The sequence below is a fragment of the Nesoenas mayeri genome, assembly GCF_963082525.1.
Source record: "Nesoenas mayeri genome assembly, chromosome: W".
Classification (NCBI taxonomy): domain Eukaryota; kingdom Metazoa; phylum Chordata; class Aves; order Columbiformes; family Columbidae; genus Nesoenas; species Nesoenas mayeri.
Window position 1 is genome coordinate 1485636 of NC_137553.1, and position 288358 is coordinate 1773993.

Sequence of the window (288358 nt, forward strand, 5' to 3'; positions counted from 1 at the left end):
TACATATATGACAAAAGGATCATGGCCTATTAAGACTTAAATTCATTCCCTGCATTTCTTGATCAGTGTAACAATTGCTATATCAGTCTGTTAGCATTCTCATCATACTGTCCCACAATAGCCACAGGTTGTTTCTATGTTGTAGCTATAAACAGACAAATCTGCAAGTCCAATTGAATGCAGCCAGCCTGTAAGGTTGTCATAAATTCATTCCTCAAAGTTTCCAACTCCATTTTGGCTGTCATATGTATTGGATATTGTTTTCCCTTACCGGATCGAAGTCCTGTTTCAGATCTATCAGTGTAGTGTTTGCTTTATCAAAACATTGGCTGTTAATACCAGTGGAAATACAGCATTTGAAATTTCCTTGGATATTTCTCACTTGCAGCAAGCAGATCTGCGCCATCCAAGCAGCTTCTTGTAGGCCATGCAACTAAACAGAATTCTCAGAAAACATTATTTGAGCTTACAATTTACTTAATGAATCTTGACCCAAGAGAGGTATGGGACTTTCTGGCAAATACAAGAATTCATGTATTTAAACTTTGTTCCAAATTTGGCATTCCATTGGTTTGAAAAAATGGCCTTTCTTTCGTTCCCTCCCATGACCTCAAAAACTATCACGGTGAATTTACTAAGAAGTCTCTTACAGCTACTTACCACAGAATAAGGCTATGAAAAAAAAAAAAAAATTTGGTTTAATTTCCCAGCTTCATTAGAACTATGGATCCACTGGCGATGCCTTTAAATTTCACCCTCGGACTCCTTCATGCAGTATTACAGTTCTCTAGCAGTAACATTGCTGGGGGGGGGGATAAAAGCTCCCTCTTGCCCCCATCTGGGATGGCAGGATCTCCAGCCCAGCATGAAAACAAATCAGTTCGAACTCCACATCAAACCTGCCTGGCTCTACTCCACACCCAAATCAGTACCAGTCTGACCCGGAGAAGCACTGAGCACTCTGACCCCCCAAAGCTGATCAGTGTGAAAAGACCAACTTCAGCAAGGAGGTAAAATGATGAGCTCTTTCCCCAGATGTGCCAGAACCTAGGAAACAAGACGAAAGCGAAACAGTACCGACAACCCCTGATTCAAAGCCGAGAAGCATCGCAGTGCCACAACAAGGATGGATGACAACACTCCAGGAAAAAAAGACAGAGCGGGGGGAGTAAAGCCCCCCTTCCTCTGCTTAGCAGCGGGCAAACAGGTTTTTCCTTTTTTTTTTTTTTTTTTCTTTCTCTTCTTGCTGCAGTTCAGATGTAGGCAAGGCCACGCAGGTGGCAAAATCGCTGGTACGAAGTGGGAGGCTCTGGCAAGCTCCTCGGTTACAATGAGCTGAGTTTATCTTGCAGCTTGACACAGGCCTCAAATTTATATTCAAACTGTACAACACAGGCCTGGGATATTTTTCTTTTTTGTTTGCCCATTTCATTCCAACCTTAATACACTTTATACACAACTCCAAGTATCTCAGCAATAGTTACATTCCTTAGCTCCATGTACCTTTTGCAATTTACAGATGTCAAAAACCAGCATATTAAAAATCAATCCATTATTCCATTTTCCTCGATCCAAATCAGTTCATATTGTAGCAACTTTTAAATACAACCTCATACAACACCAAGTTTACATCCATCATAGCATTTAGGGGTTGTTTTGTTACTGTTTTTTTTGTTGTTGTTGTTTTTTGTTTGGTTTTGGGGTTTTTTGTTGTTGGTTTTTTTTTTTTTCAATGCAAATCAGAATTTAACAATTTAAATTATTTTCTGGTCTCAAAATTAGCAAATTAACTTACAGTACCATACTTCACCCAATTTTTTCCAAAGTTCTGCAGAACAACATCAATTGCAATACAGCACTAAACCCCAGAATTCCACAGTTAAGCCACATTTGAGTACAGTATCATTTCAAGTTTTCTTTTTTCAGAATATTTCCTCAAAAGTTACTCTAACATATCAGGATGCATCCTAAGGTGGTATTTTAGCAGTGGAATCGGTTCCCATTTTGTAATTATCACCCAAACAAAATTCTTTTGGTACCAAATATGAATATGGAAATTAAAATACTGAGCTCAGATATGAAAAACAAATACCAAGTTCAAATATGCAGATGGATCACAGTTACACTTATTCGAGACAATATCTCGATTTTTGCATTGCACCTTTGAACTGCTTACTGCTCAGCCAGGTAGAAGCACCGCTGGGACTCCCTGAAAAAACAGGTCAGCGTGCGCTGGAGCCCAATCGGCACCTGCTCCCCCACCGCCGCAGCGAGCTGGACTGGGCAAGTCTGGATACCGGAATAAAGCTAGCATGCTAGAAAGAAAAATAACAGCTACTGTACACAAGTTTTTACCATCACCTTCAAGCAGTAAAGAACTAAATTACTCATGGTCTTCTGTATTATCACAAAACGCACATTTTGAATCCATGGATTCTCATGATTTAACAGTCTGTGAAATCACTGTACCACACAACAAAGACCTACTAAAACTGCAACGTGCTTAAACAGATACCCACAAAGAAAACAGGTTGATGAGGAAAGCATCTCGCAGACTTCAGCAAGTTTACTGTGACCTGTGTGTTATCAGTTAACTCTCTCTCAGCTTCAAGTTCAAACCGTTCTGCCTCTAAAATTGTCTGTAATCATCTAATGATCTCTTGTAGAGATTTTTTTTGTCCTGCTCTTCTCACCTTAAAAACAACATTAATTGCAACAAAGTGTTATACTTCGAGGTTCTATTCTCTGGACACTTTTCCCATTCATCTAACGTACACAGCAGCCACCACTGATCATAATATTTCACAAGATCTTCCTTCCTCATATTTCCAAGTGCTTTCCTATGTTTTCAAACACCTCCCAATACCGATTTCTTAGGAACACGACTGAAAACAGTCATTCCTGACCCCATCTCGTAAGTAAAAACCATGAAAAGAGGGAGGGAGGGGGGGGAGCACAGGGCTGCTTGCAGCGTGAGTGGGAAAAGTGGGGAGAAGGTTTTACAGTGCACTTATACCACAAAGAAAAAATTCTAACAACAACCAGTAAAACAATTAACTCACATTCCTGACCAGCTGCTTGATTTTCAGAGAGGCAATACACAGGAGCACGTAATATGTACTGTAAAACTGGCAGATAACATGTTGATAGCAAATATTAGCATTCTCTACTGCTAATTTCAACACTAGTGCTTCCTTAGCTTCTAAGTTTTCAGCCTGCTTATTGATGGCCTCTTGAAGATGGTCAATAAATTGCATGTAATTCTCATTTGGGACCCTGATTAATAGTCATAAATGATTTGGCTGCTTTGTTGGTTTCAGGCACCTTTATCATAGCTTGATATGCGAGGTCTGTTGACTGCCACAGGATTTCAGAAACTTATCGTGTCTGTAGTTGTGGTGTGTCAGTTAGTGTCTGTTCCAAGAGTTGTGGGATACACGCCCCTTTCAATGAATCCCCATTGTTCAGTTCTAAATGATCTATAGCTGTTGCATTTCATAGGTCTTGAGTCTTTCATGGTTTTTAATTGATCTCGGGGCAAGATGTACACATATTCCTTTTCCTTTTAACTTTTCAAGAAAATGCCACGGACCCTCATCCGAGTCGTCAGATAACACAGACTTGAACGGTGCTGGAGAATCATTAGTAACAGGGGGGTTCAGAACAGTGCACTTTTTTTTTTTTTTTTTCCAAGTCTAGCCCAGGAAAGCCGCCCCCCTCCACTGTCTTTGCCTGTTCCCGTTGCTCTTTTAATCCTCTCAAAGTCTCTAGCAACAAGTGCCATGTCTTTAACAGTTCATTTCATCCTTAACATCTCCGGATACTCCTTTACTCCCATCTTTCTAACAGGTAAATCTAACAAAGCTCTGGAATGGAGGTTAGTGGATAGAAAAAACCTGTTGAGGTGTTGGAAGGCTGCATCAGTTCTGTATCTTTGACTCTTGTATGTGCCAATTTATTTGTGATCTCATAGCTGTTTTCTTCAGCATGCATTAGTTCATAGCTGGGGGTATGAGTAAGTTTGGGGGTTTTTCTTCCCTTCTCTCGTTAAGTATAGAGCAGTGACTTCTGTACTCTAGAAAGAAGAATAGATGCAATATGTTTCCTGAAACAAACTCTGTATGAATAGTGTTGGGGTTTTTCTGCATCGTTGTAATCTAAAGTCTATTCTAAATCTTTTTATTAAAAATAAATTATGAAGGAGGTGTGTTATGGCAGAAGAACACAATGATGACACTGAGAAGGAGAGTCCCTATGCTTGGAAGGGACTTACGTTTAGTTAGACTGCTTTTATAGGATACATAACTTGTTCTAGATCTGTTGGTGACTGTAATAGGCACTCATCTGAAGGACATGGGGCTAGGATTGGAAGAGTCATGTAGAAGTATTGAGGGGGTTGTACTGCTTTGAATGTAAGGTAGGGCCAAAACATTCTTTGACAACATTAGGAGGCAGTACAATTTAGTGAACAGGATAGAGACTAGAAGTCTTCTGTCTTTAATGAAATCATATGCATGACCCTGGATAAATAAACATTTTTATGTAAAATGGGTATATCTTATAATAGCATAGTTAACTAAATCTGTAGGTAGGAATTGGTTTGCTTTTTATATAGAGCACATGGGAAAGCTTTCTTCCAAAACAAATTCAACTTGTATGTTTACAAGTACAGTATTTAAATTTGGAATACCTGAAGAAATTGTCAAGTGAATAGCTTTCAGGCTGCTTAAGGAAAAAAGCAAACATTTTTAGAATAAGAACTTCTGCTTATTCTTGGTTTTTAAAAATAAAAACCTGAGCAGTTTCCTGAAGCACCTCAGCACAGATCCTACTGTACTGACAAGTCATGCTCTTCTGCACAAATTTTTGTCTGAGAGGAAGCTGCATGCTCTCTAAGAGCATGAGCATACCCTCATGGGGTATGTAGGCTTGCTGGAGGAGACATATGCTGTGCAGGCTTCACAAATCCTGAGAAAGAGTATTGGGGAGAATCTGGGTTAACTTTTTGTTGGAAGAGGCAAAGCTATGCCTTGACTACCTAACTTTGAAATGTCTGAGGGTTCTGCACTGATTTTGGAGCTACCCAGCTTTTTTACCTCCCACCTCTGGGATTTCTTTCTTGTACTGTCTTAATTGCTCTAGCTCCTGTGCTCTTCTACTACAGCCACCCCAGGTCTTACCCTCCTGTGCTTTGAAGATTAGGTTCAAAATAAAGCCTCTCAGCATAGCAAAACCAGCATCCGGGATTTGATGTCAAGTGTGGAAGTGTGAAATGGCTTACAGCTTTCTAGCACGGCCAGGGAAATGGCCTGGCATGGCACTTTGTGGAGCTGGCACCTTTGCAGAGCAAGATTTAGTTCTGGTAAGTTGAGGTTTAAAGTATACTATTGACATGCTTCTGAGTTCTGTGCTTGTCACCTGAAGTGTAATTACCCAGGCTATGCCACAACACTGAGCTTAAAACATATGGGCAGGAAGCCAAATTCTACACTTAACAAGCACTTTAAATAGAAAGCTGCAGCACAACTGACCTGCAGGTACCTTTCCTTTTATAAGGAAAGCTGGTGTTTCTAACTGCCAGAGGCTTTAATTATGAATGCATTGATAAATGCTGTTGTATAATACTATATTGCTAAAATAATGTTTGGTCACAGCTTAATGTGATTGCCATGTAGAGTTTGAGTTTCAGGAAGAATATAGTCTTTTCCTGCTCTAGTTTTGTTAACCTTGTACTAATAGGTACAGTGAAAAGACTACTTGGGGCTTTCTCCAATGACACTGTGTCAACCACGACAAACTACCAAGGTTCACAGTACTAAATTGATGAGATTATTTTACAGTGTTTAAGTAATTGCAGCAATGGCACATTTGACCTGTCTCAAGCACAACAGTAGTCTGGTAGCAACAGCATGATATTTAACACCAGTTGTAAATTGACCCAGCTTATGAGTTGGTTTGGCAGCTCATGCTTAATCCCACATTGCCATGGTTAGACTGCTACCAGTATCTGTGCTAATGGATGCAAAGCTAGTACAGTTGCAGCTGTAAATCTGTGTGTAAGTCACAGCAGTGAGGGCCATGTAGACATAAACTTGGAAAACTGATCTCGAATGGCTTCAAGTGCTGATAGTACAAAGATGCTGGTAGCTGTTTTGGTGGTAGAACTTAACCAAACCTGGTTTAACTGTTTCTGTTGGCTTATCCCATATTTTATAAGATGTAAATTCTGATCAAAGCTCATGTTGTGATTGAAGGTTTTTTTTTGGGGGGGGGGTCCTAACATAGATGAATTGGAGTAAGGGAAATGCTATGCAGGGTCTTATTTCCCTGCTTTTATTATTGTGAAACTCCTAGAAACTATATTGTGTCTCCTCAGGACTTAGCTGCCTGCAGAGCTCAACTGAATTGGCTACCAGGTTTCATGGCTGCCATGACAGAAGAGCCTGACAGCTTAAGCCTTGCTTAGTTAAAACATGTATACAGCTATGGGGGTTATCCACTTATTAATTTCTTTATGGAAGTTCTATGATCTTTTGTTAAAAAAGACACCTAAATGGGTGTGCATTTCAAGGCATACCTGAGTTTGAAAAGTATTATAACAAATATTGAGTCACTCTCTCTTGGGAACAAAAAGCAAAAATAGGAGACCTCAGTGAGTTATTGAAACCAACAGCACAGGTGTGTGTAAACCTGGTTTGGATGTATGCCTCTGTGATTGCATCTTCCACTTCATTGCCTCAGTGCCCTGGAATTTAAGCTTTACAGAAAACCTCACTATTGAGGATATAACTAAAAAAATAATCTGTTCATATGAAAGGAACTTGGGATTCTTAAGACAGAAGATCTCAAAGGCTACTGAAAGTTTGTTGGTTGGGGGTTTTTTTGTTTGTTTTTTGTTTTTTTAATTTTTATTTTATTTTTTTTAAAGCAGCCAAATTTCAAAATGACTGTTTCTGGCAGCTGATTTCCTAGAAGTCATGGTGAACTGAAGGGAAGCCCAAGATAAATGAGCTGAGGTGCTGGTGTTGATGAAGTGGTTGTCTTGGCAACTGCAGTCACTTAAATATCTCTAGGAAAATAAATAGCGAATGTTAAGATTGAAAAATAGCAATGGATTGACAGAAGAACCAGGAACAGTGAGCAGCTTGAGGCTTATACAAGGAATTGATTTGACTATAATAGGAAGTTCCTGTTTTCAGTGGTGGGATCCTTGAGTCATGCAACCTTGATGGTTCTCATCTTGTCATGATAAGTGTCTGGCTGCCCTCTTGTTGCATGAAGCAAGATCCTTAGGGAGAAATGCTGACCTTCCAGTGTATATTCATTACCAAAAAAAGTGGTAGATGAATGTGGCATTAATTCTGGTACTACTAGAGTGCTTCATTTTGCAGCCCCACTGTTCAATGTAGTCATACAAATATTGGAGGAAAACCCAGTGCATGCAAGCAGATATGTATGGGAATTGTATTTCATGTCAGAGCTAAAGTGCAGAAGCTGTAACTGCATCAGAGATTGTTTTAGGTCCTTGTAGGGCTTATTGTGGTAAGAAATTGAAACCATGTGTGTTTTGCTAGTCATGATTGCACATGCTGGTTTGTGACGCGCAGAAACAACTTTACAACCTATAAAGTCATAAAACTTTACAACTCGCAAGGTTATAAAGCAGATATGTTTATTTCGACGTTGGGCGCAAGGGGGATCATTCCACCATACATGCACCCCTTCTAACAATAAGAAGCGTGTTTAAATACAGTAAGGTGTTACATATGCATAATAAACCCAGGAACGCCTATACATATTCATAACCTTTCCCGCTTCTTATTAAAATGAGTCCCAGGTAATCATTTCCATAGTCTCCTCCTTGACCCTGCCCTGTTGCGCCTGCGCAGTGCCATCTGGTGGTCTTGAGGAGGGGTCTTTGGGGGTCTTTGGATGAAGGCTCCTTCAGTTTTGTCACAGTGAACTTTTTACCTTTGGCTCATTATGTTGAATTGGCTGGAATCCAAGCTGCCAAGTCGATTGAAACCAGACTGGTGCCCCCCTTTTGCTGTAAATCTTCGTTATCTCATCTGCTCAAGTTTATAGCAAGCTGGACTGGGCAAGGCTTTTATTAGTGTCTCATCTGGTGTGCTACAACTGTTATCCCAAAACCAGGGTTCTTTAATTGGTGTGCATACAAAAGAGCCAAATTTAGTACATTGCGATGAGACACATCCTATCACAGAGTTGCGCAAGTCTGAATGCCAGAATAAAGCTAGCATGCTAGAAAGAAAAGTAACAGCTACTACACACACAATTTTACCATCACATTCATGCGGTAAAGAACTAAATTACTCATGATCTTCTGTATTATCACAAAATGCACATTTTGAATCCATGGATTCTCATAATTTAACAGTCTGTGAACTCACTGTACCACACAACAAAGACCTACTAAAACTACAACATGCTTAAACAGATACCCACAAAGAAAACAGGTTAATGAGGAAAGCATCTTGCAGACTTCAGCAAGTTTACTGTGACCTGTGTGTTATCACAGAATCACACGGAATCACAGAATCACAAAATCGACTGGGTTGGAAAAGACCTCAGAGATCATCAAGTCCAACCTTTGGTCCAACTTCGGTCCATTGACTAGATCATGGCACTAAGTGCCGTGTCTAATCTCAATTCAAAAACCTCCAGGGACAGCGAGTCCACCGCCTCCCTGGGCAGCCATTCCAATGCCTGATCACTCTCTCCGTAAAGAATTTCTTTCTAATATCCAGCCTAAATTTCCCCTGGCAGAGTTGAAGCCCATGGCCCCTTGTCCTATTGCTGACTGCCTGGGAGAAGAGCCCAATCCCCACCTGGCTAGAACTGCCCTTCAGGTAGTTCTAGAGAGTGATGAGGTCACCTCTAAGCCTCCTCTTCTTCAGACTAAATAAGCCCAGTTCCCTCAGCCTCTCCCCATAGGTGTTGTGCTCAAGTCCCTTCCCCAGTCTTCTTGCTCTTCGCTGGACCCACTCCAGCACTTCAATATCTTTCCTGAACTGAGGGGCCCAGAACTGAACACAATACTCTAGGTGTGGCCTCCCCAATGCAGAACACAGGGGAAGGATCACTGCCCTTGTCCTGCTGACCACGCTATTTTTGATACAGGACAGGACACCATTGGCCTTCTTGGCCACCTGGGCACACTGAATGCTCATGTTGAGCTTCCTGTCAATTAGTACCCCCAGGTCCCTTTCTGTCTGACTGCTCTCCAGCCACTCTGCGCCCAGCCTGGAGCACTGCAGGGGGTTGTTGTGGCCAAAGTGCAGCACCCGGCACTTGGCCTTGTTGAACTTCATCCCATTGGAATTGGCCCATTTTTCCAGTCTCTCCAGATCCCTCTGCAGAGCCCTCCTGCCTTCCAGCAGGTCGACACTCCCTCCCAACTTGGTGTCATCAGCAAATTTGCTGATGACAGTCTCAATCCCCTCATCTAAATCGTCAATAAAGATGTTAAACAGGACTGGACCCAACACTGATCCCTGGGGACACCACTAGTGACTGGCCGCCAGCTGGATGCAGCCCCATTCACCAGCACTCTCTGGGCCCGGCCCTCCAGCCAGTTCTTAACCCAGCGTAGAGTGCACTTGTCCAAGCCACGGGCTACCAGCTTTTGCAGGAGTATATTATGGGAGACAGTGTCAAAGGCCTTGCTGAAGTCCAGATAGACCACATCCACGGCTTTCCCCTCATCCACCAGGTGAGTCACCTGATCATAAAAGGAGATCAGGTTGGCCAGACAGGACCTGCCCCTCCTAAACCCATGCTGGCTGGGTCTGATCCCTTGTCCATCCTGAAGGTGCTGTGTGATTGCATTCAGGATGATCTGCTCCATAACCCTGCCAGGCACCGAGGTCAGGCTGACAGGCCTGGAGTTGCCAGGGTCAGCTTTGCAGCCCTTTTTGTGGATTAGGGTATGAAATAAATAACTTATGCTTTTTCTATGGATAAATAACGTTTAATTCAATTCCTTGTATTCCTTAAACACGTGTTCATTAGAGCATAAGCAAAACAGCGCTGGGTGCGCGGGGATTCGCTCTGCCCAACATGCACACCTTTAAACAATAAGAAGTGTGCTTAAATACAGTAAGGTGTTACATATTCATAATGACCCCAGGAACGCCTATTCATATTCATAACCTTTCCCCGCTTCTTATTAAAATGAGTCTCAGATAACCATTTCCATAGACCCTGCCCTGTTGCGCCTGCGCAGTGCCATCTGGTGGTCTTGAGGAGGGGTCTTTGGGGGTCTTTGGATGAAGGCTCCTTCAGCTTCGGCACAGTGAACTTCTTACCTTTGGCTCATTATGTTGAATTGGCTGGAACCCAAGCTGCCAAGTTGACTGAAACCAGACTGGTGCCCCCCTTTTGCTGTAAATCTTCGTTATCTTGTCTCCTCAAGTTTACCGCTAGGTGCAGTAAAACTTCTTATCTTGGCATTCGATGGGGTTCTGTTCTTCTTAACATAAAGCTCTAAACTAAGCATTTATTGTGTGACTAAGCCTTAAAGTGTTAGTTCGTTAGTAGGCACCCATTATAAGTTTTAGTTAACCCTTAAAATGTTAGTTCTGTAATAGATAATGGTCAAGGTTGTTGAACAAATCGAGTAGGGTTCAATCATATTATGCATATCGTTGTAAGAAGTAATTGCGCTTGTGCAAGTTTAATTATATTCTGTAAAAAAAACCCCAACTTTTAATAGTAGCTAAGCCAACAGCCGAATGCCGGGCCCCAACCAAGCCAATGGCCGGATGGTGCAACAGATAACAGAGCGCCCGAATGGTGCAACAGATAACAGAGCGCCCGAATGGTGCAACAGATAACAGAACTCCAGAGGCAGAAACACCAAGGGACACCCAGCAACATCTTTCACTGTCGACTAGCCAACCAGGAGCTAACTCGTCAGGGTGTCCCAGCGCGTGAACAAGTGTATAACATATATAAGCACATACGAAAAGTTGAGTTTTGTGCCGTTGGTGGAACTGAGCTTCCCCCGGTCACCCAGCGCTGTTTTGCCTAATTACTGCTTGCTTTAAATTGGCTTGCTTAATAAAATTAATTAATTGGCTCAAAGACTCGTCTTCATTTATAACAAATTTTGGTGCCATGACTCGGATTAAGGATTTCTTGGAGGGACTTCTAAACTTCAGGGAGGCGCCCCGTCCCAGTTTCAGATGGCCCTGGAGTGGACGAAGGATCGCCCTGAAACCTTAACCTCCGAACCCTAAATTCAGGTAATTAGGCAAAAGAATTAAGCCCCGTAAAACTTTGTGCACGAAGAACCGGACGAAGACCCCAGGGAGGGTAAGTATAGAAAGCTATTCCGTTCAGTTGGGGTGGGTTTCCTGGAGTGTGCTTGAACGAGACGCCCCCCCCTTTTGGGGAGGAAGCAAAGCGAGTGTGGACCCTGCCGTAAGGCAGGGCGGGACTCTCTAGTAGTGCGGTTCTCATTGTCCGCGAGGGCGTGAGCCACGAACGAGGGGTGCGTGTGTGTGTGTGAAAGAAGGCACTCCAGAAGATGGGACAGAGGAAGAGCAAGCCTTCTGATCCCATGGGGAAGGGACTCAAGGAGAGGTCACCGGATATTCCCCGAGATTCCCCATTGGGCCTTATGCTCAAAAATTGGGAAGATGCATTTTGCACGAGAAACAAGAGTAAAGAGAAAATGGTATATTATTGTATGTATGTCTGGGGAAACCAGCAGATTAGACCAGATCATTTATTTTGGCCAATTTTTGGGTCGTATGAGAATTGGATTTGTCAGGCCCTAAATCTTTATGTAAATGATAAGGAGCCCTTTAATCCTGAGGAGAGCGAGTATGCGCGTTGTTGGCTACCTTCTGCTACTCGCGCTGGGATTTTCGCCTTAGGTGAAAAGAAATCTGGCCGCAAAAAGAGGGTCCCTGAGGAACCTCCACCCCCTCCCCCTCCCTATGATCCCCCGCCAGTAGCAAATCCAAGACCCCCCTCTCCCCCTATGCCTTCGGCTCCTGAGGAGGATTCCGATTCTTCGGGGTCAGTTAGAGGGACCCAAAGACTCACGAGGAGTCAAGCTAGACAGCAAACAACATCAGGAACAGGACAACAAGCATCATCAGAAACAGGGCTATACCCATTACGAGAAATAGCGATGGGAGGTCCACAACTCGGGGTGGGATTTGTGTCAGTGCCTCTAAACTCGGGGGATGTAAGAGAATTTAAGAAGGAAATGGAGAGTTTGTTAGAGGATTCCTTAGGAGTTTCGGAAAGGATAGACCAGTTTCTAGGACCTAACCTATATACCTGGGATGAACTGCAAGCTATTTTAGGGATACTATTTACCGCGGAAGAGCGGGAGATGATTCGGAGGGCTGGGATGAGAGTCTGGAACCAACAACACCAACAAGGGCCAGGTGCTGACATTATTTGGCCCCAGCAGCGCCCTAATTGGGATAATCAAAACCCGGAACACAGGGGCCATATAGGAGATCTCCGCACTATAATCGTACAAGAGATTAAGGAATCGGTCCCTCGAGGGCAGAACATAAATAAAGCCTTTAATGAACAACAAAAGAAAGATGAGACTCCCACAGAATGGTTAGAAAGATTAAGAAAGAGCTTGCAGCTTTACTCCGGGATAGACCCTACGACACCGGTTGGGCAAGCTCTTTTAAAAACTTTGTGGCGAAGTCATGGCCGGATATTAGAAAGAAGTTAGAAAAATTGGAAGATTGACAAGTAAAAAAAAACCCGTAGGATATTATTCCAAATTATTAGATCCAGTTAGTCGCGGCTGGCCTACCTGTTTACAGGCTATAGTTGCTACTGCTCTCTTAGTCGAAGGAGTCAGGAAAATAACTATGGGAGGAGAATTAAAGGTATACACCCCTCATAATATACGAGGGGTATTACAGCAGAAAGCTGACAAATGGATTACGGATGCTAGGTTACTGAAATATGAAGGAATCCTATTGCACTCTCCTAAGTTAGAGCTTGAAACCACTAATTTACAGAATCCAGCCCAATTTTTGTATGGGGAACCGAGTGAATCTCCTTCCCATGATTGTATCAGGGTAATAGAATATCAAACCAAGATAAGGGAGGATTTAGAGGAAGAGGAGTTGTTATGTGGAGAAAAATTGTTTGTAGATGGATCATCGCGGGTAGTGGACAGGAAAAGGAAGTCAGGATACGCTATAATAGACGGGAACAGTTGGACAATTAAAGAATCGGGTCCCCTTAACATAAGTTGGTCGGCACAAGTCTGCGAACTATTCGCAGTATTGAGGGCATTACAGTTGTTAAAAGATAAGAGAGGAACAATATTTACGGATTCTAAATATGCATTTGGGGTAGTTCACACGTTCGGAAAAATTTGGGAAGAGAGGGGCCTAATGAATTCTCAAGGTAAAGGATTAATACATGAGACCTTAATAAAGCAAACTTTGGAGGCATTAAGAGGGCTCAAACAAATTGCGGTAGTTTATGTAAAGGGCCATCGAAAGGGAACCTCCACGCAAATAAGAGGGAACAATTTAGCAGATGAGGAAGCTAAGAAAGCTGCGTTACTGGTAATAAAAGCAGTCGAACAGGATCCTGTACAAACTAAGTATGCTATGAGATTTACAAATCAGGAAAAGGAAAAATTGGAGCAAATGGGAGTAATTGAACGAGAAGGAAAGTGGTGGCTACCTGACGAGAGGGAAATGCTCCCGAAAGGAGTAGCTTGGCGAGTCTTGAGAGAGTTTCATAGACAAACCCATTGGGGAGTACAGGCTCTGGTAGATCAATTCGCTAATAAATATATGGCCCTGGGAGTGTATGATCTAGCAAAAAGAATCGTTGGAGAATGTTTAACATGTCAAAAGATAAATAAACAGCGCCTTAGGGAAAGTCTCTGGGGGGAGGCAACTAGCCAAGAAGCCATTCGAAAGGATTCAGGTAGACTTTACGGAGTTACCGAAGGTAGGCAGATATAAGTATCTCCTAGTTTTGGTTGATCACCTAACTCACTTTGTCGAAGCCTTTCCGGTAGCTCGGGCCACTGCAAGGACGGTAGTAAAAATATTATTAGAGCATATCATACCTAGATATGGGATCATGTCAGTTATCGATTCGGACAGAGGGCCCCATTTTACTTCCAAAATAATTAGAGAAACATTAGAAGCTCTGGGAACCAAATGGGAGTATCACACTCCTTGGCACCCCCAGAGTTCAGGGAAAGTTGAAAGAATGAACGGAGAAATTAAAAAGCACCTAACCAAATTAATGATAGAGACCAAAATGAGCTGGGTGAAGTGCCTCCCCTTAGCCCTCTTGAACATAAGGACACAACCGAGGGCTGATACAGGACTTTCCTCCTTTGAAATGTTATATGGAGTGCCCTATGATTTGGAGAAACCAATAGAACACCCTAAAGTGGAAGAAAAGATGTTACAAGAATACCTTATAGAGCTCATGAAAAGGAGGCAAGAACTGTTAAAGTGAGGCCTGGTGGTTCAAAGACCACCTTTATATATAGTAATACATAGTATTAAACCAGGAGATCAAGTACTCATAAAAACATGGAAGGAATCATCGTTAACCCCTCTCTGGGAGGGACCTTTCCTTGTTTTACTCACCACAGATACCGCAGTCTGCACCGCGGAAAGAGGTTGGACACACCTAGGCGAGTAAAGGGTCCTATTCTGCACACAGACTGGGAAGTCACCGGGAAACCGGATGAGTTGAAGCTGACCTTCAAGAGGAAACAGACACGTGACGCATAGCCCTGGATACCAGGCTTTTTATGGACAATTGTAAGGAATTATAGAAGTCGCACATCGTATGTCCTGTATGTAAGCAATGCAATCCGTGGGTATGTTGCGTGTGTAACGGGTGCGGGATACAGCAGTGGAAAAAGTTTCCTTATGTTGAACGATGGTGTAATGAGTGTTGGGGAAAAACCTTAGATACCATTAGGATATTAATAATCACTGGACGAGAACATAGCACGGATCCTAGTTATGAATACTGTAGAAGAGATTGGTACAAAACTGTTGCACAATTAGAGGAAGAACTTATAGTTAGGGATATAGAGTGTAATAAAACTATTCAGGTACCCTCTGTTTGGACTGTAAGCCCAGACATTTGGGAAATAACCAAGAGGAAGTGTAAGAAGCGTTTTGGTAAGAAAAGATACAGGAAGTGTTCCAAACCCTGTGAGGATTCGGGACAGTGGCCAAAACCTTGTATTCGAAAATAGCCCTATTGGGTTGAGTATTAGAAAGTGGGTTGTGGCAGAACAAGAACAGAATTCAGGAGGCAGTTCCCTGAAGACTACAACTGCTGCCGAGAAGATAACTTACCCAGCTACTCTGAAGCAACAGAGTAGGCCCAGGGCAAGGCAGAGGGGTATCCTTGTGGGGATTGGCAAGTGCCTCCGAAAACTTCTAAAATAAAGCAGCTCCATTAAGCAGAACAACCCTCAACAAAATGAACCTCCACTGGCTGATTTTCAGCCAACTAAGGGCTGGGTCGCTCTCCCTAATCCTCCTTACCTTACCGGTAATAATAGCAATAAACCAAGGGAGTTCCCATCAACCTTTTAAATGGACCCTCTATCGATGGGAGGACCAAACGATAATACAACAACAAACCACATCAGGGTCACCCTCTTTTACTCCAACCTTATGCCAATTAGTTCAGGTTAAGCCATGCCTTAACGAAATGGGGTTTTATATGTGCCCTAGCACAGGGCCCTCATTTTGTAATACCCCAGGACACTATTATTGCGCTTACTGGGGGTGTGAAACAATTGCCTCAAATTGGCAGATTCCTCAGGCCAATGTGGATAAGTTTTTAAAGGTTGAATGGGGACCTCCAGGATGCATTTCCCCTAAGGGACTCGGAGGCGGGATGCAATTGGCTCGCCGTGGGAAACTAGAACCTGATGGCAACTGTAAATACATAGTCATGAACATAACAAATCCTGAACATAATGGAGGGCTTGTTGGAAAAACCTGGGGAATGCGGTATTATGAACCGGGTGATGACAGAGGAGGCATGTTTATCATAAAGAAGGGAGAAGTTAAACCGACCTTTCGAGCAATAGGTCTCAATCCAGTAGTAAAATCTCCTCCCCCTCTAGGTAGGGAAACAAAGACAGTAGAAAAAGAGAATATAATAGTAAGAGAGGAAACTGTCACTGAAGCCTTGAAATCTCTGAATACTGAAGCCTCAGAATCTTTGAATCCTCTATGGGAAATTATCCAGGCTACTTATCAAACCCTAAACTATACTCAACCCAACCTAACCACTGGTTGCTGGTTGTGTTATAATGTTAATCCACCTTTTTATGAAGCTATAGGGGATAATCGTCTGTATACCACAAGCAAGGAGTCTGCGCCTATTCAGTGTCTTTGGGAAAAGCAGAAAAGAGGGATAACTATGCAACATGTAACTGGGATAGGGACTTGTATAAGTAAAGTACCAAATTCCAAGAGGTCACTTTGTGGGAATATCATACCAAGCCTTAATGAAACCACAGGATATATTATTCCCCCGAATGGAACAAAATGGATATGTTCCAGGACGGGACTTACTCCATGTGTGTCTTTAAAAGTGTTTAACAGTTCCCGAGAGTATTGCATGTCAGTTACCATTATTCCAAGGATATTATATCATCAAGAAGATGTGATGTATGATATTTGGGATACAGGGCTCCATCGTACCAAGCGAGAACCCATTACGGCTATTACTATAGCCACGTTGCTAGGGTTAGGGGTAGCTGGAGCAGGAACAGGGATAGCTTCACTTGTTCAACAAAATCAAGGATTCAATTCCTTGAAGACTGCGATAGATGAGGACCTAGAGAGAATTGAAAACTCCATAACCGCCTTAGAGATCTCTAACCTCACTATCTGAAGTGGTGTTACAAAACAGGAGAGGGATGGATCTCCTTTTCTTACAGCAAGGGGGACTATGCGCAGCCTTGAAGGAAGAGTGTTGTTTTTATGCAGATCACACAGGGGTAGTCCGAGACTCGATGGCAAAATTAAGGGAGAGACTGGAACAGAGAAAAAGGGAAAGAGAAGCTGCAAAAGGGTGGTACGAGTCTTGGTTTACTCAGTCCCCATGGCTAACTACATTGCTATCCACAGTAGCTGGACCCTTGATAATATTATTACTTACCCTAACCTTTGGACCCTGTATCCTAAATCGACTTATTGGACTAGTTAAAAGCCGTGTAGAGCAGGTACACCTTATGCTGCTACAAAGATATGGTACTGATGAAGAAGCTGAAATGACCTTATTAGCCCAAGAAGCGGTAACTCGATTTGATCAACAAATAGATGGTCAAAAGGAAAGGGGGGAATTGTAATAGATAATGGTCAAGGTTGTTGAACAAATCGAGTAGGGTTCAATCATATTATGCATATCGTTGTAAGAAGTAATTGCGCTTGTGCAAGTTTAATTATATTCTGTAAAAAAAACCCCAACTTTTAATAGTAGCTAAGCCAACGGCCGGATGCCGGGCCCCAACCAAGCCAATGGCCGGATGGTGCAACAGATAACAGAGCGCCCGAATGGTGCAACAGATAACAGAACTCCAGAGGCAGAAACACCAAGGGACATCCAGCAACATCTTTCACTGTCGACTAGCCAACCAGGAGCTAACTCGTCAGGGTGTCCCAGCGCGTGAACAAGTATATAACATATATAAGCACATACGAAAAGTTGAGTTTTGTGCTGTTGGTGGAACTGAGCTTCCCCCGGTCACCCAGCGCTGTTTTGCCTAATTACTGCTTGCTTTAAATTGGCTTGCTTAATAAAATTAATTAATTGGCTCAAAGACTCGTCTTCATTTATAACAGTTCCCTCTGTCAATATAACTTCATATACAAGTTTCATGGAGCTTAACCACCTTTTCCTTTTTCCAGGTTCAGAGCCCGTGCCTCATTTGGTTATATCTGTAAACATTAAACATCTTAGCACGAATCACAACTGCATTTCTCACAGGTAACATTTGCCAATTTCCAACCATATGGGACCTCCCCAGTGAGCCAGGACTGTTGGAAGAAATGCAGTTGTGATTCGTGCTGATGTTTACAGATATAACCAAATAAGGCATGGGCTCTGAAGAAAATGAAAAGATAGTTAAGTTTTATGTAAAAAGTTGTGGAACTTGTTTTGTACCATTTGCACATGTATAGGAAAGGTGGGGGAGTAACGTGAAGGAGAAGGTGACCTTCCCCGAGATGGTCGCCACGGGGGAAGGGGGGTGGAGCCGGGTAGAAAAGACCCCTTAGTAACAACCTGGAGTCTACACACGAAGAAACTGACACTGAGGAAGAAGGAACTCTTCATCCACCAATGAGAAAGAGAGAAGACCCCTGGTGACAACCAACCATGGAGCCAGAGTGCAAGAAGGACTAGCCGAGGCAATAAAAGGAGCTGGTCAGAAACCTAAGGTGCACCTGTTGGTGAGCATGGGCTGCACTTGCACCCAGCGTTATTTTGTGCACCCAGCACTGTTTGCTTGCCTCAATTCGCATATTAAATAAACCAGACTCCTGTTTGGCAAATTATCTGAGTCTTGGTCTTTTATCACACATCCTTATTACTTCTCCTGTCCTGGCTGAAATAAGATGTCCAGCTTGCAACTACATCTCCATGCTGGATATTTCTCATGCAGCTAGGTAGTCCTGTGTGCTGACAGGCAAGTGTATGCATTAACATTTCCAGAACTGAAACCCAGTTTTGCACTATCTGGGGTTGCTATTGTAATTTATTTATTTTTACAATTAATATTATTTATATTATTCATTAAAGGCTGGATAAGCAATAGGAGCTGGCAAGCACTGTCTGAGGTGCTTGCTCACGTTCACAGGTCAACATACCTTGCCATCTCTGCAAATGTTTTTCTCCCTTAACCGCATCAGGGAATAGGAGGAAGGACCGAAACTGCATTTTCTGCCTGTAGCACTTCACACATCCGTAGAACTACGTGAAAATAACACCCGTGGGAGGGGGGTCACTGCTTAGAATCATAGAATGTCCTGAGTTGGAAGGGACCATTGAGTCCAATTCCTGTTCCTGCATATGACAACTCCACAGTTCACACCATGTGCCTGTCCAGTCTCTTCTTGAACACTGTCAGGTTTGGGACCGTGACACCTCCCTGGGGAGCCTGTTCCAGTGCTCCAGTACCCTCTGGGTGAAGAACCTTTTCCTAATGGCCAACCTAAACCTCCCCTGGCACATCTTCCTGCCATCCCCTCAGGTTCTGTCATTGGTCACTAATGAGAAGAGTTCAGTGCCTGCCCCTCCTCCTCCTCCTCTTGTGAGGAAGCTGTAGATCGTGATGAAGTCTCCCCTCAGTCTCCTCCAAGCTGAACAAACCAAGTGACTTTAGTCGGGCCTTATCGGAGGGGAGATGTGGGCCTAGCCCATGGAGGGTGATGCACTGGTACACTCCCCAACAAACCCTCACAAGCGCTGCAGCAAGAAGCGCTGCCCTTTTAAGTGCGCCGGTAGAGGCGGGGCGTGACTTGTCGTGCGGCGGGGCGTAGCACGGCGCGGCGCGCTGAGGTCAGCGGCGAGCGCGTGTCGTCACAAAAGGAAGTGGCTGCGGCGGCGGTGGCCGTCGGTGCGGTTCCGCGGGGCGGTGGGGCAGCGGGAGCGCGGGGCAGTGGGGGCTGCGCCACGCCACGCCATGGCCCAGCAGCAGATGAGCAGCTCGCAGAAGGCGCTGATGCTGGAGCTGAAGTCGCTGCAGGAGGAGCCGGTGGAGGGCTTCCGCATCACCCTGGTCGACGAGTCCGACCTCTACAACTGGGAGGTGGCGATCTTCGGGCCCCCCAACACCCTCTACGAGGGTGGGTACTTCAAGGTACGGCCTAACCGCCGCCCCGCGGTGGTCCCGGGGAGCAGCCGCCGAAGTCTGTACCAACCCTCTCGTCACATATCGGGCATGTTTATCGGGCTCTGGTGGGGCGGCTCGAGCTGTGGCCGCTGTCAGCCCCTCCGCCCCCCGCGGGAGGGGCTCGAGGCCTGCGGGAGCAGGGAGGGAAGGGAGATTCAGCACCCGTAGGTGGTACCCTGTGAGCTGCTCTTCCCTTCCCGCTGTTAGCGGTAGGGGGACGGTCTGCAGGGCAAGTGGGCTGGGGCCTGCGGGACTTCTCGGCCTCGGGGTGCGCTTTGGGGAGGGGAGGCCATGTTACAGCTGTCTCTATTCCATTCGCTATTTTAACACCAAAGAAAATCAAGTATCGCATGGCAGGGTGTAAATTCTTCCCTTCCACCTCCAGGTTGTCTTCTTGGCTCTGGTCTATTTATTTCAAAGGGGCTTCCCAACCTTCCCTCAATCACTTTGATTGTCATGTAGGAGCATCTCATGTAGGATGACTATTTCAGGATAAAGACTGTCTTTTTCTCAAAACTTCATGGGCTTCAGGACTACTTTTCATGATGGTTATTTCCCACTGTTTTCCTTTTCTTCCTCTCCAAACTTTTAGAGGGCAGCCTTCAAAGGGCTATGGAAACGCATAATTGGTGAAGGTAGATAAATACTTTCAATTCCTCTCTCAATCTTCCTTTTAATAAAAAAAAAATAATAAAAAAAAAATAGTTATTTCACCTCTTTTAAATACGGTAAGCAAGAAATCTGGCACTGCTGTCCCAGAAGGAGAGTAGACTTAAATTCTCAAAACAACTGGAGGAGGAATTGCATGTTTTTCTTAAAAAAGCAATGAAGAAATCTTGGTGCCTGCAGAAGATATGTTGTATTGGGCACGTCCCTTTGCACTTGATGTCTGCTTGGTCTCTACCAAATATCATCCCTTCAGCTTGCTTCTCTCAGAAGTTATTGTTTCAGTAACGGCTCCTATGTCTCCTGTTTCATTCATGTGAATTTGTCAAACTGAAAAAAATTTTGGGTGGTCTTTTTGCTTGGCTAACATGCAGTTTGGCCTCTGTGGGTCAAGGTTTAAGAATTTTGTTCCACAAAACCAAAATAACCTGTAGTTTGGGGAATAATATATTTGAGTCATGTTCAGATGGCCTCATTGTTTTGAAGGAAGGGAAGGCTTTGGCACAAGTCTTGCCTCTTGTAATGAGTTGCCTGGCTTACTCATGTAGGTGTGATAGGCATATTCTTAGACTTGCCTCCATTATTACATATTTAGGAAGTCACTCTAGTCTTGGGTTGGTAACTGGGTCATTTTTACATCCAAATGATTTGGCAACCTCTTCCTGTGATTTCTTTAAAAAAAAAAATGGATGAATAATGTGTCAAAATATTTTTGTTTGGTTGAGGAGATCTCTGGACTGTATGTAATTGTTCCTGGAAAGAAGCTGAAGTACCCTGTGAAATAATCTGGGGATGTACATTAACAAGTGCAGATTTAGGCAAGGTTGCCAGTTGCCTTGCCTCAATATTATGAATGTGGGGTGGGTTTTTTTGGTATTTTATGTCCTTGAACTGTTGTGCCTTTCTTTTAAATTCTGCTGATCAATCCTATAATACTTATTTTGAGAGTGGGAGACTAAGGTCTCATGGTTTCTCTTCAGATTGTATAAATCTTTCGCCTTTTACTAAAGATTTCTGTGGAGAGGTTTACCTCAGGTTCCAGTATAAGTTGGGGAATGACCTGTTAGAGAGCAGCTTAGAGGAAAGGGATCTGGGGGTCCTGGTGGACAACAGGATGACCATGAGCCAGCACTGTGCCCTTGTGGCCAGGAAGGCCAATGGCATCCTGGGGTGTATTACAAGGGGGGTGGTTAGTAGATTGAGAGAGGTCCTCCTTCCCCTCTACTCCGCCCTGGTGAGACGACATCTGGAATATTGTGTCCAGTTCTGGGCCCCTCAGTTCAAGAAGGACAGGGAACTGCTGGAGAGAGTCCAGCACAGGGCAATGAAGATGCTGAAGGGAGTGGAGCATTTCCCGTGTGAGGAAAGGCTGAGGGAGCTGGGTCTCTTTAGTTTGGAGAAGAGGAAACTGAGGGGTGACCTTATTAATGTTTACAAATATGTAAAGGGTGAGTGCCATGAGGATGGAGCCAGGCTCTTCTCGGTGACAACCAATGATAGGACAAGGGGTAATGGGTTCAAACTGGAACACAAGAGGTTCCACTTAAATTTGAGAAGAAACTTCTGTCGTGGTTGAGACGGACAAACGGCATAGACCAAGTTCTTCCAGGATGAAAGTAGTAGATGCCATTTATTGCCACAAGTGTGTTTTTATACAGTTTTACCAATTCATGTGTCTCTTCACTATTGGTTACAAGTTACAGCACTAACATCTCATTGGCTATTTTTGCTATCATCAATGTTACTCTTCTACTCCCTTCTCTCTCACGGGTACATCCTTAACATCTCCAGATACTCTTTTACTCCCATCTTTCTCATGGGTAGGCTTTCATATCTTCAAGGCTAATTTCTCTTCCCATGCCCTCCGTCAGGGAATCCACGGACCCACTGTAGTCCCTCGCAAACTTCTTCTCAATAAGGGTAACAGAGCACTGGAACAGGCTGTCTAGGGGGGTTGTGGAGTCTCCTACTCTGGAGACTTTCACCTGGACGCCTTCCTGTGTAGCCTCACCTAGGCGTTCCTTCTCCAGCAGGGAGATTGGACTAGATGATCTTTTGAGGTCCCTTCCAATCTCAAACATTCTGTGATTCTGTGGTGCCTTTATACTTGCACAGAAGAGGGTTTCCCTTCAAGTGGCATGGATGGAGTATGTCATATGTCATTTCCATCTCATCTTTCCTCAGTGAGGAGCTGTGCATGGTTGGTTGTGTTTGTTTGTTTATTTTGGTAGCATTTGATCTTTGCTTATGCATCCCAAGTTCTGAGCCACTGAAAAAGTGGTTTTAGACACTAATTTTGTCCCTAGGGAGGAATCCTGTTGTCCTGAGAAGTGATGTTCTTGGCTTTCAGGCAAACCTTTAGATGTGTTAGACGGCTCACTGTCATGGATGAGTGATTTAGGGTCCTGCTTGCTTCAGAGCAATGTTTAGATCACTTTTAGAAAAGTGTGACTTAACAGAGTTTAAAGGCAAGGTTCACTCTTTTACTTGCTGCATAGAGGAAATATGCTAAGCAGAATAGGGTGAGAGTTGTTTTAGTGATTTCTATGGGGATAGGAGATGTGGAAGGGTAGAGGGAGGCTCTCCCATTGAGTTGGGAGGTTCAGAATGGAACCCTCTTCCTTTCTAAACTCCTTCTCAGAGAAGAGTCTAGGTGTGGCTAGATCTGAACTTAACCCTAGACTTGATCAAGGGTTCATGTCTAAGAAACATAGAGGGGAAGGAAAAACAGGTAAGGGATTATATGTATCTATGGTTGTATGTGCACACCTGATTCTTTATATTACTTGTCTAGGATTTCCAAGTTTCATCATTCTGCATCCCAACCTTCTTACCTCCCCTATAGGAGTCTGGTGCCAGGTCACTCTGAAGTTTGGATCCTAGGTCTCTTGAAGCAAGCTGTCAGGCATCAAAGCTCATTGGCAATGGGGATGGGATCCTAAGCCTCTAAAAGTGAGCCCTTAGGCATTGAAGTTCACTGGTGATGAGGATGGGATCCTAAGTCTCTTGAAGCAAACTCTCAGGCATCAAACTTCATAGAAATAATTAATTTAATAGAGTAGTACAGCAGCAGGGTTGGCTCAAGCTGGATGCCTTTGCAGAGGTCCCAGCCAAGCATAGAAATCCTTGGATTTACCTGCCCCTCACACCATGATTCAATCCAATAACAATATTTGAGTCTGGGGTCTTCTTGCTTCTTGTTGGATCCTTTCACTGACCTCAGACAGGCCTTTGTTTTGTTTAGCTGTAGACATTGTTGATAGTCTGTAGCTGCTTCATGCTAGCCTTGAAGGTGTTTATTTTGTTTGAATGAATCCTATTTGTTCAGCCAAGTGCAAAATAGGTCTTATCTTGCTGGTGTCCATGATGGTCTGGAGCTGCTTTTGTTTTCATTAATAAATACAAGCTTGGTGAATATGAGCAGAACTTTACGACATACAGGATAAGATTTCAGCAAATTTAGCTTACTAAGCAATGAGGCAGACAAAATTATAAGCTCATGTAATTTTTAATATATTAAGTGATTCATTCTATTTAATAGGCATTTACTGAAGCTAAGTGATTGATATGAAAGTTAAACTGAGCTCATCCACTGATCTGCGAGTAGTAAAAGATGATCACTGTATAGCCACACTTTTTGAGCAGAAAGAGCTCAAAGTAGTCTCACTCAGGCTGTTATATTTATGGAATAAAGTGGTGTCAAGGTTTGATTGCAGGGCAACAATAGACGGTGGCAGATGCTTTGTCAACCCCCTCCCCTTCCCCCCCCAGTAAAGGCAATAAGAGGGCAAAGAGAGAGAGAACTTGCAGGTTGGAGAAAGTTAAAAATGTTTTACTAATAAAATAGAGGAAATAATACAAAATATACAAAACCAATCTTGAATTCCCCAGCAAAGCTCAGCACTGCTCCAGCAGAGCAAGCACCTAGAAGTCCTGGGTTGGACTTTACAGCAAACTGGAACTGGATTCAAGGATGCAAGGTCTGTCACTAGGCCTCAGATTTGCAGAGACGGTAGGTAGGGTCCTTCCCAGATGTTGACCATAGTCGAAGAAAGGGCCAAGACCCTCATGATCTCCCATTTTATATGGTGTTATGATGTGGATGGGATGGAATACTTAGTTGTTTGGTTTTAGTCACCTGTTCAGTTTGTTCCTCCTTGCCCCTCTCACTTATGGGATGTGCATCCTTATCAGTGACCTTGCATTCCATTGCTATGTCTACCAAAACGTATCTATCTTCAAAGAAGTGCAGTTACTAAGAAGAACTTAGCTTGAAAGAAAAATTCACTATAAGATAAACTGGTATTGTTTTTAGCAAAACCAGGACAAGTGGTTGGCTTATAGTCAAACTGCATACAGTGGGAAAGGTGCGCATGAGGCTCCCTGCACCCACAACATATTGTTCAGTGTGTCATTCTGCTTCCTTGGGGGTTTCCTAAAAGGAGTTCTTGGCCTGGCTACAGCTCAGGCCTTTACATCCTTTATAGCCTGGACCAAACTGCTGCTGGTTTAGTTGGAGGTATGTGTTGAGTGTATCTGTCACACATTAATACTCTAAACTTTATTTGGTGGGGTGAGATCTATGATTATATTTGTAGTATATGTAAGGTGAGCACTAGTTCAGATCAGCATCCGATTTATTTTTCAGGTTTATTGGCTTGGTGAAATAACTGGTATCATCTTGTTTTGTCTGTTTAGTTTCCTAAGATTAGGTAAAGCAGGATTAGAAATACACAATTAAATGATGTAACCTTTTTTAAACTCTATGGCTATGAGAGTTTGGGAATTTTCTCCTACTTGAGGTATGGTTTGAAGGTAGGAAATGGAGGGAAAGTACAAAGGCTTCCAGTTACGCTCAAGTATAAATATTTTTGAGGAAAACCTGTTTTTTATGTGACCTCAATAAAGGAAGTGTTAGTGATAGTTGATTAGGAATACAAATGCTTGATTTGTGCTCATGGAGCTCTTGGAGCTGATAACACCAGCTTTTGGCACCTTGTTTATTCTTGGAGAAATATGACCTTTCTCTCTGGGTTGTTAGAACTAGCTGAATGAACTGAAATGAGTTAAGTGCTCTCTTTGCACCTCCTTGACACAAGCTACTGCTGTTAAAAGCTGGTTCAACACTTCAACAGATTCTGGTTTCAGTTGCTAATCCTGTAACTCTAGCATTTGATAAATTGAAGCACAAAACATGCCCCCCTGAATGTATGTTTAAATGGTAGGTTATTGATACCTTAGTGCTGGCTATAATAACATTGAGGACTTCTTAAGAGTTCAAGCACAGCATTTAAGCATAATTTATCATCTAATATAGCATGCTGAGATCTACTGCAGTACTTCATAGTTTATGACTTCCCAGCTAGATGGAAAGACCAGCAGCTTTCAGAGGCAGTTTCCCACAGCATCCTTAGAGCTAAACTGAGGGAGTGCAGTCTGGACAGTCAGGTAGTGAGGTGGACTGGGAACTGGCTGAAGGGAAGAAGCCAGAGAGTTGTGGTCAGTGGGGCGGAGTCTAGTTGGAGGCCTGGATCTAGTGCAGTGCCTCAGGGGTCAGTACTGGGACATGTATTATTCAGTATAAGCATCAATGACCAGGATGAGGGAATAGAGTGCACTGTCAGCAAGTTTGCTGATGACACCGAACTGGGAGGAGTGGCTGACACGCCAGAAGGCTGTGCTGCCATCCAGAGACCTGGACAGGCTGGAGAGTTGGACAGGGAAAAAATTAATGAAATATAACAAGGGCAAGTGTAGATTCCTGCATCTGGGCAGGAACAACCCCAGGTTCCAGTATAAGTTGGAGAATGACCTATTAGAGAGCAGTGTAGGGGAAAGGGACCTGGGGGTCCTGGTGGACAACAGGATGACCATGAGCCAGCACTGTGCCCTTGTGGCCAGGAAGGCCAATGGCATCCTGGGGTGTATTACAAGGGGGGTGGTTAGTAGGTCCAGAGAGGTTCTCCTTCCCCTCTACTCTGCCCTGGTGAGACCACACCTGGAATGTGTTGTCCAGTTCTGGGCCCCTCAGTTCAAGAAGGACAGGGAACTGCTGGAGAGGGTCCAGCACAGGGCAACAAAGATGATTAAAGGAGTGGAGCATCTCCCTTATGAGGAAAAGCTGATGGAGCTGGGTCTGTTTAGCTTGGAGAAGAGGAGACTGAGGGGTGACCTCATTAATGTTTACAAATATATAAAGGGTGAATGTCATGAGGATGGAGCCAGGCTCTTCTCGATGACAACCAATGACAGGACAAGGGGTAATGGATGCAAACTGGAACACAAGAGGTTCTACTTAAATATGAGAAGAAACTTCTTCATGGTGAGGGTGACAGAGCACTGGAACAGGCTGCCCAGGGGGGTTGTGGAGTCTCCTTCTCTGGAGACATTCAAAACCCACCTGGACACATTCCTGTGTCATCTGGGTGTTCCTGCTCTGGCAGGGGGATTGGACTGGATGATCTTTTGAGGTCCCTTCCAATCTTTGATTCTGTGCAACCATCAGTGAGGGGTAGGAGCAGTCCTGAACCGCAAGCCCCCCATATGCTCTCAGCTAAACGCATGCATCTGTAGTTGTCACGACTCCAGGTGTTTCTGCATGACTGTCCTTATTCCTCTCAATCTTTGCTTTATCTAGTGACCTTATGTAGCTAATTCAGTATGACTAGGAATAATGTTTTGGGCAACCCTTTGCTGAAGTTCCAGATTACCACTCTCAAGGAAGGAGTTGAGCTATTTCATGCACTGATTACCTCTCATTCCTTGCTGGCACGGTAAAAGTAGCTCAGGGTCAGTGATGTTAAGTCCTCCAAGGAGGCCCAGTGATAAGAGCAAATGTCTGTCCCTCAGCTGCTGTCAGCAGGAAATTGCCCATTTGACTGAAGTTTCTGCAGAATCAGTTGTTGGGCTACAGATATTTGATTACAATAGGTTGATTATTTTTTTATTTTATTTTATTTTATTTTATTTTTTTTTTTTTTTTTTTTTTTTTTTTTAGTGAGAAAGGGAAGATTTTTCTTGCAATGAAATGCAAAGTGCTTCATGTCCAGGTCATAGTGCCAGTTGCTTGTTTCTTATGTCATCTGGGAAGGATGTAGTGTGCTAAGACAGGTCTTTAGATCCAACTTCTCTAGACTTTGTGGTAGTTCTGAATTGCTCTGGAATTGGTAGGAATGATTTTTTGGGTTTGGGTGTGGTGTGTTGTGGTGTGTGTGTTTTTTTTTGTTTTTTTTTTTTTTTCTGCTTTGTTTTTTCGTTTTTTGGTTTTGCAGGCAGTGCTTGAGCAGCAGAGAACCAAATTGTAGTCTCCAGAACTATGTGTGAGCAGTTCATTAATGCCACCTTTATGCCATAGGCATCTTCCATTCAGTTGAGAAGGTTCTTCACTACATGGCAGGAGAACTTCATGTTTAATTTTGGCAGATGATACTTCAGTGGGGACCACTGCAACAAAGGTTATTAAGCTGTAATGGTGATAGGTGCTGGTTGGGATAGATATCAATGGCTGAGGGTTGTGCATGGTGAAACTCTTACCTTCTCAGTTGACTGTTGATTGGTCTCTCTGTCTGCCTTGAAATCCAGTGTCTTACCTTGGTGCTTGGACTCTCAGAGCCTGGAGGCTAATAAATCTCTGTCCAATGCTTTGATCAAGCAATGTTTTCAGGATACTTGCAGTGCTATTAGAAGGTGCTTCCTGATGGATTACTCAAAGCTCTGCATTTTTGGTGCAGTTGCACTGATAATTGATAGCAAGGATGAGCACCACGTTTAAAAGTTTGGTATTGTAGGCTACTTCCCAGAAAGGTTAAAGTTAGCCAATGTAAGTTGTAACTTTAGGTAAATGGCAGAACATTTAACTCCTCAAAAATATTCCTTGGTGTCAAGGAATAAATGTGTGGTACTCTCAGCACAAAAGCTGCCTTCTGCAGGCCTCTGTGTTGCAGGGTGCTACATGGAGGAAATTATTACCTTGCCAATATAATAGGCCCAGGCAGGATCTCTCAGCAAAGCATATTTTATTAATGATTTTGCAAGAATGGGTGTTCTTCCTAAAGGTAGGCATACAGAATAGGGCAAAAAGCCCCTGCTTATATCCCCCCCCGAATCCCGGCCACTAATTCCCTCCCCTGTTCCCCATTTGTTGGGTACTGCAGGGTTTACAGACTACCCAATGCCTGCCTCAGTTTACCTATCTCATTCATCTAATTCTAATAACCTCCTCCTCTTATTGATTTATTTAAAATATGGATTCCTGGCTCTTTGGTTACCCTTCCCCCTAGCTTAACTTTTTAAATAGAGTAATTAGTTCAAAGATACTTTGTTTTACGTGAAGGATTCAGAGTCTGTGATGTCTCTCAATCCTTCCTCCCTCTGAGGTCAGGTGCCAGGTCCCTAGTTTTTTACAAAACAATGTTCCCTCTTCAATGGCTCTTTATATGATAGAGCTTCTCAGTGTTGATTTAATCTTCTATTTTTTGTTGCCTTTAGATATTAATGAGCAGAGGTTTGATACAGCCAAGGGATATGGAACTGTGGGCAAATAGAGCCTGGAGTTGCTTGCTCCAGCTCTGAAGAGTTCCTGTTCAGAGCAGGCTATATCCAAAGTCAAATCGCCCCTAAGCCATCTGCAGGCAGGGAGGCAAGTGGCTTCTGATGTTGGTTCTCTGATCACAAGCACAGTTATGATCTCTAACTCTCAGGTCTGGGGAATACCTGATTGACCCTCACTCTGCTGTTGCATATAGTTTTTGGATGGTTATGTCTATGAGCCCCACAGAACCCCCCAGAGAACTCACCCAGCCTGTAGCCTGTTTTGGACAGCAGTCTATCCTCAGGAGGCAATGGGCAAGGTAATGATGGTAGCCAGCTCACAGTCTTTTCCCTAGGGCTTCTCTGATCCAGGTAGCGTTATTGTGTATGCTAAGAAGCACAGAAAGTGCTTTCCAGTTTGAATCATGCCTGAAAATACAAGGTCATGTGCAACTAGGTCCTGTTGTATGGCAGGAGGAGAGCTGTAGCACAGCCTACCTCTGCTATTAGAATAAAAACAGAAAGCTTTCTGTTTGGAAAGACTGAGCACTGTCAGTTTGTAATTATGGGAATTAGTGGAAGTTCTTGGCTCTATAGTGTTAGAAGAGTGGTGTTCTCTTTTTTTTTTTTTTTTTTTTTGTTCACCTGGTGAATCCTTAAGATCTCTAGTATTCCAGTGATTTTATGCCAGTGTCTGAGTGTGGGATCACATCTGTAATTTCTCAAAAGCTCAAACATGTTTTTACTTTGCTGTTTCTGAATTCATGCTTACACTGTCTGCTATTTTACATAATCATATATTTACACTGAGTATTATCTTTTTTAATAGCACTTTAGGTATACTGTATGAAGCTCATTTTGCATCTCAAGGCTAGGAAATGCCAGAAGAACACTTGCAGAATCTTAACTCTGATCTTTGATATGCAGTTTGGCTGTGTGCTTTATGGCCATCACAGTATCACAGTATGTTTGGGATTGGAAGGGACCTCAAAAGCTCATCCAGTCCAATCCCCCTGCTGGAGCAGGAACGCCCAGGTGAGGTCGCACAGGAACATGTCCAGGCGGGTTGGAATGTCTGCAGAGAAGGAAACTGCACAACCCCCCTGGGCAGCCTGGGCCAGTGTCTGTCACCCTCACTGAGAAGAAGTTTCTTCTCAAATTTAAGTGGAACCTCTTGTGTTCCAGCTTGATCCCATTACCCCTTGTCCTATCATTGTTTGCCACAGAGAAGAGCCTGGCTCCATCCTTGTGGCACTCACCCTTTATATATTTGTAAACATTAATAAGGTCACCCCTCAGTCTCCTCTTCTCCAAGCTAAAGAGATCCAGTTCCCTCAGCCTTTCCTCACATGGGAGATGCTCCACTCCCTTAATCATCTTTGTTGCCCTGCGCTGGACCCTCTCCAGCAGTTCCCTGTCCTGCTGGAACTGAGGGGCCCAGAACTGGACACAATATTCCAGATGGGGTCTCACCAGGGCAGAGTAGAGGGGAAGGAGAACCTCTCTCGATCTACTAACCACCCCCCTTGTAATACACCCCAGGATGCCATTGGCCTTCCTGGCCACAAGGGCACAGTGCTGGCTCATGGTCATCCTGTTGTCCACCAGGACCCCCAGGTCCCTTTCCCCTACACTGCTCTCTAATATGTAATTTCCCACCCTGTACTGGAACCTGGGGTTGTTCCTGCCCAGATGCAGGACTCTACACTTTCCTTTGTTAAATTCCATCAGGTTATTCCCCGCCCAACTCTCCAGCCTGTCCAGGTCTCTGATGGCAGCACAGCCTTCTGGCGTGTCAGCCACTCCTCCCAGCTTAGTGTCATCAGCAAACTTGCTGATAGTACACTCTATTCCCTCGTCTAAATCGTTAATGAATACATTGAATAATAGTGGCCCCAGTACTGCCCCCTGAGGCACTGCACTGGATACTGGCCTCCAACTAGACTCCGCACCATTGACTACCACTCTCTGGCTTCTCTCCTTAAGCCAGTTTGCAACCCACCTCACTACTCTATTGTCTAGACCACACCTCCTCAACTTAGCAACTAGGATGCTGTGGGAGACTGTGTCAAAGGCTTTACTGAAGTCAAGGTAGACCACATCCACCGCCATCATCAGGTATTCATAGTAATGAGAATAAATGGTGGCGATTTTTTGTTGAATTTAGGTGTAACTGAGGTAAAGTTGGAAATGTAGCAGAGTCACAGATGGATTGCAGTGTGGATGGACTGGAGGTTGTATGAGTTATAGGAGGTCCTCTTGTTTGAGCTGTGCATGATCATATGTGCACACACATATGCACGTGCACAAAATTTGCTTGCTATTTTATTTTTAGAACCTTCGTGTTTTATCCAGCATTTTGAGTTGGAAGAATTGCAGTAGCAACTTACCAAGAATGTTTCATCTTGCCAAAACAGTTTAATAGTAATAACTTTGGCATTGCATACCCTCCCCTGAAGCACTAGTAGCCAAGATGAGCCAAATTGATTGCCTGTCTCCACATTTTCTGAAATATTTAAAATGCATAAATATTTGCCCAAAGCGGCCTACAAATAGGAGAAAAATTATAAAGCTACTGAATTTATGGTGCATGTAGGATATTTTGGAACCTCACTTGACTTGAAGAAATGCAACCTTAAGACTTGCTGGATGTTTGTGGTTGTGTGTGTGTGGTGTGTTGTGTGTCTTGTGTTTTTTAAGTGAGGCTCTCATATGGAGAACAAGGGGAACATAAAGAGGCTGTCTTAAGTGGGTGACACTTGTAGATCTCTTTGTTATTCACAAATACTATGATAAGGCTGCCTGGTAGGCAGGATGTGTCTTACTCCTTAAGGTTTTAGTACTAAAAACATGATGTGTTCCCATTGGTCTGTTTTGTTCTCTTAAAATTATACAAGTAATTCAGAAATTTGGGTGAAGGGCTTTTGCGGGAGATAGCAAAAGTTCATAGCAGTAAGGACATGTTTGCAATAGCTATGTGACTCTTCCCCGAGATTTGCCCTAGTTAAAGTATTTAAAACATGTTTCATTGTTCATTGTAGCAAAATATTTGGAGGGGTTAAGATGCAAAACTCTTTGCCCGGAGTATTGGAACAGCATAAGGGTCAGTGTTGAGTAAGTCACTTGGGTCAATTCTTGTGCGAAATACACTTGTCCGTTGTGCAAAAATTATTGCTTTTAAATTAATCCTTAGACTTCTTTGCAGCTAGAAACCTTTTGTTGTCAGACCTAGGCAAAGGCTGAAACAATATTCTCTTTTGTAGCACCCTCTTTGGCCTTGTCAAAACAAAAGCCATGCAATGGAGTAGCTTTGACTTACATTTTGTGAAGATGCATTTTGCTTTGTATAAGAGTCTGCCTGTATAAGCCTCTAATTCATGAATGTAAACTACACTGGTGTGCATATGTTTGCTAATCTTGGCTAGAATAATTATCTCTAAAAGCACTCACCTTTATTAAAAGAATGGGCTTCTTATAATGGATTGAAGAAAACAATTTAATCTCTGTGCTTGTGGTTACTTCTCTTGCAGAATAGTAACTGTACCCATACTTAGTAGCTGAATGCCTTTCAGTGATGAATTAAACAGTATAATTTAAGAGGTTAAGGTCTCTTTTGTACCTTTTAAGTATATTGTAACTATTATCTAAATCCCTTCTAATTTGTCATTTATGTGGTAACAAAATGCTCCCACCAGCTCCTGAATGTTTTAGATAAAGGTGAATGGCACTTTTCTGTTAAGGTGGAAAGAGGTGGTCTTGTCTGTTCTTAATGATATTTCCACTTCAGTGAGATCTCTGTCTAACCTTTTTTTTGTTGTTGTGACCATAAACTATTCAAAATGCTAAGCAAGAAAGGCATTGAAGCTCAACTGTTTTGAAAACTTAGTGTTCAAATTCAGTGGATGATGGTAATGTTTCTTGTATAATTCTGTAAGTGCCAAGTGGCTGTTTCTTGAGGCAACCACAGTCATATGTAAGCAATTCTCTATAAAGGACTTTTCACTTCATTTTTGAAAGACCAGTGAACTTCTAAATGAAACTAGGCATTTTATATTGCTGTATGATCTCCATTGGAGCATATAAAAATGAAAGTTTTGAGACCAACATATGGAATGATTTTTATTTCTCAGTGTCTGCCAGAAACCTGAAGGTTTATGTGCTTCAAAACTTGTCTAATACGCTTTTTGTGAAGTTTAACTTCCCCCCCATCCTGCTGGTAGTAGCCTTTCATTTGTGTGGGAGAAGTTTGGCTGCCTTTGGCCTGAAATACAGCAATAGGGGCACTACTGGGGGAAGCTGGATAGATGGGACAGACTTCAATGAGGCTGTGAACATTTGGGCTTTTACATTTTGGAATTGACTGGATTATTTCCAAAAACTTGTTAATACTGAAGCTTATTTTAACCCTTGGAAGATTATGGGCAAGCTCATCATGAGCTAAAGACCAGCTTTGGCAGGGTCATTGTGGAATGTCACTCTGGAGATATGTTTTAAAAGGCAATAATAACCAAGTTTACAGTCTTGAACTCATGTGATCCATGGCTATTCTCCAGTTGGAAGGAGATCATAGTTGTACTGGCTGCTACTAAGGAGGGATGAGGTAAGAAGCCTGCTGGTCTTGGCCACTTCCTTTTGGATGTTATGGAATAAGTTTGGCTTCTAGTGCTATTAGAGGTGATACTTGGGTGTCGTGGTTCAGACTGACAAATGACGTAGACCAAGTCTAGCCCAGGAAAGTGCACTTTTTTTTTTTTTTTTTTCCAAGTCTAGCCCAGGAAAGCCGCCCCCCTCCACTGTCTTTGCCTGTTCCCGTTGCTCTTTTAATCCTCTCAAAGTCTCTAGCAACAAGTGCCATGTCTTTAACAGTTCATTTCATCCTTAACATCTCCGGATACTCCTTTACTCCCATCTTTCTAACAGGTAAATCTAACAAAGCTCTGGAATGGAGGTTAGTGGATAGAAAAAACCTGTTGAGGTGTTGGAAGGCTGCATCAGTTCTGTATCTTTGACTCTTGTATGTGCCAATTTATTTGTGATCTCATAGCTGTTTTCTTCAGCATGCATTAGTTCATAGCTGGGGGTATGAGTAAGTTTGGGGGTTTTTCTTCCCTTCTCTCGTTAAGTATAGAGCAGTGACTTCTGTACTCTAGAAAGAAGAATAGATGCAATATGTTTCCTGAAACAAACTCTGTATGAATAGTGTTGGGGTTTTTCTGCATCGTTGTAATCTAAAGTCTATTCTAAATCTTTTTATTAAAAATAAATTATGAAGGAGGTGTGTTATGGCAGAAGAACACAATGATGACACTGAGAAGGAGAGTCCCTATGCTTGGAAGGGACTTACGTTTAGTTAGACTGCTTTTATAGGATACATAACTTGTTCTAGATCTGTTGGTGACTGTAATAGGCACTCATCTGAAGGACATGGGGCTAGGATTGGAAGAGTCATGTAGAAGTATTGAGGGGGTTGTACTGCTTTGAATGTAAGGTAGGGCCAAAACATTCTTTGACAACATTAGGAGGCAGTACAATTTAGTGAACAGGATAGAGACTAGAAGTCTTCTGTCTTTAATGAAATCATATGCATGACCCTGGATAAATAAACATTTTTATGTAAAATGGGTATATCTTATAATAGCATAGTTAACTAAATCTGTAGGTAGGAATTGGTTTGCTTTTTATATAGAGCACATGGGAAAGCTTTCTTCCAAAACAAATTCAACTTGTATGTTTACAAGTACAGTATTTAAATTTGGAATACCTGAAGAAATTGTCAAGTGAATAGCTTTCAGGCTGCTTAAGGAAAAAAGCAAACATTTTTAGAATAAGAACTTCTGCTTATTCTTGGTTTTTAAAAATAAAAACCTGAGCAGTTTCCTGAAGCACCTCAGCACAGATCCTACTGTACTGACAAGTCATGCTCTTCTGCACAAATTTTTGTCTGAGAGGAAGCTGCATGCTCTCTAAGAGCATGAGCATACCCTCATGGGGTATGTAGGCTTGCTGGAGGAGACATATGCTGTGCAGGCTTCACAAATCCTGAGAAAGAGTATTGGGGAGAATCTGGGTTAACTTTTTGTTGGAAGAGGCAAAGCTATGCCTTGACTACCTAACTTTGAAATGTCTGAGGGTTCTGCACTGATTTTGGAGCTACCCAGCTTTTTTACCTCCCACCTCTGGGATTTCTTTCTTGTACTGTCTTAATTGCTCTAGCTCCTGTGCTCTTCTACTACAGCCACCCCAGGTCTTACCCTCCTGTGCTTTGAAGATTAGGTTCAAAATAAAGCCTCTCAGCATAGCAAAACCAGCATCCGGGATTTGATGTCAAGTGTGGAAGTGTGAAATGGCTTACAGCTTTCTAGCACGGCCAGGGAAATGGCCTGGCATGGCACTTTGTGGAGCTGGCACCTTTGCAGAGCAAGATTTAGTTCTGGTAAGTTGAGGTTTAAAGTATACTATTGACATGCTTCTGAGTTCTGTGCTTGTCACCTGAAGTGTAATTACCCAGGCTATGCCACAACACTGAGCTTAAAACATATGGGCAGGAAGCCAAATTCTACACTTAACAAGCACTTTAAATAGAAAGCTGCAGCACAACTGACCTGCAGGTACCTTTCCTTTTATAAGGAAAGCTGGTGTTTCTAACTGCCAGAGGCTTTAATTATGAATGCATTGATAAATGCTGTTGTATAATACTATATTGCTAAAATAATGTTTGGTCACAGCTTAATGTGATTGCCATGTAGAGTTTGAGTTTCAGGAAGAATATAGTCTTTTCCTGCTCTAGTTTTGTTAACCTTGTACTAATAGGTACAGTGAAAAGACTACTTGGGGCTTTCTCCAATGACACTGTGTCAACCACGACAAACTACCAAGGTTCACAGTACTAAATTGATGAGATTATTTTACAGTGTTTAAGTAATTGCAGCAATGGCACATTTGACCTGTCTCAAGCACAACAGTAGTCTGGTAGCAACAGCATGATATTTAACACCAGTTGTAAATTGACCCAGCTTATGAGTTGGTTTGGCAGCTCATGCTTAATCCCACATTGCCATGGTTAGACTGCTACCAGTATCTGTGCTAATGGATGCAAAGCTAGTACAGTTGCAGCTGTAAATCTGTGTGTAAGTCACAGCAGTGAGGGCCATGTAGACATAAACTTGGAAAACTGATCTCGAATGGCTTCAAGTGCTGATAGTACAAAGATGCTGGTAGCTGTTTTGGTGGTAGAACTTAACCAAACCTGGTTTAACTGTTTCTGTTGGCTTATCCCATATTTTATAAGATGTAAATTCTGATCAAAGCTCATGTTGTGATTGAAGGTTTTTTTTTGGGGGGGGGGTCCTAACATAGATGAATTGGAGTAAGGGAAATGCTATGCAGGGTCTTATTTCCCTGCTTTTATTATTGTGAAACTCCTAGAAACTATATTGTGTCTCCTCAGGACTTAGCTGCCTGCAGAGCTCAACTGAATTGGCTACCAGGTTTCATGGCTGCCATGACAGAAGAGCCTGACAGCTTAAGCCTTGCTTAGTTAAAACATGTATACAGCTATGGGGGTTATCCACTTATTAATTTCTTTATGGAAGTTCTATGATCTTTTGTTAAAAAAGACACCTAAATGGGTGTGCATTTCAAGGCATACCTGAGTTTGAAAAGTATTATAACAAATATTGAGTCACTCTCTCTTGGGAACAAAAAGCAAAAATAGGAGACCTCAGTGAGTTATTGAAACCAACAGCACAGGTGTGTGTAAACCTGGTTTGGATGTATGCCTCTGTGATTGCATCTTCCACTTCATTGCCTCAGTGCCCTGGAATTTAAGCTTTACAGAAAACCTCACTATTGAGGATATAACTAAAAAAATAATCTGTTCATATGAAAGGAACTTGGGATTCTTAAGACAGAAGATCTCAAAGGCTACTGAAAGTTTGTTGGTTGGGGGTTTTTTTGTTTGTTTTTTGTTTTTTTAATTTTTATTTTATTTTTTTTAAAGCAGCCAAATTTCAAAATGACTGTTTCTGGCAGCTGATTTCCTAGAAGTCATGGTGAACTGAAGGGAAGCCCAAGATAAATGAGCTGAGGTGCTGGTGTTGATGAAGTGGTTGTCTTGGCAACTGCAGTCACTTAAATATCTCTAGGAAAATAAATAGCGAATGTTAAGATTGAAAAATAGCAATGGATTGACAGAAGAACCAGGAACAGTGAGCAGCTTGAGGCTTATACAAGGAATTGATTTGACTATAATAGGAAGTTCCTGTTTTCAGTGGTGGGATCCTTGAGTCATGCAACCTTGATGGTTCTCATCTTGTCATGATAAGTGTCTGGCTGCCCTCTTGTTGCATGAAGCAAGATCCTTAGGGAGAAATGCTGACCTTCCAGTGTATATTCATTACCAAAAAAAGTGGTAGATGAATGTGGCATTAATTCTGGTACTACTAGAGTGCTTCATTTTGCAGCCCCACTGTTCAATGTAGTCATACAAATATTGGAGGAAAACCCAGTGCATGCAAGCAGATATGTATGGGAATTGTATTTCATGTCAGAGCTAAAGTGCAGAAGCTGTAACTGCATCAGAGATTGTTTTAGGTCCTTGTAGGGCTTATTGTGGTAAGAAATTGAAACCATGTGTGTTTTGCTAGTCATGATTGCACATGCTGGTTTGTGACGCGCAGAAACAACTTTACAACCTATAAAGTCATAAAACTTTACAACTCGCAAGGTTATAAAGCAGATATGTTTATTTCGACGTTGGGCGCAAGGGGGATCATTCCACCATACATGCACCCCTTCTAACAATAAGAAGCGTGTTTAAATACAGTAAGGTGTTACATATGCATAATAAACCCAGGAACGCCTATACATATTCATAACCTTTCCCGCTTCTTATTAAAATGAGTCCCAGGTAATCATTTCCATAGTCTCCTCCTTGACCCTGCCCTGTTGCGCCTGCGCAGTGCCATCTGGTGGTCTTGAGGAGGGGTCTTTGGGGGTCTTTGGATGAAGGCTCCTTCAGTTTTGTCACAGTGAACTTTTTACCTTTGGCTCATTATGTTGAATTGGCTGGAATCCAAGCTGCCAAGTCGATTGAAACCAGACTGGTGCCCCCCTTTTGCTGTAAATCTTCGTTATCTCATCTGCTCAAGTTTATAGCAAGCTGGACTGGGCAAGGCTTTTATTAGTGTCTCATCTGGTGTGCTACAACTGTTATCCCAAAACCAGGGTTCTTTAATTGGTGTGCATACAAAAGAGCCAAATTTAGTACATTGCGATGAGACACATCCTATCACAGAGTTGCGCAAGTCTGAATGCCAGAATAAAGCTAGCATGCTAGAAAGAAAAGTAACAGCTGTCACACACAATTTTACCATCACATTCATGCGGTAAAGAACTAAATTACTCATGATCTTCTGTATTATCACAAAATGCACATTTTGAGTCCATGGATTCTCATAATTTAACAGTAAAAGGAAAAGTACCTATATTTATATTTTTTTACCTTCATGTTTAGAATCTACCTGGGTCTACTGGTCATGGTCAAGATACTAGGCAGGTTTGGTATTCCTGGGATGCAGATCCAGTTGGCACTGTGGTTAATTCATTCAAAACTTCCATCATTTGACCAACTATTTTTACTTTGCCTGTGTGAAAAAATGTGTCTAAATGTTTTTCTCTTTCTCTACTAGCAGTGTAATCCAGTGTTACAAGTAATAGTTGATTTGACTTCTGAAAACTTGCCAAATTAGAGGGAAGTTTTCCTTGGCAAGTGACATCAGCTTCTGCAGTACTGAAATTTTTAAAGAAAAAAAACTGCAGTGTGGTTTTTTTGTGTTGTTTTTTTGTTGTTTGTGGTTTTTTTTTTTTACTTTATGTATGAGTACCTTTTGCTGAAGGAGCAATGGCAAAAATACATATTTAGGTTTTCCCTTCTTTCTGGTTTATAAGCTTTTAACCTGTCTCACATCTCCCTCTGACCCTTCAGGGTGTTCTTGCACTGAAAGTGCTAATCTCAGATACAGGACTTCAGACTTCTTAAGGCTTCTGAAACTTCATCTGACACTACGATCAACAGATTAAGGTTCACAAATCACCTCTGAAAATAGCGGTACGTTTTCCAAATATTTCTTATAATGGGTAAGGAATATTTAATTTAAAAAACTGAGGGAGTATGTAATGAAACCTGTGTCATCTGATGTGAACTCTGAATTCTGTACTAATAATGGGCTGCTCAGTTGTTTGGACCTACTATTCTTTTTTTACTATGTGCTTTCACTATTTTAACAACTAAAAGTTTGAAAAAGGCCCGGTACAATAAAAACACCCTCTTGTCAAAACAAAGCTTGATACAGAGAGCTTTATAAACTAGGCACAGGAGTAGTCTGTGTTTTCTGAACATAACATATGGTAGCTGACACTTCAGCTGGAGATGACTTGATAATTGCGGCTCCTTTGTCTGAATCCCTCTGCCATTTCATGTGGCTAATGGCAAATTAAGCTTTTCTTTGTACATTCAAGGAAGGCAGGTTGCCAAAAATATTTGGTTTCTGTACATCTTATTTTATCAGACTTGCACTGGGCTGAACGTGTGGAGTCCAAGGTATGAGGTCAAAGTGGTTAAACTCTTCTAAAAATGAGTGAGTAGTCCTACTGTTGGTGACAAACCTTCTGAATGGAGAAGGATCTCGATTCTCTGATCTAAGACAGGACAAGGAAAACCTGTTGTTGGACACCTTTGTGGTTTGGGTGTGTGTGTTTGTTTTTTCCCTCCTCTTTTTTTCTTCTAGCTCCAGGTAGTAGCTGGTTACTGAAATCAGCAGAAAATTGCTTACTTAAGTGTTTCATTGTGATGTTCTGGGTGTTTTGTTGTGGTGATCTGGCTTTGAGGGTGAGTCACATCAACTTCTGTGATTTATTTCAGTTTAATGTGCTGCAAATGTTTCAACATAAATCAGCTAAAGTTTGGCCTGAATTGCTTTTATTCCAAGATAAATGTAATATACAGTTGAACAAGCTCATTAGAGAAGCTTGAACCTGAGCAAGTGAAATTTAGTTTGATTTTGTTTTTTGTAGGCTGATCCTTGGTGCAATTTAGCTAATAGTTGCTAGAACAATGGGCATGGTTTCTGCTGCTCTGTGCTAAGCAAAACAATTGGAAAGAACAATTAATCTATGATACAGTGGCTGACTCATGCCACAAGGCTTTGGTATTCCTTTAATCCTTTTATAAATCATTTTATCCTAGCTAATGTAATTGTGGATGTTCTTATTACCTCTATAATACCTAATCCCTTTCGAATTTTGCTAAACTGTTGGCCATAATGTTACTTAGCAATAATTAGCAAAATACAGGTGTTTTGTGTATTGTTTAACACTTGATCAAACCTTTGAAATTTTGTTTATGCTGACCTGTTAGGCTTTTATGTTGGTAATAATTCCACTGCTGAATGGTGAATGGGAACCTGTTCAGACTGATGCTTGCATCAGCCTGATTGCTAGCACTTAGCTCAGATCCTTTCTTAAGCTTGCCTTCAAGCAGGCAAAGCTCTTGTGTTTGTATTCCCGCTTGACATAGCAGGCTTTTAAGAGTACTTGATAGCTTCCTTCCCAAAGTATGGAGTATTTTGTAGGAAACTTCACATTCACAAAGAAAATAAAGCATCTCTGTCCATGCAAATTAGTGAGCTAAGTTGCTGGATCCCTTGCTGGATCCTGTTCTACTACTTTTAGTTTAACCATGCTCTTCTTACACATAGCTATGATAAAGAAGGGATAATCGTTGGTGTTCAGACACTTAGGATGTCATTCATTCTTTTTAACCTTTCAACTAGACTGAGGTCTCTAAGGGGCATGCAAGTCCCATCTTAGCCCCAGAAGAGTAAAAATAGTCTATATTATTTCTGCTATAAAATGTGGAACAGCCAAACCTTGGTATGATTTAATTCAATAATTTTTTGCAACTTCCCTAGCTTTGTTGGTCCAGCATGGGAAAGCTTCAGGCCATATAGAAAATTCAGAAAGATTAATTTAACAATATGATCCCAGAAAATTCCCTCTTTTTATCTCTCCAGATGGGCGCTTTATCACTATCTTACAACTTTGCATTTTAGGTCCAATTGCATATCTTTTAACATTTGTCTAAAATGGTGAGTTTTATAGTACGTTGCTGATGCTCTTTTAGGTTTTAGAATATCTTCTAATAGCTTCAGAATTCTTTGTTCATGTTTGATAGGTGACATAAAGTCAGAAGTCCCCTTTCTTTTCACATTGTTCTATGTGCCTGTACAATTCCAAAAACATATTTAGAGTCTGTATGTATTAACTCGCTTATTACTTAGGCTCTAATCAAAACAATAGGCTCAGCTTTCTGTTCTATTTGATGACAATGGTTGTGTTTCATTTATGTTCTCAAAAGTTACCACTCAGAGCAAAACTGCTCCCATCTGCACAGAGAGTCCACTCCATACCTTTCAGTGGAGTGTTTTTAAATCTGGTCTGCTAGAAAAGACTTGTACAATAGATAGTATATGATCATGCTCCAAATTTTCATCATTAGATACAGACAATAAAGTAGCAGGATTCAAAGATGTTCTTGTTTTCAAACTCACATCATCCTGTTCCAGTAATGCTACTTGGTACTGCACCACTCTGCTAGGTGACAGACAACTGTGTCCTTGTTGTTCCAGTACTGGGGCCACAGCATGTGGCACAAATACAGTAATCTGCTGTCCCAAAGTTAGTTTCCTTGCCTCTTGAATCAGCAACACAGTCACAGATACCTGCCAAGCTTCTAAGGTGGTTTCTGCCAGTACCAGACAAAGCAGGATTGTTCTTAATTCCTTTTGGCAAACAGTCCATCAAGTTGCATCTTTCCCATTCAGTGTTAGGTCTTTCCCATTCAGTGTTAGATCTTTCCCATTCGAAAAGCGTCTGGCTCTCTGAATCCACTGGCATACAGAAAAAAAAGGCATCTTTCAAGTCTAAAACAGTAAAAAAAAAAAAGTTATTTCCTGCTATATTAGTCAAAAAGTGTATTTGTTTTTGACATTACCAGGTGCACATTTATCACAGCCTGATTAATGACTCTCAGATCTTGTACCAACCAGTATTCCATAGAATGTAACTTCTTTACTGGCAAAATGCAAGTATTATATTCTGATTGGCATTTCTGCAAAAGTCCACAGTGCATAAACTTGTTCATCAAAGTCTCTAACCCCATTTTGTCTTTCATATTTATTGGATATTTTTTTTCCTTACAGGCTTGAAGTCCTGTTTCAGTTCTGTCTTTATCAGTGTAGTGTTGGTTTCACCAGATACTTCAGCTGTCCATACTAATGGAAATACAGCATCCAAAATTTCCTTGGACAGTTCTTGCTTGCAGCAAGCAGATCTGCACCTTCCAAGCATTTTCTCATGGGATATGCAGCTGAACTGAATTCTCAGAAAACGTTATTTGAGCTTACAATTTACTTAACAAATCTTGACCTAAGAGAGGTATAGGGCTTTCTGGCATATACAAGAATTCATGTGTTAAAACTTGGTTCAAAATCAGGCATTCCATTGGTTTCAGAAATGGTCTGTCTTTCCCATGACCCCAAGAACTAGCACGGTGAATTTACTAAGAAGTCTCTTACAACTAGTTACCACAGAATAAGTCTATTAAAAAAATCTGTGGTTTAATTTCTCAGCTTCTGGGTTCTGCTGGAGATGCCTTTAAATTCACCCTCAGTCTCCTTCCTTTAGTATTACAGCTCTCTAGGAGCAATATCACTGTGGCAGGGGAAAAGGCCCCCCTGTCTTTTGCTGCTTTAGTAGTGGGCAGCCAGCACCTTTTTTCTTTCTCTTCTTGCTGCAGTTTAGATATAGCCAAGGCCACACAGGTGGCGTAATTGCTGGTACCAAGTGGGAGCTGCCAGGCCCTGGCAGACTCCTCTGTTACAATGAGCTGAGTTTATCTTGCAGCTTGACATAGGCCTGAAATTTTATGTTCAAGCTGTACAGCACAGACCTGGGCTCTTTTTGCCTCTTGTTTTCCATTTCATTCCTGCTATTATACACTTTATATGCAATTCCAATTAGTTGAGCAATAGGCATTCCTTTTACATTCCTCAGCCCCATTTATCTTTTGCAAATTCTTCCAGATGTCAGTAAACAGCATATTAAACATCAATCTATTATCTTCATTTTTCTAGATCCAAATCAGTTCATATTCTAGCAACTTTTAAATACAACCTCTCCCAAGTTCACATCCATCATAGCATTTAGTTTTCTTTCCCATATCTCCAACTAGTGCATAAATTCAACTTAAATTCTTTTCTGATCTCAAAATTATTACAGAACAATAAGAGCAAATTAACATACAGTACTGTACTTCATCCTGTTTTTCCAAACTTCTGCAGAACAACATTAATTGCAATACAGCACTATAACTTAGAATCCTATATTTGGGCCATTTTCCTCATTATCCAATTTATACAAAAGCCACAATTAAGTACGATATCAGCTCAAATTTTCTTTTATCAGAGGAGGATTCTATTTATGTCTGAAATAATTTTTGCAACAAAATGTGGTCCTCGGTCAGAGGACATTCCAATTGGGATACCCAATCTAGGCATGAATTCTTAGTATTCAAAACTGAATATGAGGCTCCAGTATCTACCAGACACTCAACCTCGGATCTCTGATCCGTGGCTTGGACAAGTGCACTCTACGCTGGGTTAAGAACTGGCTGGAGGGCCGGGCCCAGAGAGTGCTGGTGAATGGGGCTGCATCCAGCTGGCGGCCAGTCACTAGTGGTGTCCCCAGGGGTCAGTGTTGGGTCCAGTCCTGTTTAACATCTTTATTGACGATTTAGATGAGGGGATTGAGACCGTCATCAGCAAATTTGCTGATGACACCAAGTTGGGAGGGAGTGTGGAGCTGCTGGAAGGCAGGAGGGCTCTGCAGAGGGATCTGGATAGACTGGAAAAATGGGCCAATTCCAATGGGATGAAGTTCAACAAGGCCAAGTGCCGGGTGCTGCACTTTGGTCACAACAACCTCCTGCAGCGCTCCAGGCTGGGTGCAGAGTGGCTGGAGAGCAGTCAGACAGAAAGAGACCTGGGGGTACTAATTGACAGGAAGCTCAACATGAGCATTCAGTGTGCCCAGGTGGCCAAGAAGGCCAATGGGATCCTGTCCTGTATCAAAAATAGCGTGGTCAGCAGGACAAGGGAAGTGATCCTTCCTCTGTACTCTGCATTGGTGAGGCCACATCTGGAGTATTGTGTTCAGTTCTGAGCCCCTTAGCTCGGGAAAGACATTGAAGTGCTGGAGCGGGTCCAGAGAAGAGCAACAAGACTGGGGAAGGGACTGGAACACAAGCCCTATGGGGAGAGGCTGAGGGAGCTGGGCTTGTTTAGTCTAGAGAAGAGGAGGCTTAGAGGTGAGCTCAGCACTCTCTAGAACTACCTGAAGGGCAGTTCTAGCCAGGTGGGGATTGGGCTCTTCTCCCAGGCAGTCAGCAATAGGACAAGGGGCCATGGGCTTCAACTCTGCCAGGGGAAGTTTAGGCTGGATATTAGAAAGCAATTTTTTGCAGAGAGAGTGGTCAGGCATTGGAATGGCTGCCCAGGGAGGTGGTGGACTCGCCATCCCTGGAGGTTTTTAAAGTGAGGTTGGACATGGCACTTAGTGCCATGATCTAGTAAACAGACTAGAGTTGGACCAAGGGTTGGACTCGATGATCTCTGAGGTCTTTTCCAACTCAGTCGATTCTGTGATTCTGTGATCTTCCCCCAGTTTAATTCGGACCAAGGGTTTCTGCTGGGGAAGATTTCCCTGGTTTCTGTCATTCATTAATCTTAGCAACCTTATTTAAGCACAGCAACAAACAAACACCGAATTTCAATTCTGGACACTTTATTAATTGAGGGCAATCTCTTTTCCAGTGTCCCTCTTGTTTACAATACGCACACTGATTTTCTCCGAGCTTCTGGGGTCTGATGCCTCGATGCCTCACCGTTGTCCTTTTCCTCTACTTCCTTGAGTCATTCCCGGACCCCAGTTTACTCCCTGATCTTTATCAGAAATTCCCTCTAAAGTTGCAATTAATTAAGCTTCTCATTGATCTTTCTATCACACATGATCCTCCAAGCAACATCCAAATCCCTATCATCATCTCCTTGCAATTTTTGCAGTTTACATGTGATCAGACTTTTATCTTTTCCTTTCCCCTTCCCTTTCCAAAGCCAAATTGATACCACATTCCTTTTGCCATTTGGAATGCCTCCACAAACAGAAAAACATCTCTGCATACATGACCTCATCCTGAAATGGATAAATAAACTTAACAGCAGAGTCAATTATACTATTAAGCGGCATTCTTTACTTTATCAGTGATGGGGAGCTCTGGGGGTATCATCCTCCATAAGTGCTCCAGTGACTGGATGCTCTTGCGTTGTTTATATTCACATAATTATTACATATGTATTACAGTTTTTGGAAATTTTTAATGTAGAATACATCTGTACCAAGAAATAATGGTTGAAGTTAATTAATAGAAGTATTATAAGTAAGAAACTAATCAATTATAACTATTAGCTAAATATAAACTAAGCACTGTGCTTCTAAAGAATGTATCACTTAATCTTCTGTTTCCCTCTTGTCATGCAGAAGTATGTAAAACTTGAAAAATATCTCCTTGTTTTGCAGGTGGTCAGAAAGCATTTATCATGTAAATTGGTTAATGATGGGTACGTCTTTTGCAACTTAATCACAGTATATATGAATTTGGCAGCTTCTCTTCAATCCCATTTCCCTTCTCACTTTAAAAACATCATCAATTGCAATCAAGTATTGTAATTCAAGGTTCCATTCTCCCTCCGCTTTTCCCATCATCAAACTTATACAGTGGCCGTCATTGATTACGATATTTCACAAGATCTTCCTTCCTCGTGTTTGCCCGAGGCACATTTTTTTAAAACACACCCTAATATTGATTTCTTAATAACAAGACTAGGAACATACGTTCCCGATGCCATCTTTTTAAGTGAAAACCATGAGGGGGGGAAAAATGGGGAAGCACAGAGGACAGTGCCAGCGGGAGAAGGGGGAAGCACAGAGTGGGAGAAGGCTTACAGTGCGCTTACACAAACACCGCCACATAGAAACAATTGTAACAACAACCAATAAAACAATGAACACATATTTGTGTATTTATAAACACTCAAACTAAAACAAAGTTTTCTCTTTTTTTTTTTTTTTTTAATTTTTTTTTTTCCTCAAGCTTCTTTCAAACCTTATTTTTAGGGGTCATCACCTTCAAATATTTTACCTTTTTTAGGGGCCTCTAACCCCTGGGCCTTGCACCCTTTTAGGGTGACCCTTCTAGGGGACTCAAACCCTAGCCTTCTTAATCTGGATTTTTCAACCCAATCCTGCGAAGCTTTCCTGCTTTTGATTAATGGGCAGGTAAGCCCCCCTGTGAGGCTTTTGCCTTGATTTATGAGTGGGCAACCCAAACCAGAAAAAAAAAAAAAGGGAATGCTTTACTTACAAATGGTTTTTGGCTCAAGGATTCTGACGCCTCTGGGGATTGAGAACCTCCCTAAGCATTTCTCTGTGCAGGCTAGAGATCTTTTGATCCCAGGAATCAGTTGAAGATCAAGAGCAGAGCCTCATCTGGGGTGCCAGAACTGATACCGTAAATTAGCTAATTGAAGGAACTTCTAAAATTAAAAAAAAAAATGTGGTTTTAGAAGCAAGCATCCTTAATCGGCTCCCATGGGGATCTTTCCACCTAGTGGGGGCCCTGAACAATTCCCAGACACAGGTTATATAACACAGATCATACATGTTCATTACATTTCCAAGAAATGCTTTGCATATGCATTACATTTCTTTGTTATTTGGCTTGTAAACTGTTTGCACTGGTGTCACCACCTTATCTTCTGACAGCAAGAGTGTTGTCTCCTAACCTTCTCCTGCTTATCTTAACAAATACCATTCTTGTGACTTAACTCCTAACAAGTGCCTAACATCTAACATCTGTGAACCTTATTCTTATTAACTTAGTAAATGCCTAAAATCTATGACCCTTATGTGTATAGACTTATTTTATTACTAATTACTGATTTTAGGTATCATCATCCCAGCCACAAATCCTGGATGAGCCCCCAAATTTGTAGGAAACAATCATCTTGCCAATGTAATAGGCTCAGGCAGGATCTCTTAGCAAAGTATATTTTATGAAGGATTTTGCAAAACTAGGTGTCCTACCTAATGGTAAGCACACAGAATAGAGTAAAAAGCCCCTGCTTATATAATTCTAATCCTGGCTGCAAATTCCCTTCCCTGTTCCCCATTGGTTGGGTACAGGATTCACAGACTCCCTGATGCTTCCTTCATTTCCTGCCTCAGTTTACCTCTCTCACTATTCCAATTCTAACTACCCTCCCCTTATTTACTTATTTCCATTTAAGGGATGGCGTCCTGGCTCTCTTATCTCCCCAGCTTTTATCCACAAGAATCAGTTTGCATTCCACAATTAGTGCAAAGAGACTTTGTTTTGCATTCAAGGTCTGATAGACAGATGTCCCTCAGTCCCCACCTGTTGGAGTCAGGCCTCAGATCCCCAGTTGTGAAAACAACATTTCTCCTTCAAGAACTCCTTACAAAAGTGGCTTTGGGCCAAATGTCCTAATGCCAGCTGACTGAATAAGGTGTCCCAATTTAGCTTTCTTTTTGAGGAAAATAGGACAATAATCTGAACCAAATGCATGCTAAAGGTGGTCATGTATGGAATTTCAGGCTCTGAGTCAGCCTTGTACTTGATTGTAACCTTGAGTTCAGTACTAAATTTAAAGTTCAGTATTCCAGACCTGTTAAGGCATTTCATAGAATCATTTTGGTTGGAAAAGACCTTTAGATCATTGAGTCCAACTGTTAACCTAACACTGCCAAGTCCACCACTAAACCATGTCCCCAAGAACCTCATCTACACATTTTTTAAATACCTTCAGGGATGGTGACTCCTCTGCTTCCCTGGGCAGCCTGTTCTAATACCTGACAGCCCTTTCCATGAAGAAATTTTGCATAATACCCAGTCTAAACCTCCTCTGGTGCAACTTGAAGCCATTTCCTCTGGTCCTATCACTTGCTACTTGGGAGAAGAGACCAAAACCCTCCGTGCTACAATCTCCTTTCTGGTAGTTGTAGAGAATGATAAGGTCTCCCCTCAGCCTCCTTTTCTCCAGGCTAAACAGCCCCAGTTCCCTCAACTGCTCCTTATCAGACTTGTTCTCTAGACCCTTCACCAGCCTATAATTCCTCAGATCCTTCTTCTGGCCCTTTTTGTAGATGGGTGTCACATTTGCTAACTTATAGTCAACTGGGACCTCCTTGGTTAGCCAGGCCTGCTGATAAATCATAGAATCATAGCATACTGGGTTGGAAGGGACCACAAAGTCCACTCTTCCAACCTATCCAGGTCATCCTGCAGGTTGGCTCTCCCTTCCAGTGTTTACTTCCCCACTGAGTTTGGTGTCATTGGAAAACTTAATCAGGGTACACTTGATCCCATGATCCAGTTCACTTAGGAAGATGTTAAACAGTGTTGGGCCCAATATTGATCCCTGGGCAACCCCACTTGTGACAGGTTGCCAGTTTCAAAAGGTGGCATTTACTACCATCCTCTCTGTATGGCAGATGAGCCAGTTCCCCACCCACCACAGAGACCAGTTGTCTAGACTGTAATGTGCCAGTTTCCCTAGGCGGTGGCAGTGGGAAACTGTATCGAAAGCCTTGGAAAAATCCGGTGGATAGAGTCCACCACTCACCCCATGTCAACTGAGCAGGTTACTTTGTCATAGAAGGCAATCAGGTTTTTCAAGCGTGACTGTCTGTCTGGCAGAGGGGGGGAGACCCGAGACAGCCCCTGCCCTGTCGCTGTCGGGCAGAGGTAGGGGACCAAAAAGACGAGGACGGTTGGAAGCAAGTCCCAGTTTGGCATTGCGGGCAACCCCCCTCCCTACCTGCTTTGCTTCCCCAGGTGCCCCTCTGTAATAGGTTTGAGGCCCTGGATCTTGAAGGAGAGGTAGGGGAGGATGTGGTGGAAGGCCCGTGTATGAGGTCACATAGGAAGAGGCAGTTGACACCACGCCTCAAGACTGCCTCCAATAAGAAAGAAAGAAGAGTAATTGTAATAGGCAATTTCCTTCTGAGAGGGACAGAGGGCCCAATCTGCAGAGCTGACCCTCATCGTAGGGAAGCGTGCAGTCTAACTGGAGCCCGAATCAGGGATATCACACCAGGGCACTCCCCAGCCTGGTGCACCCAACAGACTACTACCTGCTACTCATCTTCCAGACAGGCAGGGAGGAAGCTGCATCCCGTAGTCTGGGGGGAATCAAAAAAGATTTCAAGGCCTTGGGATGGTTGGTAAAAGAGTCTGGGGCTCAAGTTATTTTCTTTTCCCTCCTTCCATTTTTGGATGATGACGTGGGACGGAATAGAAGGATCCAGTCCATAAATGCTTGGCTACAAGACTGATACTATAGGCAGGGCTTTGGGTTCTTTGGTAATGGCTGGTTTTATTAGACACCAGTCCAGACAGTGATATATGGGAGATGTTTATCTCACAGTGGCAAAAAGATGCTGGGGCAGGAATTAGCAGGGCTCATTTGGAGAGCTTTAAACTAGATTTGAAGGAGGATGGGGCTGTATCTGGGTTTGCATCAGTGGGCCAGCACTCTAGTATTGATGAAGACCGGGAGGCCTCCCATACCCCCAGGGTGAAATCAGTGTGCTCAGCTCGCTCCCTGAAATGCCTGCACACCAATGCACACAGCATGGGGAATAAGCAGGAGGAGTTAGAAACCTGTGTTCAGGCAGGAGATTATGATCTGGTGGCAATTACAGAGACATGGTGGGACAGCTCACATGACTGGAATGTGGTCATGGATGGCTGTGTCTTTTTCAGGAAAGACAGGCCAGCCAGGCGTGGTGGTGGAGTTGCTCTTTACGTGAGAGAGCAACTACAATGTATTGAGTACAGTCCAGGAGCGGATGAGGAGCGAGTTGAGAGTCTATGGGTGAGAATGAAGGGGCAGGCTGGCAGGGGTGATACTGTTGTGGGTGTCTATGACAGGCCACCAGATCAGGGTGAGGAAGTTGATGAGGCCTCTACAGGCAGCTGAGCGTGGCCTCACAGTCACAGGCCCTGGTTGTGGTGGGGGATTTTAACTTCCCTGATGTCTGCTGGAAGGACTACTCAGCCAGCCACAGTCTAGGAGGTTCCTCCAGTGCCTTGATGATAACTTTCTGATGCAAATGGTGGAGGAGCTGACTAGGAGAGGAGCGCTGCTGGATCTCATCCTCACTAACAAGGAGGGGCTGGTTGAAGCAGTAAAGGTTGAGGGCTGTCTTGGTTGCAGTGACCATGAGATGGTGGAGTTCAGGATCTCCTGTGGCAGGAACAGAATACCAAGCAGAATTGCAACCCTGGACTTCAGTAGGGCCAACTTTGGCCTTTTCAAGCAATTGCTAGGGGAAATCCTGTGGGAAAGGGTACTTAAAGGTAAAGGGGCCCAAGATAGTTGGCTAGCATTCAAGGCCTGCTTCTTCTAAGCTCAAGATCAGAGCATTCCATCAGGTAGGAAGTCAAGGAAGGGAGCCAGGAGACCTGCTTGGTTAAACAGGGACTAGCTGGGCAAACTCAAGTCAAAGAGGAGAGTCTACACATCATGGAAGGAGGGTCTGGCCACTTGGGAAGAATATAAGGCTGTTGTCAGAGAATGTAGGGAGTCAACTAGGAAAGCTAAGGCCTCCTTAGAATTAAACCTTGCAAGAGGGGTCAAGGACAACAGAAAGAGTTTTATCTGCCATGTATTTGAAAAAGCTAACACTAGAGGCAATGTAGGCCCACTGATGAATGAAGAGAGTGCCCTGGTGACAGAAGATACAAAGAAGGCAGAGTTACTGAATGCCTTCTTTGTCTACACTGCCGGCAGCTGTCCTGGGGAGCCCCGTACTGCTGAGGCCCCAGAGGAAGTCAAGACAATGGAGGAGTTTGCCTTGGTTGATGAGGACTGGGTTAGGGAGCAGTTAAGCAAATTGAACATCCATAAATCCATGGGTCCAGATCGGATGCACCTGCAGGTGCTGAGGGAGCTGGCTGAAGTTATTTCTGGGCCACTCTGCATCATTTTTGCTAAGTTGTGGTGAACAAGAGAGGTGTCTGAGGACTGGAGGAAAACAAATGTCACTCCAGCCTTCAAAAAGGGCAAGAAGGAGGACTCGGGTAATTATAGACCGGTCAGCCTCACCTCCATCCCTGGGAAACTGATGGAACAACTTATCCTTGGTGCTGTCTCAAGGCATATCAGGGATAAGAGGGTCGTTAAGGGCAGTCAACAGGGCTTCACGAAGGGGAATTTGTGCTTGACCAACCTCATAGCCTTTTATGAAGACATAACCAGGTGGACAGATGATGGCAAAGCAGTGGACGTGGTCTATCTTGATTTCAGTAAAGCATTTGACACTGTCTCCTGTTGGAGTGAATAAAGGTGTCACGGGGGCACCCCGAGGTTAGTTTAAGGGACAACAGGGTCCAAAGCAACTTTCATTAAACTGCTGAGAAACAGGGTTTTAGCACTCCAAAAGTGACTTAAATACAGGTTCGGGTATCAGTTGAGGAAAATTATTAAGGGGCAGCAACTAATACAACAGGTGCTCCACAGTGTGTATGCATGTGACTTCACCAAAACAATGCCAGAGCTGTCTCTGACTCCGGGAGGAGTACACACTTGCCTGAACACGGTGTGGGATTATTTTAAAGGGATACACATACTTGTATTGAGTACGGGAAGTGTACATTCATGATTCTGCGAGGATAAATTTATAATACACTTGCAATCCTGCGAGGAGAAATACACGTGCAAATGTGCACGGAATATTGCACGTGCTTATGTGGAAGCACGGGAGGAAAATACACTCGATATTATGCAAGGAAATAATTTATACACCTGCTTGTATTGAGCACGGAAAGTACGCGTGCAAATGTGTACGGAAAGTAGATGCACTTGTAGTCCTGTGAGGGTTAATTTTACATGTGCTTGTATTAAGCACGGAAAGTTACACGTGCTTATTTTGAAGCACAGGAGGAAAATACACCCACGCTTATGCGAGGACTTATTTTACAGGTGCTCAGATTGAGCACGGAAAGTGCGCGTGCATATGTGCACGGAAAGTAAATACACTCGCAGTCCTGCAAGGAGAAGTTTTACTCACACCCATGGCGGCAAGGCAAGCGGAGTCTCCATCCTGGGGGGGGCTCTCGGCGGCAGCATCTGGCTCGTTCTCCAAGAGACCCATGACAATGGGCGGAGTCTCGACAAGAGTCCCGTTTTTATAGACTGATCAGATCTGACTGTAGGCATTCCAGAAGCTTCTCTGCACCCCCACCCTGGCTGTGGGTGCCCCTGAAACCTCCAAACATCCCCCACACTGCCTGCGGGTGCCCAGCGGCTCCCTGGCGCCTGGGCACTCCCTTCTCCTAATGGCCCTGGCCAGGGGCTCCTGAGGCCAAACAAAAGAAGCTGTTAGCCTCAAGCAGCAGAGAGGGAGGGAGATGTGTCTACTCCTTCCATGATGAAGGAGGGAGGAGGAGAGAGGGAGGGGTTTGTATCCTGCCGCAAAAGGACTCAGCATTCTGATTCAGTGTGAATCACACAAAGCCATTTATTACAGAAACAAGCCTCCTTGTATATGCAACTATGTTCTGATCACGCGTCCGCACTCCAACTATGCATTCACTGATTGGATATCATCTTTGTTCACGAGTTTTCCACGCGCAGGAGTCTCACTGCTGATAGGTCTGTTGATTTACATCATGTTGAGGCCCTGTTATTGTAGAAATGCCTCACCCCCACAGCAGGTCCTGCTTTCAGCTTTCCAAGGTGGCCTTGAAATTCCTTTGGGCCTGGCTAGTTCAATAACAAATCTCCATCTAACAGGAAACCATCCACAATTCCCCCTTTTTGTTCTTGAACCAGCCAGGCCTTGTTTACAGCGCACTAAATCATCTTTGAACTACACTGCAACGTACAGCACATGATTAACAACAATAATTACAGTTACATATAATGCAATTAAGCCTTACTTAATAAGATCAAACAGCTACCCACGTATTCCCAAACTTTTAAGCCATTTGTCAAACCTTAATTCTACTATGACAATCTTATTAATGTGTTGATTTAGTTTGTCTAAAGTACTATGAATAGGTTCAGAATTATCAGACAAGTTAAAACAACACATTGTCTGAAATTCTTCACAACCATGACCTAGAGTTAAAAGATCTATAACGGTGCAATTTTGTAGAGTAGCATGCCTAATACTATCAACATCTACTATTAATTGAATTAGTATCTCCAAAGTTAGATTAACCTATTTAAGAGACCAACAGCTTAACTTTGATATGTCTCCTAAAGCTTTACCAAGACTAGGGAGAAAGAGTGCAGGAGATACTATGGTAGGAATGTCGTATAATTTTACCTCATCAAGTTTCCAACTCCATTTTGGCTGTCATATGTATTGGATATTGTTTTCCCTTACCGGATCGAAGTCCTGTTTCAGTTCTATCAGTGTGGTGTTTGCTTTATTGAAACATTGTCTGCCAGTACTAATGGAAATACAGCATTTGAAATTTCCTTGGATATTTCTCACTTGCAGCAAACAGATCTGCACCATCCCAGCAGCTTCTTGTGGGACATGCAACTAAACAGAATTCTCAGAAAACATTGTGAGAAACAATTATTCTGCAAATATAATAGGCTCAGGCAGGGTCTCTAAGCAAAGCATTTTTAATAATGATATTGCAACACCGGGTGTTCTACCTCAAGGTAGGCATGCCTAATAGGGCAAAAAGCCCCTGCTTATATCTCCCCAAAATCCTGGCCGTGATTTCCCTCCCCTGTTCCCCATTGGCTGGGTACTTCAGGGTTTACAGACTATCCCGATGCACACAATCCCCTTCCCCTTATCAATCTATTTAAGATATGGATTTCTGGTACTTGGGCTACACTTCCCCCCTAAATTAACTTGTCAATACAGATATCAGTATGTATACAGGTGTCAGTGCATATTCCGGGAAGAAACTGTGTATTACATTAAGAATTCATAGTCTGATGTCTCTCGGTCCTTCCCCCCTGCTGGGGTCAGGTCCTTAGCTATGTAAAAACAACAGTTCTTTGTTAAAAGTTTCTTACAACGTTATTTGAACTTACAATTTACTTAACAAATCTTGACCCAAGAGAGGTATAGGGCTTTCTGGCAAATACAAGAATTCATATGGTAAAACTTTGTTCCAAATTTGGCATTACGTTGGTCTCGAAAAATGGCCTTTCTTTCTTTGTTTCCCAGGATCTCAAAATCTATCACGGTGAATTTACTAAGAAGTCTTTTACAACTAGTTACCACAGAATAAGTCTATTAACAAATTTTTAGTTTAATTTCCCAGTTTCATTAGAACTACAGATCTGCTGGGGATGCCTTTTAATTTCACCCTCAGACTGCTCCATTCAGTACTACAACATTGCTGCAGTAGGGGGGAGAAACCCCCCTTTTACCGCCTTGAAAGCAGGCAGCCAGGTTTTTTCTTTTTTTTTTTTTTTTTTTTTCTTTCTCTTCTTGCTGCAGTTCAGATGTAGGCAAGGCCACGCAGGTGGCGTAATCGCTGGTACGAAGTGGGAGGCTCTGGCAAGCTCCTCGGTTACAATGAGCTGAGTTTATCTTGCAGCTTGACACAGGCCTCAAATTTATGTTCAAGCACGGGCCTGGGATATTTTGCTTTTTTCTTTTCCCATTTCATTCCAACCATAATACACTTTATTTGTAATTCCAAGTAGCTCAGCAATAGTTACATTCCTTAGCTCCATTTACCTTTTACAATTTACAGATGTCAAAAAACAGCATATTAAACATCAGTCCATTATTCCATTTTCCTCGATCCAAATCAGTTCATATTCTAGCAACTTTTAAATACAACCTCATACAATACCAAGTTCACATCCATCATAGCATTTAGTTTTATTTCCCATACCTCCAACAAACACATAAATTCAATGCAAATCAAAGTTTAACAACTTAAATTCTTTTCTGGATCAAAGATGGATCACAGTTACACTTATTCAAGACAATATCTCGATTTTTGCATTGCAGCTTTGAACCGCTCACTGCTCAGCCAGGTGGAGGCACCGTTGGGTCTCCCTGACAAAACAGGTCAGTGTGCGCTGGAGCCCCGTTGGCGCCTGCCCCCCCGCTGCTGCAGCGAGCCGGACTGGGCAAGGCTTTTATTAGTGTCTCATCTGGGGTGCTACAACTGTTATCACAAAATCAGGATTCTTTACTTGGTGTGCATACAAAAGAGCCAAACCCAGCACACCGAGGTGAGACACAGCCTATCACAGATTTGCGCACGTCTGGATATTGGAATAAAGCTAGCATGCTAGAAAGAAAAATAACAGCTGCTACACACAAAATTTTACCATCACATTCACGCAGTAAAGAACTAAATTACTGATGATCTTCTGTATTATCACAAAATGCACATTTTGAGTCAACGTATTCTTATGATTTAACAGTCTGTGAACTTATCGTACCATATAACAAAGACGTACCAAAACTGTAACCTACTTAAACAGATACCCACAAGGAAAACAGGTTAATGAGGAAAGCATCTTGCAGACTTCAGCAAGTTTTCTATCACCTGTGTGTTATCAGTTAATTCTCTCTCAGCTTGTTGAAGTTCAAACCGCCCCGCCTGTAAAACTATCTGAAATGATTTAATGATCCCTTGTAGGGATTTATTTTGTCCTGCTCTTCTCACCTTAAACACAACATTAATTGCAACAAAGTGTTATACTTCAAGGTTCTATTCTACGGACACTTTTCCCAATCATTTAACTTATACAGCAGCCAACACTAATTTCAGTATTTAACAAGATCATATTTCCTCATATTTCCAAGTGCTTTCCTATGTTTTCAAACACCTCCCAATACCGATTTCTTAGGAACACGACTGAAAACAGTCATTCCTGACTCTATCTCGTAAGTAAAAACCAAGAGAAGAGGGAGGGAGGGGGGGAAGCACAGGGCTGCTTGCAGCGTGAGTGGGAAAAGTGGGGAGAAGGTTTTACGGCGCACTTAAAAACAACTAGTAAAACAATTAACTCACATTCCTGACAAGCTGCTTGATTTTCAGAGAGGCAATACACAGGAGCACGTAATATGTACTGTAAAACTGGCAGATAAAACGTTGATAGCAAACATTAGCATTCTCTACTGCTAAATTCAACACCAGTGCTTCCTTAGCTTCTAAGTTTTCAACCTTATTGATGGCCTCTTGAAGATGGTCAATAAATTGCATGTAATTCTCATTGGGACCCTGATTAATAGTTGTAAATAATTTGGCTGCTTTGTTGGTTTCAGGCACCTCTCTCATAGCTTGATATGCGAGGTCTGCTGACTGCCTCAGGATTTCAGAAACTAATAGCGCCTGTAATTGTGGTGTGACAATTTGTGTCTCTTGCAGGAGTTGGGGGATACCCACCGCTTTCAACGAGTCCCCATTGTTCTGTCTTAAATGATCTATAGCTGTTGCATTTCATAGATCTAATTTTGCTTGAGTCTTTCATAGTTTTTATCTGATCTTGGGGCAACACATACATATACTCCTTTTCCTTTTAACTTTCAAAAAAATGCTGCAAACCCCCATCCTCATCCAAGTCATCCCATAACGTGGACTTGAATGGTGCTGGAGAATCATTAGTAACAGGGGGGTTCAGAACAGTGCACATTCTCGCCAATGCTTTCTAGCATCATAATTATGCGTATAACCTGAGTTCCCAGGCGCATCCCCTTTCCCGTCGCGATCAGAATGATCGCATTGCTGACTGTTGGATTCACTCGCTATTAGCTGATCTAATCTGTCACACAGTTCTTTTGTCCAGTTCTTATCCGGCGACTCCTTCTGCTCTCGCGTGGAAGTTGGAGGGTTAAAAGGCAGTAAAGGCAGATACAAATTGGTAAAAGGACTGATAGTACACTTGTTTACGACCTTAGCATTCTCAGCTTTCACAGGTTCTTTGGGCGAGTTGTCTGATTCCAATCCTCTGGATTTGCTGTTCTCACCAGGGTTGGGTAATAGTGTAGGAAGACACCCACTCGGCATTTTTCCTCCCCCCGCCCTGGACTGCTGAACCATCGGGGGTGCCGAAGGCACAGCAGGGGATGGAGTAGGGAGGGTATCAAAGACACGAACCGGGTAAGCTTCATAGCGATTTTCAGGTTTCTTATCAGGCTGCAATGCTGTAAAAATTCCAGCAGAGCAGCAGATTGTTCAGCCTTAAGATCTTTTAAGGTGGTAATTATAAGCTTCCATGTAGTTGCTAATGATTTAGCTTCTTTATCTCCATTGCTGATCTTATCCCGTAATTTCTCCCCTGTATCGTCCCAAAGTTCAAGTTTAAAAGCCTTCTCGGTTTCTGCCAGGTAGCTGTTAGTTCTACACCAAACTAACAGTCTACGTATGTTACTTTCTTCATATTTAAGTCCTCTCTCAGAGAGAATATCAGAAGGAGCTTCACTCTTCCTTCCTCCTGCCCCAGCCGCTCACCTTTTCCAGTGATTTCTTTGACAAATTTGTCCGCGAAACGTCCATACGCCTCCGCCTGGTTCTCAGTCCAGCTGATCCACCTCCAGCTGGGCCGCTCCAGGCTTTTCTCTGATCGCAGTGAGACACTGTTCAGAGTATCACTTTGGGGTCACCACTTGGAACAAATAAAGGACCCTGCACTGCAATTCAATGTGAATCACGCAAAGCCATTTATTACAGAAACAAGCCTCCTTATATATACAACTATTCTCTGATCACACGTCCATGGTCCAAGCATGCATTCACTAATTGGATATCATCTATGTTCATGAGCTGTTCATGCACTGGAATCTCACTGCTGATAGGTCTGTTGATTTATGTCATGTTGAAGCCCTGTTATTGTAGAAATGCCTCACTCCCACGGCAGGTTCTGTTTTCAGCTTTCCGAGGTGGCCTTGAGATTCCTTTGGGCCTGGATAGTTCAATAACAAATCTCCATCTAACAGAAACCCATCCACAGTTACCAATTCAAATAATTAATTATGTCATCAGTTATTAACCTAAGGATGTGTAAAACCTGTCAACAATTCCTAACCTAAGGATATGCAAGCATCCTCCACCGATACGCACCCTTATTTCCCTCTAGTATGCATCCTGAAAAACTGGAATAAATTTGGTGGGGATCTGAAAAAATATTGTAAACAGTGGTGGCTATTGTATGGATTGGATGATAGTGAAAAGTGGACTGAAAATGGGTTTTTGAATTATAATACTACTTTACGATTAATGTTCTGCTGTAGAAGAATGAATGAATGGGATAAGGTCCTATATGTTGATTTATTTTTTACTTTGCATAATGATCATGATACAAGAAAGAAATGTAAATTGTTGGATAATGATGCTAATAGTACATATGTCTTAGCTAAAAGTGTGTGGAAAAAGCCGAGGCAAAGGTTCTGTTCTTCATGTGATATTGGGTGAAGTTGTGTCAAAAAAATTTGATGAGCTGGAGGATGTGCAATTGTTGGTAATTAATGTTAAAAAAGAATCAAGTAGTGATGATGAGAGAGTTGCCTCCAGAAGCAAGGGAGGAAATTGGCACAGCAGCCAGTAGTACAAGCACTGCTCAGACAGGCAGTTGGAATAGAAGGGTTACCAGTATTTGTGCATGTCCTGTTTACTACTTGTGATTTATTAAATTGTTAACAGTCAGTACTGGCATATCGGGCGAATTCAGAGAAAGTGTACCAGCCGTTAAAAACAATTATGCTTACTCATAACCCAAATTGGGGTGACATTCAGGCTCTGTTAGATACTTTCTTTACTACTGAAGAGGTTGGTATTAGAAAAAGCCAGGGAAGAGAATATATCATAAAATGCCAATGATGATCCCAAGCAGTACAGTTGCTAAACAGAGCCAGAGTGGGATCCAAATGTTAATGTGGGAAAAGCAATGATTAAACAGTATCAATAATTGATTTTGTATGGAGTACAGCACGGGGTTCTGAGACTGAAAAACATGTCAAAACTATATGAGGTGAGACAGGAAGGAGATTAAAACATGTGTTCTATGATAGACTCTGTGAAAACACAAGAAATGGACAGGCTTGAACTCTGAAGATGAGGCTATCAGGAAAATGTTTACTATGCTATTTATTGGACAGTCAGCATCACATATAAGGCATAAATTACAGAAAGTGGATGGGTTAGGGGGTATGACAATTTCACAGCTGATAGAAATAGCTTATAAAGCGTATAATAATTGTGATGAAGCAGAGAAGAGAGAAAAGTTCAAGGAGAAAAAGAAGGATAGAAACTTGCAAGCCACTTTGGTGGCTGCTATTGAAGAAAATTCTATGAGAGGAAGGGGAAGAAATAGAGGATCCTACTGCAGGAGGGCATTAAGCCAAGGAATGGGCAGAGGATCTGGTCCTGTGCTGTATGGGCTGCTAGGACAGAACCAATGTGCATATTGTAAACAGGAGGGTCATTGGAAAAATGAATGTCCAAAGATAAGAGGGCGACAGAAGCCAGTAACTCAGAGAGCCATCTTCTGAGGCTAATTTGATCATGTTAGAAGCCACAGATTCAGGTTGAAGGGGACAAGGTGAGAATATTGAAGTCTCTCCAGATGGTCCCCTGGTTCCAGTTAAGCTGGGGAATGTAATTACTAGCTGCAAAGGACCTTTGCATAAAACCTATATGCTAATTGTTGGGGTCATAGGAAAGTGAGCTCTAAAGCCATTTTTTAAAACCAATGGAATGTACAGTTGGCAACGCAGCTTTAATTAATTAATTTCTATATATGCCAGAGTGTCCCCTTCCCCTCCCAGGACAAGATGTGCTATGTAATCTGAGAACTCAACTAACCTTTTCTGATAAATCAATACAGCTTCACCTACAAAAAGAAACTGCCTGGAAAAGCTCAGTTATGTTTATTGACTGAAAAGCAATCAGAAAAAAGAGATGCTTCAAGAAGTCCTGGATGCCATAATACCTCTTGTATGAGCAAAGAACGCAGTACTGGTAAAGACTGAAACTAGAAGCCCAACTGGTAAGAAACAAACAATATCCTATTAAATTAGAAGCCACTGATAAACATGTTTGTTCAGTATGGACTGTTACGAGAACACCAATCTGAATATAATACCCCTATTTTGCAAGTAAAGAAACCTCAAACTCAAGAATATTGATTAGTACGGGATCTAAGAGAAGATGACCAGATAAGTTATTGTGCATCCAGTGGTTCCAAACCCCTAAACCTTGTTATCATCTATACCTGAAAATGATCTTTGTTTTACAGTATTGGATTTGAAGGATACTTTCTTCTGTGTACCACTGGAAGAGGAGAGCTAAAAGATATTTGCCTTTGAGTGGGAAAACCCTACTACAGGTACAAAAACTCAACTTTGCTGGACAATACTGCCCCAAGGCTTCAAGAACAGCCCAATGCTCTTTGGTAATGTACTTGCTAAAGAATTAAAAAACTGTCAAGGTTAAGAACCCTTCTATTAATATTACCCTGCTACAGTATGTGGATGACATCCTGCTAGGAGCTGAAACTAAACGAAAATGTACAACTGCCACAATCCGATTTATTAATCTCTTTAGGATTAGCTGGATACAGAGTGTCTCAGAAAAAGGCCCAAGTGGTACAAACTATGGTGGTATACTTGGGCTTTGAAATATCTCAATGTGAAAGGAAATTTGGAACAGAGCGAAAAGAAGCTATATGCCAAATAGCCCCTCCTAAATCAAAAAAGGAACTATGGGTTTTTCTGGGCATGGCTGGTTGGTGTGGACTCTGGATACCGAACTTTAGCTTAATCACTAAACCATTATATGCCACCATTGAAGGACCTGGAGAAATCTTGGATTGGACTCCAGAATGCCAAAAAAACTTTGATGTTATAAAGACTGAATTAATAAGAGCACCAGCATTGGGACTGCCCAATCTAAATAAGCCTTTTTCACTGTATATACACAAGTGACAACACATGGTGTTGGGAGTTTTAACCCAGGTTTTAGGAGAATGAGAAAGACCTGTTGCATATTTTTCTAAACAATTAGATGACGTGAGTAAAGGATGGCCAGCATGTCTAAGGGCAGTCACAGCTGCAGTATTGCTAATAAAAGAGGCACAACCTGTCACTGTGTTAGTGCCTCATGCTGTATTAGCAGTGCTGGAACAGAGAGGTCAACATCAGCTCTCTCTATTCAGGTTAATCCAATACCAAGCAGCTCTAGTTGAATAGGATGATGTTACCCTAAAGGTTTCTTTGAAGAAGTCAGACTCTACCCTGCTACCAACTGGTGAGGACAGACTGCTGGAACATAACTGCCTTCAAACTAGAGAACAGGTTTATTCCAGTAGGTCTGATCTGAAAGATGAACCTTTGAAAAGCCCTGATTAGGAATTGTTTACAGGTGGAAGCAGTTTTGTGATTGAAGGAGAACAGAGAACTGGATATGTTGTGGTGACTCTTCAGGAAAAGGTAGAGGCATGTGCTCTACCCACTGATACGTCTGCTCAGAAGGCAGAAATTATAGCTTTAACCTGAGCTCTAGAGCTATCCAAGGATAAAAGAGTAAATGTTTACACCGATTCTGAATATGCTTTTGGAGTGGTCCATGCTTGTGGAGCAATATGGAAAGAACAAAGTTTGTTATCATCTCAAGGGACTCCCATTAAATATGGACCAGAAATCTTCAGGCTATTGCAGGCAGTATTAAAACCAAGAGAGGTGGCGATAATACATTGTAAAGCTCACTAAAAAGGACAAACAGAAATAATAAAAGGAAATTCAAAAGCAGATGAAACTGCCAAAAGAATTGCCCTATCAGGATCGACAATAGGAGCTTTGATCCCAGCCAGGTCAATCCCAACGGATCCTCCTAAATACTCTGAGAAAGATGATCAACTAGCAAAATCATTGAAGTGTACAAAGTCTGAAGATGGATGGTGGATTACAGATAATGGACAATAGCCACGACTCCAATAATGAGAGACTTAATAACAAAGGCTTATCAAGAGACTCATGGGAGCCAATGCCATAGTAGCCAGTATCAGAAGATATGCTATAGGACCATGAATGCAAAAACTAGCCGATGTCACTGTAAGACAATGCTTGATTTGCTGCAAGAATAATCTGAAAATACACAAAAGACCTCCTCCAGGGGAGGTCAAAAGGGGATAAGCTTCTAGAGAATATTGGCAAATTGTTTTGTCTGAGCTACCTAAGTGTAATCTGTACAAATATTTGCTAGTGTTAGTAGATATTTTCTCAGGATGGCCAGAAGCTTTCCTGTGCCATACCAACAAGTCTAGGGAGGTAATTAGAATACTATTGAAAGAAATAATTCCCTGATTTGGAAGCCCAGAAGGGATGTCCTCTGATAATGGACCTCACTTCATAGCTGAGGTAGTACAAGGGGTCGCTAAATTTTTACAGATCAAGTGGGATCTACATACTCCCTGGAGGCCCCAATCAAGTGGGAAAGTAGAACAAATGAATCAAACTTTAAAGAGACAGGTTTCGAAACTTTGTCAAGAGACTCACATGAAATAGATAGATGTATTACCAATACCATTAATGAGAACTCAGGTTACTCCTAGAGTGAGAGAAAGGTTAAGTCCTTTTGAAATTCTGTATGGTGAGCCTTATCCTGTAAATAACAGGGAAAGGTGACCAGATATATGTAACAGGAAGTCAGTTGTTAAGTGATCATTTATTATCATTAGGGTGTACCTTATCTTTCCTTCACAGGTATCTAAATGAAAGAGTGCCAATACCTTTAGATGCTTCAGTGCACACCTTCCAGCCGGGAGACAAGGTGTATATTTGGATGTGGAAGGATGAATCCCTGAAGGAATGCTGAAAGGGACCTTATTTGGTACTGTTAGCTACTTACACAGCCATTAAGGTAAAGGGTATAGACTCCTGGATCTATTACACCCAAGTAAAAGCCGCCCCAGAGGAGAATTGGACTTCTGAAGAAGTCAGTCCCTTGAAACTCTCCAGGACTACATAAACTGTAACTGGACTGATGCTAAGTCGGACTTTGAGTGTGAGCAAGGATTTGCCCTTCTGTTCAGTATACTGTTAATTAATTTTCTTAGATATGTGTGTAAGCATCTGTACAGGGGCGATAATCAGGCTCCTTGTGCAATGTCATATCATAAATTCACAAATCAAAAACAGGAAGTCCATGGGAACTGAATGGTTAAAATACCTAACTGATCTGATTGCTGGATCTGTACCCATTTTCCTGAGTGTGGAACAAGATACCATGGCTTTAGATATGCTCTTAGCATCTGAAGGGGGGGTCTGCATGGTAATAAATGCTAGCTGCTGTGTGTATATGGATCAAAGTGGAAGGATTTCTACAGAATTAGATGAGATTTGGAAACACACTAAAATCCTACATGAAATTCTAAAGGATATGTCCTGGGGTTTCAAAGAGGCTTGGAAATGATTGACTTCCTGGTTCCCAGATTTGAGCCAGTGGGTTAAGAAATTGCTTGCTATAATTATAATGGCCTTACTGATTTTTGCATGTATTTGTGTTGTATTATAATGGGGACAACAGTAAGGAGAGGTCCTCCTTCCCCTCTACTCTGCCCTGGTGAGACCACATCTGGAATATTGTGTCCAGTTCTGGGCCCCTCAGTTCCAGCAGGACAGGGAACTGCTGGAGAGGGTCCAGCGTAGGGCAACAAAGATGCTGAAGGGAGTGGAGCACCTCCCTTATGAAGAAAGGCTGAGGGAGCTGGGGCTCTTTAGCTTGGAGAAGAGGAGACTGAGGGTGACCTTATTAATGTTTATAAATATATAAAGGGTGAGTGCCACAAGGATGGAGCCAGGCTCTTCTCGGTGGCAAACAATGATAGGACAAGGGGTAATGGGATCAAGCTGGAACACAAGAGGTTCCACTTAAATTTGAGAAAAAACTTCTTCTCAGTGAGGGTGACAGACACTGGAACAGGCTGCCCAGGGGGGTTGTGGAGTCTCCTTCTCTGCAGACATTCCAACTCGCCTGGACATGTTCCTGTGCAACCTCACCTGGGTGTTCCTGCTCCAGCAGGGGGATTGGATTGGATGATCTTTTGAGGTCCCTTCCAATCCCAAACATACTGTGATGTTCATATTAAAATATAAGCATTGCATCTGGATGTGTTCAAGTGCACTAAAGCGTTTTAAAAAAAAAAGTGGAGATTGCATTTTTGGTTTTGTACTTGCAAGATATTTGTCCATTTTTAAGAGCAATGTGAGGATTTTCTTGAAAATTAACAAGTTAAAGATGGTAGTGCTTGTGTGAACATTAAAATGAATGCTTGTCCATGGTTTTGGTGCGTAAGAAAAGATGTTGCCGTTTTGTTGAACCACTTTGTCCTTTAAAGTCTGATAGAGTTTGTTGGCCTTAAGCTTTGAGTAGCATCACTATGCTCACTTGCTTAAACTTCTGCTTCCAGTGGGACAGTTAAAGGCCAAGTAGTTTTGGACATCTACAGGATAGAATCATTTTGGTTGGAAGAGACTCTCGAGATTGTAGAGTCCAACTATTAACCTACTCCAGCACTAAGCCATGTCCCTATGAACCTCTTCTATGCGTCTTTTAAACACCTCCACGGATGGTAACTCAACTGCTTCCCTGGGCAGCCTGTTCCAATGCCTGACAACCCTTTGCATGAAGAATTTTTTTCTAATATCCAATCTGAACCTCCCCTGGCACAACTTGAGGCTGTTTCCTCTTGTTCCATTGCTTGCTATTTGGGAGACCAACATCCTCCATGCTGCAACCTCCTTTCAGGCAGTTGTAGACAGCAATAAGGTCTCCCCTCAGCCTCCTTTTCTCCAGGCTAAACAGCCCCAGTTCCCTCAGCTGCTCCTCATCAGACTTATGCTCCAGACCCCTCACCGGCTTCATTGCTCTCCTCTGCACTCTCTCCAGCACCTCAATGTCTTTCTTGTAGTGAGGGGCCCAAAACTAAACACAGGATTCGAGATGCAGCCTCACCAGCACTGAGTACAGGGGAAAAACTTCAAAGGTATAAGTCATACTGTTTTCTTAACATCGGGCCATTTTGTGCAGACAACATTTTGTACAGGCAACATTTTAGAACCTGCATGACTACACTCCCATTACTTTTCCAAAATGGCAGTTCATGTGTCAAGGTAGCAATTCCTGAAGAGACAGACACATTCAGACAAAAAAACCACAACCAAACAACAACAACAACAACAAAACCCACCACAACAACAACACACAAAAAACCAAAAACAAACCACAAAACCAGAACCTTACCTGTTCAGGTTTTTATGACCAAATGTAACTCAGTTCCACCAGATTTCCATTAATTCATCTACTCATGTTATTAAAAACCAATTTAAAAACCCCACGCCTTGACAGCCAGTACTTTTACAAAAAAAAATCAGTTCTCTTCTTGCTTGCTTTCATTTATGTATTTCTATAGCAAAGAAATGCTATAGTACTTAGCAAGAAAAGGCAGTTTGTGAAAATAAACTATTTTTATAAATGTCTGAAGTCGCAATGATAGAGGAGAACACTTTAGGATTTATTGCCTTTCTCTGAGCTCTCTACTTGGGGACTCAGAGTGAAATAACCCCCCTCCAGTTTGGTCAGTGGAATTTTTTTCCTGTATTTCTAGTTCTGAATTTCACCAGAACTAACAATGTTGGATATAAATCAGTATAATCCTGAGCAGGCATGAGTGATTTTAAGGGTCAGATATGCATAGGTCTTTAGAGGCAGTTGTGCTGCTTGGTTGAACTGTTCATTTTCCTGATGCAGTAAATAAGCGAGGTGGCATGGCCAAGGTCACTGGCTGTTGATCCTTCTTTGCAATGGGCCTTGGTATACTTTAATAGGCATTGATGGGGTTGCTCCTAAGAGGTGCATTATCTTTGTTTCACATGGCCAGTTTAGGGTTGGAAGGATGTGGAGGCAAATTGTATTGATCTGGGAAATGCATAATCCTTTTGCTACAGCAGGGGGAGGCTCTTGGATCTGATACTCAACTTCCCAGACTGACTTTAGTGCCAGTGAAGGTTACTGCTGTTGCAGTCTCTGATGGAGACCATTTTGCTTGGCTGAAAACACTTTTCCTTAGAGGCTATGAAAACTGGGACAAAGTGGGGTAGGAGGGACTGAGCAGTGGTTTTGGTGAATAATGCTGAATGTCCAAGAATGGGAACAAAGGGAATTCTGTGAGGTTTTTCTTTCTGGGAAAGTGCTTGGAGTCAGTTCCTGCAGTTGTCCCCCCATGCTACCACCACTGTATTGCAGGTACTTCCTCTATGTGTTACTTGAAACTCTTTGTAATATGACAGGGTGCATAACCTGAGATGTTTATTGTGAGCTGTTATGTTCCATTATTGCCCCTTGTATGGCTAGGTACTCTTAAAACTGAAAATATATGTACAGCATAAGTCTTTTCTTAGACTAAAATTTCCAACACGTAGCAGCTCCTGTACAGAAACACAATTGAGAGGAGCACAGAATAAAGCAGCAAGAGCAAAACAGTTGGCTCCTGTTGGTCACTTTGCAGTGTTCTCCTATCACGACCAATAGTACACTGATCTCCCTCAAAATCTGCCAAGGCATATAGAGCTCTCAAACACGTCATTGCATGCTTGCTCCACAATAGCATATAAATAGCTGTTTGGTGTTTGATTTTTTTTTTTCAGGAAATGAGTTTCATGCAGGAACATAACTGTAACCAGGTAAAACTACAGCTTTGTAGGCTACATAGGGAGGGAAGAAATTTTATTTGACTTCCAGTCAATTTGCAGTGTCATTTTCATGCAGAGATCTAACACAGCAGTGTACTTTATTATATTTCAAATTACAATAATATATGATGATGCTTAGCTTTTTATATATTATTTATTAGGCAGAGAATACCTTGAGAAGTATATTTTATATTTTGTCATATCCAGGTCTTCTAAAGCAAACCCTGACAAGTAGCACTTACTATAATAAATGTACTGATCACGTGTAGATGGCTGTTAAGTTAGTTTGTGAACAGCTATATACTTCTTGGTAGTATTTGAAAAAAATTTTCAACATCAATTCTTTAATGATTTGATTTTTGGGAAATTTTACTCTGTGTATCAGATCAAGTCATAAGGAAGACAGAGACCTATAGTTGTCAGACAAATCTTTCAGCTGCTAAAATCCAAACCTCTGAAGTATTTTGATAGTGTTTAGTCTGCAATTGTAGTTGCAAAGTGCTGAAACAGCGTTAACTTTTTCAGCATCTGAACCTTAACTACCAAGAAAAGTTGGCTGTTTTGTTCAGTTCCTGATGCCAGATAAGCCTTATGAGCCTTTAATTCCTCCAGTTCTTTAAAGACTCTTACTGGAACCTTAATGGTATATGAGTGTATGCAAGCAAATTGCCAAATGTGGTATTTTCATGGCTTCCTGTAAGAGTGAAACTAGTTTTCCAGTTTTTATGTGCCACATCAATGTGGCCTGCTTTATACACAGGTTGCAAGATTGGAGAAACTGCATAGTTAATGATACCTGCCCTCAGGCTTGCCAAATGGAGTGCAAACAGAACTGCTTTCAGTTGATACTGTCAAAGTTCATGCTCTGGAAAAGTCATTTTCCAGCAGCAAAGTGTTCTCCAGTCTTGATATCTATGAAAGATGATGCTCTTACATCTGTGTAAAATTGCTCAAAGGATGTGCTTCTGCAGTGCAAATTTTAAACATTCTTACTGTGTTTGTTTTAAAATAGTGGTCTATCTGTGCCAATATGTAACTTGGTGCATAAATCAGGTATGAACACTGCTCCCTGTTCTACGAAGCTTTCAGAACTGTTTATTCAATTTATGTACTAAAGATTATAAACAAGCAAAAAAGGACAAAAAGCAAGCTGGTTTGTTCCCTTATTTGAATCAAGGCAAGATAAAACTTGTAGTTAGAGCACTATTTAAATAATCCTACTTGGCACCAAGTGTGTGTCTGTGGCTTTCAGCTGCTTATCACTGGTAACCTGACTAGGAGTAAGGCATCTATCTGTAGGCTAGTATGAATACCAGCAAGGCTGTTAGCATATACTTGAGCATCTGTTAATTCATAATTGCATCTACTTTATCACCACTGGAGGTTCTGCCTGTCAGGGAGATCCTACACACATATTCAGTTTCAGTCTCCTTAGCTTGCTACTATATTTTTTGCTGTTAGGTTGGTGCAAAAGTAATTGTAGTTTCGGACTGTGAATTTTAAATCATTATAACTAAACTCAAACACATCTTTCTTAATCAAAATAGAAACCATCACTATCAACACACTTTTTCCAACGAGAAATATGTTTGTTTATTCCTGTAGCATAAAAATCTGTGCTTCGGGATTTGACGAACTCTTGGAATTAATTTTCTTGTGGAAGTGTTTTCCCTGCAAAAAGTTGTCAAGATGCTCAAAGAAGTGGTAGTCAGTTGACGAGAGGTCAGGTGAATATGGTGGATGAGGCAAAACCTTGTAGCCCAATTTGTGCAACTTTTGAAGTGTTGTTTGTGCGATGTGGTCAGGCATTGTCATGGAGAAGAATTGGGCCCTTTCTGTTTCTCATCAGCTAATGTTTTCTCAGCTTGTTGCCACTTAACCCATTCTGCTTCCAATTTTGTCTGCAGTGATTTCAGGTGAGGTTTCACCACTCCAAAGGTCAGTCAATCCAGTGATGATCTCTGTAGTTCTCAGGGTGGTGGGCACAATGATTTCTGTAGTTCTCAAGGTGCTGGGTGCGATGAAACTTCATGCTAGTGTCCCGAGTGAGAAGTTTTAAATACTTTAGTTCATTTGCATGTGAGATAGGAGAGGGTGGCTCATCTCCTCTCTCTGCTCGCTCGTCATGCTAATTAAGGAGATTGTTCCAGAAATGAGTCGGTGGTCCCAGAAGTGAGTTGGTTGGTCTTCTAGGGGTAGCTGGTGATCTGTTATTTCCCCTAGCTGGTCAGTGATTGCTGAATGACCATGCTTTTGTGCAGGCCTAGTTAATGAGGCCTCAAGGAAGAGACCAGTGTTAATGCCTTTATCTTAAAGATCGATGCCTTCATTTTGCAAATAATAGGTAGGTCTCAAGGAAGAGATGCCATCCTGCCTTCACAGCACTTATCTCTTCCTCCCTGCCAGAAGTTGAAAAAACAGCTGTTTAAGGCATAACAAGGTGCATGCCATGTGTATCACAGTGAAGTTGAGTAGAAGCTTGTAGTGTTGCTCACTAGTAACTGGAAAAAACAAGCATGAAAATATTTGTAATGAGTGTGGGTAAATAATTTTCTTTTAACATCAACATATTTTATCCCAGCATGGATAAGACTTTAATTACCAAAACAGATTATTTTAGGGTTCATTGTATGTCTGGAGTAGGTTTCCCATGGCAGGGCTGTACTTATGCTTCTATTCTCAAAACACTGTCAACCTTTGCTACAAACTGATTATTGCTGCATTGTAATTTGATAGGGTGTAGGCATCTTGCATCAGATGCAGCATGTCCAAGACACAGACTCTGATCAAACAGCCTAACATTAACACTGGTGTGGCCTCACCTGGAGCACTGTGTGCAGTTCTGGGCTACTAGAGAGTGTCCAGAAGAGGGCCATGAAGTTGGTGAAGGGTTTGGAGAGGAAGCCATATGAGGAATGGCTAAAGTAATTTGGTTTGTTCAGCTTGGAGAAGAGGAGACTGAGGGGAGACCTCATGACAGTCTACAGCTTCCTCACAAGGGGAGGAGGAGAGTCTGGTGCTGATCTCTTCTCTCTGGTGACCAATGACAGAACCCGAGGGAATGGCAGGAAGATGTGCCAAGGGAGGTTTAGGTTGGCCATTAGGAAAAGGTTCTTCACCCAGAGGGTGCTGGAGCACTGGAACAGGCTCCCCAGGGAGGTGTCACAGCCCCAAGCCTGACAGTGTTCAAGAAGAGACTGGACAATGCCCTCAGACATATGGTGTGAATGTTGGGGTTGTCCTATGCAGGGACAGGGGTTGGACTCAATGATCCTTGTGGGTCCCTTCCAACTCAGGACATTCTATGATTCTTTGATTCTAAGACTAAGTTTTCAAGAATTAATCTTACAAGACAGAAAAGAATATCATCATGGGTGGTGCTTTGGGACATGGTTTAGTGGTGGACGTGGCAGTGCTAGGTTTATATTTGGACTCAATGATCTTAAAGGTCTTTTCCAACCTAAATTATTCTATGATCATGGCTAACACACAAATAAGGGTGAATTTTCTGTTCTCTGCCATTCCTGGGTTTTGGTAGGCTCAGCTTATTCTGTATACAAGCAAGTCCTATGCTGAGGTCTTAAGTTTTTGCAGGTGGATGGGTATTGTTTTTCTCTGAATGGCGTAAGAGAGAATACAGTTCCCAAATTAACTGTGTGGATGCTACAATTTTTGAGTGCGACAGCATGCTGTAACACTGTACTGGAGCTATTGGAGATACAGCATGCATTTTTGTAGATTAAGTATCAGTGACCTCTGTAGTCACAGATACTTATATGTGATGATCCTATTATTTAGAAAGAGGAGGAGCTTTTAGATGAATCATGCAGGAAGAAACATGACTTGTTTTTGTGGAGGCTTCAAAATAAGGTGCTGTGTGGCTACTGGCATACACATGAGGGCCTATTGGAAGATTTTTTTTTATATGTTTCTTTAGCATTCAGTTAGTATTCTTAAACTTCAAGACCTTAGAAAGGGAGAAGCTGAAAAATAAATTATCCAAAATTCACCAGAAGGTAGATAGCAGAAGGGTCTAAGTAGAAAGTGATGTCTTGCAGTAGAAAAATTGCTCTGTCTTGAAGTTCTCTTTTTTTTTTTTCTTGATATCTTGATCCATGCTCCAGTTCTCACTAAAAGCAGACTGTCTGTTTACCATAGATCTCCTCTTCCCTGGTATGCCACTTATGGGTGATCACTTATCTGTCACACAAATTTCTTCTGAAGTTAAGTCAGATCTGTGACTTCAAATCAAGAATAATATCTATGATGTGCTTAAATACAAGAAGAAAAATTAAATGAGTTTTAATTCCCCCCCTCAGTTCCTTTCTTGGTACTAGTAGGCAATACTGCATAGTGTTAGAGCTATTTAAGGGTTGGTTTTAGTTGCACAATTGTACAAGTTTTCTCTGACTTTCCTACAAGATCTAGCTTTCTTTGTCCAAATGGTCAGATCTCTTGCCTGTATTCTCATCTTACATCTGTCTCATTAAATTTCTGTCTTGACCTTGAAATCCTCTTGACCTGCAGTAGTCTGAAGTAGTTCTTCCTGACTGCTACTCTTACCCTGTATGTCTTCAAACTTAATGTAAATGGTTACAATTAATTAGATACAAACTTAAATTTGAAGGATGTTCATTCATGTACCAAGCTTAACTTGATTGCAGTGGTTCTGCTTTTACCAGAAATGTAAAGGGTGCCTTAAATATCTGTGCTGCGGATTAGTATTTCAGCAAAATGAAGATTTATCTGGATGTCCTATTAGTCACTGACATGGCAACTAGTTGGAACATAGGTAGAAATATCAATACTAGCTTTCACTTCAGCAGTGTACTTTCTCTTGTATATCTATCTGACATGAAAGATACCTTTTTAAGCATCCATGTATTAATGATGATCAAGAACAACCATTTTGTAGATGGTTCTTGTCTAGCCATGTGTAGTTAGTTTTTTTAAATCGAAGCATGGTTGTTATAGCAGGGAGGTGAATTCCTGGTGATCTGCAGGAGATGAGGACTCTATATGAAGGGACATGTTCTTCAGTAGCTGTTTCCTTAGGTCCATGTTGGGAGCATAAGGTCTATACAGTGCTTGACACAAGGCAACCTGAGATGTGGTTCGAACAGTAATACTTTGGAGTCACTGAAGGCCAAAGCAGTTGAATATCTTGTCCTTGTGACTACAGCAGCAGTGCTGTCTGATCTGCTTTTTTTTTAAGCAGATGTTTAGTGTAAGAACTAGTCCTTTGCCTGGTGTAACACAGCTGTTAAACATATATTTGCAGGAGCCAGTACTGTGGCAAATTCATGCTGGTTGCTGCTGCTTTTGCCTCCCAGCCCAGGCAAGAGTACTTTGTAGTGTGAGAAGTAGCAGCGTAATGCTCTGCAGACCTCAGTGATCTGTCTCTATGTTTTGATTTTTGACTTGAGGTGGGTGTCTGTGTTTTGAAGTCATTAAATTTGAACTGGACTCCCTTTCCTTAGCAGGCCAAAGATCTAATTGAGATTCTTAACAGTTCAATAATATTGTGCAATTTGGGTTTTTGTCTTGTTTTGAAAAAATAAATCTGAGATCTGAGCTAGGATTCATCTTTAATTCTTATCCCTTGCAGTGCAGTTTGCTGGCAACTAAGTCATTGCTGCTAATGAGTAAAGCTACGTGTGCTGGTTTGACTGAAAATTAGTTAGAAACCTTTATTTTTCATAGCTAGCACACTCATTATTTGGATTTAGTTTGAGAACAAGAGATAACACCCCAGCACAGAGTTAATGTTTTTCATTGCTCTGGTTTGAGAGCCAAGGACATTCTGAGCACTCTGCCCACAGGTGTGAGGCATCGAGGAAGGGGGCATAGATGGGGCAGACCTTGACTGACATCCAGACTGATCAATGAGAGTATTCCATCTCATTAACATCATGGTTCTTATTTAAGGATTCAGGGCCTTTCAGTTGGCTCTTCTCTTTGTCTCTCTCTCACTTCTACTTGCTCTGGGGCACAGCTAGGGAAGTTTTGGTCAGGACATTTAGTCTGGCCTTTTGCCATTTTGCAGAGGCCTCTATGCTTTTCTGCCTTTTTACTTTTTTCTCTCTTTTGGATCGTCTGCACAGGATCAGGGTATTGCTTCCTAGGACTGGCTGCTTAGTGTGGATGGAATTCATAAGGAATTACCTTGAGTATCTTTTATTTCTATTTTTTATTTATATTTACTAGTAGTGTGTTAGTATTTTGTTATTTTATTAAACTGTATTTATCTTAGTCCAAGTTTCTCCCTTCCCTTTTGTCTCTCTCCCCTATTGGGGAGGGGGACATGGGACAGGGAGGAGGTGAGTGAGCGACTATCATGGTTATATTGCTAGTTCAGGTTAAACCATGACACTATGCTGATTGTAATGCTGTGAGCTCCAAATCTAAAGCACGAGGCAGGGATGCAAAGAGGTAGAGAATGACAGAATGCTGAATGCCTCTTGAATTTGGCTCCTCACTAGCAAATAAACACCCAAAACCTGTTACCATAGAAACAATAGCCTGAGGAGTACGAATGGGTATGTATCAGATAATGCACTTATTTTAGCTTAAACTTTAAATTTGTTCTGTTTGAAGCAGCCTATGATAATGGAGCTGACAGGTGGATCATTCTGCAGTAATGTGAAAATACGCTTTTGTGTCTCAAACGTGGGCTTCTCGCTAGTGGATACCTTCTGATATAGTGCTGGTTCCTGCAGTGAACTAGAGGATTATGGACAGGGAGGCAGCTTGCATAAGGTGTATAAGACCTCACTGGCTCATACAGGATTATAGACACTTTGCAGATGAGTTGAACACTGGGAATGTGCATAATATAGTTGTGTTGATACTGTAAAATGGGCAAATTGAAGAAACTTCTAAAACCAGAGTTTTAAGATTTTAGAAGCAGCATTCCTTTATTGGCGCCAGGCTCACTCGCAGGGATAGCTCCACCAAGAGGGGGCACTGAATAATTCCCAGACAAAGGTTATATCCACATATATCATACATATTCATTACATTTCCCGGAAATACTTTACATATGCATTACATTTCTTGGAACCACTTAGCGTATGTAAATGTCCCTCGTGCATACACAGTTCAATGAATCTGGGGTCTTTCAAGGGTCTTGGGAGGAAGAGAGTAGCCTTTCTCATGCTGTGCCCTGGTTGAACTCAAGTCCTGGGTAAGTGCAGTTCCTTTGTTATTTGGATTGTAACCACAGAGACAGTCTGAAATGGACCTTGCACTAGTCTGGTCTCCTTATCTTCTGAGACCAAGTGCATTGTCTTCTAATCTTCTCCTGCTTATCTTAACAAATACCATTCTTGTGATCTAATGCCTAATAAGTGCCTAACACCTAACAGCTGTGAACCTTATTCTTATTAACTTATTTTATTAATAATTTCTGATTTGAGGTATCAGTATTGATAAGCATCACCTGTGTCTCCCTAGATTTACTGCTTGTGACCAGCTCCAAACAGGAGGGTTCATGATCAGTAATGCAGTGGCTGAAAAATAAGTGCCATGGTTGCATAAGTGCTTAGTTGGGTTGTGTGGCAGACAGCATAAATTTTTGACTGCACTTCCTGAGTGTTGCTATTCAGTTTCTAAACACCTCTATCCCTTGTTTAAATAAACGCTGGTATCCCAGCTTAAGAAGTCTTGTTATAGAAGAACTGCTGTGCTGAGAAAGGTGGTGTAACACTGCAGCACAGTGCTATGGTTTACACTTATGATGCTATAAATATTCCTTTCATAAGCAGCTGCTTAAGGTGACTTGCATGAAGACCTGCCCTGTCTTTTAGCAGAACATGTGACTGGCTGTCGGTGAGGAGAGCATTTCTCTTGCATTCATCCTGGCTTGCATATGAAGGGAATCAAGGCAATTAGTCATTCGCATACTCATGAATGGTGCTTTTTTAAAGAATTGTCTAAAAATAGTTAAAACAGGCTGAAGGAAAAGGTGTCTGTATATTGAGCTAGCTTGGACATCTCTTCACTCAAGCAGATGCAAGCAGTATGGCTTGCTTTACTGAACAAAAAAAGCGATCTGCTGTGTTTTGGTGAGTATGCAAATAGAGGAATGAATAGGTGAGTTTGCTCTGTCAAGCCTGATACAAAATGCTGCAAAACTGGGATATACTGTGGTTGTGATTACTTGAATTTGATATCAGCCGTGTACACAGGACTTCCACACATGCTGCCAGAGATGCCAGTAATGTAGCATGATACTTTCAATAAGCAGCCTCAAATATTCCTGCCACTGCTCTGGTAAAACTCTTATTTTTGCAAGTAGAAAGAGTTGGAAAATGCTTTTTCTTAAGTGGACACAAACAGCTTCTAGAACAGCTGTAGTAGTGTTAGGGCTTTACTGGTTCAGGTACCAGCATCTTCAGCTGTACCTGCAGTAGGACTGTTTTGAGTGTCAGTTTTTCCTCTAAAACAGAGCTAAGAGAAGATGTATGATTTGGAGCAAACTTTAGGTGCAGTATTGCTAAGTATCTTTGGCTCCTTCAGCAAGTATTAGTCACTATAGGGAGACTTGAGTTTCACACATTTGAAGTTATTCTTCCTATTTTGCCTAAAGGAAATTGCTGCTTGGAAACGGTCTGGGCATTAGTGTTGCTGCATGATGAGAGATTGCATTGTGTATCCCTTGCTTTGTATATTCTTTCATTATTATTATTATTATTGTTATTGTTACTGTTTATTATTTTTTTTCTCCTTTTTGCTGTTCTGTTAAACTGTTCTTATCCCAACCCATGAATTTTGCTTTTTGTTTCCTGATTCTCCTTCCCATCCCACCAGAGGTGGGGGAGGGGTGAGCGAGCGGCATATGGTTCTAGTTGCCAGCTGGGGGAACCTGGGGCCAAACCATGACACTAGGAAAATACATAAACCTCAGTATGTCAGTTTTCTTATGTGGGAATCTGAAATTGCTGTAGTGCTTGGCTCCTGTGGTCAAAGTTCAGCAAAGCTGTTGGGCTGGCAGCTTGCTGTATGGAAGAAGAGGAAGAAGACCAAGTAGTTCTGTTTGGTGTTAGGTCTTATACAGCTGCTGGTAGTTGCCTTTTCTGTGATGAAGTGGCACACAAAGGCAAAAACTGAGTGAAAGTGGACAGGTAAAAATGAAATACTTGAATGGCTCAGGCTGCCACTGTTTCCAACTCTATAGCTTGCTGGATGCTAAATCTCCTGCAGCTGCTACAATGACTGTGTTTTCTGTAGCATTGTGTGAAGTCAAACTGACAATAAAATTATTGGAAGTGAACTTGGCAGTTGTTAGCCTAATGTTGGTGAGTGCTCCTGTAATCTGCTTGTTTGCCTGAGAGCAGTGATCTGCAGTTTTGAGAAAAAATTGTCAAAGTAACATAGCTAAGTCTTAGGGGTTTATACTAAGGAGTTAAGAAGTCTGCCCCTCATCTGGAAATGCACTTTCTTTGCTAATATCAGCCTGGGACATAGAGCCGAGGCAGGAAAAACCTCTCTGTCAAGCCATGATCACTGTAGTCCTGACCTGTGCACAGTTGGAGATGGGCACTTGGCCCCATCACAGAATCACAGAATGTCAGGGATTGGAAAGGACCTCGAAAGATCATCTAGTCCAATCTGCCTGACGGAGCAGGAACACCCAGATGAGGTTACACAGGAAGGTGTCCAGGCAGGTTTTGAATGTCTGCAGAGAAGGAGACTCCACAACCTCCCTGGGCAGCCTGTTCCAGGCTCTGTCACCTTCACTTTGAAGAAGTTTCTTCTCATATTTAAGTGGAACCTCCTGTGTTCCAGTTTGTACCCGTATTGGTGGGACTGTGCTTGGTTGTGCAACCAGGGAGGGGAACAGCTTCAGGAGTGTGCAGGTGGCCTCTGGCCAAGGGGAAACTTCTTATTCAGCTTCCAGCCTGTTCCCAGCAAGCCCTCCACATGAGAGTGTTAACAGCTGCCCTGTTTGAATCTGGATGCTCTCTGTCTCAAGAGCACTGACAATGAGTGTTTTTAGCCAGAGCCAAAATAGTTGTTGCATGGTTCAGACTGAACGGCACAATTAGCTAGGCAATACTATGGACTGTCCCTGCAGTAAAACCCACCGCAAAAAAGAAATATCTTCTCTAACTGCTGAGCTGCTTGAGATCCTAAACACAGCTTACTTGTGCAGGCTCACTCTCTAAATGAGTAGCAGCTGCCATATATTCATCAATGACTTGGATGAGGGAACAGAGTGCACTGTCAGCAAGTTTGCTGATGACACCAAGCTGGGAGGAGTGGCTGACACTGGAAGCTGTGCTGCCATCAGAGACCTGGACAGGCTGGAGAGTTGGGCGGGGAATAACCTAATGAACTATAACAAGGGCAAGTGTAGAGTCCTGCATCTGGGCAGGAACAACCCCAGGTTCCAGTATCGGTTGGGAAATTACATATTAGAGAGCAGTGTAGGGGAAAGGGACCTGGGGGTCCTGGTGGACAACAGGATGACCATGAGCCAGCACTGTGCCCTTGTGGCCAGGAAGGCCAATGGCATCCTGGGGTGGATTAGAAGGGGGATGGTTAGTAGATCGAGAGAGGTCCTCCTTCCCCTCTACTCTGCCCTGGTGAGACCACACCTGGAATATTGTGTCCAGTTCTGGGCCCCTCAGTTCCAGCAGGACAGGGAACTGCTGGAGAGGGTCCAGCGTAGGGCAACCAAGATGATTAAAGGAGTGGAGCACCTCTCGTGTGAGGAAAGGCTGAGGGAGCTGGGGCTCTTTAGCTTGGAGAAGAGGAGACTGAGGGGTGACCTTATTAATGTTTACAAATATATAAAGGGTGAGTGTCATGAGGATGGAGCCAGGCTCTTCTCGGTGACAACCAAGATGATAAGAAGCTTCTTCATGGTGAGGGTGCCAGAGCCTGGAACAGGCTGCCCAGGGAGGTTGTGGAGTCTCCTACTCTGGAGACATTCAAAACCCACCTGGACACCTTCCTGTGTAACCTCATCTAGGTGTTCCTGCTCTGGCAGGGGGGTTGGACTAGATGGTCTTTCAAGGTCTCTTCCAGTCCCTAACATTCTGTGATTCTGTGATGAGCAGTTATTTTCATTAAGGCCATAACCTCCAAGGGAGACAATATTAAAAAAAAATATTGTTTTTCTTTTGAGTAATATTAGAGGAAAATGGTTTGGTTTCCAGGTACTACTTGTTCTGATGTCACTGTTTAGAGCAGTTTTATTTACTCAGATCCCTTGAGAGATGACCCAGGCAACAGGAATGTAAACCTATGCGATAGCAGGAGCTTGGATGCAAACCAGCTTAACAGTGCTGTAGTGAATCCTCCCCTTATGATTCAGCTCAACCCCAGTTTCATGTCCATTGTTAGTCCTGATTTCAGATCTGAGGAGCCCTTTCTTTAAAGGTTTAATTGTAACTGACTTTTGTATTGTTGGCTTGCTGTTATATTTAATAACAATTTACTGTTCAAATAAGTTTTGGTAAAAGGAAACCTGGTTTATACCAGAGGAGTCTTCCCTTGGAAATGACACCTTTTAGTAATGCCTCAGATAACTAAATTAGAAATTGTATACAAGTTATGATTTAGTGTGAAACAAGAATGGACTCCTGCCTGTCAAACCAGTCTCTGATCTTTTAAGTTAACCTCACTTCTTGACTCATCTTTGCCCTACTGACTTGTGGCTCTATTTTCTTTATTGTTTAGAAGCTTAATTTCCTTTTTATGAGATTTAGTTCACTCTTCACATTCAGGTCATTGTGATTTAAATTCCTTATGAGACAGCACAGATAATATAGAATATAAGGGGTTTGCTACTGTTAGTGTTCATATGGCCACTGCTTTTCAGGACTCACAAGATTTAATTCACCTGGTCACTCATCTTGGATCAGAGATGTCCTAATTCTCTAAAAGCACAACAAATGTCAATAAATATTGTTGTGGTGCTGCTGGGAAATGAAGCCAGAACTGGGTCTAGATTACCAGGCTAGTGCCCAGCTCTAATACAAGAAATTACTTTGGTCCTAAGTCATAATATCTGGAGCTGAAATAGCAATGTTGGTCCTACGTTCATTTTTACCTTGTCAAATAGTTGTCAATGCAGTGTGGCTAGCTTTAATACTGCTTTACAGGTTCTGAAGCTGGATGATATCAAGGTGCTTTAAACCTCATTGATATGCAAAACAGGCTGTTAGTACTTATTGCTGATCTCTGCTGAATATGTTTTCCTGCACATAGTATTTAATATTGCATATACTAATCCAGGCTTAATGTGGAAGAGGAGAATCCATTAGATGAATTGTATAAATGTTTGATGTGCTAGAAATGGTAAAGGGTATTTTGTGAGATTAGATATTAATACTTAACCCAGTAGTAGTCTTTAGTTCCTTTTTGTCTCTCTTGTATTTTATTATAAATGTATGGCGTAGTTAGCAGCATGTTGGCAGGAGGTGCGAGGGCGAAAACTCATGGACTCCACACAATCCAATATGAATTCAGGCGAAGCCATTTATTACAGAAACAAGCCTCCTTATATATGCGGTTATTTCCTGATCACATGTCCACGCTCCAAGCATGCATTAGCTGATTGGATATTGTCCATGTTCACGAGCTGTCCACGTGCCCGAGTCTCGCTGCTAATAGGTCTTGTTAATTTACATCTTATTGAGGCCCTGTTATTATAGAATTGCCTCACTCCCACAGCAGGTCCTGTTTTTCAGCCTTTGCGCTGGCCTTGAGATTCCTTTGGCTAGTTCAGAAATAAATCTCCATCTAATAGAAACCCATCCACACAACAACCTCAAGAAAATCCCTCAAATCTCCCACAAGGAGGCATTCATTAGGCGTGCAGATATGGGAAGTGATGATGTGCATGGCAAGGAGCCTGGTTATGCCTGTTACAAAGAAAAATAAGGAGGCCTTGTGCTGTCTGCAATTGCTTGTAGCTATTACCTGGACAGGGAGGGTGATCTGTAGGAGACCTTTGTGGTGCCTGCACACAGAGTCAGTAGGAGCTTGTCTGTGAGCTGGCTGTAGCAGATAATTAGAAAAAAGCACAAAATACTTTAAAAACTCAAATGCTTCCTTCATATCTGAACTTAAATACAGTTTTCAGAAGATGCTCAGTTTCACTGGTGCTGCATTTTCATAGAGCTTGCATTAAGTTTGTGATGTTTTAAAATAAAAATTATCTTTAACTGGCATTTCCAGAAACACCAAACAGCTGCAGTTTCTGTTGGCCACTGTAAAAGCTGCTGATGCTCCTGATTTCCCCAAATCAGGTCAGTTGTGATGCTGGTGGCTTTCCAGGAAATGTGTGCTCTTCTCTCCATTGCCTCTCTGCAGTGGGAAGATAGGATGGATTCACCATTCCTACCCTTGCTGCCTAACAATTAGGGATCTAGGTTTTGTCAATTTGAGAAGAGTAGAAGGAATCAGTGTCAGACTATACGTGTCATATACAGCTAGGCTGGAATTAATACTGAATTTCTAGACAGCTGAAGCTAGGAGGGAGTCCTGTCTGCATTAGTACTCCCTGCTGAGAAGGAGGTGATATTAATATCCTGTTTCCCTGAAAATAAGCCCTACTCCAAAAATAAGCCCTAGCATGATTTTTCAGGATTTTTGAGGATGCTCAAAATATAAGCCCTATTCCAAAAATAAGCCCTAGTTACAGGTCATTAAAAAAGTAAATTTAGATAGTGTATAGGCAGCTATACATTAAAAATGTAATAAGTTTTGTAGCAAAAATTAATATAAGACCCTGTCTTATTTTTGGGGAAACAGGCTATTTAAGTGTCAAGTCAAGTGCATGGCAAGATCTCCAGAAACAAAGTCACTGTAGTAGTTATTCATAGTGACTGAATTGGGACTTAATTCAGCAGTTGGTAGAAACATTAGGTTTGTATTTTCAGTCTAGTAAGACTTTTTCTGGTATACACAGATTATGCTATGGCTTTACCCTATCCAAATAGAAGAAAAATAACAAACCTGAAGTGCAGGCACTAATGAGGATGCCAGGGAGCAAGGCAGTAAAAAAAGGAAACAAAGTGACCGTGCCGGTAAGCAATATTTTTAAAATATGTATCATGGTGTAACTTAGAGGTTGAAGTTCTTATGCAGTAGCTGTAAATGCCTATAAAGGGCTGAATCTTCTGCCAGGCTGGTCTTACTGAGTATAACATCAGGGGAGTTTATTCTTTTTCTAGGGACTATAAGCATGACTAGTTATAAATTGGGGAAGGGGAGGAATGGGTCGATGACTGTTGTCTCCACCTTCCTGGCTCTAGAGCATGTTCAGTGGTGTCAAAGAGCCATAGCGAGCAGGCAGCTAAAATCAGGACATTGAAATAGGATTATTTCTGTTCAGTTTAAGCTCAGCTAGAGGAGTCAAACACATGGTGAATGCAGTAATGGTTGGGTACATGTAGGTGGGGGACTAAGTTGGATCTTTAGTCCTCCTAAATTAGTTTGTCTGGCTGTAACTTAGCTAACAACAAGCTACCCTAAAACTGCCACTCTCTAGCACTTAGCAGTGCCTGGTTGAACTTACCAGAAATAAGCTCAGATAGATTATTTGCCTTACGTTAGAGAAACTGTAGGGGGAAAACCTTTCTGTGAGCTACTGCTTTATTTAAAAAAATAAGTTTATTGCCTAATTTGGTCTTTTTGTCTTAACGCGTTTAGAATTGGGCTTTTAATTAAAAAAAAGATCTGTAATCATGGCTGTTGCTGCATCTTTTTTTGGTCACCTAGAAACTATACCTGTGTAGAAGACATATAGGTTCTGCCAAGAAATCTTGTAGCTAGCTCAATGCTGAGTTTTGTTCTCTCTTGCATTTTTAATCTCAGTCCTTGGGCTGTTTTATGTCTTAGATCTCACAAAACTGCACGTAAGCACAGGAATGGGCTTTCTTGGGAAAACCCCAGTAGTCTGGAGGAGTCTGCAGCCATGTGATGAAAGTGCTTGATCTGAAGTGAATCTGCTCTTCCCTGGGTAAATCTCTGCTCTTCTCTGGGTAAATCCCTGCTCTGCTCCCAGTGCAGGGTGGCACATTGAACAGCCAGGCATGTCCTCACTGCAGTAGCCACTCTCTTCTGCAGTGGTGTGTTGTCACAGAGGCACCCCAAGGTTAGTTTAAGGATCATCAGGGTCCAAAACAACTTTTATTAAACCGGTGAGAAACAGGGTTTTAGCACTCCAAAACTGACTTGAATACAGGTTCGGATATCAGTTGAGGAAAATTATTAAGGGGCAGCAACTAATACAACAGGCAGTCCACAGAGTGCATGCATGTGGCTTCACCCAAAACAATGCCGGAGCTGTCTCTGAGTCCAGGAAGAGTACACACTTGCCTAAACACGGTGTGGAATTATTTTAAAGGGATACACGTACTTGTATTGAGTATGGAAAGTGTACACTCGCGATTCTGCTAGGATAAATTTATAATACACTCGCAATCCTGCAAGGAGAGATACACGTGCAAATGTGCACAGAATATTACACGTGCTTATGTGGAAACACGGGAGGAAAATACACTCGCGATTGTGTGAGGAAATAATTTATACACGTGCTCATATTGAGCACGGAAAGTATGCGTGCAAATGTGCATGGAAAGTATAAATACATGTGCAAATGTGCACGGAAAGTAGATACACTCGCAATCCTGCGAGGGTAAATTTTACTCACAGCTGTGGCGGCAAGACAAGTGGAGTCTCCATCCTGGGGGGGGCTCTCGGCGGCAGCATCTTGCTTGTGCTCCAAGAGATCCTGCGCAAAGGGGTGGAGTCTCGACAAGAATCCCGTTTTTATAGGCTGATCAGATCTGACTGTGGGCATTCCAGAAGCTTCTTTGCACCCCCACCCTGGCTGTGGGTGCCCCTGAAACCTCCAAACATCCCCCACACTGCCTGCAGGTGCCCAGCGGCTCCCTGGCGCCTCAGCACTCCCTTCTCCTAATGGCCCTGGCCAGGGGCTCCTGAGGCCAAACAAAAGAAGCTGTTAGCCTCAAGCAGCAGAGAGGGAGGGAGATGTGTCTACTCCTTCCATGATGAAGGAGGGAGGAGGAGAGAGGGGGGGTTTGCATTCTGCCACATGTGGTAACAAGAGGCATTTGCTTGCTGCTTTTGGAGCAATGCCATTTGTGTATAACTGACCTTAAACCATGGGCTAGGATTGTTTAAGTGGATCACAAACCTTTTTGTTGTGAGAGTGCTGTGGCAAAGGACTTCAGGGTGAAGACTTTGTGCTGCTGTAACATTCTTGTGTACAGTCAGTATTACAAGAGGGCACATGCAGAACATAAAGGTAGGTGAGCTGCTGAATTTGTTTCATAAAGATGAACAGAAAACCTTTTCCTGGCTACCTGGCACTCTGCCCTCACAAAATTTGGGTTACAAGGCAAAAGCATATGCCAATCTAAGTAAAACTGTAGCCAGATACTCAATGACTTGGTCATAGAATTTGTTTGCCTGCTTATGTTTCTGGGAATAAAACTTCCCATAGCTTCTCTTGTTGAACAAGATCAGCACCCCACATCCAAGTTGCATGGTTAGATGCTTAAGCAGAAGAGAGTGACCCAGGATTCTGCTCTCGCCTTATGTGACCTGCTTTTGCGGTCTCTTGCCTTCTCAGTTGCACATGAGCCCAGCTGTGATGCAGGTCCCCATGAGATACTTCTCCAGAGATGCCACACTAGACTGGAGGGACTTGTTTGGTGCACTGAGCAGTGCCAAGGGAAGGATCTGTGTTCCACAGTGCAGAAAGCTCCTTTCAGAGGAGAACATTTTTGGCACTTAATCAGTCCAGATTGAGCTGGCTTTTTTGGTTTTTTGCTTTTTTTTTTTTTTGAATGGCTTTTCTGGCTGCTGTGAATGGCAGGACAGCACAGAGAAATTAATATCCAGTGCTGGGATCTCTGTAGTCAGCCTCACCTCCATCCCTGGGAAAGTGATGGAACAACTTATCCTTGGTGCCATCTCAAGGCATATCAAGAATAAGAGAGTCGTTAGGGGCAGTCAACATGGCTTCACCAAGGGGAAGTCATGCTTGACCAACCTCATTGACTTTTATGAGGACATAACAAGATGGATGGATGATGGCAGGGTGGTGGATGTGGTCTACCTTGACTTCAGCAGGCATTTGACACAGTCTCCCACAGCATCCTCACAGCTAAACTGAGGGAGTGTGATCTGGATGATCGGGTAGTGAGGTGGACTGCGAACTGGCTGAAGGAAAGAAGCCAGAGAGTCGTGGTCAATGGGGCAGAGTCTAGTTGGAGGCCTGGATCTAGTGCAGTGCCTCAAGGGTCAGTATTGGGACCAGTACTATTCAATATATTCATCAGTGATTTGGATGAGGGAATAGAGTGCACTGTCAGCAAGTTTGCTGATGACACCAAGCTGGGAGGAGTGGCTGACACTGGAAGCTGTGCTGCCATCAGAGACCTGGACAGGCTGGAGAGTTGGGCGGGAAAAATTTAATGAAATATAACAAGGGCAAGTGTAGAGTCCTGCATCTGGGCAGGAACAACCCCAGGTTCCAGCATAAGTTGGGGAATGACCTATTAGAGAGCAGTGTAGGGGAAAGGGACCTGGGGGTCCTGGTGGACAACAGGATGACCATGAGCCAGCACTGGGCCCTTGTGGCCAGGAAGGCCAATGACATCCTGGGGTGGGTTAGAAGGGGGTGGTTAGTAGGTCCAGAGAGGTTCTCCTGCCCCTCTGCTCTGCCCTGGTGAGACCACATCTGGAATATTGTGTCCAGTTCTGGGCCCCTCAGTTCAAGAAGGACAGGGAACTGCTGGAGAGGGTCCAGCGCAGGGCAACAAAGATGATTAAAGGAGTGGAGCACCTCTCGTGTGAGGAAAGGCTGAGGGAGCTGGGGCTCTTTAGCTTGGAGAAGAGGAGACTGAGGGGTGACCTTATTAATGTTTACAAATGTATAAAGGGTGAGTGCCACGAGGATGGAGCCAGGCTCTTCTCGGTGGCAAACAATGGTAGGACAAGGGGTAATGGGATCAAGCTGGAACACAAGAGGTTCCACTTAAATTTGAGAAGAAACTTCTTCTCAGTGAGGGTGGCAGAGCCTGGCCCAGGCTGCCCAGGGGGGTTGTGCAGTTTCCTTCTCTGCAGACATTCCAACCCGCCTGGACACCTTCCTGTGCGACCTCACCTGGGCGTTCCTGCTCCATGGGGGGATTGGACTGGATGATCTTTTGAGGTCCCTTCCAGTCCCTGACATTCTGTGATTCTGTGATTCCCACAACTGACTCAGGTCTGACAGTCTTGTCCCACAGCTGGTTGCTGACTTCAGAGGCACTGGAAAGTAATATTTAATGTTTGCTGTCATCGCCCATCAATATTTGGTTCAGCAAGTTGCACTGATTTATTAAACAGACATAGATGTTATTCAGACTTGAGAAATGCTTGTGGTGGTAAGAAATGTAGTATTAGGATCACAGGTAGATGGGCCAGTTTAACTCTTGCATGAGAAAGAAAAAAAAACAAACTCAATTGAGCAAGTATTTAACTCCCCCCCCCCAAGAGTAATTTAAAATCTTTGCACTGGCAAGTGTAAAATGGGTCTTTTCACCTTAGCAAATGTTTTTAGCCTGCATCTGAACCTAGCAAGACAGCAATGATATCTCAAGTTCTAGCTTTTCAAGTTTATTACAAGCCCAGGTAAGGCCTGGTGTTTAGATTTTTCTTGTTCAGTTAGTGTTTTGCTCATAAGAAATTGTGTAGTTATACTGTGGGTCCACATGGGCACTGATATATAAAATGAACTGTTTAATGTACTTAATGGAAATTGTTTTTTCCAGGTTTTCACTGTAATGGTTACTTGTTGATCTCTCTTCATTCTGTTTCACAACTAAAATAGTTTTGCTTTTTTCCAGGCTCACATTAAATTTCCTATAGACTATCCATATTCACCACCTACCTTCAGATTCCTGACCAAAATGTGGCACCCCAATATTTATGAGGTAAGGTGTTTTTTAAACTAATTAATTTTTTTTTTTTTGGTAGGGGTGTGAGATTTTCTATGTCCTTAAACTTCTGGAAGTATTGAAAATACTAAAAGTCTCTAGCCATAACTAAAGTGGTTAGCTGTCTGTGTTTAGATGTCAGCTTCATGGTTGCAGAGTTAAATCTAAATGTTGTAGGAAATGCTGTTCTTGTAGGCAGGGATGGAGCCTTTCTTATACTCACGAGTACAGCAGATGTCCCCAGCTGAAGCACTGTACCATGAGTGTTGGCAACTTTAGGGGATTCTTGAATCAAGGCTGGTGTGTGGGGTCTTACCCTTCTGTGATACTTAGGCAACTAGTTGTTTGTACACCTTTCAAGTACATTTTTGAGTATATCCTCCTAAATTGTGTGATGAGACAAGAAATAGTGGGAAACAGACTTCTGCAGTAGTCAGCCTATGATGAAGGGGTTTGGACTTGGGGTGCTCTGACTGTACAGTGCAGGTGCATTGTCTTCATGATGCTGAGCACAGGCTGCTTGGAGAGATTTATAGTAGCACTGGAGGAAGTGCTGCAATGAGGATATGTCTGGTGCATCTCAGCATGGTGTGGTGCTCTGCTGATGGACTAGCTCAGGTTGATGGTGGCCCAGCTGTGTTAACATGACAGTGCTCAGACTAACCTCTGCTGTTACTGGGGCATAACATACGTTTCCCTGCATCTGGTATGAATGGACTATGTTGTGTTTCTTGCTGGGCTTTTATCTATCAAGTGACCTTTAAGGTTTATTTTGGAGTCTGTTTGAGTTGACCTGTTGTGTTAGAGCTCATGTGAGCAGCTTGAAACAGAGTTTAATAGTGCTTCTGCAAAGACTGTGAGAAGAAGCATTTCATTTCATACAACTGGTTCAAAATTACCAAATTTTATAGAGCTGTATTTGAAAGTTGAAGGCCTGTTTTGGTTCAAAACTTGACTTAAGCTTTTAATGGAGGCCAGTCAAATCCCTGCTAAACTTTTGGATATCCTAGCCAAGTGTCAGCCTGCTAGGACTACTGCTTGAATAGTTTGAGGAGCTAAAGGCCTTTTCAAAATGTTCCTGTTGGTGCAGCTCTGTCACCTTATCACAAGTCTTCATATGAGAGGTTCTGCACGCTTCCTTTGGGTCCACTTCAAAACAGAAATGTCAGTTCTCTTCCTTGCTGCAAACAAAGAATGGCTTCAGTTGATGCCTTGGGCTTGGAAGACCCTTTTCTAACAAGTTGCTGCTGCTAAATGCCCAGCCTGGAATGAGCATGCTTCAAATGTCATGGTGAAAGCAGCACTAATTGCTTAGTAATAAATGGCCAAAAGCCTCTCAAAACTTCAGTGCAAAACAAGACAGTAATCAGCTTTAATTACTGAATGTTCAGGAGGATTGCCCTAAGCCCAAGGACATCCTGAAATCAGTCATCAGACAGTCTTTTGCATGTAGCCAAGGATGATATTTCTCTTTAAGTTATATGGAAGTTTGATCTATAAATAGAGACAACTTTGAGACCTGCAGATTACTGCAGATCCATACTGCAGACATTGATTCTGAATGCAGAAATTCTCATGCAGGAGGTGAGTGGGAAATGGTTACCAAAATGACATGTACAAAATGAGTCTTGGAAAGGACTTCTTCCAGTCTTGGTGGGAAAGATGAAAAATTTGCTCTATAAACAACTGAAGGTAGGAGGAGAAACTAACTCAAAACTTTATGGGTGTATTTTGGGGTTATTCTTCAAAACTACAGCCTTCAGCTTTGTACTTTGTGTTCATAGCAGTATTTCTTGGAGATGGAATGTGAAGCAGCTTGCAGGCTGTTTTGAAAACATTTAAGCACCTGTGCTCACCTGTGGGCGATGTGCCCAAATAAAGGAGCTGCTCAGCCTGGTGACAGAGCTTCAGGAGGAGTTGTCCAGGCTGAGGAGTATCAGGGAGTCAGAGAAGAGAGATTAACTGGTGGAATCACACTCTACCATCCCTGAGGCAGGTGCAGAAGCCAACCACAGCACAATAGACAAAGGACACCCTACCCTCTCACCACCAGGCAGAAAGAGGAGACCCAGGAGATGGGGGAGAAGGGAAACAGCTTACTGCTTCAGACTGTGCCATGGGGTGATGAGCACAATGAACTACACTTGAAGTGTTTCTACACAAATGCATGCAGCATGAGGAAAAAGCAAGATGAACTAGAAGCCTTGACCCGGTCCCAGGGATATGAGATAATTGGTATTAGTGAAACTTGGTGGGATGAGTCCTGTGACTGGTGTGCCATGATGGATGGCTACAGGCTGTTCAGAAGGGATAGGCAGGGCAGGCAAGGTGGGGTGGTGGCACTGTATGTAGCAGAGGAGCTGGAATACATGGAGCTGGCAGTTGGCGATGGCAAAGTTGAGAGCCTCTGGGTAAGGATTAAGGGACAGACAAGTAAAGCGGATGTCTTTATGGGAGTCTACTATAGGCCACCCAGCCAGGATGATGGCACTGATGAGTTATTCTTTAAGGAACTAAGGGATGCCTCCAAGTCATCTGCCCTTGTCCTTATGGGGTACTTCAATTTGCCAGATGTCAACTGGGAATATCACACAGCTGGCACCAACAGGTCCAGATGATTCCTGAAGCATCTGGACAATAACTTCTTAGTACAGGTACTAAGGGAACCAATCAGGAAAGGTGCCTTCCTAGATTTCCTCCTCACTAACAGAGAAGGTCTTGTGGGCGAAGTGGTGATTGGTGGCTGCCTTGGCCACAGTGACCATGAAGCAGTCAGGTTTAAAATCTATGCTAACAGAAAGAAATCTGCCAGCAAGACCTCAACTCTGGACATGAGGAGAGCAGATTTTGGGTTGCTCAGGGAAATACTTAGTAAGGTCCCCTGGGAAAATAATTTGAAGATGCTGGGGTCCATCAGTGCTGTTCACTTTTTAAATACCACCTCCTAAAAGCACAGGAGCAGGCTATTCCAAAATGTCGAAAGTCAAGCAGGCAAGGCAGAAGGCCAGCTCGGCTGAGCAGGGATCTTCTTCTAGAATTAAGGCAAAAAAAGAAAGTATATGGTCAGTAGAAGCAAGGTCAAGCATCATGGGAGGACTACAGAGATGCTGCTCACTGCTGTAGGGAGGAAATTAATGTGTCCAAAGCTCAGTTAGAGTTGAAGCTGGCCAGTACTGTGAAGGACAATAAAAAGATTTTTTTTTTAATATGTTAATGGCAAAGGGCAAGCCAGAAATAATATTGGCCAATTACTCAATGAGCATGGTCACCTTATAAACAGGGACACAGACAAAGCAGAGATGTTTAATGCTTTCCTCGCCTTGGTCTTCAACACCAAAGATGGGCCCTGGGACCCCCAGAGCTCTGGGCTAGAAAACCACGGCTGCGAGAATGACAAACTCCCAATCTGGAACTTGCGTGGGATTTGCTGCTCCAGCTAGATCCCTGTAAGTCAGTGGGGCCTGATGGGATTCATCCAAGGCTCCTTAAAGAGCTGGCTAATGTCATAGCCAGACCTCTCTCTGTGATTTTTCAATGCTTTGGTGAATCTGGAGAGGTCTCAGTTGACTGGAAGCTGGCAAGAGTTGTTCCAATCTTCAAGAAAGGCAACAGGGTTGACCCTGGCAACTACAGGCCTGTCAGCCTCACTTCTGTGCCTGGAACAATTATTAAGAAAATTATTCTGGGAGTTAATGAAAAAAAAACGAAAGACCATGCAGTCATTGGTCCCAGCAAGCACGGGTTCATGAGGGGAAAGTCCTGCTTAACAAACTTAATTTCTTTCTATGACAAGGGTACCCGCCTAGGTGACCAAGGGAAGCCTGTTGATGTGATCTTTTTGGATTTCAGCAAAGCCTTTGATACTGTCTCTCACAGTCTCCTCCTGGACAAGTCACCCTGCACCCTCCATCAAAACAGCTCCCACCAAGAAAAAAAAGTGGGTTGTGGTTGTAGGAAACTCCCTTCTAAAGGGAACAGAAGGCCCTAAATGCAAGCCAGACCCACTTCTTAGGGAAGTCTGCTGTCTCCCCGGGGCCAGGGTTAAAGATGTTAGAAGGAAACTTCCTGCCCTGGTTAGGCCCTCAGACTACTACCCACTAATAATTTTTCAGGGGGGCAGTGATGAAACTGAAAAGGGAAAACTAAAGATGATCAAGAGAGACTTCAGGGCCTTGGGATGACTGGTCAAGGGATCAGGAGCACAAGTAGTGTTTTCCTCTATCCCCACTTGAGAAGGTTGATGATAGGGTTGAGTGGCTATGGGTAAGAATCAAGGGGAAGGGCAACAAGGCAGATATCCTGGTGGGGGTCTGTTACAGACCACCCAACCAGGATGAAGAGACATGAAATATTCTGCAGGCAGCTGGGAGAAGTCTCACGATTGCTAGCCCTTGTTCTTGTGAGGGGCTTCAACTTACCAGATGTCTGCTGGAAATACAACACAGCAGAGAGGAAGCAGTCTAGGAGGCTCCTGCAGTGCATGGAAGACAACTTCCTGACACAGCTGGTTAGTGAGCCTACCAGGGAAGGAACCCCACTGGATCTGTTGTTTGTAAACAGAGAAGGGCTTGTGGGCAATGTGTCAGTTGGAGGTTGCCTTGGGTATAGTGTTCATGAAATTAATGAGTTTACTATCCTTGGAGAAGTTAGAAGGGTGGTCAGCAGAACTGTTACTTTGGACTTCAAAGGGCAGACTTTGACCTGTTCAGAAGGCTGGTTGGCAGTCCCTTGGGAGACAGTCCTGAAGGACAAAGGAGTCCAGGAAGGCTGGTCTCTCTTAAATAAGGTGATCTTAGAGGCACAGGAGCAGGCTGTCCCTGTGTGCCGGAAGGTGAGCCAGTGGGGAAGAAGGCCAGCCTGGCTGAATAGAGCTGCGTCTGGAACGTAGGAATAAAAAGAGAATTTACAACCTTTGGAAGGAGGGGCAGGCCACTCAAGAGTAATACAAGAACTCTGTGAGGTTATGCAGGGAGAAAATCAGAAGGGCCAAAGCCCAACTAGAGCTGAGTCTGGCCACTGCTGTGAAAGGGAACAAGAAATGTTTCTATAAATATATTAGCAACAAGAGGAGGGCTAAGGAGAATCTCCATCCCCTGATGGATGCAGAGGGAAACAGTGACAGAGGATGAGTGAAAGGCTGAGGTACTAAATGCTGTGTTTGCCTCAGTCTTTAATAGTCAGAACAGTTGTGCTCCAGGTACCCAGCCCCCTGAGCCAGAAGACAGGGATGGGGTGCAGAATGAAGCTCCAATAATCCAAGGGGAAATAGTTAGTGACCTGCTACAACACTTGGACACCCACAAGTCTATGGGGCCAGATGGGATACACCCAAGGGTGCTGAGGAAGCTGGCAGAGGTGATCACTGAGCCACTTTCCATTATCTACAAGCAATCCTGGCTAACTAGGGAGGACCCAGTTGACTGGAAGTTGGCTAACATGACACCCATCTACAAGAAGGGCTGGAAGGATGATCCGGGGAACTACAGGCACTTACAAGAGAACCATATAATCAGGCCCAGTCAACATGGGTTATGAAAGGCAGGTCCTGCTTGACCAACCTGATCTCCTTCTGTGAGAACATGACCCACCTAGTAGATGAGGGAAAGGCTGTGGATGTTGTGTACTTAGACTTCAGTAAGGCCTTTGACACCATATCCCACACCATTCTCCTGGAGGAGCTGGCAGCTCATGGCCAGGATGGGTGTACTCTGTGATGGATAAAGAATTGGCTAGATGGCTGGGCCCAAAGAGTTGTGGTGAATGGAGCTAAATCCAGTTGGTGGCTGGTCACGAGTGGTATTCCCCAGGGCTCAATATTGGGGCCAGTCCTGTTTAATCTCTTTATCAATGATCTGGATGAGGGGATTGAGTGCACCCTCAGTAAGTTTGGAGATGACACCAAATTGGGTGGGAGTGTTGATCTGCTGGAGGGTAGGATGGCCATACAGAGGGATCTGGACTGGCTGGATCATTGGGCTGAGGCCAATTGTATGAGGTTTAACAAGGCCAAGTGCCGGGTCCTGCACTTGGGTCATAACAAGCCCATGAATGCCACAGGCTTGGGGAAGAGTGGCTGGAAAGCTGCCTGGCAGAGATGGATCTGGGGGTGTTGATTGACAGCCGGCTGAATATGAGCCAGCAGTGTGCCCAGGTGGCCAAAAAGGCCACCAGCATCCTGGCTTGTATCAGGAATAGTGTGGCCAGCAGGACTAGAGAAGTGACTGTGCCACTGTACTCAGCGCTGGTGAGGCCCCACCTTGAACACTGTGTTCAGTTTTGGGCCCCTCATCATAAGAAAGACATTGAAGTACTAGAAAGAGTGCAGAGGAGGGCAATGAAGCTGGTGAGGGGCCTGGAACACAAGTCTAATGAGGAGTGGTTGAGGGACCTGGGGCTGTTTAGCCTGGAGAAAAGGAGGCTGAGGGGAGACCTTATTCCTGTCTACAACTACTTGAAAGTGGGATGTAGCATGGAGGGTGTTGGTCTCTTCTCCCAAGTAGCAAGTGATAGGACAAGAGGAAATGGCCTCAAGTTGTGCCAGGGGAGGTTTAGATTGGATATTAGGAAAAAAATCTTCACGGAAAGGATTTTCAGGCATTGGAACAGGCTGCCCAGGGAAGCGGTGGAGTCACCATCCCTGGAGGTGTTTAAAAGGCATTTAGACGAGGTTCTTAGGGACATGGTTTAGTGCTAGAGTTAGGTTAGGTTATGGTTGGACTCGATGATCCCGAGAATTATCCTAGAACTATCCTATTCCAACTGAAATGATTCTATGACAAGATGGCCAGCATACAGCTGGGTAAACACACAGTGCAGTGGGTGAGCAATTGGATGATGGGCCAGGCTCAAAGGGTTCTAGTAAATGGGGTCATGTCGGGCTGGCGACCTATCACTAGCGGGGTTCCACAGGGATCCATCCTAGGGCCAGTACTCATTAACGTCTTCGTAAATTACTTGGATGCAGGACTTGATGGAATACTAAGTAAGATTGCTGATGACACAAAATTGGGAAGAGCTGTTGACACCCTTGAGGGCAGAGAGGCCCTGCAGATGGAGCTGGACAAATTGGAGAACTGGGCAATCACCAACCGCATGAAGTTTAACAAGGCCAAGTGCCAGATTTTGCACCTGGGACACAGCAACCCTGGCTGTGCATACAGACTGGGGAACTAGAGGTTTGAGAGCAGCTCTGCAGAGAGGGACCTGGAGTTTCTGGTCAACAGCAAGTTGAACATGAGCCAACAGTGTGCCCTGGCAGCCAAGAGGGCAACTGTGTCCTGGGGTGCATCAAGCATGGTATTGCTGGCTGGGCAGGGAGGTGATTCTCCTGCTCTGCTCTGCACTGGTGCAGCCTCACCTGGAGCACTGTGTGCAGTTCTGGGCACCACAGGACAAGAAGGTTATAAAGCTACTGGAGAGTGTCCAGAAGAGGGCTACAAAGTTGGTGAAGGGTTTAGAGGGGAAGCTGCATAAGGAGTGGCTCAAGTCACTGGGTTTGTTCAGCCTGGAGAAGAGGAGACAGGGCAGACGACCTCATCACGGTCTATAGCTTCCTCACAACAGGAGAAGGAGGAGCAGGCGCTGATCTCTTCTCTCTGGTGACCAGTGATAGAACTTAAGGGAATGACAGGAAGATGTGCTGGGGGAGGTTTAGGTTGGACATTAGGAAAAGGTTCTTCACCCAGAGGGTGCTGGAGCACTGGAACAGGCTCCCCAGGGAGGTGTCACAGCCCCAAGCCTGACAGTGTTTAAGAAGTGACTGGACAACATATGGTGTGAATTTTGGGGTTATCCTATGCAGGGATGGGAGTTGGACTCGATCCTTGTGGGTCCCTTCCACCTCGGGACATTCTATGAAGATGAGGCACTGGGATAACTCCAAATGAAACTGGGCATAAATCAGCAAAGGGCTTGAGGTTTGAGGGTTTGTCAGGAGGACAAGAAAAAAAATATTTCAGTATAAGGAAGATGAAAGAACAGTTTACAGAATTTACTCATGGGATCAGGTGGAGAGATTGGGGCTGACGTTCCAGTTCTGAGCAATGAGACTTGAATAACTTGTGTGTTTTCCACATCTGCAGTTTACTTGGGTCATCTAGTTGACTTTTGGTAAAGCTGCATTCAGGACTGGGTTTTTATTTTTATGACATAAGTTCTCAGACCTAATGGAAGTATAGGCTATTTCCCATTGGCAGATGAATACCCCATCCTCCATGTTCATATCTTTCAAAAATGTATGTGGGGACAGGCTCTTCCATTGACTCCAGTGATCCCTAAAACCTCGTGCTGATCAGCATGGCTTTACCAAGGGTAAGTCATGCTTGACCAACCTCATAGCCTTTTACGAGAATGTAACAAGGTGGATGGATGATGGCAGAGCGGTGGATGTGGTCTACCTTGACTTCAGTAAAGCCTTTGACACAGTCTCCCACAGCATCCTCACAGCTAAGTTGAGGTGGTGTGGTCTAGACAATAGAGTAGTGAGGTGGGTTGCAAACTGGCTTAAGGAGAGAAGCCAGAGAGTGGTAGTCAATGGTGCGGAGTCTAGTTGGAGGCCAGTATCTAGTGGAGTGCCTCAGGGGGCAGTGCTGGGGCCAGTGTTATTCAATATATTCATTAACGATTTGGACAAGGGAATAGAGTGTACTATCAGCAAGTTTGCTGATGACACTAAGCTGGGAGGAGTGGCTGACACGCCAGAAGGCTGTGCTGCCATCAGAGACCTGGACAGGCTGGAGAGTTGGGCGGGGAATAACCTGATGAAATTTAACAAGGGCAAGTGTAGAGTCCTGCATCTGGGCAGGAACAACCCCAGGTTCCAGTATAGGTTGGGAAAGTACATATTAGAGAGCAGTGTAGGGGAAAGGGACCTGGGGGTCCTGGTGGACAGCAGGATGACCATGAGCCAGCACTGGGCCCTTGTGGCCAGGAAGGCCAATGGTATCTGGGGTGTATTACAAGGGGGGTGGTTAGTAGATCGAGAGAGGTTCTCCTTCCCCTCTACTCCGCCCTGGTGAGACCCCATCTGGAATATTGTGTCCAGTTCTGGGCCCCTCAGTTCCAGCAGGACAGGGAACTGCTGGAGAGGGTCCAGCGCAGGGCAACAAAGATGATTAAGGGAGTGGAGCACCTCCCTTATGAGGAAAGGCTGAGGGAGCTGGGGCTCTTTAGCTTGGAGAAGAGGAGACTGAGGGGTGACCTTATTAATGTTTACAAATATATAAAGGGTGAGTGTCAGGAGGATGGAGCCAGGCTCTTCTCGGTGACAAACAATGATAGGACAAGGGGTAATGGGATCAAGCTGGAACACAAGAGATTCCACTTAAATTTGAGAAGAAACTTCTTCTCAGTGAGGGTGTCAGAGCCTGGCCCAGGCTGCCCAGGGGGGTTGTGCAGTTTCCTTCTCTGCAGACATTCCAACCCGCCTGGACACCTTCCTGTGCGACCTCACCTGGGCGTTCCTGCTCCAGCAGGGGGATTGGACTGGATGATCTTTTGAGGTCTCTTCCAATCCCAGACATACTGTGATACTGTGATCTCATCAGGCCCCATGACACCCTTTACCCTTCCAGATTTAGTAATGCAATGCTACCCTGCATGAATTCCCAAACATGTAACATTTATTGTTGCAAGAGGGAAACTTCTCACATTCTTGCTTCCCTCTGTATCTTCATATTGCCTAATATCCGCTTGTTCACATGCTGCTTACCTGTTCACATGAGGAATTTCCCCTGAGTTTAACAGTGACTTCTGGCCACCAGCACTACATTCTCCTAGAAGATGGTTAAAGGAGAAATTGGGTAAACTCATGGAAATTATAAATAAAACCAGAATAGGCTGTGAATATAATCTAACATTACTAAAGTTAACCTTAAAATGATATTAAAAATATTTTCTAGATTGCACAAGCCTGTTGGAATCTTAAAAAGGAAACTGCCTTGTTATGGTAAACTGTTCCAGCAACATAAGTGGGGTTTTGGGTATTCAGCAGCTCCAGATGCTACATTGCTGTTTTTTTGTTGTGTTCTTGAAAAAAAAAAAAAGCCAACAAACAAAAAACTATTTCAAAATTATGAGGGCTTGCTAAATTAGCATACCTTGCAGAGTTAATGAGCTGCTGAAATCTGGATACCAATCACAAGCCCCTGATGTCAAAGTAGGATCTTGTTTGGCTATAAAAGAAATGTCATTGTTAATTAAGGAGAGTTGAAATGTTTGGGAGGCCCTTTAGGTGAGCTGTTGCTATCTATAGCTGTGATAACTGGCCTGGGCTCAAAGGGATGGATGCTATTGCTGTGAGCAGTGCTACTGCGTGTTGAGCAGTGTTGGAGGGTCCTCAGTATGTAGCTGAGCCCAGGTGCATGGGGAACTGGCAGCCTGTGGTCTTGAACAGAACTGATCTGACAGTTTCTCTATTGTTTCTATCATTAACCTGTACCTTGGATTGGGGTGATTGTGCCACCTGAAGGTGTGGGGCTACTTCTGGGAACTCACAAGTCACAGCAGCCAACTGCAAGAGGCAGCAAGCCAGCAGAGCCTGGAGAGGCCAACATCTGCTGGCCCTTCATCTCATCCTGCAGTCAGGCATTGGGACCCCATGAGCCCCTGGAGTTAACTTGAGTGGAGAATATCAGCTGTGGTGAATACTGCTACAGCACTCCTACATAGTAATCATGTCAGAGTGCTGTTGCTGATGGAGAATTGGTTTTACAGGCTTCTTGAAGTGTTTATAAATGGTAGGCATTATGGAGCTTTAAATCTATATTCAGGCTATAACACTAGTGAGTAAAACACAGATTGAGTATTATGTGGCTGTATGGTTTCCATGTGCTGCCAAAATAGTCTTCCTCTTGCATGCTGGAAGAGATTTTCAGTGAAACCTTCAGAAAGCATCTGCTGCTTTTTTTTTACCTGATATTTCAAACAGCTGTGTCCCAGGGGAGCAGTGTAAGCCTGCCCCCATCTGTTCAACCTCCTTGTGTCCTGGGAGAAGCATTATTTTGATACCTGAGCTAGTAGAGAGTGCTAAACCCTTCAATTCAAAAATTCCTGTAGCTAACTCAGCTACCACTGGGAACAATTTTTTTTAACCCTACTTTGGATCTCTTGTGACTAAAGCTCACTTCTGTCACTGTGACAGTACTTGTTATTTGGAGACTGAGTTTTATATTGTTTTATTTCTATTTTTGCTTGCTTTGCCATGTTCTTTAAACCTCTTGACTTGAGCTTGTTTTGTACCGGTTTGCAGACTAATCCTGTTTAGCAAGGGAGACTTTTGAATATATAAATACAGTAGACCCAGGTAGAATTGAGGTATGTTTCCAGTTCTTCCACGTATTTTTACTGGTACTTGAGGTGTCCATATCAACAGGGTTAAACTGCTCAGAACATAGAGTGTTGGAGTTGAGTCATCAGACCTCTGACCTCTGCCTCAAGCCAGGCTATTCTCAACTTTAATTTCTGTCTTGCAGAATGGAGATGTATGTATTTCAATTCTTCACCCACCTGTAGATGACCCACAAAGTGGAGAGCTGCCATCTGAGAGGTGGAACCCTACCCAAAACGTCAGGTAACAGTATGAATCCCTGATGCACAATGGTGACCTCAAAGGCCTGTCGTCTGTCTCTGAGACTAAGGCCTGTATTGGGAAAGGTTTGGAGGGGAATTTAAGACTTTGGGGTCTTTAGGTCTTGAATTGGGTGGGAACCAGACTTATCAAGCTGCATGAAGTGCTGTGTGTCCTGATGCTGAGCTAACAATGTGGAGACTTCTGCCCCGTTCACAGAGTTTCATGCTCTTAAAGAAATTATCTCAAATGTTCTAGCCTTTCCTAGTCCATGTTATCCTACACTTAGGTTTTTCAAACTCCTCCAAGATACCACTAGTGGAAAAGAACATTTTTTGGTATTCAGGCCCAGTAGGAGTAACTTTGTGCATAATCCTACCTACTATTTGCCTTCCAGTATTTGTCTCCTGTCCTGCAGTGTGGTATCTTGAGTAGTTAGCCAGGTAGTTTTCTTCCTGCCAAAAAAACGAAGGATCACTAAGTACCAGAGGCATTCAAGGCTAACCTTTCAATTTTTTTTAAACACTAGCTGAATTTTATTCTCATTACAAGGCACTCCTAATAAAGAACTGATAAAACTCAAGTAGCAGCTCACTGGCCTGTGCAGCTGGAGTAGTAAGTGATGTAGTAGAAAAACCTTGAAGTAAGGCACTTCCTGTTCTAACTCTTTAATCTGATTTGTTATCCAAATAAGGTTAAAATAATTGCCTCTAGATTTTTAGCATATCATATGAGATTTATGATTGCTTTCAGAGTGATTTATTAGAGGTTGGTTCCCCAACTTGAAATATGTTATTTATTGGTAAATCCAGTTAGGGATCCTGGCACTCCTGAGAGAGTGCAGTGATTTGAAAAGGATTGTCTGATAGTTTGACTCAGCTTTCATCTAACTTAGCTTTATGAAATTCATTTGAAAAGAGCCTTTGTCAAAGGAAAGGTCTAGCAAGAGGGATTTATTGGAATCTTGACCCCTGGAATGTGATTGTAACACACACACTCTCCAAAGTGCTGAACCAGAGCTAACATGTCAGAAGACTAGGACTTGTAGCAGTCAGCAAATTATAGCAACTGATGTTTCTCCTGGAGCATGGTACTTCAAGGTTAAAAGGCTCAAGAGAAATGGTGTGTCTTAGCTGCGTGAAGTCATGAAGGGTTGGGAATCTGACCTTCAGAGCTTGAAGTAAACGTTATCTAAACCATCTGTACCAAGTACAAGTGAGTATGAAGCAACCTCTCAAAGTGTTATAATAGTTCAGATTTTTTAAAAATGAAAAAAAGCTTAAAAACTATTTTAAGCTATATATTATTAAGTTACGTTCACTGGTCTCTGTGCTCATATGGCTGTTAAACTGTTTTTTCATACATCTGATATGGTTAGGACTAGGGGACAAGCCTCAATTCATAGTTAGGAAACAACTTTGGGCATTAATTACTTATTACTTATTAATTACTTATATCGCACACACATTTTGAGTATTTCTTTATATATAACCCTAAAGATCAATATGAAGCTTCTTATGGTGCTGGTTCTTTGATTTTTGCTCTTCCTTACTGTGGTACAGTTTTTGGTGCTTCCTCTCTTGGAACATGTTGGGCTTAAGGGTGACATTTGGGGAGAAAACATTCCTCAGCTGTATCAGCAAGTGGAGATAAAAGTTGTCTTTAACTGCTAGCATGCTGTTGGGTTAAGTGCCAATAGAAATATGTCCTACTGGGGTCCTATCTGGCTTTGCAAGGCTCCAGAGTGCCAGACAGGAGGCAGCAGGGCCGAAGGTGAGAGAGGGGGAGCATGCTTGTTGTAATTACCTGCATGTGTAACCGAAGACTTCTCTTCAGCTGCTGAACTTTGTAAATCCTGCTGAGTATTGACTGTTTACTACAGATGACTGCAGTTGAAGTGTCTGGAGGGGGGAATGTCATTCTTCAACTTTGGGAGCACTTGTGTTTCCTACCTCTAATGGTGTCAAACATCCCATTAATTGTTTTAAACACAGTCAATATGGACTTTCCCATCACTCAGAGCTAGATGAGGCAGGCATAAGTAAATATGGCAAACATCCAACAAAATGTGAAGGAATGCAGCTGTGATCTGTGTGGCAGAAAATATTGCTTTTTTTCTTGTGTCCCATAAAGCTGAGGAAGTGGTGGCAGGGCTTAAGGACTGAGGGTCTTTGATCAATTTAGTTGCCCTTCTCCATATCTCCCCTGGCCTCTCTCTGTCCTTTGAGGTGCATAGGCCAGAACTGAGCACAGCATTCAAGATGTCGGTACATCTGTATCTTGTGAAGACAGGTGATGCTCTGTCTTACTATTGCTTTGTTTCCTGAGGATGCCCATTTTTGTTGGCTTTTTTGACTTCTTTAGTGCATTGAGCTGGTTGCAGAAACTATCCAGATCTAAAATTATTGTCAGTACAGCCTAAGCCAAAACTTCTTACTTTATACTGGAGTGTAAAAATGTGCTAGGACAAATCTATGTGTACTTCTAAAGGTGGCTCTGAGAAGCTACAGTGTAGAAAGCAGCTGGAACAAAAAAAAAATAAAAATATCCTTTTAAACAAGGTATATAACAGGATGTGTTGGTTGGGAGCCCCAGCCACTATATGTAAAGTTCAGTTTTGTTTAGATTAAATTCATCCATGTCTGAGCCTTCTGTTGATACATGGAGAGAAAAAGGCACTTAGGTCTGATTCCTTGAGCCTCTGCTAGCTTTTCTCCTCTGCTGATAAAGGAATATAGAGGGACTCTCTCTAAAGACAACAGCACTGTAAACACTTAAAATGAAGTGGCATGGCAGCTGACAAGCACACTGTTCCCCAGAATGGGGTATGGGGATGTAAGAAAGCAGAAGGTGGTCTTGAAATCCCTACTCTTCATGCAAACAACTTGCATGAAACAACATGCTGGAACAACCTTGCCTGAAGGAGAAACAGATACATGTCAATACTGGAGAGGGTCAGTCTATGTCAGTGCAGTTTGTATTTGATACCGAGGATGTTTTCAGTCATGCATGGTTGAAATTTTTTGTGGTTTTGGTCCTGTCAGATCCCATGTGCTGGGATCCCTTCCTGTTACTGTACCTTTTTCACCTTGCTCACCCACAGCAGCAAGGTCCAAGTCAGAGGAGACTGTCCAGCTCTTAAGATATCAGCAGTGATGGAGCTGATCTAATGTGCTGTTTGGGAATGAAGAATGCAGAGCACGTAACCTCTAATAGACAGTTGCCTTGGTGTATTTACATATCTTTGCACTGATTTTAGGGTCTGGGGGCACCACAGTGGAAACCAGCTTCTCCTCATTTTGTTGATGGAAGTGTGCTAGAGCAGATGCTAAATCCAGACATGAATTCCTGTCTTCTGCCTTCCCTAGACTTTGCTTGTTCTACAGTAAAGCTGCTGCAATGATCTGGAGCTGACATGCTGGCTTTACAGCATGTTTGCTGAGAATCAGAGGCTTTTAAATGAATTCTTGTTTTTTTTCCTGCCCATCATTCCAGTCTGACCAGACAGTTTTTTCCAGAGCTGCTGTTCTTTTTCCTACTGAATTATATCATTTGGAAAGTGTTAAGGAAGCTTCTTTTCCCTAGGTTTCCCGACACAGAGACTCAGACGTGGATTCCAGAAATTCTTCCTAAATAGATAATTTATTTGCAAGGTACAGCATAGAGCAGCTTGAGCTGGGTGCCTCCTGAAGAGGGACCTTGAATAAAGGTAGTCTTATAATGTAAGCTTCCTGCCCCTTGTGCATCAATTCAGGCCAATTGTAAAATTGGAGTCTGGGGTCTCCCCATTCTTTATTGGATCCCTTCATTTTCATCAGGCAGGCCATTTCTTATCTCTGTGAGTAGTTGTTTGTCCAACCAGACTGGATGTCAGTCAGAGTCCTATCCTTCACTTGTTATTTTGCACCTGCAGCTGGGAAGAAAAATAAGTTCTTGGCAATAACCAAACTACTCCTACATTTATACAGTCCTAAAATTACATTTGGTCCTTTGAAGGCAACTACGAGGCTGATGTGGCCTCCAATGAAAATCAGTTTGAAACCCCTGTTTTAGATGCTCTGATCCCTTCCTTTACTTATCTCCAGGGATGCAGCTCCCTTTCTGAGGCTTTTTTTGCTTAATGAGGCAGAAAGGTCAAAAGTTCACAGCTTGCAGTCTAAGCAGACTTACTTATGCTAAGCAAATTCTATATAAGCGGTTCCTAAAGAAGTTCAGTAAGAAGCGGTATACCAAATTATTCAATAAGCAAAAACAGTCTATTCCATAACAAAAGTAAATTGTAGAAGATTCTCCTGATAGCTGTGCTGGACAGTCTTGCTAGACACAAGTGTTTAGTTTCAAAACTTTTCAAGAAGCTCTGCATCCAAATGACCAAGCATTTTGTGGAACTGTATCTCATATATATGATCTGGTAGCTGCTCTGAATGTGCCCCTAAATCAATGCAAATACAGCTGAGGCTGTAGTCTAATCAAGTTCTGAAAAGAAGTTGCTCTGTACTGCTGTAGTTTAAGACTTATTCCTTGTCTCTTGTTTTTCCCTTCTATCTAAATCAAAAGCTGTTGCTAGCAGGACCACCTCAGACATATGAAGCTATTGCAGTGGTAGCTACAGCCAGGTGGCTGGGCATGTAGAGCTGCCTGATGAGACTTGCTGCTGAGTTTTGTGCTGGTTGTGGCACTGTGTGGACAGTGAAGGGCTGAATCTCTGAAGTGCAAAGAGTTGTAGGAAATGCAGGAGAAGGGCCTGGGTGAGGAAGGTGGTGTTTGCCCCTAGTAAATGCCAGCAGAGTGGGGCAGCCAGCACTTCTGTGCTGCTGCTAGAAATCCAGGAAGGTTCTCTGCCAGGAGTTATACAACTGCCTCATGCTGGCTTTGCTGAGTACCAGCAGCTGAATCCTGCTGGGCCCTTGGCTGCTCTCCTGGGCATTGAAAACCAGCTGCTCTGTTTTCCCCTTGCTGTGCTTGAGTGCTGCTACAGCAGCCTTAGTGGCACATGGGCTGAGGAGAGACCTGGCTAAAGCTCTAACCTCTTAACATGCTGTGAGGCAGGGAAGGCAATGCAGTCTCATCTGATGGCTTTGGGTCATAGTGGTCCTCCCTACATGGGGTAGGCAAAGACCTTGGCTTTCTGCTTGGAGGCTGAATGTCATGAGGAACAGGCTCACCAAGCAGGCTTCCAACCCTGTACCATAGCTGAATTTTGGTCTAATGCAAGCTTTGCCTACTGCCCCACCACAAGCATATGTACAGATGTGATAGTCTGTTATCAGATTAGGTCTTTGAGGTTTGTATTGTCATCGAAGGGCAATGAAGTTGATTAAGGGAGTGGAGCATCTCCCTTATGAGGAAAGGCTGAGGGAGCTGAGTCTCTTTAGCTTGGGGAAGAGGAGACTGAGGGGTGACCTCATTAATGTTTACAAATGTATAAAGGGTGAGTGTCAGGAGGATGGAGCCAGGCTCTTCTCGGTGACAACCAATGGTAGGACAAGGAGTAATGGGATCAAGCTGGAACACAAGAGGTTCCACTTAAATTTGAGAAGAAACTTCTTCGTGGTGAGGGTGACAGAGCCTGGCCCAGGCTGCCCAGGGGGGTTGTGGAGTCTCCTTCTCTGCAGACATTCCAACCTGCCTGGACACCTTCCTGTGTAACCTCATCTGGGTGTTCCTGCTCCAGCGGAGGGATTGAACTAGATGATCTTTTGAGGTCCCTTCCAATCCCTAACATTCCGTGATTCTGTGAATCTTCCCCATGCTGTTGGCCAGGGTCTGAAGTTCATAAATATCTGCGCTCACTTCAAACTATTATCCTTAGCTATCCTTAACTTAAATTTTGACTTTAAACAAGTTTCTGATGCATCACCTAAAGAAGTTGTTAACATTCAGAATCCATGAATGTGTTAGCTCTGACTCTGCTGTTGTGGTTACCTTTTTTTCAGGACTATCTTACTGAGTGTAATCTCTTTGCTTAATGAACCCAACACATTCTCTCCTGCCAATGTGGATGCATCAGTCATGTTCAGGAAATGGAGGGACAGTAAAGGAAAAGACAAGGAGTATGCTGAAATCATAAGGTAAGCTTTGCTATGTGGGATGCTGTGCTACTGGCCTTCTGGTTTGAATCTTATGAGAGGCTCCTTGCAGAATTTGCTGAACTCAGCTTCTTGCTGTGTTGTTTCTTTGGAAATTAATTTTACAGTCTTATTCCAAATCCTAGAAGGACCAAAAGCATGGATTTTCATCACACAAAAGTGGTGCAGACTTCTAGAGCAGGACTGGGCTGATATGTCTTTGAATTATGTCTTTCTTTCAGACTAATTGTCACGGGGGAATAATTTTAGGGTTCTGCTTACTGCAGCACAATGTTTAGATTTCTTAAAGAAAAGTGTGACTTAAAAGAGTTCAGTGGCAGGTTCACTCTATTATTTAGTGCATGGGGGAAATATGCCAAGCCAAATGCTACTTACCTTCTCTCCAGGAGCCTGTACCCATTTACAAAGCGAACTTTCAGGTGTCTTCCCTCCCTGATAACCGTTCCCTCAAGAGTCCATGTCCTGGAGCTCCGGAGGTACACTTTCAGGCGAGGCCTGTATCCATCGCAGTGCAAACTTTCAGGATCCTTCTCTCCCTGATAACTGTTTGCTCTGGAGTCTGTATTTAAAGCTCCAGAGGCAAACTTTCAGGCGAGGCCTGATAACTGTATGCAGAGCAGACTTTCAGGAGACAAAATTCTGAGGAAAAAAAAAAAAATTAATGGAGTAGAATAGCAGGAGGGCTGGCTCAGGCTGAGTACCTGTGCAGAGGTCCAACTGAGCACAGAAAACTACAAACTTTTATATCTTTATAGGCCATTCACACCATGATTCAGTCAAGTAGCAATGTTTCACTTGGGGTCTTCTTGATTCTCATTGGATCTTCTTCTCTGATTCCACGTGGGCCTTTGTTTTGTTCAGCTGTAGACATTGTTTATTGTCCATAACCTTGCAGGTGCTGTTTTGTCTAAAAACATCCTTTCTTCTCAGCAAAGTGCAAAATAGGCCTTATCTTACAAGTGTTCAGTGTAGCTTGTAGTTGCTTTTGGTAAATATGAGCAGAACTTTACAGCTTAAAAATTTAGCAAATCCAGCTTACTAAGTAACATAAAGCAAAGAGTATGTTAAAAACTATACAACCTTATGTATTTAAATAATTAATTATATTTAGTGTGCATGTACTTAAGCTAAATGATTAATATTATACTCAAATTGGGCTCATCCACTGACCTGTGAGTAGTAAACCCATTGCCATACAGCTCACTTATTTAGCAGGGAGAGCTCAAAATGGGCTCATCCAGGCTGTTGTATTTATAGAACAAAGTGGTTGACTCGTAGTCAAATTGCATACAGTAGGAAAAGTATGTGCGAGACTCCCTGTGCCCACAAGTTACTGGCGTTCAGTGCTGTTCTGCTTCCTTGTGGGTCTCCTGGAAGGAGTTCTTGGCCTGGCTATGGCTCAGGCCCTTACATCCTCTGGAGCCTGGACCAAACTGCTGCTGGTTTGGCTGGGGGGGAGGGGGGGGGTTGAGTGCATCTGCCACACTGCAAAACCTATTGGCTGCCAGTAAATACCAGTCAAAGTCCCTGCTTGTCTTTGAACACTGCTTGTATTGCTTGGGATGTGATTCAAACTGACTACATCCTAATAATTCTGCACTTAATGCACTTATGAATCATAATCTTGTCCCTCCAGTTTGAAGGAATATCAGCAGGATTTGGCAAACGTTTGCAAAGCTGGGTTTGATTAGCACTGGAAGCACTGTTAAGTCTTGACTGTCCTTTGTTGAGTTTATGGTAGGGAGATGATGTAAGCATGAGCCAGGGTTGCTGTGGAGTGGTAGATTGGTAGCCCATACTGCAGTGAGACTGCTGTCATGCTTGCTTGGGGCAAGACCACATCTGCATTGACTCTGCTAGCTGGGCATTCAGGATATACCCCTGGTTGGAGCTATGCAGGGCAGTCAGTCGCTGGCCTGAGCTGTGCAAAGAGCCTTGCTGGGAGGTTATCATCTTATCAGCTTCATTGGCTTCAGCAGAGCTGAATGTACTTCCTAAACAGAGTATGACAGATTGATGAGCAGGTAGGTGAGAATGAAGGGACAGACTGCTCCTCTCCCTGCTGGGAGGCAACACAGGCCAGCAACAGTTCACAACCAGAGTGCTGCTGGGAGAGACTAGCCAGAGCCTATCCTGGGATGATGGGAAACACTTGTTTCCTGCCATCCCCAGGCAGTGCTGGCTGCATTTCAGGGTGAAGCCACATGCTCAGACTTCTCTTACCCTCCAGTGGGATCTCAGAGCTGCCAAATGCTTGTGGGAATTGCAGTTTTGAGCATTCTGGGGTAGTCATCAGTGGTGAAGGGTGGCTGTGGATGGCATCTCAGAACCCACCTCTGTAAGTCATCTTAGGAAATCCCTGGACATCCCTTATGTAACAAACATAATGAAATTTGCTCTGAGCTCTGGCAGTGGAGTCCTGGAGAATAACTGATTTCATATATTGGTGAGAGCATGTGTGCTGCAAACACCCTTGGAGTGCTCCTAAGCTCAGGGCTGTGCGAACTAAATCTTTTTCTAGTGCTGCTTATGGTACTTCAGCCAAACATCAGCTCTTTTGACTCTGAGCTGCCAGGAGGGCCAGGCTTGGGCTGGTGGGGAGGTGGGGAGTCAAGCGATGCTGCTGCCAGCACACTGCCTTGCTCATGTTGCTGTGTCCTCCTCCCTGCAGGAAACAGGTTTTGGCTACCAAAGCCGAGGCAGAGAAAGATGGCGTGAAGGTCCCCACTACACTGGCAGAGTACTGCATCAAAACTAAAGTGCCTTCCAATGACAACAGTTCAGATTTGCTTTATGACGACTTGTATGATGACGACATTGATGATGAAGACGAGGAGGAGGAGGATGCCGACTGTTATGATGACGATGATTCTGGCAATGAGGAGTCATGACCTGCTCCCTCTATGCTTCTGTACTGCCCTGCCGATTCAGGCTTGAAGGGAGCAGCGGTAACCTAGCAGCAGTCCGACAAAAAAGTGTGGGAGGGGGGGATAAAAAAAAACTTTGTCTCCTACTGTCTCCTGTTGTATGGATCTCTTTGCTCCTTTTTTACGGACCTCTTAGAGACCCTCCACAGAATGTCTGAATTCTTGCATTCTTAACCCTTTCATCACTGTATTATGATTCCTTTTTTAAAAAGAAACTCTCTTTTTCACTTCTCTACGAAATGCTCACAGTGAAACAGGTTTGCTTGTGTTTAGATTCTTGAATTAAATACAGACTTGCAATGAAATGTTTAATGTATTTAAAAGCTGGAACAAACCCATTGACAGATGGGTTTTCAGGAGCTCAAGTGCTGCCTTTACTGGGAAAAAAAAGTCCACAAAAAACAAATTGCCAAGGTTTAGCTGCTCCATTTACAATAATAGCGTGTGTACATTTGTTTAGCCTTGTGGTGGTGGCTTTTCCTTTATAAGGTGTGGGGACAGAGAGTATAAAGCTACTGTGTGTTGAGCGTGGTGGGATGTTGTTGAAAGGTACAGTATTCTTTTTCAGCCTGCTCAAGTTAGGAAATAGCTCTGGCCCCAGGAGCCTCAGAGGGCACAATCAGCTTTGTCTCTGAAAAAGGCTTGTGATATGAACCCTAAAATAAACAACACTTCATGTCTGTACAACTGAGCCCTAGGTTGCTATTTTTTTTTTTTTTTTTTTCCAGACTAGGTTGGGGTTGAAGAAGTTCAGTTTCACCATGCTGCTGAGATCTGTTGCCAGCTGCCCCTCTCCTGAGGGAGGAAAACAGATATGCATCTTGCTGCACAGTGGGCCATTGTTCATCCCAAACTTGTTTTTGGCAGTGGGAGAGACCTCCTGCCCTAGTGCTCGCTAGCAGGCCTTGCTTCCTGCAACCCAAGTCCAGTGTTGGCCTGAACCTTCTTTCTTTTGCTTGTGTTGGTCACATGTTGATAAATGCAGCCCTGCTGCAGCTCTATGGAGTTAGTAGAAGTCAAAGCTGCCTTTGCCTGCCTGGGGTGACCAGGCTGTTCCTGAACTGGCAGGGGCTGCTGTGGCTGGGGCATGGGGAAGAGAGGATGGATGTGTGCTGGGGTCTCCCCTGCCTGGCTAAGACATAAGGTGAGTGCATGCAGCCCCACAGGTTAGGGGTACATAGTGCTTTCAGGCTGTGGTAGGCCAGTGGTAGTGACAGGCACTGTGCTTCAGCTGGTGCACCAAGCTCAGCCTCTTTTGGGTTTTTGGGAGCTCTTGGCAGAGCTTAGGAACCTCCCTTGTGGGCAGGGGGAGATCCTGCACGCCTGTGTTTGTAGAGAGCCCTCTGCCTCAGTCGCCCAGCACCCTCACCCTGTTGTAGTGTGCTGCTCTTCTTTGGCTGTGGTGCAATGGCCTCAAGTTACCTTTTGCATGATCCCTTGATCAGCTGCCAGCCTTGCCCTCTTATGCTGAGCCCTGGTACCTCCAGGAGCAGTTCTGGTGTCCTGGCTCTGCTGGGGTGAGACCCTCCATTCCCACAGGTACAGGGGCAGATGATAACCAATAAGAGCTGCAGGCTCAGGCATTCCTTTATAACTCCCCTTTGTATTTGTCAGGGTTTTCAATAGTACATCACCAGCCATGGTCCCTCGAAGGGTGTTTTGGTGGGTGTAAACTTTGTTCCATTATCAGCTCAGGGGCTCTGTCCTGGGGTAAGGAGCAGGATGAGTGAGAAAGCTCAAAGTGTGCTGCCTGGGGGTAGAAGAGGGGAAGGCAGCCATTGGGGAGGGGAGGAAGGTTGGTGGGGCTCTTTTTGAAGTGAATAAGGCAGATTTGTTTTCAAAATGTTGCTTGGCTGGGACTGTTGCAGCAAGATCAGTTCCTGCTTCTCTGTCCCAGGGTGTGCTGGTGGTTCATTCCTCTGTGGAGTAAAGGCAGCCTAAGTAGTGATACCTTTTCCCCCAGTGCTCCCTGTGATGGTCTGCCCTCCTGTGTGCATGTTAGCTGGGGAGGCAGCTGGACACTCCCCAACCCCCAAAGTATCCCACATGAGCTCCTTCAGCTCACCCTTCCAGCAAAGAAAGACTCAGCCCCTGGTGCTTTTTGGAGCTGACAGTGGGGCTCCCCTGAATCTAATGATAGTGTGGGGCACCCTCCAGCTTTGCAGCAACCCTGTGAGAGCAGTGACAGTTTTGGCAAATGGGCCCCAGCACTCCTGGCTGCAGGGCTGGTCTTAGGGCCACACTGGGACAAGGACACCGACCTCCAGCTTCTGGGGTTGGGCTGTTGGGGTGTGAAGGGGCAGAGTTGTGCTGATGACTTGGTTTGAATTGCTACTGCATCTTTCAGGATTTCCCTTGTACTTTTCACAGTCTTCATTGTATACTCTGCAATAACTTTTTTCAAGCTTGTTGCTGTAAAACACTTTATGATGACTGTTCTGTTACTTCTTTTTTTTTTTAAAAAAAAAAAAAAGAAGATTAAAAAAAGCACTCTATTTTGAGAGCTCCTACATTAACCAGTCCCCAGTGTCATGACTGGTTTCCTTTTTTGAGATACAAACTGAAATATGAAGGATTTTTTTTTTTTTGGTGGTGATTTTTTTTTTTTTTGTTTTGGGTTTTTTATTTTGTTTTTGTTTGTTTTTTTTTTTGTTTGTTTTTTTTTTTTTTTAACTATTTGAGAAATTGAGGAGAACTAGTTACCTGATCTGTGTAGTCTGTGTTTTATTTTGTTTTGTTTTTTTTCTCTTAACCTTTTTTCTCCTGTCTCAGCCAATATTGGTATCTATATTTGCAACTACATACCCCTCCAAATGCAGTTGTCAACCATTCAGAAACCAGCAGGGTACACTAGATTTCTTAGTAGTTTTATTAGCTGAAATCCTAGCTATTTTCATTTTTTTCTTCAGCATAATTTACCAGAAAGAATTAACTGATGCTTTTTTTGTTGTTGTTGTCGTCGTCTTCCCTTTCAGTAGTTATATTGTCTTTTTTGCACATCCGTCTACCACTAAAAATGTGAAATGAAAGTATCCCTATACTGTTACGTCCCTGTTAATTGAGCTGGTTTATTTGCATGGATTATTTAAAGCTTCAAATAACAGCTATTCAAGAGTTCAGTGCTGCTCCAGTATCAATGCCTATACATAAATATCTACTGGTTAATTGGAAAAATAAAGCTGTTGGTTGATAGTTCCCTGCTTGAACCAGTTTAGAGAACTACTTGGCACAAAGGCCATGGGATTTGCTGCTATATTTAGTTTTCCTGTCAGCAAAGGGGAGATAGTTCATGGTGTCATATAATTGCAGCAGGGATACAGGACTTGGGGTAAAGTTGCTGCTGCCAGAGGGCTGAGAGGGATGGTGCTGTCTAGGCCTTCTGACTGGGATCAGTCTTGCTTTTATTGCTTGCCTATCATCTCCTACAGCACTGGGCTGCCTAGAACCACCAGTACCTTTGTCATCCAGCAGGTGTGGTATGTGGTACTGAATTCTCCAGTCTACCCTCCACTGTATAAGCCCAGCTGCCACTTGTGCAGGTGTGGGTTTTTTTGTGTGGGGTTTGTGGTGTGATTGTGTTTGTTTGTTTGGGGTTTTTTTGGTGGTGGACTATTTTTTTTTTTTTTTGTGCTTGTGTGTGGGTTTGTTTTTTTTTTCCTTCCCTTTCTCCTTGATGACCCATCTGGTGCTCTTACCCTCCCAGAAGGAGCAGGGCGAAAGGGACAGGTTGTAAAAACAAAACTGCTCCTGGAGCCTTTGAAAATGCAGACAAACACGAGTAACATGTTTAGCTCTTTATTAGGTGGAGGAAGGGCTAAAAGTAAACTTTTAAAACATTCACCACAGTGGTGCAGGCACAAGGACCAAGAGTTGCCTCTAGGGTCTTGTTTTAAACTAAGTGGGAAGGGACAGGTAAAGTTGCCATCCAGCAAATCTGTCTTTCCTGGGCAGGTTGGCTCAGAGAAAAAAAAAAAAAAAAAAAAAAGAGAGAGGAAAAAGACACAGCTTATATTTTCATTTAAGAAACTGATACACAGTTTTCGCCTCTAATGACGAAAAGGAGGTTCCAGGACACACTGATCCACCCAAAGTCTTTTGCTAGAGAAACAAATAAACAAAAAACCCAAAACAACCAAACAAAAAGGCCTTTCTGTTTTACTTTTCAGTTTTTGAATAGTAATAAAACGGTGAGGCTGCAGCTCAGGCCACAGTGACCAAACTGCCCATGGGAGTTCATATTCCACAGCAGGAGGGAGGAGACAAAAGAAAGGGAAAGGGCCATAAAAGATTTTTTTTTTCCTCCTCTTTAAAGTAACAGCTATATTGGGGGTAGGAGGCAGAAATCAAACCAACAGGACACATCTTGATATTTTCTTGGGTTTTTTTTGTGGGTTTTTTTTGTGGGTTTTTTTTTTTTTTGGGGGGGAGGGGGGGGAAGTCAGGCCTCCTTATTTGTCTGAATTTATAACTGCATTAAATAAATGGGCTCCTGCTTGAAAAAAAGGGCACAGTTTGTCTTTGACAGAGTTATAAAGCTTAAAAAACAAGAAAGGATGCCCTGTTGCAGATGGGAAATGAATAATTTGTTTTCCTACAAAGAAAAAAAAAACAGCTGCAAGATGCAGAAAACCACATTTAGGCTCTATTACATTTACAAATACATACATAAATATATTACATACAACAGCAACTCAAAGAGGAAGCAGGTGAGTCACACAGAGGATGGCTGACTGGCTGCAGTTTTCCCCGCATAAACATTTGGCTGAGCAGTTACTTCTAATAATTCCAGTAATGGGCTTCAGCTTTTTTTTTTTTTTTCCCTGTTCTCTTTTCTTTTGTTGTTTTCTCTTCCTCTCATTCTCTCCCTCCTCCCTTGTTTTGGATTTAGTTTGTCCAATATGGAGAAGTGCCATAGGTGGTTTTGGTAGCCTGAGACTTTTGCTGCATGGTGCTGGTTTGGTTGCGTTGGCCAGATCCACCCTAGAAATTGGAAAGAAAGGAGACACAAGCATCAGCTGCCATAGCACCAGCACTCCCAGGAAGACAAACCTGTCCATACATCAGCAGAAGAGCTGCCACACCCAGGGACAGCCCTGATACCTCCCAATGCAGTGATGCTGCCCCCTGAGTGGATCAATTTCTGCTTTGCAACTTCTCCATGTCTCGCAATCCAGGACAAGTGGCCACAGAGAGGCAGGAGTGCAGGATGCACCATCCCACCACTCCCCACCCAAGACAGGCTCAAGCACAAGAAAGGAAAGGAACAGGACTGGGGACAGTAAAGGAGCTCTCTCAAGGTGAACTGAGGTGGTGCACCAGCCAAGGATGTCACGCATTCAGAGAGAGAAGTCATTTCCTATTTCTGGACTCTAAGCTTCCTCTGTTTCAGTCTGTGCCCATTGTCTCTGGTCCTGACACTGGGCACCACTGACAAGAGCCTGGTTCCATCCCCTTTACACTCTCCCTTCAGGTATTTACATTGTTAAGATTCCCTCCTGAGCCTTCTCCAGGCTGAACAGTCCCAGCTCTCTCAGCCTTTCTGCATATGAGAGATGATCTATTCCCTTCATCTTCCGTGGGGCTGAACTCTTCAATACTGGTTCCCCAGTACAAGAGAGAGTACTTCATGTGTGGCCTCACCAGTGCTGAGCAGAGGGGAAGGATCATCTCCCTTGACCTACTGGCAGTACTTTGCCTAATGCAGCCCAGAAGACTGTTTGCCTTCTTTGCAGCAGGGGCACATTGTTGGCTCATGGTCAACTTGGTGTCCACCAGGATGCCCAGGGCCTTTTCTGCCAAGCTGCTTTGGCCCCCAGCATATACTGGAGCATAGGGTTGTTTCTCCCCAGGTGCAGGACTTCGCACTTGCCTGTCACTCTGCAATCATTGTCAAGGCCCTTTCCCAATGAGCAAAACAAAAAAACAGAAGGAAGCAAAAATCCCCAAGACCCTGCTGGGATGTGGATGTGAGCAATCTGCCCTCAGGCATTCTGTAGATGTGGAAGGGGACAACTCACCTGCCCATCTTGCTGAAGATGGTGATGCAGCATCTGAGAATGAGGCTGCTGATGCGCTGGCAGGATATGAAGAAATGGGGCTGGAGCATAACCTGGGGCAGCACCAGGGTTCAGGGGCCCAGTTGATCCAAGAGCAGAGGGCAGGCTGAAAGGAGGCGGTGTGCCAGCGTGGAATCCCTGCTTGTCAAATGTCTGCACAGGAGGTGAGGCAGACAGCATAAGAGACTGGTGTTAGCAGCCCCACGGTGACCAGACAAGAACAAGAGTGGCCCAAACACACATGACCTGAACCTTTTATCAACCCCATGAGCAAGCCAAGTCACACTTGAGAGCATTTCAACAGGTGAGTTTCAGCTCCTGTTCTCATCCATACTTCTGCACAAATGCCTCCAACATTTTATTTTATTTCCACAGCTACTGTGCTCCTTTTTTCCCTGACCTTTTTACTCAGTGGGACATGGGATGGCAGCAGCTACCTGAAATCAGTCCATCACACATTGTGAGGGCTCAGGCTGGAATTACTCAACCTACCCACTGAGGCCCAACAAAAACACAATAAGAACTTGCAATAAGATTTTCCTCCCCCTGGCCAAAGCTTGACTGGGCCTCTTGACTCACCTGCTTTGGGGGCTATTTTGACTGTGCTGTCAACACTTCATTTGCACCCAGGACACAGCATGAGTGGGTCAGTGTGCAGCAGCATAGAGTGCGATGCCTATGCCAGCAGCTGCTGTTCAGGAGCTGACATGGCAGAAGTGGTGGGACAGTAGACAAGGCTCTTCTCAAACAAAGCCAGCATAAGAAATGCCACAGCCTGCTGAGACTGACTGGCCTGGGAATGGCCCTAGCAGCCAGCACTCTGCAGGGGGAGCCATCAGCCTGGCCTCAGGCCATGGATGAGGAGGGTCCAGCATTGCTTACCTGAGTCTTGTTATAGACTGAGCCACTGATATCAGGCACACCTGTGTTACTTGAGGTCACAGAAATACCTGGAAAAAAAAAAAAGCCCTTGACAATGAGAAAGTCAACCACTACCTGGCATGAGCCTTGTGCTTTGCTCCCAGCACCTCTGGCAGCCTTGGTGGATGTACCTTTGTCCTCAGCCACTGCACCACATGCCCTGCTGCTGCCGGCCAGCCTGGTGGGGTTCTCTGTGCTGTCAGACCCACAGCACCTCACATGGGAACAGAAGAAAGGGCTCAGTTCCTCACTCCTGCTGCAAAGCAGGAAACCAGCCCACTGGGATAAATCACTCACATCCATGACCCAGCAGTTATTGCTTGGATTCAAATATACTTCACCAGGCAGCATCTGGCTTTGCCCTAAGCTTAGGGATGCATTTGGTTCTACTGCAGCATTCAAGTGCTTTCCAGTAATGAACTGAGCAATGACACTCAGCATCTGCTACACATTTGAGCCCTTGTCCTTTTACATCCAGGTCTGCAGTGTTACTCTGTCCTGAGAGAATTAATATCACTGATTCAGCCTGGCTTTCACCTGGACTGGCTGGTGCCACAACAGGCTCAGAAACACTCACCAGCAAGGTGACTCTCAAACCAGCTAATTATTCAGTTTTATAAGGACTGGCTCTAATAATTTCACTTGGATCCAAATAAAACCAGCAGTTCTTTTGGCCAGTGAATTAGGACTGGACTCAGGGTGTGCACTGCTCTGAGGTTATACCCTTCCTAGGACATTGCTCTTTTTTTTGGATTGCTCCTCCACAAAGGAAAGCGTGACCAGCTCTTGGCTGAAGACAGTCCAGTTGGAGTTTCAAATGCATGGCAAATGCTTGGTATTTGCTTAAGCTCAAGGATGAACTATAATAGTTAGTGCTAAGCAATTCAGTATACGTTTCTCAGGTCTAATCAGCATGTGCAGAATTAGGCTTTTATATAAGCTGTATAAATTCTTCAGCCTTTACAGTCACAAAGGAAACATTTCCAGGCATGAAACAATGTGATGAATTACAAGGTGCAACAAGGACAGCAGCTGAAACAACAGCCCAGAGATGTGCCAACTACCCTGCTTACTTCTAACACAGGGGTATCTCAGGTGCCTACCAAGAAACTCAAAATCTAGTCTTCATTTGGCAGAGGACCATTTCAGCAGCAGCATACAACTGCTTAGGCTTCAAAAACATGGCATTGCTGCAGGACCACTATACACTTCAACAAAGAAAACTTTGGCAGAGGCAAGAGCTCATAATTTCTCCCATGTATAATTGTGGACAAAGCAGTGTATCAGCCATGCAAATCCTTATGCAAAGGAACACGTGGGCCATTAAAAAATGCATTTTGTATACAGGAGATGGAGAAACAACTTGGATCTTGACCCTATTTAGAACTAGCTGTTGTGTTGACTGCGCAGCACTGGGAGTTTGCCCTACTAAATCCTACTCAAGAGCAACCTCAAGTCTCATGTGTTACCTTTCCCAGGTCCAGTGCCAGCAGATTTGCTTTGTACTTGAGATGACCCACTGTAGCCTCCTTTGCTGTAATCTCCAGCTGCTGTTCCCTGCGTTAAGTCATCATAGCCTGCCGGTGTGGTACAAGACAAGGTGTTAATAGTATGCAAGCAGCTCTGCAGATGCTCACATGAAAAGCGCAGTGGTAAGCATACCTGCTCCGTAGCTGTGCTGCCCATAGCCACTCGCTTGCTGGAAAGGAGCCGAGGCAGTGTTCAGGTTGACTCCATGCTGTTTAGCAGATGCTGGAGGTACCTGGACAAAGGAACAAAAGGTGCTGTAACTGGGGAATAGCACGCAAAACACAAGCTCCCTCTGCCATTTAGTGGGGAAGGCACCTCCACCTCACATGGGAAATTTAATCTGGAGTTGGGAGAACCAAGATGGCATGGGACATGGCATTCACACTTCCAGCAGTAACTTGCTGCAGTGGCTTTGTGCAAGGCTCAAATTTTCTGCTAGAGCCACCCCTCTGATTGCAGTGCAACCTTGTCTCAGAACAGGCTGTGTATTTCTTTCATACACTGACTATAAACAGCAAATTCTCGCCCACAAAACCAAGAAGGAGCAACCATAGTGCTCTCCCTCCAGAATCAAAAGAAACACCAACTGCTGCCTGAGGCTGTTTCAAAAAACACAGTTGTACAGGGCCTTAAAATACTCATCTACCCTTCTACCTGGAGCATCTCTTCTTCCTAAATTACAGTCTTCCTCATGAAACTAACAGCCTTGCTCTCTGACTTAATGGAGTCTCCTCCATTCTTGAAATGATTGCTGACTCAGCTTTGGGTTTCCCTTTGACTCTCCAGAGGATGCTATGGGCTTTCAGGAACAAAGTCCATGAGCTGTAGCTGTCTGTTCTTTACAATAACCTGTGCAGGAGTCCATGACTTCTGGCATTTAAAATTTCACATTTTCTTGGGGAAGAGAGTACAGCTATTTTCTCATGCTTGCAAGTTTTTGGAGATCCCTTGCAGACTGGGGAAGATGACTCTGCTGTCATAAGACTCCACCTGGAGCACCATATTCAGTTCTGGGGCCCCCAGCACAAAAAAAAAAAGACATGGACCTGTTAGAGTAGGGCCACAAAAATGATCATAGGGAAGGAACACCTCTGCTATGAAGAAAGGCTGAGAGATTAGGGGTTATTCAGAATGGAGAAAGCTCTGGGGAGATCTTATTGCAGCCTTTCAGTACTTAAAGGGGGCTTATAAGAAGGACAGAGAGACACTTTTTAGTAGGGCCTGTAGTGACAGGACAAGGGGCAATGGTTTTAAACTGAAAGAGGGTAGATTTAGATGGAACATAAGGAAGAAATGCCCTCTACATCAAGAGATGGATAGAGTGTGAAGAGCTGTCTCTGAAGAATAGCCACAAGCAGGTTGAAAGCTTATGGGTAAGAATCAGAGACCAGGACAACAAAGGAAACCTCGTGGTTGGTGTCTACTACAGGCCATCCAATCAGGGGAAACTACTGATGAAGCCTTCTTACTCCAGCTACAGGAGGCATCGTGCTTGCAGGCTCTTCTGCTGGGGGACTTCGACCACCCTGACATCTGCTGGAAAAGTGGCATGGTGAGCTGTAGGCAACCTGGGAGACTCCCGGAGTGCATTGAGCATAACTTCCTCAGCCAGGTAACAGACAGCCCTACCAAGGGGATGCAATACTGGACCTCATGGTCACCAATGCAAGTGACCTAATTGGTGACATCGAGATTGGAGGCAGCCTGGGCTACAGTGATCACGTGCTCATGGAGTTTGCAGTCCTGAGGGATGTGGGTCAGGCGAAGAGTAAAGTCAGGACCCTGAATTTTAGGAAAGCCAACTTCCAGCTCTTCAAGGAGTTAGTCGACAGGACCCCTGGGAAACTGCCCTCAGGGACAAGGGAGCAGAACAGAGCTGGCAGATTTTAAGGATGCTTTCCATAGAATACAAGAGGTCACGATCCCCAGGTGAAAGAAATCAGGTAAGGAAGGCAAGAGCCTGGCATGGCTGAGTCAAGACCTGCTGGTCAAACTAAAGGGCAAGAAGGAAATGCTCAGGCAGTGGAAGCAGGGACGGGTATCCTGGAAAGAGCATAGGGACGCTGCCCAGTTGTGCAGAGATGGGGTCAGGAAGGCTAAGGTGCAGCTGGAGCTGAACTTAGCAAGGGACACAAAGAATAACAAGAAGGGATTCTACAGGTATGTCAACCAGAAAAGGAAGGTCAGAGGAAGCGTGCCCCCCGATGAGGAAGACTGGTAAACTGGTAACAAGGGACAAGGAGAAGGCTGAGGTTCTCAACAAATTCTTTGTCTTAGGCTTCACTGGCAAACTCTCTTCTCACACCTCTCGAGTGGATGAACTACAAGATGGGGACTGGGGAAGCAAAGTCTCTCGCACTGTAAGAGAAGATCAGGTTCGTGATCACTTGAGGAACCTGAACATATATAAATCTATGGGCCCTGAAAAGATGCATCCCAGAGTCCTGAGAGAATTGGCTGCTGTAGGTGCCAAGCCACTCTCCATGATATTTGAGATGTCATGGCAGTCAGATGAAGTCCCTGGTCACTGGAAAAAGGGAAACATCGCACCCATTTTTAAAAAGGGTAGAAAGGAGGACCCTGAGAACTACCGACCTGCCAGCCCTCACCTCTGTGCCTGGGAAGATCATGGAACAGATCCTCCTAGAAGTTATGCTAAGGCACATGGAGGACAGGGACTTGATTCCAGGCAGCCAGCATGTCTTCACGAAGGGCAAGGTCTGCTTGATCAACCTAGTGGCCTTCTATGATGGAGTAATTACATCAGTGGGCAAAGGCAGGGCTATGGATGTCGTCTATCTGGACTTGTGCAAAGCCTTTGACACAATCCTGCACAACATCCTTATCTCTAAAATGGAGAGATATGGATTTGATGAGTGGACTGTTGTGTGGAAGTGGAACTGGCTGGATGGTCACCCCCAGAGAGTAGTGGTCAATGACTCAAGGTCTGGATGGACACCAGTGACAAGTGGTGTCCCTCAGGGGTCCGTACTCAGACCAATACTATTTATTATATTCAGCAATGACATAGACCATGGGATCGAGTGCACCCTCAGCAGGTTTGTGGATACCACCAAGCTGAGTGGTGCAGTTGACACACCTAAGGGACAGGATGCCATCCAGAGGGACCCGGACGAGCTCAAGAAGTGAGCCCATGTGAACCTCATGAGGTTTAACAAGGCCAAGTGCAAGGTCCTGCACCCGTGTTGGGGCAACCCCTGGTATCAATACAGGCTGGGGGATGAAGGGATTGAGAGCAGCCCTGCAGAGAAAGACTTGGGGGTACCGGTGGATCAAAGATTGGACATTAGCCAGCAATGTGTGATTGCAGCACAGAAGGTAAATCTTATCTTGGGATGCATCAAAAGAAGCATGGCCAGCAGGTCAAGGTAGGTGATTCTGCCCTTCTACTCTGCTCTGGTGAGACCCCAGCTGGAGTACTGCGTCCACCCCTGGAGCCCTTAGTACAGGATAGACATGGACCTGTTGGAGAGGGCCCAGAAGAGGGCCACAAAAATGATCAGAGGGCTGGAACTCCTCTCCAGGCTGAGAGAGTTGGGGTTGTTCAGCCTGGAGAAGAGAACGCTCTGGGGAGACCTTATTGCGGCCTTTCAGCACTTAAAAGGGGCGCAGACTTTTTTAGCAGGGCCTGTTACGATACGACAAGGGGTGATGGTTTTAAACTAAAGGAGGGGAGAGTCAGGCTAGACATGAGGAGGAAATTTTTTACGAGTGGTGAAACACTGGAACAGGTTGCCCAGAGAGGTGATAGATACCCTATTCCTGGAAACACTCAAGGCCAGGCTGGACGGGGCTCTGAGGAACCTGATCTAGTTGAAGATGTCCCTGCTCATTACAGGGGGGGTTGGACTAGATGACCTTTGAAGATCCCTTCCAACCCAAACTATTCTATGAATTTTTTTTTTTTACGATGAAGGTGGTGAGATACTGGCCGCCTAGAGAAGTTGTGGATGCCCTGTCATTGGAAGTGTTCAAGGTCAGTTTGGATGGGGCTCTGAGCAGCCTGATTTAGTGAAAGATGTCTCTGCTCATGACAGGGGGTTGGACTAGGTGATCTTTAAAGGTCTCTTCCAACCCAAACCATCCTATAATTCCAAGATGTAGAAGGTTTGGGCTGGAGAAGAAAACTAGAGAGGCAAGAAGGAAGTGTTACGGATTAGGCTGTCACACTTACAAACATGGTTGGCCCATACTGGAATGCACTGGGTACACCAGGCACACCAGTATAATAAGGTAACCCAGTGTAGCTGTACCCTGGGGGCAGGGTGGGGTTGAGGAAGGGCTGCTGAGTTGTATGGTGAGTCTGCGTCTGGTTCTGCTGTGGCTGGGAGAGCGTGGTAGCAGGAGTAGGAGAGGCAGAATCTCCACGGCCAAATTTTATGTCACCTGTGAAAGAAAAAAAAATGATCAGAAAAGCTATCAAAGCTACTCCAAAAGTAGAGGATTCAAAGCATTCAAATCCTCTGAATACAAGAAGACAACTACAGAAGAGAGCACATCCTGCACTTGAAAGGCTGCAGTTCACAGGAAGAACTCTCCCAGTCTCTGTTCCTGATGGCCATGGGAACATTGCTTGTGCATGGCACAGAACTCTGAGCCATGGCTAAATCCACTGATAAAATGGAGATACCGATACTTCCCTATCTCACACAGTCTGACTAGATTAATTACTATCAGATCATTGCAATCAAACTTGCTAAAAGCAGAAGTATGGTAAATAGCCAAAGAGCAAATGGTTTTTGGGTTAAAGTGTGACTCTCCTAGAGGTTAAACTGATTAGCTAAGCTTCATGGGCTGAAAGCAAGTTAGGATTTATAGGTGATGATAGGCATATTTTTGGCAATGTCTATTTGTCAAGCATGATTAGTTAGATGTCCAGTTCCTCACATCACCAAAGTTCTGGAGACAGTAACTGAAGGCCAGGAAAGCAAGCCTTGCATCGCAGGCCCCGAGAGAAGCGGTTATGCAGCAGGAAACTCCCAAACACTTGCATTTTCTGGCAGCCTACAGAGCAGCTTGTTCACGTGTTTTTTGGGAGGTGAAATATATCAGTCGCATCTATCTCATTCCCAACTAGTATTCCTTTATGTTGGTTACCAAAAAGTATGACAACACTTAATAACGGCTTTATAGGAATTATAACACCTATGGCTACAGTTTTAAGCTGTAATCAGATGTCAGTGAAAGAAAACCAGTGGCTGAAAATCCATTGATGTAATGTTTATAGGCTGATAAAAAAAGAGCAAGAGAAGGAATGAGGAAGGGCTTCTTAGATGACACACTTCCGGGAATGAAGTCCATTAGATTTGGGGACGGTGAGGGAGAGCCTGCCAGATGCAGCTCCTGCTGGGAACACAGAATAATCAAATCATTTTGGTTGGAAGAGACCCTCAAGATCATCAAGTCCAACCATTAACCTAACACTGGCTCTAAACCATATCCCTAAAAATATAATCTATGCAACTTTTAAACACCTCCAGGGATGGTGACACAACCATTTCCCTGGGCAGCCTGTTCCAATGCCTGACAACCCTGTCTGTGAACAAATTTTTGCTAATATCCAATCTAAACCTCCCCTGGTGCACCTTGAGGCCATTTCCTCTTGTCCCATCACTTGCTACTTGGGAAAAGAGACCAACATCCTCCATGCTGTAACCTCCTTTCAGGTAGTTGAACTTGCAGGTAGTCAACTGAACCTCTTCTTCTCCAGATTAAACGAACCCACTACTCATAAAACTTGTTCTCCAGAGCCTTAGCCAGCTTCATTGCCCTTCTCTGAACTCTCTCCAGCACGTCAAGGTCTTTCTTGTAGTAAGGGGCCCAAAATGGAACACAGTATTCGAGGTGCGGCCTCACCAGTGCCAAGTACACAGGGATGATCACTTCCCTTAGTCCTGTTGGCCACGTGGGCACACTGCTGGCTCATATTCAGCTGTCTGTCAACCAACACACCCAGGTCCTTTTCTGCCAGGCAGCTTTGCAGCCACTCTTCCCCAACCCTGTAGCATTGCATGGGGTTGTTGTGACCCAAGTGCAGGACCCAGCACTTGGCCTTGTTAAACCTCATACAATTGGCCTCAGCCCAATGATCCAGCCAGTCCAGATCCCTCTGTATGGCCATCCTACCCTCCAGCAGATCAACACTCCCACCCAATTTGGTGTCATCTCCAAACTTACTGAGGGTGCACTCAATCCCCTCATCCGGATCATTGATAAAGAGATTAAACAGGACTGGCCCCAATACTGGGTCCTGGGGAACATCACTTGTGGCCGGCCACCAACTGGATTTGACTCCATTCACCACAACTCTTTGGGCCCAGCCATCCAGCCAGTTCTTTATCCATCGCAGAGTACACCCATCCTGGCCATGAGCTGCCAGCTTCTCCAGGACAATGCTGTGGGAAAGTGTCAAAGGTTTTACTGAAATGCAAGTATACAACATGGACACCCTTTCCCTCATCCACTAAGTGGGTCACTTTTTCACAGAAGGAGACCAGGTTGGTCAAGCAGGACCTGTCTTTCATAACCCATGATGACTGGGCCTGATCGCTTGGTTGTCCTGTATGTGCTACATGATGGCACTCAGGATGATCTGTTCCGTGACTTTGCCTGGCACCAAGGTCAGACCAATAGGCCTGTAATTCCCTGGATCCTCCTTCCTTGTAGACGGGTGTCACATTTGTGTACTTCCAGTCAACTGAGACCTCTCTGCTTATCCAGGACTGCTGATAAATAATTGAAAGTGGCTTGGTGAGTATCTCCGCCAGCTCCCTCAGAACGCTTGGAAGTATTCCATCTGGCCCCATAGACTTGTGCGTGCCTAAGTGGTGTAGCAGGTCACTAACTATTTCCCTTATTGGGGCTTCATTCTGCTCTCCATGTCTGTGTTCTGGCTCATGGGGCTGTGTACCTGGAGCACAATTGGCCTTACTATTAAAGACTGAGGCAAACAAGGCATTTAGTAACTCAGCCTTTCCCTCATCTTCTGTCACAATGTTTCCCCGCGCATCCACCAGAGAGTGGAGATTCTCCTTTTGTTGCCAATGTATTTATATAATCATTTTTTGTTCCCTTTTACAGCAGTAGCCAGGCCCAGCTCTAGTTGGGCTTTGACCCTTCTAATTTTCTCCCTGCATAACTTCATGGCATCCTTGTAGTTCTTCTGAGTTGCCTGCCCCTTCTTCCAAAGGTTATAAATTCTCCTTTTATTCCTGAGTTCCAGTCGAAGCTCTCTGTCCAGCCAGGCTGGTCTTCTTCCCTGCCAGCTCATCTTTCAGCATATGTGGACAGCCTGCTCCTATGCCTCTAAGATTTCCTTCTTAAAGAATATCCAGCCTTCCTGAACTCCTTTGTCCTTCAGGACTGCCTCCCAAGGGACTCTGCCATCCAGCCTCCTAATCAGGTCAAAGTCTGCTCTTCAGAAGTCCAAGGTAGCAGTTCTGCTGATCCCGCTCCTTCTCCAAAAATAGAAAACTCGATCATTTCATGATCGCTATGCGTAAGGTGACTTCTGACTGTCACATCACCCACAAGTCTTCCTCTGTTTGCAAACAACAGGTGCAATGGGGCACCTTCCCTAGTAGGCTCACTAACCAGCTGTGTCAGGAAGTTGTCTTCCATACACTCCAGGAGCCTCCTAGACTGCTGTTTTGTATTTCAAGTAGACATCTAGTAAGTTGAAGCCCTCCACAAGAACAAGGGCTAGCAATCGTGAGACTTCTCCCAGCTGCCTGCAGAATATTTAATCTGTTTCTTCATCCTGGTTGGGTGGTCTGTAACAGACGCCCACTAGGATACCTGCCTTGTTGGTCTTCCCCCCCTTCTTACTCATAAACACTCAACCTCACCCTCCTCAAGTTCCAGACAATCAAAACACTCCCTAACACACAAGGCTACCTCACCTCCTCTCCGTCCTTGCCTATCCCTTCTGAAGAGTTTATAGCCATCCAATGCAGCACTCCAGTTGTGTGCTGTTCCTGTGATGTCAACTATATAATAGGTTTTCTGCTGCACAATGGCTTCCAGCTCCTCCTTTTTGTTGCTCATGCTGCATACATTGTTATAGGTACACTTCCACTGAGCTATTGATCCCTTCACCTTTTTGTGGGGAGAAGCCCTAATTCCTTCATGGCCATTCTCAGATGCCTCCCTGGTTTCTAACACATCAATAACCCTTGTGTCTTTGCTGCCATATGGTTCTTCATCCCCTACCTCCACTGAGACAGCAGACCAAAGGGCCTTGCTAGCACCCCATCCTTCTACCATTGGCATGCCATGCTTGGGTTTGTTTCTGCTGTGCTTGGTTTTCTCCCCTTCCCCCTTCAAATCTAGTTTAAAGCTCTTTCAATGAGCCCTGCTAACTCCTGTCCAAGGATCCTTTTCCCCCTTTCAGACAGGTGCATCCCATTTGTCGCCAGCAGGCCAGATGTCATGTAAACTGAGCCATGATCAAAAAACCCGAAATTCTGCTAGTGACACCAGTCCCGCAGCCTGTTATTGATCTGGTGGGTCTTCCTGTATCTTCTCTCATCGTTCCCTGCAACTGGAAGGACAGAAGAGAACGCTACTTGTGCTCCTAATCTCTTAACTAGTCATCCCAAGGCCCTGAAGTCCCTCTTGATTGCCTTAGGATTTCCCACTGCAACCTCATCACTTCCTACTTGAAAAATCCATAATGGATAATAATCTGAGGGCCTTACCAGGGCAGGAAGTTTTCTCTTCACATCTTTAACCTGGCCCCAAAGAGGCAGCAGTCTTCCTTAGGAAGTGGGTTCAGTCTGCATATAGAGCCTTCTGTTCCCTTCAGAAGGGAGTCTCCTATGATAGCAACCTGTCTTTTTTTCTTTATAGCAGGAGTTTTGATGGCAGGTGCAGACCGACTTAACCTCTGCAGCACCTCCAACTTAGTTGTACCATCTTCCTTAATAGTGTCGTTCGGTTCCACTTGCAGAGCCTCATACCTGTTGTGCAAGGGAACCTGGGTAGGTGGGGTAGCCACAGCAGAGACTCTTCTGTGCAGGGCAGGAACATAGTGCCATTACCCCCTATCCCTTGAGTCACTATGTTCCACCATGCAGAGAGGGTGTCCTCGGTACCATGCACCCTGCCTACCCACTGGGCCTGCCTCAGGGAAGGTAGGGTGTGACTCCAGTGGTCTATCTCCCTCTTGTGTTCCCTGATACTCCTCAACCTACTCACCTCCTCCAGGAGCTCTGTCACTAAGCAGAGGAGTTCCTCTCCCTGGGCACACCTCCCACAGCTGTGCTCACTGCTGCCATCCAGTATTGGTTTAAGAGCAAGGCACACCCTGCAGCCTGACATCTGGGTGGCAGCATCTTCCCACCGGGTCTCAGTTTGAGTAGTTGCATGATTAGTCACGGGCGCTGACCTTACAGACGCAATGGCTTTCTGCCAGGTGGATACCATTACTCCCTAGTTGAGCTGGCAGACCTTCTCCACCCTCTCTGCATGCCCTTCTGTGTAAACTGCCATGCCACGCTCTGCCCACTCTGTTCGTAGCACTCCTGGTCGCTAGCACTCCCTAGGCAGCTTTTTATAGGTATGGTAAGTGTTTCCCTGGCAATGCCCAGGTCTCATCAGTGACTCCCATGATAGAACTGCAGTTTCCCAGCGGGTCTTGCCGCTGCCCTGGCATTCCCCTGCCTCAGGAAAACCCTCTCTGCACAGAGAGCTGCTGCTGCACTGCAGACTGGGTCAGCTCCGGAGCAGCTCCCCTCAGCGACTGATGAGTTGCTAAAGTGCTACAAGTGCTAAAATAGCAGTAACAAAGTATGAGGAGCTGCTGGGGGGGGGGGGGGGTCTATTCCAGAGCCAAAAAAGGAAAGCAAGCCAGCTGAATTTCAAGAAGAATGACTAAGCTATGGAATATTTTTCAAGGACCTGTATGTGCTTGGGAAGGGCACTAGATAACACTCCATTTGCATTCGTAACAATTTTGCACTTATTCTCAAAGGCTATCCAACTTACTCCCAGAAGAAATCACATCTGAATTACTGACCAAAACCATGAAGTTAAAAAAAAAAGCATCAGGGTTGAAAGGGAATTGCTTGATTTTGTTTAGTTTGGACTGATGGGTTTAACTGCTTACAGAAGGGAAAAATGACTCTTCTTTCAGCAATGGCAGGATAACCAGCACATCTCACCATTGTCATCTTTAAAAAACACTCACCTGAGTATGGATTGTTAGCAAGGCTCCCATCTCTGCCTGTCAAGGCTGCAGGAGCAGGGAATGTAATTCCATAGTAATCCTTAGAAAGAGAAAAAAATTGTTTATTAATAGTTGAAACTGTAACAGAGCTGGACAACTCTTATGAACCCTGTATTATATACATGAGAAAATTTAAAAAGTAAGAACGAAAGGAAGCTTGGGCAGAAGCTGACCCTATAGCTTACAGCAGAGCTAAAGATTTACTTAGATCCTCAACTTCAAAATAAACCTATTTTATAGACATTTTAAATATCATATGCAAATACTTAAATCTCTTAATAGAAGTTGCCATCCCAACTCTCAGCTCTAAGCTGTCATATTCCAGCGAGACTGTGCCTGGAAGAGCAACAGACCATCAGGGGCCAAAGACCTGGGGTCAGGCTAGGACCATAATCACAATGTGGATGTAGTCTAATGGTACCTTGTACCATGCCCTGTTTTCTAAAAGTAAAAATGCCAGCTAGGAAAATAGCACAAACATTAAAAAAATACTGGAGAAAAAGAGTTACCACCTGATGACTGTAAAATTTATTTAAACTGCATTACAGGAGACCTCAAATCAGTAGTCTCCGAAGTGGGGTACACAAGACAATCCACTGGGGTGCATGAAGAAAATGGTTTTGGTACCATTAATAATTTATTTTTTTAATAGTGTTTGTTTAACCTCTCATCCTTTAAAATTTATTTTTGTGTATTTTTTATAACATACATATTAGTACAGTAGTATAGGTATATAAATTAGAAATAAAAATATATTTGGAGTGCTCACAAACTTATTACTGATGGGGTGTGTGACCAAAAAAGGTGGAGACCACTGCCTTAGATCATTCTTCTAGGTCATCTACAGGAAGGCAAGACAATCCTCACCCTAGAAAGCTTGCACTCAGAGATGACAGGACATGCAACCAAAACCAAAGCAGCATTTTGTCTTCAGTTTGGGAGAAAAATAGAAAAGTTTGCCTTTCCCTCTCTGGATGAACTCCACATGTGGGGCTGGTACTCTAATAAGCGGTTCTCCTCCTAATTCTCATGGTTTACTCCTCACCACTTCCAATCCATTAAGACTTAATGCTTTAACTATTAACATGTCCATTTCCACAGAGTCTTCAAGACTGGAAAAGCATCCTTCTTCATACCTGCCTCTGTGAATTCCCCTGCATCTCAAATGCTTTCTCAGAGTTGACAGTACCTTCCACTTTGTTGCATTTCTGAGCATCACCACTCTGTGTCCTACACCCAGTCCTTCATCGCTGAATATGAAATAATCCAGCAAAGATTTAGTATTGCAGGTGTTTTCTGTGACTTGAAATGGTGACATATTTCATCACTCTATCCTTCCCAGGTAATCCCACCTCACCAATTCTGGTATGAATCACTTAAAAAAACACAATGAAATTCCTATTAAAAGTTTTTGCAGGTTACTCAAAAGCAGTGCTCCCATCTTCTTCCAAGGAAAATGACACAAAAAGCAGATTTGGAGAAGAGATCTGAACAGGATTTGGTGCGATGGTTTAGCTGGGATTGAGTTAATTTCCTTCATAGTAGTTAGAATCATTTATTTTTAGTAGCTAGCACAGTCTTTTGTTTTGGATTTAGTGTGAGAATAATGTGGTAACACTCTGCTTTTTTCCTGGGATAGAGTTAATGTTTTCTTTCCAGTAGCTGGACTGTGTTTTGGAATTGGTATGAAAAGAGTGTGAGAACTCACTGATGTTTTGTCTGTTGCCAAGGAGACCAAGGAGTTTCTCAACTTTTCAGCTGTAGGTGCATAGCAGCTGGGAGAGGGCACAGACAGGACAATACCTGGCTTGACATCCAGGCAGGTTAATGAACTTTCCCTACCATTAGCATCAAGTTCCATATATATCTGGAGCTGACTTTGCTTGCTGGCTCAGTAATTTTGTGTTCAGATTTCCACCTTTCTGGGATGAGCTGCATGGGACCAGTATTCGTGAGCAATTGCCTTGTGCATCACTTATTTTTATATTTGCTTTTTTTTTTTTTTGGTGTGGGTGTGTTATCTTATTAAATTGCTCTTATCTCAACCCATGAGTTTCTCCCTTCCCTTTCGATTCTTTCCCCCATCCCACTTGGATGGGTGAGTGAGTGGCTACCACAGTCATAGTTGCCAGCTGGGGTTAAACCATGACAGTTGGTGGATATAAACTGGAACTGACACACTAGTGTTTTCCTCTATATAAACCAGACAAAACATAACCAAATCCACATGAAATCAGGGTGTAAGGATTGCAATTATTCCCACTGCCCCTCAGGTGGGGGAAAACCACATCAGCACTGCATATCCCTATCCCACACACCTATGCATACACACATTCAAAACAAAAATCATTAAAAAATATGAGTGCAAGCCAGTTATCTTCGTACTTCATGCCCACCCATAGTAAAACATCAAAAGAGATACTCTGCTCTTCAAACTACACAGGTATTTCCTGACTTACAGAAAGCATACAGTAGAAAGTGCATAAAGTCAAAACTGAAATTGTCACGGAATATTACCCCGAGGTTAATTTAAGGGACAACAGGGTCCAAAGCAACCTTTATTAAACTGGTGAGAACAGGGTTTTAATATTCCAAAAGTGACTTAAATACAGGTTCGAATATCAGCTGAGGAAATTTATTTAGGGGCAGCAACCACTACAACAGGCGGTCCACAGAGTGCATGCACGTGGCTTCACTCAAAACAATGCCGGAGTCGCCCCTGAGTCCCGGAGAAGCACACACTTGCCCAAGCCTATCGCAGAATTATTTTAAAGAGATACGCGTACTTGTAATGAGTACGGAAAGTGTACGCTCGTGATTCCGCGAGGGTAAATTTGTAATACACTCGCAATTGTGCGAGGAAATAATTTAAAGTACGTGTGCAAACATGCACAGAAAGTATAAATATACTCGCAATCCTGCGAGAAGTTTTACTCACAGCCGTGGCGGCGAGGCAAGCGGAGATTCCGTTCCGGGGAGCTGGGGGGGGCCGTGGCTCCTGGCGGCAGCGACTAAGCTCGTGCTCCGAGAAAACTCCGGCCAAAGGGAAGTTTTAAACGAGAGTCCCGTTTTTAAGAGACCTTGACCTGACTGCAGTCATTCCTCCTATTCCTGGAAGCCCCCCAAAAACATCCCCCACCCTGGGTGTGGGCGCCCAGCGGCTTTTGCCACTAACGACTCTGGTCAGGGTGCTCTGGGGCCAGACAAAGAAGCTGTTAGGCCCACGGCAGCCAGGAGAGAGGGGGATGTGCCCACTCCTCCATACTGAAGGAGGGAGGGGGAGAGTGGGGGCAGAAGAGGGGGGAGAGAGGCGGGGGGGAGGAGGGTTGCATTCTGCCACAGAAATATCAAGAATAGACTCAAAAGGTGAGACAGAAAAGGACTGAAAAATGATAAGTGATCTGATGTAACATATTTAAGCTCCACCAAGCAGCTTTCTAGATACTACACTGTACTGTTTCTGTTGGGATTGAATTAATTTTCTTCACGGTCCTTAGAATCTTTTATTTTTAGTAGCTAGCATGGACTTTTGTTTTGGATTTAGTATGAGAAAAATGGGATAACACACTGAACTTCCCATGCTCTTCTTTCCAGTAGCTAGACTGTGTTTTAGAGTCAGTATGATAAGAATGTGAGAACTCACTGATGTTTTGGCTGTTGCCAAGGAGACCAAGAAGTTTCTCAACTTTCCAGCTGTGGGTGCAAATAGCACCTGGGAGGGGGCATGGACAGGACAGCACCTAGACTGACATCCAGGCTGGTCAATGAGATATTCCCTACCATTAGCGTCATACTCTGTATATATCCGGAGCCAGCTTTTCCAGCTAGTTAGCTTGACCTTTTGCCTTGTTTGCTCTCTTTTAGGGATCAGCATTTCAGGACCAGTGTGCTCTCTTTTCTGGGATTGGCTGTTTAGTGTGATCATGTTTAAGTGTGAATTGCTGTGCAGATCTCTGCTCTTCCGGGATCAGGTGCATGGGACCAGTGTTCATGACCAATTGTTGTGTGCATTACTTATTTTTTTATATATATAAATAATAATTATTATTAGTAGAAGCCCATTAATAATATTATTATTTTATCTTAGAATCTTCTTTTGTTGTCTTATTAAACTGTTCTTAATTAAACTAATGAGTTTCTCCCTTCCCTTTCTATTCTCTCCTTCCATGCCATTTGGGGAGGGGGGGGGGGGTGTGAACAAGCAGTTGCCGTGGTCCTAGTTGCCAGCTGCGGTTAAACCACAACAGTCCTTTTTGGTGCTCAACGTGGGGCAAAGGGGCTAAGATTCTGTGCTCTCATCGCTGCAACCTGAGTTTGATTTCTGGGCCGTGTGCCAGTTTGAAGGGTTGAGATAACAACAGATCTGTGTGCCTCCGGGGGCCATCTAGCGGTGTTAAAGCAGATTGCATTCATTATATAGGTTTAAAGATGCTGTTCACGTTGCTGTCTTATTTGTTCTCAGAATTGTGTTCTGTAATACCTTACTTGTTGTGGGCACGTTTTACCAGTATTCATGTGTGGTTCATCACCTCTAAAAGCCGGTTTAAAATAATCACTTTGTTGTGCTGTGTAGCACTGGCCTACATATTTATACTTAAGATGATAGGGTATCTATATTAATTATTGCCATACTTGGGGAGCCCTCCAGTTGAAATGAAAGAAAATCACACCTTTTGTGTTTCGTGGATGATTTTTTGTTTTTTTTTATTCAGAAGAGCCAACCTATAGAAGAGCTAAGTACACCTTCCTCTTTTTTTTTTTTGTTAGGGCAAATTACAGCTGTTTTTAAGAATTTTGAATATCCTTGGGATGTTGAACGTAACATGTTGGCATTGCTAGGTCTTCTTAATGTGTGTCAGGTTTTGTTCAGGGTGATAAGACTATTTAGGAGGACTGCAGCTACTCCAAATCTCGCAACAGGCTTTGAGGCTACTCGAACTCAGCAATACACACTGCAGCTACTGCAACCCCCGCAACAGCCACTGTGGCCACTCAAACCCCTGCAGCACACACTGTGGCTACTCAGACACCGGTTATGCAGACTACCAACTCGTGTCGGTATCAGTCACCCCTGTACAGAAGAAATACACAAAAAAAATCAGCTTGCATGGGGGAGGAGGAAGGAGAAACTGGGCCCTCATCATGACAAGAGGTGGAGCAAGAGCTAATCACCCAATCCATTTCCCAGAGTGAGCTGCAAGATATATGAACAGATTTCGGCCATCTTGAAGGCAAGAACATCGTCACATGGCTGCTCCAATGATGGGATAATGGAGCTAGTGGCCCAAAACAAGAGGGTAGAGAAGCCAGGCAGCTGGGATCTCTGTCTAGGGAAGCAGTCCTTGACAGGGCAATTGCAAGAGAGGCACAATCCCATAACTTCTGGAGGTGACTACTGTGAGCCATGAGGGCAAGGTACCCCTTCTTCAAGGACAATGTTGTAGGTCACCCAGACAAGTGGACCACCGTGGAGAGAGGTATCCAGTACTGTGGAGGGGTTTTGATAGATAAAGATTTGTTGCTGAATTAGTCAGGCTCAAAGGAATCTCAAGGCCGCTTCGAGAAGCTGAGAACAGAATCTGCTATGAGAAAGAGGGGCGTTCCTCAATCAGTGGGGTCCTGGCGTGGCGTGAATCATCGGATGTATCATCAGTGAGACTCCAGTGCATGGACAGCCCATGATACTCATTTAGCGAATCCATGCTTGGAGTGTGGACGCGTGATTAGAATATAGTTGCATATATAAGGAGGCTTGTTTCTGTAATAAATGGCTTTGCGTGATTCACATTGAATCAAAATGTTTGCTGAGTCCTTTATCGCTCAAACACAGTACCTGAGGGAATTAGCTGTGTGGGAAATGATTTATTCTGACCTGGAAGACCTGCAGACATCCACAGATCCAGACGAAGTCGAATGTAGACGACCCACGTGGAGGAAATTTGCACAGAGCGCACCACTGTCATATGCCAGATCATGACCCAACAGTGAATTGTGTGGCTGGCCAACTCCAGAACTACGAGGACAATCTCACTTCCTACCTATGGGCCTGCATCTTGGATGTGGAGAGATTGTCCAAGAAATCTGAAGACCGTTTCAAAAAACTGTTACAGGAAATCAAGCAACTCAAAGAGGACAGAGCCTACTCTCCACCTATATGAACCAATATCTCAGCTATTAGGAACAGACTTCCCCTGCTCAAGAGAGGATGTAAAAGGTACACAAAATGGGACACCCTGTGTTTTTTCCTGTTTGGCCATGCAGAAGACATGAGGAAGTGGGATGGAAAATCTACCTCAATACTAGAGGAAGGAGTATGTGAGTTGCAAGGAAAAACTGGGGGTTCTCCCAGGAGAATTGCTGCTCTAGTCTCCAGTGGGCAGTTCCCCAGATGGGGTAGGAGGGCTTCTGATCCTCTTGTAGGAACTTCTAATCTATACTCACAAGAAGTAAGTAACACGAACCCATTCATTGATGCCTATTAGAGAAGCCCTGCCTCCAGCCACGCAGAGGGAAAGGGCCAACTGAGTTTACCAGACTGTATGGATTCAATGGCCTGGCACATCACACTCCCAGAAGTATAAAGATCTAGTAGACACCGGTGCACAGTGTACCTGTCCTGGTTTTGTTAAAAAAAAAAAAAAAACACAACAGTTTATCTTTTAGTGAATTTTCCTTTCAGCTAAGTTCTTCTAAGTAACTACACTTTTCTGAATTTGGCTGCATGTTTTTTCAGACACTCTTCGCTCCAGAGCTGATAATGGTAGCAATGGTATGCAGAAGAGGCCCAGGTTTAGACTTATTGCTATGACAGCCAAGGTTACTGATAAATTTTGCACGTCCCATAAGTGAGAGGGGTGTATTTGCAAGGAGGGGCAAACAGAACAAGTAACTAAAATTGACCAAGTATTCCATCCCATCCACGTCATACACCCTATAAAAGTGGGAAATCATGAGGGTCTTGCTCTCTTTGACCATGGCTGGCATCTGAAGAGGACTCTGCCTGTCGTGCCTGTGACCCAAGGCCTGATTACAGACCCTGCATCTCTGAATCCAGTTCTGGTTTACTGCGGAGTCCAGCCCAGGACTTCCGGGTGCCTGCCCTGCAGCCGCCAGAACAGCACCTGCTCCGCCAGGCAGTGCTGCCCCGGGAAATTCAAGATTGTTTTTGTATATTTTGTATTATTTTCTCTATTTATTAGTAGCGTTAGGAAAGCATTTTTAACTTTTTCCAACTTGCAAGTCTTTCTCCCTTTTCCTCCTATTGCCTTTCCTTGGTGGGGAGGGCAGGGGGTTAACAGAGAGTATCTGCCATGGTTTATTGTCACCCTGCAGTAAACGGTGACAGAACCCTAATCCCATCAAACTATAAAGGGGCAGAACCCATGAGTATTTCTGGAGTGACTGGGGGATCCCAACAGTTGTTTGTATTGGAAGCCTAAGTGGAAAAGAATGTCAAAAGCAACCCCATTGTGACTGGCCCAGATGCTCTGTGCATCTTTGGCATAGACTATCTCAGGAGAGGGTATTTTAAGGACCCAAAAGGGTAACAGTGGGCATTTGGCAGTGCAGCTATGGAGACAGAGGACGTTTAACAGCTATCATCTACCTTGCCTGGTCTCTTGGAGAATCCTTCTGTTGTAGGATTGCTGAGGATCAAAGAAAAGTAGATGCAGATTCCTACCACTATGGTGCACTGATGGCAATATCACACCGAGACTCTCTGATTCCCATCCATAAATTGATTTGTCAACTGGAGAGCCAAGGGGTGATTAGTAAGACTCATTCACCCTTTAACGGTCCCATATGGCCAGTGTGGAAGTCCAATGGAGGGTGCAGACTAACAGTAGACTATTGTGGCCTGAATGGAGTCATGGCAGCACTAAGTGCTGCCATGCTGGACATGCTAAACTGCAATATGAACTGGAATTCAAGGCAGCCACATGGTATTCCACAACTGGCATTGCTAATGCATTTTTTTTTCAATATCTTTGGCAGTAGAGTGCAGGCCACAGTTTGCTTTCACTTGGAGGGGCATCCAGTACACCTGGAATCAAGTGTCCCAGGGGTGGAAACACAGCTCCACCTCCTGATGATGATGATAGGAAAGCCGTGGTACCACATAAAGCCACCCACCCAGCAGCACCCCAGGCATAGTGCCTACCCACACCACCACCAGGAGCATGACCAGGCTCCTGCCCAGCACCACCCACACAGAACCCACAGACCCACCATGGTAGCACCTGCAAGCCTACAGTTCCACCTGTGGTAAGGTGCTCTGGTGCTCCTCCTACCAGCTCTCACCGTTGCCCTGTCCTCTCTTCTCTTTGGCACCTCTCCAAGGATGAACTTTCCTCAACTTATTTGGAAAACCTCTGCCACGTTTTAGCCATCATAATCAGAATAATCTCTTCAGTCCTTATCTCCTCAACATTTTCTACCTTCCATCCTGGTTCAGACCAACTGATGATCAGCACTGGAGCCCTCAGTACAAGGAAGATATGGACCTGTTGGGGCAGGTCTAGAGGAGGGCCACAAAAATGATCAGAGGGATGGAACACTTCTCCTATGAGGAAAGGCTGAGAGAGTTAGGGTACTTTAGCCTGGAGAAGAGAAGGCTCCAGGATAGACCTTATTGCAGCCTTTCAATACTTAAAGGGGGCTTATAAGAAAGAGACAGACTTTTAAATAGAGCCTGTAGCAATAGGATAAGAGGTGATGGTTTTAAACTAAAAGAGGGTAGATATAAGGAAGAAATTTTTTTCAATGAGGGTGGTGAAACACTGGAATAAGTTTCCCAGAGAGGTGTATGGGAATTGCGCAAGAATGGCAAGGAGGTTAAATGTAAATACACTCAAGTGATTTGCAGCTGTGGTGTAGAAAAAGCACATACATCACACTAATTATTTTACTGACCTTGTGTGTTTGACAAGTAGAACCTCTGTGTTAGATAACATAGGCCTGTGAGAAACTCTAGGCACCTTATCACTATGGCTGAGATTCCTGCTTTGTTGTGAGAAAGAGAGGAAGGCTGCATCTGCTTGAAGCCTTGAAATACAGGCAAACGCAGCAGGCCCAGCAATCTTCTACCAGGGCTGAATTCTGCAGCGCCTGCATCCCCACTTGTGTCACCTCTGTCTGGGAGCTTAGGTGTGGCTTCGGAGATCCCCCAGTAGAGAGGTAACTAAAATAAAACTTGCTCTTTGCAAATGCATTTGTGGCCTCTGGCTCTTGTGACGTGCCTGTGTTGGTTTACACAAGAGGTGGTAGATGCCACATCCCTGGAGACATTCAAGGCCAGGCTGGATGGGGCTCTGAGCAACCTGATCTAGTTGAAGATGTTCCTGCTCATTGCAGAGGGGTTGAACTAGATGACCTTTAAAAGGTCCCTTCCAACCCAAACCATTCTATGAAGGAAAGGCACAGCAGAGATTGCTTTGATTGGGCTGAATTTGGCTACTCTTTCCACTTCAGGCATTTGCCATGACAACTGCCTCATTGCACTGCTTGAAAACACCTTGCAGCACAAACTATTCTAGGGCAACACAGACAAGGTCCAGCCATGGACCTCCAACATCAGCCTACCTCCTGCAGTGACGGCACCTAGGTATGGGAAACATCATGCATGTGCCAGCACCCCAAACACAGCATCTCTCAATACAATGCTGTCTGACAAGGCCATGGCTCCCAGCTTGTCACTGCCTTGCCATTACCCCCACAAACACATTTCCCCTGCTCCAAAAGCTCTGATAAAACATGTGGCAGTGGCTCTCATACAAGCAGAACATGATCCTTGCTGTTGAAGGGGACCTTAAAACCTTAGCAAGTGCAACCTCCACCTCCTCTTCCCACTAGAGCTCTATAACCAGATTAGCTGGCTCAGCTTCACCTCCAGAGGACTCTTGAACACCGCTCCTCTAGGGGCACAGACCATCCCAAACACAAGACTCTTCACTTAAAAATAGCCTCATGGGGGGCATTTCCTTGTTTGCTCTCAGGCAAGGAGGTAGAGAAAACACAAGACTCCTGCTACAGGGGCACACACATGGGACCGCCACCAGGGACCCAATGCAGCAGGAGGAGGAGCAAAATGCTTCCTTTTTCCTGAAGGAAAAGTCCTTTTTTGTCATTCTCAGGAGTTTCAAACAAAGGAGCTTGGGAAACTCCATCCAGGAACACATCCAACCATTAAGTACCTACAACCAGAGCCACCTCCTCAGAAGCTGCCACCACCACCCCAAGAGGGGTCTTCCCCAGGTTCTTTCAAGCAACATAATTTCACAATCCTTCCAAATGTGAAAAGACCAGATAATATGAAAACAAAGGTGACACACAAGTGAAAGGAAAACAGATCAACACCAAGGTATTACAAATGGAAAAGAGACTTGGGCAGGAAGGGAAAATCCAGTTGCAGAAAAGAGATACCATGGCTTGCCCTGCAGGCAACAAGGAAACCCTAATACACCTCCCCAGCACAGCTGTCCCCAAGGGCTCTGCCCCAGTGCTTTCGCATCCCCCACTAAACCACTACAGCCAAGCTCCCTCCAACACGCCATCACCACCGCCCTCTTCAAGCACAGCCACCCCACCAACGCACTTCCCCAAGACCACCACAGACACCAGCCAAAACTGAAAAACACAGCTGGAAACTTGCTGCAATCAGAAAGTGAGGAAGGGAAAGCTGTGGCACCACATAAAGCTGCCCACCCGCGAGGACCCCAAGCACAGCACCCACCTGCGCCACCACCAAGCCTGACCAGGCTCCTGCCCAGCACCACCCATGCAGCACCCACAACCATGGCTACACCTGCAACCCCACAGCCCTGCCTGCAGCATGGCACCCTGGTGCTCCTGCTCCTCCTGCTGGCTCTCGCCACTGCCCTCACCTGCCACGACCTGTGTCCCCACCACACCTCCAGCTTCTCCAGACCATGAATCCCAGCCCACCACAACCCTGCCACCACCAGTACACGCTCTTGCCCTTCCCCTTCCCTGACACCCTCCTCCACACCAACCACTCACAGCAAGCTGCTGCTACCACCCTCTGCATCCTCCAGCACCTCTTTGCCACCCTCAGCAGCCCAAGAACCCTCCACGACTGGGACACCCAGGCGCAACATCAACTCCTCAATCAGCTCTGGCATTACATCCAGCAGCTTGAGCAATGCGTGCCAGCCAACAGCATGCTCTTCAAAGGCCAAGGGCCCTGCAACCTGCTGCTCAGCATCAAGAAATACTTGGGGCACATCCAGGACTTCCTCTGCACCCACCATCACAGGCCCTGCACCTGGGACCGTGACCACCTAGAAGCTTGCACGTGCTTCCAATGCCTCCACAACCTCACTTGCATCATGCACAATTAGCTCAATTACACCAACTAACCTGCATGGTCCCACCCACGTCACCACCACCACTTCTGGAGCACCGCTCTATCCCCACCTCTGTCCTCCCGTCTCCCCTGACCAGCAAGAGCTGTTGCAAGAATAGCCATGGACCCTTAGCCTCCACTGACTACTCATCTATTTATATAACTTATCTATTTAATTTAACAATGTTTTTTATCTATTCTTTCACCTATTTATTGAACGGAAAATGAAGACCTGTTGCAAAAAGCTTGCCAGTGCCTCTGGTCTTAGAAGCACAGGAATGAGTCTTTGGGGTGGTGGGAACTGACCTCCACTCAACACCTACTCCAAGCCCTGCTCCAAACTTGGTTCTGCAGAGCCCAGGCCCCACAGCCCTGTCCTCTCTTCTCTTTGGCTTCTCCCCAAGGATGCACTTTTCTCAACCTCTTTGGAAAATCTCTGTCAGGTTTTAGCCACTGTCATCAGAATAATCTCTATGGTTCTTATCTCCTCAACATTTTCCAACTTCCATCACGATTGTGCTGGTTTGACTGAAAATGAGTTAATTTTCTTCATGCAGTTAGAAACCTGTCTTTTCCATAGCTGGCCCGCTCATTATTTGTACTTAGTTTGAGAAGAAGAAATAACACCCTGGGACAGAGTTAATGTTTTTCATTGCTCTGGTCTGAGAGCCAAGGACATTCTGAGCGCTCTGTCCACACGTGTGAGGCATTGAGGAAAGGGGGCATAGATGGGGCAGACCTTGACTGACATCCAGACTGATCAATAAGAGTATTCCATCCCATTAGTGTCATGTTTCATATTTAAGGAGAGTCGGGATCTTCTGGTCTCTCTCTCGTGTTCTTCTTCACTCTTGTTGTCGGAGCCAGGGAGAGTTTGGTTCAGGATGTTTAGTTCAGCCTTTTGCCATTTTGCAGAGGCCTCTGGGCCTTTTTGCCTTTTTCCTCTCTTTGAAATCAGCTGTTCAGGACCAGGTGCTGCTTCCTGAGACTGGCTGCTCAGTGTGGACAGAGTTCGTGAGGAACTGCCTTGAAAAGGTTTTATTTTATATTCTATTTCTATTTTATATTCTATTTCTATTTTATATATATATTTACTAGTGGTGTATTAGTATTTTGTTATTTTATTAAACTTGGTTTATCTCAATCCAAGTTTCTCCCTTCTCGTTTGATTCTCTCCCCTATTTTTTGGGGAGGGTAGAGTGAGCAGCTATGGTGGTTTTATTGCTAGCTCGGGTTAAACCACAACAACAGTTTAGACCAGCTGATGAAGGAGAGACAAGGCAGAGATCACTTCGATTAGGCTGAGTTTGGCTACTCTTGCCACTTCAGACATTTTTCACATCTCATTATGCTGCTTGAAAACACCTTACAGCACAAACTATTCCAGGGCAACACAGACTAGGTATGAATCCTTACATTTTCTCTTCTTCAGCATTACTCTTGGACTGAATGGACAGGATAATAATCACAGAATCACAGAATATTAGGGATTGGAAAGGACCTCAAAAGATCATCTAGTCCAACCCCCCTGCCAGAGCAGGAACACCTAGATGAGGCTACACAGGAATGTGTCCAGGAGGGTTTTAAATGCCTCCAGGGTAGGAGACTCCACAACCCCCCTGGGCAGCCTGTTCCAGTGCTCTGTTGCCCTCACCAAGAAGAAGTTTCTTCTCAAATTTAAGTGGAACCTCTTGTGTTCCAGTTTGAACTCATTACCCCTTGTCTTACCATTGGCTATCACTAAAAAGAGCCTGGCTCCATCCTCATGACACTCACCCTCTATATATTTGTAAACATTAATGAGCACACCCCTCAGTCTCCTCCAAGCTAGAGAGACCCAGCTCCCTCAGCCTTTCCTCATAAAGCAGATCCTCCACTCCCTTCAGCATCTTTGTTGCCCTGCGCTGGACTCTCTCCAGCAGTTCCCTGTCCTTCTGGAACTGAGGGGCCCAGAACTGGACACAATATTCCAGGTGTGGTTTCACCAGGGCAGAGCAGAGGGGAAGGAAAACCTCTCTCGACCTATTGACCAACCCCTTTCTAATATACCCCAGGATGCCGTTGGCCTTTCTGCCCAACTCTCCAGCCTGTCCAGGTCTCTGATGGCAGCACAGCCTTCTGGTGTGTCAGCTACTCCTCCCAGCTTGGTGTCATCAGCAAACTTGCTGACAGTGCACTCTATTCCCTCATCCAAGTCTTTGATGAATATACTGAATAATACATGTCCCAGTACTGACCCCTGAGGCACTGCACTAGATCCAGGCCTCCAACTGGACCCTGCCCCATTGACCACAACTGTCTGGCTTCTTTTCTTCAGCCAGTTCCCAGTCCACCTCACTACCTGATCGTCCAGACCACACTTCCTCAGTTTAGCTGAGGATGCTGTGGGAGATAGTGTCAAATGCTTTACTAAAGTCAAGGTAGACCACATCCACCGCTCTGCCACCATCTATCCACATCGTTATGTCTTCATAAAAGGCGATGAGGTTGGTCAAGCATGACTTCCCCTTCCTTCTTGCCCTTTATGAAGAATGGAGTGACATTTGCTTTCCTCCAGTCCTCAGGCACCTCTCCCGTTTCCCAAGACTTGGCAAAGATGATGGAGAGTGGTCCAGCAATGACCTCAGCCAGCTCCCTCTGCACCCATGGGTGCATCCCATTCGGAGCCATGGATTTATGAATGTCCAGATTGCTTAATTGCTCCCTAACCCAGTCCTCATCAACCAAGGCAAACTCCTCCATTGTCCTGCCTTCCTCTGGGGCCTCAGGGGTACAGGGCTCTTCAGGACAGCCTCCAGCAGAGTAGACAGAGACAAAGAAGGCATTCAGTAACTCTGCCTTCTCTGTATCTTCTGTCACCAGGGCACCCACCTCATTCATCAGTGGGCCTACATTACCTCTGGTGTTAGTTTTATTTGCCATGTATTTGAAAAAGTTCTTCCTGTTGTCCTTGACCCCTCTCGCCAGGTTTAATTCTAAGGAGGCCTTAGCTTTCCTCGTTGCCTCCCTGCATCCTCTGACAACGGCCTTATATTCTTCCCAAGTGGCCAGCCCCGTCTTCCATGATCTATAAACTCTCCTCTTCCACTGGAGCTTACCCAGCAGTTCCCTGTTTCACCACACAGGTCTCCTGGCTCCCTTCCTTGACTTCCTACCTGTCGGGATGCTCTGATCTTGAGCCTGGTAGAAGCAATCCCTCAATGCTAACCAACTATCTTGGGCTCCTTTGCCTTCAAGCAGCCTTGCCCATGGGATTTCCCCTAGTAATTGTTTGAAGAGGCCAAAGTTTACCCTGCTGAAGTCCAGGGTTGCAATTCTTCTTGCTATTCTGTTCCTGCCACACGAGATCCTGAACTCCACCATCTCATGGTCCCTGCAACCAAGGCAGCCCTTTACTGCTTCAACCAGCCCCTCCTTGTTAGTGAGGATGAGGTCCAGCAGGGCTCCTCTCCTAGTCAGCTCCTCTACCATTTGCATCAGGAAGTTATCGTCAATGCACTGGAGGAACCTCCTGGACTGTGGCTGGCTGGCTGAGTAAATATAATTTTTTTTCTCCATGTGCTTTACTGCATTTAATTTAGATTAAGTATTACCCATTCATTTTTTCTCTCCATTTGATCTCACTACATGTAAATAACGTCAATAATTCTCAGCTCCTGGACCCTCAGAACCAAACCTCCCCACCAAGAGGCATGCTCTGCGGTACAGGTACATGGAAAATCACTCCTGCCCAGAGAGCAACAAAAAACTGGGCAAACAGATGGGAAGCGCAGGCTGAGAAATGTTGAATAGCACTCCATTTTGTCTCCTACCAATGTAACCATGTCTCTCCTGGTTCCAGAACTGCAAATATTTTGCCATTTTGCTGCTCTGAAAATAATCCCATTCAATTCAGTTGACAGTGCCTTCATTAATGCGCTCAACTTTATTTTTTAAATTCAGGATGTGCAGCTGAACAGGGTTTTGTCTGGGACACCCCTGTACTCACCTTTGACTATCTGACTCTGGCTGTCCCCAGACTCTACATGGAAGACCTGGTACTGGCTTGGACCTTTAACTATGGCATTTATCCAGTGATACTTCTTTTCCAGATCACTGCTCAGTACTCCATTTCTGCCTCTACAGATACACTGCATCACTTAATCCTGTGACTTTTCTCAGTTACATACTAGCAAACTTTCTCTCCAAGTTCTTTATCCTAGTTTTCTGAAAACAAAATTCTTTACCTTTCTACAATCTAGGCTGAGGCTCCTTGTGAATCTAACTCTCAGCTTCTCTCAAACACCATTTATGTTCTGGATCAAGGTAAGGAAGAAAACTTCATATAATTTCCCTCCTCCAGCTCACCTGCATTTGTTGCCATGATGCATATGCAAAGACCTCTGCCTCCAAAACCAGCACCTACTGGCTGCCAATTTGTACACTTGCTGTTCAACCCTACCTCTTGGTAAAAGAAAACATCATTCACGCTCAGATTTCAACTAGTTTTGACAAGATATCATACTGTTGCTACAAGGATTAAAAATTTCTTCACTCAAAAGCACGAAGTGCACTTGCTTCTATTTACAAAATTTGCAGATGGACAAATGCATGATGCAACAGTTGCTCTATATCAATTTATGCCACCCAGAGAAACTGTTTGTGGATATTTAAAAAAAACATAATATAGAACATAAGGATAAGCTCTTAATCACCATCAAATGAACTAATTTGTGTTGCATAAATGATCAACACTGAAGACAACTTGTTTAAAATTAAATAAACCAAGCCATTGACTTACCATTGGCAGCCTGGATTGAAGCATCTGGAGATCATCATAACCATAAATCTGCTTAAAGACAGATAAAAATAAAACATAATTATAACACTTTTCTCTGATACTGACCAATTTGGGGCTTTAAACAGAGTTTGACCTAGGCCCAGTCTATTTTAAATGTGTACAGCTATACGTTGCATTGTGATATCATGGCACACTGTAGCATTTTAAGGCCAGTAGATCTAAGCTTAACATGGCTTGTCACTCTGATGTTATTTCTTCATGACAGCAGTCCTCTGAGGAGAGTGTGACTGTCCAGTCTTCAATAATGTTTTCACAGATGCATCATTCATCAACTTGTGAAAAATCTACAGGGCATTCAGATTTGGGAGTAAGAGCAACAGCCTTCTTTGCTTTAATCATTACTTTTGAGAATAGCAGCATTTAAGATTTAATGACTACACCATAAAATGACCTATGGTATCCCCTTGCATTCAGTGTGATACAGAAAAATGATTAAAATTTTTGATTCAAAAAACAGATAATAAAAAATACGTTGATCCTGGCCAGACATCAAAAAGTTATGTACAGTCTTTCAAAGTATGACAGACATGATACATTTCAACCATTACTGTAGTACACTGGTTGGATCAAGCTCTGACCAACTGGGGGCAGGTAGGACCAGCAACAAGAAATGAAGATCAAGGGATTACTGCATCCTCCCCTTGTCTGACTGAAGAAGGAAGGTCAAGGGAAAGGGATGAATGGAAGAAAGTCCACACACAGGGTGGCAGGAGAAACATTCCCCTACCCAGCCCACCTTCCCAGATGCCTCTGTCCAACAAGCAAGAGGTTCAGGATGTGGAATGCAGCAACTTCAGGAATGAGGGGAAATGGCAGCAAGTTCCTGCCCGGTGCAGAAGGAGGAGGATTCCTACTCTGACCACCTCACCCTCCCAGGTTCCCTTGCAAAACAGGTATGAGGCCTTGCAAGTGGAAGCAAACAACAACACTGAGGGAGGTGGTTCCACTGAGTTGGAGGTGCTGCAGGGATAAGTCATCCTGCACCTTCCATCAAAACAGCTCCCACCAAGAAAAAAAGATGGGTTGTGGTTGTAGGAAACTCCCTTCTAAAGGGAACAGAAGGCCCTAAATGCAAGCCAGACCCACTTCTTAGGGAAGTCTGCTGTCTCCCCGGGGCCAGGGTTAAAGATGTTAGAAGGAAACTTCCTGCCCTGGTTAGGCCCTCAGACTACTACCCACTAATAATTTTTCAGGGGGGCAGTGATGAAACTGAAAAGGGAAAACTAAAGATGATCAAGAGAGACTTCAGGGCCTTGGGATGACTGGTCAAGGGATCAGGAGCACAAGTAGTGTTTTCCTCTATCCCCACTTGAGAAGGTTGATGATAGGGTTGAGTGGCTATGGGTAAGAATCAAGGGGAAGGGCAACAAGGCAGATATCCTGGTGGGGGTCTGTTACAGACCACCCAACCAGGATGAAGAGACATGAAATATTCTGCAGGCAGCTGGGAGAAGTCTCACGATTGCTAGCCCTTGTTCTTGTGAGGGGCTTCAACTTACCAGATGTCTGCTGGAAATACAACACAGCAGAGAGGAAGCAGTCTAGGAGGCTCCTGCAGTGCATGGAAGACAACTTCCTGACACAGCTGGTTAGTGAGCCTACCAGGGAAGGAACCCCACTGGATCTGTTGTTTGTAAACAGAGAAGGGCTTGTGGGCAATGTGTCAGTTGGAGGTTGCCTTGGGTATAGTGTTCATGAAATTAATGAGTTTACTATCCTTGGAGAAGTTAGAAGGGTGGTCAGCAGAACTGTTACTTTGGACTTCAAAGGGCAGACTTTGACCTGTTCAGAAGGCTGGTTGGCAGTCCCTTGGGAGACAGTCCTGAAGGACAAAGGAGTCCAGGAAGGCTGGTCTCTCTTAAATAAGGTGATCTTAGAGGCACAGGAGCAGGCTGTCCCTGTGTGCCGGAAGGTGAGCCAGTGGGGAAGAAGGCCAGCCTGGCTGAATAGAGCTGCGTCTGGAACGTAGGAATAAAAAGAGAATTTACAACCTTTGGAAGGAGGGGCAGGCCACTCAAGAGTAATACAAGAACTCTGTGAGGTTATGCAGGGAGAAAATCAGAAGGGCCAAAGCCCAACTAGAGCTGAGTCTGGCCACTGCTGTGAAAGGGAACAAGAAATGTTTCTATAAATATATTAGCAACAAGAGGAGGGCTAAGGAGAATCTCCATCCCCTGATGGATGCAGAGGGAAACAGTGACAGAGGATGAGTGAAAGGCTGAGGTACTAAATGCTGTGTTTGCCTCAGTCTTTAATAGTCAGAACAGTTGTGCTCCAGGTACCCAGCCCCCTGAGCCAGAAGACAGGGATGGGGTGCAGAATGAAGCTCCAATAATCCAAGGGGAAATAGTTAGTGACCTGCTACAACACTTGGACACCCACAAGTCTATGGGGCCAGATGGGATACACCCAAGGGTGCTGAGGAAGCTGGCAGAGGTGATCACTGAGCCACTTTCCATTATCTACAAGCAATCCTGGCTAACTAGGGAGGACCCAGTTGACTGGAAGTTGGCTAACATGACACCCATCTACAAGAAGGGCTGGAAGGATGATCCGGGGAACTACAGGCACTTACAAGAGAACCATATAATCAGGCCCAGTCAACATGGGTTATGAAAGGCAGGTCCTGCTTGACCAACCTGATCTCCTTCTGTGAGAACATGACCCACCTAGTAGATGAGGGAAAGGCTGTGGATGTTGTGTACTTAGACTTCAGTAAGGCCTTTGACACCATATCCCACACCATTCTCCTGGAGGAGCTGGCAGCTCATGGCCAGGATGGGTGTACTCTGTGATGGATAAAGAATTGGCTAGATGGCTGGGCCCAAAGAGTTGTGGTGAATGGAGCTAAATCCAGTTGGTGGCTGGTCACGAGTGGTATTCCCCAGGGCTCAATATTGGGGCCAGTCCTGTTTAATCTCTTTATCAATGATCTGGATGAGGGGATTGAGTGCACCCTCAGTAAGTTTGGAGATGACACCAAATTGGGTGGGAGTGTTGATCTGCTGGAGGGTAGGATGGCCATACAGAGGGATCTGGACTGGCTGGATCATTGGGCTGAGGCCAATTGTATGAGGTTTAACAAGGCCAAGTGCCGGGTCCTGCACTTGGGTCATAACAAGCCCATGAATGCCACAGGCTTGGGGAAGAGTGGCTGGAAAGCTGCCTGGCAGAGATGGATCTGGGGGTGTTGATTGACAGCCGGCTGAATATGAGCCAGCAGTGTGCCCAGGTGGCCAAAAAGGCCACCAGCATCCTGGCTTGTATCAGGAATAGTGTGGCCAGCAGGACTAGAGAAGTGACTGTGCCACTGTACTCAGCGCTGGTGAGGCCCCACCTTGAACACTGTGTTCAGTTTTGGGCCCCTCATCATAAGAAAGACATTGAAGTACTAGAAAGAGTGCAGAGGAGGGCAATGAAGCTGGTGAGGGGCCTGGAACACAAGTCTAATGAGGAGTGGTTGAGGGACCTGGGGCTGTTTAGCCTGGAGAAAAGGAGGCTGAGGGGAGACCTTATTCCTGTCTACAACTACTTGAAAGTGGGATGTAGCATGGAGGGTGTTGGTCTCTTCTCCCAAGTAGCAAGTGATAGGACAAGAGGAAATGGCCTCAAGTTGTGCCAGGGGAGGTTTAGATTGGATATTAGGAAAAAAATCTTCACGGAAAGGATTTTCAGGCATTGGAACAGGCTGCCCAGGGAAGCGGTGGAGTCACCATCCCTGGAGGTGTTTAAAAGGCATTTAGACGAGGTTCTTAGGGACATGGTTTAGTGCTAGAGTTAGGTTAGGTTAGGTTATGGTTGGACTCAATCTTGACAGTCTCTTCCAACCAAAATGATTCTATGATTCTATGAAATCTATTCCAGTAACACAAACCTGATGAATAATTTTACTCAAAGGGCCTAAAACCTGATACCACTGAAAACCATAGCAACACACATTTAGCTTCAGCAGCAGCCAAATCAGGTCTGTACCACACAGTTCTGCAGTTTACTATCAACATTAAACCCTCATTGAATACATTTTGCATATTCTTCAGCATTTAGAACAAGAATTCCAGGTGCAACATGTGCCAACAGAAATGCCTTGGCATAGACAGCAGCAACAGCACTAGAGGGCCCACTTGCACCAAGGATTAAGCAGTTAAGGACAGGAACAATTAAATTGCTTACTGGGTAGGCAGGCAGAAGTCCTCCAGGTCCCACAATATACTGGTTATGCAACAAGGGTGGTACACCTTGAGGCAGGTTTGGGGGAGCTTTGCCTGTAGAATCGAAATACAGACACTTTAACAAGCCTTTGGAAAAGGCTTCAGCATTGAGACAAGATAGCTCACAAGCCCTGGTGACTGCGCTGTCATAGCTTGTAAAGAGCAGAACTACACAAAAGAATTTTGTGCTGGTTGATGAAAATACTCAAAATAGCGTGAAGAGTTTAACCATGCCTCAAGGAAGGGAAAGCACAGAGTATCCAAGACTGAAAACAGTCCCATCAGAGAACAGTCTGATTTTGTCATTTACTTTGTCCAAGAGGATTACAAGAATTACAGGAACTTCTCCTTTCCTCAGTCCTCTCCTGAAGGCAAAATTCAGGCATTGTTCTCAGTCAAAGAGAGGAAATTCTCTCCTTTCATTTTGTGCCCTTCATAGGATTTCCTTTTAATAGTTCAGGTTGATTAGAGAAGCAAGAGAGAATTTAGCATTGCTTCCACTTCAGTGCAAGAAGCCTTCCCATCTTCTCTCTTTGTGGACCCTTTTTCTAAAGTGCTATTTGTTGTGGAATGACCCAGACATCTTTTTCCTTTCTGTAGATGTGGCGGTAGGGATGTGGCATATGATGATGAGGACACTGAAGTATATTTTGATACTGCCAAATGAATTCAAGTCACAGAGAAGACCAAAATTAAAGCTAATGTGAACTCACAGCCAAGAACTGATCACAACCTGGAACATAAACTGGGAGAATCTCCTAGCTCAAAACTTATCAACTGCTCTGGTATTTGTCTATAAAGCTCTTTGGGGATGGAATGTGCTATATAAATGCCACATAACACCCTAACAAGTATTTCAAATACACAAAACCAGGAAACTTTAGTTAGCAAATAAAGTATGATAGTCAAGAGTGTGGATTTCTTAGTGCAGTTAATGGCTAATGAGATGTTCAATTGACAGCCCTGCTGACTGAAGTTCTCTGTCTATCCATGTGATATGTTAATATTGCAAACCTGAAGACACTAAGGGAGCTGCCCGTGTGGTAGCAGCTGGTATAGACACACTGGTAACACTCAGGCCAAGGCTGTTTGTAGTGTTGATATTGCTTGCCATGTTGACAACTGAAGAAGTGGTGCTAGTGGCTGGGGTTGAAATAGTTGAAAAGGTTGTTGAAGGCTGGAGCGAAGTTGTGTTCTCAACACTAGTGTGCTAGAAAGGAGACAAAAAAAAATTAGGATCACATAGCAAATAAACCACAGTGGAAGATGCTGGGAAAACAAAAAAACACAAAAACAAACAAAAACAAACAAAAAAACCCACAAAAAAACCAACAACAAAAACCAAAAAACAAACAAAAAAAAACCAAACGACAAAAAAACAACAACAAAAAAAAATCCACACCAAAACCAACCCCAAAAACAACAAAAAAACACACAAAAAACCACCACGAACAAAAACACACAACAAAAAACAACAACAAAACAACACACACCACACCAAAACAAAACAACAAAACCACAACCAAAATCGAAAATCTTTAAACTAACAGTAGCACATGGAAAATAAAAAGATATGCATTATCTGTGTACCAAGCAAGTAACTAAGTTGCATGCTTGTGATTTTTAAGTACTCAAAGAAAATTATTACATGAGAGTTAAATTCAAACCACTATATCAGCACAAAATTATACCACAGTAACTCAAATGTCACTCAATTGCATTATTTCATGCCCTTTGCTTGTATACTCCTTTAAGGTAGTACTTGTTATGTTAAATAAACTCTCATATTCTTCCAAAAGACAATATTTGTTTTCAAAACACAGTACACTGCTATTGTGATTTCCTCAATGCACTTGTGAAATTTAAAAGATTACAACTGCAGTGCCTCACAACAGAGTCAATGTGGTAAACTGAAATGCAGATCAGATGTATTACAGGAACACATGAGGATAAAGGAGTTCCTGGTTCGAATCCAGCACAATACAGTGCCTTAGCTGTAAGCTGATCACACCTGCAAAACAGTGTCATCAACACACAGAAGCCAAAACAACTCTGACAACAGAAAAGAAGGACATTTGGTAAGTGTGAATTTTTAAGTTACATATTCAGTAGGGATAGAACATTACATACCAAAATACAGGCATAAAGAAAAGCAGTAACTGATCTGAACAACCCAACTGGGACTGTACACAGAACAAGGCAGTATCTCTCTGACTCTTGTTTGTGCAACCTCATCTAGAGCACTGTGTTCACTACCATTTGCCTTATTACCTTGAATGCATTAAATACACAGGTGACAACAATGCCACATGGTATACTCTAAAATCATCTGTCATGAGGCATCGCCTGTGTTTTGCCAGCTAACCTCTCCAGCAGAGACTGCTAACAGTCCACATTTTGGAGAAGTTTCAGACAGTTGCTTCTAAAGATCTTTTTTTTAATAATTTTTTACAAGAAATTTTTTCTTTATTCCATTCCTCCTTGCTGGCACAAAAATTTCCTATACAGTTGTGTGACTGGCAAGTCTCTGTAATAGCTATTCCTGATCTAGTACAAATCACAAGTGATAAAGACTTTTTTTACTACTAGAGGGCTGGCAGTCCTTCCCTGAGAGAAGGTTCTTGTTTTGGTTCTTCGCATACTGGAACACAATGAACTTTAAGAGAGGGTCTTAATCATCAGATAAACTGACTATATGCCAAATGTGTTGAAATGCAAATAGAACTTACTGCATGTGATGGGTCTGAAGACAACACTGAGGCAGGGGAGAGGCCGCTCTGATGATTGGAAAGGGAGCTAGAAAGAAATTGCAAAGAATAAAAATAATTTTTACTAGAACATTTTTAATACATATATGTATGTGTATATACACACATATATTTATACAAACACAGAGTAGGTAACAGGATATTAGTTAAAGAATAAAAATTGTATATATGTGTATACACATATACACAGAGTAGGATATTAAGGAAAGAATTGTCAGTAGGGGTGTGTATATATATACACATATATATGTGTGTGTATATATGCACACCCCTACAGACATTTTTTCCTTTAACTAATATCCTACTATTTGATGAAAAAAAATGAAGTACAGAGACAACTATTACTAACAAGAAACATCTAAAACACCATTCATTTGTATTTATCGATTTACTATATTTTTAGAAAAACAATAGCTGCTTCAGGAAGGAGGACAAGGAATTACTGGAGGGAGTCCAGCATAAAGCTACAAAGATGATGAGGGGACTGGAGCATCTTTCTTATGAGGAGAGACTGAGAGAGCTCGGTCTGTTCAGCCTGGAGAAGAGAAAGCTGAGATGGAGATGGGCTCTTATCAATGCTTATACATATCTCCAGGGTGGGTGTCAAGAGGATGGACCAGACTCCTTTCAGTGGTGCCCAATGATAGGATGAGGGGCAACAGACTGAAGCATAGGAGGTTCCATCTGAATATGAGGAGAAACTTCTTTACTTTGAAGTGCCAGAGCCCTGGACCAGGCTGCCCAGAGAGGCTGTGGAGTCTCCTTCTCTGGAGACATTCAAAACCCACCTGGACATGTTCCTGTGTGATCAGCTCTGGTGAACCTGCTTCAGCAGGTGGGTTTGACTAGATGATCTCCAGAGGTCACTTCCAACCCCAACCATTCTGTGATTCTGTGAATTATGTAGCAACAACTCCAAAATATGCCAAGTCCAAAACCAGAAGAAGGTTCATACAACACATGGCTTCTTTCTCATTCTTTCCCTGAGCAACTACTGCTGCCTGCCACGGAGTACAGGTATTAATTAGATGAGACAGTGCTTTGTTTTGACTTACTATGGTATTTCTCACATAACCTACATAACATTAGTTCAACAAATTAGAACTACAAGGTATTTGCCCCATAACTCTGCCAAAAGCCCCACCACACTCTCAAAAGATGGGGTCAAAAAAAAAGTAAATGAAGAGCATCTGTGAAAGCCCCAAAAAATAGCCATACTACTACAGAATCTGTCAATTTAATCAAGGTCAGTTCATACCACTACACCCCACCAAAAGCCATTTACTCTTTCTAAAGATGAATCAGAACTATCAGTTCAGTTTTATACATAAACTGCAAAATATGCAAAGAAATAAACCCCTGATGAAAAACATCTGCAGATAACTTCATTTGTGGAAGCAACTCTGCTTTAGCACCATCTTTTTTCCCTGGATAACCAGGCCTGTGAACTTTTGGCAGTAACAGCAGCACCAACATTCATCTGTAATCCAAAGATCTTTATATGTCTCCCTGAAAGGTGACTGAAACTGGTTCTTAAACATTTACACTGATGGAAGTTATACCTTACATTCGAAATCAAGAACATAACTTATAGTACAGTATGGAATAAACAAAATGAACACTGAACAAAGGCAAACGAAACAAAAATATGTATGGTTTGTTGCTCAAAAAGCCCCTCCTCATGTGAAATCAGAAGCAAGAGAGATCCTAACCATAACAAGAGAGATCCAAACATTTTAGTGTTCTCTATGGAAACAGTCACAAGAAAATACAGCAGTTTTCATAACAAAGCTGCAGGCTAAATTATATGCCCTAATTTAAGGGCAAACACTTACTGCAGCTCTTCAAGGTATGGGACCAGAATAAATCTTTGCAGTTTCACAGATTAATTTTACTTCAACTCATTAAAACTGTTTCCCATCTGCAGGAATTAGAATGATACCACTTCAGACAGCAAGGAAATAAATGGTTCAGTCCAACATATGATTTTAAACCACTCCCTCACCCACTCTGCCTGGCTCTTATAATATACCTTAATTGACCATCTGGCCTACGGTAAAGATGCAGACAAGATCTGCCAGCACAACCAAGTCAGATATGCTTGGAATTCCGGAATCATCTTTTCATGGTGCTTGGTATCTGTCCAACAGCATCAATCCTCCAACTAAAATTTCTACCAATGTACACAGCTTTTCAACAAACAAATGTAGGGAGAAGATGTTTCTAATGTGAATGGAGTAATTCTTGTTATTTGACACATTTACCATTTCTTCCAACAGAAAACACTAGCATATTAAAAGAAAATCAACCACATCCTAAATGTGAAACAGAAAAAATCCTACGATAGCCCATCAAATTAGTTTCTTATATTAACAAATACAGTACAAAGGTGAGTATTAAAATATAACTCAACCAGTATAGCCTCAGATGTCACCTGCCTGAGGATGAAGCTCAAGTAACAGGCACTGAAAAATCAGACAGATAGTTCAAATAAACTAAGCTGTGCTAAATGTACTTCCAAGGAACACCAATCTGATATTTGAAAGTTTCTTAAGGAAATGTCTTAGAAAAAGAAAAAACACACACTGTCCCTGTGGAATTATTTCCGTGTTGTGTTTTGTTTGTTTGTTGTTGTTTTTTTTTAATAAATACAAATATAAATGAAACTATAATATTTCAAAAATAGCCAAGAAGTAAACTGTTATGGAATGATTTCAAACATATGACACTAAACAAACAGCAGGCACTGTGGACAAAGTAGGAAAAACAAAGTAGTGGAATCAATTTAACTGGCATGATTGAAGCAAGAGCCCCTTGAAAGAAAGTTGTTTATATACCATGAAAACTTGAGGGCAGCAGCTGCTGTCATTAAGAGGCATCCCAGAGCTCATACTTTGCAACCAGAAACATCCTGGTCTCTCTCCTAACTCTAGTTAATGTCAGAAAAGGGGACCCTTGTGTCTGACAGTCCCATATGCAATAACCCTCATGTTTGCCCTTTCCCCAAAATTGAACTCCTTTCACTTTATCACAATTCCTACTGTACCTGCTTAACTGGGAAAGTGAGCTGCTGGCTAAATCACTGGACTGAGGCAAGCTGGGCAATGTTGCTGCATGCTGCGATGCTGAAGGCAGAAGTGAAGCAGTGGTGGATATCACACTAGGCAGAGAACCAACAGAAGGTAGCGAAGGAGAAGGCTCTGTCTTGGGCACTAGAACTGATGAAGTAGCTGCAACGAGTTAAAAAGAGGCATTCAAAAAACAAATTCCAACATACCTGACACCCCAGTCTGGATCCAGGAACACAACAGTATTCTCTCCTTTGTTTACAAAAACTTGACTACTAAGAACCAGTAACAATATCAAGCAATCTGGCTATTAAGGAAAATTCAAACAGCAACAGATAATTTTTTCCCTTTAAGCTCTTCACCTGCAATAGATTTATAATTTTCACTGCTACACATGTAATAAACTACAGTCTTCTGCACTTCACCTCCCACTATCTGGATTACTAACTTTTGCTCACAAGTCAATCCTCATTTTAAAATTCCTTGCATTGGGTTCTGCGAACAAATGTCATTTGCACTTTTCAAGGCACTGTAAAATCCGCTTTTACCTACAGCTCTGATTCTTCAGTCCAACCTACTCAGCACCTTTGATTTTTGAGACTCGGATCGCTGGAGTACAAGGCTACACACAACTTACCAGTTTGAAGAACTGCATCAAATGTGTAATGCAGTAGAATTAAAAAAAGCTACAATAAAAGGTCACAATTGAGCACAGCATTAAGCACTTTTAATGGCTAAAGAGTTGTCAAATATTGTCTTACTTTGTTTGACCTAGACAAAAAAAAGCATTTAGCATTAATATTACTTTTGAGTCTACACAGAGTAGAACTTGTTTACCACAGATGTGCCTTTCCAAAGCATTACTATACTGTAATAAACCACTGAACAACTCTACTGCCCAACATAATACCAAGCTGTTTCTACACTTTTTTTTTGTCAGTGACAAACAGAAACATAGTTATGAAGAAGGCAACTGTATCACCTGATACCTCCTGGCAAGATACATGTAAAAATAAGCAAATAACATTTACGACTCTCAATACATTTAGAGCAGGGTTCCCTTCTTGAAGTAAAAGTAGATGCCCTCAATACAAGGGACAGAATCACCATATTCAATAAGACCCCTTACAAGATGTCTGAACTCAGTGTGCAAAACAAAGAAAACCAGAAGACAAGTAGGATGGTCAGAATTATAACACAGCAATCACACTTTGAACTAAGGGTTTAGGAAGCATGAGATCTGGATATTAAAGGACAACAGCAGCGAAGATGAGAGATGAACAACTAAGAACATTATCAGCACATACATAAGGGAAAAGGTCAGTACTTTCAAATGTTAAGAAGAGAGAATTTCAAAATAGTTTGGATGCATGAACTAGATATATGGAAGAAAACTGATTCCAGTTTATGTGCTTGAGATACAGAAAAAAACCAAAAGTGTTCTCAAGAGAGAACTGGCATAGAAAAAAGACTAATAAAGCCATTAAAGAATAATTACAAAAATATTAGGAATTCTCAGATCTTTGTTTTCTATAGCAAAAAGACAAGTCCTGTAGTGAATTTTAGAAATTGTTTATTAATACTGTACATGAATAAGAAAGTTTTCCACTTGAAAAGTTGTTTTTATATATAACAATCTTTTAAGTGGCAACTCTTTGGGCATACACACTCCTTCTGCTCATTTAAATTGAACTTGGCACTAACAAAACACTGTTTACAGGTCTGAATACTCAACTTCTTTCTACTCAGAAGTATAAAAAAAAGACTGCCCCACTAATGACCTACCCGAAGAGATGTTTAAGAGGAGGACAGACCTACAATTGAAAGTGTTGGAATTCCAAAAGATGTTAATTCACACCACTGCCCTTGAAAACTTCCACAGAGCAGCATATAAAGGTCAGAAGAGTATTACAATTATTTTAACTCCAGGAAGAGCATTGTAGGCGTGCTACAAGTAAAATACCACATTAGAAACAGGCCAAGATGAAGATAACAGTAATGCCTGTATCAGAGCCAGTACTGTTACTCCACTGTAAGGCAGCAAGCTACCCGGCAGAGGGAGCAGGTTAGTCACCCTTATTCCCCACGGGCTTGTAAACAGAGCATAAGTAGCATACCCAGTGAGAGGTGCATTCAAAGAATGTGAGTGACTTTGTTTCATTCCAGGTAAATGCTACTCACAGCTTCCCAATTGAGAACTGGAAGAACTGCTAAGAAATCTGATAGAAATTTTTAGTTTTATATTAATTTTTGGCACATAAATTAAAAAGAAAAAGCAGCAGCAAAGCAGCTTCTCTAATTCTAAGACTGCTTAGGTTTATAGATTTAATAGGGTTGCTTTCATACTTGAGTTTTAGTCAAAAACAAGCAGTATATCCTATGCAAGTACAAAAAACTCAAACAGGTCAGACAAAAATTAGCCAGTGAGAACAATATAAAACCTTAAACCAGATGTCACTGCTACAGTTGTGTGCACAGTAAGTAGTAGAGAAAGATCAGAAAGTCCTATGCACAACCAAGCTTTGTAAACTTACTGTCAAGAGTTGCCTGTGTTCTAACACCACTGTGCCCGTTCTGTAAACAAAGAAGAAATGAATAAATCACTTTAGAGGTATATTAAATTTTCAGACTGAATCACACATTGAACATGCTTCATGCAAAATTCTATATTCATTCTAAACTGAAAGACAAGAAAAGGCAGAAAATTAACTTGTTACTGCCTTTAAAAAAACCACAAAATTTTCTCAAGTGCAAGATGTTCTGAACATACAGAATTCCATACACTGCCCATACTATACCCATCAACAGGAGACCTTCCCATCTACTGTATATAATATTAACTTCAGGTTCACACCAATATGAAAGAAAGAATTGCATTAACATATAGAAAATGGTTCTGCTTTTGTTCTAATGCAACTCACAATTTTAACTATGCAAGTTACAGAGACACCATTTTATTTCCATTGTAAGATAACACTTGAGAAGCACCAGTTGTTTTTTGGATAACGCTGAAGTACAGAAGTAGATAGTCTACACTTGATCCTCACCAGTACATATGAGCTAGTGCAGAAGACAAGTGTGACTGAGCCATTACATAATAAAGGCCAGAAGTAAACAAACTTACTCTCACAAGTTCCTTAAACATTTAATAAATTATCTCAAAACAAACCTACGTTCCATATACAAAGAGAGTTGGTACTTTTGAATATCTCCCGAGAGAGATCCTCTCTGTCCTAGATTAGACTTCTCCCTATGCTTTTTAAAATAAAACACAAAACTAATTCCCACTGCTGTTTAAATCCAACAAAAGAGTAATGCTGGAGGGGCCACAAATAGTTTGGGATCCATTCGGTAGGTGCCATATATATTTAATAAATACTATACCTTTGGATAGAAACTGTCAAGTTATGGCAAAATACCATGATTAAAATTTACACATAGAGATAGTTAATTTTTTAAAAGCTAAGCTTCAGGGAAGGAAACTCAACTAGAATGTTAAGTGTTACTAAGAAAAAAGGTCAAACAGCAATTTAAGAAGTCAAAACCCATAAAATCAGAGGCTCTTATATCCCAAATACAAAATATGGCTACATGATAGGAAAAGAAAAAACAAATAACAGAGTGGACTTGGGAATCAAAAATACCACTTGGCTTGGTTAAAATATTAACATAGCAGGGTAATACAAGTATAACATGGATAAGAATATTTCACCTTTTCCAAGGTCTTATTTTTGAAATTCGCTCACCGTAACTGCAACAGGGATTGATTCAGATGGAGCCATGGAGCTTTGGTATGCTATCCTACTATGCACAGATGTCTGCTCATAGGAGGAAGTTGTTGTTACTGGGCTAGTGCTCTGGGATGAGCAGGTCAAACTGGAAGAGGTGATGGCAGAGGTTGTATAGGTGGACTCCTGTACTGTATTGGATACTGGCAAAGAGGTATTCGAAGGATCACTGGAAAAAGTAAAAATTATTTATCAACTTGGTAAATGACATTTCAAACACCTTAATGAACATATCGGCTCCCGTACAGTCATCTAGAACTACCTTAAACTATAAAATCTAATCATGAAAAAATACATAATTTTGCTTTGGTCCCCAGTAATCACTGCTTCAAAACCATCAGCTACACTAAGCACCATTCACCTTCCTCCTGCCAGCCCAACCAAAACAAGAGTTTACACACAAGCACTTTTCAGTCATGTTACTTCCACCCTCTCAAAGGATAAAATAACTATCATAATCTCTCTTTTTTAAACAACTAGATCCATAAAGCCTGGTATATGATGAGAAACAGTCTCTTTTTACAACAGAATTCTAATGTTACAGTAGCAGTCTAACAGAATGAACTATGCAAAGAGGAAAAAATACTTTAGAAAGTAAAACACTCCTGCATATTTTAAACAGCTTAAATCATTTATAGAACTAGAAATGAATGTGAAAGTTAATTTTTACTAGTATTTCTAAATTAACTTCAGGAAGCTTTTTACTGAAGCCAATTTTTTAATTAATAAGGAAGAAAAAAAATGTGTTACTGGTACACTGGCATTTATCATTGACTATTTTAGCACTTCAGTGAGCTTCTGCATATCTAAAGCCTGGCTTGTTTTCTCATCCCATTGGAGTATCAGATCTGTGATCTGGTGCCAATCTACTGACACAGCTATATGGTACAAGGGTAATCTCTCCTGGATCAAAAGCAGAAAAAAATGGGTATGAGGAACAAACCCTCAAACAAATTTGAAAATCAGGACAATTAAACATGAGAAAGCAATTTGATAAAGGATAGTTTATTATAAGGTTATTTACATTCATGTAATCTCCAGCTTCTCATTGACCCATCCAGGGAGATTTTGACTGTCATTAGAAAATCAATTTCTCCTTTAATTTGCCATCCACAGAAAACACTTTGCCTTACAAGTCTTCCTGTTTCCCCCTCTCGTTACATGGTAACTGTGCGATATTTTTGGCACAAACTTGAACCCTTAAAGAAGACATGTAAGAATGCACAAGGGGAACTCAGACGTACTTTATAGATTTTGAGTACAAACTATTGTTGGTCACTTGGCTGGTATTCTCACTGCTTGAAGTTGATCCAAACTCTGGGAGCACAGGCTCTGATCCAAACTCCAGAGCTCCAAACTGAACATTTAACCCTGTCACATCTGCTGATCCAGGCATCTCCACTGCAGAGACAGGAATCTTAAAGGAGGGAAAAAAAGCCATCATTCCTTTGCATGCACTATCTGTATAAAGATATCAGTAACTGACACCCTCTCCTTCCTTAACTACAGGCTTCTTCAGTTACTACCTCAGCCTTTGCTGCTAACTAGATCTGTGACAAACCCCCTCTTTACATCACATAAATTAACTATATTCTTGTAACCTGAAATTAGTTCATTGATTCTGTGCCCTACTCTGGAGCAGAGAGAGTAAGCCATACTATTCTACAATAACAAAGTGTCATCCCTGTCCACCCCCCCCCCCACTTCAGCCAATATTCATCTTGTGGCTACTAAGTCAGTCCAAAAATTTTAGTCAGCAACAGTAATTTTTCACACAGAGCAATCGGATATGTGCTTGAAAAAGACACATCACTGTATTTTGGACCTAAATCTATCCAGTTTACAATTTCCTGCTTTATAAAAAAGAAATAGACAATGATCTTTGCTCTCCTTCTCCCTAGCAACTTATATATAGAATAGAATCATAGAATCATTTAGATTGGAAAAGACATACTGTAAAGCTAACACTACCAAGTCCATCTCTAAACCCTAAGTGCCATGTCTACACCTCCAGGGATGGTGACTCAACCACTTTTCTGGGCAGTCTGTTTCAATGTCTGACAACCCTTCCAGTGAAGAATTTTTTCCTAATGTCCAATCTAAACCTACCCTGGTGCAACTTGAGGCCATTTCCTCACTTGATACTTGGGAGAAGAGACTGACTCCCTCCTTGCTCCAACCTCCTTTCAGGCAGTTGTAGAGAGCGATAAGGTCTCCCCTCAGCCTCCTTTTCTCCAGGCTAAACAGCCCCAGGTCCCTCAGCCGCTCCTCATAAGACTTGTGCTCCAGACCCTTCACCGGCTTCGTTGCTCTTCTTGGGACATGCTCCAGCATCTCAATGTCTTTCTTGTAGTGAGGCCCAACACTGAACACAGTATTCAAGGTGTGGCCTCACCAGTGTCGAGTACAGGGGGATGATCACTGCCCTAGTCCTGCTGGCCACACTATTTCTGATACAAGCTTTTGTATGTTTATATGTTTACCAAGGACAGGCTACCACTCCATTACCCACCTTGGATGCTGGAGTTATCCTTCGTTTTGGTGGTTTTATTTGTTTCTGCTGGGTTTGATGGGCAGTCACTGTCTGGTTATCCATAGAGATAGCAGGGAGCTGTAACATTTTGCTAACAGCTGTAGAGGTGTCTATTGGTGATGTCTCTCGGAGTTTTACCTGGGAGGAGAAGGACTCCAGCCCAGAAGGAGGAACAGGAACCGCCTGCATTTGTTGTTGCTGTCGCTGGGTCAGCTGGCTCAGAACTGGGGATGGTTCAGGCTGGGATTTAAAGTCTGGTCAGCGTTGGGAATAAGAAATACCAAAATTAAAGCATTAAACTCTGTCTTTCATGCTTCTACTCTTAATGAAAGAATCTAGGTGACATGACACACTCAACGGCTATCATTTTATAGAGTGTGCAAGTCTCTTTCAGACATCACACAAGTTTCACATTGAACATTACCACTGCAATTATAAAGCAAACATTTTATATTCTCTACTTTAAATAAACAACTGTGAGCAAGCATTAATTAGCTTTCTTCAAAAATATGAAAATGAACCCATCTATACAGTCACATAATATTATCACACATTAGGCCTCAAAACCTGTTATGGATTATTTCAATCAAACACTGCAAGTTTCACTGCAATTAACTCTGCCAATAAATTGTGAATACTTCCAAGGGGTCTGGAGATGCAATGTAGAGGTATTCCTGCCCCTACAAAAAAGATTATTTTCAACACAAATAGGAAGTCATCTACAGAATCACAGAATGTCAGGGATTGGAAGGGACCTCGAAAGATCATCTAGTCCAATCCCCCCATGGAGCAGGAACACCCAGATGAGGTTACACAGGAAGGTGTTCAGGCAGGTTGGAATGTCTGCAGAGAAGGAGACTCCACAACCCCCCTGGGCAGCCTGGGCCAGGCTCTGCCACCCTCACTGAGAAGTAGTTTCTTCTCAAATTTAAGTAGAACCTCTTGTGTTCCAGTTTGAACCCATTATCCCTTGTCTTATCATTGGTTGTCACTGAGAAGAGCCTGGCTCCATCCTCCTGACATTCACCCTTTACATCTTTATAAACATTAATGAGGTCATCCCTCAGTCTCCTCTTCTCCAAACTAAAGAGTCCCAGCTCCCTCAGCCTTTCCTCACATGGGAGATGCTCCACTCCCTTCAGCATCTTTGTTGCTCTGCGCTGGACCCTCTCCAGCAGTTCCCTGTCCTGCTGGAACTGAGGGGCCCAGAACTGGACACAATATTCCAGGTGTGGTCTCACCAGGGCAGAGCAGAGGGGAAGGAGGACCTCTCTGGACCTACTAACCACCCCCCTTGTAATACACCCCAGGATGCCATTGGCCTTCCTGGCCACAAGGGCACAGTGCTGGCTCATGGTCATCCTGTTGTCCACCAGGACCCCCAGGTCCCTTTCCCCTACACTGCTCTCTAATGGATCATTCCCCAACCTATACTGGAACCTGGGGTTGTTCCTGCCCAGATGCAGGACTCTACACTTGCCCTTGTTCTATTTCATTAAATTTTTCCCAGCCCAACTCTCCAGCCTGTCCAGGTCTCGCTGAATGGAAGCACAGCCTTCTGGAGTGTCAGCCACTCCTCCCAGTCACTCCTACCATCTCAATCTGGCTGAAAGTCAAGAGACACTGGACACTAACAGGTTTTTTCCCCTTTCATATTTTTCAGACACTGAAAGTCAAGCAGTGGATCAGAGCACTGGACAACAACCATAACAGATCCACAGCATTTGCAATGTGAAGATTTTTTTATTCAGTTGGTGAAGTGCATTAGAAAGCAACTTAAAAGTGTACGCAAACATTTTTTTTCAGAATTGCTGTGTGTAAAAGATTATAACTGCTACCAAACTGGCTGCTTATCTATCTGGAAACAGATACACATACACACGAGACAGATACAAGAGCTATCACTCTTCACGGTGAGAATACTGCTAGGAACTACACTGCAAAAAACAAGTTTGTGTCATTTTCATTGTTTTGACTAATTTTACTCAATTAAATGAAAAATCCATGCAATTATAAATGGACAAAATGGGTAACCTGCATCATTCTCAGCACACATAGACTTCACACTAGGGAAAGAACACTGAGATGTGATGCACATTATGAAGAAATTATATATTACTCATTCAAAATTAATGTAATGGTTAGAAGAGAAGAAATTGGGGAAAAAAAAGACAAAATACGGTACAACCCTATACTCAGGTAGAAGCAGCATAGGTACAATGAAAATAAGTATTTTCCAGGACCTTGTTGAGAAATGAAGTCACATCAAAGTTCCACTTAAATATTCAAGCACATTAAATCAAAGATGTCATTACATGAAGGCTCAACAACTTCTAAAGATGCAATGACATTTATAGATAGGCTTAAGCCTATCAAACCTTAGTTTTTGATATACTCATAACGTTTATTACCAGCAAGTAAGTGTAACACAATGCTGTAACCAGTTATATTATTAGGATTAAATTTTTTAGAAAAAGCTTTTCGTTTAAGGCCATTTTAAATTGTCATTGGCATTAAGAAATCTTACAGAGTAACAGAGAGAGAGAGAGAGAGAAAACTATGTCAAAGCACTCACCAAACTGAGTAAGGACTGAGGACTGAGTAATGGGCGGTTTTAGATCCCAGGATGATGTGGTAGTTGTGGCAGTGGTGGTAGAGCTACTGTTGTTTTGTTGACAGGTAAACTGACCCAAACCTGGAGATTTCAATTGGTCCAAGATTTGGGATCCAGTAGAGTTTTTCAATTTAGAGGATCCAAGTTTTCCAAAGCCAGAACAAATAACTGCAGACTACCAAAAGACAAAAAGAAGAGGAGAAGGAGTGAAGTATTTAATAAATAATTTGAACATCACCTATGGCTGTTATTTGGCAGCAAGCAAAACCTCTTAAGTCCTAGATTACTAATAAGTGAGCAATAAAAAATTCAGCAGTTGTAGCATATGGCCAGATCATCTCCGGTTATCACTGATACAACTTCCACCACCGATCACAACAATACTGATTTACTTGAATCCATGCATCTCATAACAGCATGTATTTACTAATAGCTGAACTGATTTTCAGAGAATAAATACAAGTGCCCAATTTAGAGCCCTCACAATTGACTCTCAAATAACCAGGTTTCCACAAAAAGCAGTCAGATGTGTGCTTGGAAATCATAGTTTTCTGGCATAGAACTCTTCACTATAAACAAGTGATTTAATCCTAAATCAGCATGCAGTAAACACTTCTGCTCTCTAGTAAAAAATTAACACAAGTACTTAATGTAAACTGAGAAACAGCTACTCAGCAAAACCAGGAAAAAAAAAGTAATCCTTTTTATGTGTGTGAATGGAATTTTTAATTTCATTCCTTCAACATTTGCAACCTGAATTTTACAAATACTGAAACATCTCATGAAATTACCAGCACTGAAATATTTACTCATGAAGAATATTTAGAAAGCATAAGATAATTTTACCAGACTTTGAGGAGAATAAGAGTTTACAGCACTGGAGCTGCCAGTTCCTGATGCCATCTGGGTGCTGTGCTGAGAATTTGTGAAGACTAGGGCTTGGCCAAAGGTCTGCTGCTGGGGAGCCTCAAATGAGTTGCCTTCTGTCTCTTGGGTAGAAGTCACAGGCTTTTGAAGCAGTGTTCCCAAATCAATGCTGTAAGAAAAAGCAAAGTTTGGCTGGAATAAACACAATGATTAGGCTGCATTGAAACTGAAGAAAGCACTAACAATACTAAAGCCGCCATATTGGCAACAGAAATAATATTGATTAACAGTCTTTTCAAATATTGTTTGTCTGCCATACAAAAAGAGGTAGAATAGAGGTTTTTGCCAGAAGGTAAAATTCTGCTAGCTGAAACCTTCCACTACAGTTAGAATATAAATTATCTTTGCTCTCTTTTCAAACATTATCAAATTTATAACACCATGCATCACATAAGTATATAACCAAAAAAACCCACAAAAAACCAAAACAAACAAAAACCCAAACCAACCAAACAAAAAAACCCCCAAAATCAACAAACAACAACAAAAACTCCCACAAACCCAAAAAACAAAACACCAGAATTTGAGATGTTTAGGACCATTAGGCCATCTAGTTTTCAGATCTCATGCTATCCAACTAAAGTCTTCATCATACAACTTTAACCTGCTCTCCTGGGACCTGAGGTTTATGCAGGCAACTGAATTCTACAACATCATTGGCCAGGCATTTGGTGAAGACAAATACAAGCAAAGGAAGGCACTAACTACCATATTTTTAGTTCTCTATCTGAACTCTACACCATCAGTTAAGGTAAGTAATTGTGATGTTTACCAGGAAATTTACCTTGCCAATGCAAGCTTTTCTTTTAACATATTTGTCAAAGCACTACATTCTGAACACTTTCTGCATCTACACGGCAGGCTTTCCATTTTCTGGACAGCAAAGTTAGAGCTTCCTTTTCAACAACAGAAAACCTTTCTTCCCAGATACTTTTGTTCCTGCCTGTAAGCGGTCTTTGTGCAGAAGACAGGGTGTTCTCAGTATTATGCTCGTGGATTTGTTAAGTTTGGCTCCACTTCCATAGTCAATACAGAGGAACCCACAAAACTAACGATTTGCAAGCAAGACTTTCACAATTTTGAAATTAGCTTGACCAGTCTCTGACTAGGGCTGCCCTGTGTTTTAGTCAACATTTTATATGTGCAAGCTAACATTGCTTCATCAAGCAGAAAGTTTTTAAAGTATAGGGAAACTGTGGGAGAAGAGCTTACCTTTGCCCAGGAGTCACATGATTCTCAGCTGGAACAGAGGAAGCAGTGAAGACTTTTGTTTCAGAAAGCTGAAAAAGAAGGGAGGAGGAGAAGGTATTTTAATCATACACACGCTCACACTTCAGCACTGTGAGATCTGCAGAAATTCCATCTTGGTCATGTACTTTCAGATAAAAGTGAAGTCAAGCTACCATTACAATCAGTTATGCTGTAGCTCTGCTTAAAAAGACAAAAACACATAGTCAAACTTCATCAAAGTCTTCTCCACAGAATCAAGTACCAATTTAACTAATGTGTTAGGAAACTTGAGCCACTGAACACACACAATGGTATACCAATATAACCATCAGTCTGAGCAATAGTTTAACTGAAAAATATACCAGTAGAAAGCAATTAATGTGACAACTGGTATATCATCAGTGTAAAGATACCTTGTGCAGACATAATTTAGAACTCCATAGAGCAGCTCTGATAAATCTTGTTGCAGAAGTCTAACACATTGCACCATTCCCAGTCATTTCATGTATCCCTGTGTTTTACATTCCAGCTCACATCAGCAGTGGAGGCAGGTTTGCATTCAGGTATGTACAGCGAACTAGCATTCGTGGACCTTCTTGGCATTTCTGCTAGGGGCAGCAATAACATCTTAAACTGATTGTTCTCTTCAAGTGAACCAACATGCAAAGCACAAGTCTCCAGCTACCAGCTTGGCTACACTGAAGTTTACACTACACCCTGTGGCAAACTCACTGCCACAAGCTCAAATCAAAGCACCTAATTCAGAAGTCTACTGGGATTATGGCATTTGTCAAAACACACACTTCATGCAGCAGCAGCTGAAAAGTTTTGTTATGCAGATGCATTTAGTATTTCTTAGAAGTAGTATTATTGGCTCCTAACAAAGTTATTTATGTTTCACATACACTAGACTTGCTAATCTTTCATTGAGGCTCTGGCATTTTCCCAGAACTCAATGAACAGTCATGAACCATTTGCAAGCATCAGCCTCACAAAGTTATTTCCTCCATCTGCAATGAAATGCCTGTGTTTTTCAGCTCCTGTTCCTATGATGAAAATCATTCTCCGATCACCAAACAGACAATATATTAAACAACTAGCTACCACCTCCTATGGCCAGTTGATAGGTGAGGAGAACAAGAAAATATACTCCAGCATTCTCATAAAAACTCAACATCAACAAATTGGACATAACAAAACCTTATTACTGTTTAGATATAATGCACTTAAGTTAAAGAAATTAAAACAAGTTATCATGCTGCTTCCTGGTAAAGAAAACACTCCCACTAAAATACTTTTTTTTTTTTTTAATTAAAGCATTGCTGTTGTTTCAAATAAAAACTAAGACTACCAATATTGTACAGAAAATGTTTGCCTTCATCCACTTTCCAGCAATTTGTATGTATTCTACTTCTCCCATTTCAATAGTTTCTATAGTTAAACTTTATTTTCTTTAGTCAGCAGAATATGATCATAGTTTTCAGAGGAAAACTCAGAGCCATCTACAGTACCTCAACGTTTGCTTGGTCCTTCATTGTCCATGCTCTGAATATCCCTTTAACAAAATACAACCTCCTATTTTCACTGTAAGTAGTTTCCACTCTACTTAAGAGCATAATAACAGCCTACTATACTTACTCAATATTCACTACTAAAGATAAATACCAGACAGGACTATTAGAACGCAAAACTCTAATCCAGGGGTGTGAAACTCATTTTCACCTACTTTTTTACTCCTACATTTATACAGTCCTAAAATTACATTTGGCCCTTTGAAGGCAAATGTGAGGCTGATGTAGCCCCTGGTGAAAATGAGTTTGACATCCCTGCTCTAATCCTTCTCAGGTCAAACAACATCAAATTTCACTCACCTGCTCCCAACTTGTATGTGATTAGAGAACACCACATTTAAACAAAAATACTATTCAGAAAAATACCTGGTCTTTTTCTGCAGACAGCAAATACATGCCAGCAAATACATGCCAGTTGTGGAATACCACGTGGCTGCCTTGAATTCCAGTTCATATTGCAGTTTAGCATGTCCAGATTGGCAGCACTTAGTGCTGCCATGACTCCATTCAGGCCACAATAGTCTACTGTTAGTCTCTGCCCTCCACTGGACTTCCACACTGGCCATATGGGACCGTTAAAGGGTGAATGAGTCTTACTAATCACTCCTTGGCTCTCCACTTGACAAATCAATTTATGGATGGGAATCAGAGAGTCTCGGTGTGATATTGCTGTCAGTGCACCGTAGTGGTAAGAATCTGCATCTGCTTTTCTTTGACCCTCAGCAATCCTACAACAGAAGGGTCCTCCAAGAGACCAGGCAAGGTAGATGATAGCTGTTAAACGTCCTCTGTCTCCATAGCTGCACTGCCAAATGCCCACCGATACCCTTTTGGGTCCTTAAAATATCCTCTCCTGAGATAGTCTATGCCAAGGATGCATGGAGCATCTGAGTCAGTCACAATGGGGTTCCTTTTGCCACTCTTTTCACTTAGGCTTCCAATACAGTCAACTCCAGGTGAAAGCAAACTGTGGCCTGTACTCTACTGCCAAAGAAATTGAGAAAATGCATTAGTTATGTCACTTATGGAATATAATTTGGCTGACTTTGACTCCAGTTCATATCAAAGTTCTATCATATCCAGCATGACAGGACTCAATAGCAGCGTGACCTAATTCAGGCCACGATAGCCTATTGTTAGACTCCACTCTCCACTACACTTTTGCACTGACCATATGTGAATGTTAAAGGGTGAGCGAGTCTTGCTGATCACTCCTTGGCTCTCCAGTTGACAAATCAACTTATGGGTGGGAATCAGAGAGTCATGGTTGGTGTGATATTGCCACCAGAGCACTGTCGTGGTAGCAATTGGCACCTGTTGCTTTTTCACCTGCAGCAACCCCACAACAGAAGAGTCCTCTGAAAGACCAGGTAAGGCAGACATCTGTTTAATGTCCTCTGTCTCCAAGGTCACTATACCAAAAGCCCACTAATACCCATTTGGGTCCTAGAAATACTGTCTCCTGAGGTAGTCTGTGCCAAGGATGCACAGAGCATCTGGGTCAGTCACAATGGGGTGCTTCTGCCAGTCTATTCCATTTAGGCTCACTTTGGCTTCTAATAAAGTCAACTGTTGAGATAGCCCAGAAACACAGATGGATTCTGCCCAATTAGAGCTTGATGGCATTAGGGTACACTGTGCACTGGTGTCCACTAGAGCCTTATACACTTGTGGGTCTGATGTTCCAGGTCATAGAGTCCACACAGTCCAATAAACTTGGTTGTCCCTCTCCTCCACCTAGCTGGAGACAGGGCCCCTCTAATCATGGTCATAGTATTCATTACTCGCTTCTTGCAAAAACAAATCAAAAGTCCCTTCAAGAGGATCAGAGGTAACATCAGCCCTCTTATTTTGCCTGGGGAACTGCCCTCTGGAAATTGAAGCAGCATTTTTCCTGGCAGAATTTGCTTTTCTGATTGTTTTTTCCTTGCAACTCTTATATACCCATACCTATGGGAGTGATGTAGGTTTTCCACCCCACTTCCTCATGTCCTCTCCATGATCGTGCAAGTAAAAGCACAGGGTGCCTCATGGTGCATACCTTCTATATCCTCTCTCTTGAGCCACGAATGGTTTATACTGAAGGGGGCCTTTAAAGGTCATCTAATCCAACCCCCCTGCAATGAGCTACTGTGGAGGGGTTGCTGTTAGATGGAGACTTGTTACTGAACCAGCCAGGAATTTCAAGGACAACTCAGAGACAGTAAACAGGACCGGCTGTGAGAGAGAAGCAACTTTGTAATAACAAGGCCCCAACGTGGGACAAATCACCGGACCTATCAGCAGTGAGACTCCAGCACATGAAGAGCTCATGAACATAGATGATATCCAATTAGCGAATGCATGCTTGGAGCGTGGACGCGTGATAAGAGAATAGTTGCATATATAAGGAGGCTTGTTTCTGTAATAAATGGCTTTGCATGATTCACATTGAATCGGAATGCTGAGTCCTTTATTCACTCCAACAAATGGTGACCCTGATGTGATGCTCTGAACGGCATATTACTACGATCGGGGAAAAGCCTGGAGCGGCCCAGCCGGAGGTGGATCACCTGGACTGAGAACTGGGCGGAGGCGTACGGATGTTCCGCAGACAATTTTGTCGAAGAAATCACCGGAAAAGGTGAGCAGCTGGGGCAGGAGGAAGGAAGAGTGAAGCTCCTCCTGATATTCTCTCTGAGAGAGGACTTAAATATGAAGAAAGTAACATACGTAGACTGTTAGTTTGGTGTAGAACTAACGGCTACCCAGCAGAAACCGAGAAGGCTTGAACTTTGGGATGATATAGGGCAAAAATTATGGGATAAGGTCAGCAATAGAGATAAAGAAGCTAAATTGTTAGCAACTAGATGGAAGGTTACAATTACCACCTTAAAAGATCTTAAGGCTGAATGGTCTGCTGCTGCCGGAGTTTTTGCAGCTTTGCAGCCTGATAAGAAACCTGAAAGTTGCTGTGAAGTTTACCCAGTTCGTGTCTTCAATACCCTCCCTATTCCATCCCCTGCTGTGCCTTCGGCACCCCCGATAGTTCAGCAGTCCGGGGCGGGGGGAGGAAAAATGCCGAGCGGGTGGCCTCCTCCTCAATTACCCAGCCCTGGTGAGAACAACAAGTCCAAAGAATTGGAGTCAGACAACTTGCCCAAAGAACCTGTGAAAGCTGAGAATGCTCAAGTCATAAACAAGTGTACTATCAGTCCTTTTACCAATTTGTATCTGCCTTTACTGCCTTTTAACCCTCCAACTTCCACGCGAGAGCAGAAGGAGTTGCCGGATAAGAACTGGGCAAAAGAACTGTGTGACAGATTAGATCAGCTAATAGCGAGTGAATCCAGCAGTCGGCAATGCAGTCATGCTGATCGTGACGGGAAAGGGGATGCACCTGGTGACTCAGGTTATATGAATAATTATGATGCTAGAAAGCATTGGCGAGAATGTGCACTGTTCCGAACCCCCCTGTTACTAATGATTTTCCAGCACCGTTCAAGTCTGTGTTATCTGATGACTCGGATGAGGGTCTGTAGTATTATTTTTTTTTTAAAGTTAACAGGAAAAAGAGTATGTGTACATGTTGCCCCGAGATCAGATAAAAACTATGAAAGACTCAAGCAAAATTAGACCTATGCAATGTAACAGCTATAGATCATTTAGGACAGAACGATGGGGATTCGTTGAAAGGGGCAGGTATCCCACAACTCTTGGAAGAGACACTGACACACCACAACTACAGACGCTATTAGTTTCTGAAATCCTGAGGTAGTCAACAGATCTTGCATATTAAGCTATGATAAAGATGCCTGAAACCAACAAAGCAGCCAAATCTTTTATAACTACTATCAGGGTCCCAGTGAGAATTACATGCAATTTATTGACCATCTTCAAGAGGCCATCAATAAGCAGGTTGCAAACTTAGAAGCTAAGGAAGCACTGGTGTTGAGATTAGCAGTAGAGAATGCTAATGTTTGCTATCAACATGTTATTTGCGAGTTTTACAGTACATATTATGTGCTCCTGTGTATTGCCTCTCTGAAAATCAAGCAGCTTGTCAGGAATGTGAGTTAATTGTTTTACTAGTTGTTTTTAAGTGCGCCGTAAAACCTTCTCCCCGCTTTTCCCACTCACGCTGCAAGCAGCCCTGTGCTTCCCCCCCTCCCTCCCTCTTCTCATGGTTTTTACTTACAAGATGGGGTCAGGAATGACTGTTTTCAGTCGTGCTCATAAGAAATTGGTATTGGGAGGTGTTTTAAAACATATGAAAGCACTTGGAAATATGAGGAAGGAAGGTCTTGTAAAATATAGTAATTAATGGTGGCTGCTGTATAAGTTAAATGATTGGGAAAAGTGTCCAGAGAATAGAATCTTGAAGTATAACACTTTGTTGCAATTAATGTTGTTTTTAAGGTGAGAAGAGCAGGACAAAAATAAATCCCTACAAGAGATCATTAAATCATTTCAGACAGTTTTACAGGCAGAACAATTTGAACTTCAACAAGCTGAGAGAATTAACTGAAAACACACAGGTCACAGTAAACTTGCCAAAGTCTGCAAGATGCTTTCCTCATTAACCTGTTTTCTTTGTGGGTATCTGTTTAAGCATGTTGCAATTTTGGTAGGTCTTTGTTACATGGTACGATAAGTTCACAGTCTGTTAAATCATGAGAATTCATTGACTCAAAACATGCGTTTTGTGATAATACAGAAGACCACGAGTAATTTAGTTCTTTACTGCATGAATGTGATGGTAACTTGTGTGTAGCAGCTGTTATTTTTCTTTCTAGCATGCTACCTTTATTCCAATATCCAGACTTGCACAACTCATTCACATTGAATCGGAATGCTGAGTCCTTCATTCACTCCAACAAGCTACCAGATCAGGTTGCTCAGAGCCCTGTCCAGCCTGGCCTTGAATGTTTCCAGAGACAGGGCATCTACCACTTCTCTGGGCAACCTGGGCCAGTGTTTTACCACCTTCATTGTAAAAAACTGCTTCCTCATGTCCAACCTGAATCACCCCTCCTTTAGTTTAAAACCATTATCCCTTGTCCTATCGTAAGAGGTCCTGCTAAAAAGTCTGTCCACACCTTCTAGGCCCCTTTTAAGTGCTGAACAGCCGCAATAAGGTCTCCCTAGAGCCTTCTTTTCCGGAGGCTGAACAACCCCAACTCTTTTGGTGTTTCCTCACAGGAGAGGTGTTTCATCCCTCTGATCATTTTGGTGGCCCTCCTCTGGACCCACTCCAACAGGTCCATGTCTTTCCTGTACTGAGGGCTCCAGAGTTGGACGCAGTACTGCAGGTGGGGCTTCACCAGAGCAGAGGGGCAGAATCACCTCCTTCAACCTACTGTGCTTACTCTTAATAGCTGAGATACTAGTCCGCACAGGTGGGGAGTGGAACTTATGCTGGAATCACTGGAACTCTCAGGACAGTTTCTCAGCTAGCATATCTGGCAGTTTCTCCACAGCTGAGACGCAAGACCATAGGGAGGAAGAGAGACTTGCTTTTGTATTGATGGAGCTGGGTGGCCAATTCATCCACTGTTTGTCCCTTGCCTTCTTTCCAGGACATTACTATCAATGAGTTCCATACAATGATGGTGCACTCTGTAGAAATTGCTACCACATGGGTGTGATGATCTTGAGGCTCCCCTATTCTTTGCAAAACAGAGGCCTCATTAACGGTATATGTTATGCCTTAAACAGCTGGTTTTTGCAACTTCTGACCAGAACAGATTAAGTGCTGTGGAGACAGAACTTGTGTCTGTTCTTGAAGGTCCTTGCAAAACGAAGACATAAATTTTTGAGATAAAAGAATGAACAGCGTTTCTTCCTTGAGGCCTATCAAGGCTTTAGTCCTCGTTCTTGATTAATTGGGCTGGAACCAAGGCAGGGTCTTTCAGCAATCAATGACCAGCTAGGGGAAATAACGAATCACCAGCTACCCCTAGAGGACAAAATAACTCACTTCTAGGCACTTTTGAGACCACCAACCTATTTTCTGAGACCACCAACCTATTTCTGGAACAATCTCCTTAATTAGCATGAGGAGCAAGTAGAGAGAGGAGACGAGCTGCCCTCTCCTACCTTGCATGCAAATGGACATAAGCATAAAAACTCCTCATTCAGAAAACCTGTGCTGTGTACGTGGCATTAATGAAGTCTCATCACAACCGCCACCAAGAGAACATCACTGGACTGATTGACCTTTGGAGTGGTAAAATCTTACCTTTCTTCTGATATCTCAATCTCTCTCTCTTTTCTCTCTTTCTAACTTTACTCTGAGCACATAAAGGAAATATCATTGAGAGTTTTGTTGTTGAAGTCTTGATAAGTTTTATGATATAGTTACAAACTTTTGCCAAACCACTATTTGCTGTAATTCCACCAAGTTTTTAGTAAATTTGTGATTTAACTGAACCTCTCAAGTAATTGTTGCTACTCTGGGTTACTGCACAGAGTATTCAAAAGTTAACTCTGCCCTCACCCCACTGAGTGGGACGGGACAATGGGTTGTGTGCATTGGACTTGATCTGGATCTGTGGGTAACTGCTCATTATAAAACTCATGGCTTGGGATAAAAACAGTTTGACAGGACAACAAAGGAAGAGATAAACAACAACAATAATAACAATAAAAGAATACACAAAGCGAAGGATACACAATGCAATCATTCACCACCTGGAAAGCTGATGTCCAGGCTGCTCCCAAGCAGCAATTCTTCCCCCGGCCAGCTCCTACAGTTTATATACTGAGAATGATGTCATATGGTATTGAATATCTGGCTAGTTTGGGTCATCTGTTCTGGCTGTGTCTCCTCCCAACTTTTTTAGAGTTTCTTTTAATTTTCTTGAAAGACACAGCCCTCTCATTAGGTAAGGACAGAGTTTTCATATCTGTTATATGACACATTCACACATTTCTAGGGATAACACTGACATGCCACCCTACAGGAGGAGGCAAAAGGGATGACTTCTGAGACAATCTCTTACTCTTCTAAAAATAAACTTGAAATAATGAATGTTCCTATAAAAGATTAAAAACTTCTTAAAAATTATTTTTTCCTTTCCATATTTCTTGCTACCTAGTTTGTTTTCTGAACTGATTAAGCTTTAATATAACTGAAAACTTAAAATCACAAATGCAAATTTCACAAGTGATGATTACAAATGCCAAATATTTTGCAGACATTAAGACATCTCTTGCCTCATAAAGAATGAGAACCAAAATTGTTGTAGTACTATAGATAACACATCATGATGAAACAAGAATGAAGCAATTAAGTGCTAACTTCAGCATGCTACTAGCTTCTTATTCTTCTTTTCATGAACATAAAGTGGACTAAGTGGAACAATTATGCAGATTTCAAACAAAAAGCATCAAATGAGGAGTCTAAAGTTAACAGTAAGCTTCAGTACTTAATTACATAAAAGTCTTGTGATAATATGGTTTTAAATCTCTACACAATAGTAGGGGGAAGTATGCATTTAACACCCATCAGCATTGAGCAACGGAGAACTATAACTCACAAATAATTAATTTGGGATAAAACTTAAATTTTTATTATCTAAGTATTGTCCATCCAGCAAAATAAATTATTTCTTGATTCAATTTTATTTAAAAAATAAGCTTATCTAAATATATGTATTTTAAACAGGAATTACAGCAAGAAACAGAACGAAATATCATTGCATGCATACAACAAACTATTACTTCAAATATATAGTTTTTGAAGACAACACAGAAACTCTGAAAAGAGTAAATAATCAATCAGTCAATCCAACAAGGTACACTTACATCTTCATTCCAGTCTTCTGCTGTCCACTCTTCTATTGAGTTTTTCCATGGTCCTACTGTAATTTGGGATGGAAAGAAAACAGTTACAAGCTAAAAGCACAATGTCATATTTCAACCCTTCTGCTTTATAAACAATCTTGTTTTCAATGTTAGTGAAAAACAAAGCAAGGAGATGGTGGTGGGAAACATGGAAACTCTAGAAAATTGGTCTGTAGATTTAAAATTCTGGGAGGGTTTTTTCTGATTTCAGAAACCCACTATGGTTCCATACATAATTTGCATGAATGCATGTCTGTAACCAGTGATTAATCCCAAACACTGGAAGAATTTCCTCCTATGTCCCCAATGACAGTGAGAGGTTACTCAATCCTCCCACGGGACCTCCCAGTTTCATTCGTAAATTCATACAGAGCCTGAACAAAATACAGCCACAACACCTGCTCTACCATCCATAATCCTACTTTCAACATACTCACATTCAAGATGTAAGATATGCCTCTGAAGGCTCCTTTCCAACCTGTTAACTTTCTCCTTGGGGCAGAACAATCCACCAACTCCCACCAACTGTTACAATCTAACTACACACTATATCAAGATTTACTGCCTGCACCCACTGGAATGAATCTCACATTAGCGAGGAAATTATTCCCGCATCATGAGCTACACCAAGCGCTGAAACAAGTAAAAGAAAGTGGACAGAATGCTTTGATCACTGTCTACCATGACACAAAAGAAATACACAGTATACTCAAAAGACTTAAAGATGGAGAGCACCACTGGTAGGAAACCCTTTTTGGGTGGTCACCCACAGGAACTGGAATATACAACCACATGTTGCATCCTGTAGTAATTTTACTAGGTTTAGGCTTACTGTACCTCTTGCTAATAATCATTTTGTATGTAAAACTTAGGAAGATGATCACATGTTTAGAAAAACTTTGTGAACTCTGCTTCACATATTAGCAGTGATGCTTAACAAAATAAAAGGGAGGACTGATAGGGAGCAGACTGCCTTAGCTTATTCAATTATTGAGTATACTGTTTCTTACAGAACTTAGAAACCTCTTTTATAGCATTCACTTAGCATAAGTAAGTTTGCTTAGCATAACTTTTGCAAGCTGTAAACCTTTGAACTTTCTGCTTCTTCAAGTAAAAAAGGTCTGAGAGTCTTCAAGCGAGAAGGGGAGCTGCATTCCCTGGAGATAAGTAAAGAAACAGAATGGCATTTAAGAGAAGAATGTTTGGGCTATTACCAAGAACTTATTTTCTCCAGCTGCAGGTGCAAAATAGCAACTGAATGTCAGGACTTTAACTGACAGCACATCTGATGAAAATGAAGAGATCCAATGAAGAACAGGGAGACACCAGATTCTAATTTTGCAATTGGCCCAGAGTGACACACGGGGGGGTAGGGGCTTGGATTGTGGGGGTTATAATTGTCTAAGTTTTTTTCCTGCTGAGCCTCCCTCTTCAGGAGGCACCCAGCTTGAGCTGCTCTACACTATACCTTGCAAATTATTTATTTTAGAATAGTTTCTTGAATCCATGCCTGAGTCTCTGCTATGGGAAACCTAGGGAAAATAAACTTCCTTAACACTTAACCAGGCACACCAGATGGGACTCTAGGCCACCACCTTCAGAGCCTCTCATCTTCAAACATCCAACTGCTGGCAACCGGTGAGATCACCTGGGACCTTTGAAGAGCAGGAGGCACTGAAGGGTGAGTGTTAAAATTCCCAGGGCAGATTTAGTGAAAGTGCTGCTACAGTATGTTCACAGGTGCGTGGTAAAGTGCACACATTCAAAGGAGGGAGTGTATGGCCTGATCAGCATAATGCATGCAAATTAAAGGGGTGGTATGTGGCCTGATCAGCATAACGTGTACATAGCGCAGAGTTAAAGGCAATGGAGAATATACTTGGCACAGAGAAAGGGACATCCTTAGCCAAGGTATTGCAAAATTGGGAGAAAACTTATGGTACAGTGAATTTGTCAAAAAAGCACGCAAAAACCTTATGTTGAGAAGATTGGCCATCTATAACCAAAAACAGAAGTCCAGCAAGGATCCTTTGATCAGCAGAAACATACCTTCTTGCAACATCACCTAGAAAACAGATTCCTGGGATAAATGGATTATTGGTATGTTTGGGACAATTGGGTGTGTGGGAGAAAGCACCCAAGTGGGGAATCGGGACAAAAGAGGCAATGCTTGCCATAGCTGAAGTTAGTGCTCTAAATGACAGAGTTCAGACTGCATCTGCCCTGCCTTTTCTTCTTCTCTGTGCTCTGATACTACTCTGCCAACTGCTGGACTCTATCCTATGATTTCTAATGTGCTGCCTAATCCTGCTGCTATACAACTGGGAGGAGCGGGGCCTCTGGCTATATTAAACATATATACTGAACAGCCTTGAAATCCTAGTGATCTAGCCATATGGGGAGGCAAAATACCAATATTCAGAGAAGATGCTGAAATATGTGCTCAGTTTTCCAATATATGTACCGAATATGACCCAAATTGGAAAGATATTCAAATACTCTCAAAATAATTATTTTGGCCTGATAAGAGAAAATAATTAACAAGGTTGCAGAACTAGCTCAGGGGGTTGGAGGGAATAGGAATCCCTGGTCATCTATTGATCCAAATTGGGATTATAATATTAATGGGGACAGAGCCACTTGCCAAACAGCACTTCAAAATCTAGCAGAAGCAATTAGACTGTATGGTGAGTTATGGGTTAATTGGACTAAAGTACAAGAACATAGGCAGAGATTAGATGAACACCCAAGTGATTTTTGGGGGTGGCTCTGAAAAGCCTTGTTGAAATATGGGGGAATGACCCAACAAAATTTTAAGGAAGCACTTGCAAACAGTGTGTTTGTGAATTAAGTGTCCCCCGACATCCAGAAGTATTTTTAAGAGTATATGCCTGGCTGGCAAGGGGAAAACCTGCAAAAATTCTGAGTGTGGCTGTGTTTGTCTATGATGGAAGGGAGGAGTTCCTCCTGCTGTGAAACAGTATCCTATACCCCAAGAAGCAGAAAAAAAGCATTCAAAAACAAATTTACATTTAAAATTATTTGAGCTAGATATCTGTATTTGAGTCACTCTACAATACTCCTATACTCCCAGTAAAGAAAAACAGATGAGATGAAGATGTAAACCCAGAATATTGCTTTGTACAAGATTTATGGGCAATTAACCAGCACGCAGTGGTTCCTCACCCAGTAGTACCTGATCTTTCCACTATACACCTAAAACCACCGTATTGGGCAAAATGTTTTACTGTAATTGATCTAACCACTGCCTTTTTTTATTATCCTGCTAGATGAAAAGAGCCAACTTTTGTTTGCTTTCATGTGGAAAGGACAGCGGCTGACCTGGACACATCTCCCACAAGGGCTTGCAGGGTGTCCTACAATGTTTTTTCATGAAATTATTTAAGTGATATAAAACTGCTGTGTGAATCTCGTTTCATGCAATATGTAGATGATTTGCTAGTAGAGAGTAAAGATGAAAGCACCTGTACAATAGATACTGTGCATTTATGTACTTCCTTAGTGGAGAAAGGGCACCTTGCATCTCTGTCCAAACTTCAGCTGTGTCAGAAAGAAGTTAAATACTTGGGTATTATTTTAAGGGAAGGGCAGTGAGAAACAGACCCAAGAAAGAGTGGACACTGTAGTTGAACTTCCATGTTTGGTGACAAAGAAACAAGTAGAGAGATACTTTTGGAGCGGTGGGATTCCTTGGATTGGTAGGATTAAGTCGGCTGTGGAATCCTGGGTTAGGAGAACTAACAAAACCCTTAACAGAAGTAAGAACAGAAGAGTAAGAAGAGCCTATTGTGTGGGGCCCAGAAAGGGAGCAAGCCTTTAAAGCAATAAAAGGAGCCTTAGCCTCTGCCCTAGGACTCGCAGATTATACAAAGCCTGTTAATTTGTATGTACATGAATGAAAGGGGATAGCCAGTGGAATGATAATGCAGAAGTTAGGACCCCGCCCAAGATCAGTTGCATGCTACTCTGCACAACTAAATCTGGTCACAGCAGGAGTACCAGCCTGCATTAAGTCGGTGGCGGCAGCAGCAATCACAGTATCACAGTATGTTCTGGATTGGAAGGGACCTCAAAAGATCATCCAGTCCAATCCCCCTGCTGGAGCAGGAACGCCCAGGTGAGGTTGCACAGGAACATGTCCAGGTGGGTCTTGAATGTCTCCAGAGAAGGAGACTCCACAACCCCCCTGGGCAGCCTGTTCCAGTGCTCTGTCACCCTTACTGAGAAGAAAAACCTGTCCACTTCTTCTGGGACATCCTGTGACAGTTTATGTCCCACATGAAGTACAGATAGCGCTTGAGTTGCATATTATTTTAGCAGCGTCTCCACAACAGACACACAAATATGAACTGATCCTCCTAATAGCAGACAATGTAACCTTAAAAAGATGCAATACTCTAAATCCAGCTAGTCTAATACTCTTGCCTGATGATGAAGAACATCACCAGTGTGATCAGGTGATGCATCCTTGCGGCAAACAACAAGCTGATTTAACTTGCAGAACCCAGATTTAACTCTTTTCATAGGTGGCTTGTCCCACTATCTACATGGACAACAATGGCCTGGGTATGCCATGGTCAGCCAGGAACAAGTGATGGAAGTTGAACCGCTCCTGACAGGACTGAGCGCACAAGGAGCGGAGCTGGTAACCTTAAAGTGTGCAGCACATCTGGGAAAAAAGTCAACATCTATACAGACTCACAGTAAGCCTTCAAGGTATGCCATGCAACAGGTATGTTAGGGAAAAGCAGGGGGTTTTTCACATCATCAGGGAAAAGGCTAGCAAATATGGAAGAAATATACAATTTACTGCAATCAGTCCAACTGCCAAAAGAAATCGCTGTAATACACTGCACCGCTCATACTAAAGTCACTATAAAAATCAATAAAGACCTTAGCTGATGCAGCTGTGAAGGCTACAGCCAGAAAACCTGTGAGACAGTGCACGATCACAATTCTGTTAGCAAACCAGAGCGAATAGACAAGCTTGACAGACCCCTTGGTGCCATCTCAAGGCATATCAAGGATAAGAGAGTTATTAGGGGCAGTCAGCATGGCTTTACCAAGGGTAAGTCATGCTTGACCAACCTCATAGCCTTTTATGAGAATGTAACAAGGTGGATGGATGATGGCAGAGCGGTGGATGTGGTCTACCTTGACTTCAGTAAAGCCTTTGACGCAGTCTCCCACAGCATCCTAGTTGCTAAGTTGAGGAGGTGTGGTCTAGACAATAGAGTAGTGAGGTGGGTTACAAACTGGCTTAAGGAGAGAAGCCAGAGAGTGGTAGTCAATGGTGCGGAGTCTAGTTGGAGGCCAGTATCTAGTGGAGTGCCTCAGGGGTCTGTACTGGGGCCAGTATTACTCAATATATTCATTAACGATTTAGACGAGGGAACAGAGTGTACTATCAGCAAGTTTGCTGATGACACTAAGCTGGGAGGAGTGGCTGACACGCCAGAAGGCTGTGCTGCCATCAGAGACCTGGACAGGCTGGAGAGTTGGGCGGGGAATAACCTGATGAAATTTAACAAGGGCAAGTGTAGAGTCCTGCATCTGGGCAGGAACAACCCCAGGTTCCAGTACAGGTTGGGAAAGTACATATTAGAGAGCAGTGTAGGGGAAAGGGACCTGGGGGTCCTGGTGGACAACAGGATGACCATGAGCCAGCACTGGGCCCTTGTGGCCAGGAAGGCCAATGGCATCCTGGGGTGTATTACAAGGGGGGTGGTTAGTAGATCGAGAGAGGTCCTCCTTCCCCTCTACTCCGCCCTGGTGAGACCACATCTGGAATATTGTATCCAGTTCTGGGCCCCTCAGTTCCAGCAGGACAGGGAACTGCTGGAGAGAGTCCAGCGCAGGGCAACAAAGATGCTGAAGGGAGTGGAGCACCTCCCTTATGAGGAAAGGCTGAGGGAGCTGGGGCTCTTTAGTTTGGAGGAGACTGAGGGGTGACCTTATTGATGTTTATAAATATATAAAGGGTGAGTGCCACGAGGATGGAGCCAGGCTCTTCTCGGTGGCAAACAGTGATAGGACAAGGGGTAATGGGATCAAGCTGGAACACAAGAGGTTCCACTTAAATTTGAGAACAAACTTCTTCTCACTGAGGGTAATAGAACCCTGGAACAGGCTGCCCAGGGGGGTTGTGGAGTCTCCTTCTCTGCAGACATTCAAGACCCGCCTGGACATGTTCCTGTGCGACCTCACCTGGGTGTTCCTGCTCCAGCAGGGGGATTGGACTGGATGATCCTTTGAGGTCCCTTCCAATCCCAAACATACTGTGATACTGTGAAAACTGTTTATGAGAAAGACTGTTCAATGGAAGAAAAGAGACAATGGGAGAAATGGTGAAACAAAACAAGATGACAACAAAATATAAACAATTGGGGGGAAAACTGATACTGATACTACCAAAGAAATATTTAATTGCTGTGACTAGGCAGTTTCATGATGAAACTCATGGATGAGCACAGGCCGTATCTGACTGGGTACAGGAAGTGTAGACAGCACTGGGGGTTTACACTGCCACAAAACGAATCACCAGTAGTTGCCCAACCTGCCAAAAGTTGTCAAATCCCAAACCAAACTTAGCATTAGGAGAACAATCATGGGCCTATTTTCCTTTTCAGCTACTGCAAATAGATTATGCAGATACACTGGCTACAAAGGGATAGAAACATCTGTTAGTAATAACAAATCAGTTATCAGGGTGGGTAGAAGCCTTCCCAATGAGAAAAGCAGATAGAGGAGGAGTAATTAAATCATAAAATCACAGAACAGTTTAGGTTGGAAGGGACCTTTGAAAAGGTCATCTAGTCCAGCTCCCCTGCAATGAGCAGGAACATCTTCACCCAGATCAGGTTGCTCACAGCCCCCATCCAGCCTAGACTTGAATGTTTCCAGGGATGGGGCATCTACCACCGCTCTGGGAAACCTGGGCCAGTGTTTTACCACTCTGATTGGAAAAAAATTTCTTCCTCAGGTCCAGCCTGAATCTCCCCTCCTTTAGTTACAACCACTACTCCTTATCCTGTCATAACAGGCCCTGCTAAAAAGTCTGTCTGCATCTTTCTTATAGGCCCCTTTTAAGTACTGAAAGGCTGCAATAAGGTCTCCCCCAGAGCCTTCTCCAGGCTGAACAACCCCAACTCTCTCAACCTTTCCTCATAGGAGAGGAGTTCCAGCCGTCTGATCATTTTTGTGGCCCTCCTCTGGACCCTCTCCAACAGGTCCAAATCTTTCTTGTACTGAGGACTGCAGAGCTGGATGCAGGACTCCAGGTGGGGTCTCACCGGGGCAGAATCACCTCCCTCGACCTGCTGGCCACACTCCTTTTGATGCAGCCCGAGATACAAGTGGCCTCCTGGGCTGCAAGTGCACATCGTTGGCTCATGTCCAATCTTTGATCCACCGGTACCCCCAAGTCTTTCTCTGCAGGGCTGCTCTCAATCCCTTCGTCCCCCAGCCTGTATTGATACCAGGGGTTGCCCCAACACAGGTGCAGGACCTTGCACTTGGCCTTGTTAAACCTCATGATGTTTGCATGGGCTCACTTCTTGAGCTCGTCTGGGTCCCTCTGGATGGCATCCTGTCCCTTAGGTGTGTCAACTGCACCACTCAACTTGATGTCATCTGCAAACTTGCTGAGGGTGCACTCGATCCCATGATCTATGTCACCGTTAAAGATAATAAACAGTACTGGTACCCAAACAGTCCCCTGAGGGACACCACTTGTCACCAGTGTCCATCCAGACATTGTGCCATTGACCACTACCCTCTGGGTGCAACCATCCAGCCAGTTCCTCATCCACCAAACAGTCCATCCATCTAACCCATATCTGCCACAAAATATCAAGGCACTTGAAAAACAACTAATAATCATATCTGAGCACAGCAAAATTGCTACAACACCTCAAATTTCTAGACTAAACCACACATTTCCACAGAAATTTTGTAAAGGAGGAAGAGCCCAATGCACAGCAGTTTTTAGAGAAACAGTTGATTTTCTTTCTATTCTCCTGACCAGCACAGGATCCCTTTGATATTTATTCTTTAAATAAACTCATCCTGATATTTGCCCTGCTTATCTCCCATAAGTCAGAGCAAGGCCTACCTCTGTAGAAGACAAACCTCATGTTGGTGTCAGAACTCTAACAAGAGAGTTCAGAGTCTGCTAAAACAAACAGAAAAGTAACTCAGACAAATCAAGCCCAACTCTTAAATATCCCCCATCACCTTTTGGGAAACTGAACCTATTTATTAGGATGGTACAAACATAATTGCAGTTTTGGCCGGTGAATTTTAAATCATTATAACTAGGCTATAAAACATATTTATTAATCAAAATAGGAACCATCACAATCAACACAATTTTGCCAACAAGAAATAAGTTTGTTTATTCCTGTAGCATAAAAACCCATGCTTCAGGATTCAACGAACTCTTGGAAAGCATTTTCTGCACCCTGCTGGTTGTGGAAGTGTTTTCCCTGCAAAAAGTTGTCGAGATGCTTGAAGAAGTGGTAGTCAGTTGGCGAGAGGTCAGGTGAATACGGCAGTTGAGGCAAAACTTCTTATCCCAATTCATGCAACTTTTGAAGCGCTGGTTGTGCGACGTGCAGTTAGGCGTTGTTGTGAAGAAGAATTGGGCCCTTTCTGTTGACCAATGCAGCTGCAAGTGTTGCAGTTTTCAGTGCATCTCATAGATTTGCTGAGCATCCTTCTCAGATGGGATGTTTTTGCCGGGATTCAGAAAGCTGTAGTGGATCAGACTGGCAGCAGACCACCAAACAGTGACAGTGACCTTTTTTTGGTGCAAGTTTGGCTTTGGGAAATGCTTTGGAGGTTCTTCTTGTCATATATAATCCACTTTTCATCGCACATCACAATCCAATCAAGAAATGGTTCATTGCTCTTGCATAGAATAAGAGAAGACAGCACTTCAAACTGACATTTATTTTTATTTTTGGTCAGCTCATGAGGCACCCACTTATCGAGCTTTTCCATCTTTCCAATTTGCTTCAAACGCTGAATGACCGTAGAATGGTCAACGTTGATTTCTTCAGCAAGTTCTCATGTAGTTGTAAGAGGATCAGCTTCGATGATTGCTCTCAATTAGTTGTTGTCAACTTCTGATGGCCAGCCACTATGCTCCTCATCCTCAAGGCTCTTGCCTCCTTTGCGAAACTTCTTGAACCACCACTGCACCATACATTCATTAGCAGTTCCTGGGCCAAATGCGTTGCTGATGTTGCAAGTTGTCTCCACTGCTCCAAGTGTTTTCCACTTGGACAAAACTAAATTATTCCATTTCAAAGCCTACTGTTTAAAAAGAGATCTCTTCTTTTTGACTCAGGTACTTATTTCTGACATTCCTATGGCTTGTCTAAACACTAAAATAAAACACTCTTCCTACAGTCATATATATAGAGACATTTTTGTTTCGTCAATTATGCTGCCTTTTCCACTTGTACTGAAAGTAAATTAAGATTAGCAACAAAAAGGTACTTAGCATCCAAAAAGAACATTCACACTTAACTAGTTTACTTTAAATTTCCACCAACCAAATGATTTTGTAAGGAACTCCCCACACTGACATTCACTCATTCATACCCCTAAGAACCATTAATCTGACAAGGCCAGGGAATATTCCCAAATGCCTTCTCACACCTTCTCCATACCATGCTCCCCAACTTTCCATACATGTCTTAAGTTGCATTACTGAAGTTCACTGCAGTTCTCAGTGACATGTGCACAGCCTAACAGCAAATATGCACTTGGCATCCAAAAAGTTCCACATGCCAACTTTGAATTTCCACCAATCTGTTTTCTCAGCAGCAAACCCCCATGTAGACACATTGGTACTCTTACAGGGATCTGTTCAGCCACACCAAGCTACTCTTATTCCTAGGCAGAATTCTTCCATTACTGAAGACTGAGGAGATGCCTACAAGAAGGAACAGAGGTTGCCACAGGGGAGGCACATGAAGACTATCCAGAGTTAGCAGGGACGGTCATGAAACATTTGAGCTCACTTGGGAAGTGGAACACAAGTCAAAGTCATTTGTAAGCCACAGTCTTACAGTTGCATTAATTAATAACTAACAAGTGAATTTTCTACCTCTGGTCCAGTCTCCTCATGCCTTTCTTGTATGCCTCCTTTCTTTAGTTAGTTAACCTTATTGCTTCTGCAATACTTGTGACAAAATACACTGCCCTCCACTTCCATATAGCAAACAACAGTATCAGTGTTCCTAGGGGAATTTTCAAGTGATTAGGTGTCCTTCTAACTCATTATCTCATAAACTTATTTCAAAAACTAACATGAGTGAAAGTAAAAGGTGCATTTCAGTTTGTGCTATAGAATCAAGTAATTTCAAAAGTAATTCCTTGGAAAGATGCCATAATTTGGCAAAAGAGCTCCCTTTCAATAACCATTAATATACTCAGTGCCACTCTCCCACACTGGACTAGAGGGCACTCCAAGTGACAAGACAGCTGCCTAATGAGCCCTCCTAAACTCTGAACCTGTTATTGTCTTCTCTGGTTAAGAGGAAAATAGCTTGTATGAAGTTTAGAAAACTGCATCTCAAGAGGCTCACAGCAGAGCTCAATGAAGTACACCCTGGCCTCCAGTATCAGCCTTTTCCTTTCACCCTTGACACAGGGGTTGATGAAAAAATCAACCGAGTAGGCTCCAGCAATGAAGACATCAGAAAAGTTACCTTTTTGCTGGGGCTAAAAAAAAAAATAAATCTATCACTCGATAGTTCCCAAGTGTGAACAATAATGTACATGAATTTCTCCATCATGATGACACAGGGTTTCCTTTGTCTACATCTCCTGTTGCAGAATATGGGAAGCAACAACATATCCTGTTTTCCCAATCACAGACAAGCAGGTCACATTCTTCATTTCTGAATCACCACAAGACCACTGCTATACAGTTCCTTTCCAAAATATGCCTTTCTCATGCCTTTAGCTGCAAGTGCATACTTCACACTTGAAACTTCATACAGAAACACAAAGCTGCCTCTGTCTTCAGACACGCGAACTGCTCTTTTGGCTTCCATTCAAGAGCCTACTCATGCTTTAGTTAATAATTCTTCTCTTCAAAGGTGGCAGATCTTGGAACTCTCCTCTATCCCAGAGACTCATATTCTTACATTCCTGTGTTGTACAGGTGGGGCTGCCAAAGCCATCCTAGTGGCACTGAGTGGAGTAATATTTGTAAATGGTTTTTTTTTCTTTTTCTTCTTCTACTTATATATTCACACCCTACTGCCCAATGCCTACAGATCAATCACTTTTAGTAGGACTTATACTCCTTAACTACATTAGGTGAGCTCTTAAGCAGTACTTAAGATATCTAAATAATTCTTCACATATAAGGTTATTCCAATAACTCTTCAAATCTCTTGGTCTCTCAAGGGATTGTTAGTATGAAAACAAACAAACAAACAAAAACCTAACAAAACACACACACACAAAAACAACACACCAACAAAAAGCAACAAAACAACAACAAAAAAAACAAACACCACCCACAAAACAAAACAAAAAAACAACAAAAACAACAACAACAAAAAAAAGGCAAATTGCCTTCCCTTCATTCTAACCAGAGTGTCCCTCAGGCTACAGCATGTGCTCTGCACATGAGCAGCAGTTAAGCTATAAAAATGAACTAATATTTGTGTCATGCAAGATGTATTCACATTTTCAGAAGTTAACTGTACAATAACAGAATAGTTATTTGAACTGCAATTTGCTATAGGTCTTCATTCCAATCCTTCCACTTCTTGAAACATCTTACCAGTTCCATCATCTGCATCATCCTGACCAGCCTCCCAAATCTCTGATTTTGTCCCAAAGCCATCAGTGGCAGAAGACTCTGTATAGTCTGCAGGGTTAAATGTCCTAGAGTTTTAAAAGTTAAGAAATGGAAGAGAACACATGGGTCATTCAATGAACACAAGTGTCATCCTTTTTAGCTGAAGTTGTATTAGACTTAACATCTCAATTTCTACATAATTTGTCTTGATAGTTTTGGTTTCAAAAGAAATGTTTCCTCTATGAGCAAACACAGATAAAAATGGAAGAAACAATAAATTAAATAAGAGGAGAAAAAAGTGGAGACTGAAAAAAAAAATACTGTAGAGAAACTGAACCAAAACAATAATTCCTGAAAACGCAGTTAACAGCATACCTACTCCTCCCAGTCTTATAAAGTATTAGTTTATATGCACAACTATAAGCCCCTCTCAGCTGACAGTTTCTCAGCAGGTGGATGACTGATGAGAAACCAGTATCTTATCCTTTCAGAGCACCAGACCTGTGCAGGACAGGAGTCAGAACATCAGTAAGACTATTTCAGAATACACTCCGGACACCAATTCCAAAACACACAGATGCAGATAAAAGGCAAAAAAGGATTACTGAAGAAAAACCTCTTTTTATTTTATGATCTAGAAGCATGAACAAGAAGGATTATTAGAGAAGTAGAATGAGCCTTCTGTTCATAATGATATCACTGATATTACATGAAATGTCAATAAAGGCAAACACCAAGTGAAAGTAGTGAAGGCTACACTTCTCTGAAGCAAGTTATTCCATCAAAAGTGAGAACAAACTTCAGAGCTGCTGAGTAACTTCTTTTGATTCTGTTTTAGGGTAGATGTACATCCAAACAGCTAAAGCATGAAACTTCAAAAACAGGAGAAAGTTTATAATTGCTAGTCTTTCTGGTTTTTCATAGAACTTGGAACAATTTTATTTATTTATTTATTTATTTTAAATTGACCTAGGACTATACACACCACACAGAACTTTCAGCCTCTTAGGCACTATGTGGCTGCTATTGATAGGTACAAACAGGTTCTCCAAGTTTGAGATAACATTGAGTGAACTTACATTAGGTTTGTATAGGTGTGTCTAATTAGAAATACTGGTTTAAGACAAAAACAATCCATTAATCATCTAACAGATCTGTGAATTTTTGCATCCATGTTAGTTTATCAAACATACAGCAATATTAATACATCCAGTGGCAATATTAATATTGTAAATTATTATTGCCACTGAGTTTGATCCTTGCCAAAATCTGTGCTCTGCATGTTTCTTACCCCATGCCTTGGGCTGAAAACCTCCCCGCTCCTCTCCCTCTGCCACGTCCAAACCCTAGGAGAGAAAACACCATTTAACAGCAACGGCAGAGGAGCCACCAATTGCTAGTCTGTCACATTAGAAAATACTATGTTTGAAGAAGAAAACTACTGTAGTTAAATATAATTTACTTCTCAAATTTCCTCACAAGAGAATTTGTTTCCCTAACACACACAAGTAAACCATTGTTCATTTAAGAGTAGGTGTTTCAGTAGGACTTGCAATTCTTTGCTATCTTTTCTGTATCTAGCGAAGTAGCTCCAAATGCCAAGAAAAGAACTTACCTAAATACACATCCCACATTAGACTGCTATTGCCAAATTAGATATGGTTTGAAATTTTGTCTCTACTTTCTCACTCTTGCTTAAGATGCTCTAGAATCCCAGCCTCCCTGATCTCTCAAGAAATTCCCTGTCGCTTCTTGTCTGTGAGGAGAAGGTTTAAATACTCCATTTGTTTCCTTCTCTGACTCAGCTCACCTGTCCAACACTACCCTCCTATGCTTTTGCCAACCTGCAACCACACATTCCTTCTGCTTCCTCCTTAGTCATAGTTACTGACATGAAAATTTCCCAATTCAAATTACTCACACTTCCTTGTTATCACCCACAAGAATATTAATTTCAATTTTAACAAGAAATATGTGTTGCCTCCAATTTTGATTACCAGCCACAGTTTACAAGCTTCTTGATACAGTGAATGACTTTAGTTTTGCATGCTGCATAGTGCCAACAAGGCATGAAATTTTTTTATTTCTTAATCATCCATAAAGAGCATGTATAAATAAACTGTTAGGAACTATTTCTTACGTGCAACATATTTCTACATAGTTTTTGGTTTTTGTTTTTTTGTTGTTTTGTTTTGGTTTTTTTTTGGGGGGGGTGTTTGATTTTTTGTTGTTTGTTTGGTTTTTTTTGTTTGTGGGTTGTTGGGTTTTTTTTTTGAGGAAGACTATGAATATTATTTTGTATTACAGGAACAGGAGGAGGTCAAGAGCTGCAGACTGAGAACAAAATAATGTTTAATGACAAAATTATGTGGTAAGTCACCAAGCAACTGCAAGTTTACCAGAGCACAAAAGTTGTAATCCTAAATCACCAATACACTGGTTGTACAAACATCAGAATTATCCATGATAGGCTGTATGAATTTGGATCAAAATTACCCCTTGTTTTCAGGGGACCACCTAAACTGAATAGGAACAGTAGCTCCACCAACATGGTAAAACCAGTTAGGAATTTCCTTTCCCTCCCCTCACAACTTGTTCTTCCCCTTGCCCTAGTTCACTGTTCCAAGTTTTAAGAGACATTTCTGGACCTCTAAAATGTCTACTACCTACATTTTCAAGGACTTCTTAGAAGCATCAAAATAGCAGGACAGCTTTACTGATATCCTATACAAGATGACAACTGCTAGCTACAGAGGAATCATAGAAATCTGCAGAGGAAGGATTCCTATCCAGCAACACAGAACAACTGAAATCTGACACTAGGCCAGGCCTGCTATCTCTACATTTTCACACAGAATCACAGAATATTAGGGATTTGAAGGGACCTCGAAAGATCCTCTTTACTCTCTTTTCAGTGTAGCAACAGCTGCAACCTGGCAATCGTCATCCCTCTTCACTGAGCCCACACATGGAACTATGCTCTTTGCTCTGCCATAAACAACGGTGCCCCAGACTCTGCTGTACCTAACCGATTGTAGCTTGGCCTCTGAACCTCCTTGCTCAGCCTACCTATACTGCTGCTCTTCTCTCCTTCACCCACCTAAAATCCCCAATCTGGGAGGCTGATCCATGACATAACAGGGTCATAGCTCTCAGATACACAGAAGACAGTGCACTCCAGATTATCTTTCTGCCCATTTAAATATTTTTTTTTAAGGGTAGAATCAGCTAAACAAGTTTACTTGGGGACACTGTAAGTGCCATCTATCTAATAAATTTACTTCCGACAGCTATCAGTACAGCATTAAACACCATTTACTAGTGATGCACAGAAGAGAAATCCAGTTACAAGACTGATTGGGAGCTGCGAATCACAGAAACAGTCAAGAAGAAACATTTTTGAGTGAGATAGACATTAAGTACGGAGAAATTAGCTGGAATACCTATCATGAAAGCACAAATAGATTTTCAGAAGAGAAGGTAAGTCTCCCCAGCCTCCCAAGTGCAAAAGTCTGAAAGAATAACCTTAGCATATTAAACAGAAGATGAAGTTTTAGCAAGTAAGGCATATGTAACATGCTGTACCACCATGGGCACAATAAACTACTGGCTCAAAACAGCAATAAGAACTTCTAACAATTTTAGAAATTGCTAGAAATAAATTATGTTGTTCCTGAAGTTCCATGCACAGTCGTAGACTACTAGCCAGCAAGGGCTTTTTCATACCAGATCACTTTGAAAGTTAATCCTAAACTTGAATTTCAAATGGAGTCCCTTAAATTCATAAAGCTGTGTCTATTCTTTCTGTCATAAGTGAATTTAAATTGAGTTTAATCAACAAATACAACAAATAGCATTCTAATGAAGACAAAAGGGAAGTACCAAACCAGTGGGATTACCGAAAACATTACATTCAAAGCTAGAAAATACACTTACAAAGAACTAATTCAAAATATGGGACAGTGAGTAGACACCACTGAAAGATCACCCTAACTCAGACACAGAATCTCATACATCATGGTCATTAATGCAAGATGCCAGTGGTAAGGGCTGATGTTCTCTTTGACACAACCAGATCACTAATATATTCTTAAATTCTCATGCTAAGAAAGTTACTTCTCTTGGGGAAAAAAAATAAAACGTGGCCTTAAAACAATTAGATAGCACGATCTTCTAACACAGAAGTTATTCACGAAGCAACTATGAATGCCCCATCAGGTATTTGCAAACTTTTGATGCTTTTTAACAGTGACTAAAAGGTCAGTGAGCAAATGGGGCTTCACACTGCAATTCAGACCAGGGACCCAAATTCTGAGCATGCAATCCCACAATAGCTTAAACCCACACTACTACAACTGAGGTCTTTCTCACCAGTGATCACAAACTCTGCTCTCTTTCTTGCACTGACAGTTTTCCACATATTAGCGAGTGAGCACAAAACCACCATCAGAAAACAAAATTATTAGTTCAAAGTTCATTATAAGCTCTCCAAACCAGTTTCCCTACTTGCTAAATACCAGAAAAAACAGTCACCTTTACACTAGGTATAGCCACCAAAGAAACCTGCTGTCCCCAGCTACCATGCTGCCTGCTGCACTTTCTTCTTTTTTGGCTTGGTTAATTTTAAACTGAGATCAATAAGGTTCAAATGCACCAGGAGACAGACAAGACCAATTCCTCACAACAGTAATGCCAGTTTATGCTTGTAACATAAAAAGTATAGCTTTAACACTATTCAAAAAAGATGTGTGTATATATGGTTTAGATCACAATGGTCAATGCTTACAAAAAAAAAATAAAATTCTTGTGGTAATTCATAATCAGTGAGTCTTCTATCAACATTTACATCTACCTACAAAAAGAAAACAAGTGACTTGGCAGTAGTTCATTAAATCTTCTAGTGAGTCTAAAGGAACAGACTTTCTTACCATCAATCAACATATTGAGTACAAAAGCAAATGACGGACATCAGGCAAACAAAATTACTGCCCTGCCTCATAAAACCTCATAACATTTCTTCACATTCTTTTACACTTGGATCTACAAACAACAGCCTAAAATATCAAGGCAGCATTGCTTACTCATTTCTGTTCCAGGAAACCAGGACTGGGGAACTATGTTTAAAGTTGATTCTGATCAACACTCCTGCTACCACCTCTTATCCAACGTCACTTTAAATGATTAACTATTTAAAACATGGTTTTACTTCCTTTAACATAGTAACTCTGTTCAGCTGTGTTTTGTTGGTGGTTATTTTTCCTACTCTCCAGCACACCTCCTTCAGTTGACTAAGTTCACATTAGCCATCACTTATTCAATTTACTTTTTTTTTTTCTGGAATGAATTCTAGAGAAGTCAACATTTATACACAGGCAGGTGGCAAGATTTTCTGTTTCCATTAAAACCCATTGAGAGTCCAAAACACTCATAAACACATGATTAAGTCTTCACTCTGGTACTGTCCACTCATGGAAATAATCGTTCATCTCATTCATGTTTCTTCCCCCAAAACAAATGCACACTACTTGGGAGCATGAGAAAAGTATGTAGTACCACAACTCAGATGGGACTAGCCCATTAACTTAATAGCCTATTCTGTAGAAAATCCAGTTTGCTGAGTTTGCAGACATAAATCTTTCCACTGCAAGACAGGTACTTTATTTCAAAACTCAGATTTTCACACTGACAGGTTTAAATTAGAGAAAGATACTTTAAGGTTAAGAAAGAGGCCTAAGAACAGCTGAAAGGAAAAGGAAATGCAGACTGGAAGGGCAGGCAACACCCTAGATTTGTGCTTATCTCTGACTACACAGTAACTGAACAGCCCTGGTCTCTGCTCTGGAAATGCAGAGCCAGCCATATTCCCAGCAGATGCTGAGGTGACAGAGGCTTAAGCCTTATGAAGAGATAAGGGAGCTAAGTATAGGCTGTTTGTATTCTAGGTATTCCATACTACCAAAACAAACACTGAAATTGTATTTAATAATTCAAATAATTTTTGTCTTATTAGTCATACAGCTAGAAGCATTGTATCAGTTTTACATACTGCATGTACTCTAGTAACCATTTTTAGAAGCACGTGCAGAAAACTTTCAACAAAAGTTATGTTTAAAAGAAAAAAAAATAATTTATGTTAAAGCTAAATTCTGGTTAATTGCAAAAAAAACCCAAACAAACAAACAAACAAACAAAAATCAACACACATGACACACAGAGCTTCCTAACTAATGCAGAACCAACTACAACAAAACTAAATGGACTTCAGATTGTGACCTCCAGAAGGTCTGCTCTACATTCTATGCTTTAGAAAAACCAACATCCTTACTAGTTCTGACAAAGGAAATCAAAAATATATCCTGTACCAACTGTGTTAAGCTTTTAAAACAAGAAAATGCAATTCTGGTTACAGAAGCTTATTTTTTTTCAAGGATAGCATACAACTTATCTAAAAATGTAAAAAAAAAAAAAAAAAAAAATCAAGAATACAAGCTGGACTATAGTCATGTATTTACAAAACAGATAAGCTGTTTTGCTTTCTTATACAGCCAACAGAAAAACCAAAAGCTTGAAAGGCTACTTGTCATGCTGATTAAGTCCAAAATTAAAACATAATGTTTTTCCCTTTCATTTTTATTTCTGTTTTGCTAGAAAAAATTCCCTGTCAGCATCCATATTTATGGTATGCTCATGTTACTCTAGAAAAACTAAGAGAGGAAGGGAATCATGTAATGGAAGTAAAAGCAACAAATCCATTTTCACTTTGCAAACCATGAGAATTACTACACATGAATCTGTAACACTTTATATGCTGAACCAAGTTCAAAGGTTCATCTACCAGCTATGGTCAATTAGATATCTAAGGAAGAGTACAAGAACTGAAACCACAGTACAGTTTCTCAGGTCTCCTGGTCTTCAACCATTTGTGGCTCAGACTTCCTCAGTGGTTTTCCCTCTTGCTGCTGTGGTTCTTTTTTAGGATGAAATTGTCAAGTCTCTCTGTAAATTTTCAGCACCCACATCATCTTATTGAAAGGAGTTCCTCAGGTTAACTACATGTATGAAAGAACCACCTTTGGAAGTTCATTTTAAACCTGTAACCTACTGATTAAATTTAATATTCCCTCATTTGCATACTTGCTTGGAGTGATCAATTGATTTCCCCACAAAACCTTCTGCATGAAAATTTTACAGATCTCTACCATACACCCACTCAGCCCTCTCTTTTGCAGGTGAAGTCCTAGTCTGCTTGTTCCTCAAATCCCTTAAATGCAGTCTTCCCAGTACCTTCAAAAGCCTTTTCTAGCTCTATCAGATCCTTTTCAACATGGAGGAGAGTGGGAGAACCAGACTTGCACTTAAAACTGAGAACAATACAAAACAGCAGCATAAAAAAAAAAAAAAAAATGTGCCTGTAAAGTTTGCCAATTTGTATAAAACACTGCAGCTGATTAAAAAAATACAAATGAGGAATGTTTCTGGAGCTGACAATCCTAAAGACATAACCATCTTTCTCCACAATTCCTTCAAGAGATTCCATTCCAGACAGTTATAAATCCTTGCAATACTGACACACAAATATGATCACTTTGATGCAATTACTATCCATCACCATTATAGTATTTTTTACATCTAAATTAAGCTCATTCAAGAAATACAGTTCTGAAAAGATAGATGGGAAGACCATCTTAAAAAAATAAATTACTTCACTCCTTTCCAAGCCAAAGTTTACACCCTCAGTTTAGCAAGCAAAGATTAAGGGCAGAGCAATTTCAGCTAGGATGTGTCCTGAAACACATCCTGTGATGCATTTTTGCTTTCTGTTAATCAGTCAATAAGGTGTATCTACTTCAAATCCTTGATCTCCTGCATACCAGCAACCAGTGGTGTTTGTACACCACAACCTCCTACCCTATGAAGTTGCAAGGTATGTTGCACAGTCATTAACAGAAGATCCACTGCACAACAAAGCTAGTGCTTACAGCACCAAGGCTGAAATACTCAGTTATCAGGGTTTTTCCCCCTCAGTAAACAGCACATTATCACCCCAGTGTCAATCCCATTTCTACTATTTTCAGTGTTTATCATTTCTTAAAATTAGGTTGTTCTATAGTGAAGCAGTAATACGATGGTCCAATCAATCTTCCCCTATAAAGCAGCCAGTAAGATAACTCCAGCCTGAGAAGGTAGCATGCATTGCTCAGATATTAGCTGACCCCTAATTTTGTATCCAGTGCCTGTATTTCTACACACACTCTGCATGAAACATTTATAAAAAAGGGTTCTGTGATGATTACCAGCAATCTATTTACTTTCAGCTGAAGTACTTTATCCCATATTTGACTATTCTGTGTAACAGAAATGAAAGACTACTGAATTAAATGGCAAGAAGCTTTTTTTTATTATTATTATTTCTACTAATATCCAATGAAAGAAGGTCATGCATCCCTGAAACACCAAGAAGTGAATTACACAGTTGTATACAACTCCCTGCAGATTTCAAGGGCTTGCATTATAAAATTAAATTAAGTATTTCCTGCCACTGAATACATACACTTGTTATGTAATGATCCTGAAGTCATTCAACGGGTTTATCACAGACAGAGTTGAGAACACTTCATTAAGATACTTTGCTCACATGAAGGTACAGTCTAAAATATTTGGTAGAGAAATACATTAATACTATGTACACTAAGACAGTGAACATAAATTGGCTGAAGTTGTTCCTATTTCTTCAGTCTGATATGTCAGTTTGATCTTATGATTAAGTGCTTTGTCTTGAGACATGATATTCATCTAGAAACCTAGTGTTGACAACAAAAGCAGTGTATTGTTCCATAAAGTTACAAAGCAAAAAAACAGACTGCATTTGAAATTAACCTCTAAGATTCACCCAACAATTTAAAAAATTCCTACCTTTATTTTCATAATTTGAGTATAAAGGATTATTTTACAAATAAATAACCAAAAGACTTACGTTCCATCTATTAACAGTGCTAACATATCAAAAACTGTAGTTGTGAACTATACCTCCCCTGCAAAGCTACCTCTCTGCACACAGCATTTGGTATTTCATAGAATCATAGAACAGTTAGAGTTGGAAGGGACCTTCAAATGTCATCTAGTCCAACTCCCCTTCAATGAGCTGAGACATCTTCAACTAGATCAGGTGTCCTGGTTTTGGTTAAAAAAAGCCCAATTCTCTTTTAGCGAATTTTTCCTTTCAGTTATGTTCTTCTAAGTAACTGCATTTTTCTGAAGTTGGCTGTATGTTTTTTCAGACAGCATTTTCTCCAGAGCTGATAACACCCAATATTTACAGTTTTACTGAGCTAACATGGTATGCACAAAAGGCCTAGGTTTATCTTTTATTGCTATAGCAGCCAAGGTCACTGATAAATTTTTTATATTCCATAAGTGAGAGGGTTGTACTTGCAGGGAGAGGTGGACAGAGCAGGTGACTCAAATTGACCAACGAGATATTCCATGCCATCCATGTCATACACATTTTAAAGTTAGGAGATCACAAGGGTCTTGCACTCCTCACCTATGGCCAGTGTCTGAAGAGGACCCTGCCTGCAATCCTGATCCCAGTTACAGTCCATGCATCCCTGAATCCAGTTCCTGTCTAATGCTGAGTCCAGTCCAGGACTTCCTAGTGCCTGTCCTGCAGCTGCTGGCACAATTCCAGCCCCCGAACATGCAGTCCCTCCACTACTCCAGGAAATTCAATATTGGTTTTGTATATTTTGCTTTATTTTCTCTTATTATCAGTATTATTAGTAAAGCTTTTTTCACTTTCCAATTTTTAAGTCTCTCTCCCTTTTCCTCTGATTCCCTTTCCTTAGCAGGGAGGGCAGGGGTTAATAGAGAGCATCTGCCACACTTTATTGTTGCCCTGCAATAAATGGTGACATCAGGTTGCTCAGAGCCCTGTCCAGCCTGGCCTTGAATGTTTCCAGGGATGGGGCATCTACCACCTCTCTGGGCAACCTGGGCCAGTGTTTCACCACCCTCATTGTAAAAAATTTCCTCCTCACATCTAGTCTGAATCTCCTCTCTTTTAGGTTAAAACCATTAACCCTTGTCCTATCACAACAGGCCCTGCTAAAAAGTCTGTCCCTATCTTTCTTATAGGCCCCTTTTAAGTACTGAAATGCTGCAATAAGGTCTCCCCAGAGCCTTCTATTCTCCAAGCTGATTCACATGCATGACCAAGTCATTCTTGCAACCCTCTGGAAGCTACATGTCTTTGCATCTTTCCACTCCTTCAAGATGCAGATCTGGAGACAATGAAGTTGGCTAAGCCTGTCTTTGAATGCCTCATAACTAGATATTCCAAAGAGGAGAGCATTTGAAGGCAGAATTTTTCACAAGTTAGACATTACCTATTAGGTACATTAGCTCTGCTGTGCACTTTATCATTTTAACTCATTTAATACTCACTTCCCTACATATTCTGTGCTGTACCTAGGTTACTCATTTTCATTCCTCCTGCCCTAAGGAAAAAAAAAAAAAAGCCTCTTTCCACTCCAACTATGAAACTTCTAACCAACTCCACACCCCTTTATTCCACATGAAATCCATTTTCAACACATTTCCTATCTCTACTACAGGATAGGATTGGATCTGTACCTAAGATTCTGTAGTATTCTTTTTCCACAGTTCTCTTCATCAACTCTTCCATGCCAAATTCCTTCTCTTACTAAAATGCCTCTAAGTTGGCTTGTACTTCTTCTGATTGGCTACCAAAAACAGAAGGCAAGCCTGACAACCAGATCTACCTCAAAGAAACAGCACAAGTACACATCCAATCCCTCCCTGAGAGCCCTACAGATGGAATTTTTTACTCTCTTGCTGCCAAGGTATGTCCTGAGTAGCCCAGTGCACTCCCACTCACAGGAGGCTGGCTTGAGTTGATCTGGGAAACAGCTCTCCATTGCCTGTTACACAGGAAATTACCCTAAAGGTGATGTTTGCCAATTATTAACAACTCTTGTTCTGAGACCAAGACATGACAAGGGGTAAGGGAGGGGATGTACCTAAGTTAAAGGTGGCTGAAGTGCTTGGGGAATCAAAGGATAACCAACAAATGCTTAAAAAGAAGCATTTAAAGAAATGAATGGGAGAATTCCTTTTCATGACACAAAATCCATGCTAGTCCCACAACAATGCCACCATCTCACCTCTCCCACGGCCACGTTTCCCACGGTCTGAAGGCTTGTCTCCTTGATTGTTGTCCACTCCATTCTCTTCAGCTCTAACTGTGGAGAGAGGACAGCTTAAGAGAATCTTTAGAGACTTGCTTGAGACAATATAGCCATCTGCTTAACCTGAACCCCAAAAGAAAAGTCAAGATTTTGAAGTTGGCTGGTCAACAGATCTCAGTCACCCCTCTTCTTTGGGGGCCTAACTACAGGCAATTTATGTTTACTTTGCACTGGACAATTAGGAAGCAAAATATCTAATAAGATGTGTCAGCAGACACTTCTGTTTTTTGAAACAAAAAGAAAAAAATTGCAGTGTTTTGCAGCCTACACTATTAAATTAATTACGGCCTCACCTCTTTAACAAGGCAGGAAATAAAGCTGCCTCATTCTATTGCTTCCTTGATAATGCGCTGGGTGGCAACAGTGAAAGAATAAGGGATAAACAAGAACACCAGCTCTTTTCCTGTCTGCCCATATCACATCCCTGTACAGACAGGGAAACTTAATAGAACTCTCCTCTGTATTTAAATCAGAGGGATGACAACTGTGTAAAGGTGAGGCATTAGAAAAAGCACTGCAACTTCACTATTTTGTGGAAAACTCCTGAGGAAGTACTCTGAAAGATGGTTGGCTCTTTGGAGAAGGAAAAAAAAAAAAAAAAAAAAAAGACAACTGGCCACTTAAAACACTGCTGAGATTTTGTACTGCACAACTTGTCCTAATGTCAGCAACAAAATCACTAGTGTTTGGACTGAGAAGCTGGGAAGAGGATATCAAGATTTGGTAACCATCTCAAAAACTTTTAGTTCCAGTATACCAAAAAAGACAAGCAGCATCTGTGATCTAGCTCTGGCAAAAATTTTGCCCCTCACTTTCATTTTGATGGATCTGATTTCAATTTTTTCTAAGCAGAGCTGCACGTTTTATTAATATTTTTTCCTATCTTGACTCTATTCTAAAAAGATCCTCAGTGTCTTCACAGCACAACATTCAAATATATTCCAATAATGAATTGGAAGAGTTGGCTAATATTGTAAATATTTTTCATGCTTTTAAGTGAAAAGCTAAACATTTTTTTAATTCTAGTTTCTCTGCTCATCTATCAGTGTTGTGTATAGCCTTTACAGGCAATGTATACAGCTTTGATACTGCTGATAAAACTTAGAGAAAAAAGCAACGTGTATCCAATGGTCATCTAACATGATGCTACTTAACTTGGAAACATCAGTTTGCTTTTGTACAATATATTATTGCACCTGTATAAACTGCAGCAAATTTTTAAATGTTTCAATTCACAAATAATTTTCTTGGTTGTAGAAACTCACCTTTGTTTGGCTTATGTGAGTAATATATGCTAAAGATTAATAGCGATCCCAGTCTTTTCATTCCCCTTATGAGGAGAACATCTTCAGGTTCTCCCACTCATAAAAGGAGATGGAATCAAAGTTGGATAATTTTTTTCATTTAAAAAAACCAAAAAAGTGTATCAGCTGTGCAGCAACATACTCTCAAGAAGTCTTACAAAGATTAACTTCTAAAGTTTATGTAAAGAACATCAATTTGTATAAGATCAATTAATCAAAAAAGGACAGAAATTTAAATTAAATTGAATGTCTCCGAACAAGCACAGACCATCCCAAAACCAATTCACGTAGGCAGATCAAGCATATCTGCTGCACAAACAAGTTATGATACCTTCAGTACTGAGCTGTAGTTCGGATGGACTTTTTCTATTAAGCATTTGCTCTCAACTCAGCCAGTTTCAGCTGCAAGAAAAACATCTGAATCTTTAGAAATGAACCCCTATACATACTTTCTCGGCCACAGCTGCCTCCTCTTCCCCGTCTGTTGGAATTTCCCCATCCGCGACTCACTTCTCTGTCCCCTCGTTTTTCTCTGTTCTCTTTGTTTTCTGAACTTTCCTTTCCAAGGCTTTTCTTCTTTCCCCCTACAGTCTCCCAAGAAGTCTATTTGGGTAGAATAGAATTAGATACAAAAGTCAAAAAGGAAAAGACAGCTCTCAATGCATACTTCCACCTCACACCCCTCCAGTTCATGGAAAAAAACCAGGAATTTGCATAACATCACATATGTAACACCCTGCAAACTACACTGATACAAATGGAAACACGTGCTGTATTTCTGGGAAGAGATCAGAAAGAACCAAGTTTTACAAGTTGGATTTTCTTATGGAATGTGAGAATCTCAAATATTTCTGGCTATAATGGACTTTTACTAGTTCAAGGAAGCCTAGATACAACCACAACACAGAAAATATGCAAAGCAAGCAACAGTTTCCCTCTCAACTACCTTGATAAATCTAGTAAGAGAACATGACACAAAACTATCTTTTTCTCCCAAGGAACTGAAAAAATGCTTATAAGCATCATTGAACAATAGAATGATGAGAATAAGTATGTGGCCTAAGGGGGGGGGAAACAAACAAAAACAAACAAAAAACCACACAAAAAACCCCAAACAAACAAGCAAACAAAAAACCCACAAAACACCACACACACACACACACAAAAAAAACCCACACCAAAACAAACAAACAATTAAAAAAAACACAACACAAAAAAACCACCCAAACCCTCAGATGTACTAGAGTTCAAGGACCAAGAGACAGAAGGGCAGAACAACAACATCGGAAAACTAGGTCTACAATAAGCCAGACCATCCATTCTTAACAGCTACAGCTCATCATATACAGCTAAATACAGGAAAAACTATGTCTAAACAAGACAAGATACCAAGGTCCAAACGTTAAGCTTCAACCTTAAAATTAAACTCATCTTTAAAATAAATTCAGGGATAGTATCAGCTCTGTAAGAGTTGAAAATAAAATTACTAGAACACTTGCTAAGAATAGTACAGCACCTCATATATTATACAATTGCATGGTTAGTTTACTGAGTCATAGTTGCAAAGCAAAGAAGAAGAAAGGTATTATTTGCAAACCATTAGGATGGCAGATAGGTTTATATATATATCTCCATCTGTAGGAAGCTTATAGTCTAGGTAAGGCATTTAAGTGGGAAATTTACAAACGCAAATAAGGTGCCATCAACAGTGAAGCACTGCATAAAGCCACGAACTGACAGACACCTGCATCAAACAAAAAAGGTTGGCTATCAATACTTTTAGGTCCTGTCCTATCTCCTCTCAATTCGGACAACAGCAACTCAGAAGCCCTCATGAGGTAGGCAATGACCAGCTAGTCCAAGCTACCTAGAATTAAGAAAACTAATGCTATTGAGAAAGCAGGTAAAGTAGTTTATAAGTATAAACTCAATGTTTCACAATGTTTCATTGTCTCTTTTGAGAGAATAAGTACTAAAATAATGGTTATTCCAATTTTTTTATATGTAGAGGTGAGAAAGATGGCTGAAATCACTTTTCAATTTCATGTCCAGTAGAAAGGACTATACTGCCATAAGCCAATTTAGTTGAAGTGCAGACAGTGCAGATTAGAACTACAAAACTATGCGTCTGAGCAACACCATCTTATTTGTGCAACAGAAAACTCTTTTCCTCCAGTAACCATTATACGGCTTGATGTGCCTTAGCCCGTGTAACTGCATCACACATTAAAACACTCCTAGAATTTTAGAGACACTTCACAGGAGGAAAAAAAATAACTGCACAGTCAACTGAAGAACCAGAATGCACTACTTTTTCACTGATGGGCATGGTACCAAAAGATCTTTAGCCATTTGAAGAAATACCCAAACCAGGATGATCCTGCAAAGCTTAGTAGGAAGCAGCCTCTCCTTAAGTAAGGTTTTATATGACTTGTGAAGGATCAGTAAGAGAATTACTATGAAAGCATCAGATTCATGCTTTCCCACAATATAATTTTGAAAAGAGTCTTGAGAAGTTGGGCATGTCCTTTAAGACGCTACCTCTGGGCATGGGAATCCATCACAGACTATCAAAGCTGCCTGTTTTTGTAAGGGAGCTAACTAATTACAATTTCAGCTGAGGATACCTGAGTCAACCCAGGTTGTGGGCCTGAGCTTTGAAATACATAACAGAAGCCTTCTTACTGGCCCGATCTTAGATGGAAAGAAGAATAATCTGAAAGGTCCCCTTTGTTTTGTCTCCAAACATTTAGGAAGTAAAACATGGTTGGGCATAAAATCCATACATCCATAAATCCATGGGTCCAGATGGGATGCACCCGCGGGTGCTAAGGGAGCTGGCTGAAGTCATTGCTGGACCGCTCTCCATCATCTTTGCCAAGTCTTGGGAAACAGGAGAGGTGCCTGAGGACTGGAGGAAAGCAAATGTCACTCCATTCTTCAAAAAGGGCAAGAAGGAGGACCCAGGTAACTACAGACCAGTCAGCCTCACCTCCATCCCTGGGAAACTGATGGAACAACCTATCCTTTGTACCATCTCAAGGCATATCAAGGATAACAAGGTCATTAGGGGCAGTCAACATGGCTTCACCAAGGGGAAGTCATAGCTGACCAACCTCATAGACTTCTATGAAGACATAACGAGGTGGCTAGATGATGGCAGGGTGGTGGATGTGGTCTACCTTGACTTGAGTAAGGCATTTGACACAGTCTCCCACAGCATCCTCACAGCTAAACTGAGGGAGTGTGGTCTGGATGAGCGGGTAGTGAGGTGGACTGGGAACTGGCTGAAGGGAAGAAGCCAGAGAGTCGTGGTCAATGGGGCGGAGTCTAGTTGGAGGCCTGGATCTAGTGCAGTGCCTCAGGGGGCAGTACTGGGGCCAATGTTATTCAATATATTCATCAGTGATTTGGATGAGGGAATAGAGTGCACTGTCAGCAAGTTTGCTGATGACACCAAACTGGGAGGAGTGGCTGACACGCCAGAAGGCTGTGCTGCCATCAGAGACCTGGACAGGCTGGAGAGTTGGGCTCGGAAAAATTTAATGAACTATAACAAGGGCAAGTGTAGATTCCTGCATCTGGGCAGGAACAACCCCAGGTTCCAGTGTAAGTTGGAGAATGACCTATTAGAGAGCAGTGTAGGGGAAAGGGACCTGGGGGTCCTGGTGGACAACAGGATGACCATGAGCCAGCACTGTGCCCTTGTGGCCAGGAAGGCCAATGGCATCCTGGGGTGTATTACAAGGGGGGTGGTTAGTAGATCGAGAGAGGTTCTCCTTCCCCTCTACTCTGCCCTGGTGAGATCACATCTGGAATATTGTGTCCAGTTCTGGGCCCCTCAGTTCCAGCAGGACAGGGAACTGCTGGAGAGGGTCCAGCGCAGAGCAACAAAGATGCTGCAGGGAGTGGAGCATCTCCCTTATGAGGAAAGGCTGAGGGAGCTGGGTCTCTTTAGCTTGGAGGAGACTGTGGGGTGACCTCATTCATGTTTATACCTATGTAAAGGGTGAGTGTCAGGAGGATGGAGCCAGGCTCTTCTCCGTGACAACCAAGGGGCAAGATGTATAAACAGGAACACAGGAGGTTCCATTTAAATTTGAGAAGAATCTTCTTCACCGTGAGGGTGACAGAGCTTGGAACAGGCTGCCCACGGGGGTTGTGGAGTCTCCTTCTCTGCAGAAATTCAAACCCGCCTGGAGACCTTCCTGTGTAACCTCATCTGGGTGTTCCTGCTCTGGCAGGGGGATTGGACTAGATGATCTTTTGAGGTCCCTTCCAATTCCTGACATTCTGTGATTCTGTGAAAATTGATCTTATCATGATACAGGGAACTAACTAACTAAAACTTAAAGAGCTAACCCCTAACCCACAAAGCAATTGCCTAGCTTAGAGCTTTGTGTAACTTATTGTATGAGAAACAGGAGTTCGCTGACAACTTCACAGGCCTTGCAAAGATAAAAACCCAGCTGCATCCTTGGGTGAACAAGATCACAAGAATCTTGGGCACAGGATAGGGAATAAGCCAGTTCTAACCAGCTCCTCAGTTTGAGCCCCAGACAACTCAGCACACTAGGCCAGAGGTAAAAGTGTACAGCGAGGAAGCTGAGCAGCCTTCATCCACAGACTCTGGCCCGTGACCACCAAGAGGCACTGCACAGGCGCAAACAGAAGGGTCTGGAAGTGGAAACTATGGAAATTATTTCCCAGAACTCACAGTAATAAGAACTGCCTTCTCAGGGACAGGTTATGAATATGTATAGGCATTCCTAGAATTTTCGTGAATATGTAATACTTTACAGCATTTAACCAAGTTCGCAGCTGCTGGAAATTTGCACACGTCTTGGGCAGAATTATCCCCCATGTGCCCAGTACTGAATAAACATACTTTCTTTATAACCTCACAGGTTGTAAAGTAATTTCCACACCTCAATCATAGAATCATTTTGGTTGCAAAAGACCTTTAAAATCATCGAGTCCAAGTGTTAACCTAACACTACCAAGTCAACCTCTAAACCATGTCTCTAGAACCTCATCTACACACCTTTTCAATTCCCCCAGAGACAGTGACTCCATCATTTCCCTGGGCAGCCTATTTCAATGCCTGACAATCCTTTCTGTTGAGAAATTTTTCCTAATATCCAGTCTAAACCTCCCCTGGTGCAACTTGAGGTCATTTCTTCTCGTCCTATCACTTGCTGCTTGGGAGAAGAGACTGACACCCTCCATGCTCCAACCTCCTTTCAGGCAGTTGTAGACAGCAATAAGGTCTCCCCTCAGCCTCCTTTTCTCCAGGCTAAACAGCCCCAGGTCCCTCAGCAGCTCCTCATCAGACTTGTGCTCCAGGCCCCTCACCAGCTTTGTTGCCCTTCTCTTAACTCACTTCAGCACCTCAATGAGGGGGCCCAACACTGAACACAGTATTCAAAGGTGGGGCCTCTCACCAGTGCCAAGTACAGGGGAATGATTACTTCCCCTAGTCCTGCTGGCCACACTATTCCTGATACAAGCCAGGATGCTGGTGGCCTTTCTTGCCTTACAGCTGTAGGAAGTTAAATGAATACAACATGCCCTTCTCTACTCTCATACAGAAGCCTCTGTCTATCCAAATCCATAGTGACACAATTCTTGCAAGTGAAAAGTTTTCATAAAGAGTAACAAGGCTAACAGCCACACAGCATAAAGACTTAAAGATCACAGCATTAAAAAAAAGGACAAAACTGGCATAGTACCAAAGAAATTATAAATAGACATTCTAGCTAGCACTCCTTGTTCTTTCAATTCCCCAAATTGGACAGACACAAACAAACTTCTAGTGCATCAAAGCAGAGTGAAACTAGAACATGAGATTTGGGAATCTGCATTCATAACTAGTAGCACTTCTGTTTCCAACTTTACATCAAATCCACAGTTATACTGCTTTGGAGTATAATGGCCTTAAAACAACCCCTTCAAGTTGGAGGCCCACAAACTTCCATAAAGAAGAATAAATTTCTTCACACTCTGATGAGGACCCCTTCTAATTAATACTCCTTCCTCCTTGAGCCCTTTAATTTCTCTGCATTTGTTCCTGAGTTGCATTTTTTCTATGGAGATACAGTGGGTTCAGAGGGACTTGTCAAAAGACCAGAACATATGGATATGTTGCTTCTAATTGATAAATGAGTTCAGAAAATTTCTCCCATGTCATGATCACTTATAACAATTTGCTAAAGTAAGAAAGCATTTAATATTCTCTATCAACAAGAAAACTATTTTTAGCTAGAAAATGGCAAATACAAGAAGTACAAGATAACACAAAACCAACACATTACCAAAACAGATTTAATCAACATGAGATGCTCTCTTCTACTCCCAACTTACCAGCTCACTCAGTATTATATACTTCTGTGTTTTAGATGACTTCAACTCTTATAAATGAAAACGAGATAGAATGGTGTGTCCTAGATTTAGGGTGTGTGTGGGTTGAGTTTCCTCATTAACAATAAGCCAGAGTACACATCCTGACAAATCACAGGAAATACTGAATGTTCAGCATTAAGAAAGGAAGTCCAGATTTCTTTCACAATTTAGATGAGATGGAATCTAGTTTACTGCCTCGGATAAACCCTAAGAAGTCCCTCTAGCAAAAAATTCAACTGCAGCAAGACATATTTTCCTGATATCTCTTGGGATAAACAACTGCTCTGTGCAACTTTATAAAAAAACTTTGTTGTTGTTATATATACATTGTTTAGTCTCCACTTTCTGTTTTTCAGCAGTCAACCAAATGAGCAACACAGTGAAAGGAGCAACTACTTGCTGTATCCTCTTCTGCCATTAGCAGTGTTGTCAATGCAACTTTCAGATGTGGACAGCTCCTCCAACTTCAATACTAGCAATGCACATCTACAGAAGCTGCATGATTAAAATATCTGCCTGCCCTTTAGGTTTATAAAGATTGCCCTTAGACTCAGGGTTGTGGAAGTGGTACAGAGTAACTACAAACACTGCAGCAAAAAACAGGCCTGTGTCTGACAGAGCACTGAGTTCAGCTGCAGAGTTAAAATCACTGTGTGTAAATTAAAGCCAAAGGACTACGCAAGAGACCAGCTGAACACCCACAAGATTTTTCAAGGTTCAGCCTACTCTAAGGCATGCAAGCAGTAGAGAATGTGCCCCAGTCTCCATTTCCTTTAAAAGAAATGGAATGGAGACATGGAAATCGAAAGCTTCCAAAATATGACTTTCCTAATCAGTTCTAAGAAGTAGAAAGGCACAGCAAACAGAAAGAGCAGTTTAATATGAAAGTAAAACCTTACCGTGTCTGAACTTCCTTCCAGCAGTAAGTTGATTGCTCTGTTCATGTCCCCATTACAATCATGTAGTGCCACTATGCACTCATCCTGATTATTTCCCGTCACTTCCATAAGCTGTCAGTAAGAGTCAGACATGTTAAAACATCCAAATTATCATAATAAGAAAATAAGAGTTAGTACCATCACAGATTCCAAGAAATTGCATAGCTACTGTGTCAGAGAAAACTAAAATCCTAAATAAAAGTATCCGCATTTTACAGATCTGCTTGGGATTCAGACAAGAGACAGAATGAAACACAAATTAAACAGTAATCAAGAAAGCACTCTTTCACGCATTTTTTTTTTCCTTTAACTTTATGCTTGCAGCAAATGCTGTCACTCCAGAGACAGCAGTATATGATGGTAAAGACCAGTATAGCTCCAGTATCAGTCTCTCTCCTTCCCCAAACATCCCCCTCTTTATCCTGCTGTGTGAGAACAGACATAATGTAAGCCATGGCAGAGAACGTATCCATCTGGAAAAACATCTAGACTAAGAATAAAGGGTTTTTTTTCAGCCAGATCAGTTCCCTTGATCTATTTCAGCATAAGGCCACACAAAAGGCATAAAAAATGGCTACTTAAGGAGATGTAGTACTGAATTACGCCCTGTGGATCCTGAGGAGTGTAGAATGGAAACAATCAGAGTCTGTCATGAGACATCCAGCAACTTCACCCCCAAAAAAAACCTACATGAGCTAGAAAGATATATGCACAATGTAAAACACTAGAAATTTCCTATGCAGAACTTAATTCTTATCCTTCCCACCAGCAGAGTTACAGGCACTATTGATGAGGGTCCTCTGGCTTCAGGAAGTATAAGACTTCACTTCTGGCACAGCAATAGAACAAGTTTATAACAAGAACAACAAACAATGGAAAAGAAATCTGCTCCTCTGCTGCATTGATGCATTCTTCTCTCCTTCTTGGTATACTCCTAGGTTCTAGTTGTGATGTATTCACTAGGATAAAATCACTGATACCCACAGCAGAACAGGGACCCAGATTCTCAGTACTACTTGAATTAATGGTCTCAGCTATAATTCAGTAATGGAAGCTCAAGCATCTACACTCAAAACTCAGCATAGTAGAGCAAATGGTGTGAGATTTCATTTTCACAGTGTAATTCTATCATTTTAATGCATACACAAATCTGGGAAGTCAGATTATTTTTTTTAAGTAACACTTCAATTCACCTTTAAGCTTGTCCTGGTTTTGTTAAAAACAAGTGTCTCTTTTAGTGAATTTTCCTGTCAGCTAAAATCTTCTTACTAACTGCACTTTTCTGAAAGTTAGATACATGTTTTGATAGACATAGCAATGGAATGCAAGGTCACTGATACGGATACACATCCTGTGAGAGGGGCAAGGAGGAACAAACTGAACAGGTGACTAAAACCAAACAACTAAGTATTCCATCCCATTCACATGATACATCATATAAAATGGGAGATCATGAGGATCTCGTCCCTTCTCCCTATGGCCGACATTAGGAGAGGATCTTGTGAGTCATCCCTGTGAACTGAGGCCTAGTGACAGACTGAATCCAGCTCCAGTTGGCTGCAGAGTCCAATCCAGGACTTCTGGGTGCAGGCTCTGCTGCTGCTGGAGCAGTGCTGATCTTTGCCAGGCAATTCAAGGTTGGTTTTATATATTTTGTATTACATTCTCTATTTTATTAGTAGCATTAGTAAAACATTTTTAATATTTTCCAACTCTCTTCTCTCTGTCCTCCTTTCCCTTCCAATCGTCTGTATTTAGTGGGGAGGGGGGTAAAAGGGGGGGCTGGGGAGAAGAGGGGGGTAATTAAACATCTGCCACGGTTTATTGTCACCCTGAAATCAAACCTTGACAAAGCTATGATTAGATTTTTACTTTTCCTGAAAAACAGCCAAGATATTAGCAAACTCAGTTTACACAAGTGACATATTTTTCCCATGTGCATGTACATGTGGACCATCATTAAGCATCAGGACCATACTGAAGAGATAAAATCTGGAAGAGACATCAGCACAGATGAGTTTTGGCTTAAAGGCTTGTCTACAAAGGAAAATACACTGGGGTAACTATACAGCCAGAGCTATGTTACCACACAATTTCTTGAAAACAGACTTTCCAGTAAAATAAGAGCACCTTTCCTAGTTAAACTCATGTCCTTCTGAAAAAGGATTCATCTAAATCAGAAACAAATGCTCTAGCTCCAAAATGTAAGCCGGCTTTGGAGCACCTTATTGCAGAGCATAAAACTCTACCATAAGAAACATACTTGTTTCACTTCATCTTCAAAATCTGCATCGTTCTTATCGTAGATCATCTGAGCAAGGCGAATCTGTTCTGCTGTTGCCTGAAAAATGTAAACATCCAATAAAGTAAACAAAAGGTAACAATATATTTTTTAAAAATATCTCCTAGTGTCACTATATTTTTTTTTTCCAGATTCTCAAAAAGAATGTACACAACAAGCACAGAGGTACTATGGGGAAGGGATTAACATCCCCTCTATGCCCATTGTATAGTTAAAATTTAGCTGGGACAGAAGCAATTTCAACATGTTCTTAAGTGTTTGAACCACAGTTAAAGGTCACCACATAGACGAGACAACCATATAATAAAACAGAATTTACCACAGAAGCCTACGCTTTGATATTATTACTTTTATTTGCTACCTACCACTCCAGAGTTAGAGTTTTATCATAAGAGACTGGCAATGGTATTTCTAAATTAACCACATCTCTGATGATTCCTGCTCACATCACCTTCCACAACTCTCTCAATAACAACCTGACTCTGTAGCTTTATGAGCACTTAAAAAGAGACTGAGCCATGCCTCAAGATTTTGCCCATGAAAAGCTGGACTTATTTTCTTTATAAGTAAATACTGGTCTCTGAAAACTGTTAAAGGACCTTGCTATTGATGAAATGTTTGGTGCTTCTGTAATGTTTCTGGACAACAAATCCATGCTGGCAACTTCTCCAAAAGCTGAAAGACTAAAATGGATGTATGCAGTAAAGTGCCATAAATCCAAATAGGCTATGGCTGCCCCAGAGAGAATGCAACTCAAGAACACTAATGTCTCATCATACAGGCTGCTCTTCATAGTGTGGCATTTGCAGTCTCCTTGAACTGCACTCCCATAAAAACACCAAAGATAACTGTATGCTACATGATCCTGGACCTAATTTGATTTCTGCTCAAACAGAAGAGGTTACCGTCTCATGATAGAGAAGGCTGATACTGAAGAGAGCCAGGAACCGAAATGCAAGTTGATATGCTGCAGAAGACTTCTTCATTGAGAAGGAGACCGCTTCATTCACTGAAATTCTTGACGAAAAGGATTCTTCCTGGGAAGCTGGTTGAATCCCACCTTTCGCAGTCTCACTTCACCAGGATTCCCACATGAAATTCTGTGCCTCACAAGTTAAGACTTAATCAGCCTCAAACTGCTTCGCCTTTGGAGCTTACCACAAATACAAGTTCTAGAGGAGGTCGCCAAATGTAAATACTAAGAAGAGTCTAAAAATTACTCCACTGTACACCACCAGCTGCTTATTTGCTGAGAAGTTACTGCAGCTGTCCCAGTTCCTCGAGGGAAGCAACATTTGCTGCACTCAGAGGCAAAGTTCCAAGACAATTAGCATTTGTAATGGAGTTAAGTACTCTGCACTACTTCACATTTTCAAAGTGTCATGCTGACAGCTTCATAATTCAGTCAATAACAAAGAGGAGAGCCTGCTCTGGAATTCCCTGCACCAGCCCTGGTGCCACCCTCCATAAAAGCCTCCTGGCCAGTGTGGTGCTCTGCGCATAGGAGCTCGCTCTTGGTGTCTGCTGAGAGCTCAGCAGAGAGCAAAAACAAAAGGTCTGCTGGCTTCAGGATTTAAGCTCTGTTGATCCATCTTCTCGCTCTGACTTCAGCTTCCTCAGGTCCACTGCAACTTTTAAGCTAGTGAGATTTCCTTTAAAGATATCCAGATTAAAAACATTCAGACAATATAATTTCTGTAGAGACATGACGGCATATTTGACCAGAAACCATTAAGATTCATTTTTTCCCTAAACCAACTTTCTTTTCAAGTCCACGTTAAAAGACAAAAATATACCAATTTTATAACAATATCGAATGTGTGATGTGTGACAGTATCTCCAGTTTTCCTGTGTAAGGAGACAACTCAGAAACACAAGTAGGTGCAATATCACTAATATTTATGCCAGTGGATTACACCCAGATGGAATTGAAGTTTCATAAGGAAAAAAAAACAACAAAAGCCCACAAGATGTGTTTATTATACACAAAACATCAAAACATTGTCACAAAAAGTTAGAGTGTTGTTTGTTTTTTCCCCAGCAATTGGTTCTTCTTTATTTTTAAGGCACCATTGTACTAAGTAACATTGTAGTATCCTATGAAATAGTATAATTAAGTTTTAATTGCAACTAAGAAAATAGTAGCATCTTAAGACAGCTAAAACTTAACCTTACAAGATATATTATCTTTGCAGCACAACAGAGTGAAGGAAATTTTTCACAACTTCAAACTACCAGAAAACAGAAGCGTGCAAAACACAAAATGAAGTGATGTCAATAGGTCCAGATCTTACAATAAAATGGCATATTTATTATCCAGAAGCAATGCAAAAGAACTGCAATGTAATTTCTTAAATAACTTAAATGATGATCAATGTGATAATATGACAATGAAATCTCCATTTGGAAAAGCCAACATTATTCTACCTTCAGAAAAAATGAATCAGTGGTAACTAAACAGTAAAATCCCACACATTTTTGTTGATCTGTAAAGCTTGACTAAGGAGGAAGGTCCATCTGATATCTAAACAATAAAAAAATATGGTGCACTGAAACATCATTGCAACATCATTAAATAGTCATCGTTTCCACTGAATTTCCAGTGTTCCAACTTGTGCCATTGTCTCTCTGAGAAAAGTCTGGCTTCACCTTTTCTATACCCTTTCACATGGTATCTGAATAGAAGATATGACCTTGCCTTGCCTTTTTAGGGCTGAAGAAATCTAGTTCCCTCAGCCACCACTCATTCATCCTGCACTCCAGCCTCTCAGCTATCTTTGCAGCTCTTCACTGGACTTGCTTCAGGCAGAGTACTGCTGTCTTGCAAATGTCAAAAAAGAGGAAACCACCACTTCTGTCAATCTGCTCGCTAGATTCCTGCAGCCTTACTTGTTATAAGAGATATTCAATTTCACCTGTTAAAAGTCACTTTCTAAATCCACACATTAGTATGAATCACCACTATACAAGGCACTGTAACACAAGGAGATGAAAAGGGCTTGAGCTCACATAATTAATACTGTACAAAGCAGAATGGGAGCCCCTCCACGCTAAAGATCAGTCTAAAAAACAATAAGACAATTTCCCATGGGAACACCTGCCAGCAGAGAAGTGAAGCAATTCTTGAACTGAGTCCAATTTTGAGAAGTACCTGACAAGAGAATAATGAGTTGCCAGGAGCAGAGACATTTTGCACTCTCTGCAATCCAGACAAGCACACAACTTAACTACTCTGCTGCAGAGAATCAAGACAATTGGTTAAGAGCTTAATTTCAATCTCACAGATATTCAAAATAATTTTAGTCTGCTGGTGGACAACCATCTTCATTTCACTTTGTGAAGACACAGCACAAGAAGTTTAGGATTTTGTGACTTGCAGATACGTTGAATCATGCTGCAGAACGCAGCATGCATCTAAAGGAAGCTTCTCCCATGCACCCAAATTCCTCTATTGACCAGAAATCTAGCATGATGAGCCTGACATATAGAAGAGCTGAGATCTGAGGGGACAGGACAGAAATTTTGACACAGGTATAGGCACAGAATTCCTCGCTAATAGGAAATGTTGCTGAAGAACACAAAGCTCCTTTAGAGACAAGAATACAGGAACAACTTACTGAGCAACTAAGCGAGATATCAAACATACTCTTCTAAAATAAACTGAGTTTCCCCAGTCTTTTCTCAGTTTTTACTGAATTAGGGAAGAAACGCTCAGTTTCAACTCCAAGATGATTATATGGTAGCACATACCTGTACTATGTGTTTCTGTGGTTGTGTTGGCTGTGTGGTTGAAATTTGCGTTTTGTTCCGAGTACCACGGGTACGTTCACTACCCACCGAAGTCATCGCACACAGTATATACAAAACAATGTATGTACAAAATAGAAAACCTGAAGAAAAAAAAAAAGCACAAGTTAAAGCAGGGTACTGGTTCAAGACCCACATAATATACAAACACAGTAGCTTGAACTCCTCCTGCCTTTACTACAAACTCTATACAGAGACTCCTGAGAAAACAGCTTTAATACACTATTAATGCATTTATCGCAGTCTTCACAATAAAGGGGAAAATGAAATGAAAAAAAAAGCATTTTTGTCAGCTGACTAGGATCTGTCCAGACCTGTGCTTCCAGACGACATCTAAATCTCACAGCTTTTCCCAGTTATTTAGCATATAGACTTTCCTATCTGCTACCCTGCTGAAATTCAAGCTGTATCACTTCTTAAATTTCTGTAATACCTACTGTTTTGTTTTGATGCCTGGAATTTAACTACTGCCATACTCACTCAGAACACTAAGACACTGTGTGGTGCTCAGTTTTCAGCTGGGGTTAAACCACCACAGCTAATTAAAACATTCAATAAAGTCTTAGGAGAAAGCATATTTCCATGAACAGGCCATGGGCAGGGTCTCTGTAAGCTCAGCACCAACCATGACCGACACAGCTGCCCAAACAAATCCGGTGGGAAGATGCAGCCACCCAGATGTCAGGCTGCAGGGTGTGCCTTGCTCTTAAACCAATACTGGATGGCAGCAGTGAGCACAGCTGTGGGAGGTGTGCCCAGGGAGAGGAACTCCTCTGCTTAGTGACAGAGCTCCTGGAGGAGGTGAGTAGGTTGAGGAGTATCAAGGAGCACAAGAGGGAGATAGACCACTGGAGTCACACCCTACCTTCCCTGAGGCAGGCCCAGTGGGTAGGCAGGGCACATGACAAGGACTCCCCATCCTCTCTCTGCATGGCCAAATGTGGTGACTTAAGGGATAGGGTGCAACAACAACACATTCCTGCCTGGCGCAGCAGGTGGATCTCTGCTGTGACTACCTGACCTTCCAAGTTCCCTCACACAACAGGTATGAGGCTGGATCACTGGGCTGAGGCCAACTGTATGAGGTTTAACAAGGCCAAGTGCTGGGTCCTGCACTCGGGTCATAACAAGCCCAGACAATGCTACAGGCTTGGGGAAGAGTGGCTGAAAAGCTGCCTGGCAGAAAAGGATCTGGAGGTGTTGATTTACAGCTAGCTGAATATGAGCCAGCAGTGTGGCCAAAAAGGCCACCAGCACCCTGGTTTGTATCAGGAATAGTGTGCGCAGCAGGATTTGAGAAGTGATTGTGCCCCTGTACTCAGCACTGGTGAGGCCCCACCTTCAGTCCTGTGTTCAGTTTTGGGTCCCTCATCATAAGAAAGAAACTGAGATGCTAGAGAGAGTTCAGAGAGGGCAATGAAGCTGGTGAGGGGCCTGGAACACAAGTCTGATGAGGAGCAGCTGAGGGATCTGGGGCTGTTTAGCCTGGAGAAAAGGAGGCTGAGGGGAGACCTTATCGCTGTCTACAACTACCTAAAAGGAGGTTGGAGCATGGAAGGTGTTGGTCTCTTCTCCCAAGTAGCAAGTGATAGGACAAGAGGAAATGGCCTCAAGTTGCACCAGGGAAGGTTTAGATTGGATATTAGGAAAAACTTCTTCATGGAAAAGGTTGTCAAGCATTGGAACAGGCTGCCCAGGGAAGCGGTGGAGTCACCATCCCTGGAGGTGTTTAAAAGGCGTTTAGACGAGGTTCTTAGGGACATGGTTTAGTGCTAGAGTTGAGTTAGGTTATGGTTGGACTCGATGATCCTGAGGGTCTCTTCCAACTGAGACGATTCTATAGTTCTGTGATTATAATCTATTATTGCTTTTTCAAGTAGGCAGCTATGAAGTTTCAACAGGAAGCTCAAGGGCAATCAAGAGGGACGTCAGAGCCTTGAGTTGACTGGTTAAGGGATCAGGAGCACAGTTGCAGGGAATGATGAGAGAAGATACAGGGAGACCCTGGCTGCGAGACTGGTGTCACTAGCAGAATTTTGGCTTTTTGATCATGGCTCAGTTTACATGACATCTGGCCTGCTGGCGACAAATGGGATGCAGGAAAAGGAAAGGATCCTTGGACAGGAGTTAGCAGGGCTCATTGAAAGAGCTTTAAACTAGATTTGAAGGGGGAAGGGGAGAAAATCAGGCTCATTAGAGATAAGCCTGGGGGTGGCACGCCAATATTTGGAGGATGCAGTGCAAGCAAGGTACTTCAGTCTGCTATCTCAGTGGAGGTAGGGGATGGAGAGCTGTGCAGCAGCAAAGATGCTAGGGTTAATAATGAGTCAGAAACCAGAGAAGCGCCTGACAATGGTCAGATAGGAGTTAGGGCTTCTCACCCCAAAAAGGTGGCGGGATCAGTGGCCCAGGTGAAGTGCGTCTATACCAATGCACGCAGCACGGGCAACAAACAGGAAGAGCTGGAAGCCATTGTGAAGTAGAAAAACTATGATGTAGTTGCCATCATGGAAACATGCTGGGATGACTCGCACAACTGGAGCACTGCAATGGATGGCTATAAACTCTTCAGAAAGGATAGGCAAGGAAGGAGAGGAGGTGGGGTACCCCTGCATGTTAGGAGGGTTTTGATTGTCTGGAACTTGAGGAGAGTGATGATAGGGTTGAGTGTCTATGGGTGAGAATCAAGGTGGAGGGCAACAAGGCAGATATCCTGGTGGGGGTCTGTTACAGACCACTCAACCAGGATGAAGAGACATGAAATATTCTGCAGGCAGCTGGGAGAAGTCTCACGATTGCTAGCCCTTGTTCTTGTGAGGGGCTTCAACTTACCAGATGTCTGCTGGAAATACAACACAGCAGAGAGGAAGCAGTCTAGGAGGCTCCTGCAGTGCATGGAAGACAACTTCCTGACACAGCTGGTTAGTGAGCCAACTGGGGAAGGAGCCCCACTTGTTATTTGTGAACAGAGAAAGACTCATGGGTCACATGTTGGTTGGCGGTTGCCTTGGGCATAGTGATCGTGAAATGATCGAGTTTTCTATTCTTGGAGAAGTAAGGAGGGGGATCAGCAGAACTGCTACTTTGGACTTCTGAAGGGCAGACTTTGACCTGATTAGGAGGCTGGATGGCAGAGTCCCTTGGGGGGCAGTCCTGAAGGACAAAGGAGTCCAGGAAGGCTGGATATTCTTCAAGAAGGAAATCTTAGAGGCAAAAGAAGCAGAGTGTCCCTGTGTACTAGAAGATGAGCCCATATGGAAGAAGACCAACCTGGCTGAACAGGGAGCTTTGGCTGGAACTCAAGAATAAAAGGAGAATTTATGACCATCCAAGGGTTCTCACCAAGCCCCTCACTAGAAGAAACACTTTGAGGTACCAGAGCACATTCAAAGAAGGGCAACGAAGCTGGTGAATAGTCTGGAGAACAAGTCTGATGAGAAGTAGCTGAGGGAACTGGGGCTGTTTAGCCTGGAGAAAAGGAGGCTGAGGGGAGACTGTATCACTGTCTACAACTGCCTGAAAGGAGGTTGTAGCATGGAGGGTGTCAGTCTCTTCCCAAGTAACAAGTGATAGGATGAGAGGAAATGGCCTCAAGTTGTACCAGGAGAGGTTTAGATTGGATATTAGGAAAAACCTCTTCATTGTAAGGGTTGTCAGGCATTGGAACAGGCTGCCCAGGGAAGCAGTTGAGTTACCATCCCTGGAGATGTTTAAAAGACATGTACATGAGGTTCTTAGAGACATGGTTTAGTGCCAGAGTTAGGTTATGGTTGGACTAGATGATCTTAAGGGTCTCTTCCAACCAAAATGATTCTATGATTAGGTTCTTAGAGACATGGTTTAGAGGTGGACTTGACAGTGCTAGGTTAACGGTTGGACTCGATGATCTTAAAGGTCTTTTCCAACCAAAACAATTATATGATTCTATATATAACAAGATAAGTCCTGCCTTTACCAAGAACTGACTTTAGTATGTGCTGAACTGGAACACTGTTTCTCCAGCTTTATGAATATATTTACCAAAGCACATCTCTCAGCCTCTTAAAGTAGTGTAACTTTGTTGTGTTCTAAGCCCCAGAACACACAGGCCTTCAGAGCACTGTGCTTGACACCCTAAAAGCCAGATATAGTCAGAGCCGAGGTTATTCAAGCTTGTGACAGCATGTTCTATGGCAAGCAAAATATTAAGTTGACGTGGAGATGTTTTGAATGGCAGGGTTCAACACTTATCACTGAGTACCTGGTCATGGGTATCCACTGATGTTTTAAACACAACTCAGTTGAGTTTACAGTAGAAATTACTTTTGCTCTTTGTGTTAAAATCTGCTTTATAAGCCTTGCTGACCAGACTGCCAACATCTGAAAACTAACAAGTTTATTTACATAAATAATGTCCTTTGGGTTTGTTGTTGTGGTTTTCTTTTGTGTTGCGGTTGTTTTTTTGGTGGTTTTTTTTTGTAAGCATTGGTCAGCTCATCAAAATTTGAATCTAGCACAATAAGCAATGAAGAAAAAATGTTTAACAGAGAACATGCCAGAGAGCACTAACCTCTCTGAAATACAAGCTAATAGTTTCAAATATGATTGTCTGGAATTAGCCTACTTTCATTTAAGATATGCTGAGAAATTATAACTCCATTAGGTCTCAATTTGTTTACCATTTCTGAATTAATATCATGTTTACAGATTCTGGCACCTAGAAATTCTGACATACATTTCAATGCTATTTTCTCCAATTTCACCCAAGTTACTGAAAATATTGCGATCCATGTTTTGGACATGATGACAGCACACATACATTAAAACAAAGAGTTTTATATTTGTTTGTAAAACAGACACTGAACTATAGCCTACACTTCTGATAGCCAGGCAACCTATGGTTCCTGAGGAGGACTGTGTCTTTTTTCCCCTCTCCTAACATATATTTTACAGTGCCTCTGTGTCACAGCTGTTTAAGTAATGTTTGTCTGTCAGGATGAAAGGATACTTTAAGGAAAAATGCAAGCACACAAGCATTTGCAACACTCCCAGGATGAAGTGGCACAGCAAGATGAGCCTGCTGGTGGGAACAGAGCCAAACAACCTAAAAAGTATAATGAGATCTTTAAAGATCCTCATCTTGCTAATCATGCAGCTCATGAGCAGCACAATTTGGCAACAGATCCAAAACAGAAAACCAGCAAAGGTGAGAGCTTCTTCCTGGCAGCAGTATGGACTTGCACTTGCTTCAGACAAGTGTGGAAACACACCTTCTGTTTGACATTCCCCATCAAGCCAACACAGACACGTTACAATCCATTTCAGACACAATCTAGTCTTCTTAAAAGCACAAGTGGCAGTTTGATATAAAGGGAGCTTTAAAAATAAAGCTATCTTATTCCCCCTTAGTTGGTTCCTACTATCTACAAGCAGTGTCCAGACACAGCAACCAGCCCAGCCCCAGCATGCACGAGGAGCAGCTGATCAGCCCTGCTCTACTGCCAACAGTGCACTAACCAGGGAAATGTCCCACCTCCCTAGCACCGGCATATCTTCACCAAGCTGGGCTGAGCCTTCACACCTACTCCTTAAAAGTATTGAAACAACAGGCAGAAGGGAGGCAGTTAGCCACTACCTTCAAATTAGCATAGTGATTACAATTTTGGGCATTAAGTGTATCACTTGATTATTATTTGGGCATTAGTAATTACTAAGATGAGGTTGAATAAGAACATTTAGTTGCTCACAAAGCAGCTTCTTATTCTCCTCAGTTCCTCATATTAGTCTATTTGGCAGGCTGTTGTCATAGGAATGAGTAGGATATCACAACCTGATGAACTTAATTTTAACTGCAGATCAAATGAGGAAAGATTTGAGAATGGAAGACAACGCTTAATTTAAATCTGTTTAATAAAGATTAAAAAATATGCAGACAAGCAGATGTTTCAGTTTCCATGTCAGGGTCTGGCTCAGTACAAGAGCCCCTCATCAGCAGTTAATATTTGACCTTGTAGACACATTGCAACTCTAGTATGCAGCCAAAACAGCTTTATTTTGAAGAAATAGATACATGTTCAACAAAACAGACCCTCAGAGCACTAGCAGAAAAGGAGGAAAAGCATGAAAGAGACTGGACTTCCCTAAACTACTGTGTAAAGATGTAATGATGTAATCTAGTACCTCCACAGGAAAGTTGTCTTTACTTCTACTGATCAGTAGTTAAGAAAATTGTTCATTTCAAGTATGTTTAGCTTGTCAAGAGCTAAGGAACTCAAATTTCAGTACTTCCTCATAAAAGCAAATAACTGGACTTAAAAATGGAAAGCAGAGGCATTTAAGAGGAAAATAATCCCAAATCTCAAGGTTTTATTTGTTTTAGTGTTTCTGTTTGTACAGTAAGTGTAGCCCAAGGACCTACACAACAGCAGATATAGTACTGTATAATAAGCCATCACTAGACTGGTGATGTAATGGCAACAATTATTCTAGTTTCCAAAAGTGGTACCTAACTATTTGGTATCTCAACACCCCACTTTCCTGAAGAGACCAAATCCCATGCCCTCCCAAAGTCTCTATACCGTAAATCTTATTCAACACATTTAGTTGGGGTTTTGCTTTGGATTTTAGAAGGAAAAGAGGAAGGCAAAGAATCAAAAAGTAATTGAACGCCCAACAACACAAAAAGCAGGTTTTTAAAGCTATCATAATGCTTTCTTTGATCTTTTGTTCAGTTTTCCTTCAGCAAGAAATCTAGTCCTTTTAGACTCAAAGAAGTCAAAAAAGCTAGAGATACACAGAATACAAAATTTACTTGACAGGGTGGCAAGCCCTGCAAGACACAGTAAATTTATTGCTGAACTTCCAGAGACAGACCACAGACTGCAATACCATCTGACTTTTGAGAATCCTTCTGAAGTTAAATATTTGCTTTTATCAGCTGAATAAAACATTTGCATTTTAAATTCTTTTCCTGAAGCAATCTCAAGAAAGTTATTTTCTTGACTCTCTGGACAATGAGCTATGATCCAGAACACTGTGCAGAAATCTCTGTGAACACCTTAAAAGTGTAATTGCTTTTTTATACTCTAATGAAAAAGCTACTCAGTCAAGGATTTGTCACAATGACAGGGCTGAGAAAAGGCTGCAGGACACAGCCTCCTGATGGTATAACTACTGTACATGTACAACGAGCCTAGATTTTACTGCTATGGCAGTAGTGGGACATGAGCATGAGGAAAAAAAGAGTGGAGGAAAACAAACATGTCTGCATAGATGGAATGCATTCCCCTCTAAAGAACCTCACCACCTTTATTGCTGCTTGAAAGGGGAAAAGAGTTTGCAAGTCAGATATTCCTCAAGAACAGTGCTGTTTACTCAGTGTCTGTATTGCCCCAAGCCAACAATACTGAACCTGAGCTTATAGATCCTGGGAGGATTCTTGTCTCATCTTAGAGTCTTCTACAGTAAACAGGAAGAGCATTGGTGGCTAGGAGTAGGCCTGCATCACTGACAGAACACCACAGAAGAGAGAAATTGTACTATCTGTATGCTCTCATATTTTACCAAAAAAGGAGGATTGCTGGGAGTGGCCAGAGTACCAGCACAAACATATAAACTCACATGTACACTTCCAATTGTGTTAGCAAAGTGTACTGAATAAACAAGTGAATACTCTTTGTGACAACCTTGAAGTACTCCTCCCATCCCAACTAGAACAAAGAATGATGTTATGCCTTAAACATCTACTTTTTATGACTGTGGAGGCAGACACCTTGTCTTTTCTTTCCCAAGGTTTTGTGATTGATACTTTGGGCAGAAAAGATAGATAGCTGTGAAGGCAGACACCTTGTAAGATAAGGGCAATTAACTGTTGCTGTGAAGGCCTCATGGCCTAATCGGGATGATAGAAATTAACCATCTGTCAGACAACCAGTTACCAGAAAAAAACACGAACCAACAGCTACCCCTGATGGGCAAAACAACTCACTTCTGGTCAGTACTGTGAACTTTCCCCTCGTTTGAAGACCCCAGACCCATTTCCAGAGGAGTCTTCCTAAGTAGCATTAAGAGCAAACAGAGGGAGGAGATGAACCACCTGCATGTAAATGAACTGGGTTATAAAATGACCTTGGGTGTGACATGAAGTGTGGTGTGTATATGCTGCACAGCGTGACCGAAGTCCATCCCCCTCCAGAGGATATTGCGGGACCAATCACCTGTGGAGCTGTGATATCTTACTCTTTCTCTCTCTCTCTCTGATATCTTAGTCTATCGTATCTACCTCATTTTTTCTTCTCTCTCTTCTTTGCTATCATTGTAAATTCTGCTGCTAAAGTCTTGTTAAGTTTTGCATCATAGTTACTAATTGTTGCCAACCCACTGTTTTTAGGGGGTTTTTTGCTGTCAATGTATTGTTAAGTTTTGTGATATTATAACATACTTTTGCCAAGCCACTAATCACTATAATTTGTAGTCCACCAAGTGCTTTTAGTAAATTTATAATTGAATTGGACCTCTGGAGTGATTGTCTGTCTTTCACTTCACATTACTGCACAGAAATATCCAGAGTTAACTCACACCTGATCTCACCTGGTGAGACAGGGCATGTGTCATGTTGAGAGTTAACTCATCCCTATTCCCATCTGGTGGGACGGGACACTCTTACCCACCTTTCTTAAAACCCACTGAGTTGTTAGTTGAAATTATTATTCTGGCAAATCAATCTATAATTGGCTAAGAACACACCTCAATCTACAGAAATCAATACATCTCATTACCACCACCAAAAAAAAAAAAAAAAGGTTCATTTCAAGGATTAGTATTTCCAAGCAGATGTCATATAAAGGAAAACAAAGAAATATACAAATAGGTTCTTAGAAATAAAAGACAGCACTGTTTTGGAAGAGGAAAAAAGTGCTGATCTTCAAAACACTGGAGTTAGGCTGGTCACGTATTCAGAGCCCCTCTCAAAAGCATAATGTGGAAGGGGGACTGAACAGTGCATGTTTTCCACTAGTAAAGGAAGTTTCAATCATGAAAGTAATATCATTAACATTATTTAAAAAAAAATCTTCTAATCTCACAGTATCTATCTTTGCTATTATCCCAATGTCTCTACCTAACAGACATGTTTTATATTTTAGTATATACTAGTAATTATCCTAGCTTTAATCAAAACCTGCCAACACCCAAAAAACATCCAGTGGACATGCCCTCATGATTTCTTTATAAATATTCAAACTTCAGAGGCAACAAGTGCCCTTATTCATAGAGAAACTTCTGAAGGAGGAATCTAAATTTCCCCAAATTCAACTTTCACTGGTATTAAAAACAAACAAAAAAGACAATTGCACTAAAATCAGAGAAGCCTAACCAACTTCAACCTAGGTCTTTATCTTTCACACAACCAAGGCAATCCTCAGACTGCTAAAAACCTGGTTAGCAAGACCAGGCACTTCTCTGGTATCTAACACATCTATTACTCTTGTGTCTCTTCTACCGCACGGCCCTCTATCCCAAACCTCCAATGAGACAGCAGACCAAAGGGCCTTGCTAGCACCCCATCCCTTAAATGATGGCATGCTGCCCTTGAAGATGTTTCTGCTGTGGCTGGTTTTCTCCCCTTCCCCCTTCAAATCGCATTTAAAGCTCTTTCAATGAGCCCTGCTGATTCCTGCCCAAGGATCCTTTTTCCCCTTTCAGACAGCTGCATCCCATTTGTCATCAGCAGGCCAGATGTCAGGTAAACCCACCCATGATCAACTCAAAATTCTGCCATTGACAGCAGTCCTGCAGCCAGGTATTGATCTGGTGGGTCTTCCTGTATCTCCCCTCATCATACCTTGAAACTGGAAGGACAGAGGAAAACACTACTTGTGCTCCTAATTCCTTAACCAGTTCTCCCAAGGCCCTGACTTCCCTCTTGATGGCTTTTGGATTTCCCTTTTCAATCTCATCACTGCCTACATGAAAAATTTGTAGAGGATAATAATCTGAGGCCCTTACCAGGGCAGGAAGTTTTCTCTTCACATCTTTAACCCCGGCCCCAGGGCAGCAGCAGACTTCCCTAGGAAGTAGGTCTGGTCTGCACATAGCACCTTCTGTTCCCTTTGGAAGGGAGTCTCCTACAACCACAATCTGCCTTTTGTTCTTTACAGCAGCTGTTTTGATGTAGGGTGCAGGCTTACTTCTCTGCAGCACCTCCAACTTAGTTGAACCACCTTCCTCAACACTGATGTCTAGTTCCACTTGCAAAGCCTCATACCTGTTTTGCAAGGTAACCTTGGAAGGTGGGGTAGTCACAGAAGATACCCTTCTACTTCTGCACCAGACAGAAACATGCTGCCATTGCACCTTATCCCTTGATTTACTATGTTCCACCATGTAGAGAGAGGGTAGGGAGTCCCCTGTACCCTGCCTACCTGCTGGGCCTGCCTCAAGGAAGGTAGAGTGCAACTCCAGTGATCTGTCTCTCTCCTTCGCACTCCCTGATACTCCTCAACCTACTCACCTCCTCCCAGATCTCCCTCACTAAGCAGAGGAGTTCCTCTCCCTGGGCACGCCTCCCACAGCTGTGCTCACTGCTGCCATCCAGTATTGGTTTAAGAGCAAGGCACACCCTGCAGCCTGACACCTGGGTGGCAGCATCTTCCCACCAGGTCTCAGTTTGGGTAGTTGCATCAGTAGTCGTGGCTGCTGACCTTACAGATGCCATGGCTTTCTGCAGGGTGGACACCATAACCCCTGGTCAAGCTGGCAGAGCTTCCCAGCCCTTCCTGTGCGCCCTTCCATGCAAACTGCCTCATCCCACTCCTGGTTGCTCGTGCTCCCTAGGCTGCTTTTTGTAGGCATGTTCACCATTGCCCCATCAATGCCCAGGTCTTGTCAGTGACTCTTGCGAGAGTTGGTGGCTCCTAGTGTTGCCCTGGTGTTCCCTTGGCTCAGGAAAACCCTGTCTGCACCGAAAATCTGCTGCTTTTGCCACAGATTTGGAGAGACTACAGTGGGTCAGATGTGGTTCTTGGTGCTTGCACAGCCATGCAAACACTCTACTTCCTCTTACTATCGGATGAAAGGAACACCTCTATTTCTGAGTCCTCTGCTCTCTTATTTTCTATCCTAAGGAGAAAAAAGAAAATACTAGTCAAGTCAGTATACAATATACTTGCTATTTATTCTGTCACTGCTACATTCAGTGGTAAAGAACCATCAGTATTGCAAATTTCTTCATACCTGTTTTTCTGGGTTTGTCTCACAGAATCACAAAGTGTCAGGGATTGGAAGGGACCTCGAAAGCTCATCCAGTGCAATCCCCCTGCCGGAGCAGGAACACCCAGATGAGGTTACACAGGAAGGTGTCCAGGCAGGTCTTGAATGCCTCCAGAGTAGGAGACTCCACAACCCTCCTGGGCAGCCTGTTCCAGTGCTCCATCACCCTCATGGTGAAGAAGTTTCTTCTCAAATTTAAATGGAACCTCCTGTGTTCCAGTTTATACCCATTGCCCCTTATCTTATCATTGGTTGTCATGGAGAAGAGCCTGGCTCCATACTCCTGACACCAAAAAATGGAAGAATCAATGAAGTAAACCAGAAAAGGTAAAACCCTCTCAGTGTTTTTCCTCCTAAGTTTTCCTGAGTAGCATCCAGTGAAAGGGCACTACACTGTCTACAACTTCCTTCCAACAAAGCAGCAGCCAGCAGAACTACAACCTAGTAACTCCCTGCAACGAATACTCAGACTGAATTATATACTGCATTAACCAGGAAGCTTGTAAAAAAACATTAACTAAAGGAAAGCTTTATTGCAGCTGAGGAAAAAACTGAACTGGCAGGTTTTTCAAGGTTGAAAATCATTACCCTCTGCAGCCAGAACCAACACAGCCTTCCTGAAGTCACACACAGATGGAAGACAGCTGAGCAGAGTTTGGGACCAAAAAAGAAAAATATCACAACAAGAATTTTAGTTCCCATTTGGGACCTGGTTTTATATTCAAAGTTCAATCTGTAGTGCAGATAGAAAACAAACCATTTATTCCTTTAAAAATTCCTCATCTAGGTGTTCCTGCTCCAGCAGGGGAATTGGACTAGATGACCTCTTGAGGTCCCTTCCAATCCCTAACATTCTGTGAATTTCAGCTCACATCTAATACCACACAACTGTGAGTTGTCACCAGAAATGGCATTCCTGCTCCCTACTCCTTAACCACATAACATTGCTACTTCCCTTTAATCAGACTAACCATCCTGCAGCTGCAGAGGGAGTGGGTTCAGTGAGCTGGCCCAAGAGCAAAATAAACCCTCTAAAACAAAACAATAAGTCAGTTGAATAAGCTTATGCAGTGGAAAACTACATGGCTATACAACTGCTGAATCTGACATGAGGGACAGGGATCAAGTTCACAAGGAAAGGGGGAACCTGCATTTCAGCAGCCATGCACCATTATAACATTGGTAAAACGTGATGTGTCACATTTTGTTTACCTGGGATCCAGTATAACAAGACTTGATCCTGGTCAGGCCCTCTGCACGCAACACCACCACCAAACAAAAAACACATTAAAAATGCCTTCTAGGCATTTAAAAAAAAAAAAAAAAAAAACCAAAAACCAACACACAACACACACACCAAAAAACAACAACACGCCACCAAAACTCCCAGGAAGGGACTCTGCCTTGATGCCCAGCCTCTTGGATACCTGTTAGCATTCAGTCACTTGCACTTATAAAAATTTTGAGGTGCTTCTATCCAAACAAGAGGAGGCTATAATCAGCCAACATTAGGACAGCCTGACTAACACAGTTTATGGTAATCTAGAATATAGTCCTTTCCCCGAGCCACAGAAGTATCTGTCTACATTCAGTTTCAGTCATTAAACTCAAACTACCCTAAAGCAATTTAGCCACCAGTAGCAATCTTTAATGATTTTGTACACACAACTAAATATTTTATGCTTTTGCTGGTCATCTTTGAATTTCACTTTCAGAGGAATAACAACATTTATATGTCCATCCTTTCCCTATCAAAAGCCCCACCTTGAGAAGGCTTGCTCCCTCTGCCAGCTCACTGAAACTTATAGCAGCCCCTCTGAGGGGAAAAGGAGGAAATCCAGACCCCCTCGTCCAGGAAGACAGGGTTGGGTGACTTGGAAGTTTGTCAGATGGCTCCCTTCTACACACGCACACACAAAAAAAAAAAAAATAAAAAAAAATAAAAATCACAAAAATCACAAGGCAAAGCTTCTCTGTAATAATTTGCACAGCTTTCCACTCTATCTGAGATGAACTCAGGGGTCAGAGCACAAACACACACACACATATATATAGAGAGGCGAGGAAACAGGGAAACAGCTGAAGAATGCAAACTAAACAAGTTATAGATTTCCTTTCAAAGAATACATAGAAGAACATATTATCTCAGGTCACACTCTGGTTAAGCTATAATTACCACAAGGAAAAAAAAAAAAATTTAAGTAGCCAAAGCATCTCGGATAAGACTGAAGTACACTGCACAGGACATATGACCTTCCTGTATTAACTGTGACTGACTTGTCTCAAAACCACTGTTCCCCATACCTCTAGTGACAATGTTAGCAGGACACTTTTGAAACAGTTTAAGCTTGAGCAAAGTCAGTACATAGAACATGAGCTACAAGCATATATCAAGGACACTTCAGGCTTGCAGTTTGTCAATAGTACCAACTGTAAAACACAACAGTTTAAAAAAAAAAAAACAAACAATCCACACACCAAAAACTTTCAGTAGATTGCCTCCCTCAATCATTACCATTAATTCATGCAACAGCAAAAAAATGGGAAAAATAGTAACTGTTAAATAACAAAAAAAACCTTCAAAAAACACAACTTATTAGGAAAGCTAATCCAGATTAAATTGGTACCAGAACAAAAAAAGATGATGAATTGTAACAGGAGCAGGGAAAAACACAAGTACTGGGAACTGTCAGCGTTGGCTATTAAACTACAGAAATGCTTTTTTTTCAGCTATTCACTCTGATGTAACACCCCATATCTAAACAATCCCTAAAATTGTTGTTTACACAGAAAACCAAACCAAATAAGAAGATTCAAGTTAAAACCCAGGTGCTCCAAATGGCAGAAAGAAATAGCTAACACAAGGTGGGAGCCACACAGCCAGGACAATATCCAGATGGGGGAATTCACTTTGAATGGGGTTCTTGTAAACAAGGTGACACACAGGAAGCAGCACTTGATGTTGAACACCTTGCTGCCAGATCACAAATACACTCACTGTCTGTGCTCTCCCTGCCCCCTCCAGCTCCCTCCCATGTCCCCAAACTGCATTCTCCTGGAACAACTTCCAAAGGAATTCTTTAAACAGAAACAGATGCAAGCAACAGGATGACTAAAAATAGCTGAGCAAGAGCAGACATTTGTGATGTTCTTAAACTGGCAGAAACACACTCAAAGGAGCACCTAGTTAATTCACACTATAATTGACAACGAGGAACAAAGTAGAAAGTGCCACCATAAAAATAAGTTTTGGAAGGGAGTATTAATTCAGACTTGTGACACTTATCAATCACATTACAACACAACAAAAAGCAAGGGTTAAATTACAAGCCACAAATAATATAAAAACAAATGCACTAAGTAATCAGTAAGGCTATAGATATAAAATGTGCTAAAAACATCATGATATCAGATTTTTTATTCCAGCTTCAGAGTTTTAGTAGCAACACCAAAGAGCTCAGTTATCATTCCTGTACCTGTACAGAGCCCTACTCCTTGAACTAGATACTGAGGGAAGATCACCAGTACAGATCACTGCTTGTAATATGCTCACATATTCAGAAAACCAAAGAAAAACAGGAGTCTTGCTGAAAAAATCTGTAAGGAACATTTAATGAAGAACTGTTGTTTTTACATAACTGAGGACCTGGCGCCTGACCCCAGCAGGGGGAAAGACCAAGAGACATCGGACTATGAATCATTAATGTAAAACACAGTCTCTTCCCGGAATATATACTGATACCTGTATACATACTGATAGCTGTATTTACAATTTAATTTAGGAGGGAAGGACTGAGAGACATTGGACTATGAATTCTTAATGTAATACACAGTCTCTTCCCGGAATATGTACGAGGGAATAGAGTGTACTATCAGCAAGTTTGCTGATGACACTAAGCTGGGAGGAGTGGCTGACACGCCAGAAGGCTGTGCTGCCATCAGAGACCTGGACAGGCTGGAGAGTTGGGCGGGGAATAACCTGATGAAATTTAACAAGGGCAAGTGTAGAGTCCTGCATCTGGGCAGGAACAACCCCAGGTTCCAGTACAGGTTGGGAAATTACATATTAGAGAGCAGTGTAGGGGAAAGGGACCTGGGGGTCCTGGTGGACAACAGGATGACCATGAGCCAGCACTGTGCCCTTGTGGCCAGGAAGGCCAATGGCATCCTGGGGTGTATTACAAGGGGAGTGGTTAGTAGATCGAGAGAGGTCCTCCTTCCCCTCTACTCTGCCCTGGTGAGACCCCATCTGGAATATTGTGTCCAGTTCTGGGCCCCTCAGTTCAAGAAGGACAAGGAACTGCTGGAGAGGCTCCAGCGTAGGGCAACAAAGATGATTAAGGGAGTGGAGCACCTCCCTTATGAGGAAAGGCTGAGGGAGCTGGGGCTCTTTAGTTTGGAGAAGAGGAGACTGAGGGGTGACCTTATTAATGTTTATAAATATATAAAGGGTGAGTGCCATGAGGATGGAGCCAGGCTCTTCTCGTTGGCAAACAATGATAGGACAAGGGGTAATGGGATCAAGCTGGAACACAAGAGATTCCACTTAAATTTGAGAAGAAACTTCTTCTCAGTAAGGGTGACAGACACTGGCCCAGGCTGCCCAGGGGGGTTGTGGAGTCTCCTTCTCTGCAGACATTCAAGACCCACCTGGACATGTTCCTGTGCAATCTCACTTAGGCGTTCCTGCTCCAGCAGGGGGATTGGACTAGATGATCTTTTGAGGTCCCTTCCAATCCAGAACATACTGTGATACTGTGATGTACTGACACCTGTATACATACTGATATCTGTATTGACAAGTTAATTTAGGGGGGGAAGTGTAGCCCAAGTACCAGGAATCCATATCTTAAATAGATTGATAAGAGGAAGGGGATTGTGTGCATCGGGATAGTCTGTAAACCCTGAAGCACCCAACCAATGGGGAACAGGGGAGGGAAATTGCAGCCAGGATTTTGGGGGGAGATAAGCAGGGGCTTTTTGCCCTATTAGGTGTGCTTACCTTGAGGTAGAACACCCGGTCTTGCAAAATCGTTATTAAAATATGCTTTGCTGAGAGATCCTGCCTGGGCCTATTATATTTGCAAAATAATTGTTTCTTACAGAAACTCTTTTAAAATAAAGCAAGATATTCTAGAATATCTCTCTATAATTTTCCCCTAGATTATGACATTTCTCAAGGTTCATCTTAGGCAAGAGGAGAATCCATCAAAATAAAAAACTTAATTTTTTCACAGTGACATATATGACTGAACACAAAGTTCCAGAAGAAGGAAAAAGAACAATAATTTCTAAGAAAGTATATTAAAGGTTTCCTTCACAATCTTATGCTTTTACTGTGCATAAAATCTTGATGAAAACTCACGGCCATTTGGTTCAGTTTAGTTTTCCAAAGTGAAACCATGCAAGAAGCTGAGTCCTGTTTCAAACTTTTTGTCAGGTGCTCAGAGAAGAGCAGCCACAGAAACAGTACCAAGAACTGAAAGCCATAAGAGATAATTTTTATTTCTCTACCAACTCTGGATTGCTCCTTCTGTGGTCACAACCAGGGTTAGCATTTTGTCTAGCTTGAAACAAGGTGGTTTTTATTATTTTCCTTTGATACTAAACCTCATCTTGACCTGCTTCAGTCAGAAAACTTGATTTTACCCCAGGTTTTCCTACTTTATTTTGAGCATTATTTTTTCTCATGATCACAACTTCTCAACTTGGTGTCAGGTGTAAATTCACTTATTCTTATTCCATTATTCTAGAATTTTCCACAAAGCCATTTCTATCCGACCTACACCTAAACAATACCAAACTATCCAAAGAGATGAAGGATTAACAATCTTTACAACCCCAAACATACAACAACACTAGAAAGGAGCAGGTAAAGTGCCCTCCACACAATTAATCACAAAGTCATCCAGGCTGTTCCCACATGTTTAACATTAAAAAAGTAAAACGAAATTTATTTCCTGCTTCCTAGTTTCTTAATCTTTTTAAAGAAGATACCAAATAGACAAGTTACTCACATATCATGTCAAATTACCCACATTTTTATAGCACTTAATTCAGTATTTATTTTCTCTACAACATAACTGGGGGAAAAACACCCTTAGGCTTCTTCTAGACCCACAGTCACTGTTCCAGCTGCCCATCTTTACCTTTTTCTGGAAGCCTGGACTGACTGAAGTGTTGTTTGGCTGCCATGCATTTTCTGTCTCTGGTAGGAGGTTCTCACTCTCCTCCACCATTTCTTTCCAAGCCAGACTACCTTATAGTAAAACTGAAGAATATGCAAAAAAAATTTTTTTAAAGTTTACAAAATCTGAATTAGCAAATAAAGTTTTTCTTCAAAACTTCCTTCCTATTGATAGACCATTAAGAAATTCCTTTTCACAGATATTTATTCACTCATTTTCTTAAAGCTTACATTTATTTTAAAATTTATTTTTGTATTCTGCAGGGTCATTCATTACTATGCTGTACTAAACTAACAGCCCCTGATTCCACAGACATATATCAGCTTTATGTACTGTGCAACACAACATTAAAATGCCTAAGTAGAAACCCTGTTTTCTAAAATATCCAAACAAGATATTAGTTACCTGTCTATTTTACCATCAGTCTAAAAGACCGAGCACTCTGCTGCAAGATCAAGTTATTCATTTCAAAAGAAAAGGGTCTTGCACATCTTAGTTTCTGAAACAGTTAGCTTATTCATACTAATTGCAGCACCTCACTCTCGGTATACATATGAATTCTGAGATTGCATCTGGAATACACATTTTGCTAACTATGGTGTTCAATTCTAGCAATAGCATTAAAATACTACAGGTATCACCTTTACAGGTCATACTGCATCTATAAAAACTTCACTGAACAAATGCTTTGGCAATGACAATCTTTAAAACCATTTCAGCAGATGTGTTGTAAACACCAATTTTCTCCAAGCAAACAAAAAAGCTGTATCTACACAGAAATGGAGCAAAGAGCGAGCAAGGGATAACCAAGATAAAATATTACAAGTTTTAAAAATTGCATTACAAACTTAAGTAACAGCTTTTTAATCACAAAAATAATTTTCAGTCATTTACAGAAATTTATGTGAAAATTCTAGCACAACAGGGGACCGTTAAACATATCTGCTGTAAAAACTGAGATGACACCATAAATAAACTGAGAAAGCAACAGTGGTCAAGTTTAAAATGCAGAACATTATGATGATTTAAATGTGTTCTCAATTTAAAAACAGAAAGACTGTTTTTCAAGTTCAATGAATACACTGCCCAAAACATGGCTTTCTGAAAACTAGCAAGAACTTGATTCACTAGAATAAGGTCAACATAAAACTTGTAGAAGGAAAAATGCAACTTGTCATTCTACATGTTTTCTCTGATAAGAGCAATAAGTCTGAGACACATACATGGTTAAGATGACAGCATTCACCCAAAGCTCTAATCAGCAGAAAGTAAAATGCTAAAAGGCTGTTCAGTGCCTCACCTTCAGGACACTGAAACTTGCAGTTCTGCAGGGGCTCAGGGGTATTTTGTTGTAAGCATACAAACCTCATAAGCGGATACTGCCCTTTTGGTCTCTCCAATTTCCCATGTCTAAAATTTGAAAAACAATACTTACCAACCCTGTTGCTTTGCTCTAAAACTCTAAGGCAGAAGGTGTTAGCATGACCTTAGTTTTGATATCCCAAAAGAAACTTACCATGAAGTCTGGCTTTTGAGATTTGTTGTCATGAAAGTTATTGTGAGATCACAACTAAATCACAGGAATTTCTTTGCAGGATAAAATGCAAGAGACTAATAGAATGGGATAAACCAGCTTTCAATACACTGCATTTAAACATGGCTGAGTATATATGCAGCTGCTGAGAACAGTAACTTTAAGGAGTAGAATTTTTACTTCAATTTATTAATGAAAGTCCATTTGAAGAGTTATGAATACATCCAAGAAAAAGATTTTGTGCTCTTTTCAGAATTTTTTGCCAGAGGAAGAAGAAAGGGAAGGAAAAAGCACGTTTAAATAGATAATCTCATTCCCAAAGCCAGAGACGTAACTTCCCCTAAAACCATTCTAAGTTCTCAAATATTATATACACAAAGAATAAAACCCAGAAAATTCCCAAAACACAAAGCACCAAGAGTAAAGCCTTCCATATGAAAGATGATCAGTTTATACTTTAATGTATATGCTAATTATACAAGTACATTTGAGAACAAAAACTTTTGTTCAAGTGAATTATCACAATTCCTATCAAATTAAAAGAAAGGAAGGAATAAAACAAAGAGCCCAAGGAGCACAATAACATTAAGTGAGAAGAAAAACTAGGATTAAACCTGGTGAGTTTAAAAAAAAACCAAAAAAAACCAAACAAACAAAAAAAAAACCAACACAAACCACTAATGTCAATCCACAAAAGTCTGTAATTTTACTTCAGAGGCAACTAAGAATAAATAAATGTTTATCTGGAACTCACTTGTCAGCAGATATTTTAACACACTGATGTCAATCTAAAATTCTTATGCTGTAAACCAGTATTTCTTTGGCTGAACTCTTCCAGAGCTTTAGTTAGATATTTGATTGCTGTAAAATACTTGAAAGCCTAAGTTCCAGAAACATATGATAATGTTTTGGTTAACCTTCAGACTCTTGGAGCTGTGATGTTTTGAATTTAAATACAACTAGAAAATATTCACAGCATCTTCTTTAAGATGAGCTTTTGGGGAGTGTTTTTTTGTGTGTTTGTTTTTATTTAAGTGGTCTGAAACTTAATAAAATTGTATACAGTTTTTTGAAAAGTAAATGATGATGAGGGCATCTTTCCACCTTTTTTTCTTTTAATCAGAAGTTAGGGTCATTTTAAAAATACATACAACTTCTGAAAAAGAGGGGTGGAGGCTAAATACTGTAGGTCAGTATTTCAACAAGATATGATACATCCCAGAAGCTGAGCTGCTTGGAAGGTCAATTCACAACAAGTCCTGGAAGAGCTAAGCATACCACTTCCTACAAGCTAGTCTTTAAGATTTCAAGAAAGCAAAGCTCCACACAGAGCCATAAATACCATACTAGTATAAAATACAATAGAATCATAATATACCCAAACATACATTTGGATAAACCAACCTAATGTAAAGCCCTGTTTTCAGTCTCGTAGGTGTTATCTTCAGCTGAATGCTTGTAGACTTTAACAATAATAAAATGAGTTTAAATATAGATTTTAGCAAATTTTAGCACAGTGGTTGAGCTATGCTTATGTGAGGTCACTTCACCTGACAGAGAAATTGAGAAGTTTGAAGTCGAGATTTTTCAGGAAATGTAAAAGGTGCTAACAGTCTCATTTTAATCAACAGAAGGACTAAGTGAATCTCTAAACAGAGCTAACATTCCCCACCATTAGAGTGCCAGAAGAATAATTATCCCCTTCCCCTTCAACATTTCTCCCTCAAAAAAAAAATTAAGAGTCTATTGTAAAAAAAAAAAAAAAAAAAAAAAAAAAAAAAAGAAGAAGTATTTCACAGCATGTCTGTTCATATATAAACTTCTGGAAAAAAAGGTAACTTGTCAATGTTACACTACGTATACCCATAAATGCAGAACAAAAATGCATTTATAGGAATACCAGGAGAAATAAGATGCAAAACAATCTCACAACTTTTCATTTTGCATTACTGAAGCCCCGGCTGCTACACACTAACAGAGCAACACCAGTTCAAAAGACTGAAACACAGTCGCAGTGCCAAATAATTCACCACACAGATTTAACAGCCAAAAGGCATGCAGAGAACAGAGACCCCTTCCTCCTCCCATCATTCCCAGCATTACTTCATTACTCACTTTCAATGCAGTTCATCAAACCAGGACTGACTTTGTAAAGACACACCTAAGGTTCCTGTAAGATTCAGTCCAAAGAATAGTATCTGCCTGAACACCACCATCAAGAACAGATGGACAATGACTTAGAGAGAGGCTTGAGGAGAAGCATTGTGTTGCACAGGTCTCTCCAACCCGGAGGGCTACTGCTAACAATGACTGCTGTATGGACTTTCCCTGCTGCTTCAGCCAAGCTAGCCCCCGCCTCCTAAAAGGGATTGTTATGTGGGTCTCTTCCACCCAAGGACAATAGCTGCCATCCAGAAGATGTGTTCTCACCTGCTGCCTCAGTCACACCTGTCCCCCACCTCCTCCCTTGAGCAAAGGCCAACAAAGAAGAGCATGCTCAGAAGCTTGCCAAGGGTTCTGAGGTCACCCAATGGACCAGAGAAAGACTCCTGAATGCAGGCCACACAAGCACAGACAAGCTCTGGCAAGAGAGGCGAAGACTTTTTGAGCCTGCGCAGTTTGAGCCTGGGTCACAAAACCAAGGCGGAGACTGGTCTCAAAACAATGGGAGCGAGGGGGGGGTGAAGAAGCATAAGAGATGACTCCTGAATGGACATCGTTGAGATCTCCCCACCAGAGGATCCTGACCCACGACAAAGGACCAGCAGGACTCTACGGGACCAGAGACCAGAGGGATGCCTCTGGAACTCATCTGGTGGTAAAGCAATCCTCATTCCTACTTTTTTCTTTTTCTTTCCCCTGTTTCTTTTCCCTTTTCTTACTCTCTCTCGCTATTGTGTGCTGGTTTACGGGCAAAATAATAAAGTAACACTGTTTGATTGAATTATAACCCCTTGGCATTTTGGTTGCCTTAATTTTGCGCTTCAAGATCAAAGTAAACAAACCATCACAAGTCCATCACCGAATGGACCGTGACATTAAATTGGCAATGAGGATGGGATTCTGGGAAACAGAGGAGTGCAAGTAGTATAGAGGCCTCTGTCTCTCAGAATCAAACCAAAAGTCCAAAAGGGGTGTTGCTCTCATGTTGGTAAGAATTGTCTGCTAGGGAGAGTGAAGGGGCAATCTTGTGTGTTTGTGTAGCTAAGTTGAGCCTCCCCGTAGCAGATTTTTGGCCCCTTCAACCACTCATGAAAGAGAAGGGTGACACAGCAGTTGCTGTGGCTTTTGTAACTAAGTTGTGCCTTCCCAGAGTGAGTTCCACCCCTTCGTAATAAGAATGACTGAAAAAGCTAATAAATAAGATTTTTGGTTAGTAAAAGGTCAAGACTCGTTCTACACACTTTTAGCAAAGTATGGGGCTCGACCCTCCGTACCCAGAGAAGACTGGGCTCATGATAATTGGGCTAATTTACAGTGTAGTGGACTGAGTGATTTCTTTACAGACTAAGTCTGGATCAAATAGGGATAGAGCTATTGTGTGTGCTGTACTAGGAGCCAGCCTGGTAGCAGCGATTGAAGATCACTTCAGGCAACATAGTAATGAAAGTAAAATTATAGAATCCCTTGAAAATCTGGTGCAGGTTTTGCAAAAAAATACCTTCCGTTTAGAACAACAGTTAGAAAATTGTTCACAACAACTAGAAAAAGAGAGGGAAGAAAACCGCTCCTTAAAAGCTACTCTAAATGAATGTTTAAAAAACACAGGAGTGCTGAGGGAGTGGGAGCTAGAGGAGAAAAGTATCCGACAAATAAATCAAATCAATGAGGAGCATACTGACCCTCACATTACAACTAAGCAAACATCTTACACTGCCACGGAGCTGGCCAAACTGAAAAAAAGAGTATGGTCACCTCCCTAAAGAATCTAAACCAAAGTATATGTTGCTTGTATCCCTAACTGGGAGAGAACCCTTGGCAATCACTGGCACACCTGATCAATTGTTACACAAAGCAGACTGCTTGCAAATTATACATGAAAGAAAATTGATTCCCAAATGTGAATCCCCAATGATGCTGCCAGTGAATCCTGACATAACTACCTCGATAAGGGGACTTCCAGAGTCTCTCCCAGAAACAGGGAAACTAAAACCTCCATCCCCTAGTAGTGAGCAGGGGAAAGGAGGATGGATTTATATCTGACAGCTCACATGCACAAAATGGGGAGATTTATTGATTACATCTACAGTGAGTCCTAAGCATGCACTTGTAACCTTTTTAATCGACACCAGTGCACAAATTTCTGCTCTAAGCGAAGTAGATGCTAAAATGTTTGACGCAGTAGAGGAAATTGCACGACAGCAGCCAATCATATTAAGAAGTCTATTTAAAGTCATAAAAACAGTCACTGTCTGGGGCATACAAAAGGCTGCTTACATACAGATGATGTATGAGGAAAGGCAGCAAGGAATCCCCATGGCTGCACCAGTAAATCCCATCCACCTTTGGACACTGATCAGATGGTTGCAGAACACTTTAAAAATATGTGTCCAGTCCCTCACAGAGAATTCAAGGGGCTATACAACACAACCAACAAAATCCTCAAAGTCCACCCATGCATGTATTAACCTGGACTGAAATACTGCACATTAGTTGGTACAAAAGAAATTGCAGTTTTTGCATTGCTCAAATTTGCCATTTGATATTGGAATACATTCTTAAATCAAACTGATTATCTTCTAACATCTGATGGGATGCACCTCTTACAGAAGGTGAAAAGGGTGTTTGCTCAGGCACTAGCAAGGCTGACTGATAGGGCTTTAAATTAGATTAGAAGCAGGAAGGGAGCAGTACCAGACCACTCAGAGATGAGCAGTGGGATGGCACACCAAAGCTTGAGGAGGTGCATAACAGTGAGACTCCTCAGACTGTGCCACGAGGTGAAGGGCACAATGAACCACACTTGAAGTGTTTCTACACAAATGCATGCAGCATGAGGAAAAAGCAAGATGAACTAGAAGCCTTGACCCGGTCCCAGGGATATGAGATAATTGGTATTAGTGAAACTTGGTGGGATGAGTCCTGTGACTGGTGTGCCATGATGGATGGCTACAGGCTGTTCAGAAGGGATAGGCAGGGCAGGCAAGGTGGGGTGGTGGCACTGTATGTAGCAGAGGAGCTGGAATACATGGAGCTGGCAGTTGGCGATGGCAAAGTTGAGAGCCTCTGGGTAAGGATTAAGGGACAGACAAGTAAAGCGGATGTCTTTATGGGAGTCTACTATAGGCCACCCAGCCAGGATGATGGCACTGATGAGTTATTCTTTAAGGAACTAAGGGATGCCTCCAAGTCATCTGCCCTTGTCCTTATGGGGTACTTCAATTTGCCAGATGTCAACTGGGAATATCACACAGCTGGCACCAACAGGTCCTAAACCATCTGGACAATAACTTCTTAGTACAGGTACTAAGGGAACCAACCAGGAAAGGTACCACCTTGCTAACAGAGAGGGTCTCACGGCAGAAGTGGCAATTGGTAGCTCCCTTGGCTACAGTGACCACGAAGCAGTCAGGTTCAAAATCTATGCTAATGGGAGGAAAACTGACAGCAAGACCCTAACACTAGATATGAGGAGAGCAGACTTCAGACTGCTCAGAGAACTACTTAGTAAGATTCCCTGAGAAGTTGTTTTTGAAGGTGCTGTGGTCCATCAATGTTGGTTATTTCTTAAGTACCACCTACTAAAAGCACAGGACCAGGCAATCCCAAAATGCCAAAAATCTAGAAAGTGAGGCAAAAAGTCAGCTTGGTTGAACAGGGACCTTCTTGAAATATGGTGAAAAAAAAATTATATGGTCAGTAGAATCAAGGTCAGGTGTCATGGAAGGACTACAGAGACACTGCTCGCCACTGCAGGGAAGAAATTTGTGTGGCCAAAGCTCAGATAGAATTGAAGCTGGCCAATGCTGTGAAGGACAATAAACAGAGCTTTTAAAATATCTTAAGGACAAAAGGCAAACTGGAACTAACACTGGTTACTAACACTAACACTTGATGAGCACAGTCACCTTATTAACAGGGACACAACCAAAGCTGAGACATTTAATGCTTTCTTCACCTCAGTCTTCAACACTGATGATGGACTTGGGGGGCCCCGTAGCCCTGGGTTAGAGACCCATGGCTGCATGAACAATACACTCCAAATCAATCCAGAACTTGTAGGGATCTAGCTGGAGCAGTGAATCCTGTACAAGTCAATGGGGCCTAATGATATTCATCCAAGGGTACTTAAAGAGCTGGCTGATGTCATAACAAGACCTCTCTCTGAGATTTTTCAATGCTCCGGGGAATCTGGAGAAGTCCTGGATGACTGGAAGCTGGCAAACATCGTTGTCCCATTCTACAAGGGCAAAAGGGATGACCCTGGCAACAACAGGCCTGTCAGCCTCACTTCATTTCCTGGCAAAATCCTGGAGAAGATTGTTCTGGGAGTTATTGAAAAACATCTGAATGACAACGCAGTCATTGGTCCAAGCCAGCACGGGTTCATGAGGGGAAAGCCTTGCCTGACCAAATTATTTTCATTCTATGACAAGGTTACCCACCTAGTTGACCAAGGGAAGTCTGACGACGTGATTTTTTGGATTTCAGTAAAGCCTTTGATACTGTCTCTCACAGTCTCCTCCTGGACAAGATGGCCAACATACAGCTGGATTACCACACAGTGCAGTGGGTGAGCAATTGGCTGACAGGCTGGGCTCAAAGGGTTCTAGTAAATGGGGTTATGTCAGGCTGGTGACCAGTCACTACCAAGGTTCCACAGGGATCCATCTTACGGCCAGTGCTCTTTAATGTCTTCATAAATGACTTGGACACAGGACTCGGGGGAATACTAAGCAAGTTCGCCAATGACACTAAATTGGGAGGAGCTGTTGACACTCTCAAGGGAAGACAGTCCCTGCTGAGGCATCTGGACAAATTAGAGAACTGGGCAATCACCAACCACATCAAGTTCAACAAGGGCAAGTGCCAAATTTGGTACCTGGGACCCGGCAACCCTGGCTGTACATACAGACTGGGGGACGAGATGCTGAAAAGCAGCTCTGCGGAGAGGGATCTGAGGGTTCTGGTAGACAGCAAGTTGAACACAAGCCAACAGTGTGCCTTGGCAGCCAAGGCGGCAACCGTGTTGTGGGGTCCACCAAGCACAGCATTGCCAGCCAGGCAAGGGAGGTGATTGTCCCAATCTGCTCTGGTGTGGCCTCACCTGAAGCACTGTGTGCAGTTCTGGGTGGCACAGTATAAAAAGGACATAAAGCTACTGGAAAGTATCCAGAAGAGGGCTATGAAATTGATGAAGGGTTTGAAGGAAAAGCTGTATGAGGAGCAGCTGAGGTCACTTGGTTTCTTCAGCCTGGAGAACAGAAGACTCAGGAGAGACTTCATCACAGTCTATAGGTTCCTCACAACAGGAGGAAGGGTAGGTTCTGATCTCTTCTCTCTGGTGACCAATGACAAAACCCAGGGAAATGGCAGGAAGATGTGCCAAGGGAGGTTTAGGTTGGCCATTAGGAAAAGGTTCTTCACCCAGAGGGTGCTGGAGCACTGGAACAGGCTCCCCAGGGAGGTGTCACAGCCCCAAGCCTGACAGTGTTTAAGAAGTGATTGGACAATGCCCTCAGACACATGGTGTGAACTGTGGGGTTGTCCTGTGCAGGGACAGGAGTTGGACTCCATGATCCTTGTGGGTCCCTTCCAACTCAGGACATTCTGTAATTCCATACATCATTTTAATCCACATTTCTCGCTTTGTTTTTTTACTACTGACTTACTACTTGCTGCAAATTTTATATTTATTTTAGACTATGGAAATGATTTTAGACAAAAAAGGAAATTTGAGCGATTTTCTTAGTCAAGTTCAAAATGGGCCATAAAGCAATGGAGACAACTCATAACATCAACAACACATTTGGCCCAGGAACTGCTAATGAATGTACAGTGCAGTGCTGGTTCAAGAGGTTTCACAAAGGAGACAAGAGCCTTAAAGATGAGGAGCAAAATGGCCGGCCATGGGAAGTTAACAATGACCAAATGAAAGCAATCATCAAAGCTGATCCTCACAACTACACAAGAAGTTGCCGAAGAACTCAATATTGACCATTCTACAGTCATTTGGCATGGGAAGCAATTTCGAAAGGTAAAAAAAGCTCAATAAGTGCCTCATGAGCTGACCAAAAATAAAAAAAAAAAATCATTCTTTTGAAGTTCTACAGTAACAGGGCCTCAACAGGATGTAAATCAACAGACCTATTAGCAGTGAGACTCGGGCGCGTGGACAGCTCGTGAACATGGACAATATCCAATCAGCTAATGCATGCTTGGAGCGTGGACGTGTGATCAGGAAATAACCGCATATATAAGGAGGCTTGTTTCTGTAATAAATGGTTTCGCTTGAATTCATATTGGATTGTGTGGAGTCCATGAGTTTTTGCCCTCGCACAAAAACATTCCATCTGAGAAGGATGCTCAGCAAATCCATGAGATGCACCGAAAACTGAAATGCCTGCAGCCAGCACTGGTCAACAAAAAGGGCCCAATTATTCTCCACAACAACACTCGACCACGCATCAAACAACCAACGCTTCAAAAGCTGCACAAATCAGGTTACAAAGTTTCACCTCATCCACCATATTCACCTGACCTCTCACCAACCAACTACCACTTCTTCAAGCATTTTGACAACTTTTTGCTGGGAAAAATGCTTCCACAAACAGCAGGATTCAGAAAATGCTAGTATTCTTCAATGTCTTCATAAATTACTTGGACACAGGACTCAAGGGAATACTAAATAAGTTTTCCAATGAAACAAAATTGGGAGGAGCTATTGACACACTCTCGAGGGCAGAAAGCTCTGCAGAAGGATCTGGACAAACTGGAAAACTGGGCAATCACCAACCGTATGAAGTTTAACAAGGGCAAGTGCCAGATTTTGCACCTGGGACAAGGCAACTCTGGCTGTACATATAGACTTGGGGACAAGAGGCTGGAGAGCAGCTCTGCAGAGAGGGATCTGGGGGTTCTGGTGGATGGTATGTTGAATATGAGCCAACAGCATGCCCTGGCAACCAAGAGGGCAACCGTGTCCTGGGTGCATCCAGCACAGCATTGCCAGCCAGGCGAGGGAGGTGATTCTCCCGCTCTGCTCTGGTGCAGCCTCACCTGGAGCACTGTGTGCAGGTCTGGGCGCCACAGGATAAAAAGGATATAAAGCTACTAGAGAGTGTCCAGAAGAGGGCTACAAAGGTGGTAAAGGGTTTGGAGGAGAAGCTGTACAAGGAGCATCTGAGGTCACTTGGTTTCTTCAGCCTGGAGGAGACTGAGGGGAAACCTCATCACAGTCTAAAGCTTCCTCACAACAGGAGGAAGGGTAGGTGCTGATCTCTTCTCTCTGGTGACCAATGACAAAACCTGGGGGAATAGCAGGAAGATGTGCCAGGGAAGGTTTAAGTTGGACATTAGGAAAAGGTTCTTCACCCAGAGGGTGCTGGAGCACTGGAACAGGCTCCCCAGGGAGGTGTCACAGCCCCAAGCCTGACAGTGTTTAAGAAGTGATTGGACAATGCCCTCAGACACATGGTGTGAATTGTGGGGTTGTCCTGTGCAGGGACAGGAGTTGGACTCGATGATCCTTGTGGGTCCCTTCCAACTCCGGGCATTCTACGATTCTGTGCTTTGCTAAAGTTCGTCAAATGCCAAAGCCCGAATTTTTACACTACAGGAATAAACGAATTTATTTCTCCTTGGCAAAAATGTTTTGATTGTAATGGTTCCTATTTTGTTTAAGAAAGATGTGTTTGAATGTAGTTATAATGATTTAAAATTCACGGTCCAAAACTGCAATTTACTTTTGTACCACCCAGGTGGGTGGGGAGTTCCAACAAACTGCCAGTTTAGACAGTCAAAATTAAAAAGCATGGACTTCCATGTCAGAACATAATGGAGAAACCCTTTGTACAATTTTCATAAAATATGAACCGTAAGTAATTGCAAAGGAGCTACTTTCACAGCCTTTCATTCTGGCTCTCACTTTAACGAACATAACCTGTTTAGGGAAGTTATATGAAAAACAGTACAAGTCCAAACTAGGTCTTCTCTGAAAAACAAGAGGATGCAATAGGCTACAAATGAGCAGATTGTATCAGAGAAAAAAAAAAAAAAAAAAAAAAAAAAATCAACAAAAAGCTCTTACAGAATAACAACACTGAAGTGCATATTACTTGTAATTTCCTCTAGCACCTTCCATTCAACAGTTTTGAAATATACAAATACAACACTGAATTTCTTTACTCTGTCATCTTAAAGGGGACAAGTCACTTGGCTTCTCTTTTGCCAAGGGCATATTGAGGCTGCTGCAAACCCAAGTGCAGAACACAGGTCTTCAGAGACCTGCTCATGTGCTTTAATCAAATAAGAGACAAAGTTAAATAAAAAGATTAATAAAAGATATACATTTGCATTCATATTCTTTCATGAAGAACCTATTCCAAATACTGGTATTAAACGTTACTGAAATTGCAAGTAAACATTGCTATTAAGAGCAATATTATCAATACTAATTATTAACAGAGTATTAACAGTCTATGATACATACATTTCTCAAGCACTATCAATCAGCATACTATTCTGCTACCATCAGTATCACTAGGGTAACACTAACAACAAATAGAATGCCATTTTTTGGTATGTTTTATATGAGGAAAGTCTCACATTAAAAAAAGTCCACGGAATATAAAACACCAAAAAATCTGCTTCTAAGAATAACTTAAAAATTGGAAGAACTGAAAAAAAAAAAAAGCTGCTGGTAACAGAAAAGGTATTTTTGTTGGGTTTTCCCTTAGCTTCCTTAAATTTTAGTGGCGAGTCTGTAACTCCAAAGTCCCCTCAAATGGTCAAATCCTTTTACAACTCATGGCACCAGGAATATTTTAAAGACTGGCCAAAACAATGCAAGTGAAACAGTCTAAATTTCTGAATTTCCATGCCTTTGTTTTTATTACTATAAACATTTTTTTAAATCAATATATTGATAAAACTGCAACCAGAACAAAACAGAAGAGAGCTTGCCCAGTTCCCACTCCTCCCTCCCTCCCTCAAGTTACCAAGACTGTTGACATTAAAAACACAAAAGCTGGTTCATTTTCCAGACTGTACATAAAAATTGGTTTACACCAGTTAATCCAGTTTCTCAGTGTAATCCTCCAGAAGTCCCAAACATCATTAGTACTGCAAAGTGATTTAGCCTTGCCTGTTTTCAAGTTACCTAGTATAAAATGAATAATAAATTCTTTAAAGAAGCTACATCAAACCACCACAGATAGATCAGGCCCAGGTATAAATACTGAGGTAGGAATCCAAACCCAGATTCCACTAGAGAACACGATATAACCAAGGGAATTGCTAAAAGGGTTTAGTAAAAAAAAGCAAAGCCTCAGTAGGCTGTCACTGCCATTTGTTGTAAAGGGCTCCATTGCAATGGCAAGCACTGCTCCTCCAGGCCTGCACATCCTCCCTCTCCCTTTCCTTCACACACATTCAGCTCCAATTTACCTTATCAATATAAAACAGTTGCTCTCATATCAGGACAACCCCTCCATTTCACCAGCCACCACTGCCCCAGAGGCTATAGCCTTGACCTGCTACTGTATTAAAAGAATTCAGCATTTTCTCAAATTGAGATGACTAGGGACCAATTGCTGCTTGGTAGCTAGATGAGGCAAGCTGGCCCTCATCAGCTTCCCCTTACATAGCTCCATACCAACCCCTAAGTTTCTGTTCCACAAGACCGTGTGTTCCTTTTAATGTAACTAATAGGGCTCTGCACATCCATGCTCCTGATGTTAACACAAGAAGCTTCAAACCAGGTTCACCCTGAACAACTCTCAAGTGGCATTCGACAGCACTACAGGCATTTCAACACATATTTTTGAATCTATTTCACATTGCAGAGTTCAGATCCTTGCCATCAGGTTCAAAGGTGCACCAGGTCCTTTTCTACATCCAGTTTCTTGCAGAAGGGTTTCTACCAGTTCACTTTCCTGCTGTAATTTTCTTCAGTAACAACAGCAAACACAGAAGAGTTTTCTTTTTTGTTTATAAATGCAATATAAGCCAGTCCAATAGCAAAGCCCTGCCCTGACTTCCAATTCTCAGCAAGCACACATAAGCAGGGGTGAGGAAGGACTAGGTAGAAAAGGTTAACAGAGAGAACAGTTCATTCATTGTCATGTCATCAAGCAACCTACTGTTGCTGCCAAGATGTTATTGTCAGTGAATTCTGTAGCTATGACACAGGTGCCCTACCCCACCCCACCAGCAAGAGAGATAGGGAAAGACAACATGGAAGCCCTACAGAAAGCACAAATCAATAGTTATTCACCCACTTGTTTCCTTCCCATGCTGCCAGTCCTCCTTTGGCCTGACTAAAGATTATGAAGGGAACCAAATGCACACCCCCCTCCACCAGCTCCACTTCTTCTCTGAGGTATCCAGCTGCATTCCCCTTTCTTTACACCCCCAAGCCCATGGAGCAGGGAGAAACACGAACCCATCAAGAGAGAAACGAGATGATATACAAGGGGGGGAATAAGAAGCAGGACCCTCCTCCCCAGAACAAAAAAGGACTGAAAGCTAACCCACCTCTCCTGGCTCCCACCGGGGGTCGGCTCGGCTCCCCCTACCCAAACGAGCCAGGGCTGCAGCAGGGCAGAAGCTGCCCGGAAACGCGGCCTACTCAGCGGCCCCTACCCACACCCCTGAGGGGAAGAGGAAGGGGTGCAATCTAGGGCAGGGCAAAGCTTCCCCTGGGCAGCCGCCAGGAAAAGTAGGACACAGCCAGCTCCCCTCACGCCCCCACCCACCCCCCACAGCCAGGAAAAGGCGACAGGCCCGACGGGGAGGAGCGACCCTAGCAGACACCCGCCGCCTGACAAAAGCTTCTACCAGGACGGAGAACCAGCCCCAGGCGGCAGGCCCGTCCAGGGGGCCTCAGGCCGCTGAGGGAGCAACGCTCGTCCCCGGACGGTTGAGCAGGGGGGAAACACCGGGCCTCCCCTGGGCGCGCAGGTTCTCCACACCTCTCCTCCCCCCCACCTTCCTTCCTTCCTGCAGGCGCGCGCGATACCTGCCCAATGTGCTCACAAAGCAGCAACAGCAGCGGCGCCCACCGCCGTCACGTGAGCGTCACGTGAGCGACCGACTTCACTCACTCTCTTCCTCCACGCGCGAAGCTGCCCCCCCACCACGTGACGTGACGCAATGCGCTCATCTACCGCCCCCTCCCTTCCCACGTGTCTCTCCTCTCGCACATCGCCAGTGTGCATTCGTCTACCGACCCTTCCGCCTACCTTAGCACCGCGTGGGGGGGGGGGGGGGGGGGCAGTCGGTACTTTCTCCCTCGCTTGAGTAGAGCTCCGCATCCCCTAACGCGCGCGCGGCGGATAGGGACGATTAGTCATGTCCATGTGTACGTCTGCGCTGATGGGAGGTGGCGTGTGAGAGCGTCTCCGAGACCGGCCACGGGGTCTCACCGTTCCCGGGGGCGGCAGCGCTGGCTTGTCGCCGCCAGCTGCTCCACGGGAGGCTCCGGGGAAAGGCTGCAACCGCTCCTGGGGTCGTTCTGTGGAGGATTGGTGCGCTGGCGGAGCCTGACCGGGAAGAGCATATACGAGGCAGGTGGCACCCCCTCAGCTCTCTGTGGGGCTGCGGGGAGACAGGCTCAGCGTCTGCGGGACCAGCCTGGGCCCTGGCGGATCGGTTTAAGAATAGGATGAACTTTCAGAATTATGGCTCATTTGCTCTCTCACTGGCCAAAGGAGCAGTTTGAATCAGGAACTGTTTGGTGGTGGTGGATTTTGTTTGTTTGGGGTTGTTTAGGTTTTACTTGTTAGTTTAAGGTGGCTTTTGTTTTCTGCCATACAGGGTTTTGGCAGGAGTGGTTTATGTAGCAGATTAAAGCCTGTTCAGGTTGCCAGATTGGGTTCATTATATTTGGTGCCTCAGTCCCAGACAATGTTAAAGCTGAGCTGACATGGGATCTGGGCTTTCTAGAGTTCCCTTGTTCATTTTCTAGTTATTTTTCTCCTGGAGGCATCATCCCAGACCTCTTTGATATCCCAAACAATCTGCATGATTAGAGAATTAAAAGGCTTCTTCATGTTGCTCTCTACAGTTGTTGAGACCAATGCCTGAGTGGTCAGGAAACTGGAATCAATTCTGAGCTTACATTAATATATTTTAAATGTTACACTCTTTTGCCAGGCTGGACATGGGGAGACACCCTGTGGAGGAATCCCTGGACAAAAGATAGCTGCACTATAGAAGGAAAAGGGCAAGGAGAGTATGCTAGGGACTAATGGAGAATAAGGGGGTATGTCAGAGCACTTGGTGCAGCTTCTGGTAACCTAAACTGAATGGTGACAGGACAGATGGCAAGAAAGGAAGGTTGCTTGACTCCCTAAGAAGAGGAGTTTCAGGTTGTGAGCCAGGAAACAACAACAACAAAAAAAGAACTTTTTCCCTTTAGGCTTTTTCCTGCTGTGCATTTTTCCAATTCTGTACAACAGCTCTGATTGCCCAAAATGTAGTGGTTGTAACCTTCTGGCATCCCTTCTTTGTAAGGCCTGACATTTTAAGGCAAGGCTCCCTTAGCTATGTGGAAATTGGCCCCTGCTTGGTGCTCTGCTGAGCAGGCAGGGTTGGTGAAGGTGATGGGGGCACCAGATAGACTGTTCAGCCCCTCATGTCTCCAGTGATACATCCCATGGCTTTTCATCTTTTCTGTGGTCTTATTTCCTTTACTGCTGTTTGCTAATCCTCTGTCCCTTGACCCCATATTCTCCACGTAAGTAGAGAGGGCATCAAATCTCATTTTATCTTAAGCAATATCTGATAATTAATAAGCATTGTTCATACTTCTGCCTTCTCTGCTTAGACAGAGTAGACAGATTTAAGTGGCCTGTGTCCTGGACTGACCTTGATATTTATTGCATAAAGGAGCAGGAGCTATGACAGTTCCTACTGCTCAGAAGCAGCAAGACCTCCCTATTCCCATATTTTCCCAATAAGATAAAGGGTCCTTTAGAGCTAAATTGAAACTCAGACCAAACAGTGCATAGGTAGTGTTGATTGAGGCAGCTGTTGATATTTTGTTTTATTACTACTGGGGGAAAGGAATTAATAATAAATCTCAAAAAAGTTTTCCAAGTTTTGTGATAAACATGTCTGTGGCTCCATAATTTGTGCAGATTTAATCAGTATCATTAACATTCTTTCATCATGACTTGGCAATGCTTTGCTAATCAAGATGGATATTTGATGTGTAGCATGCAACAACAAAGGCTGAGAGCTCTTGCAATGCTGTATTCAGATGGTATGGTGCCAGCTGGAGTGTTGTTGGAGAATGGCTTAAGGACAAAGGACATGGGTCTACAGAGCAGTTGTACGAGCAGAGCCTGTTCTGAAAGCCTTAGCATAAGTAGCAAGACTAGGCCGCAGTGGAGACTACTGACTGCATCAGCAGAATTGGCAAGGACACTGTGACCTTGGCAGAGTTTCATAAATAACTTTAAGAAAACATGCATAGCTAGCGAGCCACAAGTAGGAGGACTATGCAGATGTAACCGTTAGAGCTTAAGCCAATTACTCAGTGACAAGTACGCATAATTATTGTAGATTCTATAAGTATGCACTGTTTGAACTAATAAACTGAACTATGCTTTATCACTCACATTGAGTCGTCTCAGCTTGTTCCTCCGCCGCTCAAAGAGTGTGTCTCCAAATATTGGACAGAATCCAGCCCAGGAGCATTAAATAGAAGAAAATTAAACAAGGATACCAGGACAAAAGCATTGTAGACTCCTTTCTGCTGTACATGGAGTAAATATGAGAAAATGGTATATTTCACTGCTAAAGCTTCCAGAGGAGAGCTAAAGGAATAAACCGATGGAGGCTCTGGGACACAGACCCTTGCTCCAACTATTCATTACATCAGACTTGGAGAGGAAACTGCACTAAACACAGTGAAGGTTTGACCAGGCCTGGCAGGCAAATTCTACCTACTGCCTGTGTCAGGACTTCATCTGCTGTTACAAGGATTTGTGGCCTTTTCAGTTTTCCAACTAGTAAAGAATAATCCAGTGCAGGTACAAATCCCACCAGACTGTACGTTTAATCTTATTTCGGGCTTGCTTTTCTCAGTCACCTATTGCAGATTTCTTAAATAGCCTGCAGTCCACATACCACAGGCTGAAAACCACCACTCTGGCACTTTGGCATTCTACTTGCCAGTCACATTTGGGAGTGGGGGGAAACCACTTGTGTTAAGAATATCATCCTGTTCCTGGTTCAGAAGTCTGTTCTACTTCTGTGTTACACAGAAGAAATGAAAACCATCTATTCTTCACAAGCTTGGACTGCAGTATATCTTCCCTCCTCTTGCTAACACTTTCTTCTACTTTACAGACTACCAAAACTTGCACCTCAGACTCGTTGGACAATTAGTCCAACTGAGCTGAAAGTTGAGAGCAGTTTTTCACTACTTAGTCTGAAGTTTTATTTTCTTTGTGCCTGTTTTTTCTCCCAGTTACATCACTTGGTCTAATAAAAATACTGGTCTTCTCTGCAAGCTATTCTTCTAGCCTTAACTTATGGCACCTGCATAAATAGCACTACCTTTCTCCAAAACATACTCCAGTAGGCTCAGAGAAACAATGTATCCAGTCAGACTCTGTAAGAGCGAGGTTCTACATGAAGAAGCCAAGCTTGACTTTAAGGTTTGAGTTCAGTTTGCAGGGAATTAGGAATTCTCTCTAGTTATAGTGGAACAACTGAAAATCTTGGATACAAACTGGGGTTGTCTCAAGAGATGTTCCCCTTGGGTGTACCAATGCTACTGCATTTAGAGTTAAGGTGAAACTCATAAATATGCTATGTAGAAATGGGATCCAGTGCGTTAGATTGTGTTAATATGCATGCAGAAGCAAGGCTTCAGCAACATTTGTACTTGAAAGGGTTGCCATCTCAGTTGTGGAAGCAAGCCCTTCTGGCGTAGATGCTATACATTGATTCAAGGCATTGAAGGCAGAAAGGGTAATGATTTCATTGTGTCTAGCCATCATACAGCCCAGGCTATTAAAGTTCCTAACATCCACAGTGTATGGGAATATAGCGCAAGATTTGGTGAGGAGGTTAGTTAATGTAAATATGCTCAAGTGACTTGCACCTGTCTGTAGAAAAGGCACATACATCACACTAATTGTTTTACTGACCTTGTGTGCTTGATGAGTAGAACCTCTGTGTTAGATAACATAGGCCTGTGAGAAACTCTAGGTACCTTATCACTATGGCTGAGATTCCTGCTTTGTTGTGAGAAAGAGCGGGAGGCTGCACCTGCCTGAAGCCTTGAAATACAGGCGAGCTCAGCAGGCCCAGCGATCTTCCAGCAGGGCTGAACTGACCAGCGCCTGCGTTCCCGTTTGTGTCACCTCTGCCTGGGAGCTCAGGTGCTACTTCGGAGATCCCCCAGTGTTGGAAAGTAAAATGGATATGCTTGTCTGATGTTTTTTCTTGTAGTCCTCCGAATCATCTGGAGAATGATACAGAATGCAAAAAAAGAACAAAGCCAGGGTCCTTGCTGCACTCATTGAGAACCTGATGTTTAAAACAAAAAAGGGGGAAATGTTGGAAAGTAAAATGTGGGAAAGCAAGATGTGCAGTTCCAGCCATCTGGATGATAAAGGAAGATCAGTACTAACATGACCATCTGAACAGTCAAAGCCATAATACTAACATAATAATATATACAAGGCAGACAGATATATAAATAAATATGTAAATATATAAAATATATATATAAAATATATAAAAGGCTTGGACAGATTACTCTGAAGTACGTTTCTCATAACTGTAAAAAGTGATAGCCCAGACTCGTGAGAATGGTATCTCGGGCCAGATAACCGCCCCCCAGTGCACGGGATATGTGAATGTCCTTGGGCCTGGTCTGTGAATGAGTGGAAATACATGTGACACAAACAACACATGAGTTTAGTGTGTTTTTAATAACAATTAGTCGAAAAACACCTTTTGTAAACATCTTAGTCCAGGCCCATACCTGTAAATCTTATCAATTGTCAATGGTGAATAAAGAAGGCAGCCTAGGCCTAGGTCAGCTCTCTGCTTGGCCAGGCTCTGCACTCCTTCCTGAACCAGATCTCTGCCTCTGCATGAATTTCTGTCTGCGTCCTGGTATGCATCTTCCCTAATCGCCGCAAGTGGTGCCCCGTGTGAGTGTGTGACCCCTGGAGGCTCTTCATCAAGCAGTGTGTTTGGTGGCGACCACGCAATCCGTTGGGTGAGGAAATTTTATTTGTGGCCACATTAATCCCTACAGTATAAATAGGGGCAAGCAGTCCTCGTTGAACGAGAGAGCTGCGGTATTGCGCTAGTATGGGGCAAGCTGCTTCTCAGGAACATAAATTGTATTTGCAGGTTTTACTGTAGCTATTACGTTCTTCTAGGTATTGTATTTCTGAGAAGCAGGTCGCTTCGCTCCTGGTATGGGTGAAAGAGCATTGTGCTTGATTTCTGAGTGAGGGGACGTTTGACAGTAAAATTTGGAAACAAGTCGGGGAACAGCTACATGCACAAAAGAATTCATTTCCCAATAGTTTACATATTACTTGGAGATTTGTGTACTCAGCACTATCGCAGTTGCAGTCGGCAGAGCACATACTGCAAGGGCAAACAGGGGAGGATGGACAGAAAAACACAAATGAGCAGGTTGCTAATGATTTGAGTCTTGACAGCACTCATCCTTTTGAGTCAGGCTCTGTAGATCTCGAAAAGGAGTCAGTTTCATATCCATCATTAATGCCATCACAGCTGTGTAAAGATAAGGCCGGAATTTGTGTGGAGCTGGGTCAGGAGTCTAAAACTCTGCCCTCAGCACCTCCTTTGCCTGATTTTAATGATGCTTATACAGCACCCAGTAACCCCTTCATGACTATGACAGCAGAACACAAAGGGGTGATGCAAAATGCTGTGAAAAGGCTATGGAGCACGGTGACTTTTCTTTCACCTTTCCAGTTACTTACAAACCATAACAACCACCAGAACATGACGGAATACCTGCTTCTGTGTATTGCCTCTCTGAAAATCAAGCAGCTTGTCAGGAATGTGAGTTAATTGTTTTATTGGTTGTTGTTACAATTGTTTCTTTGTGATATTGTTTGTGTAAGTGCACTGTAAGCCTTCTCCCCACTTTTCCCACTCACACCACAAGCCGCTCTGTGCTTCCCCCTCCTCCCTTCCTCTTCTCATGTTTTTACTTATGGGATGGGGTCGGGAACGACTGTTTTCAGTCGTGTTCCTAAGAAATCGGTATTGGGAGGTGTTTTAGAACATAGGAAAGCACTTGGAAATATGAGGAAGGAAGATCTTGTGAAATATTGTAATTAATGGTGTCTGCTGAATAAGTTCGATGATTGGGAAAAGTGTCCGGAGAATAGAACCTTGAAGTATAACACTTTGTTGTTTCTAAAGCGAGAAGAGCAGGACAAAAATAAAACTCTACAAGAGATCATTGAATCATTTCAGACAATTTTACAGGCGGAATGGTTTGAACTCCAACAAGCTGGGAGAGAACTAACTGATAACACACAAGTCATAGAAAACTTGCTGAACTCTGCGAGATACTTTTCTTTATTAACCTGTTTTCTTTGTAGGTATCTGTTTAAGCATATTACAGTTTAATAGGTCTTTGTCTGTTATATGGTACAGTAAGTTCATAGACTGTTAAATAATGAGAATCCACGGACTCAAAATGTGCGTTTTGTGATTATACAGAAGATCATGAGTAATTCAGTTCTTTACTGCATGAATGTGATGATAAGATTTTGTGTGTGACAGCTGTTACTTTCTAGCATGCTAGCTTTATTCCAATATCCAGACTTACACAACTCTGTGACAGGCTGTGTCTCATCTCGATGTGCTGGATTTGGCGCTTTTGTATGCACACCAAGTAAAGAATCTTGGTTTTGGAATAACAGTTGTAGCACCCCAGATGATACACTAATAAAAGCCTTGCCCAGTCCAGCTCGCTGCGGTGGCGGGGGGGGCAGGTACTGATTGGGCTCCAGTGCGCACTGACCTGTTTTGTCAGGGACACCCAGTGGCATCTCCACCTGGCTGAGCAGTAAGCGGCCCAAAGGTGTAATGCTAAAATTGAGATATTGTCTTGAATTAGTGCAACTGTGATCCATCTGCATATTTGAACTTGGTATTTGGTTTTCATATCTGAGCTCAGTATTTTAATTTGCTTATTTATATTTGGTACTAAAAGAATTTTGTTTGGGGAGATAATTACAAAATGGGAACTGGTTCTGCTACTAAAATACCACCTTGCTCCCCCTTAGGAGGCATCCTTATATATTAGAGTAATTGCTCTTATGGTTATCTAATAATTTTGAAACCAGAAAATAATTTAAGTAGTTAAACTCTGATTCGCATTGAATTTATGTTTGTTGGAGATATGGGAAATAAAACTAAATGCTATGATGGATGTGAACTTGGAGGAGGTTGTATTTAAAAGTTGCTAGAATATGACCTGATTTGGATCTAGGAAAATTAAAGTAATCGATTGATAGTTAATATGCTGTTTATTGACATCTGTAAGACATTGCAAATGGTAAGTGGGGCTGAGAAATGTAACTATTGCTCAGCTAATTAGAATTGCATATAGAGTGTATTATGGCTGGAATGAAATGGGAAAATAAAAAAGCAAAATATCCCAGGCCTGTGCTGTACTGTTTGAACATAAATTTCAGGCCTGTATCAAGCTGCAAGATAAAATTAGCTCCCAGGCAGCTCCCACTTAGCACCAGCAATTAACACTGCCTGCGTGGCCTTGCCTGTATCTAAACTGCAGCCAGAAGAGGAAGAAAAAGAGGAAAAAAAAAAAGAAAAAAGGAAAACCTGGCTGCTCATTTTTAAAGCGGTGAAAGGGGGGTTCTCTCTCCCCACCACTGCAGCCATGTAATACTGACTGGAGCAGTCCGAGGGTGAAGTTTAAAGGCATCCCCAGCAGATCCATAGTTCTAATGAAACTGAGAAATTAAACCAAAAATCTTTTAATAGACTTATTCTGTGGTAACTAGTTGTAAAAGACTTCTTAGTAAATTCACCATGCTAGCTTTTGAGGTCATGGGAGGGAACGAAAGAAAGGCCATTTTTTGAGACCAATGGAATGCCAAATTTGGAACAAAGTTTTAATACATGAATTCTTATAGTTGCCAGAAAGCCCTATACCTCTCTTGGGTCAAGATTTGTTAAGTAAATTGTAATCTCAAATAACATTTTCTGAGAATTCTGTTTAGTTGCATGTCCCACAAGAAGCTGCTTGGATGGTGCAGATCTGTTTGCTGCAAGTGAGAAATATCCAAGGAAATTTCAAATGCTGTATTTCCACTAGTATGGGCAACCAAAGTATCGGTAAAGCAAACACTACACTGATAGAACTGAAACAGGACTTCGATCTGGTAAGGAAAAACAATATCCAATAAATATGACAGCCAAAACGGAGTTAGAAAACAGACTGATATACCTGAAATGGATTTTTTTGCCCAATTCTTTTCATAAAAATATTACTGAGCCCCTGGAATTGATTGTTACTCTGATCAAAAAAGGCAGAGAATGGATTCAGGCTTTAGTAGGCCGTGATCCATCTGTCATATATGTATCTTTTATGAAAGCAGATTTTGATTTTTTTTTTTATTCACAATCTCTGTCCTTGCAAATTGCGCTAGCTGATTTTCTTAACAGCATAGCTTTTGGCATGCCTAAATGTAAATTGCTTCAAAATCTGCATGTCTCTGATATTGTTAGTAACAGAACCAGTTTTACAAAATGTTCCTGAAAGGATGAATCAGTTTTGTAAACTGTCCCTGAAAGGATATTCAAGCATATCGTGTTCGAGTATACTCTTATCTTAACAACCTAGCTTTATCTCAGCCTAAATACGCATAGAGTGAGGAGAAGTACATGCAGTATCTCCGGAGGTTGAGCAAGTCAGCAGTTATCTAGCTATAGAAGTAGTACGTGAAAGGGACAGAAGTGATGAAGACTACTTACTTCATCCTGAAGACCCCCTGAAAGACCACCAGAGGACACTGCACATGATCAAAATAGTTCCAAGATGTTGCAATCGATGTTGCAATCAATGTCGAGTAACCGTTACGTATCTTAATGAATATATGAATATGTATGTGAATGGACTGTATAAATACTGTGTAACTTAAACTGACCAGCGAAGCCAGCTTTGGGTGCGAACCCCTGGTTTCCCAGTGCTGAAATAAAGCACCGCATATAACTACGCCCGTGGTTATGTGTCCTGATTGCTAACATTTTGGCTACCCCAGATGGGACCTCATGGGCTGCTGAGGCGGGTCGCGTCTCGATCCTGCTCCGGCTAGCACCGAGGTATTCTTGGGGAGTGCATGGGACGCGACTGACCCTCTGCTGCTCACGACGGACCTCTGACTGGTAAGAAGGTGCTTTATCTGGATTATTGGGTACCCACCTGGTCTGGTTTTGGTCTGGTAGCCTGCTGGTCAGGCATCTGGTAGCCTGCCGGTCAGATGCGGCGAAAGCCACGCTCGGTTGGGCAGGGAGCTCCCGGGGTATTGCCTAGGCAGCCGTCCGTCAGACGGAGGGAAACCTCTGCGGGCTCGGCATCTGGTCTGGTCTGGTTATTTGTGCCGCAGGCTCGGCATCTGGTCTGGTTTGGCAATTTGTGCACACCTGGTCTGGTTATTTGTGCTGCTCAGCACCTGGTCTGTAGTTCTGGTGATTTAATCTGTATTTACTGTTGAAACCGTGATTTGATCCGTGTTTACTGTTGTTCTGGTAAAGTTGCCTGTGTTATCTTTCTGTGTTAGTTATCTGTATCCTTCTGTGTTGATACATGTGATACAAAGATGTCACCATTAGATTGCCTGTTGAAACATTGGAAGGAGGGTGGATTTGGACAATCAATGAGTAAAAAGAAATTAACTGAATTTTGTACTCGCCGGTGGCCTGAATATGACCTGCCTAATGAAGTACAGTGGCCACCGGAGGGCACTTTAGACCATGGAACTATTGTTGAATTAATGAGGTTTTGTCAGAAGGAAGGTGGATGGGATGAGGTACAATACGTGGATCTCTTTTTCTATCTTGAACAAAAACAGGACCGGAGGAAGGATTGTAGGTTAATGTTAGTCCGGAGGAGTGGTACTAATGATAAATGTATGGGATGTACGGCAGAAAAGAAATGCATGACGTGTATGGCTATAGAAAACAGTAGCAGTAACACCTTAGAATTGGATCTGCCGTGTCTTGATGTTGCACCTCCGGAAACAGAACCCTCTGCACCTAAACCCCTTAAACCCTCGGCACCTGTGCGTTTTACTGAAAGTGATACCAATTCCAGTGGTGATGAGGGGGCAGCAAGTGGTGTAAAAGGAGTAACAACACCACCAATATCCCACAGGACTAGGAACAGACAGAAGGAAGCCCAAAAGGGGGGTGGACCATCAAAGGTAATAGCATCCCTAAGACAGGCGGTAGGATGGGGGGGAGAACCAATTTATGTAAAAGTTCCGTTCTCGCCAGGAGATTTAATGATCTGGAAACAATCAGCTGGTCCTTACCGAGAAAACCTGGACAAGGTTGCAAGGGTAATTAAAATGATAATTAAAACACAGAATCCTGATTGGGACGATTTGCAAGTGATTCTTGACGCATTAATGGACTCTACAGGAAAAGATATGGTTATATGGGTAGCAAGAGATAAAGTAAGGGAGGATATTCGGAATGGGACAGTGGGCGGTAATGTTGATGAAAATTTTCCAAAGGAGGATCCCCAATGGGATTATAATACTGGAGGCGGTTTATGTCGCCTCCGGAGGTATCAGGACTGGTTATTAATCGGTGTTCAGACTGCTATACCGAAACAAATGAATTGGTCAAAATTGTATAGTGTTAAGCAGGAAAAGAACAAATCCCCTTCAGCCTTTTTAGAAAGATTAAAGGAAACTGCAAAGAGATATACAGATTTAGATACTGAAACAGAACAAGCAAGGGCTCAGTTAGCTTTAATCTTCTTAGGACAGTCTCAAGATGATATTCGAAAGAAATTACAGAAACTGGAGGGGGCACAGTTACGAGATCTGGATGTTATGTTAGAAACAGCCTGGAAAGTTTATAATAATAGAGAAAAGGAACAGTCAAGGCGTTATCAGCAAGACCTGTTGGCCCTGGTCCAAGGACAAGGCGGGGGAGTAGGAACAGTAGGTCCTGTCTGACCAACCTGATCTCCTTTTATGATCAGGTGACTCAGCTGGTGGATGAGGGGAAAGCCGTGGATGTGGTCTATCTGGACTTCAGCAAGGCCTTCGACACTGTCTCCCATAATATACTCCTGCAAAAGCTGGTAGCCCGTGGCTTGGACAAGTGCACTCTACGCTGGGTTAAGAACTGGCTGGAGGGCCGGGCCCAGAGAGTGCTGGTGAATGGGGCTGCATCCAGCTGGCGGCCAGTCACTAGTGGTGTCCCCAGGGGTCAGTGTTGGGTCCAGTCCTGTTTAACATCTTTATTGACGATTTAGATGAGGGGATTGAGACCATCATCAGCAAATTTGCTGATGACACCAAGTTGGGAGGGAGTGTGGAGCTGCTGGAAGGCAGGAGGGCTCTACAGAGGGATCTGGAGAGACTGGAAAAATGGGCCAATTCCAATGGGATGAAGTTCAACAAGGCCAAGTGCCGGGTGCTGCACTTTGGTCACAACAACCCCCTGCAGCGCTCCAGGCTGGGCACAGAGTGGCTGGAGAGCAGTCAGGCAGAAAGGGACCTGGGGGTACTAATTGACAGGAAGCTCAACATGAGCATTCAGTGTGCCCAGGTGGCCAAGAAGGCCAACGGTATCCTGTCCTGTATCAAAAATAACGTGATCAGCAGGACAAGGGAAGTGATCCTTCCCCTGTACTCTGCATTGGGGAGGCCACACCTGGAGTATTGTGTTCTGGGCCCCTCAGTTCGGGAAAGACATTGAAGTGCTGGAGCGGGTCCAGAGAAGAGCAACACGACTAGTGAAGGGACTTGAACGTAAGACCTATGGGGAGCGGCTGAGGGAGCTGGGCTTGTTTAGTCTAGAGAAGAGGAGGCTTAGAGGTGAGCTCAGCACTCTCTAGAACTACCTGAAGGGCAGTTCTAGCCAGGTGGGGATTGGTCTCTTCTCCCAGGCAGTCAGCAATAGGACAAGGGGGCATGGGCTTCAACTCTGCCAGGCGAAATTTAGGCTGGATATTAGAAAGAAATTCACAGAGAGAGTGGTCAGGCATTGGAATGGCTGCCCAGGGAGGTGGTGGACTCGCCGTCCCTGGAGGTTTTTAAACTCAGATTGGACATGGCACTTAGTGCCATGATCTAATAAATGGACTAGAGTTGGACCAAGGGTTGGACTCGATGATCTCTGAGGTCTTTTCCAGCCCAGTCGATTCTGTGATTCTGTGATTCTGTGAACAGGAGTCCGTGGTAGAGGAATTAGAAACGGTCGGGGGCGTGGGTTTCGGAATGTTCAGGGAATTCCCTTGGGACCTGTTGTAAAGCTTGGTTCAAATCAATGTGCTTATTGTAAGCAGCAAGGACACTGGAAAAATGAATGCCTGAACCGTCCTGGTTCCATGAGTCGGGTACCAAATGCAGTAGGAAATGCAGTACAAACTATGGTGCTGGGGGAGGATAGTAATGACAGCTGACTATATGAAAGCACGAAAATGGATACCCAGAATAAGGAGCCCTTGTTGACGGTACAAGTGGGGGACCAGGATGTGAGATTTTTAGTGGACACAGGGCCTACCTATTCTGTGCTAAATTCCTTACAGGGAACAGTAGGTCAAAAAACAGCAACGATTTTTGGTGCCACAGGAAAGGAAGAAGTACGGCCATTCCTACAACCCTTAGATTTGTGTTTTGGAGGAAAGGAATTAACCCACGAGTTCTTATATGTTCCAGACTGTCCAGTTTCCCTTTTAGGATGGGATTTATTGACCAAATTGGATGCCGTAATAACATTTGAGGATGGAAACCTGGTAATGAAAATTCCAGAATCTAAGGTAGGACAAATTCTGTTATTAAAAGAAAACCTGGTAGTGAAAATACCGCAAGCAGTGGAGGAGGCTGTGATTCCTATGGTATGGGAGACTGACATACCTGGGAAATCAAAAACAGCTCAGCCCGTAAAAGTGGAACTGAAGGAAGATGCCAAGCCAGTACAGTTGAGGCAGTACCCACTGAAACTAGAAGCTAGGTTAGGAAGAGTACCTCTAATTGAAAAATTCTTGAAATATGGTATTCTAGAGGAATGTGAATCAGAATGTAATACTCCAATTTTTCCAGTAAAGAAACCTGATGGTAGTTATCGATTAGTCCAATGACACTCCTTGGATTCTTCTGCGAGGCATTACACCATCGAGTTTCATTTCTATAGTCACCAAGGGTAGCATTAATATTTTGCAGTTTATCCATTCACGTTCTCGTATATTGTTCTGACACTTTTCACAAACCAGGTTGATACAAGTGTCCATGGGCATAGATGCCAGCAATTCCAGTTCCTGTGGTTCGATATCTGCTTCCAGGAGGCAATTAATCCAAAGTGCCATGTTGGTATTATTACAGTTCGTTGCAATGCCTCTGCACCGACCACTATTTTGAAACAGTCGTGTGATGCTGCTGTAGTCATCAAGGAAGACACCAACCAAGCATGTGTGGAACGGGTTTTCCGGAGGCATCGTAGTTAGGCATATAGAGTCCTGGTCAGTCATGTTGGCTAAAGTAATTCACATGTTAGTCTTTGTCTGTGCGGGCATCCAAAACACAGCAGCTGCAGCAATCATTGTCAGAAGATAACACAGGTTTCACGTTTCGTGCCAGCAACCATTGCGGCCCTTGATCTGTAAAGACACAAGCATAGCCTCTCCCCCAGGTTATCAATTGATGTGGCCTTTTCCATTGACCATTAACTAGTGATTTGGCCATAACTAATGTAGGTTCTTTCTGATTTAGCATGGTTTTGGGTCACACTTGCAAAGCGTTTCATCACAGGGCAAATTTGGGCTGCACCACTTAGATATAAGGGATTCATCACATAGAATGCTTTTGACAATTGGTTTTGTGGTGTTTCCCCTAATTCTCCCCCCTTTTTGTTTAAAAAAACAAAACAAAACAAAACAAAACAAAAACACAGTTCAGAATCAGATACGTGCATTGGACCTTGACTACGTACTCAGAATCACAAATCAAATTTAGAGGTTCCTCCTTAAAAAGCTCTAAGTAATTTAAAGCTGTGCCAAGCTCTGCTAATTGGGTTGAAACTTCAATAATTAGTACAGAATGATGCCAGTTGTTATCTTCACACCGAACCACTACAGCTTTATGAGACTTCCCAGAACCATCAACAAAAACTGTGCAAGTATGTAGGATCAGACCAGATACACGTATGGTCTGTGACCTGATGTTAAAGACTTGCAGGTTCTGCAGCAATTTACATTTAGGCATGCCAAAAGCTGTGCTGGTAAGAAAACCAGCTGGTGCAATTTATAGACACATAGATTACAAATAAAAAAAAATCAGAATTAAATTTCACAAATGGTACATATATGACAAAAGGATCATGGCCTATTAAGACTTAAATTCATTCCCTGCATTTTCTTGATCAGAGTGACAATTGGTATAGAACAGTCGGTATATCAGTTTGCTAGCAATCTCATCATACTGTCGCACAATAGCCACAGGTTGTTTCTATGTTGTAGCTATAAATAGACAAATCTGCAAGTCCAATCGAATGCAGCCAGCCTGTAAGGTTGTCAGTGCGCGCTGGAGCCCCATCGGCACCCGCCCCCCCGCTGCCGCAGCGAGCTGGACTGGGCAAGGCCGTTTTGGTTTGGTTTGGTTTTGTTTGGTTTTGTTTGGTTTTGTTTGGTTTATAGTGTCTCATCTGGTGCGCTACAGCTGTTATTCCAAAACCAGGATTCTTTACTTGGTGTGCATATGGAAAAGCCAAATCCAGCACACCGAGATGAGACACAGCCTGTCACAGAGTTGTGCAAGTCTGAATGCCGGAATAAAGCTAGCATGCTGGAGAGAAAAATAACAGCTACTACATGCAAAATTTTACCATCACATTCACGCAGTAAAGAACTAAATTGCTTATGATCTTCTGTATTATCACAAAACGCACATTTTGAGTCAACGGATTCTCATGATTTAACAGACTGTGAACTTATTGTACCATATAGCACAGACCTACCAAAATTGCAACATGCTTAAACCGATACGCACGAAGAAAACAGGTTGATGAGGAAAGCGTCTCGCAGACTTCAGCAAGTTTACTGTGACCTGTGTGTTATCAGTTAACTCTCTCTCAGCTTGTTGACGTTCAAACCGTTCCAGCTGTAAAACTGTCTGTAACGATCTAATGATCTCTTGTAGAGATTTATTTTGCCCTGCTCTTCTCACCTTAAAACCAACATTAATTGCAACAAAATTCTATTCTCCGGACACTTTTCCCAATCATTTAACTTAAACAGCAGCCAACACTGATTTCAATATTTAACAAGATCTTCCTTCCTTATAATTCTGAGTGCTTTCCTAAGTTTTAAAACACCTCCCAATACTGATTTTTTAGGAACACAACTGAAAACAATTATTCCTGACCCCATCTTGCAAGTAAAAACCTTGAGAAGAGGGAGGGAGGGAGGGAGGGAGGGGGAGGAGGGGAGGAAGGCACAGGGCTGCTTGCAGCGTGAATGGGAAAAGCGGGGAGAAGGTTTTACGGCGCACTTAAAAAAAACTAGTAAAACAATTAACTCACATTCCTGACAAGCTGCTTGATTTTCAGAGAGGCAATACACAGGAGCACATAATATGTACTGTAAAACTCGCAAATAACATGTTGATAGCAAACATTAGCATTCTCTACTGCTAATCTCAACACTAGTGCTTCCTCAGCTTCTAAGTTTTCGACCTGCTTACTGATGGCCTCTTGAAGGTGGTCAATAAATTGCATGCAATTCTCATTGGGACCCTGATTAATAGTTGCAAATGATTTGGCTGCTTTGTTGGTTTCAGGCACCTCTCTCATAGCTTGATATGCGAGGTCTGTTGACTGCCTCAGGATTTCAGAAACTTATCGTGTCTGTAGTTGTGGTGTGTCAGTTAGTGTCTCTTCCAGGAGTTGTGGGATACCTGCCCCTTTCAACGAATCCCCATCCTCAGGAATTTGCTCTGCAGCAGCATGGGAGGGAGGCGGGGGCAGGCTGGGGGGACCCAAATTTATAGGAATTATGTTATTTGGCTCGGTCTGGCTCACCACGGGGGGATCCTCCCCACCTAAATCTCCAGGCAAGGGGGGACAGGAAAAAAAAAGTCCATTTTTTTCTTCCGCGACTGATAGCGGCGGGGCTAAGGGTTGAACTGTGATTAATGGCGGTGACGCAGATGGCGGAACCGCGGTTGATGATGGTAGAGCAGAGGTTTGAGCCGTGATTGATGACAGTGGAGCAGTCGGTTGAACACACTGCTCCGACCGGTGCTCCGGGGGCCCCTCCCGAGATCGTATATAACCCAACGCTGTTTTTTCATGTGAGTCTTTCATAGCTTTTATCTGATCTCGGGGCCACGCATATGTATACGACTCTTTCATATTTTTTTTTCTGATCTCGGGGCCACACATACGCACGCTCCTCCTTTATTCCTTTTAACTTTCCAAGAAAGTGTCGCGGATCCTTATCCATGTCAGACAATATGGACTTGGGTGGTTTTGACGAATCTTTAGTAACAGGGGGGGTCGGAGTAGTACTTAATCTTGCCTTTTCCTCCGAATCTGGCCCAGGAGAGCCAGGAAGACCATCCCCCTCCGCCACCTCTGCCTTATCCTGTTGCTGTTTGAACTCTTTCAGAGTATCTAATAACAAGCGCCACGTTGTTAACAGTTCAGTTGCTTCCTTGGACCCTTGGGTAGCACTATCAAACAGTTTATCTCGCAAGTCCATCCATTGTGACACACTAAATGCTGTCACAGGATTAACCTCTAAACCTTGTGCTTTGCCCCATAGTAACATTTTTCTTAAAGTCAGTTCCGGAAGGCTAACACCCTGCTTCTTCAGAAGCAGCTTCCATGTGGATAATATAGTACCCTCTTCTTTAGATAAGTTTCCCCCCATGTTCCCGGTAGCTCACCTACTCCTTAGCGAGGTGTCTTTTCAACGATCCGGATCTTCGGCAGCTCTCCTCGGCTCCTCTCTCAGCTGTACCGGGCTCCGTCTCCACAGCTCTTCTTCAGCTGTTCACAGCTTCACGCTGTCACCTTGTCATGCGAGATCCTCTTCAGGCAGGATCACGTCGGGGTCACCAGATGTCGTGGTTGAGACGGACAAACGACATGGACCAACAAGTTCTTCCAGGATGAAAGTAGTAGATGCCATTTATTGCCACAAGTGCATTTTTATACAGTTTTACCAATTCCTGTGTCTCTTCACTATTGTTTACAAGTTACAGCAGTAACATCTCATTGGCTATTTTTGCTATCATCAATGTTACTCTTCTACTCCCTTCTCTCTCACGGGTACATCCTTAACATCTCTGGATACTCCTTTACTCCCATCTTTCTCACGGGTAGGCCTTCATATCTTCAAGGCTAATTTCTGTTCCCATGCCCTCCGTCAGGGAATCCACAGACCCACCGTAGTCCCACAGTTGAGATCTTTTTTAGGAATGACAGGATGGTGCAGACTCTGGATTATGGACTATGGGTTGATCACCAAACCTTTGTATGAAGCACAAGGGAATAAAATGTTCAAGTGGGGAAAGCCACAACGTGAGGCCTTCCAAAAGCTAAAACAGGCTTTGATGCAGGCACCTGCTTTGGGCCTGCCGGACTTGAGCAAAGACTTCCAGTTGTTTGTACACGAGCGACAAAGTCTTGCCTCGGGAGTATTAACCCAACGACTAGGATCCTGGAAAAGACCTGTTGGCTATTTTTCCAAACAGCTAGATCCAGTAAGTGCTGGGTGGCCGGCATGCTTACGGGCGGTAGCTGCTACAGTAATGCTGATCCAGGAGGTCCGAAAATTAACTATGGGAAAAAGGATAGAAGTGTTTGTATCCCATATGGTGACAACAATATTGGAACAAAAGGGGGGCCATTGGCTTTCCCCAAGCAGAATGATGAAATACCAGGTAATTCTGACAGAACAAGATGATGTTGTTCTGAAAACTACTAACCTAATGAATCCTGCTGAGTTTTTGGGTGCAGGTACTGAAGAAGGAGATCTGGAACATGATTCTGTGGAAGTCATCGAATACACCCATGCAAGTCGTCCTGATTTGAGAGACACCCCACTGGCAGAAACTGACTGGGAACTCTTTACTAATGGCAGTAGCTTTGTGGAAAGTGGAGTACGGTATGCAGGATATGCGATCACTACTGTCAAGACAGTGATTGAGGCCAAACCCTTACCACCAAACACCTCAGCACAAAAAGCGGAATTAATCGCCTTAACCGGGGCATTGGAACTCAGCGAGAACAAGAAAGTTAACATATGGACTGACTCAAAATATGCTTTCGGAGTTGTTCATGTGCATGGAGCCCTTTGGAAAGAGCGGGGACTGCTCTCTTCACAAGGAACAGACATTAAATACCAGAAGGAAATACTGAACTTGATTAATGCCATTCAGAAACCATCGCAAGTTGCTATAATGTGCTGTAAAGCTCATCAAAGTGGAACATCGAAAATTATTGGGGGAAATCGGCTTGCTGATCAAACAGCTCGGTCGGTGGCACGGCAAGTGAGAACAATGGTGGGTCTTGTCTCCCAGAAGGTAAGAGCAATTGATTTATTACCTTCAGAGCCACCTAAATATTCCATAGAAGATGAAAAACTGGCAAGTCTAGTAAGAGCCAGCAAGAATAATTCTGGGTGGTATGTAACCACCAATGGACAAGTTGTGGTGCCAACCACTATTATGAGAGGAATACTTCAGACGGAATGCCAGAAGCGTCACTGGGCTGCAGAAGCATTGGTAACTTATCTAAGAAAACAAATTATCTCGGTCCAGATGTTAACAATGGCAAAGTCTATTACAGCTAAGTGTGAAATTTGCTTGAAAAATAATCCTCTAGTAAAAAGAAAAATAGAAATGGGGAAAATTAAGACAGGCATGCAACCCGGGGATTATTGGCAAATAGATTACGCGGAACTCCCCAGAACTCGTGGATATAGATATCTACTCGTTGTGGTGGATACCTTTTCTGGATGGCCAGAAGCCTTCCCTTGTCACACCAACCAAGCAAAAGAAACTGTGAAATGGTTATTAAAATAAATAATCCCTAGATTTGGGGTACCAATAGGAATATCATCCGATAGGGGGCCCCATTTTGTGGCACAACTGGTAAAGGAGGTTAGCAGATGTTTAGGGATTCAGTGGGATCTGCATACTCCCTGGAGGCCCCAGTCCAGTGGACAGGTAGAGAAAATGAACCAAACTTTGAAAAGACAACTTAGTAAGGTCTGTCAGGAGGCAAAGATTCAATGGCCGCAGGCCTTACCAATAGCATTGTTGCGTATCAGGATAAAACCTAAGAGCGGAATGTCAGTAAGTCCGTACGAAATTCTGTATGGCAAACCCTATGAAGCACCGAACCCAAATCCAGAGGTCCACATAAAGGGTAATCAGGACTTGTACAATTATGTGTTGTCTCTTGGCAGGACACTGAATCGACTCCGATCTGCATTAGTGTGGAGTCGACCACTGGCACTTGAAAATCCAGTACATAATATAGAACCTGGGGACACTGTATATGCGAAAAACTGGAACAAAGAGCCTTTGAGAGAACGTTGGGACGGACCCTACCAAGTACTCTTGACCACGTTTACCGCAGTTAAAGTTGCCGGAGTGGACTCCTGGATACATTACACCTGTGTGAAGAAGGTTCCAAGAGCGTGGTCATCACATATCCTAGGTCCAACCACACTCAAGATTACATCGCAATAATGCCTGGTTTGCATTACCAAGCTTTGGTTTTGGTTATACCCCGAGTTTTTGTGCTTTTGAAAATTGGAGAGGGAAGTGCCACTCTATTCCACAAGGCCCCTGATAGACAGTGGGAAAGCTCGCCCGATGCATGGAAAATTTATAAATGCAAAAATGAGACTATTCGAATGGAATTGCAAATTAGGCCACAAAGAGCAGTAGATAGTAATGAAAGTACCCAGGTACCACAGGTAGTACAAAGTGTACAAAATCATGCAGAGAACCTAATGATAAGATTAATCCGAGACTTTGCGTGAACACAAAATATCAGTAGCATCACTGCCTGCCTTCCCATACCAAAATCAGCTGGGGACCCAGTACAGTGGGGAATAATTGCTACTACCTTACCAGAAATAAACAGAACTGGTAAGATAGCATGTGAATCCCACACTAGAATAGAAGTCCCAACTGAACAAAGGATAAGAGAACGACAAAAATGGAAAACGCCAGGACACAGGGCAGATTGCTTAAAATTACCTAAAGCAAGGTATATTACAATAGGACGACTCCACAATGTAGGATGGTGCTTCTATGACAAGTGGACCACTAAAATAGTGAGTCAAAAGGTTGAACAGACCTACTGGGAATGCAAAGATCAGGATAACAAAAACATAACTGAATTATGGAACAATATGTGGACATTAAGTATTGTACAACAATACCAATACAGTGAAGCAATTCCATGGTGCATACGGTGGTCCGATGTAACAGAAGGAATGACAGTACCATGGTGGAATTGCTCACGGGTGATAACTTGTCAAACAGACATTAAAGAGATACCTTTGTCCATTGTCAAAGTAGCAGTGATTACAGGCTGCATTTGTCGGAAACAATTAGACTCACAGGCAGCCTTTAAAATTGGCATTGATAAAGACAAAATTGACTGTAAAGGAGTTATAGGCAGTATGGGACATTTAGTTTGGGCCTTAAGTGATGGGACCTGGACTACACATTTGCCAATGGGAGGACCAATTAGAGAAATTACTTTGGGGTTGCCAACACTATGTCCCATTTGGAAAAGGTCACCTTTGAAAAATAGGCAAGAACTTTTACAGGTCAGACATAAACGAGAAATAAACGAGGATGATGTGTGGCATGAACCATCAAGCAGTGTTAAATTTGGCTGGGCACTAGAATCTTTCTTTGCACCAATTGCAGCCTATAGGAATAGAGAAATGATTGATAAATTGATAGGGCAAATGGATCGATTGGCCAGAATAACTAAAAAAGGTTTTCGGGATCTTAATATACAATTGCAAGCTACGACTAAAATGACCTTGCAGAATAGAATGGCACTCGACATAATGTTATTGAAAGAAAATGGCATCTGTGTATATTTGAAAGACAGAATCGATCACTGCTGCATTCATATTCCAGACGTAACTTCAGAGGTTGAGAAAGACATTTCTGAGCTGACCCAAACAGAAGTGGAGCTGCAAAAAGAAAGACAAGATGCAGAACAGAGCTGGATAGGAGCTCTGTTGAATAAATTTGATTTAAATTTGGGAGGATGGGTACATTCACTACTAGAAAGTGTAGTTGTACTTGCAATTGTGATTGTTCTTCTTTGGTTGTTGTATGTGGGTATTAAGCGCATAATTAGTCAAACAAATGCTAGGAATAATCGCATTTTCAGTGTCCTGAGTAGGAATTATGCTAATCCTATATTTGATAACCCTCCAGCTTATGAAGAGGCACCACTGGAACTATCACACCTGAAGGGAATTACCAATCAATAGTAGCAAATGAATCAATAATCGAAGAAATTGATTGAGGTGAAAATGCATTGTCTAAGAATAGAAAAGCATTTTCAAAGGGGGGAAATGTTAGTAACAGAACCAGTTTTACAAAATGTTCCTGAAAGGATGAATCAGTTTTGCAAACTGTCCCTGAAAGGATGTTCAAGCATATCATGTTCGAGTACACTCTTATCTTAACGACCTAGCTTTTATACGCATAGAGTGAGGAGAAGTACATGCAGTATTTCCGGAGGTTGAGCAAGTCAGCAGTTATCGAGCTATAGAAATAGTACGCCTGTGCAATACCCAAAGGTGAAAGGGACAGAAGTGATGAAGACTACTTACTTCATCCTGAAGACCCCCTGAAAGACCACCAGAGGACACTGCACATGATCAAAATAGTTCCAAGATGTTGCAATCGATGTTGCAATCAATGTTGAGTAACCGTTACGTATCTTAATGAATATATGAATATGTATGTGAATGGATTGTATAAATACTGTGTAACTTAAACTGACCAGCGAAGCCAGCTTTGGGTGCGAACCCCTGGTTTCCCAGCGCTGAAATAAAGCACCACATATAACTACGCCCGTGGTTGTATGTCCTGATTGCTAACAATATCAGACCACGGACCGTACTTGTATTCGGTCTTATTCAAAATGCTTGCACAGTTTTTGTTGATGGTTCAGGGAAGTCTCATAAAGCTGTAGTGGTCTGGCGTGAAGATAAAAATTGTCATAATTCTGTTAAAATTGTTGAAGGTTCAACCCAATTAGTGGAACTTGGTGCAGTTTTGCGTGCCTTAGAGCTTTTCAGGGAGGAACCTCTAAATTTGGTTTGTGATTCTGAGTACGTAGTCAAGGTCCTACAGCGCGTCCCCTCCACTTTTCTTAAAGAAATCTCGCAACAGCAACTTTTTGATATGTTTGTATCATTGCAAACTGCATTACAGCTTCGCAAACACCCACTGTTTTTTACTCATATACCCTCTCATATAACTTTACCAGGTCCCATAACTGAAGGTAATGCAGTTGTGGATTCTTATACTGTAGCTACATTCGGCTTCCAGTCTGCCAGGGCTTCACATGCTTTCTTCCATCAGAATGCTGCTGCCTCAAAAAAGATGTTTGGTCTCACTCTCGAGCAAGCGAGAGACGTAGTGTGCTCTTGCCCAGAATGACAAGGTCTGATTACAAGCTCGCCCTCCCTTGGACTTAACCCTTGCGGATTCTCAGCTAATGACATTTGGCAGTTTGATGTTACACGTTTCATCTTTTGGCCGTTTGAAATATGTCCTTGTTTCTATAGATACTTTTTCAGGTATGCTTTGTGCATCTGCACATACAAGTGAGAAAAGCAGAGATGTTTAGCGTCACCGGACCCGCTGTTTTGCTATGCTGGGAGTACCACAACAGATTAAAACTGACAATGGTCCTGGATACACTGCTAGATCCACACAATATTTTTTTACAGCAATGTGGTGTTTCGCATGTCACAGGTATTCCACATTCTCCCACTGGACAGGCTATTATTGAACAGGTGCACTCCACGATGAAATGGATGTTATTAAAACAAAAAAGGGGGAATATGACACCTCAGGAACAATTAGACAATGCAATATATGCTTTAAATTTTTTCAATCGTACTATGCCTCCCTCCTCTATCACAGCAGTGGAAAAACACTTCCGTGTTCCAGATTCACTGTCTCAGAGACCAAAGGTTTTATATCCGGATCCCCTGCACAACAGTCAGTGGCAAGGGCCTGTAGAGTTAATCACCTGGGGAAGGGGGTATGCTTGTGTTCTTCTTCCAACAGAACCAAAGTGGCTTCCTGCGAAATATGTTAAACCTTTCTACGAGTTGGACAAACATGATGCAGGACCTAATGCCAGAGATACAGCATCTGTCCCTGCAGCAGAGGGCAACAAAGAAATAGAAGAGACCAAAGGAAGAGGCACTAGCATATCAGAATGATACAGATTTACATTATTTGGACTGGGGACTAACTGGCAAAAAATCTCTCAATGCATTTTGTTTTCCTTATTAGTATGGCTAACCAGCTTTCTCCAATATTTGTTAATAACTGTAATTCTTGTAATTTGTATTATTCTGTTCTATTGTAGGTTGATTTGCAAAAAGAAAATGACACATAAGGTATGATGATCCACCGTGGGCATTCAAACTCACCAACAGAATGCCCCCTTTTGGCTTTGGAGGCAAGAGGTGACTGCATCATGACTCCGAAGTAGTTTTTCAGATGACTGGTCACAGGCTGAATTGTGAGGCAGTTACACATTCCCCTGAAATCTGGAGCTTTCAATGAGGAGGTTGACGGCTCTTTAGCACCTTGTGTGCCCCACTGTGCCTGTCCCCACATATATACACCTAGAATGGTACCAAGGTGTTGTCAACCAGCTTCACCTCTACCAACTGATGGGTCAGGAGGGGTGGGACCCTCGGTCAATTGACAGGGTCCTTAACAAAGGAGGCGCCCAGACTGCCTGAGAAGCTTCTGGACTATGTTGTAATGCCCACAGCCACATCTGGCCAAACAATGAAACGGGGTTCCTGCCGAAGACCTCCTTTTAGTGGTCTTCTCAGAGCTGCGGGTCTGTAAACTGGAGTCCTTTCCTTAGACAGGAACACCATCTAAGGAAACTTCCTGGTATTAATGACACCTCACTTCTTTATTTGAGTGAGTGACTATTTCTTGTGAGTATCCTGAAGTAAAAGGCCTCTAGTTTTGTTTCTTGTGAGTGACTACATGCACGTTGTGGATCCTCATTATTCTTATGATATTGTATTTAAATAATCTTCTTAGCTGATACCTGAACCTGTATTTTCTGTTATCAGAGTGCTAAATATGTGCAATACCATTATATGTTTTTTTTTGTGGGAATTGGATATGCTTGTGTGATGTTTTTTCTTGTAGTCCTCCGAATCATCTGGAGAATGATACAGAATGCAAAGAAGAACAAAGCCAGGGTCCTTACTGTGCTCATTGAGAACCTGATGTTTAAAACAAAAAAGGGGGAAATGTTGGAAAGTAAAATGTGGGAAAGCAAGATGTGCAGTTCCAGCCATCTGGATGATAAAGGAAGATCAGTACTAACATGACCATCTGAATGGTCGAAGCCATAATACTAACATAATAATATATACAAGGCAGACAGATATATAAATAAATATATAAATATATATGTAAATATATAAAATATATATATAAAATATATAAAAGGCTTAGACAGATTACTCTGAAGTACGTTTCTCATAACTGTAAAAAGTTATAGCCCAGACTCATGAGAATGCTTTCTCAGGCCGGATAACCGCCCCCCAGTGCATGGGATGTGTGAATGTCCTTGGGCCTGGTCTGTGAATGAGTGGAAATACAAGTGAGACAAACATCACATGAGTTTAGTGTGTTTTTAATAACAATTAGTGGAAAAACACCTTTTGTAAACATCTTAGTCCAGGCCTGTACCTGTAAATCTTATCAATTGTCAATGGTGAATAAAGAAGGCAGCCTAGGCCTAGATCAGCTCTCTGCTTGGCCAGGCTCTGCACTCCTTCCTGAACCAGATCTCTGCCTCTGCATGAATTTCTGTCTGCGTCCTGGTATGCATCGTTCCTAATCACCTCACCCCAGTAGAGAGGTAACTAAAATAAAATTTGTTCTTTACAATGCATTTGTGGCCTCTGGCTCTTCTTGCGATGTGCCTGCATATGTGTACACACACAGGCTGCATTAGTCTCTCATGTTTCAGCATCATCCTGGGAATTCATGTTGGACTGCTTGATCATCATCCTTTAGAGTTGATGCGTACCTGGCGACAGACCCTCTTCTGTAGGTGCCCCCTGCAACCCTTGGTCCAAGTTTTTTCACCTTGTAATTTGGCTGTATGAAAAAGGTGATGCATTTTCATGTGACCAGAATCTGAAATTGCTCTGTACAACCACCTTAACCCCATTGTTATTTTCTATTCCTCCAACCTTTTTCACAAAACATTTTATCTGTGCTGACTTTGTACTTATTTACAGATTGGTGAGACAGTTCAAAACATCTGAGCCTGATACTGATCTTATAGAACCTCACTATACCTGTTTCAGGAAGGATGTTGGTAGTTGTTAATCTGTGTAGTGCGAGCTCTGCTAATGGTGAGGGCTGAGTTTGTTCTGTCATACTCCCTGATTTCATTCTGTGATGTGCCCACTGTTACCTTTATCAGCCAAACAATCTCTAAGAATTAAATAGGCTTTTGTTAAACAGACTTATTATCCACATAACCCTGTTGCCTGGCATTAACTATATATCTAGCCTTGAATTCTCTATTAATCAAGTCCCTTATTGGTTTTCCATTATGTTGCCTGTGACATCAAGGAAAATAGTTCGCAGATATCTGATCACCCCTCTGTGCCCTGCTCAAACAGTGGCATGCTTCCAGCCTCTTAAAATTTCCAAAGATTAAAATTATTTCCATGAAGCCAGACGTTTCCCTGCTCAGCTCTTAAAGAACTTGGGGGTGGAAGTGGACCAGATGATTGTTAAAGGTCCCTTCCAACCAAAACCTTTCTATGAACTCTTGGGTGTAGACACCTCAGGGCTGGTGATAGAAAACCATTTCTTATTTCAAATGTTACTTTGCACTAGTCAGTCCATAAGCTAACAACCAGCTATTTCTTCTGTCCCACTGTGACACTACTAGAGAATCCTGCTTCTTAGTGGAACAAGCAGCAGGTATTTTTGGAACACTCCTACTTTTATAATCATCTGTTAGTGCTTTTAAAACTGTCTACAAGTAGGCCAATATGATTGCTAGGAATTGTTCTTTGAGGGGCTGAAAGTTCTAAGAAGCAAAAATATCCTTTTGCTGGTATAGTTTATACCAGAATAAATGTAGAGGAATTTGTTTTATCTTTTCCTTTTCTGATTTAACTTACAGGCAACTCAAAGTTTATCAAACAGAAACACTAGTTGTTTACATGCAGAGCTAGTTCATTCTGAGATGGTTGATTAGCTCAGCTGCAGTGTCCCATAAATGCAAAGCTAATTCATTTACTGGGCTGTACTGAAATCCTCCTGCCCCGCTAGAGACTTTTAAACATCATAGAATCATGTTGCACAACACCTCTTGCAGTACTTACAGAGCACCTGCCTTTATCAGCTGTTTTTTACAGGCTTAGTGGAATCTCAACCCTCTCTTACTCCAGATAATTTAAATGTTCCTGTAATTGGTTTGTAATAAACTAATAATGTTGTAAAGTGGAAGCCTGGATATTGCACCATTTGCTGTTTTCCCCCAAACTTAATCTTGTGATAAACTACAAGCATTTTTATCCTGTGATATATTTCAGGAGAATGTTTTGAATAGCATATCTAAGGATATTTGCCAACTCTGGTTAAATGTCAGTCATCTACTTTAAATTATAAAAAGGTCATTTGTAGATGCAGTAACTGGTAATGGCAGGAACAAATCAGTGAGCCTGAGAGACCTTGAGGAACAACAGGCTGGTCAGCCTCGCCTCAATCCCTGTGAAGGTAACATTTCCAAACATATTGAGGACAAGAAGTTCATTTGGAGTAGTCAGCATGGATTTATACTGGGGAAGTCATGTCTGACCAACCTGATCACCATCTACGATGAAATTACTGTCTTGGTAGATGAGAGGAGGGGATATTGTTCACTTTTACTTTATCAAAGCTTTCAACAGTGTTTCCTATAACAGCCTCATATACAAATTGATGAAGTACAGATGTGGTGAGTGGACCTTGGCTGGACGCCCAGTGCTCACCAAGCTGCTCTATCACTCCCCCTCTTCAGCTTGACAGGGGAGAGAAAATATAATGAAAGGCTCATGGGTCAAGATAAGGACAGGGAGAGATCACACCAATTACTGTCATGGGCACAACAGACTTGATTTGGGGAAATTAATTTAATGTATTGCCAATTAATAACAGAGTAGGATAATGAGAAATAAAACCAAATCTTAAAAACACTTTCCCCCCACCCCTCTCTTCTTCCCGGGCTCAACTTCACTCCTGATTTCTCTACCTCCTCCCCCTGAGCAGCACAGGGGTTGGGGAATGGGGGTTGCAGTCAGTTGATCACACGTTGTCTCTACCACTCCTTCCTCCTCACACTCTTCCCCTGATCCAGCATGAGGTCCCTCCCATGGGAGACAGTCCTCCATGAACTTCTCCAGTATGAGTCCTTCCCATGGGCTGCAGTTCTTCACAAACTGCTCCAGCGTGTGTCCTTTCCACAAGGTGCAGTCCTTCAGGAACAGACTGCTCCAGCTTGGGGTCCCCATGGGGTCAGAAGTCCTGACAGCAAACCTGCTCTGGCATGGGCTTCTCTCTATGGGGTCACAGGTCCTGCCAGGAGCCTGCTCCAGTGCAGGCTCTCCACAGGGACACAGCCTCCTTCAGGCACATCCACCTGTTCCAGCGTGAGGTCCTCCCCAGGCTGCAGGTGGATATCTGCTCCACTGTTATCCTCCATGGGCTGCAGGGGGACAACCTGCCTCACCATGGTCTTCACCACAGTCTGCAGGGGAATCTCTGCTCTGGCACCTGGAGCACCTCCTCCCCTTCCTTCTTTGCTGACCTTGGTGTCTGCCTAGTTGTTGCTCTCAGATATTCTCACTCATCTCTCTTCTGGTTGCTGTTGCGCAGTAGTTTCTTCCTCCTTCTTAAATATGTTATTACAGAGGTGCTACCACTGTCACTGATTGGCTCAGCCTTGGCCAGCAGCGGGTCTGTCTTAGATCTGGCTGGCATTGGCTCTATTGGACACAGGGGAAACTTCTGGCATCTTCTCATAGAAGCCACTCCTGTAGACCCCCTACTATTAAAACTTTGCCACACAAACCCAGTACAACAGACTAGGTATATGGACATAGATGTGAATTGAAAAACTGGCTGAACTGCTGAGTTCAAGGGGTTGTGATCAGTGGCACAAAGTCTAGCTGGAGACCAGTCACTGGTGGTGTACTCTGGGGTTTGGTTCTGCCGCTACTACTGTTGAATATCTTCTTTAATGACTTGGACAGTGGGACAGTGCTGCCTCAGAAAGTTTACAGATGACACAAAACCAGGAGGAGTGGCTGATGCTCCAGATGGTTGTGGTGCCATTCAGAGGGACCTCAACAGGCTGGAGAAATGGGCCTACAAGAATCTCATGAGGTTCAACAAAGGGAAATGTGAAGTTATGCACCTTGGAAAGAATAACCCCATATGTCACTGTGTGCTGGGGCTAGCCATCTGGAAAGCAGCTTGGCAGAGAAAGACCTGGAAGTCCTGGGGGACAAGTGGAACACCAGCCATGTGCCCTTGCAGTAAAGACCAACAACATCCTAGACTGCATTAGGAAGAGTGCTGCCAGCAGATTGAGGGAGGTGAACCTTCCCCTCCTCTCACCAGTTTAGCACTAGTGAAACACATCTGGAGTGCTGTGTCCACTTCTGGGCTCCACAATACAAGAAAGACATGGGTGTACTGGAGGGAGTCCAGAGAAGGGTCACAGAGATGATGAAGGACTGAAGCACCTGACATACAGGTACAGGCTGAGAGAGCTGGGATTGTTTAGCCTGGAGAAGAGAAGGCTCAGGGGATCTTATCAGTCCTTTACCTCATGGCAGTAACTAAAGAAAATGAAACCAGACTTCTCAGTAGTGCCCAGTGACAACCCACAAATTGAAAACCAGAAAATTCCATTTAAACATAAAACTTTTTCTACTGTGAGGGTGGTCAAACACTGGCATGGGTTGCCCAGAGAGACTGTGGAGTTTCTGTCCTTGGAGATATTCAAAACCTGATTGGACATGGTCCTGGACAGCTTGCCCTAGTTGACCCCGCTTTGAGCAGGGGGGTTGGACTCAACTATGCTGTCATTCAGAGAGTACAGGAACCCAAAATTCAGGGAGATTACTTGACTTCTCTAACTATTTCTTATTCCAAGAGTGTTAGTAAGTTGAGAAAGAAAGGTGACAGGAAAATCCATGTCATACGAGCCAGACTTTCCTGTAGTCACTTTCTTTTCTATTGCTCTGTGCAGTACATTGAAGCTCTGGATGTTTCTTTTCCCCTAAGCGAAGTGGAGCAACCTGGAGCATAGGACTAAAAGCTTTCCCCAAAACATAAAACACTCAAAGTACAACAGCAGCAGCCTACTGTATCAGCCTACTGAGTCAGTCAGCAAGGCACACAGTGGCAGCAATGACTAGTTCTGTGGCTGAGCACTAGACTGGGGTGGACAGCGGGGTTCCTGGAACCAAGTGTAAGGAACATTTAATGAAGAACTGTTGTTTTTACATAACTGAGGACCTGGCGCCTGACCCCAGCAGGGGGAAAGACCAAGAGACATCGGACTATGAATCATTAATGTAAAACACAGTCTCTTCCCGGAATATATACTGATACCTGTATACATACTGATAGCTGTATTTACAATTTAATTTAGGAGGGAAGGACTGAGAGACATTGGACTATGAATTCTTAATGTAATACACAGTCTCTTCCCAGAATATGTACTGACACCTGTATACATACCGATACCTGTATTGATAACTTAATTTAGGGGGAAGTGTAGCCAAAGTACCAGGAATCCAGGAAGGGGATTGTGTGCATTGGGATAGTCTGTAAACCCTGAAGTACCCAGCCAATGGGGAACAGAGGAGGGAAATTGCAGCCAGGATTTTGGGGGGATATAATCAGGGGCTTTTTGCCCTATTAGGTGTGCCTACCTTGAGGTAGAACACCCGGTGTTGCAATATCATTATTAAAATATGCTTTGCCAAGAGATCCTGCCTGGGCCTATTATATTCGCAGAATAATTGTTTCCTACAGATTTGGGGGCTCGTCCGGGAGAAACGTCGTCATCTCGGGGGTCCCTATCGCCGAAGGACAGGAAGGTGTACCCTGTTGATTTCAACGGTCCTGTGGATCATCGGTAGACCGACAGAAATCCTGAGGCTGTATTGAAAAAGGCAGAACCCTGAAAACCATAGGGGAAAGGGGAAAGGAAAAAGTGGTAGGCACAATATAAGCGACCAGACAACTCTGTGCACAGGCCAAGGTAAGAAAACAGACTGTTAAGTATTACCTTGGTGGTCGGAGGCATTCTGAGAGGAGAGATGAGGCGGAAGGAGAAGCCTCGGGACTCAGAATGGGAAATGTAAAGGAAAAATGATAACATTCCTCCATCCTCCTTTAGGGAGGATGTTAAGGTATTGGGGAAACGTGTGATGTACAAAAAGGAAGGATAAATAGAAAATGATAAAGTATTGTGTTTTGTTTGGACAAAATAGCCTATAATAGAGTGGTATTCTGGCCAAAATACAGATCCAATGACAATTGGCTATGCAAAGATCTAAATTGGTACATAAAAAAATCCCAAAACTGTAGGGAGTTTAAAATTTCCTCCACACCAGGGTGGGTTCGAGTCCCTCCCTTGCTGCAGCATGTTTATGAATGCAAAGTGTGTGGCCTGATCTATGTAAAGTGCACATAAAAGGGGGTTCAAGTGTCGCTTGAGAATGGGAAAATATCCTTTAGACGTAAACCGTTGACCAAGTCTGAGACTATGATTGGATCCAGCCGCACCTAAACTCCTCTCTGAAGGAGTTTAGAAAGCAAGGGGGTCCTTTCTGAACCTTGTGACTCAATGGGAGGGTCTCCCTGTATTTTTTAGTGATGGGAAATAAAACTTGGCATAGAAAAGGGGACGCACTTGGCCGAGGTATTGCAAAATTGGGAAAATATTTATGGTACAGCAAGTTTGTCAAGAAAAGCATGCAGTGACCTTATATTGAGAAGATTGGCAAATTGTAACTAAAAATCACCTAGAAAACAGATGTCCTGGACAATAAATTACTGGTATGTATAGGATGATTTGGCATATGACCACCATAAAGAGGATGGTTGAAAATGAGTGTTATAACCTAGAGAAGAATTTTAGCTACAGTCGGGAGTAATTTAACTAAGGTGCTTGCAGAGCTGGTCTCTGCTCTCTGTATCACCTCTTGATTCCCTCCCCAACTGTCTTTGTTGTCCTTACCGCTTTTGCTGGGCTTTACCCTGGGATTGCTAAAGTTATTTTGCAGTGCAGCCAGCAGCAGATGTGTATGTGTAGGGGAAGTGTGAAAGAGGGGGGATGCACATGTGAATGCCCTCCGGTGTTACATGGATGCACCATCACCCCTGGCACCCTGGGGATTTGATTATGTGAGGAAATCAAACTCTTAAGGGAAGATGGGGATGGATGTGCATCATTATTTTCTAATTTTTTTCGGGATATAATCCATCCTGAGGTGAAGTTAACCTGTTATTGAGAGAGTTGGTCTGTCCAGAAAGATCATTTAAAATAATGTGGAACTAACCCTACAGACAGGGGGAAACTGGACTGCTGGGCCCCAAGGTGATTCTAATTGAGATTATAATAATCAAACAAATGGAGATAATTGCCAAACAGTGGTTAAAAATCTGATAAAAGCTTTTGAGCTTTTGAGGAGATAAGAGTAAATTGAACTGAAGTGCAGGAATGTAGACAGAAGCCAGAGGAGCGCCCCAGCACTGACTGGGGAAGATTTTTGGAAGGCTTTGTAATGAACTGGTAGCAAGTGTGTTTATGGATCTACGGAAGTATTTCAGAGAGTATGTGCCAGGTTGGCAGGAAGAATTTGCAAAAATTCTGAGTGTGGTCATGTTTGTGTATGATGGTCGGGAAGAGAAGCGAAAAGTTGAAGGAGATTGATTTGTTAGCAGCAGCTTTAGCTAGGAATTTGCAAGTGAAAGATAAAGATTGGAAGGGGAAAAAAACAAGATTTAGACCGAAGTCGGTGATAAAAGTGAGAGAATGAGAGAAAATGGAATACTGTTATTGTGGAAATCTGGGATATTTACCCCTAGGATGGCAACTGTTAGAAATGACTAAAGGAAGAAAACTCAATACACTTTGGAAAATCAGAGGGGCTGAAAATGTTTTTGGTGGTGGTGTTTCTTTTTTTTTGTGGGGAAACTTGTTTAAATTGCAAAAGGGCATATCATTGGTAAAGTAGGAGGTAATGAGGTCTAGTTTTTAGTAGAAACGGAAGCTACCCTATCCCTTCTAGATTCTACCCTAAAAAGATCTAAAACTGAAGAAAGAGTTGTAATAAATGGGGTAGCAGGGGGGAAGGAGAGACGATTATGAATAAATTCCTATTTGTGATAATAAGAATTAAAAGTGTATGGGGAAGGAATATATTAGTGGAAGATTCTCCAGCTTATTTATTAGAGAAAAATATTTTACAGGCTCTGGGTGTGGAAACGCAGTTACTGCCTGGGGGGTGACAAGGAGAAAATTTGAAAGCTATTATATTACCTGGAAGTTTGTGTTGGTTTTGGACAGGGCGGAGTTAATTTTCTTTGTGGCACCTAGTATGGGACTATGTTTTTTTATTTGTGCTAAAAACAGTGTTGATAATACAGAGATGTTTTTGTTATTGTTGAGCAATGCTTGCACAGAATGGAGGGTTGTTCTGCCTCTCACACTGCTCCACCAGCAAGTGGGCTGGGGAGAAAGCGACAGTCAGTGGCACACTTATCTAAGCTCTTAGACACAGTCTCTTGAGGTTGGCCAGAGTGTGTGCAAGCTGCAGCAGCAACCGCTCTTCTGGTGGAAGAAAGCAGGAAATTAAACCCTGCTGCTTTCCTATGGAGAGATGACAATGGGCTGCATCTCTTCATAGATGGGTCTTCAAGGGTAATTCAGGGGAAAAGACACAATGGGTGTGCCATCATTGAAGGTGTGAGTGATGAAATAAGAAACGGGAAGGTTGCCTAATAACTGGTCAGCTCAAACATGCCAGCTATAAGCTGTCAATCAGGCACTGCAAACGTTAGAAGGGAAAGAAGGTACCATCTGTAATGATTCTAGATATGCATTTGGAGTAGTGCACATCTTTGGGAAAATCTGGGAAGAATGGGGTCTAATTAATAGCAAAGGGAAAGAATTAGTTCATGAAGAACTAGTCAGACAAGTGTTATGTAATCTGATGTAACCAGTGGAGGTGGCTGTAGTACACGTTAATGGACATCAGAGGGGAAACTCCTCTTGTGCCAGGGGAAATTGGTTAGCAGATGAAATGGCCTGAGAAGCAGCCTTAAAACCTGAAGCAATAAGTTATCTCACGCCCGAGGTCCTGGCCCCACAAGAAATTCCAGTTTTCAATGAAAAATAAAAAGAAGTCCTCCAAGAATTAGGAGCCAGGGAACAGAATGGGAAATGGGTACTCCCAGATGGTAGAGAAATGTTAAATAAGCAAACCATGAGGGAGGTATTAGCAATTTTACATCAGGAGAGTTAATGGGGAACACAAGTAATGTGTGACATAGCGTTACAAAAATATGGGTGTACTGGAACTTATACTATAGCCAAGCAAATTTGTGAATGATGTGTGGTTTGTAAAAAAGTAAATAAAAAGGAAGCAGCCTGCAGGAGGGCGGAGTCCAAGTTTATGACCCTTCCAAAATATTCAAGTTGATTTCACAGAATTACTTGCAGTTAGCTGAATTCAAAACTTACTAGTGTTTGATCATCTTACCAGGTGGGGAGAAGTTTTCCCCCTGAGCACTCCCATGGCAGCAGTGGTAGTGTAATAACGGATGGACCCGTACAGTTTGAAACTAAGGATTTGTTTCTCAAAAACTGTATACTCGGGTTGTCTTCTATCTTCTCTCAGGCACCAAGGGCTTCTAGCACAAATTCTGCCGTTAGAGTTTGCAGCTCACAAGTTTCAGCCTGGAAACTGGGTCCTGGTCAAATCCTGGAAAGAAACTAAGCTTCAGCCAGATTGGGAAGGAGCATTTCAAGTTCTGCTGATCACCGAGACAGTGGTATGACCAGCTGAGAAAGGGTGGACTCATTACACACGGATTAAAGAGCCAATCGAACCTCCAAAGGACAATGACGAGTGGCAAGTACTGACAACTGATGACCCCCTTCGACTAAAGATACAGAGATGAAAATGAAATGAAACTTTTGGGGATCATTAATCCTGTATTATGTACAATTTACAAATGGGTTACTTAACATAAACATCACTGAAACTGAAGGTTCCCTAACAATTTGAGTAGATGATTGCCAGATCCTTAACTATGGGAATGTACAGAACTAAAGAGAATTGAGTTATGAAAACAAACACGTGTCCAAGGGGACTGAGTCTAAGCATGATTTAAATAAGTGCACAGTTTTTGTTGCTGTCTCTCATTGCCCCTCCTGGTACAGTGTTATCTGGACCACAGAGTTTAGAGGATGGACAGTGAGCAATGAACAGTTATAGAGTTAAAAAGAAAAATTACCCTATATCTAAAGGACAATCTCTCCCGGGATGTGAGCCTCTGCAGTGCAACCCTTTGCTAATTACAATACAGGGAGCAGATGATTCATTAAGTGGGGTTTATGGATCATGAATAGACATTAGTAGAAAAGATGCCCTGGGAAGGTTCAAAATATATGGAGATATAAATACCTGGGTAGAATGGATCAAATGTATGGTGAAAAGCCTAAACAAGAGCAATTGCTATGTCTGTGCACCAGGAAGGCCTGTGGCCCAAGTGGTACCCTTCCCTCTGGGATGGAGCAAAGATTGACAGGGGATGGAGTGCATCTTAGCCTTATACAAAGACTCTACGGCATAGGGAAATAAGTCATGTCACACTCTCTCCCTACGATTTCCAGCTTTGCAGGGAAAAATATCAAAATTCCCCCGGCATTTTCAGGAATAATTGGAAATCATACTGCCTGTCTCTCATGACGGGGCAGGAATGATACCAAGTTCCTAGGAACATGAGTAGGTGTGTAGAGACACGGGAAGTTGGTCTTCATACGTCCTCAAATGCTTCTTGAGTGGATCTTTGGTGGTACTGTGGGAAGATGACACTTCATTCCATTCTACCCCTGTGGGAAACTGCAGCGGGTCTGTGGAATCCTTGACAGAAAATATGAGAGTAGAGATCAGCCTTGAGATATTAAGATTTACCCTTGAGAAGGATGGGAGTAAAGGAGTATCCGGAGAGAGGAGAGATATACCCATGAGAGAGAAGGGGATAGAAGAATAACATGGATGATAGAAAAATTAACCAATGAGATGTTAGTGCTGTAACTTGTAACCAATAGTGAAAAGACACATGAACTGGTAGAATTGTATAAAAATGCACTTGTAGCAATAAATGGCACTCTATTACTTTCATCTTGAAAGAATTTGGTCCATGTTGCTTGTCGATCTCAACCGCGACATATGGTGAGCCCGACGTGATCCTGCCTGAAGAGGATCTCGCATAACAAGGTGACAGCGGAAAGCTGTGAACAGCCGAAGAAGAGCTGTGCAGACGGAGCCCGGTACAGCTGATAAGAGCAGCCAAGGAGAGCTACCGAAGATGCGGATCGATTGAAAAGACACCTCGCTAAGGAGCAGGTGAGCTACTGGGAACAGGGGAGGTGAAACTTATCTAAAGAAGAGGGTACTATATTATCTACATGGAAGCTGCTTCTGAAGAAGCAGGGTGTTAGCCTTCCGGAACTGACTTTAAGAAAAATGTTACTATGGGGCAAAGCACAAGGTTTAGAGGTTAATCCTGTGACAGCATTTAGTGTGTCACAATGGATGGACTTGGGAGATAAATTGTTTGATAGTGCTACCCAAGGGTCCAAGGAAGCAACTGAACTGTTAACGATGTGGCGCTTATTATTAGATACTCTGAAAGAGTTAAAACAGCAACAGGCAGAGGTGGCGGAGGGGGATGGTCTTCCTGGATCTCCTGGGCCAAATACGGAGAAAAAAGCAAGATTAAGTACTGCTCCGACATCCCCTGTTACTAAAGATTCGTCAAAACCGCCCAAGTCCATATTATCTGACATGGATAAGGATCCGCGGCATTTTCTTGGAAAGTTAAAAGGAATAAAGGAGGAGCGTACGTATGTGTGGCCCCGAGATCAGATAAAAGCTATGAAAGAATCACATGAAAAAACAGCGTTGGGTTATGTGCAAGGGGCCCTCGGACCACCAGTCAGAGCAGGGCGTCCGTCCGACTGCTCCACCATCATCAATCACGGCTCGAGCCTCTCCTCTACCATCATCAACCGCGGTTCCACCGTCTGTATCACCGCCATTAATCACAGTTCAACCCTCTGCCCCGCCGCTATCAGTCGCGGAAAAAAAAGAAGAAAAAAAAAAAGAAAAAAAGAAAAAAAAAAAGGACATTTTTTTTTCCTATCCCCCCTTGCCTGGAGATTTAGGTGGGGAGGACCCCCCCGTGATGAGCCAGACTGAGCCAAATAACGTAATTCCTACAGATTTGGGTCCCCCCAACCTGCCCCCGCCTCCCTCCCAGAGCGCAAACCGAACTTACCAAAAAGCTGGGATTTACCCCCAGCTTCGATTACAGTTAAACCACGGGACCCTGTGCGTTTCTGGAAGAGACACTAATTGAAACACCACAATTACAGGCACAATAACTTTCTGAAATCCTGAGGCAGTCAACGGACCTCGCATATCAAGCTATGATAGGGGTGCCTGGGGCCAACAATGCAGCCAAATCATTTGCAACTATTAATCAGGGTCCCAGTGAGAATTACATGCAATTTATTGACCACCTTCAAGAGGCCATCAGTAAGCAGGTTGAACACTTAGAAGCTAAGGAAGTATTAGTGTTGAAATTAGCAGTAGAGAATGCTAATGTTTGCTTTCTGTAAGTTTTACAGTGCATATTCTGTGTTTCTGTGTATTGCCTCTCTGAAAATCAAGCAGCTTGTTAGGAATGTGAGTTAAGTGCGCCGTAAAACTCTCTCCCCATTTTTCCCAGTCGTGCTGCAAGTAGCACCCCTCCCTCCCTCCCCCTTCTCAAGGTTTTTACTTGCAAGATGGGGTCAGGAATAATTGTTTTCAGTTGTGTTCCTGAAAAATCAGTATTGGGAGGTGTTTTAAAACTTAGGAAAGCACTCGGAATTATAAGGAAGGAAGATCTTGTTAAATATTGAAATCAGTGTTGGCTGCTGTTTAAGTTAAATGATTGGTAAAAGTGTCTGGAGAATACAATTTTGTTGCAGTTAATGTTGTTTTTAAGGTGAGAAGAGCAGGACAACATAAATCTCTACAAGAGATCATTAGATCGTTACAGACAGTTTTACAGCTGGAACGGTTTGAATGTCAACAAGCTGAGAGAGAGTTAACTGATAACACACAGGTCACAGTAAACTTGCTGAAGTCTGCAAGATGCTTTCCTCATTAACCTGTTTTCTTTGTGGGTATTGGTCTACGCATGTTGGAATTTTGGTAGGTCTGTGCTATATAGTACGATAAGTTCACAGTCTGTTAAATCATGAGAATTCATTGACTCAAAATGTGCATTTTGTGATAATTCAGAAGATCATAGGTAATTTAGTTCTTTACTGCGTGAATGTGATGGTAAAATTTTGTGTGTAGTAGCTGTTATTTTTCTCTAGCATGCTAGCTTTATTCCAGCATTCAGACTTGCGCAACTCTGTGACAGGCTGTGTCTCATCTCGGTGTGCTGGATTTGGTTTTTTCGTATGCACATCATGTAAAGAATCCTGGTTTTGGAATAACAGCTGTAGCGTACCAGATGAGACACTAAAACAAAAACAAAACAAACCAAAAAAAGGCCTTGCCCAGTCCGGCTCGGCGGGTGCGGATGGGTTTCAGCGCGCAACTGACTTTTTTTGTCAGGGAGACCCAGAGGTACCTCCACCTGGCTGAGCAGTGAGCGGCCCACAGGTGCAATGCAAAAAAATGAGATATTGTCTTAAATTGGTGTAACTGTGATCCATCTGCATATTTGAACTTGGTATATGGTTTTCATATCTGAGCTCAGTATTTTAGTTCGTATATTCATATTTGGTACCAAAAGAATCTTGTTTGGGGAGATGATTACAAAATGGGAACCGGTTCCACTGCTAAAATTCCACCTTGCCTCCCCTTAGCATGCATCCTTACACATTAGAATGATTGCTTATATTGTTAGAAAAGCATTTAAATTGTTAAAATGCTATGATAGCTGTGAATTTGGAAGAGGTTGTATTTAAAAATTGCTAGAATATTAACTGATTTGGATCTAGGAAAATAGACTAATGGATTTATGTTTATTATACTGGTTTATAGTGTTTTTTGACATCTCTAAATTGTAAAAGGTAAATGGAGCTAAGGAATGTAACTATTGCTGAGCTAGTTGAAATTGCATATAAAGTGTAGCTGGAATGAAATGGGAAAACAAAACAGCAAAATATCCCAGGCCTATGTGCAGCTCATTGTAACTGAGGAGTTTGCCAGAGCCTCCCACTGCCAGCTGCGTGACCTTGGTTATATCTGAACTGCAGTAACAAGTGAAAAAAAAAAAAAAAAGAAAAAAAAAAAAAAAACAAACCTGTTTTCCCGCTGCTAAGCAGAGAAAGGGGCTTTACTCCCCCCGCTCTGTCTTTTTTTTTCCCTGAAATATTGTCATCCATTTTTGTTGTGGCACTGTGTTGTTTTTCGACTTTGAATCAGGGGTTGTTGGTGTGCTTTATTTTTGCTTCTGTCTTGTTTCCTAGGTTTTGGCACATCTGGGGAAAGAGCTCATTATTTTACCTCCTTGCTGAAGTTGGTCTTTTCACACTGGTCAGCTTTGGGGGGTCAGAGTGTTTAGTGCCTCTCTGGGTCAGACTGGTACTGATTTGAGTGTGGATTGGAGCCAGATTGGTTTGATATGGAGTTCAAACTGATGTGTTTTCATGCTGGGCTGTACGTCTTGCCATCTCAGATGGGGGCGAGAGGGAAGTTTTATTCCCCCCCGTGCCCCTCCCCCAAGCGATGTTACTGCTAGAGAGCTGTAATATTGCATGAAGGAGTCTGAGGGTGAAATTTAAAGGCATCACCAGTGGATGCATAGTTCTAATGAAACTGGAAAATTAAACCAAAAATTTGTTAATAGACTTATTCTGTGGTACTTAGTTGTAAGTGACTTCTTAGTAAATTCACCATGCTAGTTTTTGAGGTCATGAGAGAGAACAAAAGAAAGGCTGTTTTTTGAGACCAATGGAATGCCAAATTTGGAACAAAGTTTAAATACATGAATTCTTATAGTTGTTAGAAACTCCTATACCTCTCTTGGGTTAAGATTTGTTAAGTAAATTGTAAGGTCACATAACGTTTTCTGAGAATTCTGTTTATTTGCATGGCCTACAAGAAGCTGCTTGGATGGTGCAGGTCTGCTTGCTGCAAGTGAGAAATCTTCAAGGAAATTTCGAATGCTATATTTCTACTAGTATTAACAGCCAATGTTTCGATAATGCAAATACTACACTGATAGATCTGAAACAGGACTTCGATCTGGTAAGGGAAAACAATATCCAATAAATATGACAGCCAAAATGGAGTTGGAAACTTTGAGGAATAAATTTATGACAACCTTACAGGTTGACTGCATTCGATTGGACTTGCAGATTTGTCTATTTATAGCTACAATATAGGAACAACCTGTGGCTATTGTGGGACAGTATGATGAGAATGCTAACAGACTGATATACTGATTGTTACTCTGATAAAAAAATGCAGAGAATGAATTTAAGTCTTAATAGGCCATGATCCTTTTGTCATATATGTACCATTTGTGAAATTTAATTCTGATTTTTTTTTTATTTGTAATCTATGCCTCTATAAATTGCACCAGCTGGTTTTCTTACCAGCACAGCGTTTGGCATGCCTAAATGTAAATTGCTGCAGAACCTGCAAGTCTTTAACATCAGGTCACAGACCATATGTGTATCTGGTCTGATCCTACATACTTGCACAGTTTTTGTTGATGGTTCTGGGAAGTCTCATAAAGCTGTAGTGGTTCAGTGTGAAGATAACAATTGGCATCATTCTGTAAAAATTATTGAAGGTTCAACCCAATTAGCAGAACTTGGCACAGCTTTACATTACTTAGAGTTTTTTAAGGAGGAATCTCTAAATTTGATTTGTGATTTTGAGTACGTAGTCAAGGTCCAATGCACATATCTACTTCTGAACTGTGTTTTTTGTTTTGGTGTTGTTCTTTTTTCAAAAACAAAATGGGGGAGAAGTAGGGGAAACACCACAAAACCAATTGTCAAAAGCATTGTATGTGATGAAATACTTTGCAAGTGTGACCCAAAACCATGCTAAATCAGAAAGAACCTACATTAGTTATGGCCAAATCACTAGTTAATGGTCAATGGAAAAGGCCACATCAATTGATAACCTGGGGGAGAGGCTCTGCTTGTGTCTTTACAGATCAAGGGCCGCAATGGTTGCTGGCACGAAATGTGAAACCTGTGTTCTCTTCCTGACAATGATTGCTGCAGCTGCTGTGTTTTGGATGCCCGCACAGACAAAGACTGACATGTGGAGTACTTTAGCCACTGACCAGTACTTTAGTACTGACCAGGACTCCATATGCCTAGCTATGGCATCTCCGGAAAATCCGTTCCACACATGCTTGGTTGGCATCCCCCTTGATGACTACAGTAGCATCACACAATTGTTTCAAAATAGTGGTCGATGCAAAGGCATTGCAACAAACTGTAATAATACCAACATGGCACTTTGGATTAATTGCCTCCTGGAAATGGGCATTGAACCACAGGAACTGGAATTGCTGGGATCTGTGCCCATGGATGCTTATATCCAGCTGGTTTGTGAAAAGTGCCAGGACAATATGCTAAAGCATGAATGGGTAAGACTGCAAAATGTTAATGCTACCCTTGGTGACTATAGAAATGAAACTCGATGGTGTAATGCCTCGCAGAAGAATCCAAGGCTTGTCATTGATAATGTGGGAACAGCGACCCCAAAACCTCCTATATGGTGTATTCTTGATCTGTGGAGATAGAGCCTGACCAGGAATTCCTTCTAATGCTGTTGGAGGACTGTGTATTTTGGGACTATGAACTCTCTTAACGCCCAATGTATCTATGATAATAGATCACAGAAGAGCAAGACGAGAAAAACAGTTTTTTCGTGTATATGAGTCAAAATGTGATGATAATGTAGATTTTTGGGGATCAGGGTTAAGGGATTTAGGATCTCTTGTATCTGGTGTTGGCACAGCTAAAAGCTTTAAATATTTTAGAAAATTAGGATGCTGGCTAGTTAAGCAAACTAACAGAACTTAAAAGGCTTTAAGTGGACTTTTGTTAGATGTAGATTCTGTAAGACATGCCACACAGCAGAGCAGAGCCACAATAGACTTTTTGTTATTAGCTCAAGGATATGGGTGTGAAGATTTTGATAGGATTTGTTAAATAAATTGCTTAATGGTTGAGGGTTTTTAGGATGATTGTTATCATTAGTGAAAACAGGACTGATCATTTTGATGATTGTTGTGGTTGTGTTACTAACGTTGCCATGCATGATTTCTCTGCTGCAAAGGGCCCTGCAGCGGACAATGAGGGCAGCATTTTTAGCACAAAATAAAAAAAGGGGGAATTGTGGGAAACTGCAGCGGGTCTGTGGAATCCTTGACAGAAAATATGAGAGTACAAATCAGCCTTGAGATATTAAGATTTACCCTTGAGAAGGATGGGAGTAAAGGAGTATCCGGAGAGAGGAGAGATATACCCATGAGAGAGAAGGGGATAGAAGAATAACATGGATGATAGAAAAATTAACCAATGAGATGTTAGTGCTGTAACTTGTAAATAATAGTGAAACGACACATGAACTGGTAGAATTGTATAAAAATGCACTTGTAGCAATAAATGGCGCTCTATTACTTTCATCTTGAAAGAATTTGGTCCATGTCGCTTGTCCGTCTCAACTGCGACATACCCCCCACTGGGAAGGTACCTGTGACATTGTCCAATTGACAATTCCTTTTACCCTGGCATTTGAACACTGTGATTAATCAGGGCAACAGAACAAAGAGTTTAGGGTTTTCCTTTGATGACAGAGTTTATCTCTGGGTTGCAGCTAGGCTTGTCCCAGTGGGGCAGCATTCTAAAACTGATGAGGACCAGGTGGCCTCCTATGCCCCTAGGGAGAAATTGGTGTGCGCTGCTTGCTCCCTGAAATGCCTGTACACCAATGCGCTCAGCATGGGGAATAAGCAGGAGGAGTTAGAATCCTATGTTCGGTCGGGAGATTATGATCTGGTGGCAATTACAGAAACATGGTGGGACAGTTCACATGACTGGAATGTGGTCATGGATGGCTATGCCCTTTTCAGGAAAGACAGGCCGGCCAGGCGTGGTGGTGGAGTTGCTCTCTATGTGAGAGAGCAACTACAATGTACTAAATTCCGCCCAGGAGCGGATGAGGAGCGAGTTGAGAGTGTATGGGCCAGAATTAAGGGGCAGGCTGGCAGGGGTGACACTGTTGTGGGTGTCTGTTACAGGCCACCAGATCAGGCTGAGGAAGTTGATGAGGCCTTCTATGGGCAGCTGAGAGTGGCCTCAGTCACAGGCCCTGGTTGTTGTGGGTGATTTTAACTTCCCTGATGTTTGCTGGAAGGACCATTCAGCCAGCCAGCCACAGTCCAGGAGGATCCTCCAGTGCATTGATGATAACTTCCTCATGCAGATGGTGGAGGAGCCGACTAGGAGAGGTGCACTGCTGGATCTCATCCTCACTAACAAGGAGGGGCTGGTCAAAGCAGTAAAGGTTGAGGGCTGCCTGGATTGCAGTGACCACGAGATGGTGGAGTTCAGCATCTTGTGTGGCAGGAACAGAAGAGCGAGTAGAATTGCAACCCTGGACTTTAGCAGGGCTAACTTGGCCTTTTCAAGCAATTGCTGGGGGAAATCCCATGGGCAAGGCTGCTTGAAAGTAAAGGGGCCCAAGGTAGCTGGATTGCATTCAGAGATTGCTTCTTCCACGCTCAGGATCAGAGCATCCCCACACGTAGGAAGTCAAGGAAGGGAGCCAGGAGGCCTGCGTGGTTGAATAGGGATCTCTTGGGTATGCTCAAGCAGAAGAGAAGAGTTTACAGGTCATGGAAGCAGGGGCTGGCCACTTGGGAAGAATATAAGGCTGCTGTTAGAGGATGTAGGAAGGCAGCTAGGACAGCCAAGGCCTCCTTAGAATTACAGCTGGCGAGAGGGGTCAAGGACAGCAAAAAGAACTTTTTCAAATACATAGCAGATAAAACTAATACCAGAGGCAACGTAGGCCCACTGAGGAATGGGGTGGGTGCCCTGGTGGCAGAAGATACAGAGAAGGCAGAATTACTGAATGCCTTCTTTGTCTACTCTGCCGGAGGCTGTCCTGGAGGACTTACCCTTGGTAAAGCCATGTTGACTGCCCCTAATAACCTTCTTATCCTTGATATGCCTTGAGATAGCACCAAGGATAAGTTGTTCCATCAGTTTCCCAGGGACAGAGGTGAGGCTGACCGGTCTATAGTTACCCGGGTCCTCCTTCTTCCCCTTTTTGAAGATTGGAGTGACATTTGCTTTCCTCCAATGGAGGTCAATGGAGGAGTTTGCTTTAGTCGATGAGGACTGGGTTAGGGAGCAATTAAATAGTCTGGACATCCATAAATCCATGGGTCCATATGGGATGCATCCGTGGGTGCTGAGGGAGCTGGCTGAAGTCATTGCTGGACCACTCTCCAACATCTTTGCCAAGTCTTGGGAAACGGGAGAGGTGCCTGAGGACTGGAGGAAAGCAAATGTCACTCCAGTCTTCAAAAAGGGCAAGAAGGAGGACCCGGGTAATTATAGACCGGTCAGCCTCACCTCTGTCCCTGGGAAAGTAATGGAACAGCTTATCCTTGGCGCCACCTCAAGGCACATCAAGGATAAGAGGGTTATTAGGGGCAGTCAGCATGGCTTTACCAAGGGTAAGGCATGCCTGACCAACCTCATAGCCTTTTATGAGAATGTAACAAGGTGGATGGATGATGGCAGAGCGGTGGATGTGGTCTACCTTGACTTCAGTAAAGCCTTTGACACAGTCTCCCACAGCATCCTCACAGCTAAGTTGAAGAGGTGTGGTCTAGACAATAGAGTAGTGAGGTGGGTTGCAAACTGGCTTAAGGAGAGAAGCCAGAGAGTGGTAGTCAATGGGGCGGAGTCCAGTTGGAGGCAAGTATCTAGTTCATTGCCTCAGGGGTCAGTACTGGGGCCACTATTATTCAATATATTCATTAACAATTTAGACGAGGGAATAGAGTGTACTATCAGCAAGTTTGCTGATGACACTAAGCTGGGAGGAGTGGCTGACACGCCAGAAGGCTGTGCTGCCATCAGAGACCTGGACAGGCTGGAGAGTTGGGTGGGGAATAACCTGATGAAATTTAACAAGGGCAAGTGTAGAGTCCTGCATCTGGGCAAGAACAACCCCAGGTTCCAGTATAGGTTGGGAAATTACATATTAGAGAGCAGTGTAGGGGAAAGGGACCTGGGGGTCCTGGTGGACAATAGGATGACCATGAGCCAGCACTGTGCCCTTGTGGCCAGGAAGGCCAATGGCATCCTGGGGTGTATTACAAGGGGGATGGTTAGTAGATCGAGAGAGGTCCTCCTTCCCCTCTACTCTGCCCTGGTGAGACCACATCTGGAATATTGTGTCCAGTTCTGGGCCCCTCAGTTCAAGAAGGACAGGGAACTGCTGGAGAGAGTCCAGCGTAGGGCAACAAAGATGATTAAGGGAGTGGAGCACATCCCTTATGAAGAAAGGCTGAGGGAACTGGGTCTCTTTAGTTTGGAGGAGACTGAGGGGTGACCTTATTAATGTTTATAAATATATAAAGGATGAGTGCCACAAGGATGGAGCCAGGCTCTTCTCGGTGGCAAACAATGATAGGACAAGGGGTAATTGGATCAAGCTGGAACATAAGAGGTTCCACTTAAATTTGAGAAAAAACTTCTTCTCAGTAAGGGTGACAGACACTGGAACAGGCTGCCCAGGGGGGTTGTGGAGTCTCCTTCTCTGGAGACATTCAAGACCCACCTGGACATATTCCTGTGCGACCTCACCTGGGCGTTCCTGCTCCAGCAGGGGGATTGGACTAGATGATCTTTTGAGGTCCCTTCCAATCCCAAACATACAGTATCACTGTGATACTGTGATACTCTGATACTGTAATATTTGCAAAATAGTTGTTTCCTACACAAGGAAACCCAAGGAAGTGTCTGCTGTGGCATTCAGGTCTAGAAGCGTCAGATCTCAAGAGAGAGGCTGAAGAGGCTTGGGCGTTGCCAGGAGCAACCATGGAAGATGTAAATGACCCCTAGGGAGCACAGGTGACCAGGAGTGCAATGAACAGGAAGAGCAAGCAGGGGTGTGGCAGTTTGCACAGCAGTTACTGCAGGCACAGTGGACAGGCTCTGCCAGCTCAAGAGATAAGCTCAATTGGTGGTTATCACCCTCGCAGAAGGAGCCTGACTATGGTATCCACCTGGGGCAAAGCTAAGTCCCCTACATTTGCCATGAAGGATGCAGCAACCCAGTCAAAGCTGTCACAGAAACATGCAGCCATCGAGACCTCAGACTGCAGGGAGTTCCAGAGCCTTTCAAAGGTATGGGATGGCAGGAGAGAGAACAGCTGCACGAGGTGTGAGC

At 42.8% G+C, this 288358-nt stretch overlaps 2 protein-coding genes across 3 annotated transcripts; one reads left to right on the forward strand and one right to left on the reverse strand.

Moving 5' to 3' along the window:
* Window positions 1-19635: 19635 nt before the first annotated feature.
* On the forward strand, window positions 19636-106852 carry LOC308051441 (ubiquitin-conjugating enzyme E2 R2). The gene is made up of 5 exons (XM_080361873.1): window positions 19636-19885; window positions 85876-85962; window positions 97437-97534; window positions 103468-103602; window positions 106292-106852. The coding sequence occupies exons 1-5, from the start codon at window positions 19709-19711 to the stop codon at window positions 106509-106511; spliced, it is 717 nt and encodes a 238-aa protein (XP_080217999.1). The 5' UTR covers window positions 19636-19708; the 3' UTR covers window positions 106512-106852.
* Window positions 106853-110125: 3273 nt separating this feature from the next.
* On the reverse strand, window positions 110126-242099 carry LOC308051366 (ubiquitin-associated protein 2-like). 2 transcript variants are annotated; one of them, XM_080361750.1, is made up of 29 exons: window positions 242060-242099; window positions 227307-227428; window positions 209854-209993; window positions 206065-206142; window positions 203763-203873; window positions 196911-197064; window positions 195074-195151; window positions 185182-185236; window positions 183873-183976; window positions 172004-172059; window positions 162627-162694; window positions 161334-161523; window positions 160449-160662; window positions 157853-158127; window positions 156585-156757; window positions 155299-155509; window positions 154087-154126; window positions 151531-151714; window positions 148446-148512; window positions 146731-146926; window positions 145679-145770; window positions 141449-141496; window positions 125265-125343; window positions 119250-119461; window positions 115187-115286; window positions 114994-115101; window positions 113486-113553; window positions 112565-112756; window positions 110126-111527 (listed from the first exon to the last, which is right to left on the reverse strand). In XM_080361750.1, the coding sequence occupies exons 2-29, from the start codon at window positions 227350-227352 to the stop codon at window positions 111432-111434; spliced, it is 3435 nt and encodes a 1144-aa protein (XP_080217876.1). In that variant the 5' UTR covers window positions 227353-227428; window positions 242060-242099; the 3' UTR covers window positions 110126-111431. The 2 variants fall into 2 exon arrangements, with proteins under 2 accessions (XP_080217876.1, XP_080217875.1); XM_080361749.1 differs by having other exon boundaries at window positions 141449-141499.
* Window positions 242100-288358: the final 46259 nt, after the last annotated feature.

Excerpts from the sequence above, each read along its gene's own strand:
- LOC308051441 (XM_080361873.1), top strand. The coding sequence starts at position 19,709 with ATGGCCCAGCAGCAGATGAGCAGCTCGCAGAAGGCGCTGATGCTGGAG. Across the intron at positions 85,963-97,436 it reads GGCACCCCAATATTTATGAG|AATGGAGATGTATGTATTTC; the intron begins GTAAGGTGTTTT and ends TCTGTCTTGCAG. Across the intron at positions 103,603-106,291 it reads GAGTATGCTGAAATCATAAG|GAAACAGGTTTTGGCTACCA; the intron begins GTAAGCTTTGCT and ends TCCTCCCTGCAG.
- LOC308051366 (XM_080361749.1), bottom strand. The coding sequence starts at position 227,352 with ATGGCAGCCAAACAACACTTCAGTCAGTCCAGGCTTCCAGAAAAAG. Across the intron at positions 162,695-172,003 it reads CAGAAGACTGGAATGAAGAT|CTTTCTGAAACAAAAGTCTT; the intron begins GTAAGTGTACCT and ends CTTCTTTTTCAG. Across the intron at positions 158,128-160,448 it reads CTCAGTCCTTACTCAGTTTG|ACTTTAAATCCCAGCCTGAA; the intron begins GTGAGTGCTTTG and ends AACGCTGACCAG.